The sequence below is a fragment of the Blastomyces dermatitidis genome (genome assembly GCF_000003525.1).
Source record: "Blastomyces dermatitidis ER-3 genomic scaffold supercont1.11, whole genome shotgun sequence".
Lineage (NCBI taxonomy): Eukaryota > Fungi > Ascomycota > Eurotiomycetes > Onygenales > Ajellomycetaceae > Blastomyces > Blastomyces dermatitidis.
In genome coordinates, this window is record NW_025544784.1 from 950551 (window position 1) to 1231599 (window position 281049).

General features: G+C 36.4%; 33 protein-coding genes, 2 non-coding genes and 2 pseudogenes across 43 annotated transcripts in view; 18 read left to right on the forward strand and 19 right to left on the reverse strand.

Moving 5' to 3' along the window:
- Positions 1–684, reverse strand: part of BDCG_08440 (uncharacterized protein) — a gene marked incomplete at both ends in the record, with an annotated part of 2610 nt that extends 1926 nt beyond the window's left edge. The window contains 3 exons of the mRNA XM_045424221.1: positions 19–238; positions 285–339; positions 413–684. Coding sequence (XP_045272984.1) covers positions 19–238; positions 285–339; positions 413–684 — 547 coding nt within the window. The remainder of the gene's footprint in view (positions 1–18; positions 239–284; positions 340–412) is intronic.
- Positions 685–9775: 9091 nt separating this feature from the next.
- BDCG_17792 (uncharacterized protein) lies at positions 9776–9943 on the forward strand (the record flags this gene model as incomplete). The annotated part of the gene is made up of 1 exon (XM_045426855.1): positions 9776–9943. The coding sequence occupies one exon, from the start codon at positions 9776–9778 to the stop codon at positions 9941–9943; it is 168 nt and encodes a 55-aa protein (XP_045282554.1).
- A 43009-nt stretch (positions 9944–52952) lies between these two features.
- On the forward strand, positions 52953–53033 carry BDCG_17793. Its single transcript has one exon. It is a non-coding gene; the product is annotated as a tRNA-Leu (tRNA).
- Positions 53034–60373: 7340 nt separating this feature from the next.
- BDCG_17794 lies at positions 60374–60462 on the forward strand (annotated as a pseudogene). The gene has a single exon. The product of its transcript is annotated as a tRNA-OTHER (tRNA).
- Positions 60463–96763: 36301 nt separating this feature from the next.
- On the reverse strand, positions 96764–98209 carry BDCG_08441 (uncharacterized protein; the record flags this gene model as incomplete). Its single annotated transcript, XM_045424222.1, has 4 exons — positions 96764–97029; positions 97773–97851; positions 97928–98018; positions 98124–98209. 4 exons carry the CDS (start codon positions 98207–98209, stop codon positions 96764–96766), a joined length of 522 nt encoding a protein of 173 aa, XP_045272985.1.
- A 16882-nt stretch (positions 98210–115091) lies between these two features.
- BDCG_08442 (nuclear mRNA splicing factor-associated protein) lies at positions 115092–117911 on the forward strand. Its single transcript, XM_045424223.1, has 6 exons — positions 115092–115538; positions 115905–116036; positions 116126–116535; positions 116655–116763; positions 116863–117018; positions 117128–117911. Exons 1-6 carry the CDS (start codon positions 115353–115355, stop codon positions 117332–117334), a joined length of 1200 nt encoding a protein of 399 aa, XP_045272986.1. The 5' UTR covers positions 115092–115352; the 3' UTR covers positions 117335–117911.
- BDCG_08443 (tubulin beta chain) lies at positions 117863–121006 on the reverse strand. The gene is made up of 9 exons (XM_045424224.1): positions 120771–121006; positions 120501–120524; positions 120361–120386; positions 120202–120243; positions 120081–120135; positions 119560–120015; positions 119138–119472; positions 118709–119068; positions 117863–118606 (listed from the first exon to the last, which is right to left on the reverse strand). Exons 1-9 carry the CDS (start codon positions 120780–120782, stop codon positions 118573–118575), a joined length of 1344 nt encoding a protein of 447 aa, XP_045272987.1. The 5' UTR covers positions 120783–121006; the 3' UTR covers positions 117863–118572.
- Positions 121007–121878: 872 nt separating this feature from the next.
- Positions 121879–124077, reverse strand: BDCG_08444 (delta-1-pyrroline-5-carboxylate dehydrogenase, mitochondrial; the record flags this gene model as incomplete). Its single annotated transcript, XM_045424225.1, has 5 exons — positions 121879–123019; positions 123129–123197; positions 123287–123588; positions 123767–123874; positions 124027–124077. The coding sequence occupies 5 exons, from the start codon at positions 124075–124077 to the stop codon at positions 121879–121881; spliced, it is 1671 nt and encodes a 556-aa protein (XP_045272988.1).
- Positions 124078–124927: 850 nt separating this feature from the next.
- BDCG_08445 (uncharacterized protein) lies at positions 124928–126397 on the reverse strand (the record flags this gene model as incomplete). The annotated part of the gene is made up of 3 exons (XM_045424226.1): positions 124928–125330; positions 125411–125997; positions 126110–126397. 3 exons carry the CDS (start codon positions 126395–126397, stop codon positions 124928–124930), a joined length of 1278 nt encoding a protein of 425 aa, XP_045272989.1.
- A 1298-nt stretch (positions 126398–127695) lies between these two features.
- BDCG_08446 lies at positions 127696–134537 on the reverse strand. Of its 2 annotated transcripts, XM_045424227.1 has the most exons (5): positions 134157–134537; positions 130721–133956; positions 130511–130652; positions 130188–130443; positions 127696–130117 (listed from the first exon to the last, which is right to left on the reverse strand). In XM_045424227.1, exons 2-5 carry the CDS (start codon positions 133739–133741, stop codon positions 129184–129186), a joined length of 4353 nt encoding a protein of 1450 aa, XP_045272990.1. In that variant the 5' UTR covers positions 133742–133956; positions 134157–134537; the 3' UTR covers positions 127696–129183. The 2 variants fall into 2 exon arrangements, with proteins under 2 accessions (XP_045272990.1, XP_045282555.1); XM_045424228.1 differs by having other exon boundaries at positions 127738–130117; positions 130721–134179.
- Positions 134538–137846: 3309 nt separating this feature from the next.
- On the reverse strand, positions 137847–144254 carry BDCG_08448 (nuclear pore complex protein Nup107). Its single transcript, XM_045424230.1, has 6 exons — positions 144072–144254; positions 143765–144011; positions 141619–143685; positions 141209–141533; positions 141015–141130; positions 137847–140919 (listed from the first exon to the last, which is right to left on the reverse strand). Exons 1-6 carry the CDS (start codon positions 144129–144131, stop codon positions 140588–140590), a joined length of 3147 nt encoding a protein of 1048 aa, XP_045272992.1. The 5' UTR covers positions 144132–144254; the 3' UTR covers positions 137847–140587.
- Positions 138347–139627, forward strand: BDCG_08447 (urea hydro-lyase/cyanamide hydratase; the record flags this gene model as incomplete). The annotated part of the gene is made up of 2 exons (XM_045424229.1): positions 138347–138522; positions 139321–139627. The coding sequence occupies 2 exons, from the start codon at positions 138347–138349 to the stop codon at positions 139625–139627; spliced, it is 483 nt and encodes a 160-aa protein (XP_045272991.1).
- Positions 144255–145262: 1008 nt separating the features above from the next.
- Positions 145263–147310, forward strand: BDCG_08449 (SMT3 protein). Its single transcript, XM_045424231.1, has 4 exons — positions 145263–145614; positions 145694–145985; positions 146099–146198; positions 146299–147310. Exons 2-3 carry the CDS (start codon positions 145758–145760, stop codon positions 146153–146155), a joined length of 285 nt encoding a protein of 94 aa, XP_045272993.1. The 5' UTR covers positions 145263–145614; positions 145694–145757; the 3' UTR covers positions 146156–146198; positions 146299–147310.
- Positions 147228–148629, reverse strand: BDCG_08450 (uncharacterized protein). Its single transcript, XM_045424232.1, has 2 exons — positions 148380–148629; positions 147228–148284 (listed from the first exon to the last, which is right to left on the reverse strand). The coding sequence occupies exons 1-2, from the start codon at positions 148399–148401 to the stop codon at positions 147656–147658; spliced, it is 651 nt and encodes a 216-aa protein (XP_045272994.1). The 5' UTR covers positions 148402–148629; the 3' UTR covers positions 147228–147655.
- Positions 148630–149509: 880 nt separating this feature from the next.
- On the forward strand, positions 149510–152987 carry BDCG_08451 (succinyl-CoA synthetase alpha subunit). The gene is made up of 10 exons (XM_045424233.1): positions 149510–149906; positions 150030–150037; positions 150098–150211; positions 150281–150424; positions 150485–150867; positions 150932–151142; positions 151208–151821; positions 151889–151920; positions 152019–152311; positions 152426–152987. Exons 1-10 carry the CDS (start codon positions 149723–149725, stop codon positions 152504–152506), a joined length of 2064 nt encoding a protein of 687 aa, XP_045272995.1. The 5' UTR covers positions 149510–149722; the 3' UTR covers positions 152507–152987.
- Positions 152988–153084: 97 nt separating this feature from the next.
- BDCG_17795 lies at positions 153085–153207 on the forward strand. Its single transcript has one exon. It is a non-coding gene; the product is annotated as a tRNA-Arg (tRNA).
- A 481-nt stretch (positions 153208–153688) lies between these two features.
- Positions 153689–155752, forward strand: BDCG_08452 (thioesterase). The gene is made up of 4 exons (XM_045424234.1): positions 153689–154084; positions 154140–154489; positions 154634–155388; positions 155509–155752. The coding sequence occupies exons 2-4, from the start codon at positions 154294–154296 to the stop codon at positions 155536–155538; spliced, it is 981 nt and encodes a 326-aa protein (XP_045272996.1). The 5' UTR covers positions 153689–154084; positions 154140–154293; the 3' UTR covers positions 155539–155752.
- Positions 155753–156077: 325 nt separating this feature from the next.
- Positions 156078–158138, forward strand: BDCG_08453 (V-type H+-transporting ATPase subunit C). Its single transcript, XM_045424235.1, has 5 exons — positions 156078–156634; positions 156739–156833; positions 156913–157004; positions 157080–157572; positions 157857–158138. Exons 1-5 carry the CDS (start codon positions 156334–156336, stop codon positions 158055–158057), a joined length of 1182 nt encoding a protein of 393 aa, XP_045272997.1. The 5' UTR covers positions 156078–156333; the 3' UTR covers positions 158058–158138.
- Positions 158139–158764: 626 nt separating this feature from the next.
- On the reverse strand, positions 158765–159915 carry BDCG_08454 (adenylyl-sulfate kinase). The gene is made up of 2 exons (XM_045424236.1): positions 159555–159915; positions 158765–159469 (listed from the first exon to the last, which is right to left on the reverse strand). Exons 1-2 carry the CDS (start codon positions 159560–159562, stop codon positions 158821–158823), a joined length of 657 nt encoding a protein of 218 aa, XP_045272998.1. The 5' UTR covers positions 159563–159915; the 3' UTR covers positions 158765–158820.
- Positions 159916–160412: 497 nt separating this feature from the next.
- On the forward strand, positions 160413–163872 carry BDCG_08455 (uncharacterized protein). The gene is made up of 4 exons (XM_045424237.1): positions 160413–161257; positions 161327–161620; positions 161687–161713; positions 161786–163872. The coding sequence occupies exons 1-4, from the start codon at positions 161161–161163 to the stop codon at positions 163600–163602; spliced, it is 2235 nt and encodes a 744-aa protein (XP_045272999.1). The 5' UTR covers positions 160413–161160; the 3' UTR covers positions 163603–163872.
- A 782-nt stretch (positions 163873–164654) lies between these two features.
- BDCG_08456 (myosin class II heavy chain) lies at positions 164655–174175 on the reverse strand. Its single transcript, XM_045424238.1, has 2 exons — positions 173513–174175; positions 164655–173261 (listed from the first exon to the last, which is right to left on the reverse strand). The coding sequence occupies exon 2, from the start codon at positions 172234–172236 to the stop codon at positions 165718–165720; it is 6519 nt and encodes a 2172-aa protein (XP_045273000.1). The 5' UTR covers positions 172237–173261; positions 173513–174175; the 3' UTR covers positions 164655–165717.
- A 1056-nt stretch (positions 174176–175231) lies between these two features.
- On the reverse strand, positions 175232–177801 carry BDCG_08457 (glucan 1,3-beta-glucosidase). Of its 3 annotated transcripts, none has more exons than XM_045424240.1 (5): positions 177224–177801; positions 176440–177164; positions 176079–176336; positions 175806–175966; positions 175232–175697 (listed from the first exon to the last, which is right to left on the reverse strand). In XM_045424240.1, exons 2-5 carry the CDS (start codon positions 176697–176699, stop codon positions 175468–175470), a joined length of 909 nt encoding a protein of 302 aa, XP_045282557.1. In that variant the 5' UTR covers positions 176700–177164; positions 177224–177801; the 3' UTR covers positions 175232–175467. The 3 variants fall into 3 exon arrangements, with proteins under 3 accessions (XP_045282557.1, XP_045282556.1, XP_045273001.1); XM_045424241.1 differs by having other exon boundaries at positions 175256–175697; positions 177284–177766; XM_045424239.1 differs by having other exon boundaries at positions 176440–177801.
- A 2705-nt stretch (positions 177802–180506) lies between these two features.
- On the reverse strand, positions 180507–182561 carry BDCG_08459. 2 transcript variants are annotated; one of them, XM_045424243.1, is made up of 3 exons: positions 181591–182555; positions 180869–181510; positions 180507–180738 (listed from the first exon to the last, which is right to left on the reverse strand). In XM_045424243.1, the coding sequence occupies exons 1-3, from the start codon at positions 181693–181695 to the stop codon at positions 180526–180528; spliced, it is 960 nt and encodes a 319-aa protein (XP_045282558.1). In that variant the 5' UTR covers positions 181696–182555; the 3' UTR covers positions 180507–180525. The 2 variants fall into 2 exon arrangements, with proteins under 2 accessions (XP_045282558.1, XP_045273002.1); XM_045424242.1 differs by having other exon boundaries at positions 180507–181510; positions 181591–182561.
- A 307-nt stretch (positions 182562–182868) lies between these two features.
- BDCG_08460 (endosomal cargo receptor) lies at positions 182869–183898 on the forward strand (the record flags this gene model as incomplete). The annotated part of the gene is made up of 4 exons (XM_045424244.1): positions 182869–183069; positions 183205–183409; positions 183579–183766; positions 183881–183898. 4 exons carry the CDS (start codon positions 182869–182871, stop codon positions 183896–183898), a joined length of 612 nt encoding a protein of 203 aa, XP_045273003.1.
- Positions 183899–184649: 751 nt separating this feature from the next.
- Positions 184650–185637, forward strand: BDCG_08461 (uncharacterized protein; the record flags this gene model as incomplete). Its single annotated transcript, XM_045424245.1, has 2 exons — positions 184650–184886; positions 185173–185637. The coding sequence occupies 2 exons, from the start codon at positions 184650–184652 to the stop codon at positions 185635–185637; spliced, it is 702 nt and encodes a 233-aa protein (XP_045273004.1).
- Positions 185112–187780, reverse strand: BDCG_08462 (uncharacterized protein). The gene is made up of 8 exons (XM_045424246.1): positions 187380–187780; positions 187225–187252; positions 187058–187092; positions 186826–186965; positions 186631–186646; positions 186448–186550; positions 186248–186267; positions 185112–186140 (listed from the first exon to the last, which is right to left on the reverse strand). Exons 1-8 carry the CDS (start codon positions 187419–187421, stop codon positions 186015–186017), a joined length of 510 nt encoding a protein of 169 aa, XP_045273005.1. The 5' UTR covers positions 187422–187780; the 3' UTR covers positions 185112–186014.
- Positions 187781–188530: 750 nt separating this feature from the next.
- On the forward strand, positions 188531–191632 carry BDCG_08463 (vacuolar endopolyphosphatase). The gene is made up of 2 exons (XM_045424247.1): positions 188531–188953; positions 189025–191632. Exons 1-2 carry the CDS (start codon positions 188833–188835, stop codon positions 190965–190967), a joined length of 2064 nt encoding a protein of 687 aa, XP_045273006.1. The 5' UTR covers positions 188531–188832; the 3' UTR covers positions 190968–191632.
- A 1423-nt stretch (positions 191633–193055) lies between these two features.
- Positions 193056–194247, reverse strand: BDCG_08464 (uncharacterized protein). Its single transcript, XM_045424248.1, has 2 exons — positions 193873–194247; positions 193056–193788 (listed from the first exon to the last, which is right to left on the reverse strand). The coding sequence occupies exons 1-2, from the start codon at positions 194104–194106 to the stop codon at positions 193687–193689; spliced, it is 336 nt and encodes a 111-aa protein (XP_045273007.1). The 5' UTR covers positions 194107–194247; the 3' UTR covers positions 193056–193686.
- Positions 194248–195711: 1464 nt separating this feature from the next.
- BDCG_08465 (uncharacterized protein) lies at positions 195712–196465 on the forward strand (the record flags this gene model as incomplete). Its single annotated transcript, XM_045424249.1, has 3 exons — positions 195712–195735; positions 195804–195840; positions 195924–196465. The coding sequence occupies 3 exons, from the start codon at positions 195712–195714 to the stop codon at positions 196463–196465; spliced, it is 603 nt and encodes a 200-aa protein (XP_045273008.1).
- A 1668-nt stretch (positions 196466–198133) lies between these two features.
- On the forward strand, positions 198134–204016 carry BDCG_08467. Of its 3 annotated transcripts, none has more exons than XM_045424251.1 (3): positions 198134–198345; positions 198416–199877; positions 199968–204016. In XM_045424251.1, exon 3 carries the CDS (start codon positions 200789–200791, stop codon positions 202013–202015), a length of 1227 nt encoding a protein of 408 aa, XP_045282559.1. In that variant the 5' UTR covers positions 198134–198345; positions 198416–199877; positions 199968–200788; the 3' UTR covers positions 202016–204016. The 3 variants fall into 3 exon arrangements, with proteins under 3 accessions (XP_045282559.1, XP_045282560.1, XP_045282561.1); XM_045424252.1 differs by lacking the exon at positions 198134–198345 and having other exon boundaries at positions 199592–199615; positions 199848–199877; XM_045424253.1 differs by lacking the exon at positions 198134–198345 and having other exon boundaries at positions 199592–199615; positions 199848–200548; positions 200888–203836.
- On the reverse strand, positions 199419–199685 carry BDCG_08466 (uncharacterized protein; the record flags this gene model as incomplete). The annotated part of the gene is made up of 1 exon (XM_045424250.1): positions 199419–199685. The coding sequence occupies exon 1, from the start codon at positions 199590–199592 to the stop codon at positions 199419–199421; it is 174 nt and encodes a 57-aa protein (XP_045273009.1). The 5' UTR covers positions 199593–199685.
- A 46-nt stretch (positions 204017–204062) lies between the features above and the next one.
- On the forward strand, positions 204063–207505 carry BDCG_08469 (acyl-CoA dehydrogenase). The gene is made up of 4 exons (XM_045424254.1): positions 204063–205035; positions 205113–205363; positions 205455–206062; positions 206144–207505. Exons 1-4 carry the CDS (start codon positions 204703–204705, stop codon positions 206272–206274), a joined length of 1323 nt encoding a protein of 440 aa, XP_045273010.1. The 5' UTR covers positions 204063–204702; the 3' UTR covers positions 206275–207505.
- Positions 207506–209425: 1920 nt separating this feature from the next.
- Positions 209426–209653, reverse strand: BDCG_17796 (uncharacterized protein; the record flags this gene model as incomplete). The annotated part of the gene is made up of 1 exon (XM_045426856.1): positions 209426–209653. One exon carries the CDS (start codon positions 209651–209653, stop codon positions 209426–209428), a length of 228 nt encoding a protein of 75 aa, XP_045282562.1.
- A 582-nt stretch (positions 209654–210235) lies between these two features.
- On the reverse strand, positions 210236–213074 carry BDCG_17797 (uncharacterized protein; the record flags this gene model as incomplete). Its single annotated transcript, XM_045426857.1, has 5 exons — positions 210236–211196; positions 211262–212365; positions 212424–212493; positions 212691–212852; positions 212945–213074. The coding sequence occupies 5 exons, from the start codon at positions 213072–213074 to the stop codon at positions 210236–210238; spliced, it is 2427 nt and encodes an 808-aa protein (XP_045282563.1).
- Positions 213075–235812: 22738 nt separating this feature from the next.
- BDCG_17798 (uncharacterized protein) lies at positions 235813–236358 on the reverse strand (the record flags this gene model as incomplete). Its single annotated transcript, XM_045426858.1, has 2 exons — positions 235813–236100; positions 236350–236358. 2 exons carry the CDS (start codon positions 236356–236358, stop codon positions 235813–235815), a joined length of 297 nt encoding a protein of 98 aa, XP_045282564.1.
- Positions 236359–266168: 29810 nt separating this feature from the next.
- Positions 266169–266256, reverse strand: BDCG_17799 (annotated as a pseudogene). The gene has a single exon. The product of its transcript is annotated as a tRNA-OTHER (tRNA).
- An 11774-nt stretch (positions 266257–278030) lies between these two features.
- BDCG_08472 (uncharacterized protein) lies at positions 278031–278802 on the forward strand (the record flags this gene model as incomplete). Its single annotated transcript, XM_045424255.1, has 2 exons — positions 278031–278075; positions 278515–278802. The coding sequence occupies 2 exons, from the start codon at positions 278031–278033 to the stop codon at positions 278800–278802; spliced, it is 333 nt and encodes a 110-aa protein (XP_045273011.1).
- Between the last annotated feature and the right edge of the window lie 2247 nt (positions 278803–281049).

The window sequence follows — 281049 nt, forward strand, 5'->3', positions numbered from 1 at the left end:
TTTTCAGAAAGTAATGACCCATCCCCGATTCATTCTGTATCTTGAGGGCGAGTTCTCGGATATCACTCTTCCACGGTCCGCGATACGACAGCCCATCTTGCATCATTATATTTGTGAAAATCGGTGCCATATTGATGGTGGTTGTCAAAAGATCATCGGAGTTAGGCAGACATTTAATTGCTGTGGTGGGAAACGTTTTCGAGTACACGGCAACCAATTTGGATAAATTGTTAGCAGGCTGATTATCTGGACAAGAGGGTTATCATAAGGAATGCTCACAATACACAATCTTCCACCGTGAAGTTGTTGTACAATTGTAACTCTGTCTCTGTCGTGGCACTGGATGAGGATTATTAGTATCAGCATTAAATATAGTGACAATTGCACTAACCAAAATGGTATCATAAGTAACCCTAGATCACAGGTCTTAAGCTCATTTGCAAGGAAATCCGGCGCTCGAGGCCGCACAACATTGTTGCCTTCATATTTATATTGCTCGGCACCTGATCCTGTTAAAATGGAATTTCTATGGACAACACGCCATTCAGCAACAACTGACTGAACTGGGCCAACGGGGCAATCGTAATGAATGAGATAGTATGTGTTAAATGCTGTGTTTGGCAGTGCTTCCTTCCCAGGTTTCGGAGCTTCAGCGGGCGGTTTTGCGGGATCCACATCTGCCATAATTCTTTGAGATGAATTGGAATTTATAGCGAATGGACCTGGAAGAGATGTTTGATTTCATGGCAAGATTTGGAGAGAGAAGTTGTTGAATTATATAGATGCTGCGTTTCGCATGACAGGATCATTGGTAAATTAATGATCAGAAGTACAGTCCAAGAACCAAGCAATCATGCATTCTGTGCGCGGCTTTGTTTCTCCTGTCAGGGCCGAGGGCGCAAGTGGTAGAGGTCTTCCTAAACAGGACTTATATGTAACATGTGTTGGAGCTAACCGTGCCATGCTTACTCACTCTCTCTAGTGAGTGCACCACAGTGTATGGAAAACTACACTGTACAGAAAATATTTTCAATATCTTCATTCTTCATCTTCAAATAATCATCATTAATTATAATCATGTCTAAATCTTCTAATTATACTGAGAAGCAGTTGCAAAGAGCTGTTGATGTATATAAAAACAATTCAAAATTAAAAATCATGTCTCTATCACAAGAATTTAAAGTCTTATATATCATCTTGTATGAGAGAATTAACAGAAAGAAATTAAGAACTATAAGAGTTTCACTGAATTAAGCATTGAATGACAGTTAGAAAGAGATAATTAAGATATAAATTTATCAGTTAAATATTATTAATAAGATTATCTGCTACAGATATAAGTAGTATAATAACAGATAATTTCTTACTAATCTGAAGAGTATCTGACTGTAAGTATTTAAACCTGATACTGTGAGAGCTGGCTTTGCTAACTGTGAAATGTATTTAGACTGGCTGCTGAGATTATGAATTTCACATTTAATCTCATTTAATCTGATCTCATACATTTCTTGATGTGAATCCTGCTGAGACTAGCTATTAAAAAAACATGCAAAGTGACTATATATCAGATTTTAAAATGAAACCATGACTTGAAAAAAATGAGAAAGTGATTTCATTTGATCTCATTTAGTCTCATTCTTAGCATAAAGTTACTATTTTTAGACATTTTAAGGTTTTTTTTAGACTATTTTTAATTTTTTAAAAAGTAATGCTTTTTAGTAACACTCAAATAAGATTTAAAGTCATTTAAAGCAATAAAAATAATTTAAATTGAGAAGTGAAAATCATGATCTCATTTGAAAAATGTGATAAGAGTAGACAGTAAGTCTCACTGAGATAGTATGAGACTACTATCTAATGTTAAAACCATGTAATGAGATTAGTCAAATTGATAATAAGACTATCAAAAAATCTGGTTCTAGTCTCAGACACGGTCACACGGTCAGTCTAAATGTATTCAGTTAATCATGATATAATTCTCAATTAATTAAGATCTCTTACTATTGATGATACTCTGAATCTCAATATATACAATAATAATGATAATATATATAATCACTTTACTTCACTGTCTGCAGATTAACTATTAACTGTCTTCTTATAATTAATCTCTTCAGAGATAATTGCAAAACTATGTTATCAAATTAATACAGCAGTCAAGATCTTAGAAGATGTGAAGAATACTCTTATATCTGATTTAATAAGACAGTTAAACAAGATCTTATTATTATTATTATTATTATTCTTCAATTATAGATGTATGCAGTCAGAGACTATGACATCTACCTGAGAACTTTAGTTCTCAGGGTTTTTTCTATGTCTGTAAAGTTAACTATTATACATTCATCAATTTCAGATATGCAAAATCAGAAAATTCCAGCCCAGAATACAAAAACTGTTTACAAATTGCAGTGTTTTAACATCTTTTGATACTTTGAAATCATTTGACAATATCATGACAAAAGAAAAGAGAAAAAGAACACAGTCTCAAAGATAGACACATTAAATAAATAGATAGAAAGAAATTGAAAGAAAAAGATAAAGAAAAAGATAAAGTAAAGAGAGACTATAACAAAACAAATTATTAAAAGAGAGTGTATAGCTGTTTTAACAGACTATATCTGATTTATTTCCTCCTCTTCATACTCAGATAATTCTGAATTTAGCCATTTTCTTGTAGCTGCTTGAGTTTCTGATAGAAAGTCTATTAAGTATTTAATTCCTGTCTCAGTTGAGAATAAGAATCTCATATTTAATTGATTTAGATCATACTTCTCTTTCAATCTGGCTCTGAGACTATTGTATAATGCACAGTGCATTACAATATGCTCAGGATTCTCATTTGTATTGCAGAATGAGCATTCTATTGAGTCAAATCTATCATCAAATCTTTGTATATAAGATTTGAAATAGCCATGTCCTAGTTTCAGCTGTATTATAGATGAGAATATTTTCTTTTTACATTTAATTGAACAAGATTTCCACTTGGGTTTTGTTTCAAATCTTGAATAATGTATACTCTTCTTTTGTTTCTGCCAGCTTTCATTCCACTTGTCTAAACAAGATTCTTTTATTTTTCTCTTTATAAAAGATCAGGACATAATTTTTTGAATAGATCTGCTTAATTCTGCACCCTTTTTTGCAGCTGAATCAGCCAATTCATTATCATGAATATTCATGTGAGCAGGAACCCAGTGTAGATGAATTATCAGCTTTGATGTTCTTCTCTTTTGAATTTTCAAAACAGAGTTTAAGATCAGTTCAAGATTCATTTGATCATTATGAATCTGACTATTTCTAAGTCTTTTTAAAGCAGCTTGACTATCAGAGAATATCCATGCCTCTTTCAAACAATTTCCTCTTTTATGAGATTTTATTTCAATGAGTTTGAAAGCTTTCACTATTGCAAATAGTTCAGCATCAAAGACTTCACATTCAGAGCCTAGATTCCAGAAATCTGAGATAAAATTAATATTATCTTCAGTATAAGCAATGTCTGCGCCTAATCTATTCAAGTTCTCATTTTTTAAGTCATCTGAATAAACCAGAATAGAGTCTTTTATATTGATTGTAGAAATTCTCTTCAAATGCTGTTCATATTCTTTCTCTTTTGATAGTTCACTTATTTGTAAGTCTATAAGAGATTCAAGCTTTTCTCTTCAGAGAGATAACTTCTCATGATCAACTTTTTCAACATTTAAAGAAGAAAATTGATTTTTAATCAGAGAGCATAGTCTGTACAGTTGAGAAGGCATTTTCTTTGAAGAATTATTTTCATTTCAATCAAGAAATCTATTCCAATCCAGTTCATTTCCAGAGTTAATTGATGGAAATGAAGAAGAGACTCTTTCTCTGATTATATGATTTGAGCTCATCTTTACAACTCTCAGAGCATAGTTCATACAGGCCTTTTCAAATCTAATAGCAGGAGGAGGAATTGAAGCTTCAATTTCCATTGCTTTAATAGAAGATGATTTGAATGCTCCCAGAATTCTTCTCAAGGCTCTGTTTTACAGACTTTGAAAGAGTTCAGTGAAATTCCCTTGATTATTCCACCAAACTTGAACTCCATAATCAGCTACTGATGTGATACAGGCTATATATAACTGTCTCATAGCCTGAAAGAATAGACCTCTCTCTGTATTTAATAGTCTGATTATGTTGTTCAATAGTCTTTCTGCCTTGACAGTTCTTTGTTGAATGTGATATTTAAAATTCAACTTGGAGTTTAACCATACTTCTAACCATTTGACATTTACACTGGATTTAATCTCTCTATTTAAAAGAGTTAGAGATAGTTCTTTCTCATTGAGTCTAGGAAAGAAATGAATTAACTCAGTTTTATTCATATCAAATTGAATTTGATTGATATCTGCTCTAACAAAGATTTCCTTTGCAGCTTCTTCAATTACTTTCAAATTCTCTTTGATAGTTTTTGAGCTGTAGACTAGATCAATATCATCCACATAACTCAGAGATCACACTATTCTCATATTTCTATTTTTGAATAGATATGCAGTGTATATTGCAAATAAAATGGGTGAGATTGGAGATCTCTGTGATACTCCTATTTTTATCTCAGTCTTGTCTTGTTTCATTCCATCAAAGAAGAGTTGTATAATTCTTTTAGACATAAAACAGTTAACTCATTTTATTAGAGAAAGTGGCAGTTTTAATATCTTCAATGTCTGAATTAACTTTGACTTTGAAACATGATCAAATGCTCCCTTTATATCAATAAAAACTGCAGTTGAGACCAGACTCTCATGCTTTGCTATTTGAATATCATGAACAACTGAGAGAACAGTGTCAATTGCAGAACACTGTTTTCTACCTCCCATTTGTTCACTGAATAAAAGAGAATCATCTATAGAGCTTATAAAAGATAGTTGAGTAGCTATTATCTTTTCTAAAACCTTTCCTAAACAGTTCAATAGAGATATTACTCTATATGACTTAGGAATTGAAGTTTTTCTATTAGGTTTTGCAAGAATCACTCCAGTGGCTTCTCTCCAGCATTCAGAATGATATCCATTTTTCAAGAGATTGAAAAAGAGCTCAAAATATTCATTCTTTAAGTAGGAATATGTATTTTGAATAATCAAGTGATTAATTGAATCAGGACCTGCAGCAGTTTTAACAGAACTTGAGAAGATAGCTGACTCTAATTCATCTTGTATAAGATCAGGCCATTCCCAGTCATTTTCATCAATGTAGTTAAGAAGTGATATATTCTCTTCCTCTGAATCTGAATCTGAGTCTGATGAGTTCTGAAAGAGAATTCTCATGAAAGCTTGACATTTTTCCTCAAAAGAGTTTGCTGTATATGATTCATTCTGAAACTCATATTCTAAGGCTGGAAGTTTTGCTACACTTCTTGTTTTAGTATAGTTAAAAGCTTTAAAAATTTCCTTCTCTTGTGCTTCTTCAAGAAATTTATTCCAGCAGTCTGTTTTAGCTCTTTTGACATCTGAAAAATATTCATTTCTGACAGCTTTGAACTCTTCATCAGATATTACATCATTTTTCCAATCTCTTCTAGCAGTAGCTAATTCTTTCCTTTTAGATGAGATATTCTCATTCCACCAAGGTTTTGAATACTCAGAAGATTTTCTTTTTGAAATATTATCTCTAACACTTGTTAGAATAATAGATGTAATAAGCTTCACTCTATTCTCAAGCATTTCATTTGAGATATCTTGACCAGAATTCCAATATAGCTCATTCTGTCTTTCAGATTTTAGCAGTTTTATGCTTTCTTCAACTGCTTTCCAATCAGCTTTTTCAAAGTTATACTGATTAGAGAGAAGAGGATTTTCACTCATTTGTTTTTCACTCAGTTCAATATTAAATTGAATAATCTCATGACCTGATCCTGATGTCTCATTTGAATCAATAAACCAGTTTACAAGTCTTCTTTCCATTAGATTTTGTGACATGAAGGTTAGATCTATAATAGACTTCTGTTTCATGCCTTTTCTAAAGAATGTTTGTTGATCAGACTTATTAACCAAATCTATTGAATGCTCAAAGATTCATTCAATCAGATTATCAGCTCTCACTGCTCTCTTACATTCTGAATTTCACCAGAGATGATGTGCATTGAAATCTCCTGCAATTATAGAGTTTCTTGATGGAGTTATGTTCAGAAATCCTCTATCAATTGTCCAGATATTGTTATTTTCCTTCAATGACTTTTCATTATAGATATTTATGAGCTGTATAGTATCAAACTCATTTTCTTTATCTATAATATCACCCACCAGAATATCAGGGTCAGACATGATATCAAATCTTAGATTAAATTGATATCTTGATCTCTTTCTTCCATAGATCACTACTCTTGACTTTATCTCAGACTTTTGAGATAAAAAGCAGTAGTAGCTTGAATGAGAAATAACATATTTTTGCTCAGCATCAAAATTCGGCTCCTGAAGCAGTATAAAATCAACTTTTTGTTCAAATGCAATTTGAAGACAAGAATAAATACAATTTGAGTTTCTATTCACATTATTTTGAATAAATGTGATTTTTGAAGAGTTTTTAAACTTTTTTTGTTGTTTTTGTTGTATATTCATACTAAAAGAGAGTAGAGTAGAATCTAATCACTATCATCAGATAGTAGATTATAACTGTTCTGAAAAGTAGAAATCTCAACTGCTTACATTATATCTAGTTTATCACCAGAGTCATTTCTCAATTCTCTAATCTTAACAGAAGTTTGAGGATTCAAGTTCTATTTACATTTAGCTGGAGAGTTGGAGTTTGAAGACTTAGATAGTTGAGAGTTTCTTCTTTTTGAGCTTGCAGTTGTGAGTTTACTGGCTTGACTCTTCTCTTCAGTTCTAGATTGACTTTGAGCTTCATCTTTTCTCCAGTTCTTTTGAGTTCTAGAAGCAAACATACATTCTTTTGAGCTAGATGCATGTTTTTCTTTGCAATTAGAGCACTTAAGCAGAGTGTGTTGACAAATTTCACCTCTTTTTGAGCATGTTTCACATTTATGCTCACTAGTTTTGTGATCTCTGGCACAGAATGCATATTTTGAGTCTCTAAAACATGAGATTGCAAAGTGTCCATATCTTTGACAGTTTGAACACTGTGTTTGAGCTTTGAGATTCATCCTTGAGTCTTTGTATTCATGAACTCTCATTTTCAAACCTGCTACTCTTACTTCAGAGATCTTTGACTGTTCAAGTGTTTTTGTATATACTAGAACAGAGGCATTTCTCCTGCTTTGTCTGAACTCAATTGAATTTAGTCATACAGGCTCCTTTCTCAGTTGAATAGAGTTGTATTCTTCCAATTCATTTTTGAGAAGTAGCATTCCTTCTTCACAGTCAAAAATTTCAACTGGAATATCATGAAGAATGAATTTGCCTCACTTTTCATCTCTTTCAGATAGAATTGTTGTGTTTAAAACAAGATCTTCAAGAGTAGTATGATTTAGGCAGAATTGAACATATATTATAAGAGTGAACTTACAAATCATTATTAAGTAAATAGATATCAGATTGTTAAATTCTCTCACAGATAGATACAAGTAGATGAAGTTCTCACTATTAAGAATGTCAATTATAAGATTACAATCTGTAGAATAGATAAGATGAAAAAGATATTTAATAATAATCTTTAATTAATTGAAATCAAATCTATAAAATCTACAGTTACTTAATCACAATAAGATAATTCTATAGAATTTTAATTTACAGTGAATTCTACACCTTCTAATGAGTATATAGATAATCTTTATATTATAGATAGATGTGATAATGATTATTAATTAATTTTTAAAGATTACTATATTTAAAATATTTTCTGTACAGTGTGATTTTTCATACACTGTAATGCACTTACTAGAGAGAGTGAGTAAGCATGACATGATTACTACCTAGGTATACAAGGCCTAACTCACGTGACTCACACACATATATTTAACTTTCACTAGCTACTAGTTAAACAATAACAATCAATCACATTCAATTATTATTATTATTATTATTCTTCCATTATACTCATATGCAAGTGAAGCTTATGATGAGTCCTTGCGTGATGTTAAATACAGGCCAAGTGTTGGTTATACAGAAGGAAATACAGGTGTTGAGACCACATCAAGATAACAAGAACATAGGAAATACAAAGAAGTGACAATTAGATACATGTGATAATAACTTCCCAGCTCAGGAACATAGAGTGATTTTATTAAAGCAATTTGTACACCTCTGTATTTATTAGAAATCTGAGGTGCTTGAGTTATGAATTTAATGTATCCCCTGCGGGTTTCAAACTCACACACCTTGGTTTCTCACACCAAGGTGCTATCAGGTGGCTGCATTAATCATTCAGCCACCGGGGCAAAAATCACATTCAATCTCTCTTACAGATTATGAAGCTCTTACACTTCTATAAAGTATTATAATCATGTAATAATCATATAATAAGCTTTTCAAATAGCTGCTTCTTTCATTTAAATACCTCATATCAAATGCCTGTTAATATAAGATCAATTAATTATGAAGAAATCTTAGAGAATTAAACTACTGTATCTGAATTCTTTTCAATCTTAATAATTATGAGAAAATCACTATATAATAATAATAATCAAGATAATAATAATATGACTGATGAAGCTGCTGTCTTAAGATGATGTATTACTCAGATAAATAAAGAACTATATTAGATAAGAGCTTCTAGCAATTCTACTACTACAGCTACTATTAATAATATTAATAATCTAAGCTCTGATCTTACTGCTTATTTTCAGCATTAAGAGAATATTTCTGCACTAAGCAGAGTTCTTCAAGAATTCTGCAAATATGTTAAATATCTTCAAAAATCAGATCTTCTTAAATCAATATCTGATTACTTCATTTGAAAGAAAGAGATTCTGCTTATTATTAAACAATCTCATATAGAAGATATTCTCACTAGTAAGTTCTTAAAGAATATTTATAAGAATATGAAATAATTCTGAGAGAAACATAACTTCTGACTATATAATTTTATATAGTCTTCTATTTCTATTGAAGTTAAATCTCTTTTTACTATATCTTAAGATTCTCTAAGTTCTACTACTCTATGAAATGTCATAGCAGTATTCTTTTCAGAATGAGTGAAAATTCACAGAGTCTGTCTATTCAAGAAATTCAATGATATCAGTGCAACTGTTATCTATGATAACTTCAATCACTTATTTATAAAATATCTACTTACAATTCACATTGAGTATATTTATATTGAATATACTAATATTCTCAACTTCATATTCTTTAACAAGCTTCTTAACAGTCTTATCAAGAAGTAATCAATCTTTATCAGAGATTATATGAACTATGCAGTAAAGAATGATAATATCACATTACTAGAAGATGATTTTCTTGATCTCTGCAGAGATATACTACTCTGTCTATCATTGAATGATAAAAATGTCAGAAATGATACAAAGAATAACAAAGATGCTATTAAGAACATGAAGAATAATAAGAATATTAAGAAGAAATGCACTGTCTGCAAGATGAAAGATCATGATAAATCAAGCTACTGATTTGAATACTTAGAAAAACAATCTGCAGATTAAAAGAATAGAAAGAAGGTTAATAATGATAATATCACTATATCTATATACTACAATACTGAGCAAGTCTTCTAATGATACTCATGATAATCATCAATATTAACGCCAAAACAATAAAAATACCGATAACCATGCCAGGCCCCAGTGTCTATATGATGCCAGGCTACAGTGCTTATATGATGCCAGGCCCAAGTGCCTACGATGGCAGGCCTCAGTGCCTATATGATTCCAGGCCTCAGTGCCTACGATACCAGGCCACAGTCTCTATATGATGCCAGGCCACAGTGTCTACGATGCCAGGCCTCAGTGCCTACGATGCCAGGCCCCAGTGCCTATATGATGCCGGGCCACCGATTGCTCATACAATGACCTATGCCGATGACCTATGTCTATACCTATGACAATGAAAACCACAAAAATAATGAGAATGAGATCCCGCGGCGTTAGAATGACTGAGAGTAATATCAATACTGAAAGAACAGATTTGAGCATTCTTCTTGCATGTTTTTTATGTTTTTTCATGTATGAAGCTAGTTCTTATGAGGAAACTAGACTCTACTTTTTGTAATTAATTTTTATTGCAGATTTGAATGATTTGAGCACTTTTAACTGTGTGAATTAACTGATCTGTGTAGCATGAGGGGGTGTTAAAGCTACTATATAAGGTCTAACTCACGTGACTCACACATATATACACTTATACTCTGCTAGTGAACATTCTTCTGAAGCTTTTGAAAGCTTCATTGATAAGTGCTCTGAAACACTCTCTTAATTTGAAGCTGGTTTGAATACAGCTTCTGACACGGTCAGGCCGGCCTCTCAATCTACTCAATAGCTTAATGCTGATTCTCATGAAGTCAATTATTCAGGCGAGACAATATCAGATCAATAGATGAAACATCTCAAGATGATATTTAAGATAAAGAAGAAGAAGTGAAGAGTTCTAGAACTTAAATTATAACTGAAAAAACTTCATCAACAGAGATTCTCTATAGATTAATCACAGAATGTTAATAATAATTCTACTATCATCTCAACAGCCTGTACAGTCACATGAGATTCTAATCTTAGTGAAAGATTGAAATTCAACCTTTATGAACTGAATAGCTGTGTTGACAAGATAATCTTTCAATTCAAGAAAGATGTCAAGAATACTGTGAGATCAAACAGTCTAACTGATATATTCAATTACATCATATAAAGCATCTTCATGAAATCAAAACTGATTGATACACAGTGTTAATATATGATAGAGAAATGACAGACACAGAACTCTCTATAAAGAGATAATGAATAAGTATTATTCTTAGATATCAGAAACTGATGACTCTACACATTCATCTCAAACTTATTAAGTGCAGCTGTCAGATCACATTTCTTCAAATATAATAAAAATCAGATTACTTATACTCTATGAAATGAGATTGAACAGAAATACTCTGTTCTTAAAACACAGTTATGCTGTGAGATAGTTCTGAAATTCATGTTACTTGATGATATATAGATTATTAATTTACACACATTCTTTGATAAGTTCTAGTTCATTATTATGAAATTGAAGATGATGAATACTTTCTCTTCAGATATGTGAATATTTGATATCTTCTACTCAGTTCTACTCAACAATTAAAGAGATTATGTTTAGAAGAAAATAGAGAAGATACAGAATTTCAAATTCACAGCTGTGATATTAAATATTAATCTTCTCATGAAGAAGATCTGTTCACAGCTTAATTCTTTAAAAGATAAAAAGAATCTACAGAATACAGATTCTGTGACTAACTCTGCTACAACAACTACAGCTATAACAATCACTATATCTATCAATTCTAACAATAATACATTGAATTTGACCCGTGAAGACTGTACTGAATGTGATTATAATAGTACTCAAGAGAGCTTCTAAAATCATTGAGAATCAGGAAATTCATTTATATATTCTGAATGTGAGAGATCTCACTTTGACATCTGTTGATTAATTAATTCAGACAGTGCTCTGAATAATTGAAGAATAAACAATACTGTAAGAATAAAGAAATTCAAGAAAAAGAAGAAAAAGAACAATAGTAAGGGTAGAACTCAATTATTCATTACAGATGAATCAGAGACCTATCAGATGATAAACCTCACAGAGATAATTAATGTATCAGCCTGTTTAAAGAAATCTCACAAGAATTCCCTTATAATATAAGATAGTGATATCAGATGCTACATAGTAAGTGATAGATTATAATTTTCAGAACTTATTACAATCAATAATCTGATAGTTTAAGTAATTAATAAGATTATTTTAAAGGTTCAGAGTGTCAGCACTGCATTCATTCTAGTAAGTGAAAGATTGATAGAATTTAATCATATATACTACATGTCAGAACTATCTACAAATCTAATCTTCACTGAACTTATGAAGTGCTAGAGCTATATTCACTATAATATACAAGTTAATACTGAGAACTACTTTAAGTTTCTATTATCTATCAACAGTGATATCTTCTACATCAATCTGTCTCATAATAATATTAACATTCTATCTCACAGCTCATCAACATTTCATGAAGTAATGAATAACTCAATGTATAAAGCAGTGACATACATGACTGTTCTGAAACTAAAGACAATCTCAACAGATTACAATTTGAATACAGAGTCTTTGAGACCTTTCAGTCATGAGAAGATTGAACAGTTAATTAATCTTAAGAATTCAGATACTGATTTCTTTATTATCTCATCTTTATCTTAATTATCTACAGTTCTTCTGAAACAGCTTCTGATAGATGAGTGACATCAATTATCAACTTAATCATATCAGTGAAAATAGTATATTAAAGATGATCAGAGACCCGCGATTTAATATTACTATTATCAGCCTGAAAAAATTATCATTCTGTGTTACATATATTAAGACTAAACAGAAAAATGCTTTCTACAAGAATTTCACACCATGTCATGTCACCTGCAAGGCCTTGAAGATTTGAGTGAATATATTCAGTGATGATGAGACTCTTGAGACTGAAAATGATATATTATCTTACACTGACAAGAAGCTTGCAATGATGATAACAGATAATATCACTTATATAAGATGAATATTTCTATTGAAATGCAAGGATGAGATGTTGAGATATCTACAGATCTTCAATTAATTTATCAAGAATCTGCTGAGACATGACATTGCAATTATTCACTCAGATTGTGAAGAATTGAATTCAAATGCAGTTACAGCATATATGCTCAGTGAAGATATAAAATAAGAGTTAACTCTCTCTTATACTTCACAGTAAGATAAAGTATCTAAATAATTAATTAGTTTAATCATTAAGAAGTTCTGATCACTATTAATAGACTCTTCAGCTCTGAAAAAGATGTGAGATGAGATAGTTATTACAGTCACAGAGCTGCTTAATCTTATATCAATCTCAAGAATATTATATAAGAACTCTGAAAACACAAAGCTGATTATATTATATGAGGTCTGACTTGAAGCTCTATCTTCTGCACACGGTATTCACTGATGAGATTGTAAAGCATTTCTGAAGATAGTCTTCAAGCTCATTAATAAGATAGCTTCTCATTTCAAAGAGTTGATTTTTATAAGATATGATGATTTTATTAATTACAGATTAATGAATTCTTTCAACAGGTGTTTATACATATCAAAAGACATTATTTTTCAGAAGAACCTTTATCTTATTAATTTATTAATATTAACTACTTCACACAATCTGAAGGTTCTACTCAATGCAGTCTGTAAAGCAGCTGCAGTAATTTCTTCAGTAATATCAGATTTACTCACTACAGCTTATCAAGAGATTATAGTGATTTCTGATTCATCAATTGATAATCTGTTCATTGATAAGAAAATCTGACCTGAGTGTTCATTATTTCTCATACTCACTAATAATTAATGAATTGACTATGATATCTTCATGAGAATATCTATCTTTTTAGTGCAGAATACACTGAATTTCTCAGAACTTACAGTTAAATCTGATAATTCTTTAACATCTATAAGAGATATTATTATAGTGAGGAAATCTATAGTGAGAGAATCTACAGTGAGAAAATCTTCAGTAAGAGATAGTTTTAAAGATCTATTCATTGATTCTGAGATCACTGTACTTCTAATTCTGAAAAACCTTATACATATTAAAGCTTTCATGAAATGAAAATATTATTATAAGATCTGTGTTAAAGAGATTAACTGTTTAAAATAGATAGAAATCTGACAACTGATTGAGAGAATATTACAAATGAGTGTTCTTCATAATTAATAAGTATTTAACAAAAAGTTCAATAATATGAGTGAGATTATTCACTATAAGATGTGCTGAGTTGTCTGCAGTAATCTTCAATAGAAGAAAGTCAATTACTCAAGAATCTTTGCATTCATTGTCTCTGCATTCATCTCATAAGCTCTCATAGTGATCTCAGTATTCTGAGAATGTGTGACGGGCTGCGCCCGATCAATCATATAGACTATTGTGTTACATTCCATAGATTCTTCCGTTTCACTCTCGAACACGTACGCTCCGATTCTCGGCCATTCTCGATCGCCGATCCTCGGCCGCCACGAACGCATATAGATTCTTCCGCCCCAAAGCTCCACCGCGTACACCGATCCTCGGCCGCCACAAACATGTATAGATTCTTCCACTCTGAAGCTTCACCGCGTACACCACTACATACATGTATAAATATTCACTCTAATCACTGATTTCTACACTTTCTCTTTCTTTTCTTCTCTAACATTTTTCTCTTTATTATATAAGACCTATTAATATAATACTGATCTATTCAGTGTAGGCTTCTTATACTAGAAAAATGTTCATTGTCTTCTTATTAAAAATAATTATTCACACATTGTCTTCTCATTAGAAATGATTTTTCACTGAGATATCTGAACATATAAACAATGCATAAGAAATAGAGAAATAGTTAAACAGTTAAGTAGACACTGAGTTCTCAGATAGTTCTCAGATAGAAGCTTGCTTATCAGTTACTCTGACTCTGTAACAAGATCTTATAAAGAGAGTAGCTCTGATAACTGAATGATTAATACAGCCACTCAGTAGCACCTTGGCATGGGAAATCAAGGTGTGTGGGTTTGAAACCCGCAAGGGATACATTAAATCTGAAACTCAAGCATCTCAGGTTTCTAATAAATACAGAAGTGTATAAATCACTTCAATAAAATCACTCTATATTTCTGAGCTGAGAAGTTATTATCACATGTATCTAATTGTCACTTCTTTGTATTTTCTATGTTCTTATTATCTTAGCATGATCTCAACACCTGTATTTCCTTCTGTATAATCAACACTTGACCTGTATTTAACATCACGTAAGAACTCATCATAAGCTCCGCTTGCATATAAGTATAATGAAAGAATAATAATAATAATAATAATTATAAAGAGAGTAAGATCTTATAAGAGAATATCAGTAAAAGATCTGAGAGTTCTGATACTTAGATATATGAGAATATAATTACACTTCTTCAGATATTATATATCTGATAAAATGATATAATCATGTCTAATGATAATATAAGAGAACTCTCAAGTATAAGTATAGAGATGATATCACAGTAACTCTGAGCAATGTTGAAATTATAATAGCAATAGATAGCAGATATACACACAACTCAACAACTTCAATATAAAGAGATTCAATGATTAACTCATACAATTTCAACATCTACAGAATCAAATATAAAAGTGCTGAAAGAATACTTAGATGCTTTTATATATTTTAATACTTTTAATCTCACTCTCTACTCATCATGAAGAATGGAAATGCTCATGAAACTAAGTATAGATGAAGATGTCATCAGTTTATTAATTAATCAAGATTGATATATCAATGAATAATTAAAGAATTATATAAAACAGAAGTTTCATTCATGAATAAAAGCATGTGAATCAGTGTTGTAAATGCCTGATAACATCATCAAATATCTTGATGTTCTGTTTTAAGACACTGTCATATAATAGAAGATGTTAGATTGATTACAGAGTATCTGATAGAGAAATATTTCTCTTACAACATTCATCTCTGACTTTGACATTAAGATCTTAGAAGCAGGTGATCAATCTTGAGAGAATTAAAGAAAGATTAGTATGCTTAAGAAGACATTAACTTTTGAACTCTTACAGACTCTTGTAAATGTAGATGAAGATCAGACTTATGAAGACTTCTGCACACAGCTCTGAACATTGAATGACTGTCTTATCAAGCTCAAGAGTATGCAAAACAGTGATAGAAGATATTACATCTCAGTCACTCATACACTCACACTGAAGAGAAGTAACAGTAATGATGCAGATGTCATGAACTGAATAGATTCAAATGTCTATACATAAGCAAGAGTTTTCATCATTCAAACAGACTTCTGAGTTTCTGGAATCACTTCTGAAGAAGTCACTTATTAATGTTAATATGAAGTATATATCAACTGTAACTGATCAGAACACATTGCTTTCAACTGTCAATTAATCTATATATCTTCTCAATCAAGAGAAAGATCAGTGTCTTCTTATTTAAAGAATGAATCAGTGTCTGTTCATGTCAATCACATTGCAGTGAAGAAAGATTCAGAAGATAACTATGAGAATGCTCTGATGAAACAGAGAAAAGATTAGCTTCTATTCAAATTTGTAAACAGAAGCTTGAAGAGATCAGATGATAATAATTTGAAGAGAAAATGATAATAAATGTGATTCTTATATCTACTGTGATTAATAACATGTGTAATATGAAGATCATGATAGACAGTAGTCTATATCACTATGCAATAATTAAATCTTCAGTTGTAAGACATTATAATCTTCAGTGTATCTTCTTATCAAAACCTTAACTTCTTGCAGAATTCAATGATTTAAAAGATGTTTGCATCTATTACATGATGAAACTAAACATAGATGTCAGAGAATATCAGTGTGAAGATATCTATATATATGAAGTTGATAATCTTGATTATAATCTTATGTTAGAACTTGTCTGACTATCTGAACAAGGCATCTTATTGAATGCTTGAAATAGAAGTTTAATATTCTCTAACAATAATAGAATTCATGAGAATGATATTTACAAGACTATGAATCTGACACAGATCTCTGTCAACATCTATGAAATACTTAGAAAAAGAAGTTGTTAAAAGAATCACTGATAGTAGAATTATGTATCAATCTATTCTATCAGTCTGACTGATATTAAAAAGGCTCTAGAAAAGTTATCCCGCGTTATAATAACAGATTCTTGTATGAAACTCTCTCAATAATATTATGAATATCTAGATGTCTTCTGACAAGATAATAATGCTACAAATCTATCTCTCTTACAAGGTTCAGAAGTGAATCACAGTATTAAGTTGAAAAAGAAGAATGATAAGAATTCTGAATTACTATAAGACTCTCTTTATAACATGTCTCAAGATGAACTTTTTCTTCTTTAAAGAAAACTCAATGATCTGTTGAATAAAGAATTTATATATGTTAGCAACTCTTCTATCACAGTCTTTATTCTCTTTGTAAAGAAATCAGGTGAAGAACTTCAGTTCTGTGTGAATTATTGAGAATTGAACAGATTAATGAAGAAGAACTGTTATTCTTTATCTCTTATTAATAAAACTCTAGCTTGCATTGAACAAGCTCAATGATTTACAAAGTTAGATATTATCATCATGTTTCATAAGATTCACATCACTGAAGAAGATAAGTGACTTACAGTATTTCAAACATAATATAATCTCTTTGAATGAGTAGTCACACTCTTTGAACTAGCTAACACTCTTAGTACATTTCAGAAGTATATCAACCGAGCACTCTGAGATTTTCTTGATGAATTTATATCTGAATATCTTGATAACATTCTCATCTTCACTGATGAATTCAGAAAAGAACATTAAGAACATGTATAAAAGATATTATAACAGCTATAAGAAGCAGGACTACTTAGACTGACCAGCGGAACCATGAATTTCACATTTAATCTCATTTGATCTGGTCTCATACATTTCTTGATGTGAGTTTCATCAGAACCAAGCCTTAAAAAAATCTGAAAATGAATCATTTCTGAGAGAAATGACATGAAAAATGACCAGATTTAATTCAAGAACAGTGAAATGAGAGTTATTATTATTATTATTATTCTTCCATTATACTCATATGCAAGCGGAGCTTATGATGAGTCCTTGCGTGATGTTAAATACAGGCCAAGTGTTGGTTATACAGGAGGAAATACAGGTGTTGAGACCATGCCAAGATAACAAGAACATAGGAAATACAAAGGAGTGACAATTAGATACATGCGATAATAACTTCCCAGCCCAGGAACATAGAGTGATTTATTGAAGCGATTTGTACACCTCTGTATTTATTAGAAACCTGAGGTGCTTGAGTTCCGGATTTAATGTATCCCCTGCGGGTTTCAAACTCACACGCCTTGGTTTTCCATGCCAAGGTGCTACCAGGTGGCCGCATTAATCATTCGGCCACCGGGGCAATGTGAAATGAGAGTAATTTCTCAGAATAAACTATGAAAGATGATCATTCTTTTAAAATCAAAATGAGACTGAGACTGAAGATCAAAATCAGTCTTATTCAGTTTATTCAGTGATTGCTTATATAATCAGAATTTGATAACAATTATTGATAATGCTTATGAAATAACTAAATACATTCTTATACAAGTTTATTCTTTACTTTCTCATGAAAACTACACTTCTCTGATATACTGTGATCAGAGATATTAAACTGTCTGATAATTTCATGTTTTACAATCATAAGTTTCTTGATTGTTTCTTCTTATAATTGTCTCTGATAATAGTGATAAATATCTTGACTTGAGTTGAACTTTCACTTCATTCTCATCTCTGTCAATGAAATTGTCAGAATATCACACATCATTAGACTGGCCGCTGAGACCATGAATTTCACGTTTGGTTTCATTTGATCTGGTCCCATACATTTCTTGGCGTGAATCCCGCTGGGACTGGCTATCAAAAAAACAGGTAAAGTGACTATATATCAGATCTTAAAATGGAACCATGACTTGAAAAAAATGAGAAAGTGATCTCATTTGGTCTCATTTAGTCTCATTCTTGGCATAAAGTTACTATTTTTAGACATTTTAAGGTTTTTTTTAAACTATTTTTAATTTTTTAAAAAGTAACGCTTTTTGATAATGCTTAAATAAGATTTAAAGTCATTTAAAGCAATAAAAATAATTTAAATTGAGAAGTGAAAATCATGATCTCATTTGGAAAATGTGACAAGAGTAGACAGTAAGTCTCACTGAGACAGTATGGAACTACTATCTAATGTTAAAACCATGTAATGGGATCAGTCGAATTGGTAATGAAACTATCAAAAAATCTGATCCTGGTCCCAGACACGGTCACACGGTCAGTCTACACATCATCAGTGTAATAGTTGAATATATACTCTTAACAATTTTTCATAACTCTAGAATTGATTTAATGTGTAAATTTATTAAATTATCTTGAAGATAGCAGTTAAATTCAGTTTTACAAATATATAGTTTTGTCTGATTTTCAGTTGCAATCAATATATATAAGTTCTGTTTCAAAGTTAGTATTATAGTTCTATGTGATATAAAGTGTTATCAAAGATTATTACTTACTAGAGAATTGTATTTCACTATCTTCACATCTTGAATATCTGCTTGTTCAAATCTCTGATAGTTGATATTGTAGTAGTCTCAGACTAATTTAATATATGAGTCTCATTTCTTCTCTGTTCAATCTTGAGAAGTGTAGATATTAACTCAATGAGAGAGATTTAGTAGAGCTGCTACAGTATAGTAGTTTGTAAAAGATTGTTCAGTTTTACTGTAGTAATATACTAGTTTATTTCATACAGTAATAATAGTCTGTACTATAGTATTATCTCAGACTGAATTTCTTTTTGAATAATTCAACTGCTTCTCAAGATAAGTAAATAAACTGTTATACACTCATCAGACTGACTGCAGCATTGATGTATAAGTGATTAAAACTGTTTTTATTATCTTATAAAACTGAAACAGTAAATCAATCATATATTTTAACTGAGTTCACTTTATATTAGAAAGTTTCAATATCTGAATCTTTTTCTAATCAGAGTGTTGTACTCAATAATTAATTATCTGACATAATTGAAGAGTCTGAACAGTTATCTTATATATTGAACTTCACTGTCTTCTAACATTCTGTATTATATTTAGTGATGTGACTGATTTATTTCTTTATTAAATATCATGAAATTGTTATTATTATTTAGAGAAGATATAAATTACATTAGCAATGTTTTGAATCTGTGATATTTAAATTATTAGTCAATCTATTCAAAATTAACAGTAGTGTTATTAAAAAGTATTATTAAAAAGCAATATTAAAAAGTATTATTAAAAAATATTATCTTTTGTAAAGCAAATGTAAAAGTTACTTGAGTAATTACTTTTATCTCATTCTTATTTCAAGAATCAGTCATCTCATTATTCTTTATCTTAATATTAAGATTCTTTATCAGTGTTTGCATTATAAGTTGAATCACATGAGTAATACAGAGAATATAATCTTGTTTATCATTTCAGAAATGCAAAGTCAATTTTTACTTCAAGCTCTTCATTATAGTGTAGTTATTCACAGCATTATCAGTTGTAATTATAAGAAGACTGAGACTAATATCTCAATAGTTATTTTTAATCACAGTCATTAATATCTCTGTTATATAATTCTTAGTATGACTACTGATCAATGATTCAAATTTAATTAATATCTCTTAATAAGTTCAGTTCTTATCAATATAATAACATATAACTTCTATAAATACAAGATTGTTTGTACTAGTTCATGTATTCACTGTGAGAGATACTATTCAATAATTCTTCAACTCTGATTCTAGATGTTGTATATTAACTTTATAGTGTGTCTTAAGATTGAACTGAAGACAGAATTGATGTGAAATATGAAGATTTGAATTAAGTATTTGAAGAAGTGTTCAGAATTCAGAATTTTCAATTGATTAAAGAGAAAGATTCAGAGATATATACATATAAAGTAATTATTTATAAAAGTTATCAGATAAGAGTTATGAAATCAGAGTACTGATATATAATTGTTTTTACATAATTTTCTTCAAATTAGAAAGTTAATGTTATCAAAAATTATTATCTGATAGAGTAACTTATCAGCTCAGTAGTAATTTTCTAATTATTTTTCTTTTATTATCTGCATTCTAATGACTTCAGATATCAGAAAATTTCTTCAGAGCTATAATTAGTTTTTGATGAATATTTCTGAATGAAGTTACAGTGATTATAGCAGAGAGATAACTCTTCAGTAATCTACAATACAATCTGTTAATAATTATTTCATAGTTTATCTCAGTGTTTGTATTGAGTTTTTCATAAATTTCATGACCTGGAATCAGATGTGAAGAATGAAGTGATTATTTATTATAATTGAAAGAGAGTATTCTGTATTGAATTGTAAATAATATAGACTTTGTAATTCACAGTTATTTCTTAAAGAGTTTATGAATCTTCAATAGAAGTGAAAGAAGTGAAAGAAGTAAATTCAAAAGATATGATAATAATTTAAGAAAGATAATAATTTATTTTCAATAACTGATCACTAATGTGTATAAAAAGAATTAATATAAAAGAAAATAATCTTGTTTCTTAACTTAGTTATAATTTTAGTACTAACTCAGATTAAATATCATTAATATATAAAAGTAAATAAATAATCTTGATTAATCTCTGTTATATTTCTTGAAATATATTAATATTGTGAAAGAGAGTATTACTAAATTATATTATCAGATAATATTATTAAAAATATATTAATATTATAAATATTAATGTTGAAAAAATGTTGATACTTATACATTATAGTGATTTGTGAATCATATGTCAGGTCACGTGATCTGGCTTACTAATCCTTCCATCATATAACTTCTCACAAAGCTAGCAACCTTTCAATCACACAAGCTTTACACCTTTCACAGGTTATAAGACCTGTTTTGTGCAAAATCGCTGCCAATTCGGGATTTCTTGTCAATATACTCATTATTTGAACTACTGCTTCATTTGATACGCTCATCAGGAGTTAAAATCATCTTATTCTATCAGTATTAATGTGTTTGAGATCTTAATGATCAATAATACTACTGCTCACTTAAAAAAGAGGCTTGCAGAAAACACATCACATTTGCAAAAAAAAAGCAAGAAAAGAGAACAATATTGACAAGGATTCAATAAATGAATATCAAGATGGTGGATTCAATATGATCTCGCTCACACACACATTCATGATCTCGCATTCTTTTCACTGAATCAGTTGCTGTTGATGATGATGATTCTTCACACTCATGCTCTGCCAGTGAACATTCTTCTGAAGTCTTTGAAAGTTTCACTGATGAATATTCTTCTGAAGCCTTTGAAAGCTTCATTGTCAAAACACTCTCTCAATTCAAAGCTGGTTTGAATACAGCTTCTGACACGGTCAGGCCGGCCTCTCAATCTACTTGACAGCTTGATGAAGCTGGTTCTCTTAATGAGAATATAGAACACTTAGATATCTACTGTTCAGATGAGGCAATATCAGATCAATAGATGAAGTATCTGAAGATAATGCTTGAGATGAACAAGAGGAAGTAAAGAGTCTTAGAACTCAAACTATAACTGAAAAAACTCTGTCAACAGAGATTCTCTACAGATTGATCACAGAATGTCAACAATCATTCTATCATCATATCAACAGTCACATGAAATTCTAATCTTGATAAAAGGTTGAAATTCAACCTTTATGAATCAGATAGCTGTGTTGACAAGGCAATCTCTCAATTCAAGAAAGATGTCAAGAATACTGTGAGACTAAACAGTCTGACTGGCACATTCAATTATATCACATGAAGCATCTTCATGAAATTGAAACTGGTTGATGCACAGTGCTGGTATATGATAGAGAAATGACAGACTCAGAACTCTCTACAAAGAGATGATGAATGAGCATCATTCTGAGACATCAGAAACCGGTGGCTCTACACATTCATCTCGAACTTCTTGAATGCAGGTGTCAGACCATGTTTCTCTAAGTATGATGAAAATTGGATTGCTTATACCCTATGGAATGCGATTGAACAGGAATACTCTGTCCTCAAAACACAGTTATGCTGTGAGACAGTTCTGAAATTCATGTCTCTTGATGGCACACAGGTCACCAATCTACACACATTCTTTGATAAGTTCCGGTCCGTCATCATGAAATTGAAGATGTTGAATGCTTCCCTCTCAGATGCATGAATATTTGATACCTTCTACTCAGTTCTACTCAACAATTGAAGGAATTATGTTCAGAAGAAGATAGAGGAGATACAGGATTTCAAATCCACAGCTGTGGTATTGAATGTTGATCTTCTCATAAAGGAAATCCATTCGCGGCTTGATTCTTCAAAAGATAAAAAGAACCTGCAGAATATAGATTCTGCAGCCAACTCAGCTACAACAGCTACAACAGCTACAACAGCCACACTGACTACCAGCAACAATACATTGAATCCGGCCCGTGGAGGCCGTACTGAATGTGGTCGTGATAGTACTCAAGGAGGCTTCTGAAATCATCGGGGATCAGGAAATCCACCTATCTGTTCTGAATGTGAGAGATCTCACTTTGGCATCTGTTGATTGATCAATTCAGACAGTACTTCAGATAATTGAAGAATAAACAATACTGTGAGAATAAAGGAATTCAAGAAAAAGAAGAAAAAGAACAATAGTGAGAGTAGAACTCAACTATTTATTACAGATGAATCAGACACCTATCAGATAACAAACCTCACAGAGGTTATCAATATATCAGCCTGTTTCATGAAACCTCACAAGATCCCCTCACTATATGAGATAGTGACGCCGGATGCCACATAGTGAGTGATAGATCACAATTTTCAGAACTTATAGCAATCAATGATTCAACAGTTCAAGTGATCAATAAGGTCATTATAAAGGTTCAGAGTGTCAGCACTGTATTCATCTCAGTGAGTGAGAGATTGATAGAATTCAATTATATATACTATGTGTCAGAACTATTCACAAATCTGATCTTCACTGAGCTTATAAAATGTCAGAGCTATATTCACTATAATATGCAAGTTGATGCTGAGAACTACTTTGAGTTTCTGTCATCTATCAACAGTGATATCTTCTACATCAATCTGTCTCACAATAATATTTACATTCTATTTGACAGCTCACCGACATTTCATGAGATAATGAATGACTCAATGTATGAAGCAGTGACATATGTGACTGTTCTGAAACCAAAGACAATCTCAACAGATTACAATTCAAGTGCTGAGTCTTTGAGACCTTTCAGCTGTGAGAAGGTTGAACAGTTAATCAACTCTAAGAATTCAGATACTGATTTCTTTATTATCTCATCTTTATCTTGATTATCTGCAGTTCTTCTGAAACAGCTTCTGATAGATGAGTGACATCATTGACTTAGTCATATCAGTGAAAATAGTATATTAAAAATGACCAGGGACCCGCGATTTGATATTGTCATTATCAGCCTGAAGAAATTATCATTCTGTGTCACATGTGTTAAGGCTAAACAGAAACACACTTTCTACAAGGATTTCACACCATGTCATGCCACCTGCAAGGCCTTGAAGGTTTGAGTGGATATATTCAGTGATGGTGAGACTCTTGGAATCAAGAATGATATATCATCTTACACCAGCAAGAAGCTTGCAATGATGATAACAGATGATGCCACTCATATGAGGTGAATATTTCTATTGAAATGCAAGAATGAGATGTTGAGATATCTACAGATCTTCAATCAATTTATCAAGAATCTGCTGAGACATGACATTGCAATCATTCACTCAGATTATGAAGAATTGAATTCAAATGCAGCTATGACATATATGCTCAGTGAAGATATAAAATGAGAGCTGACTTCTTCTCATACTTCACAGTAAGATAAAGTATCTGAACAATTAATCAATTTGATTATAGAGAAGTTCTGATCACTATTAATAGACTCTTCAGCTCTGGAAAAGATGTGAGATGAGACAGTTATTGCAGTCACAGAGCTGCTTAATCTTATATCAACCTCAACAATATTGTATGAGAACTCTGAAAATACAAAGCTGATTACACTGTATGAGACCTGGCTTGAAGCTCTATCTTCTACACACGGCATTCACTGATGAGGTTGCAAAGCATTCTTGAAGATAGTCTTCAAGCTCATCAATAAGATGGCTTCCTGTTTCAAAGAGTTGATTTTTGTGAGTTATGATGATTTTATCAATTATAGATTGATGAACCCCTTCAACAGGTGTTTATATATTTCAAAAGATGTCATCTTCCAGAAGGACCTTCATCTTGCCAATTCATCAATACTGATAATGCACAACCTAAAGGTTCTACTCAACACAGTCTGTAAAGCGGCTGTGATAATTTCTTCAGTGACATCAGACCTACTGTAAGAATAAGTGCTCGCAGGCGATTATTCGGGTGTTTGCAGCTTGGTGTGATATGTACTGTTAACTACTAGAAGTGTTCACAGTAGGAAGATAAATGTAGGAATCAAATGTATAATAGCATTCAAGCTGAGTTGTGAATAGTATTCGTGAACTCCAGTCTATATAGTTGTGTGTAGCCAAGGGCCGCTAGCTCTATTAATTACATGAGAGATAGAAATAGAGGTAAAGAATCTGCAAGGAGTGGGATTTCTTACATACTCTCTCCTCTCTAAGGCTTTGTTCATGAAGTCTTTCACTGAGTGACTTCATAATCAGCTCAGCACTGCAGTGATACTCACTAAAAATCCTTCATATCTATAAAAAATCTCAGTGAGGAAAAATCCCTTGTTACTGTGAAGAGAAAAGAGTCTGTCACTCAGTTTCTTATTCTGTGAGATTCTTTGTGATCTACAGATTCTTCTCTGACTATCACACAGATTTATCTTGCATCTTTCATACAGAAGAGTTTCAGTTGACTCTCAATTATTTTTATGAGATTCTTGTGTGATCATCACACAGATTCATCTTGCAGGTGAATCACTCTCTGTGAGATTACTCTCATTAAAGAGAAACATTCATGAGTTGATCTTTCATTCATTCTCATAAATCATTGCTCTTTGACACTGTAGAATTATAAGGAATTTTCCATTCTTTCATTAACTCTGTAGAATTGTAGAATCAAGATGTCTGCAGTCTGCAATCACTCTTTATAGTTATATAGAAGATTCAGGCCTGTGATTCACAATCACTCTTGTTTGCTAGAGTGATCTGGCTGTTCTGCAGAATCACTCACAGTGCAAGCAAACCTCTCTAGAGTAGTATAAATATCTCAGATCTGTTCATGAAATCTCATCTTCTTTTTCCTTTTTCTATAACAGCTCTCATTCTTATAAACTGTGAGTATCCTCATTCATTCATGAAGTGTTTTCACTCAGATGACAGAGAGAGAGTGTTCCTGACAATATTCATATGTTAATTCAAGAACTTCTCAAGAATAAAAATTTTTTCAATTTCAACATCTTTGTAAACAATGTCTGACCACTGTTAAGCTTCTTGTGAGTGTTCTCATAACTCCTCTGATCACTTTTTACTGACTGATGAAGTAGAGACACTGTCACTCATGATTATGTCTTCACTTCTCTCAGCCCTGTCATCACATCTGATCTTCAGATCAGCAGTTCATCTCATTTCTTCCTCAGGCCAGTTCCTGGCTTCAAGCAGTGCAGTTCTTCTCTTTACTGTAAGTCTTCTCATAAGTAATTTTTTACAGACTCTAGCTGACAGTTCTTGTGAAGCTCTCAGTGTTGCCAGTGTCTTCTGCAGCTTCACAGGCCTATGATCATTCCTTCTCTGCTCACACAATCTCTGATCAGATATATGTGAATATGCCTAGATTCTCTATCAATGATTCTCACACCACAGCGCATTTCTGCAATCTCATTGTCAATAAGAGATAGATCTTCAGATACCTGCAAAATCCAGATAATCAAGACAATGTGAATGCTATGAATTTGTGACAGAAGTTGATCTGAGTAGATGAGCTCTCTCTTCACATTCTCATTGTTTCCAGGCTGAATACTTCAGCACAACTGAGAGAGTGAACATAGCTTTATAAGAAATATCTGATCACACATGCAGGTGATCAGTCTTCAAGACTCTGTCACAACTGTACATATTCTGATATTCAGCTTCTCTGAAGTCTGTGCATTTCTAGCAGTCTTCATATCAAATGTAATAATTGTCTGTATCACAGATATAATACTCTCTGCTTCTTTGAAGAGAGAAATTAATAGTTGTGAAGAGATTGAGTGTTATAAGTATTGATAATATGAGTGTGAGTTTTCTTTATTTTTTCTTTATTAGTCTCTAAATTGCATTTGTGACCCTGTTTATTTTCTTGTTTTTTAGCTTTAATGAGAACATGTTTTCTTCTTCTCTTATGTATACTGCAGACTGTTCATCTCAGTAGAAACTCATTATCTTGTAGACTAGAGTTTACAAATGACAGTGTTAATATCTTTATCATAATCAGATTCTTAGTGAAGACTGCATTATTCTGACTTATCAGAATTTATAATATGAAAGTCATGTCTCAGCTTCTGCAGATGTCTTATCTGCTCAGATGATTCTTAAGTGAACTCATTCATCTTATCAGAATACTCTTATCACTGAACCTTGAATCAGAGCTTATGATCTCACTTCTCTGAGTTAATAATCTCTTTAATCTGATATTCTCTTTCACTCTCTAGTGCTTTATAAACAGAGTGATGAGTCACAGAGTTCTCTTCTGAGAATTTCTTATATTTATAAAACAAAGAGACATGAAAAACATTGTATATCTACAACTCAGATGACAGTTTTAATCTGTAGAACTGTGAGCTAACTTTCTTCATAATCTTATAAGACTCTGTCTATAAGAGATTCAGCTTCTTACTAGATCTCTGTGTGATGATGTTTTCTAGACTCAGTCAGACTCTATCATCTTTCTTAAAACTCTTTGTAATATGCTTGAAGTCATAGTATCTCTTCTGATACTCTTGAGCCTTTCTCAAGAATTCACAGACTTTCTCCCAGATCTTCTGAATTCTCTCAGCCTGTTCACAGATATCACTACACTCTATAGTGTACTCTCACAGATTCATCAAGATCATCTGTGAATAAGTCTCAGTGAGCATCTCAAAGAAGATTTTATCTATACTGACATGCTTTGAGTTGTTGTACATGAACTCTGTAAGTGATAATCAATGCACTCAGTCATTCTGATTATAATTGACAAAGTATCACAGATACTGTTTTAATATACTTATCAGATGTTCTGTCTGATCATCTGTCTGTTGATAAAAAGCTGTGCTTAGATCTTATAAGATCTTCAGTATAGTTATCAGATCAGATCAGAACTCTTCTACAAAGATTGATTCTCTGTCTGAGACAATGTTCACAGACAATTCATGCAATCAGATCACATCACAGACAAAGATATGAGTCAAATTCTTTGACTTCAAGTTCTTGCAGATGAGTATAAAGTGTGCTATCTTGATAAAGTAATTCACTATCATCAGCACACTGTCAAAGCAGGCATCATATATGTTCTTGCTTTCAGAGAGACTCATAAGAACATTCATTTCTAGCTGTTCTCAAGGTTTCTGTGAGATGAGTAGAGAAGTAAGTTCTTTATATAATCTGAACTGCACTACTCATGAATTCTGATAAATAGTACAAGAATTCACTATCTTCTTCACAAGTTCTTGCATCTTCAGTCAGAAGTATTTTCTTATGAGCAACTTATGAGTTCTAGTGTCTGTAAAATAACCTGCTAGAGAAGAGTCATGATGTCTTTTAATAAGTTCTATATATAGAAACTCATTCACAGGTATATAAATCCAGCTCTCTCTTTACAAGAGATTATTTAAGTCTCTTCAACTCTTTGTTTCTGCAGAGTTGATTTCTGTTATAAGCAGTTTCTGAATATACTGAGTATATTCATTCTTCAGTTGCAGTTCAGACAATCTGAATAGAAGATCTTATAAAGACTTATACTCTATTTCTTCTTGCACCAGGTCTTCTGTGATGCTTCTCAAAGCCTGCAAACTCTTCAGATTATAGATACTCTCTTCAAGGATTCTTGTGAAGATTCTCAGAGTGTTGACTCTCAGTGTTATAGAGAGTAGTTGCACAGGCTTCTTCTCTTTCTCTCTCTTCTTCTCTTGCAGAGGATTGAGAGACTCTTCAGTCAATCTCTTCACAACACTCAGTCTGAGCATTCTGTGAAGCTTTTCTATCTTCTCTAATCTCTCTATATCTGTCACTCTGATCTTCTTAACATAGTCTGATCTGTGAGAGAGTTCATCTGCTGAGTTCTTAGTTCTCTTGATATGTTCTATCTTGAATCAGAACTCACTCAGTCTCTAAGCTCAGTAAATCTGCTACTGTGAGAGTTTCTTGATTGAAGTAAACTGTTATAAGCTATTATGATCAGTTCTAACAGTAATCACTGTTGTAAGGCTCTCAAAGTAGTGATATCAGTGATGAAAGAATTTCACTATTATGAGAAGCTTCTGATTATAAATGTCATAGTTAATCTCTGCAGGTTACATCTTCTATGAGAAAAAGGCCACTGAAACTCAGTTCTTATTTAACTGTAGTTGTGAGACTATTTCTGAAATTGCAAAGAAGAAGACATCTGTCTTTAATCTGATTAAGAGTAAGAAATCAAAGTGAAACAGTATTACTGTATCTATAAATATCTGTTTCAATCTTACAAAGACTCTGTGAGCTTCTGAGATAAGAAAGTTCTCACAGTTCTTTCTTCTCAATAATCTTTTCATTCTCTGTTCACAGAATGACTTCTTCTTATTTTCATTCTTCAGCATGTCTGTAAGAGCTAAGAAGATTCTTATGAATATAAAGATAAATCATCTATAGAAATTCACAAAGCTCAGAAAGATCTGAATCTCATGAATACTAGTTAACTCTGATTATAATAGAATAGTCTCAATCTGTGAAGATTTCATCTGAATATCATCTGTGATAATTATATATTCTAGAAAATTAATCTGACAGACACTGAAGTTGCACTTTGTAAGCTTAATATACAATTCTGTCTTATCTAAGATCTTCAACATGCTTTGCACATACTCAGTGTGTTCTTTCTTCTTCATGAAGTACACTATCACATCATTCAGATATATTACTATGAAGACATTCAGATATACATAAAGTGTTTTATTAATGAAAGACTGAAATGCTGTGAGAATATTAGTCAGATCAAAAGACATCACTAGATATTCAAATAATTTCAGTACAGTTCTAAAGACAGTCTTTCATTCATTCTCAGACTGTATTCACAGCTGTGTATATATATTGATCACATTCAGTTATGTGAATATGACAGCTCTCATGAGATAATTGATCACATTCTCAATCAGAGATAGAGAGTAGTGACTCTTTATTATCTTAGAGTTCAGATTATAATAGTCTACACATAATCTGAGATCTTTATTCTTCTTCTTCATAAATATCACAGAGACTTCTGCAGAGATCTGTGAAGATCAGATGAAGTCATTCTTCAGATTCTTCTTCACATAGATCTGCAAGATCTCTGTCTTGTGATAAAAGAGCTTATAGATTAATCTTCAGAAGGGTTTCTGTCCTTCTATCAAATCTATTATCAGATTCTTCTCACAGTGAGAAGAAAGCTCAGCTGCCTTAGCTGAGCTGAACATCTCTATGAGATCTCAGTATTTCTCTGATATCTGAAGCTCAGTTTTCATGACTGTGAGATTCTCAGACACTTATAAAGTCATTATATAGATAAGCTTGTCTTCTCTAATCAACTCTGCAGCATCAACTGCTTCTATCTCTGTGAGTGAGTCTGTTAACACTGATTGAAAGTATAAACCTGACTCATGAACAGCTATGTGCAGATTGTGTCTTTAAAGTTATACAAGTCTCAAATACATATTATCTGTGATATCTGTGATAATCACAGTTTCTGCAAATCTTCTTCAGATTTCAGAGAGATCTTGTAATTCAAAGATGACTCTTATAAGTCTCTCAGTTCTCAGATCTGAGTTCTCACACTCTGCTTGTTGTAAGAGCAGATTCTCAGTCTTCATCTTTCAGCTCATTTACTCTATGAGCTTTAGAGACATCACAGTGACCTGGAATTCTGAGTCTATTAATACTTCTCATACTTGCAGAGCAGCAGCACTGCAGTATGATCTCTCTCTATAAGCAAGTATTTTCATTGAGAAAGCAACAGATTCAGATATCAGCTTCAAGATTCTTAAGAAGGCTGTTACTGACTCTGTTCATGACTCTTCAAATTTCTATTTTAGTTTGTCTGAACAGTTTGTATGAAGATGTTCTGATTTAGAACAGATGAAGCAGAGTCTCTTTTTCTTAGTCTTTCTGTTATACACTCTGTTCATAAGAGCTTGTAAAGCTCTCTCTCTCTGCTCAGCAGTCAGACATGAATCTCTCTGTATCTTGTCATCTTTTTCTGACAAACCTGTTCTCTGTTGTTCTGGCTCTCACAGAGCCAGTCAATGATTCACTCTTCATAGATCTGTGACTCTCACAGTGATTCATAAGTAATGAATGAGAGTCATCAGTTTCTTCAGAGTCAAGAGCTTAGAGTCTTACTCAATGAGCTTGTTCTGCATGTCTTTATTCAGTCTCTTTGTAAATATCATTATTCAGATCTTATTTCAGAGCCCTGTTTTCACAGATCTCAATTCATGTCATAATTCTATGAAGTGCTGTGAGTAGTCTTTATCAGATTTCTTACCTCTTTTTCTAATATTAATGATCACAGCTCAGGTGTTCTCTGTTCAGCTCATGAAGTCTCTTAACTTATTCTCTAGATAGGTCTTAAGAACAGATCATCAGAATCTCTTATAATCATTCTCTAGATAATTCAGCCAGTTCTTGACTTCAGTGTAATAGAGATCTGTCATCATGTAGGTGACAGCTTCTTCATCTTTCATATCACACAGCTGGGCTTGTAAGTCAATTTCAAATGCAAACTTGTAAAAGCTTTTATAGATTGTGATTTGATAGATGATCTTAAGTGATTATAACTTGAGAAAGTTTCTTTTTGATTCACAGGTGTCTCTGAAGATCATGTCTAAAGACTTGATTCAAGAATATTTGCAGATAGTAAGTATTTCTTGTAGAAAAATAGCTTGATTCTGCAGAAGATGCTCAAGAATGTTCTTCACTGAGATTGATTCATTTGTGAATTTGAAGAGTTTCTCTGTCATAGATGTAGAGAATGATGTTCTGTAAGTGATTGATAAGTTCTCTGAGACTTCTTCTATGAGAGTTATTCATGATTCAGGTGGCTGCTTCTGAGTGCCTGCAGTAGAGTTTGTAGAGGTTGAAGCATGTGAGTTTCTAGTTCTTTCAGTCATAACAGGTGATTGCTGACTGACTGAGCTTGAAATGTAAGAATAAGTGCTCACAGGCAATTATTTGAGTGTTTGCAGCTTGACATGATATGTACTGTTAACTACTAGAAGTGTTTACAGTAGAAAGATAAATGTAGAGATCAAATGTATAATAGCATTCAAGCTGAGTTGTGAATAGTATTCATGAACTCCAGTCTATATAGTTGTGTGTAGCCAAGAGCCACTAGCCCTATTGGTTACGCGAGAGATAGGAATAGGGGTAAAGAATCCGCGAGGAGCGGGATTTCTTACACCTACTTACTGCAGTCTGTCAAGAGACTGCAGTGATTTCTGATCTATACATTGATGAGAAAATCCAACCTGAGTGTTCATTATTTCTCATACTCACTAATAATTGGTGAATTGACTATGAAATCTCCGCGAGAATACCTACCTTTTTAGTACAGAATACACTGAACTTCTCAGAACTCACAGTTGAATCTGATGATTCTTTAACATTTACAAGGAATATCACTATAGTGAGGAAATCAACAGTGAAGAAATCTTCAGTGAGAGACAGTCTTGAAGATCTACTCACTGATTCTGAGATCACTGCACTTTCAATCCTGAAAAACCTCACACACATCAAAGCTTTCATGGAATGAAAGTATTATTACAAGGCCTGTGTTAAAGAGATCAACTGTTTGAAACAGATAGAAGTCTGATGACTGATTAAGAGAATACCACAAATGAGTGTTCTCTGCGGCCAATGAGTATTTGACAAAAAGTTCAATAATATGAGTGATGTTATCTGCTATAAGGCCTACTGTGAAAATCTTCAACAGAAGAGAGTCAATTACTTAAGAATCTTTGCATCTGTCATCTCTGTATTCATCTCACAAGCTCTCATAATGATCTCAGCATCCCAGGGATGGTATGTTCTGCAGATTGATATAATGACTGCATTTTTGAACACTCAACTGTCTGCTGATGAATGAATATATATGAATCAACTCACAGAATTCCGCGAAGACTGTGATGATCTTGTGTGTGAGTTGATGCAGAGACTCTATGATCTTAAGCAAGCAGCACTCTTATAATATGAGAAGCTGTGAAAGATGCTATTGCACTCAGGCTTCTGTGTCAGTCTCTATGATGCTGAACTATTTATTCATGATGAAAGACAGGTCTATATAATCATCTATGTAAATAATGTCTGTCTCTACAGCCTGAAAATTGAAGATCTGAACTGGGCCAAAGCTGAAATCGCTGCTAATTATGAGATCAAGGATGTAGGGGATTCCAATCACTATCTAGAAATGAAGATTGATAGAGATTCAACTTCATTGATATTGTCTCAACCCCTCTTTATAAGGAATCTTCTGAAGAAGTTCTCAATGAATGACTGTTATTCTATATTCACTTCTATGAAGGAGAATGTTGATTTCATGAATGATGATGAGAAACCAATTGCATACACAGCAGAATTTACTCTATAGTTCTATCAATCTGATATCGGATCCCTGCAATATCTGGCATTCAATACATGTCCTGATATGAGCTTCACCGCAGAATTCCTTGAACAATTCAGCTCCCAGTCTACATCAAAGAACTGGGCTGCATACAAGTGTACACTCTGATATCTACAGGGTTCAATCAATGAGGGTATAACCTATCACAGAGGTGCTGAAATTGAACCTGTAGCATACACAGATGCCGATTGAGCCGGTAGGGATTCAGAATCCTGTTCAACCACCGGTTATATCATCTACATGACAGGTGGTCCCGTTGCATGGTAGAGCTGCCAGCAAACAGAGGTCTTCAAGTCATCAACAGAGGCTGAATATATTGCATTCTTTAAGGCTGTATATGAGCTTGTCTGTCTCTGAGAGCTTCTAGAAGACGCTGGCTTCATCCCATCTCATCTCAACAATCTGGATGCTGATGATCACCCCATTCCCACCACAGTCAATGATCTGGCTTATACAATTCATGCTGATAATAAGTCTGTCATAGAGCTATTCTCTTCTGAAGCAATTCCACGCCACTTGAAGCATATAGAGATTCATTTTCACATCCTTCAGAATCTTGTCTGCAAGAACAAGATATCTATCTGATATGTTTCATCTGCTGAGAACATGGCGGATGAGCTTACTAAACCACTTGAAACATTGAAATATACATATTGAAAAGAGAATATAAAGAAGATAGGGAGATAGAGGGATAAAAAATGATGTAAATCATGACTGGTTTTTCATTACTTCACATTTTCCAGTCATTTTTTGTACCTGTACTTGATTTGAAGGCGAATTTTGTATATAGCATCGTGTATAGTTACTCTGGTGAGTGGGGGTGTCAGGTCATGTGATCTGGCTTACTAATCCTTCCACCATATAACTTCTCACAAAGCTAGCAACCTTTCAATCACACAAGCTTTACACCTTTCACATCATAATAGTTAAATATATATATATATATATATTATTTCTGACTTGATTACAACTTGTACAATGCCAGCATGACTCAGTTAATAAGACTGGTAATCAAGATCACATACATTAGAGATGTGTGAGTTCAAATCTCATCACTGACACCTGTTACTTCTTACTCATGAAAGTCTTCATGTAATAGAGACTAAGTCTAATTAGTAAGACTTGATACAGAGTAGAACTCTCTACTGTAAGTTAAGTCACTAGTTAAATGAGATTCTGCAAACACTTATCAGAGCTGATATAAGATGTTAATATCTCATTATTCTACTATGCACCTGTCAAGGTTCTAATAATATAGAGTCAAGTCTAATGTAGTGATTATACACTACTTAAGTAAGTCTCTAACTAGAGCTGTTATCAGAGCCTAGCTCTCTCTTAAATATAGAGAATAATTTTGAAAACTATCTGACTAACAGGTCTAGATATATATCTAGACTCTAGACAGAGCACTCTGATAAACTAGAGTCTGTAAGCTCACTGTTAAGTTCTAATACTGGCAGAGAGAACTACAGTTATTAAGTCTATGATTAGTCTCTAATATAGAACAAGATTATAACAGCTGATTAATAGATCTATAAGTATCTAATGAGACTGAGATCAGCAACTGAAAGCTTGATATGTACATTATCAAGTGAGCAGTGACAGTCACTAACTAACATCTCTGAAAATTAGTGACTGGCCCGAGAGAATGGACGCAGTGATCGGTTAATTATAGAGAGTTAAATGTAATTAGCTTAAGATGCATTCTGTGAGTGACTAGCGCCTGTAGTCATATAATCAGAGAAAGAGTCTCTTCTTCATTTTCATCAATTAACTCTGGAAATTAACTGAATTGAAATAGATTTCTTGATTGAAATGTAAATAATTCTTCAAAGAAAATGTCTTCTCAACTGTACAGACTATACTCTCTGATTAAAGATCAATTTTCTTCTTTAAATATTGAAAAAGTTGATCATGAGAAGTTATCTCTCTGAAGAGAAAAGCTTGAATCTCTTATAGACTTATAAATAAGTGAACTATTTAAAGAGAAAGAATATGAACAGTATTTGAAGAGAATTTCTACAATTAATATAAAAGACTCTATTCTGATTTATTCAGATGACTTAAAAAATGAGAATTTGAATAGATTAGATACAGATATTACTTATTCTGAAGATAATATCAATTTTATCTCAGATTTCTGAAATTTAGACTGTGAATCTGAAGTCTTTGATGCTGAACTATTTATAATAGTGAAAGCTTTCAAACTCATTGAAATAAAATCTTATAAAAGAGAAAATAGTTTGAAAGAGATATAAATATTCTCTGATAGTCAAGCTGCTTTAAAAAGACTTAGAAATAGTCAGATTTATAATGATCAAATAAATCTTGAACTGATCTTAAACTCTGTTTTGAAAATTCAAAAGAGAAGAATATTAAAGCTGATAATTCATCTACACTGAGTTTCTGCTCATATAAATATTCATGGCAATGAATTGACTGATTCAGCTGTAAAAAAGAATGCAGAATTTGTAATGTGACAGAACTGAAGTAGTGACTAGTTAGTGATGTCATATAGAGATAGTTATTTGAGAAGCTGTATAAGTAAGCTTAACTATCTTGCTTGAATAGTGAGCTTGTAGACTACAGAGTTATTGTAAGAATATCACAGATATAATACTTAGTATACTAAGAAGATTGTATGAGACATGTAGTAACTCTTGTATATATTTCAGTAGAAGAAAAACAAATCACTGACTTCTTTAATAAAAAGTCAGCATCTAGCTATTCTATATAGATAATGAGTGAATACTCTTCTTTCATTTCATGAGCAAGAATAGCTGAAGTGATATCTTAGCAGCATCTTATTATCAAGAAAGAGTAATCTGCTGATCTCATATAGCAGTGAGATTCTTATATTCATTAATCAGATCTTTCTATGATATATCTGAATGATATTATAGAGTAGTTAGAAATCAGTTCAGACAGAATAAAATTATTCATATAAAAGTAATAAGTTATGTGAAACTGCAGCAGAGTCTTGATACAGCTGAGAGTATAATAATATTCTTCTCTTTAAAAGTATAGTCTCTATACTCTTAAGATTACTGAATTAGAAGTTATCTTTATTATATAGCAATGATTATCAACTGATTAACAGCACATGTACTGTATATAATATAAAGAAATAGATGAGTTTTTCTACTGACTGTATAGATCTTTCTTTACTCATCTTTATTTAAATCAAACATATGATAAGTGAGTTTCTTATATATCAATTTGAGATATGAAAAATATAGTTAATAAGTGACTTATAGATCTCTTATTATATTCTGTTCTATATATGAAATTCTCTGTAAAAGTGTTGTATTTTAGAGACAAAGCTAACAGTAGTAATAGGATTTTTTAAAAAGATTTCTCTCTCTATAAAACATTTTTCTTTCCTCTCTCTCAATTGTAACAGTGAGTGTATAAGAATATCATTCTTGAAGAATAATAAAGAGCTTATTCTGACATTTTCTAGTGAATAAATATCTTCATGGTGTGGCTGCAGTCTCTGTGACTGTTAAGAAAGCTCAGTTGAAGGCACAGATAGTAATGTCAATGAGCTGTGAAAGTATCACTTTCATTATCATATCTTCTCTCTCTTCTGCATCTCTTGCAGCTATGATGATAGTAGCTGTACCTTGCAGTGAGATGTCATTTCTTCTATCAGCTGATTTGTTTATGTTCAGTCTGTTCTCTGCCTCTCTCACTACTGTTATGATGCCACTCTCTCTCTTAATCAACACAGTGATGTATGACTCTGTGTAGTCATTTGAAGAGAATCTCAAAGAGAGCTTGATTCTGAAAACAGTAACTCTGAGAAGCTTAATCTGTAGTTCTTCTTCTGTGACATGTCTGAGCTCTGCTTGAGATGCTGCTGAGTTGAGTCTGCAGAATTCTGTGATTTCTTTATCTTCTCTCTGTGAGAAGGCTCTGATGCAGTCTCTGACTGACACTGTCACTTATCTGCACTGTGCTAAACAGCTGAAGAAGAGAAGAATCTTATACACTCATTTCTTCTCTCACTCTTATTATTTTTATTATATCTGTAATAATAACTTCTATCTCTCTGTAAGTATTATCTACTCTACAACAAGACATCATATCAGCTCTGACAAGAAGTTCAGATACTTAAGTAGTACAGAGTGAGAATCTCAGAGCTTTAAGTATTAACAGATTCTGTCAAGACTGAAAAGATCTCTCTTACTCATCTATAAAAGAAGATGAAAGTGTGAATCTCTGAGATGAAAAAACATCTCAGAATGACTGATCTTAAGAAGAGATCAGTCAGTATCACTGTTAAAAGTATCATAGAGATTAATTACTGATTAAAGAGAATCTTACTTCAATTAAAGCAGATAACTGAGATACTTTATAAATTAATAAGTTAATACTTTAAGCATCTCTTATACTTTTCTATAGCATTCTTCTCTGCAGTAATGTAGTATTAACTTCTTAACAGATAAAGATACTGATATTAAAGACTTTAATAATGAAGAATGAGTTTGATAAGAATGTGATTGTTAATAAATAGACTCTGAGATTTCTTCTTTTTACTTTTTCAGCAGGCTGCAGTTTCATTAGAATAGCAGCAGTCTGTGAATCAAAAATATTAATCTTTTTATTAATTTCAAATATTTCTTTTCTTTAACTGCTTCAGGAATTTTACACTTGTATAGTCTCATTAAACTTCTAAAAAATTCTTTAAGAGAAAATAGAAGAAGAGTTCTACAGAGCTTATAAGACATCAGCTCATCACTATAAGATTATCTCTAAAAAACTCTTTAAAAAAAATGAGAAGTCTTAAATAACATTTCTTACTTAATATCTCTAATGTGTAATAGAGCAGTCTCTACTAGTTATCTTATAGCTTATAATCTCTTTCTCAGCATTTTCTAAATACTTAAGCAGTTCTTATAAATTCTCTGATAATAAATAATCTTCTTATTTAATAAGATATTAAAGCTTGCTGTAATATATTCACTTATTTAATATTTTCTTTATAAGATATTCAGTATCACTCTTAATCTTAATATTATTCAGCTGAGATAGCTCTGTCTCAGAATATTACTTATAGAGCTTCAAATAGAAAATATGAAAAATAGAATGAATTGATTTTAATTCTGAGAGTAATTTTAACTTATATATCTATTTACTCATTACTCTTATTACTGAGAAAGATTCTAGTCACTACTTACTAAGCTTCTTATACAGTCTTATTATCTTGATATTCTTTGCTGAAAGTAGCACTTAATTCTCTATCAAGAACTTTATTAAAAGATGTTTTTAATTATAGTATTTTATCTATCACTTCTGAGTACAATGAATGCTTTTTACTATCTTCTTATAAATTTTATTTAAAAATTTCAATCTTACTTTTACTTCTGATACTGAGAAATACTCTATTCTCTGTATCTATTTAATATTCTGACTGTCTATTTCTCTCTTTGAAATATTATTCATGATCTTACTGAGTAACAAAGAATTATATTTATAATAAGTATAGAAAGAAGATATCTTTAAGATTACATTCTTTGTATTATTATATATGAATTCAGTGATCAGAAAGTGTTTAAGTTAATTATTCTGATAATATAAATAGAACACTTGAAAATGCTGTTTTAGTATCTGATTCTGACATTCAGTCTGATCATCTGTCTGTGAATAAAATACAGTACTAAGAAGATATCTTATTATAAGATAATAGTAAAAAGCTAATCAGTATTTGCTGATAAAGAGAGATTCTTAATCTGTTATCAATAATTTCAGAGCACTGTGATTATAAATGATAATATCTAAAAATAGATCAGTTAATTCAGAGGCTTTAATCTTTTTATAAGTAGAAATATATCTGATCATCTTTATAAAACAGTTAATAATGATTAAAATTGAGTTATATTCTTTAACTCTTATTAACTTCAGCAGATTAACTATGAAATTTATTGATAGATTCTGTTATAAGCTCTTTAAAACAGGCAGTGATATTAACTTATTATATTACTTATACTGCAGAACCTTTATTCTTTAATAGATATTATAAGTCTTAATATACTCTTTGACATCTGCTCAGAGCTTGTCTTAAATATATTTACATTTTAGAAGCTTCTCAGTCTTCTCTAATCTGAAGTGCTCTGTATGAGAATTATTATAATAAATTCTTAATAACTTCTGATACACTGCTCTACTATAAGAGATGAAGACTGAATTATTCAGCAGTAGAAGTTTATATTCTTCTAGTTATCAGTGACTTAGTTTCTTAGCAGTACTATCTCACTCAGAGTCTGTCTCTTTCAAGTTTAAACTAAATTCTTTCTTCTTTAACTTCTGAATTTAAGCTATAGTAGAGATGTTTCTCTTCTATAACTTATCAATGAATTTTAAAAGTAGTCAGATTGAAAGATTGTAGACTGTTTCATTCTTTATCAATTCAATGATTGTAAGATATGATATGAGAAGTTTATAATCTTCAGTGTCAGTTCTCTGTGAGAATCTGAGTTTTCTTTCATCTTCTATACTAAGTTATACAGCTGTCTTACTAGTACTGTTTCTGAGCTTCAGAGAATCTCAACTCTCTGCAGCCAGCTTCTTCTGCAGTGATGATAGAGATTCTTTTATAGAATTCTTCTTCATATTAATAATATTATAATCAGATTATCTAGATAGTATATTAATAAGATTAAGTCAATCTGAATAATATCAGATATAGAAATCATACTCTGAAAGCAGCTTCACTTATCTGACTTGATATTCTATCAAGCTCTTTATTGTTAAGAAGTAACACAGATTTGTATAATCAGTGAGAATTTGCACTGAGTACTTACTACTCTGAAGATAATATCATCAGATCTTAAAGAATTTGATAATTGCTAATATCTTCTGATTATAAGTATTATACCTTCTCTGTATGAGTGATAACTTCTTGAAGAAGAAGGTCACTGATCTTTATTCACAGTGTCTTATAGACTCTGTAAAAAAGTCTTCTCTCACAGACAATTCATTATCTATTTTCTTAGAAGTAATTATTCTCTAATTCTTCTAATATTGAAAGATCTTCAGTATTAACTATGAAAAGATTTCACAGATCTCATTCTCAGATGCATCAGTCTCACACTGACTGAATAAGTAAGAATTAAAGTGATTCAGTATTGTAATATCTGTAAAAGCTTGTTTCAATTCTACAAATATCTGCATAGTATCTTGAATGAGAGTAAATAGTTCTGTTTTTCTATCTTTCACACTTCTCTTTAACAGATCTGTAAGAGAGACAGTAATTCATGAATATATATAGATAAATCATCTGTAGAAATTTATAAATTCTAGAAGTATCTGCATCTTGCAATACATCTGCAGCACTGATCAGTTCTCAATGACAGAGACTCAGCTTCTATTCATTAAAATATCATTCATCTTAATAATATAATCTAAGAAATCAATCTCCTGCATGTAGAATGAGCATTTTTCAGTGTTTACATAGAGTTAATACTGTCTCAAGCAACTTAACACTTCTTGAACATGAGTATCATATTCTTTCTCTGATTTCAAGAAGATTAGAATATTATTCAGATATACTATATAGAAGACATTAACAAGGTCTCACAGTGTCTCATTTATATAGGTCTGAAAGATAACTGAAGTATTACAAAGATCAAAAGATAAAATAAGATATTTAAAATTACTGTACTTGATATGAAAAGCTGTTTTTCAAATATTATCTTCATTAACTCTGATTCTATGATAGATATTCTGTATATCAATCTTTGAGAACATCTTTGCTTCAGATAATCAATCAATTATCTCATTAATTAATAGTAATGAATAGTAATTCTTAACTGTTATCTTATTGAGGTCTCTGTAGTCTACACATAGATGATAGATGTAGTCTATTATTCTTCTTAGATACAAAGAGTATAGATGTCTCTGTCAGACTCTTTAATAAGTATATTCAGTTCTTTGATTGCACTTCTTCAAGATATTTGCATAGAACATTCAATTCCTTTATAAACAAGTTATAAAGAGGTCTGTACAGTGTCATTACACTGTCTTCAAGATGAATCTTATATCATATATTGATATCAGAAAACTTTGCTGCTTCTCTTTCTGAAAAGACATTCTTATAATCTGTAAAGAGATATTGTATACATCTGTCTTTAATAACAGATACTGCTACTAATCTTATAGTGAGAGTAATGACTTCTTTATCTATTTCTAAGTCTCAGTCACCTGCTATACAGTATATTGACTCTATCTTTTTCTCAAGATTCTTCTGATAAAACTCTTCAGATTTCTCTATCACTGTCTCTTCATCAGTGGAATAGTATTATCATATCTGAGTGACTCAGTTAATGAGACAATTGTTTTCTCTTAATTATAGAAGATCTAGAATAACATTCTTATCTATGATATTAACTATATAAAGAAGCAGACTGCTCTTTTTAAAGATTTCTTCTGAGTCTGTGATCACACACTTCACTTGAATTATGTCAAAACAGTGACATTTCATTTCATCAGTAAATTTCACATGATCTGACAGATCTATCTTCTTTCAATTCTTTATTAAAGAGAAGAAATAGAATATAAAGTTAATATTCACTCTGAAGTCAAGTAGACATCTCACTAATATCTTCTTATTCAGAGTATGTATTATAATTATAACATAAACTCAGAGATATAAGAATTATCAATTCTTCATTTCTTTCTCTTCTTTATCTTTCACAGATACATTTATCAGAAGAGAAGTTAACTTTGAGAAGATATCTTCTCAGTTTCTTTTCTTCTTCAGCTTCTTACAATCACTAATATAGTGATTATCAGCTTCACAGTTGAAATAAAGGTCTTTGTCAAATCTTTTTTAATATTTCTTTACAGTGAGTGAAGAATCAGAATACTTGAAATTCTTCTTTACTTTCTCTACACTGAAGTCATCACAGTATTATTTAGATTCTATCATTAATTGCTTAGAAGAGATTTTATTAGTCTTTTTCTTAAAGAATTAATTATTTAAATAGATCTGAGAAGTCAGATTAACAAGCTTAGTGTAATTAATTAATGAACTCTGATATTATAATATCATTGTCTGCATCTTATGAGTCAGCTTTGTAAGATAAAGCTGTGTTTTTAATTAATTTAAATTACTAATTAATTTCTCTCAATATTCTTTAAATCTTGTATTGAAATTGAAAGAATTCTCATTATCTTATTAATATAATGAGTTGAATCACTGTGCTGCTATGAAGCTGTAGTTACAGTGATCTTTGATTTAATTCAGTAGAAAGTTCTTGAATTCTTTCTAAGTTATTACAGTATCAGTACACTCAAGCTCTCTCTTCTTAATAATTCAAGTAGTCACAGAGATGTCTTCAAGAAGATTGACAGTGTATATTACTTATATCTTATGAGTATTATACTAGCTCAGATTAAGGTGGAATTTCTGTTCAAGAATATAAATAAAGCTGTGAAATTCAGATAATGTATTTCTCTTATATCTCAGAGAATCTTCAATCTTAATCTCTCTATCTTTATAATAGATATAGATGTGTAGAGGCTGCAGCAGTAGCAGAGCAGTTGAAGAGCTTATATTAAAATATACAGTGAGTTCAGAAATCTCAGATTTCTGCTAAGATAGAGATATATACACTCTAGAGAATAATGTAGAGTTTCTCTCAGAGAATGAGATTGAGTCAGTCTCAGCATAGATGTATAAGATTATATTAGTCTGTTAGAGCTCAACTGATTTAAACTTATAATCAGATCAAGCAATTCAAATTGTAATATAACAGAATTAAAGCAGTGACTAATTAGCAGTGTTATATAGAAATAGTTATTTGAGAAGCTGTATGAATAAGCTTGACTATCTTACTTAAATAGTGAGCTTATAGACTACAGAGTTATTGTGAGAATATCACAGATATGATACTTAGTATACTAAGAAGATTGTATAAGTGTAAGAAATCCCGCTTCTTGCGGATTCTTTACCTCTATTTCTATCTCTCACATAATCAATAGGGCTAGCAGCCCTTGACTACACACAACTATATAGACTGAAGTTCACGAATACTATTCATAACTCAGCTTAAATGCTATTATATATTTGACCTCTACAGTTTATCTTTCTATCATGAATACTTTTAGTAGTTAATAGTATATATCACATCAAGCTGCAAACACTCAAATAACTGTCTGTGAGTACTTATTCTTACATTTCAAGCTCAGTCAGTCAGTAATCACTTATTATAACTGAAAGAATTAGAAACTTATATACTTCAATCTCTGTGAACTCTACTGCAGACACTCAGAAGCAGTCACTCAAATCATGAATAATCTCTGTGAAAGAAGTCTTAGAGAATTTATTAATCACTCACAGAATATTATTCTCTGCATCTGTGACAGAGAAACTCTCTAAACTCATGAATAAATCAATCTCAGTGAAGAACATTCTTGAGCATCTCTTACAGAATTAAGCTATTTTTCTATAAGAAATACTTACTGTCTGCAAACACTCTTGAACTGAGTCTCTAGACATAATTTTCAGAGATACTTACAAACTGAAAAGAAACTTTCTTAAATTATGATCACTTAAGATTACTTATCAAATCACAATCTATAAAAGCTTTTGTGAGTTTGTATTTAAAATTGACTCACAAGCTCAGCTGTGTGATATGAAAGATGAAGAAGCTGTCATCTACATAATAACAGATCTCTATTACACTGAAGTTAAGAACTGGCTGAATTATCTAGAGAATGATTACAAGAGATTCTACTGATCTGTTCTTAAAATCTATTTAAAGAGTAAGTTAAGAGACTTTATAAGCTAAACAGAGAATATCTGAGCTGCAATCATCAATATTAGAAAAAGAGATGAGAAATCTGATAAAGACTACTTACAGCACTTTATAAAATTGTGATATAAATTGAGATCTGTGAAAACAGGGCTCTGAAACAAGATCTGAATGATAATATTTGTAAAGAGATTGAATAAAGATATGCAGAACAAGCTTATTAAGCAAGACTCTAAGTTCTTGACTCTGAAGAAACTGATGACTCTCATTTATCACTTATAAATCACTGTGAGAGTCACAGACCTGCAGAGAGCAGATTATCAATCAGTCTCATAAGAATTAGAATAACAGAGAACAGGTTTATCAGAAAAAGATGATAAGATACAGAGAGATTTATGTCTGACTGCTGAGTAGAGAGAAAGAGCTTTATAAGCTTCTGTGAACAGAGTGTATAACAGAGAGATTAAGGAAAAGAGACTCTGCTTTATCTGTTCTAAATCAGAACATCTTCACACAAACTGTTTAGACAAATCAAAATAGAAATTTGAGAAGTCACAGACAGAGTCAGTAACAGTCTTCTTAAGAGTAGACTGGCCGCTGGGATCATGAATTTCACGTTTGATCTCATTTGATCTGGTCTCATACATTTCTTGGCGTGAATCCCACTGGGACTGGCTATTAAAAAAACATGTAAAGCGACTATATATCAGATCTTAAAATGAAACCATGACTTGAAAAAAATGAGAAAGTGATTCCATTTTATCTCATTTAGTTTCATTCTTGGTATAAAGTTACTATTTTTAGACATTGTAAGGTTTTTTTAAACTATTTTTAATTTTTTAAAAAGTAACGCTTTTTGATAATGCTCAAATGAGATTTAAAGTCATTTAAAGCAATAAAAATAATTTAAATTGAGAAGTGGAAATCATGATCTCATTTGGAAAATGTGACAAGAGTAGACAGTAAGTCTCACTGAGACAGTATGAGACCACTATCTAATGTTAAAACTGTGTAATGAGATCAGTCAAATTGGTAATGAGACTATCAAAAAATCTGGTTCTGATCTCAGACACGGTCACACGATCAGTCTACTTAAGAGTCTTAAAGCTGATACCTGAATCTGTTGCTTCTTCAATGAAAATGCTTGCTCACAGAAAGAGATCATGTCACAGTACTGCTATCTCATAAGTATGAAAAGCATTGATGAACTCAGAATCTCAGGTCACTATAGTGTTTCTAAAGCTTATAAAGTAAATGAGCTGAATGATGAAAACTGAGAATCTGCTCTTATAACAAGCAGGGTGTGAGAACTCAGACCTGAGAACTGAGAGACTTATAAGAGTTATCTTTGAATTACAAGATCTCTCTGAAATCTGAAGAAGATTTACAGAAACTGTGATTATTGCAGATATCACAGATAACATGTACTTGAGACTTGTATAACTTCAAAGACACAATTCACACATAGCTGTTCACAAGTCAGGTTTATACTTTCAATCAGTGTTGACAGACTCACTCACAGAGATAGAATCAGTTGATACTGTAGAGTTGATTAGAGAAGACAAGCTCATCTATATAATAACTTTGCAAGTATCTGAGAATCTCATGATCATGAAAACTGAGCTTCAGATATCAGAGAAATACTGAGATCTCACAGAGATATTCAGCTTAGTAAAGACAGCTGAGCTTTCTTCTCACTGTAAGAAGAATCTGATAATAGATTTGATAGAAGAGCAGAAACTCTTCTGAGAATTAATCTATAAGCTCTCTCATCATAAGACAGAGATCTTGCAGGTCTATGTGAAGAAGAATCTGAAGAATGACTTTATTTAATCTTCACAGACCTTCGCAGGAGCCTCTGTAATATTCATGAAGAAGAATAATGAAGATCTCAGATTATATATAAACTATTATAATCTGAACTTTAAGATAATAAAGAGCTGCTACTCTCTGTCTCTGATTGAGAATATGATTAACTATCTTATAGAAGCTGTCATATTCATATAACTGAATGTAATCAATGTATATACACAGCTGTAAATACAGTCTGAGAATGAATAAAAGACTGTCTTTAGAACTGCACTGAGATTGTTTGAATATCTAGTAATGTCTTTTAATCTGATTAATATTCTCACAGTCTTTCAGTCTTTTATTAATAAAACACTTCATACATATCTGAATGTCTTCATGATAATATATCTGAATGATGTGATAATGTACTCTGCAAAGAAGAAAGAACATACTGAGTATATATGAAGTGTGTTAAAGGTCTTAGATAAGACAGAACTGTATATTAAGCTTATAAAGTGCAACTTCAGTGTCTGTCAGATTAATTTCCTAGAATATGTAATTATCACAGATAATATTCAGATGAAATCTTCACAGATTGAGACTATTCTATTATAATCAGAGTTAACTAGTATTTATTTATAAGATTCAGATCTTTCTGAGCTTTGTGAATTTCTATAGACAGTTTATCTTTGTATTCATAAGAATCCTCTTAACTCTTACAGATATACTGAAGAGTGAAAATAAGAAGAAGTCATCTCATGAATAGAGAATGAAAAGATTATTAAGAAGAGAGAACTGTGAGAACTTTCTTATCTCAGAAGCTTACAGAGTCTTTATGAGATTGAAACAGATATTCACAGATACAGTGATACTGTTTCACTTTGATTTCTTACTCTTAATTAGACTGAAGATAGATATCTTCTTCTTTATAATTTCAGAAATAGTCTCACAATTACAGTTAAATGAGAACTGAGTTTCAGTGATCTTTTTCTCACAGAAGATATAATCTGCAGAGATCAACTATAACATTTATAATCAGAAGCTTCTTATAATAGTGAAATTCTTTCATCACTGATGTCACTACTTTGAGAGTCTTGTGACAGTGATTACTGTTAGAACTGATTATAATAGCTTATAATAGTTTACTTTAATCAAGAAACTCTTACAGCAGCAGATTTACTGAGTTTAAAGACTGAGTAAGTTCTGATTCAAGATAGAATATATCAAGAGAACTAAGAACTCAGCAGATAAATTCTCTCACAGATCAGACTATGTTAAGAAGATCAGAGTAACAGATATAGAGAAACTAGAGAAGATAGAAAAGCTTCACAGAATGCTCAGACTGAGTGTTGCAAAGAGATTGACTGAAGAGTCTCTCAATTCTCTGTAAGAGAAGAAGAAAGAGAGAGGAAAGAAGTCTGTATAACTACTTTTTACAACACTGAGAGTCAACACTCTGAGAATCTTTATAAGAATTCTTGAAGAGAGTATCTATAATCTGAAGAATTTGCAGACTTTGAGAAGTATTATGAAAGATCTGCTGTAAGAAGAAATAGAGTATAAGTCTTTATAAAATCTTCTATTCAGATTGTCTAAACTGTAACTGAAGAATGAATATACTCAGTATATTCAGAAACTGCTTACAGCAGAGATTAATTCTGCAGAAATAAAGAATTAAAGAAACTTAAATAATCTCTTATAAAGAGAGAGCTCAATTTATATATCTGTAAATAAGTTTCTATGTATAGAACTTATTAAAAGATATCATAACTCTTCTCTAGCAGGTTATTTTACAGATACTAGAACTCATCAGATACTTATAAGAAAATACTTCTAATCAAAGATACAAGAATCTGTGAAGAAGATAGTAAATTCTTATACTGTTTATCAGAATTTGTGAATAGTACAGTTCAGATTATATAAAGAACTTACTTCTCTATTCATTTCATAAGAATCTTGTGAATAGCTAGAAATGAATACTCTTATAGATCTCTCTGAAAGTAAGAATATATATAATATCTGCTTTAACAGTGTGCTGATGATAGTGAATTACTTTATCAAGATAATACACTTTATACTCATCTGTAAGAACTTAAAGTCAAAGAATTTAACTCATATCTTTATCTGCAATGTGATCTGACTGTATGAATTATCTGTGAACATTATCTCAGATAGAGAATTAATTTTCACAGAAGAGTTCTGATCTGATCTAATAACTATACTGAAGATCTCATGAGATCTAAGTATAGCTTTTCATTAACAGACAGATGATTAGATAGAATATCTGATAAGTATATTGAAACAGTATCTGCAGTACTTTATCAATTATAATCAGAATGACTGAGTGTATTAATTATCACTTACAGAGTTCATATACAATAACTTAAAATATGTCAGTATAGATAAAACTCTTTTTGAGATGCTTACTAAGACTTATCTATGAATAATCTTGATAAATCTGTGAGAGTATACTATAGAGTATGATAATATCTCTGAACAGACTGAGAGAATTCAGAAGATTCAGAAGAAAGTTTGCAAATTCTTGAGAATGACTTAAGAGTATTAGAAGAGATACTATGACTTCAAGTATATTATAAAGAGTTTTAAGAAAGATGATAGAATCTGACTAAGTCTAGAAAATATTATTATACAGAGATCTAGTAAGAAGCTGAATCTCTTATAAACAGAGTCTTCTAAGATTATGAAGAAAGTTAGCTTATAGTTCTACAGATTGAAACTGTTATCTGAGTTATAGATATATAATATTTTTCATATTTCTTTACTCTGTAAATATAAGAAATTCTTAGAAGAGAACTCTGTAACTCATCACTCTGTCTGCAAAGTACTAGAGAGTAAAAGAGAATATCAGATCAAAGAAATTATTGACTTAGAGAAGTAAGATTATAAGCTCTGATTCAAGATTCAGTAATAAGAGTATTCTGACAAGATAAATGAGTTTACTTAAGAATTATTCAGACAGATAAGATATCTATAGAAGCTGAAATATAACTTCTATACTATGAATTCTGATAAGTCAGAATGATGCAGTCTTCACTAAGAATCTGATTATAATAAAGATATTAACACTATTATTTACAAGCTCTAGTCTATAAGATAATGAGTTTCTACTGAGATGAACAGTTCACAGTATATATAAGAAAAGAAGAAATCATACTCTTATTAAAGCTAAAAAATAAGAAATAAAAACAAGGCCATGAACACAATTTAGAGACTAATAAAGAAAAAATAAAGAAAACTCAAATTCACATTCTTAACATCTGCAATACTTAACTTTCTTATAACTATCAATTTCTTTCTTCAAAGAAGTAAAGAGTATTATATTCACAGTACATATAATTATTGCATTTGATATAAAAACTATTAGAAATGTATAGACTTCAGAGAAGCTGAATATCAGAGTATGTACAGTTGTAGCAGAGTCTTAGAGACTGATTATCTGTATATATAATCAGATATCTCTTATGAAGCTGTGTTCACTCTCTCAGTTGTGCTGAAGTATTCAGCTCAGAAATAATTGAGATGTGAAGAGAGAGCTTATCTGCTCAGATCAACTCTTATCATGAATTCATAGTATTCACATTTTCTTGATTACCTGGATTTTACAGGTACTCAGAGACTCATCTCTCATTAACAATGAGATTGTGAAAATGTGTCACAGTGCGAGAATCATTGATAGAAAACCTAGATATATTTGCATATGCCTGATCAGAGATCATGCAGATAGAGAGAAGATGATCATAGACTCATGAAGTCACAGAAGACACTGATAATATCAGAAGCTTTATAAGAACTATTAGCTAGAATCTGTAAGAAATTACTTGTGAGAAGACTTACAGTAAAGAAGAGAACTACACTACTTAAAGTTAGAAACTGATCTAAAGAAGATATGAGATTGACTGCTGATCTGAAGATTGAATACAGTGACAGAGCTGAGAAAAGTGAAAATACTGTTATAAGCAGTGACATCTCTGCTTCATCAGCTGATAAAAAGTGATCAGAGAAGTTATAGAGACACTCATAAGAAGCTCAGCAATAATCAGATATTGTTTATAAAGATATTAAAATTGAAAAATTTTTTACTCTTGAGAAGTTCTTGAATTAATATATAGATATTATTAGAAACACTCTTTCTCTATTATCTGAATGAAAACATTTCACAGATGAATGAGAATACTCACAGTTTATAAGAATAAAAGCTGTTACAGAAAAAGGGAAAAGAAGATGAGATTTCATAGACAGATCTGAAATATTTATACTACTCTAGAGAGATTTACTTACACTGTGAGTAATTTCACAGAATAGCTAGATCACTCTAATAAATAAGAGTGATTGTGAATTATAGATCTAAATCTTTCTATATAACTATAAAGAGTGATTGTAGATTATGAACATCTTGATTCTACAATTCTACAGAGTTAATAAAAGAATGAAAAACTTCTCACAATTCTACAGTGTTAAAGAATAATGATTTACAAGAATAAGTGAAAGATTAACTTGTGAATACTTCTTCTTAATAAGAGTGATCTCATAGAGAGTGATTCATCTGTAAGATGAATCTGTATAATAATCACACAAGAATCTCATGAAAATGATTGAGAGTCAACTAAAACTCTTCTGTATAAAAGATATGAGATGAATCTGTGTAATGATCACTCAAGAATCTCATGAAAATAATTGAGAGTCAACTGAAACTCTTCTGTATAAAAGATGTGAGATAAATCTGTGTAATAGTCAGAGAAGAATCTGTAGATTATAAAGAATCTTATAGAATAAGAAACTGAGTAACAGACTCTTTTCTCTTCACAGTAACAAGGGATTTTTCCTCACTGAGATTTTTTATAGATATGAAGAATTTTTAGTGAGTATCACTGCAGTGCTGAGCTGATTCTATGAAGTCACTCAGTGAAAGACTTCATGAACAAAGTCTTAGAGAGAGAGAGATATGTAAGAAATCTCACTTCTTGCAGATTCTTTATCTCTATTTCTATCTCTTATATAATTAATAGAGCTAGCAGCTCTTGACTACACATAACTAGACTGGCCGGCGGGATCATGAATTTCACATTTGATCTCATTTGATCTGATTTCATACATTTCTTGACGTGAGTCCTACCAGGACCAAGTCTCAAAAAAATCTGAAAATGGATCATTTCTGAGAGAAATGATGTGAAAAATGACTAGATTTAATTCAAGAACAGTGAAATGAGAGTAATTTCTCAGAATAAACTGTGAAAGATGATCATTCTTCTAAAATCAGAATGAGACTGAAACTGAAGATTAAAATCAGTCTCATTCAGTTCATTCAGTGATTACTTATATAATCAGAATTTGATAATGATTATTGATAACACTCATGAAATAACTAAATACATTCTTATACAAGTTTATTCTTCACTTTCTTATAAAAACTACACTTCTCTGATATACTGTGATCAGAGGTATTAAATCATCTGATAATTCCATGTTTTATAATCATGAGTTTCTTGATTATTTCTTCTTGTAATTGTTCTCAGCAATAGTGATAAATATCTCAACTTGAGTTGAACTTTTACTTCATTCTCATCTCTGTCAATGAAATTGTCAGAATATCACACATCATCAGTGTAACAGTTGAATATGTACTCTCAACAATTTTTCATAACTCTAGAATTGATTTAATGTGTAAATTTGTCAGATTATCTTGAAGATAGTAGTTAAATTCAGTTTTATAAGCATGTAGTTTTACCTGATTTTCAGTTATAATTAATATATGCAAGTTCTGTTTCAAAGTTAGTATTATAGTTCTATGAGATATAAAGTGTTATCAAAGATCATTACTTACTAGAGAATTGTATTTCACTGTCTTCAAATCTTAAACATCTACTCATTCAAATCTCTGATAGTTGACATTGTAGTAGTCTCAGACTAATTTAATATATAAGTCTCATTTCTTCTCTGTTCAATCTTGAGAAGTGTAGATATTAACTCAATGAGAGAGATCTAGTAGAGCTGCTATAGTATAGTACTCTGTAAAAGATTGTTCAGTTTTGCTGTAGTAATATGCCAGTTTATCTCTTACAGTAATAATAGCCTGTACTATAGCATCATCTCAGACTAAATTTCTTTTTGAGTGATTTAACTGCTTCTCAAGATAAGTAAATAAACTGTTATACACTTATCAGACTGACTGCAGCATTGATGTATAAGTAATTGAGACTGTCTTTATTATCTTATAAAACTGAAACAGTAAATCAATCACATATTTCAACTAAGTTCACTTTATATCAGAAAGTTTCAATATCTGAATCTTTTTCTGATCAGAGTGTTAGACTCAATGATCAATTATCTGATGCAATTGAAGAGCTTAAACAGTTATCTTATATATTGAACTTTATTATATTCTAATATTCTGTATTATATTCAGTGATGTGACTGATTTGTTTATTTGTTGAATATTATAAAATCATTATTATTATTTAGAGAAGGTATAAATCACATTAGCAATGTTTCAAATCTGTGATATTTAAATTATTAGTTAATCTATTTAAAATTAACAGTAGTATTATCAAAAAGCATTATTAAAAAGCAATATTAAAAAGTGTTATTAAAAAATATTATCTTTTACAAAGTAGATGTAAAAGTTACTTAAGTAATTACTTTCATCTCATTCTCATCTCAAGAATCAGTCATCTCATTATTTTTCATCTTAATGTTAAGATTCTTTATCAGTGTTTGCATCATAAGTTGAATTACATGAGCAATGCAGAAAATATGATCTTATTTATTATTTCAGAAATGCAAAGTCAATTTTTACTTCAAGCTCTTTATCATAGTGTAGTTATTTACAGCATTATCAGTTGTAATTATAAGCCAGCGTGGCCCAGTTGGTAAGACTGGTAACCAAGGCCGCACACATTAGGAGTGCGTGGGTTCGAATCCCACCGCTGGCATCTGCCACTTCTTACCCATGAAAGCCCCCATGTAATAGGGGCTGAGCCTAATTAGTAAGGCTTGGTGCGGGGTAGAACTCCCTACTGCAAGCCAAGCCACTAGTTAAGTGAGATCCTGCGAACACCCACCAGGGCTGGCATGAGGTGCCAATGTCCCACTATTCTACTGTGCACCTGTCAAGGTTCTAACAATATAGAGCCAAGCCTAATGTAGTGGTTATACACTACTTAAGCAAGTCCCTAACTAGGGCTGTCATCGGAGCCTAGCTCCCCCCCCAAATACAGGGAATGATTTTGAAAACCACCTGACTAGCAGGCCTAGACGCGCATCTAGGCCCTAGGCAGGGCACCCTGATAGGCTAGAGCCTGCAAGCTCCCTGCCAAGCTCTAATACTGGCAGGGAGGACTGCAGTCATCGAGCCTATGGTTAGTCCCTAACACGGGGCAAGGCCACGACGGCTGATTGGTAGGCCTATGGGCATCTAATGAGGCCGAGATCAGCAACCGGAAGCTTGGTGTGTACACCATCAAGTGGGCGGTGGCAGCCACTAACTAACGCCCCTGGAAATTAGTGGCTGGCCCGAGAGGACGGACGCGGTGGTCAGTTAATTATAGAGGGTTAAATGTAATTAGCTTAAGGTGCATCCTGCGGGTGGCTAGCGCCTGTAGTCAAATGAAATGCTTGAGAATAGAGCAAAGCTGATTACATCTATTCTTCTAACAAGTATTGAAGAAAATATTTCAAAGAAAAAGTCTTCTGAGTATTTCAAATCTTGATGAAATAAGAATATCACTTCTAAAAGAAAGCAATTAGCCACTGCTAAGAGAGATTGAAAGAATCACTTAATATCTGATGAAGAGTTCAAAGCTATTCAAAATGAATATTTTTCAGATATTAAAAAAGCTAAAACAGATTGCTGGAACAAATTTCTTGAAGAAGTACAAGAAAAAGAAGTTTTTAAAGTCTTTAACTATACTAAAACAAGAAGTGTAGTAAAGCTTTCAACCTTAGAATATGAATTTCAGAATGAATTATATACAGCAAATTCTTTTGAGAAAAAATATCAAGCTTTTATGAGAATTCTCTTTCAAAACTCATCATCACATTTAGAAGAGAAGAATATGTTATTTCATAAATATATTGATGAAAATAACTGGGAATAATCTGAGCTTATATATGATAAACTAGAGTCAGCAATATTCTCAAGTTCAATTAAAACTGCTGCAGAGCCTGATTCAATTAATCACTCAATTATTCAAAACACATATTTCTACTTGAAGAATGAATATTTTGAGCTCTTTTTCAATCTCTTAAAAAATGGTTATCATTCTGAATGCTGGAGAGAAGCTACTGAAGTAATTCTTACAAAACCTAATAGAAAGACTTCAATTTCTAAGTCATATAGAGTAATATCTCTGTTGAACTGTTTGAGAAAAATTCTAGAAAAGATAATAGCTACTAGATTATCTTTTATAAGCTCTATTAGTAATTCTCTTCTATTTAATGAACAAATGAAAGATAGAAAACAATGTTCTACAATTGATACTGTTCTCTCAGTTGTTCATGATATTCAAGTAGCAAAGCATGAAGGCCTGGTCTCAACTGCAGTTTTTATTGATATAAAAGATGCATTTGATCATGTGTCAAAGTCTAAGATGATTCAAACTTTGAAGATGTTAAAACTGCCACTTTCTCTAATAAAATGAGTCAATTGTTTCATATCTAAAAGAATTATACAACTATTCTTTGATGGAAGAAAACAAGATAAAACTGAGATAAAAATAGAAGTATCACAAGAATCTTCAATCTCACCTGTTTTATTTGCAATATACACTGCATTTCTATTCAAGAATAGAGAGATGAAAATAGTCAGATCTCCAAGTTATGTAGATGATATTGATCTACTCTACAGTTCAAAGACAATCAAAGAGAACTTAGAAGTGATTGAGAAAGCAGCAAAGAAAATCTTTGTTAGAGCAGATATCAATCTAATTCAATTTCATATGAATAAAACTGAGTTAATTCACTTTTTTCCCAGATTTAATGAGAAAGAACTAAGTCTAACTCTTTTGAATAAAGAGATTAAACCCAGTTTAAATGTCAAATGGCTAGGAGTATGGTTAAACTCCAAGCTGAATTTTAAATATCATATTCAACAAAGAATCATCAAGGCAGAGAGACTACTGAATAGTATAATCAGACTATTAAATACTGAGAGAGGTCTATTCTTTCAGACTATGAGATAGTTATACATAGCCTGTATTATCTCAGTAGCTGATTATGAAGTTCAAGTTTGATGAAATAATCAAGAAAACTTCACTGAACTCTTTCAAAGTCTACAAAACAGAGCTTTGAGAAGAATTCTGAGTGCATTCAAGTCATCTCCTATTAAAGCAATGGAAATTGAAGCTTCAATTCCATCTCCTGCTATTCAATTTGAAAAGGCCTGTATGAACTATGCTCTGAGAGTCATAAAGATGAGCTCAAATCATATAATCAGAGAAAGAGTCTCTTCTTCATTTTCATCAGTTAACTCAGGAAATGAACTGAATTGGAATAGATTTCTTGATTGAAATGAGAATAATACTTTAAAGAAAATGCCCTCTCAACTGTATAGACTATGTTCACTTATTAAGAATCAATTTTCTTCATTAAATGTTGAGAAAATTGATCATGAGAAGATATCTCTCTGAAGAGAAAAGCTGAAATCTCTCATAGACTTACAAATAAGTGAACTATCTAAAGAGAGAGAATATGAACAGCATTTGAAGAAGATCTCTACAATTAATATAAAAGACTCTATTCTGATCTACTCAGATGACTCAAAAAATGAGAATTTGAATAGATTAGGCGCAGACATTGCTTATACTGAAGATAATATTAATTTTATCTCAGATTTCTGGAATTTAGGCTGTGAATCTGAAGTCTTTGATGCTGAACTATTTGCAATAGTGAAAGCTTTCAAACTCATTGAAATAAAATCTCATAAAAGAGGAAATGATTTGAAAGAGGCATGAATATTCTCTGATAGTCAAGCTGCTTTAAAAAGACTTAGAAATAGTCAGATTCATAATGATCAAATGAATCTTGAACTGATTTTAAACTCTGTTTTGAAAATTCAAAAGAGAAGAATATCAAAACTGATAATTCATCTGCATTGAGTTCCTGCTCATATGAATATTCATGGCAATGAATTGGCTGATTCAGCTGCAAAAAAGGGTTCAGAATTAAGCAGATCTATTCAAAAAACAGTGTCCTGATCTTTCATAAAGAGAAAGATAAAAGAATCTTGTTTAAACAAGTGAAATGAAAGCTGGCAGAAACAAAAGAAGAGTATACATTATTCAAGATTTAAGACAAAATCAAAGTGGAAATCCTGTTCAATTAAATGTAAAAAGAAAATATTCTCATCTATAATTCAGCTGAAACTAGAACATGGTTATTTCAAATCTTATATACAAAGATTTGATGATAGATTTGATTCAACAGAGTGCTCATTCTGCAATGTGAATGAAAATCCTGAGTATATTGTAATACATTGTACATTATACAATAGTCTCAGAGTCAGATTAAAGAAGAAGTATGATTTAAATCAATTAAATATGAGGTTCTTATTCTCAACTGAGACAGGAACTAAATACTTAATAGACTTTCTATCAGAAACTAGAGCAGCTACAAGAAAATGACTGAATTCAGAAGTATCTGAATATGAAGAGGTGAAAATTGACTAGATATAGTCTGTTAAAACAGCTATATATCATCTTTTAATAATTTTGTTTTGTTATAGTCTCTCTTTACTGTACTTGTTTCCTTCTGTTCTTTTCTCTATCTATTTAATGTGTCTCTCTTTAAGACTATGTTCTGTTTTCTTTTGTCATAATATTTCCAAATGGTTTCAAACTATCAGAAGGTGTTGAAATACTGCAATTTGTAAACAGTTTTTGTATTCTGAGCTGGAATTTTCTGATTTTGCATATTTGAAATTGATAAATGTATAATAAGTTGACTCTATAGATATAGGAAAAACCCTGAGAACTAAAGATTCTCAGGTAGATGTCATAGTCTCTGACTGCATATATCTATAATTAAAGAATAATAATAATAATAATAATAATAATAATAATAATAATAATAATAATAAGTTGTAATTATAAGAAGACTGAGACTAATATTTCAATAGTTATTTTTAATCACAGTCATTAATATCTCTGTTATATAATTCTCAGTATGACTACTAATCAATGATTTAAATTCAATTAATATCTCTTGATAAGTTCAGTTCTCATCAATGTAATAACATATAACTCTTATAAATGTAAGATTGTTTGTACTAGATTATGTATTCACTGTGAGAGACACTCTTCAATAATTCTTCAACTCTGATTCTAGATGTTGTATATTGACTTTGTAGTGTATCTCAAGATTGAACTGAAGACAGAATCAATGTGAAATATAAAGATTTGAATTAAGTATTTAAAGAAGTGTTCAGAATTCAGAGTTTTCAATTAATTGAAGAGAAAGATTCAGAGATATATATATATAAAGTAATTATTCACAGAAGTTATCAGATGAGAGTTGTGAAATCAGAGTACTAATATATGATTATTTTCACATGATTTTCTTCAAATTAGAAAGTTAGTATTATCAAAAATTATTATCTGATAGAGTAACTTATCAGCTCAGTAGTAATTTTCTGATTATTTTTCTTTTATTATCTGCATTCTGATAACTTCAGATGTCAGAAAATTTCTTCAGAGTTATAATCACTTTATAATGAATATTTCTAAATGAAGTTGCAGTAATTATAGCAGAAAGATGACTCTTCAGCAATCTATAATGCAATCTGTTGATAATTATTTCATAAATCATCTCAATGTTGATGTTGAGTTTTTCATAAATTTCATGACCTGGAATCAGATGTGAAGAATGAAGTAATCATTTATCATGATTAAAAGAGAGTATTCTGTATTGAATTGTAAACAATGTAGACTTTGTGATTTACAGTGATTTCTTAAAGAGTTTGTGAATCTTCAATAGAAGTAAAAGAAGTGAAAGAAGTGAATTCAGAAGACATGATAATAATTTAAGAAAGATAACAATTTATTTTCAATAACTGATCACTGATGTGTGTAAGAAGAATTAATATAAAAGAAAATAATCTTATTTCTTAGCTTAGTTATAATTTTAGTACTAACTCAGATTGAATATCATTAATATATAAAAGTAAATAAATAATCTTGATTAATCTCTGTCATATTTCTTGAAATATATTAATATTGTGAAAGAGAGTATTACTAAATTACATTATCAGATAATATTATTAAAAATATATTAATATTGTGAATATTAATGTTGAAAAAATGCTGATACTTATACATTATAGTGATTTGTGAATCATGATAGTTAAATATATATATATATATATATCATTTCTGACTTGATTACAACTTGTACAATAATTTTTGAAAACTCAAAATCAATTTTAATTATTAATAATTAAAAACTTAAACTTATAACTAACTAATATAAAAAGAAAAAAATCTACTTCTTCTCTTTCTTATTCTTCTTATTATTCTTCATAATTCACTTCTCATTCTTCTTCTTCTTCTTCTTCTTCTTCTTCTTCTTCTTCTTCTTATCTGAGATAATAATCATCTCAAAATCTCTCTTCACTGCCTTCTCAGAGAAGAGTTTCTGCTACTCTCTCTCAGTCAGATTAATCTGTATCTCAAAATCCCGCATTTTCTGATCTGCTGTCTCAGGTTTCATCTCAGTAGTAAGTAGATTGACATGCTCAGAGAGCAGAGCTGTCTTCTCAATATTCTGAATCATGAAGTGTATTCAAGATCTGAATAAGATCTCAATTCTCTTCTTCTCTATCATCTTCTGCTAATTAATTAGAGAACAGAAGTGTTATCAAAAATTATTATCTCTTAATAAATAAAAAACTTATCAGTTTTAACTTCTTTATCTCTTACTTTAATACTTTCTCAATCTTCTTCTGCTGCTGCTTATTTACAGTAATACTCTTCTTCTCTCTCTCTCTCTTCATCTTGAACTTAAATCATTCTCAGAACTTCTTCTAATCTTATCACTACTGTATGAGACTCTTTACTATCTTCTTCTTCAATCTCTTATGAGCAGCATTATCTGTATTATTTCTATACTTAGTTCAGTCTAAATCTATCAGAAGTGTTACTTAAAATTGTTATTATTCTACTCTCTTACAAAGTCTCTTCAAGGCATTATAACATGTCTTGTAATCAGTCTCTTCTCACTTGAATATCTTTCTCTTCTCTCTCTTTAATCTGTGATAGTACTCACACGCCTTGATGATCTACAGAACTGCAGAATATTTGAAGAGAAATAACATGATTAATTTCAGTGTGTATTGAAGAGAGATAAAGGCAGAAGAGACAGCTAGAAATAATATAATAATAATAATAATAATAATAATAATAATAATGATGATAATGATAATAATGATAATAATAGTAATAATATTAATAATGATAATAATAATAATAATAATAATAATAATAATAATAATAATAATAATAATAATGAAAGAGAGAGTGTATTGAAATATATTACTGACTTACTAAATATAAAGAGACAAAGAAAATATTAACAGCTTTCAGAGATATATAAAAACAGCTACAGTATTGCATAGTAACATCATCTTTATTCAATATATACAGTGTTGATATTCTTTATATACAGTTATTATATAATCTATATCAGAGATACATGCAGAAAACAGATCTTTATTACTAGAAAGAATAATTGCAGTGATTCTCTGTTTTCATATTATAAGATAAGTTATTCTTATTTCTTTCTTCTCTCTTTTCTCTTCTTCAATCAATCACTAATTCCAAGCTGATATGAAAACTATTAAAACACTCTCAGAAACTCTCAAATTGAAGAGTATAGACTAATCAAATTTCAAATGTAGAAGAAATCAAATTATCTTTTACAGATTCAATTACTTATCTTCTCTTAAATAAAACAGCAGTCACATCTCCTCTCTCTCTCTCAATCAAATAAAACATGGCCTGTGAAAAGTGAGTATCACATCAGACTATAATGATCAATACAGCCCCAGCACACAGAGCTGCATATGCGTAGCATGTACTGAACTGAGAGACTGTGTGAGTTGTGTAGTAGTTAACAGTATCACGCCAAGCTGCAAACACTCAAATAACCGCCTGCGAGCACTTATTCTTACAATGAGACATGCAGTAACTCTTGTATATATTGTGGTTCGGAAGAACGTACGACCGTCGGATAATAACGCGGCCGCTTCCGAACTACTAGCGTACGAATGTAAAGGGGGCCCGCCCCGGTGGCCGAATGGTTAATGCGGCCACCTGGTAGCGCCTTGGCGTGGGAAACCAAGGCGCGTGGGTTCGAAACCCGCAGGGGATACATTAAATCCGGAACTCAAGCACCTCAGGTTCCTAATAAATACAGAGGTGTACAAATCGCTCCAATGAATTGCTCTATGTTCCTGGGCTGGGAAGTTATTATCGCATGTATCTAATTGTCACTCCTTTGTATTTTCCTATGTTCTTGTTATCTTGGCGTGGTCTCAACACCTGTATTTCCTCCTGTATAAACCAACACTTGACCTGTATTTAACATCACGCAAGGACTCATCATAAGCTCCGCTTGCATATGAGTATAATGAAAGAATAATAATAATAATAAAGTAAAGGGGGCTCTAGCGGCCACTAATTAATTTAGTATACAAGATTCAATATATAAGAAGCCGGCATACACCTGTAATCATATGCTGACTTAAGCAACCTTTGAATCACATCTGATAGCATGTTTAAAAACTAGTAAGAAGCCCAGGCTTCTTCAGAATGTGATAATTTCATCTATGAAGTGATTTATAGTTATCATGCCAGTGTGGTTCTAGAACATCTTAAAAAGATAGTATATAAAGAGTGATAAGTGAAAGAGCATCTGATTGATACTGCTTCACTTGTTAAGGAAAAACTTCACACTCAGATGAATGTCATATATGCAAATAGATGAGATGTGAGAAAGAGAATGAAAGTAATGAACCAGATTCAAAGAAGTCTGCTCTCTACTCAAAAGAAGAATAAAAAGAGAGAGTGATTATCATCAGAGTCATATAATAATAACAGAAATCATATAATAATATAGTGATATAATAATATAGTAATATAATAATACAGTAATATAATGATAGACATCATATAATCAATGAGAAAATCACTGAAATGAATATCTCTTCTAACTAATATAAACAACACTCTTCTCTGCTATCTGAACTGAAAGATATGCAGAATCTCTTAGAGAGTTTACTCAAAGCAGTAAGAAAAGCAGCTGAGATCACTGAACTGAAATCAATACTTTATATATATACAAGAATTCTAAATGAGATCAAGGTCTTGTATACACAGTGACAGACTGAGATGAAAGTTAAATAATAATTGACATTCACTGTGAATTAAGTATTCACTATGAAGAGCTTCACTGATGCAATTATTATTATTAATAAGAATAGAGAAAATCAGATCTTAGACCTGTAGTGAGAAATCAAACATTTACACAGATAGATAACTATACTAAATCTGAAGATCTCATCACAATCATTTATAATCTCTTCAGAAGTATACATATCATCAGAGATCACTGTACAGAATGAGAATCTGAGTATGAAATATATTAAGTCAGAAGATCTGTCAGAGTTATCAAGCTTTAATAACAACTGAAAAAATAATGCTGTAATTAGCTGACTAAGTCAGATACAATTATATTATCAGATTGAATATGAACTCACAGATAGATAGTCAATAAAATTTCAACAAGTCTTAAGATCTGCTGTGTTTCTACACAGAAAAGTGAAGTTATTATAAATAACTGATAAAAAGATAAATCTTGCAGATTTGAAGTAATATTCATTTTCATAAATATGAAATGAGTTTTTCAAGTGAATCTTACACAACTTTGAGAAAGTGAATATATAAGATAAGTGTTATAAATACTTCACTAAGTGTAGATAAGTGAATAATCTTACATCATACTTCACACACTTCAGCTTATACTATCTCATATTGAATAAAGAGCTTTTAACATCTTTCTATTTACAGATCTTCATTCATAGTCTTATATCTGAGTTAAGAGTGAAATGAAAATGCTTAACCTCACAGTCAGACATAGTGAAGAAAGCATATAACATTCTCATTGTATAAGAATAAGTAAGTCAATTGTGACAGAAAATACTGCAATTAAGTATGTCTCAGTGAAGAATGAGTAATCAGACTTCTATGATACAAGTTATACACTCAGATGCAATGAATCTACATCTGAATATCATTACTAAAGTGCTGAATTCTCTGAAAAAGAGATTCTCTGAGTGAAAATCTTGATATTATGAGCATTGAGCTTGCTTCAACTGTAAATACTAAAATCATGATATAAAAGATTACACTCAGCATGCACAGTCAAGAGAAGCAAGAGAGTCAAAAAACTAGCAGAATCAGTGAGCTTGAAGACACTTACTGATATTCTATAAAAAGTCTTCAAAGTGAAAGAGATGTCTGTGTTAGATGACTCTCTGAATTCTGTGAATATAAAGAAGAAGCAGGCTTCTGAATAAGATGCAGATGAGAATAATGAAGTAAATACTCATCTCAATGTCTTAAGACCTGAAATGTTAATATATAGAGAGCACTTGAGTAAGAATTAAGAGATGACTGTAAAAGTGTTAGCAGACACAGAAGCTTCTATACAATATATTGATAATTATATAATTCAAAAATTGAAAGAAGTCTGCTGAGTAAAGAATTTCTGATGTATAAGATTATCTGATAACTAATATTTGATATCATCTGCAAGAGTAAGAGTTCTCTTACACTTTAGAGAATGATCTTACTATATTTAAGTGTGAGAGCTGCAGAATGTGAAAGATAATCTTATTCTCAGACTCAATTGATTTTAAAGATTCAATTCACAGATTTAATGATGTACATATCATATACAGTTGACTGATAGAAAGAAAATGATTCATATAATTTTATCAACTAATATAAGAAGAACATTTCACATCTCTGATATAGAAGAGTTAAATCTGCTTATACATCAATAAGTAAAAAGAATAATTTACAAGATCTTATCTGAAAGCATTCTGTATGTCATACAGAACTAAGAAGTGGAGAAAATCAAGATAAAGAATATGTGAGAGAATAAGTGTATAAAGAAGCTTCTGAAGAAGTATAAGAAGATCTTCTGAACAGATCTTTCATCAGAATTGCTGTCAGAATGAGGATTTGTACATGAGATTGACACAGGGGATACAAAACCAGTCAATCAGAATGTGTACTCTCTGTCACAAATGCATCTTGAAGAACAGAAGTATCAGATCACTGATCTTCTAGAATATGATCTCATACAACTCTCATCAAGCACGTGGGGCTTTCCAGTTCTATTTATGAAAAAGGTGAGTGAGGAGTGATGAATATGTATTGATTATTAAGTACTCAACAAGCTTACAATCAAGAATGAATATTTACTGTCATGAATTCAATAACAGTTGAATATGATTGAAAATGCCTGATATCTATTGAAGATTGATCTTCTCTCAGAATACTGACAGATCTGTGTAGATGAACTGTCAGTTCTGTGAACTGTGTTTAATATTTAATGATAGAAGTTTGAATTCCTGATAATGTTATTTAATCTGATAAATGTGTCTGTCATCTTTCAAATAATGATGAATATAATTCTTCATAAACAGAATGAAACCTCATATCTTGTATATCTCAATGACATTCTAGTCTTTTCAAACTCATACAATGAATATCTGAAGTATCTTGATAAAGTGCTTATAACTCTGACAGAGTATAAGCTCTATATCAAATCAATCAAGTATGTGTTTGAAATGAAAGAGTTGAAGTTTGTAGAATATGTAGTGAGTGATGACTGTATATATCTCATTTCAGAGAAATTGAATGTCATAGTGAATTAATCACAGCTGAGAAACATACATTATATATAATAGTTTCTTGAGTTGATCTCATACTACTGCAGATTCATTAAGGATTTCACATAAATATCTACATCACTCTCAGATCTCTTAAGAGAAATGAATGCAAATTTGTGAAAGAAGAAGTTTATTATTATTATTATTATTATTATTATTATTATTATTCTTCCATTATACTCATATGCAAGCGGAGCTTATGATGAGTCCTTGCGTGATGTTAAATACAGGCCAAGTGTTGGTTATACAGGAGGAAATACAGGTGTTGAGATCACACCAAGATAACAAGAACATAGGAAATACAAAGGAGTGACAATTAGATACATGCGATAATAACTTCCCAGCCCAGGAACATAGAGCGATTTATTGGAGCGATTTGTACACCTCTGTATTTATTAGGAACCTGAGGTGCTTGAGTTCCGGATTTAATGTATTCTCTGCGGGTTTCGAACCCACATGCCTCGGTTTCTCACACCAAGGCGCTACCGGGTGGCCGCATTAACCATTCGGCCACCGGGGCAAAAAGAAGAAGTTTCATTCAATCATCTGAAATGCCATGTGTGAAGAGGCTTTTCTCACACTGAGAGAATGTGTAATAACATTCTCAGTGCTTATTCAATCAGATTGTGATAAATCTTTTCACATTGAGATGAACACATCTGAATGAGCTATCAGAGATGCTCTTCTACAGATGAGTAAGAACAGCAAGCTGCATCTGATGATGTATAATGGTAGAAAACTATTGAGTGCTGAGCTCAATTACTCAGTGCATGAAAAGAAATTACTAGTGATTAAGCACACACTGATGTTGTGGAATAGATATATTAACAATGAGCATATAATAACAGTGATCACAGATTATGAAAGTCTCATCTATCTACAATCAATGATAAAATCTTTCAAACACTTAGCACATTGAATCTCAGAGTTTCAAGTGTACAATCTTCATATTAAATACTGAAAGAAATTAAATGCTGTGATATCTGATGCAATCAGTTGCAGACTCAATTTCATGAGTGAGAGTTCTGCAAATCAGATACAAGAGATGTTCATGTTAAACACACTGAGAGAATGCAAGAAATCAGAATGAGTGAATGCCATGATCTCTCACTTAAAGAATGACAAGATGTTGAATGATAAGTGTCTTATGAAAGTAGTAGAAGAGATGCTTCTGAACTTCAAGCTGAGAAAATTGAAAAATGATGTTGTGCTTTACTATGATCTAGAATATGCAGAAGCTCTCTATCTAGAATCTTCATTTAAATATGACTTGATAACTCATATGTACAAGAAATTCAGTCACTTAGAAAGCTCTGAACTTATAAGCATACTTGAATCAAGAGCATACTGATCAAGCATAACTGAGAACATTCAGACATACACTCATGAGTGCCTGAATTACCAGGTTGTGAAAGAATCTAAGAAAGGGTTAGAATGTGAGAAAGTATAATATCAGATGAAGTGTACAATATAACTATTCAAATAATGAGAAGTGAATCTCATAGACATATTACTGTGAATGTCAAATGAAAATCAATGAATAATCACTACTATTGATTATACTTAGACTGACTGTGTGACCGTGTCTGAGACCAGAATCAAACTTTACAGTTATCATGTTATCTAAAAGCATTACTTCTGATTATGATTGATGTTTATCACATTGATCTCAAATCCTGTTATTTCAAATATTAAAGGTCTCAGATTCACTTTTCAAATAAAAATCTAGTCTCAGATAAAGAATATATTTGAATTCTTAGTCACATTTTCATTCTGATCTTATTATTGAAAATAATATTAAATGAGACTATGAAATCATTTCTCACTTACATAATATTATAACATAGTGCTCATTTGTTGAAAATTCAACAGAGAGTGTTATCAAATATCATTACTTTTCTGAATATAGATTATAATCAATATCATTTTAATTAAAAAAAATGTAAAATATAAAAAATAATAAAAAAATAAAAAACAAAATAATAAGAAAAAATCCCACCAAAAAAAAAAAAAAAAAAAAAAAAGAGAAAGAAAAAAAGAAGAGAAAGAAAAAAAGAGATAGAAAGAGAAAGAAAAATAAAAAAAAAAAAGAAAAGAAAAAGAAAAAAATAAAAAACAAAAATAAAAAAAAATCAAGATCACAGAGCTATAGTACTCTTAAAATACTCACTTCTCAGAGTCTTTACAATATTTATTATCAATTATGTATTTCTCACAGTGAGAATAACACAGCTGTGATAAGTCATTATCTTAATATCATTTAATAAATAATCAGTATATATCTATATAAATGTGAATAATTAGAAAATATACACTTAAAAAGTGTGACTAGGATGAACTCTGCTGTCACTTGAATGACATCAAGAGCAGAACACTGAAATTGATAATTTTTCTCATTAATTTCATGAATAAGATATACAAAGATAATCTTGAGAAATATAAGATTCTCTGACTTCTAATAGAAATAAATCTCATGAAGAGACTCTATTTTCATCATATCAGAGACTGAGTATTATTAAAAAGTATTACTTCAATACACATGCACTTACTGCAGTAATTCATTCTCTGTATATATAACTGAGAGTTACAGCTTTCTCACACTGCATGACTCTCTCTGAGATGCTGCTGCTGATTTACAATTCATGCAGTCTCTCAGTTCAGCATGCACTATGCATATACAGCTCTGTGTGCTGAGGCTGTGTTGATCATTATAACCTGGCGTGATACTTACTTTTCACAGATCATGTTTCATTTGATTGAGAAAGAGAGGGAACACAACTGCTGTTTTATTTAAGAGGAAATGAATAATTGAATCTATAGAAGATAATTTGATTTCTTCTGTATTTGAAATTTGATTAGTCTATACTCTTCAATTTGAGAATTTCTGAGAGTGTTTTAATAGTTTTCATATCAGCTTGGAATTAGTGATTGATTGAAGAAGAGAAAAGAGAGAAGAAAGAAATGAGAATAACTTATCTTTATAATATGAAAACAGAGAATTGCTGTAATCATTTATTCTAGTAATAAAGATCTGTTTTCTGCATGTATCTCTGATACAGATTATATAATAACTGTATATAAAGAATATCAACAGTGTATGTATTAAATGAAGATGATATTACTATACAACACTGTAGCTGTTTCTGTACATTGCTGAAAGCTGTTAATATTTTCTTTAAGTCTCTTTATATTTGATAAGTCAGTAATATATTTCAATACACTCTCTCTTTTATCATCATTATTATGATCATTATCATCATCATCATCACTATTATCACTATCATTATTATTATTATTATCATCATCATCATCATTATTATTTTTATTATTATTATATCATTTCTGACTGTCTCTTCTGCCTTCATCTCTCTTTAATACTTATTAAAATCAATCATGTTATCTCTCTTCAAATATTCTGCAGTTCTGCAGATCATCAAGGCGCGTGAGCACTATCACAGATTGAAGAGAGAGAAGAAGAAGATGTTTAAGTGAGAGAAGACAGATTGTAAGACATGTTATAATACCTTGAAGAGGCTCTGTAAGAGAGTAGAATAATAACAATTTTAAGTAATACTTCTGATAGATTTAGACTGAATTAAGTATAGAAATAATGTGAATGATATCATCTGTAAGAGATTGAAGAAGAAGATAGTGAAGAGTCTTATACAGTAGTAATAAGATCAGAAGAAGTTCTGAGAATGATTTGAGATTAAGATAAAGAGAGAGAGAGAGAAGAAGAGTGTTACTATAAATAAGCAGTAATAGAAGAAGATTAAGAGAGTGTTGAAGTAGAAGATAAAGAAGTTAAAACTGATAAGTTTTTTATTTATTGAAAGATAACAATTTTTGATAATACTTCTATTCTCTAATTGATTAGCAGGAGCTGACAGAGGAGAAGAGAATTGAGACCTTGTTCAGGTCTTGAATGCACTTCATGATTCAGAACATTGAGAAGGCAGTTCTACTCTCTAGACATGTCAATCTACTTATCACTGAGATGAAACCTGAGACAGTAGATCAGGAAATGCAGGATTTTGAGATGCAGGTTAATCTGGCTGAGAGAGAGCAGTGAAAACCCTCTTCTAAGAAGGCAGTGAAGAGAGATTTTGAGATGATTATCATCTCAGATGAGAAGAAGAAGAAGAAGAAGAAGAATGAGAAGTGAATTATAAAGAATAATAAGAAAAATGAGAAAGAGAAGAAAGATGATAAGTAGAAAAAGTTTTTTTCTTTTTATATTAGTTAGTTATAAGTTCATAATTATTAATAATTGAAATTAATTTTGAGTTTTTAAAAATTATTGTACAAGTTGTAATCAAGTCAGGAACAATATATATATATATATATATATATTTAACTATCATGATTCACAAATCACTATAATGTATAAGTATCAACATTTTTTCAACATTGATATTCATAATATTAATATATTTTTAATGATATTATCTGATAATGCAATTTAGTAACACTCTCTTTCATAATATTAATATATTTCAAGAAATATGACAGAGATTAATCAAGATTGTTTATTTACTTTTATACATTGATAATATTTAATCTGAGTTAGTACTAAAATTATAATTAAGCTAAGAAACAAGATTATTTTCTCTTATATTAATTCTTCTTACACACATCAGTGATCAGTTATTGAAAATAAATTATTATCTTTCTTAAATTATTATTATATCTTCTGAATTCACTTCTTTCACTTCTTTTACTTCTATTGAAGATTCATAAACTCTTCAAGAAATCACTGTGAATCACAAAGTCTATGTTATTTACAATTCAATATAGAATGCTCTCTTTCAATTATAATAAATGATCACTTCATTCTTCACATCTGATTTCAGGTCACAAAATTTATTAAAAACTCAACATAAATATTGAGATGAACTATGAAATAATTATTAATAGATTGTATTACAGATTACTGAAGAGTCATCTCTCTACTGCAATCACTGTAACTTCATTCAGAAACATTTATTATAAACTGATTATAACTCTGAAGAAATTTCCTGACATCTGAAGTCATCAGAATGTAGATAATAAAAGAAAAATAATCAGAAAATTACTACTGAGCTGATAAGTTACTCTATCAGACAATGATTTTTAATAACACTAACTTTCTAATTTGAAGAAAATCATGTGAAAACAACCTTGTATCAGTACTCTGATTTCATAACTCTTATCTGATAACTTCTGTGAATAATTACTTCACATATGTATATCTCTGAATCTTTCTCTTCAATTAATTGAAAACCTTGAATTCTGAATACTTCTTCAAATACTTAATTCAAATCTTCATATTTCACATCAATTCTGTCTTCAGTTCAATCTCAAGATATACTACAAAGTTAATATGCAACATCTAGAATCAGAGTTGAAGAATCATCAAAGAGTTTCTCTCACAGTGAATGCATAAACTAGTATAAACAATCTTGCATTTATGAGAGTTATATGTTATTACATTGATGAGAACTGAACTTATTAAGAGACATTAATTGAATTTGAATCATTGATCAGTAGTCATACTGAGAATTATATAACAGAGGTATTAATGACTGTGATTAAAAATGACTATTGAGATATTAGTCTCAGTCTTCTTACAATTACAACTAATAATGCTGTGAATAACTACACTATGATGAAGAGCTTGGAGTAAAAATTGACTTTGCATTTCTGAAATAATAAATAAGATTATATTCTCTACATTGCTCATGTGGTTTAACTTGTGATGCAAACACTGATAAAGAATCTTAACATCAAGACAATGAATAATGAGATGACTGGTTCTTGAGATGAGAATAAGATGAAAGTGATTACTCAAGTAACTTTTACATTTACTTTGCAAAAGATAATGTTTTTTAATAACACTTTTTAATATTGCTTTTTGATAATGCTTTTTGATAACACTACTGTTAATTTTGAATAGATTGACTAATAATTTAAATATTATAGATTTGAAACATTGCTAATATAATTTGTATCTCTTCTAAATAATAATAATAATTTCATGATATTTAATAAATAAACAAATCAGTCACATCACTGAATATGATATAAAATGTTAGAACACAGTGAAGTTTAACATATGAGATGACTATTCAGACTCTTCAATTGTATCAGATAATTAATCATTGAATACAACACTCTGATTGAAAAAAGATTCAGATATTGAAACTTTCTGATATGAAGTGAACTCAGTTGAAATATGTGATTGATTTACTGTTTCAGTTTTATAAGACAATAAAGACAGTCTTAATCACTTATACATCAATGCTGCAGTCAGTCTGATGAATGTATAACAGTTTATTTACTCATCTTGAGAAGCAGTTGAATCACTCAAAAAGAAATTCAGTCTGAGATAATGCTATAGTGCAGGCTATTGTTGCTGTAAGAGATAAACTGGCATATTACTACAGCAAAATAGAACAATCTTTTACAGAGTACTATGCTGTAGCAGCTCTACTAGATCTCTTCTGTTGAGTTAACATCTACACTTCTCAAGATTGAACAGAGGAGAAATGAGACTCATATATCAAATTAGCCTGAGACTACTACAATGTCAACTATCAGAGATTTGAACAAGCAGATGTTAAAGATGTGAAGACAGTGAAATACAATTCTCTAGTAAGTAATGATCTTTGATAACACTTCATATCACATAGAACTATAATACTAACTTTGAAACAGAACTTGCATACATTGATTGCAACTGAAAATCAGGTAAAACTACATGCTTGTAAAACTGAATTTGATCACTATCTTTAAGATGATTTGATGAATTTACACATCAAATCAATTCTAGAGTTATGAAAAATTGTTGAGAGTATATATTCAACTGTTACACTGATAACATGTGATATTCTGATAATTTCATTGACAGGGGTGAGAATGGAGTGAAAGTTCAACTCAAGTCAAGATATTTATCACTATTATCAGAGACAATTACAAGAAGAAACAATCAAGAAACTCATGATTATAAAACATGAAATTATCAGACAGTTTAATACCTCTGATCACAGTATATCAGAGAAGTGTAGTTTTCATGAGAAAGTGAAGAATAAACTTGTACAACAATGTATTTAGTTGTTTTATAAGTGTTATTAATAATCATTATTAAATTCTGATTATATAAGTAATCACTGAATGAACTGAATGAGACTGATTTTGATCTTCAGTCTTAGTCTCATTCTGATTTTAAAAGAATGATCATCTTTCACAGTTTATTCTGGAAAATCACTCTCATTTCACTGTTCTTGAATTAAATCTGGTCATTTTTCACGTCATTTCTCTCAGAAATGGTTCATTTTCAGATTTTTTTGAGGCTTGGTCCTGATGGGACTCACGCCAAGAAATGTATGAGATCAGATCAAATGGGATCAAATGTGAAATTCATGGTCCCAGCGGCCAGTCTAGTCACATACATGTAAAAGCTAACAAGTTACTTCTGAACTGAGCAATTCAGTTGAAAAGAATATGAGACTTACTTGTTAAGAAATTGAGTCTCAAGATAAAAATGTGAGTTCTTGTACATAATAAGAGTTCTGAGAAGTTTCAATCTAGATGATTTGAGTTATATAAGATACTCAAATCACATTCTCTGAGAACATACACATTGAAAGAACTAGAGGGATGAGTCTTACACAACTTAATCAATAATTTACAACTTATGAAAGCAAAGATGCAAGACCTGAGTAGATTATAATTATTCACAGCACTATTGTCAGTGTTGAAAAAGAAGAAGCTTACAATTGAAAAGTCTTATAAGATAAGAGAAATCATAGACACTTATGAATCAGATGATCTCACTTATTTCAATCTTTTCACAATTATAAGAAAAGAATGAAAAGCAATGAAGAAATCAGATGAATATCACACTTCAATAAGTAATGAGACTGTAGCTGATTGTATGATAATATGCTGCAGACAGCAGATGCAACATAGCAAAGAGCAGTCTCAGAGTGACAGACTTACACATGAGTCAGATTACAGAAGAAAAAGAAATTCAGAGTTGAATTTAACTGTATACACTAGTTCAATTGCAGAGATCACAGAGAATGAACTATCTGAAACATCTGCAGATGTGTGAAACTAAGTCATCTTGATTTCTGAGAATACTCAGAGATCAGATGAGATTAGTTTCAATGAGCTATTCACTGTAGTGATCTGAGTGAGTGAAGAGAGACAGTATAATATATGAGACAGAATTACAAAACATGAAAGCTGTCAAACCTAGTCACTGAATACTGTATCATATAGAGATTGTGTAAGAGTAGTAGCTAGCAGATAAAGAAAAAGTGTAAGAAAAGAAAAGAGATAATGAATTGATCATCAACTGTAAGAGTTGACTATAAAAGACAAATATTATCATACACATCTCATTCATTTTCATATGCTATATATTTAATCTATTTTCAACACCACACCATCTGAAAAATATCAAAAACAAAGGAAATCTCAAAACTCAAGATCTGTAAGAGATTCAAGAGCTGCAAGTCACTCTCACAATAATGCTGTGTATATCTCTGATTTCTCTATCACTCTGTATACAACATTAATGTCATTTATTGCAAGATTGACTGAAATGTTAATATAGAAATGCATATGTGTACATGTAGAGAAATTGAAGAAGAGTGTAAGACCCGCAGGACTAGAAGCTAAGAAAGAGAGAATGAAGATAGAAGAAATGAAAGAGAGAGACATAGAACTGAATGAATAATGAGAGTCACTCAGAGCTGAACACTTACAACTCAGTGTGTGCACAGCCTTTCTCACAGAGAAGAAAGAGAAAGTGATGAGAGAAGCTTAAGAGTAGAAGAGAGTAGTCTTAACAGCATTGTCATCTTTGATCAGAATGAGCTCTGATATCAGAGCAACTAAGAATCATTGTTAGTGTATAAAAATTGTAAAAGCAGAGATAACAATTACTGAACAAACACTCACTGACCTTAGAATTGTACATGTAATTACAACATGTACAAGGCTTCTCAGAAAGAGAGAGAGAGACACAGAGAAATACAGAAAGCTGTAAGAAATCCCGCTCCTCGCGGATTCTTTACCTCTATTTCTATCTCTCGCGTAATCAATAGAGCTAGCGGCCCTTGGCTACACACAACTATATAGACTGAAGTTCATGAATACTATTCATAACTCAGCTTGAATGCTATTATATATTTGATTTCTACATTTTATCTTTCTATCATGAATACTTCTAGTAGTTAACAGTACATATCATGCCAAGCTGCAAATACCTGAATAATCGCCTGTGAGCACTTATTCTTATATTTCAAGCTCAGTCAGTCAGCAATCACCTGTTATGACTGAAAGAACTAGAAACTCACAAACTTCAATCTCTGTGAACTCTACTGCAGGCACTCAGAAGCAGCCATCTGAATCATGAATAACCTCTGTGAAAGAAGTCTCAGAGAACTTATCAATTACTCATGAGATATCATTCTCTGCATCTGTGACAGAAGAACTCTCTGAACTCATGAATGAATCAATCTCAGTGAAGAACATTCTTGAGCATCTCTCACAGAATCAAGTTATTTTTCTACAAGAAATGCTTACTATCTGTAAACACTCTTGAACTGAGTCTCTAGACATAATCTTCAGAGACATCTGTGAACTGAAAAGAAACTTCTTTAAGCTGTGATCACTTAAGATCATCTATTAAATCACAATCTATAAAAGCTTTTATAAGTTTGTATTTGAAATTGACTTACAAGCCTGACTGTATGATATGAAAGATGAAGAAGCTGTCATCTATGTAATGACAGATCTCTATTACACTGAAGCTAAGAACTGACTGAATTATCTAGAGAATGATCATGAGAGATTCTGATAATCTGTTCTCAAGACCTATCTGAAGAATAAGTTGAGAGACTCTATAAGCTGAACAGAGAATATCTGAATCATGATCATTAACATTAGAAAAAGAGGTGAGAAATCTGATGAAGACTACTCACAGTACTTCATGAAATTGTAATGTGAATTAAGATCTGTGAAAACAGGGCTCTGAAACAAGACCTGAATAATAATGTTTATAAAGAGACTGAATAAAGACATGCAGAATAAGCTTATTGAGCAAGGCTCTAAGTTCTTGACTCTGAAGAAACTGATAACTCTTATTCATCACTTACAGATCACTGTGAGAGTCACAGATCTGTAAAGAGCAGATCATTGATCAGCTCTGTAAGAGCCAGAATAACAGAGAACAGATTTGTTAGAAAAAGATGATAAGACACAGAGAGATTCACATCTGACTGCTGAGCAGAGAGAGAGAGCTTCATAAGCTTCTATAAATAGAGTGTATAATAGAGAGATCAAGGAAAAGAGACTCTACTTCATCTATTCTAAATCAGAACATCTTCACACAAACTGTTCAGATAAATCAAAATAGAAATTTGAGAAGTCATGAACAGAGTCAGTAATAGCCTTCTTAAGAGTCTTAAAGCTGATATCTGAATCTGTTACTCTCTCAATGAAAATGCTTACTCACAGAGAGAGACTGCACTGCAGTACTGCTGTCTCATAAGCATGAAAAGCATTGATAAACTCAGAATCTCAGGTCACTGTGATATCTCTAAAGCTTGCAGAGCAGATGAGCTGAAAGATAAAGACTGAGAATCTGCTCTTGTAATAAACAGAGCATGAGAACTCAGATCTGAGAGCTGAGAGACTCACAAGAGTTATCTTTGAATTACAAGATCTCTCTGAAATCTGAAGAAGATTTACAGAAACTGTGATTATCATGAACATCACAGATAACATGTACTTAGAACTTATATGACTTCAAAGACACAATCTGCACATAGCTGTCTGTGAGTCAGGTTTATACTTCTGATCAGTGTTGACAGACTCACTCACAGAGATAGAATCAGTTGATGCTGCAGAGTTAGTCAGAGAAGACAAGCTCATCTATGTGATGACTTTATAAGTGTCTGAGAACCTTGCAGTTATGAAAACTGAGCTTCAGATATCAGAGAAATACTGAGATCTCATAGAGATGTTCAGCTCAGTAAAGACAGCTGAGCTTTCTTCTCACTGTGAGAAGAATCTGATAATAGATTTGATAGAAGAGTAGAAACCCTTCTGAGAATCAATCTATAAGCTCTTTCATCATGAGACAGAGGTCTTGTGAATCTATGTAAAGAAGAATCTGAAGAATGACTTCATCTGATCTTCACAGGTCTTCACAGAAGCCTCTGTGATATTTGTGAAGAAGAAGAATAGAGATCTCAGATTATATATAGACTATCATAATCTGAACTTCAAGATAATAAAGAGCTGCTATTCTCTGTCTCTGATTAAGAATGTGATTAACTGTCTTACAGAAGCTGTCATATTCACACAACTGAATATAATCAATGTATATACACAGCTGTGAATACAGTCTGAGAATGAATGAAAGACTGTCTTTAAAACTGCACTGAGATTATTTAAATATCTAGTGATGTCTTTTGATCTGACTAATATTCTCACAGCATTTCAGTCTTTTATTAATAAAACACTTCACACATATCTGAATATCTTTGTGATAATATATCTGAATAATGTGGTGATGTACTTTATGAAGAAGAAAGAATACACTGAGTATGTATAAAGTATGTTGAAGACCTTAAATGAGACAGAACTATATATTAAGCTTATAAAGTACAACTTCAGTATCTGCTGAATTAATTTTCTAGAATATGTAATCATCACAGATGATATTCAGATGAAATCTTTGTGAGTTAAGACTATTCTATTATAACTGAAGTTAACTAGTATTCATGAGATTCAGATCTTTCTAAGCTTTGTGAATTTCTATAGATGATTTATCTTTATATTCATGAGAATCTTCTTAACTCTTACAGACATGCTGAAGAGTGAAAATAAGAAGAAGTCATTCTATGAATGAAGAATGAAAAGATTATTGAGAAGAGAGAACTGTGAGAACTTTCTTATCTCAGAAGCTCACAGAGTCTTTATAAGATTGAAATAGATATTCATGAATACAGTAATACTGTTTCACTTTAATCTCTTACTCTTAATCAGATTGAAGACAGATGTCTTCTTCTTTATAATTTCAGAAATAGTCTTATAACTACAGTTAAATGAGAACTGGGTTTCAGTGGCCTTTTTCTTGTGAAAAATGCAACTCACAGAGATCAACTATGACATTCATGATCAGAAGCTTCTTATAATAGTGAAATTCTTTCATCACTGACATCACTACTTTGAGAACCTTATGACAGTGATTACTGTTAGAACTGATCATGACAGCTTATAATAGTTTGCTTCAATTAAGAAACTCTTATAATGACAGATTTACTGAGCTCAGAGACTGAGTGAGTTCTGATTCAAGATAGAACATATCAAGAGAACTAAGAACTCAGTGAATGAACTCTCTCACAGATCAGACTATGTTAAGAAGGTCAGGGTGATAGATATAGAGAGACTAGAAAAGGCAGAAAAGCTTTGCAGAATACTTGAACTGAGTATTATAAAGAGATTGACTGAAGAGTCTCTCAATTCTCTATAAGAGAAGAGAGAAGAGAGAGAGAAGAAGTCTGTGTAACTACTCTCTATGACACTGAGAGTCAACACTCTGAAAATCTTTATAAGAATTCTTGAAGAGAGTATCTATAATCTGAAGAGTTTACAGGCTTTGAAAAGTACTGTGAAAGACCTAATGCAAGAGAAAACAGAGTATAAGTCTTTACAAGATCTTCTATTCAGATTGTCTGAACTGCAACTGAAGAATGAATATACTCAGTATATTCAGAAACTACTTACAGCAGGGATCAACTCTGCAGAAATAAAGAATTGAAGAGACTTAAATAATCTCTTGTAAAGAGAGAGCTGAATTTATGTGCCTGTGAATGAGTTTCTATGTGTAGAACTCATTAAAAGATATCATGACTCTTCTCTAGTAGATTATTTTACAGACACTAGAACTCATGAGTTGCTTATAAGAAAATACTTCTAACTGAAGATATGAGAACTTGTGAAGAAGATAGTGAATTCTTATACTATTTATCAGAGTTCGTGGGTAGTGTGATCCAGGCTATATAAAGAACTTACTCCTCTACTCATTCTGTGAGAACTCTGAGAACAGCTAGAAATGAATGCTCTTATGAGCCTTTCTGAAAGCAAGAACATATATGATGCCTGCTTTGACAGTGTGCTGATGATAGTAAATTACTTTACTAAGATAACACACTTTATACTTACTCACAAGAACTTGAAGTCAAAGAATTTAACTCATATCTTTGTTCACAATGTGATCTGATTGTATGAGTTGTCTGTGAATATTATCTTAGATAGAGAATTAATCTTCACAGAAGAGTTCTGATCTGATCTGATAACTATATTGAAGATCTCATGAGATCTAAGTATGACTTTTCATCAACAGACAGATGATCAGATAGAATACCTGATAAGTATATTAAAACAGTATCTGCAGTGCTTTATTAATTACAATCAGAATGACTGAGTGCATTGATTATTACTTACAGAGTTTATATATAACAACTCAAAGCATGTCAGTATAGATAAAACCCTCTTTGAGATGCTCACTGAGACTCATCTGCAGATAATCTTGATAAACCTGTGAGAGTACACTATAGAGTGTGATGATGCCTGTGAATGAGCTGAGAGAATTCAGAATATTTGAGAGAAAGTCTGTAAATTCTTGAGAAAGACCTAAGAGTATTAGAAGAGATACTATGACTTTAAGCATATTATAAAGAGTTTTAAGAAAGATGATAGAGTCTGACTGAGTCTAGAAAATATCATTATATGAAGATCTAGTAAGAAGCTGAATCTCTTGTAAACAGAGTCTTATAAAATTATGAAGAAAGTTAGCTTACAGTTCTACAGATTGAAACTGTTATCTGAGTTATAGATGTATAATGTTTTTCATATCTCTTTACTCTGTGAATATAAGGAATTTTCAGAAGAGAATTCTGTGACTCATCACTCTGTTCACAAAGCACTAGAGAGTGAAAGAGAATATCAGGTCAAAGAAATTATTAACTCAGAGAAGTGAGATCATGAGCTCTGATTCAAGATTCAGTGATAAGAATATTCTGATAAGATAAATGAGTTTACTTAAGAATTATCTGAGCAGATAAGATATCTGCAGAAGCTGAGACATGACTTTTATACTGTGAATTCTGATAAGTTAGAATAATATGATCTTTGCTAAGAATCTGATTATGATAAAGATATTAACACTGTTATTTATGAACTCTAGTCTACAAGATAATGAGTTTCTACTGAGATGAACAGTCTGCAGTATACATAAGAGAAGAAGAAATCATATTCTCATTAAAGCTAAAAAAATAAGAAAATAAACAGAGCTGTGAACACAATTTGAAGATTAATAAAGAAAAAATAAAGAAAACTTAAACTCATACTCTCAATACTTGTAACACTCAATTTCTTCACAACTATCAATTTCTCTCTTCAAAGAAGCAGAGAGTATTATGCTCATAGTACAGATAATTGTTATATTTAATGTGAAGACTGTCAGAAATGCACAGACTTCAGAGAAGTCAGACATCAGAGTACATGCAGTTATAACAGAGTCTTGAGAGCTGATTATCTGCACATGTGATCAGATACTTCTTATGAAGCTGTGTCTGCTCTCTCAGTTATACTGAAGTATTCAGCTCAGAAATAATTGAGATGTAGAGAGAGAGCTCATCTGCTCAGATTAACTTCTGTCATGAATTCATGACATTTGCATTGTCTTGATTATCTGAATTTTGCAGGTATCTGAGAACTCATCTCTCATTGATAATAAGATTGTGGAAATGTGCTGCAGTGTGAGAATCATTGATAGAGAATCTAGACATATTTGCATATATCTGATCAGAGATTGTGTGAGCAGAGAAAGAGTGATTATAGACCTGTGAGACTGCAGAAGACACTGACAATACTAAGAGCTTTATAAGAACTGTTAATTAGAGTCTGTAAGAAATTACTTATGAGAAGACTTACAGCAAAGAAAGAGACTGCACTGCTTAAAGCCAGAGACTGATCTGAAAGAGACAGGGGGTTAACTGCTGACCTGAAGATCGAGTGCAGTGACAGGGCTGAAAAGAGTGAAGATGTAATTGTGAGTGACAGTACTCCTACTTCATCAGCTGATAAAAAGTGATCAGAGAAGTTATAAGAACACTCACAAGAAGCTCAGCAGCAATCAGACATTGTTTATGAAGAGATTGAAATTGAAAAAATTTTTATTCTTGAGAAGTTCTTGAATCAACATGCAGACATTGTCAGAAACACTCTCTCTCTGTCATCTGAGTGAAAACACTTTGCAAATGAATGAGAATACTCACAGTTTATAAGAATGAGAGCTGTTACAGAAAAAGAGAAAAGAAGATGAGATTTCACAGACAGATCTGAGATATTTATACTACTCTAGAGAGATTTGTTTACACTGTGAGTGATTTCACAGAACAGTCAGATCACTCTAGTAAACAAGAGTGATTATGAATTGCAGGCCTGAATCTTTCTATATGACTATAAAGAGTGATTGCAGACTGTGAATATCTTGATTTCATAATTCTATAGAGTTGATGAAAGAATGAAAAATTCCTCACAATTCTACAGTGTCAAAGAACAACAATTCATAAGAATGAGTGAAAGATTAACTTACAAATATTTCTCTTTGATAAAGATGATCTCTCAGAGAGTGATTCATCTGTGAGATGAATCTGTGTGATGATTACACAAGAATCTTGTGAAAATGATTGAGAGTCAATCAGAACTCTTCTGTATAAAAGGTGCAAGATGAATCTGTGTGATAGTCAGAGAAGAATCTGTAGATCACAAAGAACCTTGCAGAATAAGAAACTGAGTGACAGACTCTTTTCTCTTCACAGTAACAAGGGATTTTTCCTCACTGAGGTTTTTTATAGATATGAAGAGTTTTTAGTGAGTATCACTGCAGTGCTGAGCTGACTATAAAGTCACTCAGTGAAAGGCTTCACAGACAAAGTCTTAGAGAGAGGAGAATATGTAAGAAATCTCACTTCTCACAGATTCTTTATCTCTATTTCTATCTCTCACATAATCAATAGAGCTAGCGGCCCTTGACTACACACAACTATATAGACTGAAGTTCACGAATACTATTCATAACTCAGCTTGAATGCTATTATACATTTGATCTCTACATTTTATCTTCCTACTGCGAATACTTCTAGTAGTTAACAGTACATATCACGCCAAGCTGCAAACACTCGAATAATCGCCTGCGAGCACTTATTCTTACAAAAGCAGAACACAGTGTGTGAACAGCTCATTCTTATGACAATATCTCAGATAAGACATACAAGTCTCACATCTGTAAGTCTAAAAGAGTACAACATCTGTGTTTCTGTTCTCAAAAACACAGATATCTTTCATCTACATCATGAAGTTAGATAACAGATGTTAGAGAATAGACTGATACAGATCTATTATTCTGAAGAAATTCATCAGAGTGAATATCTCTGTAATATTGAACTTTACAGTTGTAAAAAGCTTCTTAATGTCTGTGAATATCATGACTTCATGCATAGTGAAACTCATAATAATTTCCTCTAAGAATAGAAAAATCAGTGTTAGAAAGAAAAGATGAAAAAGAAAAAGACTTATGATTTTAATACTGTTGAGAGAGAGAGTGATTCTCTGATATAAATAAATAATTATCTTATCATGAATATTTAAAATGAATATAATAATCAGTGTCTGTGACTGAGCTTCAGATAGTTGTATTGTACACAGTCTTCATACAATAAATAATTCTAAGAGTCAGTAAGAAGAGCAGAAGTGTACATACTGAAAGATATGATTTATTAAGTCTACATAACATCTTCTTGAAACAGGGAGAGCTGGTAATGAAAGCAGAGACAGTAAAATCAGAGATTATGAGAACAGGGGTAGCAGAAGTGAGAGAATCAGACATAGAGACAAGTATAGAAGATTGAGAAGCAGCAGAGAAAGAAACAGAGAGAAGAGCAGCAGAGAAAGAAGCAGCAGAAGAGGTAAGAAAGAATACAGAAGACTTAGTCACACATAACACAGATAATTTCTTCATTATCATGTTCTTTAAGTTCTCAATCAAGAATGCAATATCAGGTTTACTATCATTGATAAATACAGATCTGTCAATATATGAAGATTCTACACAAATAAAAACAAACATATCAGCATCTGCATTTATATAAAATCATGTCAGAAAATATGATTAGAAACTCACTGAAGGAAACAGTCAGAGATATATGAGAAGATGAAGAAGATATACTATTCATAATAGTATGTTCTGACAGTTGTTAGAAGATAAACAAGTTCTAATCATATTTCACAACACATTACACTTACTACTAATGAACTGCCTGATATGAGCACTACAAGAACACTTGTTATGAAAATGAGAAATCATTGCCAGAAATGTGTATAATATAATAGATGAACAGATGAAAAGAGTTGAACAGAAGAAAGAGTAGAAATCTTAAATGAGATAATGATATTTGATAATGATGATGATGAAGATAATGATTGAAGAATGAGAAAAGTTAGTGAATAAGTAATATAATATAGTGAAAGTTTCTTTGTGAGAGTGTACACAGAACACTAGCTGAATCAGAGATAGATTACATAATTGTGAAACACTAGTGACAAGCTAATCTGCATGAAGCTAGAGTGTATAACATGATCATATGAGTGTGACTGAATCTGGTGAAGAAGGATGTGGTTTGAAAGAATGTATGATCATCAGATAATAACGCGGCCGCTTCCGAACTACTAGTGTAGAAATGTAAAGAGGGCTCTAGCGGCCACTAATTAATTTAGTGTACGAGATTCAATATATAAGAAGCCGGCGTACGCCTGTAATTGTACGCTGGCTTAAGCAACCTTTGAATCACAATATTTCAGTAGAAGAAAAATAAATCACTGACTTCTTTAATGAGAAGTCAGTATCTAGTTATTCTATATAGATAATGAGTAGATACTCTTCTCTCATTTCATGAGTAAGAATAGTCAGAGTAATACCTCAGCAGCATCTTATTATCAAGAAAGAGTAATCTGCTGATCTTATATAGAAGTAAGATTCTTATATTCATCAATCAGATCTTTCTATAATATATTTGAATAATGTCATAGAGTGGTTGAAAACCAGTTCAGACAGAATAGAATTATTCATATAAAAGTGATGAGCTGTGTGAAACCGCAGCAGAGTCTTGACACGGCCGGAAGCGTGACAGAATTAAGCAGATCTATTCAAAAAATTATATTCTGATCTTTTATAAAGAGAAAAATAAAAGAATCTTGTTTAGATAAGTGAAATGAAAGCTGGCAGAAACAAAAGAAGAGTATACATTATTCAAGATTTAAAATAAAACCCAAGTGAAAATCTTGTTTAATTAAATGTAAAAAGAAAATATTCTCATCTATAATACAGCTGAAACTAGAACATGACTATTTCAAATCTTATATATACAAAGATTTAATAATAGATTTGACTCAATAGAATACTCATTCTGCAATATAAATAAGAATTCTGAGTATATTATAATATACTGTGTATTATACAATAGTCTCAGAGTCAGATTGAAAGAGAAGTATGATTTAAATCAATTAAATATAAGATTCTTATTCTCAACTGAGATAGGAATTAAATACTTAATAGACTTTCTATCAGAAACTCAAGCAGCTATAATAAAATGACTAAATTCAGAATTATCTGAATATGAAGAGAAGAAAATTAATCAGATATAGTCTGTTAAAACAGCTATATACTATCTTTTAATAATTTATTTTATTACAGTCTCTCTTTACTTTATCTTTTTCTTTCAATTTCTTTCTATCTATCTATTTAATGTGTCTATCTTTAAGACTGTGTTCTCTTTTCCTTTGTTATAATATTGTTAAATGATTTCAAAGTATCAGAAGATGTTAAAACACTGCAATTTATAAATAGTTTTTATATTCTGAGCTGAAATTTTCTGATTTTACATATCTGAAATTGATGAATGTATAATAGTTAACTTTACAGATATAGAAAAAACTCTGAGAACTAAAAGTTCTCAGGTAAATGTCATAGTCTCTGACTGTATACATCTATAATTGAAGAATAATAATAATAATAATAAGAAGGAGAAGAAGAAGAAGACAATAAATATTTTTATAATGTAAGAGGCCTACGCTGAATAGATTAGTATAATATTATAGATCTTATATAACAAAGATAAAAATGTTAAAGAAGGAAAAGAAAGAGAAAGTATAGAAATCAGTAATTAAAATGAATATTTATACATAGACTAGTCACTGAAATCATGAATTTCACATTTGATCTCATTTAATCTGATTTCATACATTTCTTGATGTGAATCCCGCTGGGACTGGCTATCAAAAAAACATGCAAAGTGACTATATATCAGATTTTAAAATGAGACCATGACTTGAAAAAAATGAGAAAGTGATCTCATTTGATCTCATTTAGTTTCATTCTTGATATAAAGTTACTATTTTTAGACATTTTAAGGTTTCTTTTAGACTATTTTTAATTTTTTAAAAAGTAATGCTTTTTGATAACACTTAAATGAGATTTAAAGTCATTTAAAGCAATAAAAATAATTTAAATTGAGAAGTGAAAATCATAGTCTCATTTGAAAAATGTGATAAGAGTAGACAGTAATATCTCTATTGAACTGCCTAGGAAAGGTTTTAGAAAAGATAATAGCTACTCGACTATCTTTTATAAGCTCTATAGATGATTCTCTTTTATTCAGTGAATAAATGAGAGGTAGAAAACAGTGTTCTGCAATTGACACTGTTCTCTCAGTTGTTCATGATATTCAAATAGCAAAGCATGAGGGTCTGGTCTCAACTGCAGTTTTTATTGATATAAAAGAAGCATTTGATCATGTTTCAAAGTCAAAGTTAATTCAGACATTGAAGATATTAAAACTGCCACTTTCTCTAATAAAATGAGTTAACTGTTTTATGTCTAAAAGAATTATACAACTCTTCTTTGATGGAATGAAACAAGACAAGACTGAGATAAAAATAGGAGTACCACAGGGGTCTTCAATCTCACTCATTTTATTTGCAATATACACTGCATATCTATTCAAAAATAGAAATATGAGAATAGTGTGATCTCCGAGTTATGTGAATGATATTGGTCTAGTCTACAGCTCAAAAACTATCAAAGAGAATTTGAAAGTAATTGAAGAAGCTGCAAAGGAAATCTTTGTTAGAGCAGATATCAATCAAATTCAATTTGATATGAATAAAACTGAGTTAATTCATTTCTTTCCTAGATTCAATGAGAAAGCACTATCTCTAACTCTTTTAAATAGAGAGATTAAACCCAGTGTAAATGTCAAATGATTAAGAGTATGATTAAACTCCAAGTTGAATTTTAAATATCACATTCAACAAAGAACTGTCAAGGCAGAAAGACTATTGAATAACATAATCAGACTATCAAATACAGAGAGGGGTCTATCCTTCCAGGCTATGAGACAGTTATATATAGCCTGTATTACATCAGTAGCTGATTATGAAGTTCAAGTTTGATGGAATAATCAAGGGAATTTCACTGAACTCTTTCAAAGTCTGCAAAACAGAGCCTTGAGAAGAATTCTGAGAGCATTCAAATCATCTCCTATTAAAGCAATGGAAATTGAAGCTTCAATTCCTCCTCCTGCTATTAGATTTGAAAAGGCCTGTATAAACTATGCTCTGAGAGTTGTAAAGATGAGCTCAAATCATATAATCAGAGAAAGAGTCTCTTCTTCATTTCCATCAATTAACTCTGGAAATGAACTGGATTGAAATAGATTTCTTGATTGAAATGAAAATAATTCTTCAAAGAAAATGCCTTCTCAACTGTACAGACTATGCTCTCTGATCAAAAATCAATTTTCTTCTTTAAATGTTGAAAAAGTTGATCATGAGAAGTTATCTCTCTGGAGAAAAAAGCTTGAATCTCTTATAGACTTACAAATAAGTGAACTATCAAAAGAGAAAGAATATGAACAGCATTTGAAGAGAATTTCTACAATCAATGTAAAAGACTCTATTCTGATCTATTCAGATGACTCAAAAAATGAGAACTTGAATAAATTAGACGCAGGCATTGCTTTTACTGAAGATAATATTAATTTTATCTCAGATTTCTGAAATCTAGACTCTGAATGTGAAGTCTTTGATGCTGAACTATTTACAATAGTGAAAACTTTCAAACTCATTGATATAAAATCTCATAAAAGAGGAAATTGTTTGAAAGAGGTATGAATATTCTCTGATAGTCAAGCTGCTTTAAAAAGACTTAGAAATAGTCAGATTCATAATGATCAAATGAATCTTGAACTGATCTTAAACTCTGTTTTAAAAATTCAAAAGAGAAGAATATCAAAGCTGAGAATTCATCTGCACTGGGTTCCTGCTCATATGAATATTCATGGCAATGAATTGACTGATTCAGCTGCAAAAAAGGGTGCAGAATTAAGCAGATCTATTCAAAAAATTATGTCCTAGTCTTTTATAAAGAGAAAAATAAAAGAATCTTGTTTAGACAAGTGGAATGAAAGCTGGCGGAAACAAAAGAAGAGTATACATTATTCAAGATTTGAAACAAAACTCAAGTGAAAATCTTGTTCAATTAAATGTAAAAAGAAAATATTCTCATCTATAATACAGCTGAAACTAGAACATGGCTATTTCAAATCTTATATACAAAGATTTGATGATAGATTTGACTCAATAGAATGCTTATTCTGCAATACAAATGAGAATCCTGAGCATATTATAATGCACTGTGCATTATACAATAGTCTCAGAGCCAGATTGAAAGAGAAGTATGATCTAAATCAATTAAATATGAGATTCTTATTCTCAACTGAGACAGGAATTAAATACTTAATAGACTTTCTATCAGAAACTCAAGCAGCTATAAGAAAATGGCTAAATTCAGAATTATCTGAATATGAAGAGGAGGAAATCAATCAGATATAGTCTGTTAAAACAGCTATACACTCTCTTTTAATAATTTGTTTTGTTATAGTCTCTCTTTACTTTATCTTTTTCTGTATCTTTTTCTTTCAGTTTCTTTCTATCTATCTATTTAATGTGTCTATCTTTGAGACTGTGTTCTTTCTCTCTTTTCTTTTGTCATGATATTGTCAAATGGTTTCAAAGTATCAAAAGATGTTAAAACACTGCAATTTGTAAACAGTTTTTGGATTCTGAGCTGGAATTTTCTGATTTTGCATATCTGAAATTGATGAATGTACAATAGGTAACTTTACAGACATAGAAAAAACCCTGAGAACTAAAGTTCTCAGGTAGATGTCATAGTCTCTGACTGCATACATCTATAATTGAAGAATAATAATAATAATAATAATAACTATTAAAACCTTGAAAGCTGACAATGCTGTGACTCTGTGAGATAAGATCAATGTGAAATATGTAATATCACTGACTGAAGAATGAGTTAATATCTTCAAGAAATTGATAAAATTATAAGTTAAGAAGAATGATTATCTTACTTTTCAGAGACATTTCTGTTATCTTATTATCTATCACAAGAAGCTCTGTCAGAGTATTGAGAATGTATATCATGATCTTTTTCTCAACAATCTACAAGATTATCAAAGATCATTTGTCAAGATACATTTGAATAAGTTTTTCTTCACTGATCAGAGACTCATTGTTAACATTGATATCAATAATTTGATGAAGTAACTGATTAATTGTACATTCAAGAAGATTATCACTGAGTGAAAAAAGCAGTCTCAGACTGATTCTGTGACTGTGAAAAAGAATAAAGATAAGAACAAAGATGAGAATAAAAGCACATCTATATGAAAGTGCACTCACTGCAGAAGATATGAATATACTGTTAACAGGTGTTTCATCTTACACTCTGATAAAAAGAAAAAGAAGAATGACAAGAAGAATGATAAGAAGAAAGAGAAGAAGAATAACTTGATGAGTTCTCAATCAGCAGTAAATATAGCAATTACAAAGATTAAGTTCTACTTCTCTTTCACAGTTATCAGAAAACCATCCTCTAGATCTTAATATTTGAACACATGTGTAAGCCTGAATATAACAGATGAGCTTCATTCTTTTTCAAATATCAAATCTTTTAATAATAATATCTCTGTCAATTCTGCAACTGAGGGAACTGAGTTTATTAAGAAGATTGAAACTGTCATCTTGAAGATTGAGAATAATGATGTTAACTTGCAGAATGTTCACTATATTTCTAATATTACAGTTAACCTGCTCTTGTTTATGAAGCTTGAAGATCAGAGATTCTGATTTACATTATCTTTCACAATTCTCTCATTTTTCATTTGCAGAGCTCTGAACAGTATTATTTTTCATGCAGTTCAGACTGCTCAGAACAACATATATAAGATTAACAAACAGAAGTTCAATGAGAATCTCAATCATCTGAACAAGACAGTTAAGTATATTGCAATGTCATATAAGTACAATTTTGACTGAAAAGTTGATCTTTCTGTGACTGCTGTTACTACTATTGATAACATTGATTCTACAGTTCTGAATACAGGTCTCAAGAATACAAGAATATCAAAGACTCTTTTGAACTGGCACTGTGATCTCAGTCACATTCACACTAATGCTATAATTACTATGATCAAGGATTCTTATACTGAAGTCACAATTAAAGATTCTAAGACTAAGTTCTTTTGCAAGAAATGTGTTAAGACAGATATAATATGAGATTATTTAAAAACACTGATATCTAGATCTATTCAACTCATTGAGAAGATTCATATTAATCTTGCAGATGATGAATGTACATTGAAAGACCTCTCTGATCACTTCTTAGAGTCTCATCAGAGAATTAAATACTGAATGCTTATCATCTGTGATGTGACCTGCTACTGTTGAGTATATTTTTTAAAGTTCAAGAATGAGACTGTTCAATACTTTGAGTTATGACTCAGATTCATAAATAATCTCAGATATACAGTCTCTGCTTTTCTACAGACTGATATTGATGATGTTTTTCAATTCACACATATGCACACAATTATGAATTCATATAATATCAAATGAGAATCAACAGTATCACATTCATCACACTATCATGAGATGAGTTAAAGCTGCTCTTTTGAAAGATAATCTCTCTAAGAAGTTCTGAACAGATGTTCTAGAGACAGTGATTACAATAATTAATAATACTCTCACATCTACAGTTCTTTATAACTTGAAATTTTAACTCTCTATTGCAGAGATCTCTATAACTTCAAGTTCATATAAGATCTCTTGATATGCACTTATAAATACCTCACTGAATGTGAGGCATTTTCACTGATTGAGTGCAGAGGTTTTTATTCACTTGTATGAATCTCAGAGGCCTGCAGATAAGCTCTCTTTATATACTAATTTCTATTATATTATTGAATTCAGTGACTGTAAGAATAAGTGCTCGCAGGCGATTATTCGGGTGTTTGCAGCTTGGTGTGATATGTACTGTTAACTACTAGAAGTATTTGCAATAGGAAGATAAAATGTAGAGGTCAAATGTATAATAGCATTCAAGCTGAGTTGTAAATAGTATTCATGAACTTCAGTCTATATAGTTGTATGTAGTCAAGGGCCGCTAGCTCTATTAATTATATAAGAGATAGAAATAGAGATAAAGAATTTACAAGAAGTGAAATTTCTTATATATTCTTCTCTCTCTAAGACTTTGTCTGTGAAGCCTTTCACTGAGTAACTTCATAGAATCAGCTCAGCACTGCAGTGATACTCACTAAAAACTCTTCACATCTATAAAAATCTCAGTGAGAAAAAATCCCTTGTTATCATGAAGAGAAAAGAGTCTGTCACTCAGTTTCTTATTTTACAAGATTCTTTATGATCTACAGATTCTTCTCTGACTATTATACAGATTCATCTCACATCTTTCATACAGAAGAATTTTAGTTGACTCTTAATCATTTTCATGAGATTCTTGTGTGATTATCACATAGATTCATCTCACAGATGAATCACTCTCTATGAGATTATTCTCATTAAAGAGAAATATTTATAAGTTAATCTTTCACTCATTCTCACAAATCATTGTTCTTTAACACTGTAGAATTATGAGGAATTTTTCATTCTTTCATTAACTCTGTAGAATTGTAGAATTAAGATATCTGCAGTCTGTAATCACTCTTTATAGTTATATAGAAAGATTCAGATCTATAATTTATAATCACTCTTATTTACTAGAGTGATCTGACTGTTCTGCAGAATTATTCACAGTGTAAACAAACCTCTCTAGAGTAGTATAAATATCTCAGATCTGTCTGTGAAATCTCATCTTCTTTTTTCTTTTTCTGTAACAGCTTTTATTCTTATAAACTGTGAGTATTCTTATTCATCTGTGAAGTGTTTTCACTCAGATAACAGAGAGAGAGTGTTTCTAACAATGTCTGTATATTAATTCAAGAACTTCTCAAGAATAAAAATTTTTTCAATTTCAATCTGTGATTCAAAGGTTGCTTAAGCCAGCATATGATTACAGGCGTACGCCGGCTTCTTATATTGTAATCTCATACGCTAAATTAATTAGTGTATGCTATGACCTCTTTACACTCGTACGCGTACACTAGTAGTTCGGAAGCGGCTGTGTACACTAGTAGTTTGAAAGCAGCTGTGTTATTATTCAACAGTTGTATGTTCTTTCAAACCACATCCTCTCTCACCAGATTTGGTCACGCTCATGTAATCATGTTGTACATTCTAGCTTCATACAGATTAGCTCATTACTAGTATTTCACAATTATGTGATCTATCTCTGATTCAGCTAGCATTTCATGTACACTCTTATAAAGAAACTTTCACTATATTACATCACTTATTCACTAACTTTTCTCATTCTTCAATCATCATCTTCATCATCATCATCATTAAACATCATCATCTCATTCAAGATTTCTACCTCTTCTTCTGTTTAACTCTTTTCATCTGTTCATCTATCACATTGTACGCGTTTCTGGCAATGACTCTCTGTTCTCATAACAAGCATTATTGTAGTGCTCATACCAGGCAGTTCATTAGCAGTAAGTGTAATGTGTTGTGAAACATGGTCAGAACTTGTTTATCTTCTAATAATCACTAAAATGATGTATTATCATGAATGATGACACATCTTCTTCATCTTCTCATACATTCTCAACTGTTTCTCTTCTCAGCGGGTTTCTGATTGTGTTTTCTGACATGATTTTGCATAGACACAGATGCTGATATGTTGTTTTTATTCATATAGAATCTTCACATATTGACAGATCTGTGTTCACTGATGATAGTGAACTCAGTGTTGAATCATTGATTGAGAACTTGAAGAATGTGATAATAAAGGAATTGCTCATGTCATGTGTGACTGAGTCTTCTGTATTCTCTTCTGCTCTCTCTGTTTCTTTTTCTGCTACTTCTCTTCAATCTTCTATATCTGTCTCTGTGTCTGGTTCCTCTTCTGCTACTTCTGTTCCCGCGACTCTCACTTCTACTACTTCTGATTTTGTCATCTCTGCTTTCATTACCAGCTCTTCTCATTTCAAGAAGATGTTGTGTAGGCTTAATGAATCATCTCTTTCAGTGTGTATGCTCTCACTCTTCTTACTGACTCTCAGAACAATTTATTGTATGAAGATAATGTATAACATGACTATCTGAAGCTCAGTCACAGACATCAATTATTACATTCATTTTAAATATTTATGATGAGAGAATCATTTATTTATATCAGAGAATCACTCTTCTTCTCAACAGTATTGAGATTGTAAGTCTTTTTCTTTTCATCTTTTCTTTCTGACACTGATTTTCCTGTTCTTAGAGAAAATTATTATGAGTTTTGCTGTGCATAAAGTCATGACATTCACAGACACTAAGAAACTTTTCATGACTGTTAAATTCAATATTGTGAGTATATCTGCTCTGACAAATATCTTCAGAATGATCAATCTGTATCAGTCTATTCTCTGGCATTTATCATCTGACTTTGTGATGCAGATGAAGGATATCCGTGTTTTCAGAAACAGAAATGCGAATATCATACTCTTTTACATCTGTGAGTGTGAGGCTTGTACACCTTGTCTGAGATGTTGTCATGGGAATGAGCTGTTCACATGCTGTGTTCTGCTTCCTGCATTCTCTCATGTTCTTCTCTCTCTTTCTGAGGAGCCTTGTGTGTGTTGTAATTACACATACAATTCTAAGGCCAGCAGGTGTTCATTCAGTAATTGTTATCCCTGCTTTTATGATTTTTATACACTAACAATGATTCTTAGTTGCTCCAGCATCAGAGATTATTCTGATTGAAGATGACAACACTGCTGAGACTACTCTCTCTCACTCTCAAGCTTCTTCTGTTGCTTTCTCTTCCTCTTCCTTCTCTGCAGAGAAGATTGTGTACATATCAGATTATAAGTGTTCAGCTCTGAGTGACTCTCACTGTCATTCATTCAGTTCTGTGTCTTCTTCTTCTTCTGTTTCTTTCACCTTCATTCTCTCTGCTCTGACTTCTGATTCTGTGAGTTTCATACTCTTCTTCAATTTCTCTACACATATATATACACATTTCTATATTGGCATTTCAGTCAATCTTGTGATAAATGACATTAATGTTGTATACAGAGTGATAGAGAAATCAGAGATATGCACAGTGTTGTTACAAGAGCAGCTTGCAGCTCTTGAATTTCTTGCAGATCTCAAGTTTTGAGATTTCCTTTGTTTTTAGTGTTTTTCAGATGATGTGGTGTTGGAAATAGATTAAACATGTGACATATGAAAATAAATGAGATGTGTATGATAACATTTGTCTTTTGCAGCTGACTCTTACAGTTGATGACTAATTCATTATCTCTTTTCTTATACTTTTTCTTTATCTGCTAGTCACTACTCTTATACAATCTCTATATGATACTGCATTCAGTGACTAGATTCAGCAGCTTTCATCTTTTATAATTCTGTCTCACACATTATACTGTCTCTCTTTACTCACTTAGATCACTACAGTGAACAGCTCATTGAAACTAATCTCACTCAATCTCTGAGTGTCTTCAGAGGTTGAGATGACTTGATCTCACACATTTATAAATGTTTCAGATAGTTCATCCTCTGTGATCTCTGTGATTGAACTGGTGTAAACAGTTGAATTCAACTCTGAATTTCTTTTTCTTCTGCAATCTGACTCACATGCAAGTCTGCTGCTTTGAGACTGCTTTTTATCATATTACACTCACTGTCTGCAGCATGTTATCATACAACTGGCTACAGTCTTATCACTTATTGAAGTGTGATGTTCATCTGATTTCTTCATTTCTTCTCATTCTTTTCTTATAATTATGAAAAGATCAGAATAAGTGAGATCATCTGATTTGTAAGTGTCTATGATTTCTCTTACTTCATGAGACTTTTCAATTGTAAGTCTCTTCTTTTTCAACACTGATAATAGTGCTGTAAATAATCATAATTCACTCAGGTCTTACATCTTTACTTTCATAAGTCATGAATCATTGATTAAGTTGTATAAGACTTATTCCTCTGATTCTTTCAATGCATACATTCTCAGAGAATGTGATTTAAGTATTTTATATAGCTCAAACCATCTAGATTGAAACTTCTCAGAACTCTCATTACATACAAGAACTCACATTCTCATCTTGAGACTTGATTTCTTAATAAGTGAGTCTTGTATTCTTTTCAATTGAATTGCTCAGTTTAGAAGTAACTTATTAGCTTTTGCATGTGTGTGGCTGATCTCTTTCAATCTTGATTCCGTGTCTGCAACTGTTGTGTCCGCGACTGCTGCATCTGTAACTGCTGTTTCCTCCCTCACCTTTTCTGAAGCATTCTCTGGGATGCGCGGATGCAATTCATACAACAGGTAGAATGATGAACACTTAGTGACTGCATGCTGCTGAATTCGCGTGGCTAATAGTGCCTGTCTGAGATATTCATTCCATAATCTCATAGACTTACTCACTAGATATTTTGTCAGCATGTTGCCTAAGATTCCATTCAAGTGTTCCACCTTCCCATTCATCCGCGGGTGATATGGCATTGTTCTATGATGTCTTGTCTGTAACTGGCTCATGAAATGCCTCACTGCTTCTTCTATGAGGTTTGCACTGTTATCAGTTAGAATCTCGCGCAGCATTCCATAGTTGACATAGATCTTATTATGTAGGAACTTTATCATCACCTTCTTCATCACCTCTGAAACTGCTTTCATGACTGACCAGTCAGTAGCATAATCAATAGCAGTGATTATTCATTGATTTTCATTTGACATTTATGACAATATGTCTATGAGGTTCATCTCTCATTATTTAAATAATTGTATTATACACTTCATCTGATGTTGTACTTTCTCATATTCTAACTCTTTCTTAGATTCTTTCATGACCTGACAATTCAGACACTTGTGAGTGTACATCTGAATATCCTTGGTCATGCTTAGTCAGTATACTCTTGATTCAAGTATGTTCATAAGTTCAGAACTTTCTAAGTGACTGAATTCCTTATGTATATGAGTCATCAAGTTGTGTCTAAATGAAGATTCTAGATAGAGAGCTTCTGTGTATTCTAGATTGCAGTAAAGCACAATATCATTTTCCAATTTCTTCAGCTTGAAGTTCAGAAGCATCTCTTCTACTACTTTTATAAGATGCTTGTTATCTGATATCTTATCATTCTTCAAGCAAGAGATCATGATATTCACTCATTCTGATTTCTTGCATTCTCTCAGCATATTTAACACAAATATCTCTTATACCTGATTCACAGAATCTTCACTCATGAAATCAGATCTGTGACTGATTACATCAGGTATCACTGCATCTGATCTCTTTCAGTATTTAATATGAAGATTGTACACTTAAAACTCTGAGATTCAACATACTAAGCATTTGAAAGATTTTATTATTGATTGTAGATAGACAAGGCTTTTGTGATTCATAATCATCATTGTTATATGTCTGTTGTCAATATATCTATTCTACAACATCAGCATGTGCTTGATTACTAGCAATTTCTTTTCATACACTGAATAATTGAGCTCAGTGTCTGATAGTTTTCTATCATTATATATTATCAGATGCAGCTTGCTGTTCTTACTCATCTGTAGAAGAGTATCTCTGATAGCTCATTCAGATATGTCTGTCTCAATGTAGAAAGATTTATCATGATCTGATTGAATAAGCACTGAGAATATTGTTACACATTTTCTCAGTGTGAGAAAAGCCTCTTCACACACAGCATTTCAGATGATTGAACAAAACTTCTTCTTTCACAGATTTGCATTCATTTCTCTTAAGAGATCTGAGAGTGATGCAGATATTCATGCAAAATCCTTGATGAATCTGCAGTAGTATGAGACTAACTCAAGAAACTGTTGTACATAATGTACATTTCTCAGCTGCAGTCAATTCACTATGACATTCAATTTCTCTGAGATGAGATGTATACAGTCATTACTCACTACATGTTTCATAAACTTCAACTCTTTCATTTCAAACACACACTTGATTGATTTAATATAGAGCTTATACTCTGCCAGAGTTGTAAGCACTTCATCAAGATGCTTCAGATATTCATTGTATGAGTTTGAAAAGACTAGAATGTTATCAAGATATATAAGACATGAGGTTTCATTCTGTTTATGAAGAATCATATTCATCATCATTTAAAAGATGACAGATGCATTTGTCAGACTGAATAGCATTGCTAGGAATTCAAACTTCTCTCATTGTGTATTAAACACAGTTCACAGAACTGACAGTTTGTCTACACAGATCTGTCAGTATTCTGAGAGAAGATCAATCTTCAATAGATATCAGGCATTTCTGACTGTATTCAACTGTTGTTGAATTCATGATAGTGAATATTCATTCTTGATTATAAGCTTGTTAAGTGCTTAATAATTGATACACATTCATCACTTCTCATTCATCTTTTTCATAAATAGAACTGAAAAGCCTCATGTGCTTGATAAGAATTATATGAGATCATGTTCTAGAAGGTCTGTGATCTGATGCTTCTGTTCTTCAAGATACATTTGTGATAGAGAGTACACATTCTGATTGACTGATTTTGCATCTCTCATGTCAATCTCATGTACAAATTCTCATTTCAGCAGCAATTTCAGTGAAAGATCTGTTCAGAAGATCTTTCTATACTTCTTCAGAAGCTTCTTTATATACTTGTTCTCTCACATATTCTTTATCTTGATTTTCTCTGCTTTCAGGTCTCATATGACATACAGAATGCTTTCAGATAAGGTCTTATGAATTGTTCTCTTTACTTATTGATGTATAAGCAGATTTAACTCTTCTATATCAGAGATGTGAAATGTCCTTCTCATATCAGTTAATAGAATTGTATGAATCATTTTCTTTCTATCAATCAACTGCATATGACATGTACATCATTGAATCTGCAGATTGAACCTTTGAAATCAATTAAGTCTGAGAATAAGATTGTATTTCATGTTCTGCAGCTCTTATACTCAAATATAGTAAGATTATTCTCTGAAGTGCAAGGAAACTCTTACTTTTGCAGATGATATCAAATATCAGTTATCAGATAATCTTATGTATGAGAGATTCTTTACTCAGCAGATCTCTTTCAATCTTCAGATTATATAATTATTAATATATTGTATTAAAGCTTCTGTGTCTGCTAATACTTTTACAGCCATCTCTCAATTCTTACTCAAGTGTCTCTTATACATTAACATTTCAGGCCTCAAGGCATTGAGATGAGTGTTTACTTCATTATTCTCATCTGCATCTCATTCAGAAGCCTGCTTCTTCTTTGCATTCACAGAATTCAGAGAGTCATCTAACATGAGCATCTCTTTCACTTTGAAGACTTTTCATAGAATATCAGTGAGTGCCTCTGAGCTCACTGATTCTGCTAGTTTTTTAACTCTCTTACTTCTCTTAACTGCACATACTGAGTGCAATCTTTTGTACTATGATTTTGATGTCTGCAGTTGAAGCAAGCTCAATACTCATAACATCAAGATTTTCACTCAGAGAATCTCTTTTTCAGAGAATTCAGTGCTTTAGTGATAGCATTCAGATCTAGATTCATTGCATCTGAGTGTGTAACTTGTGTCATAGAAGTCTGATTACTTATTCTCTGCTGAGACATACTCAATTGCAGTATTTTCTGTCATAATTGACTTGCTTATTCTCATACAATGAGAATGTTATATACTTCTTTCATCATGCCTGACTGTGAGGTTAAGCATTTTCATTCCACTCTCAACTCAGATGTAAGATTATGAATGAAGATCTGTAAACAGAAAGATATTAAAAGCTCTTCATTCAACATAAGATAGTGTAAGCTGAAGTGTGTGAAGTATAATATAAGATCACTCACTTGTCTACACTCAGTGAAGTGTTTATAACACTTATCTCATATGTTCACTTTCTCAAAGTTGTGCAAGATTCACTTAGAAAACTCATTTCATGTTTATGAAAATGAATATCACTTCAGATCTGTGAGATTCATCTTTTCATCAGTCATTTATAATAACTTCACTTTTTCATATAGAAATACAGCAGATCTTAAGACTTGTTGAAATTCTATTGACTGTCTGTCTGTGAGTTCATGTTTAATCTGATAATATGATTGCATCTGACTTAGTCAGCTGATTGCAGCATCATTTTTTCAGTCATCATTGAAGCTTGATGACTTCAGCAGATCTCTCAGCTTAATATATTTCATGCTTGAATTCTCATTCTGTGCAGCAGTCTTCAATGATGTGTACACTTCTGAAGAGATTGTGAATGATTGTGATGAGATCTTCAGGTTCAGCATAGTTGCCTGTCTGTGTAAACATTCGATCTTCTGCTGCAGGCCTAAGATCTGGTTTTCTCTATTCTTATTGATGGTGATGATTGCGTCAGCGAAGCTCTTCATAGTGAATGCTTGATCTGCAGTGAATGTCAATTGTTATTTGATCTCTGTCTCAGCCTGCTACTGTGTACACAAGGCCTCAATCTTGTTTAGAATCCTTGTACATGTACAGAGCTTCAATTTCAGTTCAGCAGTCTCAGCTGCTTTTCTTACTGCTTCAAGTAAACCCTCTGAGAGATTCTGCATATCTTTCAGTTCAGGTAGCAGAGAAGAGTGTTGTTTATATCAGCTAGAGAAGGTATTCATTTCAGTGATTTTGATTGTACAATATCTATCATTATATCACTATATCACTGTATCACTATATTATTATATGGTTTCTGTTATCATCATATGACTTCAGTGATGACCACTCTCTTCTTTTATCTCTTTGAGTGAAGAGTAGTCTTCTTTGAATCTGATTCACTGCTCTCATTTCTTTTTCTCACATCTCATCTGTTCACATATGTGGTATTCACCTGGGTGTGGAGTTTTTCCCCAACAAGTAAAGCAGTATCAATTGAATGCTCTTTCACTCACTGCTCTTCATACACTATCTTTTGAGATGTTCTAGAATCACACTGGCATAATAACTATAAATCACTTCATAGGCAGAATTATCACACTCTGAAGAAGTCTGTGCTCCTCACCAGTTTTTAGACATGCTATCAGATGTGATTCAAAGGTTGCTTAAGTCAGTGTACAATTACAGGTGTACATCAGCTTCTTATATTGTAATCTCATACACTAAATTAATTAGCATACACTATGGCCCCTTTACACTCATACGCGTACGCTAGTAGTTCGGAAGCGGCCGCGTTATTATCCGACGGTCGTATGTTCTTCCGAATCACAAATCTCTTTATAAATAATATCTGATCACTGCTGAGCTTCTTATGAGTGTCTCTGCAACTTCTCTAATCACTTTTTACTGACTGATGAAGCAGAGACATCATCACTCATGACTATGTCTTCATTCTTCTCAGCTCTGTCATTATACCTGATCTTCAGGCCAGCAGTTAACTCTCTGTCTCTCTCAGATCAGTCTCTGACTCTAAGTAGTGCAGTCTCTTTCTTTACTGTAAGTCTTCTCATAAGTAATTCCTTACAGACTCTAGCTGACAGTTCTTACAAAGCTCTCAGTGTTGTCAGTGTCTTCTGTGATCTCACAGGTCTATGATCATCTCTTCTCTGCTCACACAATCTCTGACCAGGCATATGTAAATATGTCTAGGTTTTCTATCAATGGTTCTCACACCGCGGCGCAGTTTCACAATCTCATTGTCAATGAGAGATGAGTCTCTGAGTACCTGCAAAATCCAGGTAATTAAGGCAATGCAAATGCTATGAATTTGTGATAAGAGTTAGTCTGAGTAGATAAGCTCTCTCTTCACATCTCAATTATTTTCAGACTGAATACTTCAGTATAACTGAAAGAGTGAACACAGCTTTGTAAGAGATATCTGATTACATATACAGATAATCAGTCTTCAAGACTCTACTGCAACTATATACACTCTGATATTCAGCTTCTCTGAAGTCTGTGCATTTCTAACAGTCTTTACATCAAATATAACAATTGTCTGTATTATAGATATAATACTCTCTACTTCTTTAAAGAAAGAAATTGATAGTTATGAGAGAGTTGAGTATTACAGATATTAAGAGTGTGAATATGAGTTTTCTTTATTTTTTCTTTATTAGTCTCTAAATTGTGTTCACAGCTCTGTTTATTTTTCTTATTTTTTAGCTTTAATAAGAATATAATTTCTTCTTTTCTTGCATACACTGCAGACTGTTCATCTCAGTAGAAACTCATTATCTTATAAATTAGAATTCACAAATGACAGTGTTAATATCTTTATCATAATCAGGTTCTTAGTGAAGATTACATTATTCTGACTTATCAGAATTTATAATATAAAAGTTATATCTCAGCTTCTATAGATGTCTTATCTACTCAGATAATTCTCAAGTGAACTCATTCATCTTGTCAGAATACTCTTATCACTGAACCTTGAATTAGAGCTCATGATCTTGCTTCTCTGAGTTAATAATCTCTTTGACCTGATATTCTCTTTCACTCTCTAGTACTTTATAAATAGAGTGATAAGTCACAGAGTTCTCTTCTAAGAATTTCTTATATTCACAGAGTAAGAAGATATGAAAAACATTGTATATCTGCAACTCAGATAACAGTTTCAATCTATAGAACTGTGAGTTAATTTTCTTCATAATCTTACAAGACTCTGTCTGCAAGAGATTCAGCTTCTTACTAGATCTTTATATAATAATGTTTTCTAGACTTAGTCAGACTCTATCATCTTTCTTAAAACTCTTTATAATATACTTGAAGTCATAGTATCTCTTCTAATACTCTTAAGTCTTTCTCAAGAATTCATGAGCTTTCTCTCAGATCTTCTGAATTCTCTCAGTCTGTTCACAGACATCATCACACTCTATAGTGTACTCTCACAGATTTATCAAGATTATTCATGAATAAATCTCAGTGAGTATCTCAAAGAGGATTTTATCTGTACTGACATGCTTTAAGTTGTTATATATAAACTCTGTAAGTGATAATCAATGTATTCAGTTATTCTGATTATAATTAACAAAGCACTGTAGATACTGTTTCAATATACTTATCAGATATTCTGTCTGATCATCTGTCTGTTAATGAAAAGTCATACTTAGATCTTATGAGATCTTCAGTATAGTCATCAGATCAGATCAGAACTCTTCTATGAAGATTGATTCTCTATTTGAGATAATGTTTACAGGCAATTCATGCAACTGAATCACATTATGAATGAAGATATAAGTTAAATCCTTTGACTTCAAGTTCTTATAAGTGAGTATAAAGTGTGTTATCTTGATAAAGTAATTCACTATCATCAGCACACTGTCAAAGCAGGTATTATATATGTTCTTACTTTCAGAAAGACTTATAAGAGCATTTATTTCTAGCTGTTCTCAAGGTTTCTGCAGAATGAATAGAGAAGTAAGTTCTTTATATGACCTGAATCACACTATCTGCAAATCCTGATAAATAGCACAAGAATTCACTATCTTCTTCACAAGTTCTCATATCTTCAGTCAGAAGTATTTTCTTACAAGCAACTCATGAGTTCTAGTATCTGTAAAATGACCTGCTAGAGAAGAGTTATAATACCTTTTAATGAGTTCTACACATAGAAACTTATTCACAGACATATAAATCTGACTCTCTCTTTGCAAGAGATTATTTAAGTCTTCTTAATTCTTTATTTCTGCAGGGTTGATCTCTACTGTGAGCAGTTTCTGAATATACTGAGCATATTCATTCTTCAGTTACAGTTCAGACAATCTGAATAGAAGATCTTGTGAAGACTTGTACTCTGTTTTCTCTTACATCAGGTCTTCTACAGTACTTCTTAAAGCCTGCAAATTCTTCAGATTATAGATACTCTCTTCAAGAATTCTCACAGAGATTTTCAGAGTGTTGACTCTCAGTATTATAAGAAGTAGTTGTACAGACTTCTTCTCTCTCTCTTCTCTCTTCTCTTATAAGGAATTAAGAGACTCTTCAGTCAATCTCTTTGTAACACTCAGTTTAAGTATTCTGTGAAGCTTTTCTATCTTCTCTAGTCTCTCTGTGTCTGTCATTCTGATCTTCTTAACATAGTCTGATCTGTGAGAGAATTCATCTGCTGAGTTCTTAGTTCTCTTAATATGTTCTATCTTGAATCAGAACTCACTCAGTCTCTGAGCTCAGTGAATCTGTCACTGTAAGAGTTTCTTAATTAAAGTAAACTGTTGTAAGCTGTTATAATCAGTTCTAACAGTAATCACTGTTACAAGGCTCTCAAAGTAGTGATATCAGTGACAGAAGAATTTCACTATTATAAGAAGCTTCTGATCATAAATGTCATAGTTGATCTCTGTGAGTTGCATCTTTCATAAGAAAAAGATCACTGAAACTCAGTTCTCATTTGACTGTAGTTACAAGACTATTTCTGAAATTGTAAAGAAGAAGATATCTGTCTTCAATCTGATTAAGAGCAAGAGATTAAAATGAAACAGTATCACTATGTTCATGAATATCTGTTTCAATCTTGTAAAGACTCTGTAAGCTTCTGAGATAAGAAAGTTCTCACACTTAACAATCTTTTCATTCTTCATTCACAGAATGACTTCTTCTTATTTTCATTCTTCAGTATGTCTGTAAGAATCAAGAAGATTCTCATAAATATAAAGATAAACTGTCTATAGAAATTCACAAAGCTCAGAAAGATCTGAATCTCATGAATACTAGTTAACTCTGATATCACAGATATAATACTCTCTGCTTCTTTAAAGAAAGAAATTGATAGTTATGAGAGAGTTGAGTGTTACAGATATTAAGAGTGTGAATATGAGTTTTCTTTATTTTTTCTTTATTAGTCTCTAAATTGTGTTCACAGCTCTGTTTATTTTTCTTATTTTTTAGCTTTAATAAGAATATGATTTCTTCTTTTCTTGTATACACTGCAGACTGTTCATCTCAGTAGAAACTCATTATCTTATAAACTAGAATTCACAAATGACAGTGTTAATATCTTTATCACAATCAGATTCTTAGTGAAGATCACATTATTCTGACTTATCAGAATTTATAATATAAAAGTTATATTTCAGCTTCTATAGATGTCTTATCTGCTCAGATGATTCTCAAGTGAACTCATTCATCTTGTCAGAATACTCTTATCACTGAACCTTGAATCAGAGCTCATGATCTTGCTTCTCTGAGTCAATAATCTCTTTGACCTGATATTCTCTTTCACTCTTTAGTACTTCATAAACAGAGTGATGAGTCACAGAGTTCTCTTCTAAGAATTTCTTATATTCACAGAGTAAGAAGATATGAAAAACATTGTATATCTGCAACTCAGATGACAGTTTCAATCTGTAGAACTGTGAGCTAATTTTCTTCATAATCTTACAAGACTCTGTCTGCAAGAGATTCAGCTTCTTACTAGATCTTTATATAATGATGTTTTCTAGACTTAGTCAGACTCTATCATCTTTCTTAAAACTCTTTATAATATGCTTAAAGTCATAGTATCTCTTCTAATACTCTTAAGTCTTTCTCAAGAATTCATGAGCTTTCTCTCAGATCTTCTGAATTCTCTCAGTCTGTTCACAGACATCATCACACTCTATAGTGTACTCTCACAGATTTATCAAGATTATTCATGAATAAGTCTCAGTGAGCATCTCAAAGAGGATTTTATCTGTGCTGACATGCTTTGAGTTGTTGTATATAAACTCTGTAAGTGATAATCAATGCATTCAGTTATTCTGATTATAATTGACAAAGCACTGCAGATACTGTTTCAATATGCTTATCAGATGTTCTGTCTGATCATCTGTCTGTTAATGAAAAGTCATACTTAGATCTTATGAGATCTTCAGTATAGTCATCAGATCAGATCAGAACTCTTCTATGAAGATTGATTCTCTATCTGAGATAATGTTTACAGGCAATTCATGCAACTGAATCACATTATGAATGAAGATGTAAGTCTAATTCTTTGACTTTAAGTTCTTACAAGTGAGTATAAAGTGTGTTATCTTGATAAAGTAATTCACTATCATCAGCACACTGTCAAAGCAGGTATTATATATGTTCTTACTTTCAGAAAGGCTTATAAGAGCATTTATTTCTAGCTGTTCTCAAGGTTTCTGCAGAATAAATAGAGAAGTAAGTTCTTTATATGACCTGAATCACACTATCTGCAAATTCTGACAAATAGTACAAGAATTCACTATCTTCTTCACAAGTTCTTATATCTTCAGTCAGAAGTATTTTCTTATAAGCAACTTATGAGTTCTAGTATCTGTAAAATGACCTGCTAGAGAAGAGTTATAATACCTTTTAATGAGTTCTACACATAGAAACTTATTCACAGATATATAAATCTGACCCTCTCTTTATAAGAGATTATTTAAGTCTCTTCAATTCTTTATTTCTGCAGGATTGATCTCTGCTGTAAGCAGTTTCTGAATATACTAAGCATATTCATTCTTCAGTTGCAGTTCAGACAATCTGAATAGAAGATCTTATGAAGACTTGTACTCTGTTTTCTCTTATATCAGGTCTTCTACAGTACTTCTTAAAGCCTGCAAATTCTTCAGATTATAGATACTCTCTTCAAGAATTCTCACAGAGATTTTCAGAGTGTTGACTCTCAGTATTATGAGAAGTAGTTGTACAGACTTCTTCTCTCTCTCTTCTCTCTTCTCTTATAAGAAATTGAGAGACTCTTCAGTCAATCTCTTTATAACACTCAGTTTAAGTATTCTGTGAAGCTTTTCTATCTTCTCTAGTCTCTCTGTGTCTGTCATTCTGATCTTCTTAACATAGTCTGATCTGTGAGAGAATTCATCTACTGAGTTCTTAGTTCTCTTAATATGTTCTATCTTAAACCAGAACTCACTCAGTCTCTGAGCTCAGTGAATCTGTCACTGTGAGAGTTTCTTAATTAAAGTAAACTGTTGTAAGCTGTTATAATCAGTTCTAACAGTAATCACTGTTACAAGACTCTCAAAGTAGTGATATCAGTGACAGAAGAATTTCACTATTATAAGAAGCTTCTGATTATAAATGTTATAGTTGATCTCTGTCAGTTACATCTTTTATAAGAAAAAGATCACTGAAACTCAGTTCTCATTTAACTGTAGTTACAAGACTATTTCTGAAATTGTAAAGAAGAAGATATCTGTCTTTAATCTGATTAAGAGCAAGAGATTAAAATGAAACAGTATTACTATGTTTATAAATATCTGTTTTAATCTTGTAAAGACTCTGTAAGCTTCTGAGATAAGAAAGTTCTCACAGTTCTCTCTTCTTAACAATCTTTTCATTCTTATTATTATTATTATTATTATTATTATTCTTCCATTATACTCATATACAAGCGGAGCTTATGATGAGTCCTTGCATGATGTTAAATACAGGCCAAGTGTTGGTTATACAGGAGGAAATACAGGTGTTGAGATCACGCCAAGATAACAAGAACATAGGAAATACAAAGGAGTGACAATTAGATACATGCGATAATAACTTCCCAGCCCAGGAACATAGAGCGATTTATTGAAGCGATTTGTACACCTCTGTATTTATTAGAAACCTGAGGTGCTTGAGTTCCGGATTTAATGTATCCCCTGCGGGTTTCGAACCCACACGCCTTGGTTTCCCACGCCAAGGCGCTACCGGGTGGCCGCATTAACTATTCGGCCACCGGGGCTCTTTTCATTCTTCATTCACAGAATGACTTCTTCTTATTTTCATTCTTCAGTATGTCTGTAAGAATTAAGAAGATTCTCATAAATATAAAGATAAACTGTCTATAGAAATTCACAAAGCTCAGAAAGATCTGAATCTCATAAATACTAGTTAACTCTGATCATAATAGAATAGTCTTAACTTATGAAGATTTCATCTGAATATCATCTGCAGTGATTATATATTCTAGGAAATTAATTCAGTGAGTACTGAAGTTGTACTTTACAAGCTTAATATACAGTTCTGTCTCATCTAAGATCTTTAACACACTTTGTATATACTCAGTGTGTTCTTTCTTTTTTATAAAGTACATCATTACATCATTCAGATATATTATCATAAAGATATTCAGATATACATGAAGTGTTTTATTAATGAAAGACTGAAATACTGTAGAAGTATTAGCTAGATCAAAAGATATTACTAGATATTCAAATAATTTCAGTACAGTTCTAATGACAGTCTTTTATTCATTCTCAGACTGTATTCACAGCTGTGTATATATATTAATTACATTCAGTTGTGTGAATATAACAGCTTTCATAAGACAGTTAATCACATTCTCAATCAGAGACAGAGAATAGCAGCTCTTTATTATCTTAAAGTTCAGATCATAATAGTCTACACATAATCTGAGATCTTTATTTTTCTTCTTTATGAACATCACAGAGGCTTCTGCAGAGATCTGTGAAGATCAGATAAAGTCATTCTTCAGATTCTTCTTCACATAGATCTGCAAGATCTCTGTCTCATAATGAGAGAGCTTATAGATTAATTCTCAGAAGAGTTTCTACTCTTCTATCAAATTTATTATCAGATTCTTCTCACAGTGAGAAAGAAGCTCAGCTGCCTTTACTGAGCTGAATATCTCTATAAGATCTCAGTATTTCTCTGATATCTGAAGCTCAGTTTTCATGACTGTGAGATTCTCAGATACTTGTAAAGTCATTATATAGATAAGCTTGTCTTCTCTAATCAACTCTACAGTATTAACTGATTTTATCTTTATAAGTGAGTCTGTTAACACTGATCAGAAGTATAAACCTGACTCACAGACAGCTATATGCAGATTATGTCTTTAAAGTTATATAAGTCTCAAGTACATGTCATCTGCAATGTTTATAATAATCACAGTTTCTGTAAATCTTCTTCAGATTTCAGAGAGATCTTGTAATTCAAAGATAACTCTTATAAGTCTCTCAGCTCTCAGATCTGAGTTCTCACACTCTGCTTATTACAAGAGTAGGTTCTCAGTCTTCATCTTTCAGCTCATTCACTCTGCAAGCTTTAGAGACATTACAGTAACCTGAGATTCTGAGTTCATCAATACTTTTCATACTTATGAAGTAGCAGTATTATAGTGCAGTCTCTCTCTGTAAGTAAGCATTTTCATTGAGAAAGTAACAGATTCAGATATCAGCTTCAAGACTCTTAAGAAGGCTGTTACTGACTCTGTCTATGACTTCTCAAATTTCTATTTTAATTTGTCTGAATAGTTTATATGAAGATATTCTAATTTAGAATAGATAAAGCAGAGTCTCTTTTTCTTAGTCTCTTCATTATATACTCTGTTCACAGAAGCTTGTAAAGCTCTTTCTCTCTGCTTAGTAGTCAGATATAAATCTCTCTGTGTCTTATTATCTTTTTCTAATAAATCTGTTCTCTGTTATTCTAGCTCTTGCAGAGCTGATCAGTGATTCACTCTTTATAAGTCTGTGACTCTCACAGTGATCTGTAAGCAGTGAATGAGAGTCATCAGTTTCTTCAGAGTTAAGAACTTAGAGTCTTACTCAATGAGCTTGTTCTGCATATCTTTATTCAGTCTCTTCATAAATATCATTATTCAGGTCTTGTTTCAGAGCCCTGTTTTCACAGATCTTAATTTACATTATAATTTTATGAAGTACTATGAGTAATCTTCATCAGATTCTTTATCTCTTTTTCTAATATTAGTAATTATAGCTCAGATGTTCTCTGTTTAACTTACAGAGTCTCTCAACTTATTCTTTAGATAGATCTTGAGAACAGATCAGCAGAATCTTTTATAATCATTCTCTAGATAATTTAGTCAGTTCTTGACTTCAGTGTAATAGAGATCTGTTATTATATAGATAACAGCTTCTTCATCTTTCATATCACACAGTCAGACTTATGAGTCAATTTTAAATACAAACTTGTAAAAGCTTTTACAGATTGTGATTTGATAAGTGACCTTAAGTGATTATAACTTAAGAAAGTTTCTTTTCAGTTTATAAGTATCTCTGAAGATTATGTCTAGAGACTTGATTTAAGAGTGTTTACAGACAGTAAGTATTTCTTATAGAAAAATAGCTTGATTCTGTAGAAGATACTCAAGAATATTCTTCACTGAGATTGATTTATTTGTGAGTTCAGAGAGTTTCTCTATCACAGATGCAGAGAATGATATTTCATAAGTGATTGATAAGTTCTCTGAGACTTCTTTTATAAGAGTTATTCATAATTCAGATAACTGCTTCTGAGTGTCTGCAGTAGAGTTTGCAGGGATTGAAGTATACAAGTTTCTAGTTCTTTCAGTTATAATAAGTGATTGCTGACTGACTGAGCTTGAAATGTAAGAATAAGTACTCACAGATGATTATTTGAGTGTTTACAGCTTGATGTGATATGTACTGTTAACTACTAGAAGTATTTATAATAGAAAGATAAAATGTAGAGATTAAATATATAATAGCATTCAAGCTGAGTTATGAATAGTATTCATGAACTTCAGTCTATATAGTTGTGTGTAGCCAAGGGCCGCTAGCTCTATTGATTATGTGAGAGATAGGAATAGAGGTAAAGAATCCGCGAGAAGCGGGATTTCTTACAGTGACATATCAATATATCATCTGTGATATCCCGAATCTGACAAGATTATTATCAGTAGTGATGTGAGGTTTCTGATCATCAAAGAACTGACTGTTATATCTGTGAAACTCATTAATTATATTATTGAACTGAAACCTGATATTCATCTAATTGATGATGAAGATACTCTCAATATTAATGATCTGAATTTCACATAATTGCAGCTTATAAAATTACTGACTACTTACACTTCAAGCTCTGTTACAGATAATCTCTCAAAGTTCTACAAGAATGCTACATCACAGTCAGAAAGAGTAGAAGATTATTAAAAGAAGTTCATACAATGTAAGATTACTGATCTGAAGAAATATAATACATGAAGTTTGATTTCTAAATCTGATATTCTGAGAGATGAACTGATTGCTTCAGACTATTGAGTGTTTCTTGAGAAAGATAGACCTGCAGATCTGAATATCAATTCTGATGATATTCTTAGAAAATCACATTAAGTGATTTATAATAACTAACTTAAGAAGAATTCTAGAGAAGAGATCTATGCTTCTGTTATCACTGATACTGCTAATCATATTCTTTTTATAATAGCAGTACTATACAGTTGAACACTCTGTCAGATGAATATAGTGATAACATATCTTTATAAACATCTCACTAAGAAGGTCTATATAAGATAATTCACTGAATTTAAGACAGATTCACTGAAAACACTTATCTGCATGATTAGACTGGCCGGCGGGACCATGAATTTCACATTTGATCCCATTTGATCTGGTCTCATACATTTCTTGGCGTGAGTCCCACCAGGACCAAGCCTCAAAAAAATCTGAAAATGAACCATTTCTGAGAGAAATGGCGTGAAAAATGACCAGATTTAATTCAAGAACAGTGAAATGAGAGTAATTTCTCAGAATAAACTGTGAAAGATAATCATTCTTCTAAAATCAGAATGAGACTGAGACTGAAGATTAAAATCAGTCTCATTCAGTTCATTCAGTGATTGCTTATATAATCAGAATTTGGTAACAATTATTGATAATACTCATGAAACAACTAAATACATTCTTATACAAGTTTATTCTTCACTTTCTCATGAAAACTACACTTCTCTGATATACTGTGATCAGAGGTATTAAACTGTCTGATAATTTCATGTTTTACAATCATGAGTTTCTTGATTGTTTCTTCTTATAATTGTTCTCAGTGATAGTGATAAATATCTCAACTTGAGTTGAACTTTCACTTCATTCTCATTCCTGCTAATGAAATTGTTAGAATATCACATATTATCAGTGCAACAGTTGAATATATACTCTCAACAATTTTTCATAACTCTAGAATTGATTTAATGCATAAATTTATCAGATCATCTTGAAGATAGCAGTTAAATTCAGTTTTACAAGTATGTAGTTTTACCTGATTTTCAGTTGTAATCAATGTATACAAGTTCTGTTTCAAAGTTAGTATTATAGTTCTATGAGATATGAAGCATTATCAAAGATCATTACTTACTAGGAAATTGTATTTCACTGTCTTCACATCTTAAATATCTGCTCATTCAAATCTCTGATAGTTGATATTATAGTAGTCTCAGACTAATTTGACATATGAGTCTCATTTCTCCTCTGTTCAATCTTGAGAAGTGTAGATATTAACTCAATGAGAGGAATCTAGTAGAGCTGCTACAGCATAGTACTCTGCAAAAGATTGTTCAGTTTTACTGTAGTAATATGCCAGTTTATCCCTTGTAGTAATAATAGCCTGCGCTATAGCATCATCTCAGACTGAATTTCTTTTTAAGTGATTTAACTGCTTCTTAAGATGAGTAAATAAACTGTTATACACTCATCAGGCTGACTGCAGCATTGGTGTACAAGTGATTGAGACTGTCTTTATTATCTTATAAAACTGAAACAGTAAATCAATCACATATTTCAACTGAGTTCACTTCATATCAGAAAGTTTCAATATCTGAATCTTTTCTCAATCAGAGTGTTGCACTCAATGATTAATCATCTGACATAATTGAAGAGTCTGAACAGCTATCTTATATGTTGAACTTCACTGTATTCTAACATTCTGTATCATATTCAGTGATGTGACTGATTTGTTTGTTTATTGAATATTATGAAATTGTTATTATTGTTTAGAGGAGATACAAATTGCATTAACAATGTTTCAAATCTGTGATATTTAAATTATTAGTCAATCTATTCAAAATTAACAGTAGCATTATCAAAAAGTGTTATCAAAAAGTAATATCAAAAAGTATTGTCAAAAAACATTATCTTTTGCAAAGTAGATGTAAAAGTTACTTGAGTAATCACTTTCATCTCATTCTCATCTCAAGAATCAGTCATCTCATTATTCTTCATCTCAATGTTAAGATTCTTTATCAGTGTTTGTATCACAAGTTGAACCACATGAGCAATGCAGGAAATATGACCTTGTTTATCATTTCAGAAATGTAAAGCCAATTTTTGCTCCAAGCTCTTCATCATAGTGTAGTTATTCACAGCATTGTCAGTTGTAATTGTAAGAAGACTGAGACTAATATCTCAATAGTTATTTTTAATCACAGTCATTAATATCTCTGTTATATAATTCTCAGTATGACTACTGATCAATGATTCAAATTCAATTAATGTCTCTTGATAAGTTCAGTTCTTATCAATGTAATAACATGTAACTCTTATAAATGCAAGATTGTTTGTACTAGTTCATGTATTCACTGTGAGAGACACTCTTTGATGATTCTTCAACTCTGATTCTAGATATTGCATATTGACTTTGTAGTGTGTCTCAAGATTAGACTGAAGACAGAATTGATGTGAAATATGAAGATTTGAATTAAGTATTTGAAGAAGTGTTTGAAATTCGGGGTTTTCAATTGATTGAAGAGAAAGATTCAGAGATATATATATACAAAGTAATTATTCACAGAAGTTATCAGATGAGAGTTGTGAAATCAGAGTACTGATATATGATCATTTTCACATGATTTTCTTCAAATTAGAAAGTTAGTGTTATCAAAAATTGTTATCTGGTAGAGTAACTTATCAGCTCAGTAGTAATTTTCTGATTATTTTTCTTTTATTATCTGCATTCTGATGACTTCAGATGTTAGAAAATTTCTTCAGAGTCATGATCAGTTCATGATGAATATTTCTGAATGAAGTTACAGTGATTGCAGCAGAGAGATGACTCTTCAGTAATCTGCAATATAATCTGTTGATAATTATTTCATAAATCATCTCAGTGTTTGTGTTGAGTTTTTCATAAATTTCATAGCCTGGAATCAGATATGAAGAATGAAGTAGTTATTCATTATAATTGAAAGAGAGCATTCTGTGTTGAATTGTAAACAATGTAGACTTTGTGATTCACAGTGATTTCTTAAAGAGTTTATGAATCTTCAATAGAAGTAAAAGAAGTGAAAGAAGTGAATTCAGAAGATATGATAATAATTTACAAAAGATAATAATTTATTTTCAATAACTGATCACTGATGTGTGCAAGAAGAATTAATATAAGAGAAAATAATCTTGTTTCTTAGCTTAGTTATAATTTTAGTACTAACTCAGATTGAATATCATTGATGTATAAAAGTAAATAAATAATCTTAATTAATCTCTATCATATTTCTTGAAATATATTAATATTGTGAAAGAGAGTGTTATCAAATTGTATTATCAGATAATATCATTAAAAATATATTAATATTATGAATATCAATGTTGAAAAAATGTTGATACTTATACATTATAGTGATTTGTGAATCATGATAGTTAAATATATATATATATATATATCATTCCTGACTTGATTACAACTTGTACAATAATTTTTGAAAACTCAAAATCAATTTTAATTATTAATAATTAAAAACTTAAACTTATAACTAACTAATATAAAAAGAAAAAAATCTACTTCTTCTCTTTCTTATTCTTCTTATCATTCTTTATAATTCACTTCTCATTTTTCTTCTTCTTCTTCTTCTTCTTCTTCTTCTCCTTCTCATCTGAGGTGATAACTATTTCAAAATCTCTCTTCACTGTCTTCTCAGAGAAGAGTTCTCACTGCTCTCTCTTAATCAGATTAATCTGCATCTCAAAATCCTGCATTTTCTGATCTGCTGTCTCAGGTTTCACCTCAGCAGTAAGCAGATTGACATACTCAGAGAGCAGAGCTGTCTTCTCAATGTTCTGAATCATGAAGTGTATTCAAGATCTGAACAAGACCTCAATTCTCTTCTTCTCTATCAGCTCCTGCTAATTAATTAGAGAATAGAAGTGTTATTAAAAATCATTATCTCTCAATAAATAAAAAACTTATCAGTTTTGACTTCTTTGTCTCTCACTTTAATACTCTCTCAATCTTCTTCTGTCATCACTTATTTATAGTAATACTCTTCTTCTCTCTCTCTCTCTTTATCTTGAACTTAAATCATTTTCAGAACTTCTTCTGATCTCACTGCTACTGTATAAGACTCTTCACTGTCTTCTTCTTCAATCTCTCACAGATGGTGTTATTCACATTATTTCTATACTTAGTTCAGTCTAAATCTATCAGAAGTGTTACTTAAAATCATTATTATTCTGCTTTCTTACAGAGCCTCTTCAAGGCATTATAATATATCTTACAATCAGTCTTCTCTTACTTGAACATCTTCTTCTTCTCTCTCTTCAATCTATAACAGTGCTCACACGCCTTGATAGTCCGCAGAACCGCAGAATATTTGAAGAGAAATGACATGATTGATTTCAGTGAGTGTTGAAAAGAGGTGAAGACAGAAGAGACGGCTAGAAATGATATGATAATAATGATAATGATAATAATGATAATGATGATGATAATAGTGATAATAGTGATAATGATAATGATAATGATAGTAATAATTATGATGATGATAATAATAATAATGATGATGAAAGAGAGAGTGCATTGAAATATATTACTGACTTATCAAATATAAAGAGACAAAGAAAATATTAACAGCTTTCAGAGATATATGAAAACAGCTACAGTATTGCATAGCAACATTATCTTTATTCAATGCATGCAGTGTTGATATTCTTTGTATACAGTTATTATATAATCTATATCAGAGATACATGCAGAAAACAGATCTTTATTGCTAGAGAGAATAATTGCAGTGATTCTCTGTTTTTATATTATAAAGATAAGTTATTCTTATTTCTTTCTTCTCTCTTTTCTCTTCTTCTTCAATTCATCACTAAATTCAAGCTGATATGAAAACTATTAAAACACTTCTAGAAATTCTCAAATTGAAGAGTATAGACTAATTAAATTTTAAATATAGAAGAATTAAATTATATTTAATATTACTAATTATTTATTCTCTCTTAATAAAATCATAGTCATGTCTTTCTTCTCTCTCTTCAAATGAAACATGGCCTGTAAAAAGTGAGTATTACATCAGATTATAATGACTAACACAGCCTCAGCATACAGAGCTGCATACACATAGTGTATGCTGAACTGAGAGACTGTGTGAGTTGCAAACTGATGCCAGCATCTCAGAGAGAGCTGTACAGCGTGAGAAAGTCACAACTCTCAGTCATATATACAGAGAGTGAATCATCACAGTAAGTGTATATGCATTGTATGAAAGTAATACTTTTTGATAACACTTAGTCTCTGATATCATGAAAATAGAGTCTCTCTGTGAGATTCATTTTTATCAGAAGTCAGAAGATCTTATATTTCTTAAGATTATCTTCACCTGCCTTGTCTATGAAATCAATGAGAAAAATTATCAATTTCAGTATTCTGCTCTTGATATTATTTAAGTGACAGCAGAGTTCACTCTGATCACACTTTTTAAGTGTATATTTTCTAAATATTCACATTTATACAGATATATACTGATTATTTATTAGATAATGTTAAGACAATAATTCATCACAGCTGTATTACTCTCACTGTGAGAGATATATAATTGATAATAAACATTACAAAGACTCTGAGAAGTGAGTATTTTGAAAGTGCTACAGCTCTATGATCTTGATTTTTTTTATTTTTATTTTTTATTTTTTTCTTTTTCTTTTCTTTTTTTTTTTTTTGTTCATTCTGATTTTTTCTTATTTTTATTTTATTTTTTGTTTTTTGTTTTTTTTTTATATTTTATATTTTTTTCATAATTAAAATTATATGAATTATGATCTGTGTTCAGAAAAGTAATAATATTTAATAACACTCTCTGTTGAATTTTCAACAAATGAGTACTATGTTATGATATTATGTAAGTGAGAAGTGATTTCATAGTCTTATTTAATACCATTCTCAATAATGAGATCAGAATGAAAATGTGACTAAGAATTCAAACATATTCTTTATTCAGAACTAGATTTTTATTTGAAAAGTGAATCTGAAACCTTTAATATTTGAAATAACATGATTTGAAATCAATGTGATGAACACAAATCATGATCAGAAGTAATGCTTTTAGATAATATAATAACTGTAAAGTTTGGTCCTGATTTCAGACACGGTCACACGGTCAGTCTATGCATAATTGAGAGTAGTCTATACAGTCTGAACTCTGCAGTGAAGATCTGATATAATTACTTAACAGCTCTGTTAAGTAATCTTGAATTTACAGTTAATACTTATAATTCAGCACTCTGATATTATATATTCAGATATCATCTCTATATAACAATCTATGTTAATAATCTTAACATCATATTCAAAGCTTCTGAGAATGCTGATTGACTAGTAAGTATACTCAGTAAGAAATTGAAAGTCAAGAATCTACATTAGTCAATTAAGTATTTAAGTATAAAGATTAATTATTCAGATAAGAGAATTAATTTAATATATTATCAATATATTAAATATCTTGTTAAAGATTTCTATCTTGATAATACAGCTGTTATCAGAATATCAATAAAGAATGAATTCTGTATTGATAATTTCTCTATATCTGAGAAAGAGACTGATTTCATAATTCAGTGATATCAATATAATATGAGTTACTTGTAATATCTTGCAGTTAAAACATGTTCTGATATTACTCATACTGCCTTGCTACTCACTCAACAGAACATTGATTCAACATCTCAATATTAAAAGACTCTATTACATGTTATATATTATTTGAAAGAAATCATGAATCTGAGCATTTTCTACAGATATAGCTTATATAAGAGGTTCATTTCTTTCATTTCTTTCATTTCTATCATTTCTACTGTTTCTATTAATTCCTCTGTTATCTCTGATTTCTCTGATGATTTCTATCTACTCTTCAGCTACTTGAATTCTGATTGAGCTGATCTCTTGAATAATGATAGAAAATTAACATTCAGCTATATTTTTAAGCTCACAGACAGCTTAATTTCATAGTATTCAGTAAAACAATCTTGTATATCTCTGAGTTTTAATAAGACTGAATATATGACTCTTAATGAGACAGTCTGTGAGATAATATGAATTCAGAATCTTATAATTGAGCTTGACTTTATCACTATATCTCTGATACAGATTCTCACTGATAATAAGAATGCTATAGATCTTACAAAGATAACAGTCATTATAATCTGAAGTAAGCACATTGACACATGTTTTCATTTTTCATATTGATAGTTAAATCAGAGAATCATTGATTTAGAGTATATTTTCACTGCTCAGATGATAATGAATGAACTCACTAAATCTCTAGATAATGTGATATTTGCACAATTCATGATTTTACTAGGTCTTACAGATATAAAAGTTGAGAATGTTTAATTTTACATTTGTATTTAATTTTGACAGACTATCTTGATGATTTGGGTGTTTTTTTTGTATGTGATTCTTGTTATCTTGAGAGGGGGTGTTGGCCCTTACGGCCGTTGCGGTTAGCGATCCCACTAGATCACGTGACCCACCACTATATTATGTTCCTGTAGATAGATCTATCAATACAACCTTCAACTATCCTACAGTTTTGGCTGATTGTTGTCAGCTCTTATGTAACGCAGTATGTAAACGGAACTAAGCTTATTTCGGTAAAGCGGCATTCGCCTCGGAGCTTCCTCATAGTTTGCTTTTGCTATCCAACCATTCTTCTGCTAAACTATCTCTCCATACAGCGGCTCGCAATCAGACCACTTGCATATATATATATATCTAATTCTCCGTCGGTTCTTCTGACCAACTCTCCATTTCAGTTCTATATTTCCACCCAGCAAACCACCAAAAACCATGGAGGCGCCTCCAATTCCTCCAGAACAAGGCACCACCACTCGAGCGAGCTTCCCGCAAACCCCCGACGAATTCGATGACGATTACCGGATTTCCTATTCTAAGCTCGATAAAAAATACCACTTGGAAGCGGAGGATGGGTCAGAATGGGAGTATGATGATGCGCTGAAGAGATGGGTTCCCTTGGTAGGCAGTTCATGAAACTCTTGTTCTTCCCCTCTCTCTGTACTGGTTGGCGCAACAAGGGCCGTTGCTTTGGTTATTTCCACCATCCCCCATGATGGCTGCATCTCGGCATCGGGAAGGCCAAAAATAAGTTGCCGGCGGACACAGAAGGCAAACAGATAGTGTACCTGGGAAAGTCTCCTCTTGGGCGCAAAAATATACAATACCCAAGCTTTCTTCCATCGGACACTACTCTACTTGTTTTCGCCTCCGGTATCAGGGGTCAAGGAAAATCAAATATCATCCTACATTCCCGTTGGATGCAGGACACTATTCTAATTGCTTGACCGTTTTTGTTTATTTTGGTCTGTTGGGCGAAGTAAATAGGTGGACGATGCCCTCTTAGAACAACAGAGAGAGGCGTATAAAGTTGAAGGCGTAGATGAACACGAGCCCGCCGATCTCAAACAACAGCAGCAACGACGACTGAAACGGAAGAATTATACCAATGGCGAAGAGGTCAGTTAATAACGCTCAATTTCCTTTCCTCTCGCACAATAGATCGTATGTACTCGGAAGCTAATACAATGACGACCACCCTTGTCCAGGCCAACAAACAGACTCAGGCGCCCAAAGCCAAAAGACCTCGCGTAAACACCGCCGTCTACGTTACGTCAATCCCACTCGATGCCTCACTGGAAGAAGTGAACGATGTATTCAGCAAATGCGGCGTCATCGCCGAGGAAATCGACCGCCGGCGGCCACGCATAAAATTATATACTGACGACGAAGGGAAGTTCAAGGGAGATGCACTGATTGTATACTTCCGCCCCGAATCTGTAAACCTTGCCATCCAGATGCTTGATGATACGGATTTTAGATTTGGAGAAACAGGCCCCCAGGGCAAGATGAAGGTGCAGGCGGCAGATTTCTCATTCAAGGCGCAAAAGGAGGCACCCGCCAAGCCAAATATGAGTGAGAAGAGGAAAATCATGAGGAAAACTCAACGGTTGAATAGGTTCGTAGTATCCTTTATGCTTTCTTTAACACTGTTTAAACAAAACTCTTTTTGTAATGTATTCAAGCACAAGTTTACGTTCACGTTTCGCTTACATTTCGGTATCTACCTCTCTATAGTAAACTTGCCGACTGGGACGATGATGAACCATCGACGGTCCCACCAAGTTCATCTCGATGGGATAGGGTGGTTATTCTGAAGCATATGTTTACTCTGCAAGAACTCGAGGTACGAGCATCAGTTCCGTTTTTATCTTCTCACAACGAAAATAAAAGCCCTTTTAACGTCCGTCCTATATTGACTCAAAGCGCGTCTAATGCCTTACAGGAGGACCCAGCTGCAATCCTAGATATCAAGGAAGACATTCGACAAGAATGCTCAAAGCTAGGCGAGGTCACGAATGTCGTATTGTATGATAAAGAGGAAGAGGGTGTGGCGAGCGTCCGGTTCTCTGATGTCGAATCAGCAAACATCTGCGTTCAGGTGCGTTGGGTTGGATAATTCCCACCCAAACCCAAGGAAAAAAAAAAAAAAAAAAAAAACCGTCAGAACAAATTTAATCTAACAACAACGCTTACACCTTTATATACAGAAAATGAATGGCCGCTTCTTCTCCGGCACACGGGTGGTAGCATACATCGCCGACGGTAGCGAGCGGTTCAAGAAATCGAGCTCGAAGCAAGCAGCCGCCGGTACTACTCTTGCTAATGTTGAGGCGGAAGAAGATAGTGAACAGGTTGATGAAGAGGAGGCTGAGCGGCTGGATAAATTTGGGTCGTGGCTAGAGGGTGGGGGTTGAGGGGAGCCGAGGGGGCCGCTTCGGTTGGAGATGGTAAGAACGGAATGAATAGAAATGGGTACCTTGCTCCTCGTTGAAATATGTCGAGGACGGGTTATGGGATGTGTTCTTTTTCTCTCTTTCTTTGCGAATCCTTCGGGATGTTGACATGGTTTGGTGTTTGGATGTCTATGTGGAAAGAAGGGGGAAGGGGAATGTTGAAGATGAATGAATGAAGAATGAATCCCTTTTTTTTTTCGCCTTCTCCTTTATCCAGGTGAGGGAGAGCACTTTGTTTCTTTGTATTTTGTTTTTCCCCCATTTTTTCGCCCTCATCATCTTATGTGTAATTATCACTGCTCGCTCGTCATTCCTATTCTAACATTTGATTTCGTTCCCGTTGAAAGGGGTCAGGGGAGATTAACTAGGTTTAGAATTAGGACTGGGACTAAGGATTAGGATGTATAACAAATGATTAGTTACCCATCAAGAACAGTATTTTCCATCACTGTGTGATATGGATTGTAGATCAGAGGATTTATTCTCTGGCTGGAATATAATTTGACATAACCAATGTTGAGTGAGGATAGATATAAGCTAAGCATTCAATTTCTTTTTTTAATTCACTCTTTATATATATATCTTTTGAAGACTTTCATGCTCCTCTCTCATATAGATAGATGTACGATAGATAACACAACCAAAAAAAAAAAAAAAAGAACAGCAGTCGCGCTCAAACAAGCATACTACTGTAGGCTCTCTCTTATATTTTCTTTTTCTGGTGCCGTACCGCTAGCCATCCTTAGAAAAAAAAAAAAAAGAAGACTGAATGTAAACATTAAAAGAAAAAGCAAAGTGTACGGAGCTTGAAAAACCGAAAGGTTTGCTGCATAGACATTCAATTCAAACCTCAAAACCTCACTCTCCTACGTCTCACCTCCTCTGCTCCCATTCAGCAACATAGAACAAAGTTTACTCTTCACATAAAACAATGCATCATCACCAAGTGTCAGGTTTCTCTCGTTTTCATGAATACCTAACACAAAGAACGTAGTATTTATCTTGGTCCATGGTCTTGGAAAAAAATTCGATTCATCGCTACCGAAAAAAGAAGAGCAGAATATAAATTAATAGAATGAACGAAAAGGAAAAAAAACACAACAAAACCTTAAAAGATAGAAGTAATTGATTAAGTAGGCTCAAAAATCACGCCTCTTTAGGCTCTTCGCTTCACTATACGCTTATTTGCCTCGAAAACTCTACTCCTCGCCCTCAAGGATCTCTTCCTCAACGCTGTTTGAAAGAAGATTGGTTAGTCAAATTGGTGAATAGAGATATGATATAGTGATCAAGTCCCAGAGAAAGAAAAATGGAGCGTTGGGGAAAAGAACTTACTACTCATCCTCTCCCTCAGAAATGCTAGCATCCTGGTACTGCTGATACTCAGAAACGAGATCGTTCATGTTGCTCTCCGCTTCGGTGAACTCCATCTCATCCATTCCCTCGCCAGTGTACCAATGCAAGAAAGCCTTGCGCCTAAACATAGCAGTGAACTGGTCACCGACACGCTTGAAGAGCTCCTGGATGGAGGTGGAGTTTCCAACGAAGGTAGAGGACATCTTGAGGCCACGGGGAGGGATGGAGCAGAGAGCAGTCTGCACGTTGTTGGGGATCCACTCGACGAAGTAGGTGTGGTTCTTGTTCTGGACGTTGCGCATCTGATCCTCGACTTCCTTCATGGAAACCTTACCACGGCTAAAAGGGGAAGAAAAAGAGGTTAGAGGGGAAAATAATAAGTGGGGGAGGTGACTCGAGAAGACTTACAAGATAGCAGAGCAGGTGAGGTAACGGCCGTTACGGAAGTCAGAAGCAGCCATCATGTTCTTAGGGTCGTACATCTGCTGGGTCAATTCAGGGACGGTGACAGCACGGAAGGAGTATGCTCCACGGCTAGTAAGAGGGGCGAATCCGACCATGAAGAAATGGAGACGAGGGAATGGAACCATGTTGACAGCGAGTTTCCGAAGGTCAGAGTTAAGTTGGCCAGGGAATCGCAGGCAGGTGGTCACACCAGACATGACGGCGGACACGAGATGGTTGAGGTCACCGTAAGATGGCTCAGAGAGTTTGAGAGTCCGCATGCAGATATCATACAGAGCCTGTGATAATATCCAAATTAGAAAAATTCGTAACTCAATATAAAATTGGCCGCAAAAGATATACGAAAATGAATATCGAAACTATACCTCGTTATCGATACAGAAGGTCTCGTCGGAGTGCTCAACGAGCTGATGGATGGAGAGGGTGGCATTGTAAGGCTCGACAACGGTGTCGGAAACCTTTGGCGAAGGAACGACCGAGAAAGTGGCCATCATACGGTCTGGGAATTCCTCCCGGATCTTGGAAATCAGCAAGGTACCCATGCCGGCGCCGGTACCACCACCAAGGGAGTGAGTGATCTGGAAGCCCTGGAGGCAGTCACAGCCTTCAGCCTCACGGCGGACGACGTCGATGACTTGGTCGACCAGCTCAGCACCCTCGGTGTAATGACCCTTGGCCCAGTTGTTTCCAGCACCGGACTGGCCGAAAACGAAGTTGTCTGGGCGGAAAAGCTGGCCAAAGGGACTGGCACGGACGGCATCCATGGTGCCGGGCTCGAGGTCGACGAGGACGGCGCGGGGGACATATTTCTTTTCGGTAGCCTACGGGGGATATTCCTATTAGTAGACTGATAGCTGCTCTCGAAGGGTGGGAAGCGTTCTCCCACCTCATTGAAGTAGACGTTCATGCGTTCAAGCTGGATATCGGAGGACCCGTTGTAGCTATTTATCGAGTTAGGAATCGAGATTTTTCATAATTATATATGTATTCTTGACTGTAAAACTTACTAGCCGGCGCCGTCGAGGCCATGCTCGCCAGAGATATTTTGCCTATTTATAAGGAGAAGAGAGTTGTCAGTATAAAAATATGTAAACAGAGCAACAACACGCAATGTGTTTTTTCATATCTGAGATGGCAGCGGGGAGGGCAAGGAACTTTTGACATACCAGAAAGCAGCACCAATTTGGTTACCCTATTTCAGCAGCAGGCTCCAACAGTTAGACAACAGATGCTCTCCCAAGTAACAATATCACGCAAACCAAGAGGAGGGTGGATGTTATTTGGGGATGGGTTTGAGTCGACATACGCATTGGCCGGTTTGGAGGTGAACCTAGATAAAAACAAAACAAAACAAAAAATCAAACAACAAACACGTTAGCAGTCAAGTTCGCACATTCTACCGTTATGTGATTCTAAGAAGGCCTGTTGGGGGCAGGTGGATGTGGTTTGATGCAGAATTGGACATCAAGAAAAGGGGGATGCAGTTGGGGGGGGGAGGGGGGCGATGGGCATGGACAAGGGTAAGATGACAACGGTTCATTCGAACGACGCGTCAAAATGGGGGTCAAAAACGTACGATTTCACGCATGGTGGGCTGTGGGAGTAGTGATGGAGGAGTGAGGAGTGATGAAGTCGAGCAGAAAGCAAGCAAGGAGACGGGTATCACAAAAAGGTGATGATGGTGGTGGTGGTGGTGGTGGAGGAGGAGGAGGTTGAACTGGGGGCGGTGAGAAGAAGAAGAAGAGGAGGAGGAAGAAGAAGAGAAGAAACAAGGGACGAGGAGAAACAAACAGCAGAGGCTGAGAAGCGCCGGGGGGACCGTGCTGCTGTTGTGTTGTCGCGCTAGTCCGCGCTCGGCTAGATGTTTACAAGTCCCGTCCCAACTCGGCCTAGCGTTGTTGTGCCAGCTTGCTACTAGTCCTATAGCAGCGCTAGTGTGGTCTGTTTGGGACTAGCGGTGTCCTGGAACCTCGCCCCAAAACGTTGGCTCGCCAGGAACGAACCAGTCAAGGCAGACAAACATCGACAGATCGGGGAAAGAATTACCCTAAGGGGATAACTTCCAATCATTATAATCAATCGGCCATGTGTATATTGGTATACGCAGTATACGCAGTAGGCTCTGTCCTTTCAACACTGTTGTCTTACATGGCTCTCAGCTTGGGAAGTTCGATTCTTGATTTGTGGGCAATCGCTAAAGCTAAGGGGCTTTAGTACCCCCTGCCCTCCTTACGTGAAGTAAAGAGGACTACATCCTCAGAGCTGAAGGGTAAAAAAGTATGTGTGAAGGCTGTGTGTGAATTGCTTTTAAGGGGGTAGCTTTGATTTTCTCTGTGATAGTATGAAAGAGGGTGGGTGGTTATATACATTTATATACTTGATATTTCGTCGAGGTGATGATTGGTGATATTTATTGGGATTGTTTTAGCGAGATGAAAGAATCATTGCTCTACTATCGCTGCTCATTTTCTTCTCATAACCACCTAGAATATTTACCTATTCGAATACGTTATTTAGTGATAACGTACATGTTGCCAACTAACTTCAATCATAACCTCCCTCCACCATAACCCCCCCCCCCCCCACACCCAACAATGCGCCAGATCAGATTCGAAAATGGAAACGGGCGAAACAGGCAGTTGCCCCTCAGGTCTTACCCGTCGACCCATCGCCAACCCCCCTTCTTACTCGTTACTAACATACTTCACCTTCTGCAGCCCCTCAAACTCCTCCTTCAACGCCCTAACACTCACAAACCGATTCAACAACCCAATACTCCCCGCCTTGTCATTCGTACCGGACGCCCTCGCGCCCCCGAACGGCTGCTGGCCCACCACAGCCCCCGTACACTTAACATTGATATAAAAGTTCCCCGCAGCGCTCCGCAGCGCGTCTTCCGCATACGACACCGCCGCGCGGTCTTGCGCAAATATCGCCCCCGTCAGCGCGTACGGGCTAGTCGCATCGATGGTTTTACAAATGGATTCAAACGCGCTTGATCCTCCTGCCCCGTCAGCACCATCATCGTACACAAGGACGGCCAAGATGGGGCCGAAGTACTCCGTACTGAGAATCGGATGCGTCGCATCGGTCGTCGCGTAGACGGTCGGGTGGATGAAGTAGCCCGTCTCATCGCTATAGCTGCCGCCAGCCAGCAACTCGAGGCGGGAATCCTTATTCGCCTCATCGATGGCGGACGAGAGCTTCTTAAATGCCGCCGCATGGATCACAGGGCCCATGAAGTTGGAGAAATCCTCCGGATCCCCGATTTTCAGCGCCTTGGTCTCCGCGACGAGCTGGCCGCGGAATTCAGGCCAGATGCTTGAGGGCACGTAGGCGCGCGAGCAGGCGCTGCATTTCTGGCCCTGGAACTCAAAGGCGGCGCGCACGGTGTTCTTCACTGCATTGGGGATATCGGCGCTGCGGTGGATGAGGTGGAAGTTCTTCCCGCCTGTCTCACCGACGATGCGCGGGTAGCTGATGTATTTGCCGTCTGCGACGCCCTGAGCGATTTTGCCGTAGAGAGAGCGGAAGACTGCTGTGCTGCCTGTGTAATGCAAGGCGGCGAAGTGGGGGTGGTCGAGGACCGTTTTTGTGATTTGTTCTGCGTCGCCGGTGACGAATTGGATGACCCCGCGCGGGAGTCCGGCTTCGACGAGGATACTGTAGGTTAGGTAATTTGCTGCGACGGCGAATGGGGATGGTTTCCAGACCACTACGTTTCCCATGAGCGCAGGGGCAGCGGGGAGGTTGCCTCCGATAGCGGTGAAGTTGAATGGCGAGACGGCGTAGACGAAGCCTTCAAGGGGGCGATATTCCAATCGGCTTGGTGGTGGAAGAGGGGATGTTAGTTGTTTGTTTAGGGAAAAGAAACTCAACTTTGCTCGAGTAATTCGGTCTGAAAGGGGAACAGATGTTAAGGAGGAGGACTGACTTCCAAACCCCGGGAGCATTATGGACCGGCTGCTGTGTGTATATCTCAGCAGCATACTGGACATTGAACCTATTCATAATTACCCACATGTCAGCATCCCATCCCGTAACCCAAACGAGATAAAATCTATAAACGACCGACCAAGGATACAAACTGACCTCAAGAAGTCACACAACTCAGCCGCAGCATCAATCTCGGCCTGCCACGCATTCTTCCCCTGGCCCACCATCGTTGCCGCCATCAGCTCATACCGATACTTGGTACTCACGAGATGAGCAGCTTTCAAGAAGACCGCCGCTCGGTCGGCAAAGGGCAATGCCTCCCAAGCCTTCTTCGCAGCTAACGCTGTGTCTATGGCCAAGTTGACTTCCTGTGGGCCAGCCGCTTGGAACCTGGCGACAGGAGTGGTCTTGTAGGCGGACGGGTTGAGTTGAGTTTGCACTTCGGAGGCCGTTGTTACCTGTGAAGAGGAATGAGAGGGAATGATTAGTTGTTCGATTGCTTTTATCGATTGTTATTTCTAGTTTGCGCTGCTGACGGCAGATTGTGGTTTAAGGGCAAAATATGGGCAAAAAAAAAAAGAAAAAGAAAAAGAAAAAGAAAAAAAAGAAAGAAAGAAAGAAATGTAGGTTACGTACGTCCTCCCCATTAATAACAAGGGGAATCTGTAAAGGAGCCTGTTTCTTGAACGCAGCAATTGCACTCGCAAGCTTCTCCCGCTCCGGTGAGCCTCTGGCGTAGTTTAGCTGTTCGTTGGAGGTTTCCCCACCTCGGTGGAGGGCAAGCAGTTAGATAGTTATTTCCATGATCCGCATCCGAAGATTGGCCGTTCACCTCCCCCCCCTCAGCATCCTTCCATCCGAACAAACAAAGATCCTAAAGAGCATGAAGGACTCACAGTTGGCTCATTTTGCACCGCGGGCGGCTTGAAGGTCGCTAAAGTGGCCATGTTTCCTCTAGTAATATATGGTAAGAATATAGGCGGTTTTCGTCCCTTTGTATAGCGGTGGTTGAGGAATGTGATCCTTCCGCCGCTTCGAGCGAGATTTGCGAAGGTATATGTCCTATGCGCAATTGACAGGAGCATGCTTCAACGAAGAACAGGGGGAGTGGGAAGATGAGGGGAAGATGCAGCTTTTGCGGCTATTATATAAGGCCATACAAGGATCCCTTGAGGCGGTCCAATTTTCCATCACAAATGACATATGTAACTGTGTATATAAGAGCTACGCGGCATATTTTGCACCAGCGCTGACATCACGCACCCGCGAACTTGCGGCGGGGACAGGCTAAACATGGATGTGTGCGGCTAGCCCCGGGTAGTTGCTGGTGCGGTCAACTTAAGCTTATCCGATCGCCCTAGGCCTAATCGGGAGCTGAATTGAGAAACCTTAAAGCTAGCACAAACCCACCTGCACAAACATCAAGATGGAAGAAAACAATCAGGACATTATTCCACAGCGGGCATTTGTTATAGAGATAGCTATATTATCTTTGTCTAGCTGCGTATAATGTTGAAGTTCCCGCCGAACCCCTTGAGGAAGCGTCTTGCATGTACTGCGTAGTTCGTGTAGAAGTTCAGTTGACCCACCAGAGAGAGAAAGAAAAAAAAGACATATGTAATTCAGGAGGAAATGGTTCTGGTAACCGCATAAGTCGATCTACGAGAAATCTTTCCAGCCTAGCGGCCTCTCATCTTTGTTCCCCTGCATCCTTCATTTGTAAAATCCCACGGCAAGTAGAAAGGGTCAGGGTATCTCATACTTCCACGTCAAACCGCAATTTCAAGGTAAGTCTATTTATTTGAAAAGGAATGGACACTGGCCGGTTCGTTCTGTATGTAACCGCTCCATTGTCTTCTTGACCTGGTCATGCCCCTTGCCCTCGAATTTCTTTGGCCCGACGTCAGGGAGATAATATCCGTTCGGGCAATGTTCGGGGTTGTCACCCGGAAGTGGCATCCCCCGAAGCCATGTGTACCATGCACGAAGCCCCCACCGATTCATGAAGGTTGGTTCGATGTAGAATGGTGCTCCTTCCCAGTTGCGTAAACAATAACGAGCTTCTGAACTGGTGCCTGGAGCGATGCGGTGGAACCGCATGAACTCCGGACGGGGAAGGGAGAGGTAACGGAGAAACCATTTTCGAAGCTTGAAAGCTGCAGCAAAGGCAATTTTGTATAGGGCATGCGGCTTCTCGTACCTGCATATCGCGTGGGAGTTAGTTGTTCGTTCGTAGGGATTATTGCGGGTTAGAAAATAAGATAAAAGGAAGACGCTTACAGCATCGCCTCCCGCAGGCGGTCATCCATCATATAAACCACCATATTCCGAGCCAGAGGTCTCATTAAAGCAGGATAATCCCACAGGAGAACTGCGACAGTCTGGTCGGCATTCTTCTTGTTCCAGTCACTGGGAATCATAGCTCTCTCCTCGTAACCCTCGCTCCACACTCTGAGTTCTTCCCAAAATTGGATACCATCCTTGAACCCTGTTTTGGACGATGGTAGATTCTCGAAACTAATTTCCATAGCATCTCCTACGCTCTTCCAGAAGGTGCCAATAGCACACACTTCGAGATCAGAAGCCTGGCGCCACTCGTACCTGTTGATCCAGCGAATTGGCTCTAGTGCGAACAGACTTAGAGTATAGAGCATGTCGTCATCGAGGATTTTCCCGGACATTCTATACCCGTGGTGGAGGTAGTTCATGCGGGCGATTGCCGCTTTACCACGTTCTGAAGAAGGGGGGTTGCCCACGAACTCTGCAATCAGCACAGATGTATCCGCATACCGTTTCATCGAGAATTCAGGTTTGGCAAATTGGCCGGTTTGCACCAGGGTTTTGGAGATGGTGGGGATTCCATAGGTCTATGCCACAGACGTGGTAGATATCAAGTTTACCAGTTAGTTAAGCGGTTTTTATAGGACGTGTAGAAGAGGGCATTCGAGCGTGATAAAAGGTTGAGGAAATCGAACGTACCCTAAATAAAGCGAATTGCAGCGCCTTAAGATAAGTGAAGGGGAACTCCATCTGGCCAGCGTCTAGGAGAATGTTCCATGCGTCATCATCACTCATCCGGGCCATCGACTGTCGAGTCGTGTAGTTGAATTTCTTTACGTTCTTCTTTATCCTTCTGTTGCGGAGTAGCGCCACTGTAATCAGATAGACCGCAGGGCCCAAGAAGGGGATGGTGGCCCATGGCTTCGCAGTCGCGAGCAGTTTTTGGGCCACAGAGAATATGGCGGAGGAATCTATTATGGAGGACATGGCGACTCGATTGACGTAGAGATTAAGGCTAGACAGCAACTAGGAGAGGAGGATTGAAAGGGCCCGGTTCCGCTCCTATGTTTGTCCAGCAGAAGCTAAGACAGAGAGAGACAGTCGGGAATTTAGAAGAAGAAGAGGCGAGGAGTCGCTTGGTAGTTAGTTATGTACTCCGTACTCGGTGTAGTTTAATAAGAAGCAATCCACAAAGCCAGCTCATCCTTGCTCTCTGTGTGGGAACATTGGGTGATAGATAGTACGAATGAGGTTGCGGCAAAAAAGTGAGTCTTGCAGCCACCACACGAGCTTTTGTTTCACGGGCTTGGAGATCTCCCACTTGATTTGATCCTTGAAGGCATCATCACCCCCTCGTCTGTCGCTCGATGTTCATTTGACATTCGCGCCATCCCCGGACCCCCGCGTCGCCGGCCCGAGGGAACTAGGAACAACCAAGGCAGCTTTGTCTGGTGAATTATGCAAGAATTGGTCCACACGGCAAATGTGAATTTCTCCGCTTGTGCAGGCCATTTGCTCTAGTTAACTAGTTACTGCACCTTTGAGTCTTGACCCACCGGCGACAACAGCAGCAGCAACAAAAACAACAGCTCGGAATGAGAATTGATAATTGTCCACTCTATTTCAGCTGGGGAAATTAAACTCATCAGGAATTCGATAGAGAGAGCTCAGCTCCTACGGCCTGTTCACGTTTTTTTTTTTTTTTTTTTTTGCTCGCTCCTCCTGTGTGAACACTAGAGTTGTATCCTCAAATAACAGATCGAGTGTGAAAATTCTATTCCATGCATGGAATGACAGATGACAGACAGCATGGTTAGTTAGGCAGGCCGTGGGGGGAGGCACCAATTCGATCAACCCTGGCTACTAACTACTGCTTACTTTCGATCGGTTTGCTGGGGTAGGTAAACTTAGTCTCTGACGTCGTGGACTGATATAAAAATGGATAAATGTGACCGGGAGAATTGTTCAGGCTCATGTTGGAGAGCTTTGCCACATTTCGTACTGCATAAGTGTAGCCTAAACCTTTTAATTACACTCCCCCAGTTACAGAATATGAAATCAAAATGTTCACATCTCGATCTAGACAATCAAAAAAAAAAAAAAAAAAAAAAAAAAAAAAAAAAAAAAAAAAAAAAAAAAGAAGAAGAAAAAAAAAAACAATTTCCTCGTCATATCTTTAACATTTTCAAAGAATTAGGCCTATGAATTAGGCCTATGAGAGCAAGGCTGCTAAGGGTTTTTGGGTCGGGGAACCCAGACTGTGGCTGCTTACTTTCGCAGTGCTCCAGGGCGAGATGCAAGCCAGGGGGAAAGGAAGGGATGTCATTCTGGGATTTGACGGTAGGTAGGGCTTTAACTTTACTCAGTAAGCATGGATAAGAGAAATCTATAATTGGTGTCTTCAGGTCTGCTTGTTGTCTACATTAGCGCACGGCAAAAAAAAAAAGACCAAGTCAAATGCTCCAATGCTCAACTACACAAAGTTATTCCGAAGGCAAGCATAGCCAATCATTATCATATCAGGTTTTTCAAACATAGTGAGTGATTCACGGACATATATGAGTCCTTCCTCTCAGAATGTATAGCAAATAGCCCCAAGCCAAAAATTGTAAGTGTGGAAATTTCTCAAGTAACCTGATATTATGATGTTCCCTATTTGGCAACACACGCCCAAACGTCTATAGTTAGAAGATAAGAGTACAAATTAAAAAAATTTAAAAAAAAAAAAAAAAAAAAAAAAAAAAAAAAAAAAAAAAAAAAAAAAAAAAAAAGAGAGAGAACGGGAGACGGGAGAAAAAAAATCCGCAACCAGGGTAGTATTTCAAAGACGCCGAAAGGAAAAAGGGAAACAAGCTGGATGAGAGAATCCACAGGTTTCCGAATTAAAAAGGTGTCCCTATCCTCTCTGCGAAATTGGCCAAGGGGCAAGCAAATAGAAGTCAAGAGAAGAGAGAAGAAAATATCAGTAATCGAAAATAGAAAACGAGGAGAATAGATCTTTACTATTATAAAGAAATAATTGGCAGGAAAAGGGGAAGAAAATAGGGAAGTGGGCGGATGCAATCGAGGGGAGGCCATGAAAAACAAAATGAAAGCATTCAGAAACAAAAGTGAAGTGTGTAGATGAAATGCCCACGACGAGATGGCGAGGCAAAAAAAGTAAACTGGAGAAATGAGAATGGGAAGTGAGCAAAGTAAAAGATAATCTAACGAAGGCCTGGGCCGGGACAGCGGCATGATAAATGTACCATATAAAATAAGTAAAACGATAGCCGGGGTAGCTGAGATAGAGAAAGAAAAATGGAAAAAAAGTGGCCTCCGTCGGAAGAAAGGTAGGAGGAAAGGAAAGGGGAACAAGTCAGTCAAGAGGAAAGGAAAAAATAGAAGAAAATAAAACAGGCCCCAACCACACGCCAAGCTTATGCAAATGGTGTACTGCGCTTTTTTCCCTTTTTTTTCCTTTTTTTTTTTTCTTTTCTTTTTTTTTTCATTTTAGTACAAAAGTATTTTTGATAGACCCAAACGCGCATTCTACTCAGTATTGAACATATCTGACTCAAACAAAAAGTCGCATTTCAGGTGGGAGTGCGGAATGGAATAAGACTCTAGGTTCGACCCAGAATTAATTAAAAGAAACGTTTGCCCGCAGCAACGGACCGCGGCAAAACGTAAAGGACAAAGGAGCAGGACAAGTTCTGCAGCAAAGATTAGCGAAAATCACCCTTATTACCACCCAAATTTGTTCGCATGTAGAAACTTAGTTAAGGAAATATTTAGGACGGCGGAGCCGCTGGGCTTGGGGGCCTGTTATTGGTGTTATTGTTAGACGACTGCCTCGATTGCCTAGAAGTGGATCGTCGACCGTGACTTGGAGGGCCCGAGTGGGAAGGGCCATGCGGGAAATCTGGTGCCAAGTCTGGATTCTGGCTTGGAGGAACGTGAGTGGAGTACGGGTAGTCGCTGACGACGGGGTCGTCGTCTCGTGTATCGGGATGGACTTCAATTCCCTTCTGGTCTCCGAGACCCGAGTGTCGACTGGACCGTGAAAATTTGAGCGAATCTGCTTCTCCTACGCCTCGTCCCACAGGCGACCAACCTCCAATACTACCAGCAACTACGCCTGCCATCACCGCTGCCGGTCTCAAATTTGAGTTGGATCGTGACCGGCTGTTGCGAGAGCGTGATTCCGGAGTTCCTGGGGGCGGCGATGTAACGTCTTGCGCGCCGTCGACAGGTGTCTGTGGGATAGAGCTATCTCGGGATCTCGAGCCACTCCTGGATCTTGGGATCAAAATCTCCGGATGTTTCAGTTTGTGCTTCAAGTGATTGAGGCGTCCACCACGGACAGTCTTGAGGAATGCCAGCTGATCTTTGATTTCCTGTAGAGCAGGGTTCCACTCGAAGCGATCCTCGTCGGAGACGAAAACTTGTGGACCCGTCTTCTTGCGAGTCCAGACTTCAGGGATTAATTTTTGAATGAACTCGTCTGGTATCAACCGAATAATCACAGCCATCGGCATGGACAAGAGGCCTAGGATGATAGATACGCCCCACTCGACACCATTTAGAGGTTTCGTATGAAACGCTTCACCACCAACGAAGATGATAAGGACCTGACCGGCGACGATAATAAACTGGATGCCGATGAACCATCGATTGCGGAGTAATCCTTCGAATATATTGAAGCCATTGTCAATACGTCGGGAACTATAAAACGGATCAGAATAGTATTAGCATCCCATATTAGCTCGAAGCGTTGCTGTGGCGGCATCCTTACTTGTATTGATTGAAAATCTGCATAAAAACGAAGGTGTTGAAAATAAGGGCTTTAAAGCGGGCCCTTTCATTTTCCCGATTACCCCCATTGAAGTCGTAGTTAAGAATATTTTCTCCTGCGAAATTGAGAATGAATATGACGACAAGCTGGTAGATCGATTGTCCTATTATCATTTTCCACATGGTCAACGTGATTAATGGGGCAGATTTGGGTTCAGGCTTCCGGTCTAGTATGGTTTCGGTTGGGGGATCGGTTGCTGAAGTAAGAGTTAGCGATGAAAAGTTTCATCATCTTTGAAATTGTAAATCATGCAGGTGGGTTACCTAGAGCCAAGGCAGCGAATGAGTCCATGATGAGATTGACCCATAGCAGCTGAACAGCTGTAAGTACCGATTCCTCATCCTCATCGGCTACGGCCGACACGAAGGTGACGATAACAGCAGTGATGTTGACCGTGATTTGAAACTAAGGGAAACCAAACATTAGAAAGACCAACTAGGTAGGTTTTGAAAGAACAGGAAAGAAATGTTTACCTGTAAAAATTTCTTCACAGCATCATTAACGGTTCTTCCCCAAGATATGGCCTTCACAATAGATGTGAAATTGTCGTCCATGAGAATAATAGCCGAAGCCTCCTTGGCAACTTCGGTGCCAGCAATACCCATGGAGAAACCAACATCGGCTGCTTTCAGGGCTGGAGCATCGTTAGTACCATCGCCAGTGACAGCAACGGTCTCCCCTAGCTTTTTCAGTTGAGAAACCAATATCTTTTTATCTTCTGGGCTAGATCGTGCGAGGACTTGCAATCTTGGGATGAGCTGGCTCATTTGCTGGGAACTAAGTTTCCGGAATCTCGGGCCCTCCATTGCAACTCCGCCGGCCGTAAAGATGCCACACTCTTGAGCTATAGCTTTAGCTGTTGTTAAATTATCGCCGGTAACCATCCTAACAAACACTCCAGCCTTTTGACACTGAATGACAGACTCCGTAACACCCGGGCGTAGAGGATCTTGAATACCCACTACACCTAGGAAGACCATATCTTTGAAAATTGGTTCGAAAACAGCCATGCTGCGATCGTCCTCTTGTGTAGGGGAGCCGCGAGGGGGCCACTGATCATAATCTCGGTAGACCATACCAATTGTGCGTAGCGACCTTGATGCGTAACTCTCTACAATATCCTCAAGAGTAGTTCTGTTGATGTTCGTAAGGGGCGTTTCTGCTAAATCACCAGCAGGATCGAGAACGATTTTTGCGCATTTAGCAATGAGAATCTCGGAAGCGCCCTTAACAAACATCCTGAATTTCCCATTTGGCAGCTTCATGACGACACCCATGCATTTTCGACCAGAATCGAACGGTATAAGTTGAACGATTGTTGCATTAGATCTTTCTTCGCTAAGCGAACCCAAGGCAAGATAATCTCGAGCAAAGCTGAGGAGTGCTGTTTCGGTTTTCGACCCGATAAATGTTGTGACGCCATCTTCATCACCCTCGAAAGCCGTTGAGTTTAGCACAATGGATTGTTTTAAAAGATCCTTCACCGAAGATGATAATGTGGCGATGCATTCCGTCGGGGTGACGTCGTTTACCTCTGCAGCAGGAGAATTTTGATTACTGCCATTTTGGCCAGAGATTCCCTGGCTAGCTTTGTCGCCAAATCGAGAAGCGGTTCCAATTGTGCCGGCGATAACAGTCATTTTATTCTGGGTCAGTGTACCCGTCTTATCCGAGCAAATTGTGGTCGCATTACCCATGGTCTCGCAAGCTCTTAATAGACGCACCAAGTTGTTGTCCTTTAACATCCTGCTTGTGGCGAACGACAGTGCTAGTGTTACAGCGAGCGGTAATCCTTCTGGGACTGCAACAACAATGATGGTAACGGCGACGATGAAGATCTGAAGGAAATTTTGCCCTCTGGCAGTAGGGCCCGCAATACTTTGCAAACTCGCTAAAAATTTGATGAACAAGACCACGAAGAGCAATAGACCCGCTGCAAGACCAAGTTTCGCAATGTATGTAGCGAGAATGTTAAGCTTCGTCTGTAAAGGCGTTGTCTCTCCCTCATCTTGGAGCGACATCATAGTTTTCCCGTAGCTGGAATTAACACCGGTGGAAGTGACAAGGAACGTGCCAACACCCTCAGAAACTTTAGCTCCTGACAAGATAAACGGGTCTATTTTTGCAAGGCTTTCATGGTTTTCAATGGCTCGATATGCATCCGCCCCGGAGACTTTCCGCAACAGATCAGATTCGCCGGTAGCGGAGGATTCATCACATTTCACGTTGTGCCCTTGAATAAACACGCCATCAACGGGAACCATGTCACCTGGTTCTAGGTGCATCACATCCCCAGCCAGAATATCATAAACAGATATTTCCACGGATTTTCCAGACCGTATAACCTTGACTGACCGGTCCTCCTTTTTCTTGTTGAGCTTCACAAACTGCCGTTCCTTCTGCCAGTCATTGGCAGCACCGACAGCAACCACAACAACAATAGCAACGATGATAGCCACTCCTTCCACCCACTGTATCCTGGGTTCGCCCTCTGCGGCTGTGATGGACTGGTATATTCCGAGGGCAAGAGATATAGCGGCCGCGACCGAGAGTAGTATCAGTACTTTGTCGTTGTAGGCGATCCAGGCGAGTTCCCATATAGATTTAGCCTTCTTTGCTGGCAGTCGATTATCGCTGAAGACACGTTTCCGGTCGATAAATTGGCGCTCCTTGGCATGGTGGTGATGGGTGTCCGCTTTCATGCTCATCACGCGGGGGGGCATCTTCATATCCAGCACGGTAACCCGACTCCTCTGCTTTGTCGCCTCCTCAAAGCTAACCGTCCCTTCCCAAGTTGTTTCATCGAGACTGAGACCTGTCTGGCAATTTGATCGTAGTCCCTTTTCAAGCCCTGCGAGTCCACCGAGAGCGTAGAAGGCGGATAGACTTTTGGGATTCAGCATTTTGTTCAAATGACCCGGGGTAAATGCGAATTTATTATCTTTGACCACAAAATCATCCTCCGTGCCAGGATCCGGCTTCAGCGCATCTGGGTCACTTATAATGTCATGTACATCACGGTCAACATCTCGTGACCGGCGATCTTGACCTGAAGGCGCGGACGCAACATAGGTGTCACTCTCAACAGAACCAGGAGAATTGCCTGCCTCCTCGGAATCCACAGAGTTTACCCGCGATCGAGTTCCAGGAACGGCTAAGAAGTTCTGGGATTGGCTTTCGGGCCATTTTGTAGTCGGTGATGAAACGTTATGGGGCGAGGTTGGGCGGCTTCCCTTATCCCTTCCCTCAAAGGACTGAACAGAGCGCAGTTCAGTAGGGGATGGGGGTTCGCCGGAGCGTCTGGAGCCTGCATCTGAATCTTCAGGTGGAATCCGCGGGGTGGGTTGTGTTCCATCTAGGGGATCTTGGGGTTGGGATAGCTCGCCGCCTGCGCTCACAGCGGACGTATCTATTGTAATGGTAGGTGCACGCTCGCGCCGTAGAGGAGGGCCCGCAGGAGGAAGGGAGTCATCATCCCGTGGCGGTTGTGACATGATTGCGATGTGAAACTTTGTGACAGAGTGAAGAGTTTGGCGTAAAAAGGTCTCGTAGAAGAGGTCACGGACATCCAGCCATGAAAATGTTGATTAGATCACCACGAGTGTAGCATGGTCAAGTTGAATGGAGCTCGAGCAAAGTTCAACGCGTGAAAAAAAAAAAACCTCCCAACAGATACACAGGCGGCAAAGAACTTCGAAAATAGTTTCCGCTAGCAAAAAGGAATTATGGTTAGTATTTGCAATTGATAAGGGCTGGGGAGATGGGATGGGGTAAAGGAGCGCGCAGCGGAGCTCTCTCATTTATTGCGGGGAGCGACTTTTGCAACGGGAATTGGCTCAATATCAAGAAGAACAGGAGAACCAAAAATGGATAAACGTCAGGATATAATGTCATAATTCAATGACCTACAGGAAATTGCCTATCGATAGGCCCAAGTCCGCCTTTGGGGGGGGGGGGAGGAGAGTACTCAAGGCGGTCGTCCACAAGCTATCAATGCGGTGGAAGCCAATAGGTTGGAAGAAAGCAGTGTTGAATATCTGGCCATCAAGCGGTGCTAATCGAATCGAAGATAGATAGATAGGTCAGGGAACCGGCCGGAAAGCAAGAGAGCAGCGCGTGCACAGTGAGGGAAGAAGAAATGGAGCTTCAAATTGAAGCCGGAGGAAGAATGGGCCGGACGTTGAAGTGAGGTGTGAGGTGAGGAAGTTTGGGGGAAGAAGACCAGGCCAGGAGGAGGAGGCTTCAGTTCAACGAGAGGACTGGCTGGGGCAAAAAAAAAAAAAAAAAAAAAAAAAAAAAACCCGCTTTTACACCACAGAACAGCGCATTCATTATTATTATTATTCATTCTCTGGCCCCTTGGGACGATCTACGGCGAATTGCCAAGTTCGATGGCTCCGTCAACTTCTACGCGTGCGGCTTCTTCCACCACACCACAGACATATCCTGAGACGAGAGACCTTGGTCCTTGGGAAGCTGATCGTTGGCGACCGTCAGACGTGTCAGTCAGTCTTTAGCTCTACAAGTACGGAGGTACTACTAGTTACTCTGTACAATGACCAGCAGGTTGGTCGCATGCATTTAAATACGCCCTAATTGCACTTCGCGCATCCGGAATTTCTCATTTGCGTTATGTTATTCTATCATTCTACAGTACGGAGCAAAAACCTGCATGGTTTTATATTCTCGGTCTGACGATCCCTATTATTACGCTGTAGGGAGTAGTAATAATAAGTAATTCTTCCATATCAAAGGATCTTTGCCATCCGCGAGGAAATCATATCATAGGTTGTTTTGTGCTTTTGGTGGGTGTTGCAAGGTTTGAGAAGAAGAAGAAGAAGAATAATAATAATAATATAAATAATGGAAGAAGGCGCAGCATGGGTTGAACCTTGGTTTGGGCGGTTGTTGGCCAGGGTCAAAGTTAAGCAAGCAACCCAACCACCACCACCGATCCGATCCGGCTAGCAAATCAGCGGAACAAGCCTAGCCAGGTTTGACTCTGCACTGCCTCACTGTTAGTCCGTACTCCGTAGTTAGTTAAGTCATTTAATAATTGGCCGGAGAAAATGGTGCTGCCCAAGAAACGAGGCCAGTCCTAGGCGGGACAGCCCTTTCCTTGTCCGGGAGAAATATCCAGGCCTGGGGGTTTCAGCAATCGTTGACTTTTTGAACCTACCACTCTACTAACTAAATGCAGTTGCACGTACGTCATGGCAAAATAGAATAAAAATGAAAAAATGAAAAAGTGAAAGAAAGTCGCAAAAGCCTGTTTGGGTGCTAGCTAACTAACTAGGGTAGAGAAGCCGCAAGGCAGGGCAGGTATCGATGACTTCACAATGCGAGGTTGGTTTCAGAAGCCAGACTTCGTTGGAGCGGTGCGGTGGGGGGCGCCTGCGCAGGAACGGACAATACGCTGTAACATCTGATTTAATATTATTACGTTTGAAACGTCAACTGTCTTGTCTGTCTGTCTGTGGCCTCCTCTTCCAAGAAGATGGATGAAGTTTCGTCCAATCAAACAGCCGGATTTGTCGGGTGGCTTCAATTTCGTCTAAAACGGCAAAGACTAACTAACTTACTTTGTTACTGCTTGGTTGGGTTGGTCGCCGCCCCAGCCGCCACCCACGAATAGAAGCCCAGAACCCTGGCAGCTTTCAACCAGCGCCTTGATTGAAAACTTTTTTTTTTTTTATCATGAAACAACCCTGATTTTCTCAATTTCTCTCATCATGGTTGTGTCATTTTCATTCCATAGATTTGAAAGAAAGGGGAACAATTTGCGGCTATGGTTTTGGCTCGCATGTTTTCCTTTGATAGCTTGTTGGGCTTCCAGGCCGGTGAGCTGCGCTGGTTAATGTACAAGTACATGTTCTCCGTACTCCGTACATGTACATGTATGTACATCCATTGATTTCTTATATCCCCAAGGCCCGTATCCAACAAGGCATTCTTATCAAAATCCACATACCCCGAGCCAGCTACTCCGATCTAAACAGCAGCTACGGATGTACGGAGTAGTTACAAGGTCTTTGGCGGCACCAACTATTGGAAAACAATCCTCCCCCACCTGGTCATACACAGCCAAGATATCCAACATTCGAAGTCCTCGCGTTCACTTGCTTGCTGCTTGCTTCAAACTTAACCCAATTAAATGGAATGGATTTTGCAAAGATTTGCAGGCAGCTAGCTCTATTTTTCTTTGGCCGCTGATGCTGGTTATATCCATAGATTTGGATATTGTCATCTTCGCCCTATACATAACTATTAGTAAGCTGAGAGAATAGCAAGATCCGGAGATAACAATTCACGCTCATACATGACAGCGTTTCTTTTTTCTTGCCAGAGAAAGTTCCAATGTCAGATCACATCCAAATGCTTGATAATGAACAAAGCCTATTCGACCAACGAAAACGCAGCATTTACAAACTTTCCGCTAGTTTTTTGTTTTTAAAATGCCTGATTTGGCTCCATGATTCTCAACTGATGACACTACGGAGCATGTATGTACGTATCGCATGCTCTATTTACGCGGTTATACAAATATACTTCTCGCCGTGTGTAAATAGCCACCCATCATTCAAGAATAAGGATGCACATGCATAGGAACAAATGCAGGGACAAATAACTTTACCGGATCTGGAGCAAAGCATGCTCCTCCCCCCCCCCCTCACGTCAATCCATAGTCCTTCCTCCCCCTTCCAACCTCATACCCTTTGTTGACCCACAACACACGCGGACACACAGATACTGCGGCGGATAAGGTGGGAATTAATGGATTGCACAGCTCTATTTCATTATTGGCTTTCCCGTTTCACCGCATCCAATAATGTGCAAATTTAATGCAATAACCTCCGGGTGAACTGCGTATGGAAAGCTGAATCTCTAACTAACTAACTAACTACGGAGTAACTAAGCTAGGCTGACGGATAGATCCTTCTGTTTTTCTCTTCCTTTAATTCCTTTTTTTTTTCACGCGGCTTTGTTGCCTTCCCTTCTGTTTGAGGAAGAAGGGTGTGCTTTTGGTTACGACATCTTCAGATGGGCACGGCAGAGTGGGGAATTCGGGAAGGGGGAGAGGGGGGGGGGGGGGGGGGTGTTCGTCGAGAAATTTTCAACTAGAGAAATCTACCGGATTGCTTCGAGGCTAGAGGTCAAGTGCCAGTCATGGTGACTGTGTATATATCAAGAAGCACAGCCCATTTAGTAATGGGGTCCGAAATTCAATACTTTGTCGTTAAGCTGTGCTACTAGCTCCGAAGGGATTCATATGTCTGTCTGTCTGTTGGTGCGTTGCATATATAATATATAGTTATCAGAGAAAAAACCCTTTCGGGTAATTCCGCACACGCATATTTTTTACCTGAGACTTTTTTCAGCCGGAGAAGTTTTGTCAGGGAAACAAACGTAATCCTATTTATGAGAAAATGGAGGGGGTCTGAGGAGAGTTCACCGCGCAGAATCCCTTACGACAGACAACCCCAGCTGACACCGTTTCGCTACGTCTCATACGCACTTGCTTCTTCTTCAGTTTATCACCGGAGAATGGAAGCTCTTTGCATGCATGCCCCCCAGCAAAATATCAGGTGCTGACGCGCAGCTATATTATCCACGGAAAATTACCGTTTCACGAGCGGAGATAATAAAGGAGTTTGCGTGTCGTTGCACCACTCCCATGCGTGGATTCAGACGCGCGCCCATACAATGGTGGAGATCGAGTCTTTCCGCCATGCCTTCACATGGGATACTGAGGGTACCATCTTGTCCCAGAAATACTTGGTAGGCAGTGGGTGGATGGTGAGCGAAGAAGCACGATATCTCTGCAGTAAATGGAGCTTGTGAAGGGGTATTCTTGATGGCAAGGAGAGGAGGGACGAGTGCAAGCCTAGACTTGAATGCCACATGGGAAACCAGCAGTTACTTTGATGAAATTTGCTCTTACTGGACAACAATTACAAAATGGGTATATTTGCCCATCTTTCAAACTTCTCCCAATTGGTATATTCATCGTTGTCTTTTCTTTATTGGCTTCAGGGAGACCTTTCTGCCTTGATCCGGAGATGTTCCATCTCATCGAATCTCCGAGTTGAGCCCAACCCATGCCATACTACCTGCCGTTTGCCGCCGGGATAGGCACTCGATACACCATCGGATGGCTCATGGTTACACAAGGTAACAGAGCAGAGCACCCCCTGCCATCACCAGATATGTGTTGGCTGGATCTTAAGGGAGGGAGGGGGTGGTGGGAAGATAACAACCATTGCATTGCCCATTGGTATGTATACTGACAAGTATTCCGGAGTCCGACATTCACCTGTTCGACATGAGAAAGGATAGCCCGCGGGCCAGACTACCTATCCTAGGAAGACGAGCGGCCGCCATCGCATCTTGTCTTAAACGGTCTCCTATGTTCATATTATTACATATTGCTATAACTGGGAGCGCTTCGAATATTGCCAGGGTAGTAAATCGTATCCTATTCATTTCCGGAAGACGCTCGTCGGCTTTCATACGTTGGAGTCTGATATAGATATAAAAATCCCTGGTCTTATCACTAGTAACGTAGCTAGTTAATCAGCACCCTTACAGAGTTCTGTATCAGTCTAGGAAGGCCTTGGAGAAAGGCCTTGGAGAGATTATTCAGACCCCAAGATATGTCTTGTCATTGATCGATCGTATTTTCCTAGCGCCAGTTCTCTTATGAGCAAATGACTTCCTCTCGAAATGCGATGACGTCGGCGCGCACAAGTGTAAAATTTTGATAATGATCTCATCACGCAGACAATAATAAGATAATGAAAAGCTTCATTTGTCTAAATGAATTTCCATTTCCCCCCACTCAAGGTTATGTAATTTAATTCTCCCCTCAAACCACGAAAAGCCCCCCAAAAGGTAAACAAAACAGAGATGTCCAACCCGTCCGACGATCCAGTGACAACCCACGGCTTCACAGCCGTCCCCGCCTCCGTCCCCGCCCTCCTCACTAGCACTCCCGAATACCCCGCGCCCACCACTCCCGCCCCGCCCCTCTCCATCTCCGATACCCCGACCCCCCGAAGACTCCTCTAGCCAGCCGTATCCAAGCATACGCCTCCGAGCACCTCCCCACCCCAACCTACAACCACAGCAGGCGCGTCTACCACTTCGGCCTAGCCATAAAGCGCCATCGGTTTCCCAGCTGGTCATTTAGTGACGAGACGTATTTCTTGGCCTGCAGGCTGCATGATATTGGGACGACGGACGAGGACTTGCGGAGGACGAGGTTGAGCTTTGAGTTTTATGGGGGGATGCTGGCGACGGAGGTGTTGAGGGATATGAAGCGGGGAGGAGGGGAGGAGGAGAGATGGCTGTGGCGCCGGCTGAGCAGGCGGAGAGTGTAGTGTGGCGGAGGCGATTAATTCGACATTAGGATCTATGTGAGGTTGGGAAGATTACGGCGGTGGGACAGTTGCTGCAGTTAGCGACGATTTTCGGTATCGTGGATCTACCATTTCTTATTTTCCCCCCTTTTATATATATCTCGGTGCTTGGTTTGGGTTGGTTGGTTTCTCTCTCTGCGGGATGACTTTGCTTAAACCGCCGCACTTTTCTAAACTCAACCACCTCCCCCCCCCAACACTCCCCACCCCTGACTGACATTCTCCGAAAAATAGACAACACTGGCACTTACGAGGACCTCGTCCATCCATCTACGATCGAAAATGCAAATGCAGCTTTTCCCCGGTTGAAATGGGCAGATTGCTTCGCGGCTACCATTCGGCAAGAGAATGGTTTGAAGCCATGGGCGCATACAACGGCGCTGGGGGAAGAGGAGTTTCCGGCTAAGGTGCTGGGGAATAAGCTTATGGAGAAATATGAATGAAGTGAGTGGGTTTGGCTGAGGATTTTTTTTTTTTTTTTTTTTTTTTTGATTGTCTAGATCGAGATGTGAACATTTTGATTTCATATTCCGTAACTGGGGGAGTGTAATTAAGGGGTATAGGCTAAACTTATGACGCAGTACGAAATGCACATAATTTCTTTTCTTTTCAAAGGGATGAATGGACGCGTCCATGTAGATATCGACTATATGAAACGGTTGCATTGGAACTGTCGAGTGAGAATGTTTGTACGTACATGTACAACGACCCCCATCTCACGCGTAGAATATGCACAGCTGTTCGTTATAAGAGCTTGTTTCCGGACCCGACGAAATTGAAAACCATATCAAAACCAACCCAACCGACGCTAGCACTAGATGAAGAACACATATGCGGGAAAACCCAGCTTGCTGCGGAGAGTCTCGACCGTCCCTAAGCTTCCCAGCTCAGCCTTCTTGGGTACTTACCCATTGCACTAGGCTAAACTAACTCCCCATCCTGCTGCGGTTTAATCTTCCAGATATCAAGCGACGCCCCATCCTCCAGCTTCTTCTTCAACTTCGACTCCTTCGCACTCATCATCGCAATGCTCGACAGTGCCAGTGCGTCTACCAATTCGCACATACGCCCAGATGCAATAAAACTGTTCGTGAGCGATGGCGATGAGGCTACGACGGAGGAAAGCATCATGCACTGAGTGAGGACCTCGCGCCCAATCGTGTGGCCTGCGAAGAAAAGTGCGCTGTGGTATGCCAGGATGACTTCTGGCAGATATGTTGATTTTATGAATTCGAGTTCGGTTGCTTCCAGGTCTAAATATTACCAAGGTCAAAAATGGTTAGTATCGAGTTAAGTTTAAAATGATGAGGTTAATTGGAAGTAAAAGTGGGCATTCATTTTTACTTACCATCTGTTGGGTAAGATAGCCAATCACCGCAGAGGGGTTCGATACGTTCTGTGATCGTGTCTATCGTTGCCTGTAACGTTTTCCGGAACTCTTTTGTTTGCTGCTTATCAGAGAGACTATAGTGGAAAAGTTAGAATGGAGGAAAGATATAAAACAGATAAATGGGGGTTTTGTGGTGTGCATTAGATCCTTACTGTTCATATTGATCCATCTGTCCGGCCCACGTCTCCAAAGCATCGAATGCCGCGATGAGGCATTCCAAATCACGCATTGTATGCGATTGCAGATATAGCTCTGCTCTGAGATTGCTCGATAATGGGCGTCGTCTCGGGATGCCTGATTTCAGAGGGCTCTTCGTCGGGCTTGATTTCATTGGGCTAGTAGGTTCATCGAATCCATTTTCGGAGCCATTTGCCAAAATTTGAAAAGGTGAGTGGCCTAATCCCGTAATGTCGCCCGGGACCATGTCGACGCGAACACGATTAAAAAGCTCGCGAGCTGCAGCAAGACGCCCAGCACCTTTTTTTTTAAAAAAAATTCGTTCTACATTAGCTTTGAATTCCTTTTTTAAAGAACCCGGAGACTTCTAACGAGGATGTCTTACCCATAAATCTTTTGTATAAATGTGTACCTCTCGGGCAGATGTTTGGCAATTGATCATCCGCATAGCGATGCCATTCCAAACAGCGAATCAGATATTCGTCTTCGTGCGAAATGCGGCGGCCAATGAGATTCTTCTTTATAGGCCCGATTCTGCCTGGCCCCTTTGCTTGATGAATAACACTCCTCTTCAATCGAATAGTAGTCGTTTTATCTTCCTTTGCATCGGCTTGGGAAGTTACTAATTGCCACTGGCACTCGATGATGGCTGAAAGGTTGATATTTAGCCTCCTCATTATCGTTACCTGCCTCTCCCGGTCCTCAGGCTCAACAATATCAATCAACACGTTTCCAAGTACCATGTGTGCGGTATTCTCCGGAAGTAGCGACGCATAGAGCGGGATGAGCTCGAGTTTGCCCGCTTTGCGGAGGAGGTTGATGTAGCCAATAACATTGACTGTTGCAGTTTGAACAAAATGTGAGTCAGAACGGACATATCCAAGGGATTGTAAAACGAGAAACAAGTGGCTGATGATACGAATAGCATCCTCATCTCGAGCTGCAATCAGGGAAGCATCATCAACATTGGCAATGACAGTTTTCGGAACGAGAGTTGCTTTGTTGGATAGACTAGCAGCCTTTGAGACAGCGTTCGCTTGGTGGAAAAAGAATGAGTTGTAATTTTTGCTCAGGATGGCTGCTTGGATAGTACGGTATGGGTTCCTAGCCTCAACGGCAGTTCTGTCGTTCCGCCTAACATTATCCAGAAAGGTGAGAATGTTGTCGTATGCTGGAGGATCAAGGGACAAAGCCATATCTGTTGTGGGAGAGAAGCTCAATTTCCGATGAAATTGCTTGCAAAATTCTCTGTACCGCGCGAGGATTGAGCGATTAAAAAACACATAGATGTAGTCACCCCAACCCTGGCAAATAGCGTAAGCTGGCTCAGCTTCACCACAGATAAGCGCGTATACAGCCTTCTCAAAGTTGCTAGTTACAGGATTGTTAGCAAGGGCTAGGCACGCGCTTCTCCATGCCTCCTGGGATCGGCAGCTCATCAGTCGAGTGAGACCAGAATCTGCAGCATTATTTTCATCCTCAGCAGGGGTGCCGCAAACACTGATCGCCCTCCAGTTCTCTAATCGTTCATGAGACCACTCTTGAATCTTTTTCCAGCTTTGGCCCTGCCTCAGCATCTTCCAACATGTTAACCAAGCCGCTTGCTCATAGAACTGATCTTGTTTCTGAAGTCCATGCTGTTGCCGGGTGACAGCATCAGGATCCAACTGAGTGACAAGGGGTTCTTGTTTCTCTACACTCAGCAGTGACATCGTCAGCCCTGGATCATCAGGCTCTAGCGGCTGTGGCCACGATCGTAGTCGTTTTGCGCCTTTGATTGCTTCTTTCGTGTAGAGCCAGCCATGGGCCCACAGCCCCTGACCTCTTTCAGCTTGGGTTTCCAATTCCGAAATCAACCCATCGATATCTTGGGGCGATGATCTTGCTGTTTTCTCTAGCCATTTTAATACAACGACGTTCTCTAATGCAAAGCGGTCCGCTTCGAGGAACTTATCCCAAACATCCTTGTCGGAAGAGTATCGATGGAGCGATTGTAAGACAGTTTGTTGAGCTCTTTGTGCTCGGGTGCGTGACTCAGGGTCGTCAATGGAGAGCATATGAAAAAATAACTCCCAAGTTTCAGCTTCCAACTCCCAACGCCTGAGTTGCTCATCCAGTTTCCCACGATTGGGGCCTTGACTAGCTCCCGTGCCTCGATTAATTGCTGATTGTTTTACTTTTCGAAGGCTATTGTTCCTTGAAATCTCCTTTGCGGCTGTCTCCGCAATCTTTTGATATTTCTGGACCAATCTGCAAGCTTCACGAAATGTCTCTGGGTCGCCTGGACGCGCGCCGCGAGCATGCTGTTTGAACTGATTTAAGCTCTGGGCAAAGGCTTCGATTTGGCTTGTCACGCGGTCTGCTGTGTTTCGAAGTGGGTTGAGAACTTGTTGTATATCGGAAGTTGTTAGTAGGCCCGGGGAAGCTGGGCCGGAGGAAATCGTTATGGCATCTAGTTGTCATAGATTAGCACAGAATACATGTATCCAACTGTTTTTTGTCAGACCTTTAAATTAAAGGAGTACACGAACCTTGATCACTCTCTTCAAAATCAGAACTTCTCTCTTCCATAGAATCCGTCCCAGTCATTTCTTCGTCCTCTTCTCCGTCCTCGTCATCTTCTTCATCCTCTTCTTCATCCTCTTCTTCATCCTCCTCTTCCTCGTCCTCATCCTCCAATTCATCTTCTAGGCTGTCTTCCTCCTCTTCCTCTTCATCGTCATCATCGATTTCTATTATTTCCACATCATGGAGGCGGCTAGTTGGAGCTTGGGTAGTCTGGGTGTGTTAGCCAACATCAATATGGGATCGCAAGTGCATAGGCAGTACTGTACTCACAGCAGCAGATCCATTGTGCTGGCTCAGAGGGAATCCGGACGAATACGTCAACGGCGCCATGGCCTCGTTGACAAACCGCTGGGTTCAATAGAGCGTAGGCAGCAGAACAAGCGTGGAGCTCAATTGTCCTGGTAAACAAATAACAGGATCTTGAAGGTTAGCTTCAAGTCGCTCATAAACCTTTTTCCTTTCTGCGACCGCAACGCGAAAATAACTAGTCCTAAATGGGACTAGCCGCCCTCCGACCTCACATAAAAACTCTGTCGCATGGTTGCCCTTTTTTTTCCTTTCTCTTTTCTTCAATAAATGTCAATAGGCGTTCATTAGAGTCTCGGATCAGACGAACTTCTTCATGGAAGCTCATTCGGTGTTTGTTCAGGTCCCTTGGGTCCTCTTGCGTGCTCACGAGCGTCTTAGATTGAATTCGACAATCCTATACATATTCTGGTTGGATCCAATTATTGGCAAGCATGAAGACTTAGAAGAGTGATTGTTACAGATTTTTAATAGTTACTTATTATCAACTGACTATGAAAGCTTAGTTCCCTGCCCTTTTCGCATGCTTCAAAATACAGACTACTTCTATTCTAATTTCCACCAGAATCATCCTGAAAAAATCTTCACTTCGCGTTCCTCGCCTGCTCCCGTTGCTTCATCTTCAATCTCAGAAGCTCGGGTTTTGGACAACTTGGGGTTCGTGCGTTTTTGCCCCGTGCCTCATAAAATGCGCTGCAACATTGATATAGCGCGTCTATCTGTTTCTGACATCTTTCTTCCTTATATGAGTTCCTGGTGAGACATGCTATCAACAGTTTAGTCAACGCCGCGAGCTAGTATGAATTATGTGGTGTGAGAAGGAAAAGTTTCTACCTTGGATCGCACACTTATTAGGGACAGAATAGTTAGCATAACCAACACATAAGGAATGAAAGGCATTTTTTCACAAGTGAACAATTCTACATACTGCTCTTGGGTGGCAAGGTGGATCGTATGCAACGTCTTCTTTCAGTCCCTAACCGTGATATCAGCCGCATTCTTTCAAAAACCATAAAATCAACACGTTGAAATAGAGGTCTTCTCTAACCATCTTAGTACCCTCGCTGATGAATCCGAACAACCCCTTCGTTCACTTGAAGTTGGCGTCTTGGGTTGCGCAGATTGATGGATATCTTAAACTATCACATGTTCCAACTGTTGCGCTTGTTTTGCGCTGGAGGTTGACTGATCCAGCGGCAACAGCGCAGGCTCCGGGCGGCAAAATAGATTTTCCTGTTCGCCGAAGGGCAGCCGCGCATTTATCACCACCCACTCATCCCATACTTCACCCTTTCGCCCACCCGAAGCTACAACACACCCGCCAACCCAGGCCTCCCAGGATCCTTTATAGGTTCTTTTGATTTCCGCTAACTTGTGCACCTCTGGAATGTTCCATATATTTTGCCATATCTATTGTATTAAACCTTCAACTTCCCCTTCACAGCTACTACAGACTCATCAAGTCTAGCCCGCACCATAACAACAACAACGCCTCACAGGATCTTCTGTAAGTTCTTTCTTTTGATTGTCACCACTATCTTGTACGCCTCTGGTTTGCGATAGCTAATGTATTGGTCTTCTCACAGGCACAGCAGACATATAAGGTCCCGCCTACCACTCTCTTGACGCAAATCTCTTGAATACCAAGCCATGGATCAGCCACCACAAGATAATCAGGCCACAACGGCGCCCCCTCCAACAGAACACCTGAATATCAAAGTGACCGACAACAACAATGAGGTTTTCTTTAAGATCAAGCGCACGACACAACTCAAAAAGCTAATGGAAGCGTTCTGCACGCGACAAGGCAAAGATATCTCGGCAGTGCGCTTTCTGTTTGATGGAACTCGGGTCAGACAGGATGACACACCAGATACTGTGAGTTTCTGACATACAAAAAATCCTCCGCATGGGTTGGCGCATTCACCCAGCGAGGTTTTGGAACTTTCTTTTTTTCCCGGTTACCTGTTGCTAATTGATTTTATCTGCAGCTCGATATGGCCGATGGCGATACCCTAGAGGTACACCAAGAACAAGTTGGTGGCTAACTAGACTTATCTGCTTACCTGCCCATCTACCCGATGCAACGAAGTGAGTAAAGAGATAAATGCACAGTCCCTTGCGCCCTAAACAAAACCAGAGCAAAACACAAGCACCTCGTAACTAACCACTTTTCTTCCCTCTCTCACAGTTCTCTTTCTCGTTTTTTATGACATATCCTAATCTAAGCCCAAAATTTTCTGGAATGGCACACTTAGAAGGCCATATCCCTGCTGTGAACCGACCCCCCTCCCCCCGCCCCTTTTTTTTTTCCCCCTCTATCAGGTTTTTTATAACCAAAAGCTGTTGATGAGCCATTGTAGCTCTTCCGCATCTCGTCCTTTTTATGAAACTCTCTACATACTCGTGATTTTTTATGTTTCCTGTATCTGAATCAGCCGCAGCACATTCGACTGAAAAATGTCTTAGCTTAGTGGGCAAAAAATATCGTCAATGCAAGACATACTTCTCTGCAGGTGCCAAAAGTTAACAGGGCCCATGCTTTGTGTAACGACTGTGATATTCCTCACCGACGTTATTCACCACTTGTTGGCCCCGTTTCTCACGTTTTCTCTAAGACACTTTGCTTTGTTCTTGGTTAGACAGTTTTATTCCGTGCAGCGAACCTCCGCCTTCCCTCTCTACTCTCGGTTTTTTTTTAGCGTTTGTGTTGCGACCCAAAACAAGAAAACGAAAAAAAGGGGCCCAGCCATGGGGAGAAGATAGATACTATGAGAGACATGCTCTGTGCCTGAGCTTTCACATCTGTCCCGTTTCTGTGATCTGAGCTGTGTCTGAACGTGCTGCTTGTGCCCATCCTTCCCCGCTCTGCTTTTCTGCGCATGTTCCTGTGATTTAGCGCTTTCTAATTAAATTCTTTTCCGCTGGTCCCGGCTGGTGACGTCGTATTCGAACTGCAGTGGAGGGAGGATAATTCGATCTTAGGGAGGAGACATTTGGAAATTTCTCGCGGAATGAAAAGGAAATGTAATTAGTGGCGAGAGATAATAAACCGCCGGTACACATATTTGCTTATCTAATTTACTTTCTGTGCCTTTAGCATCCTATTTCAATCCATTCTTGCGGTCAAGTTAAGATCATACAACCTTGGTGCCCATATCCATACACTAGGAGAACTATGCTAAGTGAAGTCTTTTTTTTTTCAAGGAAAAAATATACCGGTTACCAACAGAACTTTCCCGTAAACACAAGATAAAATTTATACGTAACTACAGTTACAAAAACTAGGGAATGGTTGGTAATGTTAGAATAAATCGTGAGTTAATTAGATTAACAGTTATTATTACCGCCACAAACCATGACAAAGGCAATAAGATGGATATATCTATCCAATCATATATCAAAAGAACCATAACTATCCAAGACTAAACTCCCCCGCAAAATGTAAAAAAGAAAAAGATGAGACATAAATGCCAGGATCCCCGAAAAAAAATAAAAATACAAGCATACACGGATAGTTTATATATATGTATATAAATCCTTCCAGGTTACTCCTCCCAAACCGCCGCCTTCGCCCTCTCCTCTTCCATCCGCCTCATATTCGCCAATTCCCTCTCCCTCTCCCTCCGCTTCGCCTCCTTCTCCCTCATGGCCCGATCATACGCCCTCTGCTCCTCCGTGCGTTTGGGAGCCCGTATCCCCAGTGCGCCGGCGATCATACGGCTCGCGACGGCAGTCTGTTTTTCCGGTCTCCTTTCCATACCGGAGGGTGGAGAGGGAGTGGAAGCGGCATGGCGTGGGGGCGGGATACTGTTACAGGCGGACGGAAGGTCGGGGACCCAGCGTGGTAGGGAGCTGTTTTGTGGGGAGATAGGGGTTGGAGGGGGAGCATGCGTGCCGGCCTGTACCTGGGAGGAAGGGGTGCTGCTGCCAGTTGAGGAGGAGGTGGTGGTTGTGGTGATTGGGGATCTCAGGGTTGCGGAGGCCGGAGGGGTTATGCCGTCTTCATGTTCATCTGAGGAGGACGATGGGGAGGAGAGGGGCTCGTCTTCCCATGATTCTGTGACGGGAGAGGATTTTTTCCTGGGTGGGGTTTTCTTAGTGGTGGGGTCAGTGTTTATGGAGAGGTTTTTGAAGGAGGCGTGGAGGAGGGCTTTGGCATCTGCTTCATTTCTTTCTGTTTTGCATTTGTTGGTTAGAATCTTTCCAAAATTTGGTTTCAAGAAAGACTCCGCTGCCTTGCTGGTTTTGACTTGCGAGTGTTATACATGCCTTTAGAATGGGATTCAGCCATTGTAAGCAGCACTGACCAGCCTCACCCGCATCAACCGGTGTACGCTGTATACAGATGTATGAATGTACACACTATATAGTAGGTCGCCGGTGAACATTCGCCACTCCTCGCTCCCCGCTAGTTTGCTCCCCCCCTTTGTTCGTCACATTACATAATCTCATGCCAAGACTTTCTTTTAATCACGTGTAGTCTAGCCGTTTTTGTCAATCACGCTTAGGTAAACAGCGAGCCAGGACTCTGTTGTTGTGAAGGAGAAAGACACAGCCCTTATACATAAGAGACGGAGACTTTGCCTGTCCCTTGTGGAAGATCTACAAACTCCTTGGTTTCTTCATGGTCGCGCATAAATCGGCTGTCCACGTATTCTGAGCTCATGTCGTTCGAGTGGAACGTTTCGTTGCTTGTCTCAAACCTCCAACCACAGCTGGGCTACATGTATGTAGCCCATCATCCATTTCCCCTCTTTGCCTGGGAATTGCTACGGCGGGAGTCCGATCTGACCCAGAACTTAGGGCTCAGGGTAGGGTCCGTATGAATGGCTTTCGGCTCAATCCCGAGGCTATTAAAATAGCGTGGAAAGTTCATGTTCCAAACAGCCTCTGCCACCAAGCACATGGGCAAAATAGCTCGGTAGTCTCTCAGCATCAACCTTTTATACCAGAGCATAGCTACAGGCGCGAAACTTGGGGCGAGCTGCATAGTAATGTACATAGACCCCCATTTAGCACGAGTGAACGCTCAAAGATTTTTGGTTTGCGCTACCGGGTTCAACGCAAGCCTGGCCGGAACTTTATGAATGCACTTCTAAAATCATCCGGCACCACTTATTATTATTTGCTCTTTTCTACGGACTCTTCTCGACCATTCCCGAGCATCGGCTAACATAGTACCCACTCTCGGAGCTTGACCTCCACCTCGCACAAATCACGGCGAGGTGCGGTCCTAGCATGCGTTTCGCTTGACAACTTGTGTGGAGAAGCCGCCTCCACTTGTATATATGCATCTGGTAATTTATCATACCTTGCATTATCATACCTTGATTCCCCCCCAGTTTGTTCAGTTCACTCGCTTTCTTTTCTTTCTTTTTTTTTCTTTCTTTCTTTTTTCTTTTTTTTTTCTTTTTTTTTTGATAAATTCCCCTGTCCCAAATAAATAGAGGCTCCTCTCATTTCATTTTTGCCTCTTGGGTTGCAACTACCGGAAATCCAGCTGTTTTCCCTGTTCGTTCCTCCTCTTGTCGCAAAAATCCCCGGATTTCGAACTTTGAGAGCGCATCCAGTGACAAACGTGGACCATTGGCGAATCTCGGCTGTTATGAGCCATGCTTCTCAACTCCATAACCGCTTCACTGGCATCGTGCCGCCTCCATCTACCATCTATTGCTCGAATTGGCCAATGTCTAAATTCCCAATTCTCAACGTCATTACGGACTGGGAGCTATGCTGATACTCTTCCTAACCTGAAAATTGGAGCACATACCAGGGTCCTTTTCCAGGGATTTACAGGTATGTTTGATGTTGTATATACATCTTTTGCCTTGGTTATAGAATTTTGGGCTCTATTCTATATTATATTGGGCTCTAGCCTATGTGTTGTACATAAACAGCAGCTGAGATTTTGAATAATAGGCAGACAGGTAATTACTATTTGCAATAACGACTCTTCTTGAGATTACGCCGACTAAAGTGTGCTGCAGGCGACCGCGAATGTGAAAGAGTCTTTGACATGGGGCACCAAGATCGTTGGCGGCGTAAAGCCAGGAGTGGAAGGTGAACACCTCGGGCTACCTATTTTCCCATCAGTACAAGTGGTATGTGGTTATTCTATGTTGGAAATTTGGTGCGTGGGAAATGCCACTGACTCGCGTAACCAATATTAGGCACAAGAAAAAACAAAACCAGATGCGACTGCCATCTACGTACCAGGTCCACAAACGGCACAGGCTATCGAAGAGGCTATCGCGGCAGAGATTCCTCTCATCGTGGCGGTAGCAGAGCATGTTCCCGTTCATGATATGCTTCGAGTGGGGATTACCCGGCCACTGACCCATTTATTTTCGGATTTTCTGACCGGGCACCACTAGGTACATGCAATGCTTCAAACGCAATCGAAATCCCGCCTGGTTGGCGCCAACTGTCCTGGTATAATTTCCGCTATTGGTAAATGTCGAATCGGATTCCAGCCTCTTCCCTGTTTCTCGCCCGGTAATATCGGGATTGTCGCCAAGTCCGGAACCCTTGGCTATGAAACCGTTGCATCAACGACACGTGCTGGATTGGGTCAGAGCCTTTGCATAAGCGTTGGAGGAGATGTTCTAGCTGGTACGGACTTCGTTGATGCGCTGAAGATTTTAGAGCATGACGAGGACACGCACGGTATCATCATTGTTGGAGAAATTGGAGGAGCAGCTGAAATTGATGCTGCAGAGTGGATTCTAGACTACCGCAGACGCACTGTAGACCCAAAGTATGGAAACCCACGCGCTCCCCCGTCAAAATGTTACCTTTACTAATAAATAATGAGTATTTAGACCTATTATGGCTGTGGTTGGCGGAATTCATGCGCCTCCAGGCCGAGTCATGGGTCATGCAGGCGCTTGGGCCGCTCCGGGAGACCCTGATCCACAAACCAAGATCAGAGCGCTACGAGATGCCGGCGCCGTCATGGTAAACCATCCAGAGAATTTTGGCGAGGGAATGAAAATGTTGTTAGGCAACATGAGCGCACGGCCTGCACTTCAGGTACCTGACCAACGTCTGAAAATATCAGTCATGCATAATTGCTCCCACTAACAGTTAAGGCATAGGCCGCTTCCGCCGCTGTTTCAAGACAGCAAAGGGGGTTCCACACTTTACGTCGGCCGACCATTCAAAGGCAGCATATGATGTCACAACGGAGAAACCTTTATCTTAAGCAATCCCAGTCATTCGATCTATTAAAAGAAAAGGGTGTTGCGATTGGCGAGTCGAATGAAGCTTCTGATTTCTTATTTGGAATTGTGATAGATCGGAAGTCACGCTCACCGTGTATTTTGGCTTCTCCGACCACTAACCCGGCAACTCAGGTCTCTCTTTCTAGAAAATTCTCTTTTACATATGGTCGCACGCAATTCACTCCCGACCAGGCTAATATCCGAGCGGTAGCAAGCCATCTCAACCTTGGAGAGTCATCTCTAGAGCCTCTTGCGAAGCTCGCACAAAATCTGCTTGATATTTTTATGAACAAGGAGGCTTTTGTGCTGGAAACAATGGTCTCTGTGGGTAGTGATGGTAGTTTTCAAATTAATGGAGCCCGATTCGGCTTCGATGATGCCGCATTCAAAAGTTCTAAGAGGCAGGAAGATATTCATAAGCTGCGAAACAAAGCGGAGGAGGTCCCGGAGGAAGTCGAAGCTGAGAATGAGGGTATTGTATATGTCAAGTACGACCCCTCTAAACCCACAAATATCTTTGTCCGAGCAGACCTCTAACAACAGCCATCACCACAGGCTTGCTGGGGAAGGAAGCATCGGTACACTTGGTAAGGCTAACCCACTTTCTCCGTATAACCCATTGACCTAGAGCGCAAGTAAAGTAAAGGAAAAAAAGAAAAATCCTAATCCCTTACCTCTTTTACAGTCAACGGTGCCGGCCTCGCCATGAACACAGTCGATGCTTTGACCCATCACGGTGGCCACTGTGCCAACTTCCTCGACACGGGCGGGAAAGCAACGTCGGAGACCATAAAGTCGTCATTCCGCATCATCCTCTCCGACCCGCGCGTGAAAACCATCTTCGTCAACATTTTCGGCGGCCTGACGCTCGGCGATATGATCGCCAACGGAATCATCATGGCCTTCCGCGACCTGGATATGAAAGTGCCTGTCGTCGTCCGCCTACGTGGCACTAATGAGGAACTTGGGCAGAAAATGGTGTGTCACGGCGCCCTTTTTATTTACCATTTCCTTCCTTCTCGTGTCGGTATTTATTATGGTGGATGTAAACCAGGACTAACCGGCGGAATTTTTTTTCGTGGATAAATTTAGATTGCCGACAGCGGACTGCCTTTGCATGCATTCGACTCGTTTGAGGAAGCGGCAAAGAAGGTTATTAGCCTCAGTCGCTAACTAACGGAACCGCCGGGTTTCCAAGTCCTAGGCTAGAAAAAGGTGAGGCTAAGTACAGTGGTAGGTAGTCGCGCCCGAATTTATATTTCTATACTGCGTATCTTTCCCTCATTTCTCGCTTGTTTGTTTCTTTCTTATACATACCCCGACTAATATATACTTGATATGTTCACCCATTGTTTCTTTTTCTATGATTTGGTCTAGATACACGCTTTTTGGATTTTATCCAAACGATTTACGTATGTTCTTTATTCTATTTATATATTTCTATTTATTTTATTTGTTCGTCTGATTTCTGCCCTTGCATCTGGCATTTGCTTTTGGAGGGCTCTGGTTGGGAACCGGGCGAGCGAGATGCATATATAATATAGAGCGCGTAGACCAACGTATATACATAATATATATATATAGAATAAAAAAAAGGGTAGATGACTATACATATGATAATTTTATTATTTAGAAGTTTACTTTGGATTGTAGAGGTTGTCGTCGAGAGGGATGACCCTTTGTAGGTCGCGAGGTGTCAGTTCCGGCAACTCTTACCTAGCCCTAGTGGCGTAGCGGTAAAGCCAAGCCTTGAGGGACTGGCAGAAGGGTAATGCGTAGCTCTCCTATGATTGGACAATGGTTTTCCCCTTGTCAAAGAGGAAGTCCGGGACCAAGCTAAGCTAAGATTGTGGGTTCGAGTCCCACGTTCCTCGTTTTCTTTTTCTTTTTCTTTTTTTTTTTTTCTTGTCCTTTTTGTATCCCCCTTTCCCTTTCTTTGCAAGTGTTATTTCTAATGAATAACCTCTATCTATCCCGCTTTGAGTACTGCGTACCTGTCTGCAGAGCTTTTAGTTCTTCTATGCAAGATCTCCAGCGTTCCCTGTATGCAAGTTCCAGGAACTACAAAGAAGGGAGGAAGCCATAACTGGTGTTTACTACTCAGTTCACCGTCTGTACAGTAGTGCTTAAGGTAGATGAGGAAGAAGAAGAAGAAAAGGAGGAGAGACCTGGTTGTCTGTCTGTTCTCCTAGTTCAAGCTGTTCCAATAGGGTGCGTAGGTATGTACTCCGTAGAGTCTTTGCCGTGAAGATACGGACGTTAACACAAAAAGTATACTTTGGGCGGAATAATAAATCGGCTACTTTGGGCGGAATAATAAATCGGCTACTTCGGACAGTATTGCGTTTCATCTATCGTATATCGTACATTCGCCCAGTGAAAACAGTTTAATAAAGCCAGGAATCTAATCTCCCTGTGGTTTGAAATGACTTCTTGATTATTGATAACTCCGTATAGTTTCTGCCAAAGCGCGGCGTGTTTTAGCTCCGAGCTTCCTCCGCCAAAAATTGGACCTCGGCACAACAAACAACCTTGACCTGACCTTGCGCCCAACAAAAAAACCCGGCGGTTCCTGGGATCGTGAACCCTGCCCGCCCTTGTTCGCCCGCCGCTGCGAAAGACACCGGAGCTGGCGCTTGATTGCTGTCTGCAAAGCTGAATTCACACCGGCCGGCGCTGCATGCTGGATAGATTAGTACTGGGTAACTAGTACTGGAACCTGGAACTACTCCGTACTGTTGACAATAATCAGTCAGTGGAACTCATAGCCCCCCTTCCTTCCTACTACCTATTTACTTGTCTTTAGGCTCGCCGCCCGCGCTGCTGCATCCGGTCCGCCTGGGTTGTTGTTTTTCTTTCAGCTTGTTGAGCCCATCTAGTTATATCTAGGGGTTGGGTGCTGAAAGGGAAAACGGTCTGGTCTTTGCCCCGCCGGCCTCTGGGGAGTTCTTTGCCCGTTTATGCTGCCAAATATGGTTCCGTCCCGCTCTCGTCCTGTTTTTTCTTCAGGCAACCTCATTTTCCTTATCTCTCCGTCAAAGCAGCGCGTGTCCTTCCCTGTCTCTCTTTATTCTTCTTCTTCTTCCGGGGCTTCCTTGTTCCGCTCGCTTTTTGTAGCCCGGCTGTCCCATCCGTCATCATATAGACCGTATTCAGGTATGTCGAGATTAAAAATAATGTAAACTTTCTATTTAGTCCATTGCCCTCTTCCCATTTGTTTTCACCGAGGAGAGACAATGAACTCAATCAATTCAGTAAATAAACCATAGACTGACGCTGTCTGCGGATGCATATATATAGTCCAGACAACCGGCCCACTTTCTCCCCAGCCGCCGCATCCTCCTTTTCCTTCCCCTCCTTCATTCAAAAAGCCCTCGATACTCCGCCGTCTCCTAGGCTTTACCGCAATCGCCGTATTCTCCTTCACCGTTGGAATTTCACTTAGCCCCGGCGTATCCAACATGGTCCAGATCGCTACCCAAATCCGCACCGACGACGAATCTATCTACATAGCCCCCGACGATATCCTGCGAGATATCGATGCCTTCATCCACAACCACCCTCTAGCCCACTCCCTGCGAACGGATGAGCGCTTCACCGAGTCGCGACCCCACCTCAAGATTCCAGCGGAATTGCGCGCCCATAACCTCACCGCGGGAACTCTGGCAGGGGCCAAGAAAATCGCTGTACCCCCTTACGCCTGGACAGAGGCGGGCGGCAAAAGCCTTGTCTCCATCTTATATCTGGGTTCGGACGTCTCTGGTCACCCGGGTATTGTGCACGGCGGACTACTTGCTACTATTCTCGACGAATCTCTTGCCAGGTGCTGTTTCCCCGCTCTGCCCAATGGCATTGGCGTCACCGCGAATTTGAACATAGACTACCGCAGCCCGGCGCCGGCGGGGTCGTTTTTCGTTGTCCGCGCTGAGACGGTGAAGGTTGAAGGGCGCAAGGCGTGGGTTGAGGGGCGGATTGAGACGCTGCCTGATGAAGGGCGGGAACCTGTTGTCGTAGCCGAGGCGAAGGCGTTGTTTATTGAGCCGAAGAATGCTGCTGTATGTGATCCTGTTCTATTTCTCGTTTCTGTCCCTCTCCTTTTTTCCTTCTTTTTTTTTGGGGGGGGGGGGTTGTCACAACTGCTTGTCTTGGATCGTTTTACTAACTTAATGTTACAGTCTCTTCCACGACTTTATAAAGCAACATAAACACTGATGGTTGCTTTTTTTGTGCATTTCCTTTCCACCATGATAGATTTTGTTGATCTGTCTGTCTTGATACACGGAAGGCTTTTCAAAAGATTGCAGTTAGATATAGCCGCCACATTTTTTGCTGCCTTGTTTTCTCCCCGCTGAAAGAGGGCGTTGATATGCATTAGACTACTGTTTTGTCATCGTTGCTTTCTACTTCCTACCTTTTTTTTTTTTTTTTTTCTTTTTTTTTTCTTTTTTTTTTTTTTTTGTATTGCATGATTCTTTTTCCCATTTTTTTGCTCCCTTCTTTTGGAAAAGGAATTTAATCCCCAAAAAGGACCACTTCTGGTGGTCCTGTTGCGGTTTATTACACATAATGCTACATTTAATGGAAAAACTATGAGTAACTTAGAGGCTCTACAATAGCTTGAAATATGCTTCATCGAAGATAGAATCCCCTAGAATTTTATCAAAGCGCATTTAAGTGGCATAAATAAATTGTTCTTGTTGTAGGCTTATGATATAGATCTCTCCCTGAGAATGTACTCCGTACTCCGTACTCCATCTGCACCTGACCGCCTTGCAACGTGATTGGCCCACACACGCTGGCCATTGACCGCACCTCCACCAAACAGCTTCCGCCAGCACCAGGAACGTCTATTTATGCCGATAACATCGGATAACAACAACCTTGGAACTCCGCTCACCAAGGACGAAAAGGAAGATAGCCTACCACCCCTACATCCCATGCCCGCCTCCTAGAAAAAAACCCAAAGAAGCGCGGCTACGGATTTCTCATAACTATAGATAATGTCCAAGGAACCCAAATACATCCTCCTTTCCCTCCCCAGCTCCATCACCCCGTCCCACCATCGCGACGATGCCCTCGAAGCTATCAGCAAGACCGTCACCTCAGATAACGGCGCGGTGATTCCCTTTGCGATCCCGGAGTTCAAAATCGGGACGCTAGATGCGTTGGTGCAGCAGGCGGATGAACTGGCGAGGCTGGAAGCACTGTGCCAGGGTGTGGTGGGCAAGGTGGGAGAGGCACTGAAGAATGTGCTGGAGGGCGATGAGGAGCGGATTTCGAATATGAAGATGGTTAATGATAGTATGGTGGTGGATATTTCTTTCTCTCCCCGTTCTTTTTTGTTTTGCGCTGTATTATTATTACCCCGTGGCTTACCCGACTTCTTGTCTATTTTAATTCGCTAGTACCCGTTGAGCAGTATCTAAGGACGTTTGAATGGAACAAGGTCAAATATCGGGCGGAGAAGTCATTGGCGGAATTGATAGATTTGCTACAGAAGGTATGGAAATAGTCGGCCTTTTGCTTGATTGTTCTTCAGACCCGTTTTCTTTCTGATGAACGTTCTCCCTCATGCTTAGGAAGCTGCAAGCATCGACCATGACGTTCGGGCCAAGTTCTCACAATACAACCAAGGCAAAACAACACTGGCTGCGCTACAACGGAAACAAACGTATGAAAACAAAATCTACCTTAGGTAACAACCTGCACACTTTGTTTTAACTGTATCCTGATACTCTGCTGCTAGGGGCACATTATCCACCAAATCACTTGCATCTATTGTCAACCCCCGCGTCCTCGTCCAAGACTCCGAATACCTCGAAACCCATCTAATCGCCGTCCCCTCACGGAGCACAAAGGAATTCCTACGAACATACGAAACCATCTCGCCCATGGTCGTCCCGCGCTCTTCAACCTTGGTTGCCTCAGATGACGAATCGACCCTCTACGCTGTTACGACGTTCAAAAAGCATAGCGCTGAATTCATCCATAAGTGCCGGGAGCACAGGTGGACACCTCGAGATTACAAGTATGTGGAGGGCGACGAGGAGAAGGAGCGGAGAGATCTAGACCAGGCCAATGCAGATGCGCGGAGGCTGTGGGGGGAGACACTGCGGCTTGCGACGACAGGGTGGAGCGAGGCCGTGATGGTCTGGGTGCATGTCCTTGTTCTGAGGGTGTTTGTGGAGACGGTGTTGAGATATGGGCTGCCGCTGGACTTTGTCTGTGCGTTGATAAAGGTTGGTTGCTTTATCTCTTTTTTTTCTTGCTGCACCCTCCCTCAACCTACTCAATGCGGGCAGCGGGCCGCTCTGCCCCTCCCATTTTGTCCTTTTGTGATCAATTCCTGGAACCCCCTCTCCCGGAACCTCTTTCATGCACCATTCTTGTCTCCTTGTAACCTTCCGATCGCAAGCAACATGCTCTTTACCCGCGCTCTTCCCCCTCCCGCTCCCCGCGGAGATTATTACGCATGAAACGCTAACAAAGACCAAAACAAATAAATTAAAAAACAATCCATCAGACCACAAATAAACAAGCACGAAAAGTGAAGAGACTCCTTGACAACTCATATTCATACCTAGCGGGCAACGCCTTTGGACGTGATAAGAAAGGTCGTGTCCGAAAGGATGATCCGTTGGACATGCAGCATGTCAGTGGTGCGGGCGAGAGCGGAGCAGGCGAGTATACTGCCTATGTATATTACGAGATGGAGTTTGAATGAAACCCCCCCCCCCCCCCCCCCCCACTTCCCTCTGCGGGTGGCATATCTCTTTCTACTTTTTTTTTTTTTTTAACTCTGTCCATTTTTTGAAATCTTCAGCGTATGATTGATTCAGTTGATTCAGAAGAGAAGAGGACGAATGATATGTTGCTGGCCTGCCCTATATATCGCATGCGATTTGTTTGTTTCCTGTTTTTTAACATCTGCTGTAATTTTCACCATAGTGCCTTGCACACTCCTGTTTTGTTTTCCCTTTCTTCAAATTTTTTTTGTCATAGTATACTCCGTATGGGAGATGCGATACTCATATGAATTTATCAGAGTGTTCAACTAATACATTTACAACCTGAGCTTCTATTTTGTTTCTTCTCACATACAAGTGATCTAATATTTTGGAAGCCCTCTCTCTAAGTCAGAATCCCCTTTTCATTGATTTTCACTCGAGTTGCTCTTTGGATATTTTTGCTCTTGTTAGTTTTGCTCGTGAGCAGGTGTATCTCTTCATGAAAAGATTCTACTCTACTATATGATTTTATGGAGTCGTTTTCTCCTATTTTTTTTTCTCCCTGTCTCTTATACAATATCCTTGCATATCATTCACCACATGATAAATTCATGATTCTCTATAGTTGGTATATAATTTTTCATGCCAGCTCCATGCATTGCATGTCACCCGTGCCGTAAACCCGAAAATAGAACCATCTAGCAAAAAACAAAAGGGAGAGAGAGAGAGAGAGAGAGAGAGATTAGAACAATAACAACTCTAATTCTGCACGGCTCGTTCGGGCAAATACCCTTTCGCCTCCAAATACTCAATAATCACCGCAACCGCCTCCTTGATCCCAACCTCATGACTCTTGATATGAATCTCAGGCTTCTCCGGCGCCTCATACGGCGCACTAATCCCCGTAAACTCCTTGATTATCCCCTCGCGCGCCTTCTTATACAACCCCTTCGGATCCCTCTGCTCCGCCACCTCAACGGGTACATCGATATAGACCTCTACAAACGGCAAACCAGAGGACCCCTGGCCGCCTTCCTCGCCATGTATCGCCGCCGCATGCAACTGGCGCGCGGTCTCCCGATCCTTGCGGTACGGCGAGATGAACGAGGTGATGGCGATGGTGTTGCTGTCGGCGAACAGCTTCGCGACCTCTGCGATGCGGCGGATGTTCTCGTTGCGGTCTGCCTCGCTGAAGCCGAGGTCCTTGTTGAGGCCGAAGCGGATGTTGTCGCCGTCGAGGCGGTAGGCGGCGACGTTGTAGTGGGTTAGCAGCTGGTGTTCGAGCTCGACGGCGATGGTGGATTTGCCGGAGGCAGAGAGGCCGGTTAGCCAGATTGTGAGGCCTTGTTGTTTGCGGAGGGCGGTGCGCTCGGCGCGGGTTAGGTGCGGGGGGTGGTAGGTTATGTTGCTGTTTTTTTTTTTTTTTTTGGGTGTGGGTTAGGGGGATGGGTATGTATGGGGTGGTTAAAGCATTGGGAGTAAGGGATGCATACGTGGCCATGCTTATGATTTGGGGTTTGATATCAATTGAGGGTTTGAGGTTGTTGGTATGAGTTCCCTTCTTCTATAAGCGTCATCGAGATGAATTATTGGTGGGGTTGGCTACCCGCCGCGGGGTAGAAGATGGTGATCCGTTCCGACAAACTTGAACCGGAAGAAGGAGAATAGAAGGGATATGGATATGTCCTTGGCTAGGATATAGAATACGGGTATCTTATAGAGAGAGAGAAATGAGGTGTTTTACAATGGAGGGGAAAAAGGGGAAATGTAATAGATATTTATTTAATATAGATCGAGAAAACAGTGCTGAAATGACGTGATTGTTGGTGGAAAGAAGGCGATGGCTTGGCGCTGACGAACTTTATCCCAACGTCATCAGATAGAACATCAACATCAACATCAACATCAACATCAGCATCAGCATCAGCATCAACATCAGCATCAACAGGATGCTAGAGCGGACAATTGGTGAGAGGAGATAGAGAAAGATTAATGGTGCATGTGTAGGTGACACGTAACATCTCTATTTCCTTTGTGTTCGCTGTTAACATGCCAATTGGCCGTTGAATCAGGGACACTTTTATTCTTGTAGCAAGCACAAGGGGGGAAAATGAAGACAGCTATAAGTCGAAAGAAGGCCTCAATCCGCAAGAGATATTCTCTGAAGGTTTATCTATTATAGCCTTTATTTCTACATGTTTAATATTGTGCCTCCTTGGCCGAATGGGCGGGCGCTTTGGAATATCTATCTACCCCTTTGTGGCAGCATCGTCCGTCCGCTGCTTTGGGGGTCATGGCCAGGTATCGATACTCTTCTGTATCGAAGGGACTCTACTAAATCTAGCAGTCAACTGGTATGCAATGGATGACATTGTTTTTTTCTAGTATTATTTAAACATTGTCTCCATTTGCATATGGTCACTAAATTGTGATCCTGTGATTGTTGATATCAAACATCTCTCTCCCTTTATCAGAAACTCGGTGAATAGACTGAGGGGAAACTATAGCCCTCTTAAAAAGAGATGGCGTGTGAATACTACAGCAACACATATACTCTTTCTGAGAGACTATCTCAAGGACAGTCCATTATTCTAAGGCCTCCTCCTGATCTCGATGCTGGCCAACCGCATCAAGCCCTTTTTTCTATATAACCTTAGTTGTGCTGATTCTATTTCTTATACTTCTACATCTTCTACAGGTATTCAGATATATAGTAGACCTTTAGTCATTTCTACTATATATACAAACCTGTTGTTTTCTCTCTCCTTTAAACGCATATCCCTTTCATGCACATGTTTTTTTGCATGGCCTAGCTGTTTCCCAGCCCCGAGCCTCCTGAACACAGACAGAGTCCGGACTTTATCACTGGGCGACATAAACCCTTTACCTACATCTAGCTAGCTCCTGTGCAGTTTTTGACCTCTATTGTGCTCACCCTTTGGATGTCTTCCTTTCCTTCATTTCAAATTCTTCCTCCTTTCAGTTGATTAGACAGTTCCGTTCCTGGCTTTGTTTCTGAAAAGAACGGCATTATTCTCTATATAACAATCTCTTTTCAGTTTGTTATCATACACATGTAGTGCTGCTAATGCTACTGAGATGTCATCTCTAACCCTGGAAGGCGCATTTGAGCGCTACACGTCGGTGATCAGAAGCAGTGTGTGGGATAAACTGCTGGACAAGTGTGTTGGGAGAGGTACGTGCCCCCGTCTCCCTGACTTCTTCATTTACATATACCGCGACGACTAGCTTACCGTGCGTGGAGGCCTTGCCGAGAGGTTGCATATGTCGCGACTTGAGAAAGCACATGCGCTTTCCGCGCGGGCATGGGAGGAGGCGATGGCAGAGATTTCGAGTAGTCCAACAACTGGCATTGACGATGATATCCAGTCATCCAATGTACCGACGCGACGCAACAGCAGTACAGTTTGCACGTCCGTTGAAGAAGAGTGGGATATGTTCTTCAGGGAGCTAGAGGAGAATGGGTCGCTTAATGATAGGCCGTCGGACGATGAAGAGGAAGAGGGAGCTGGGAATGGAGCTGGGAAACTGCGTAACGGTGAGTAAAATACCTTGATAGCTCTATTGGGCGCGCAAATTTGGATACTGACACCAATTTAATCAGGCGATGCAAGACGAAGTAGACAAAAATGTTTGCCTATACCCCCAACCCCACCAATACTGCGATGAGCGAGTTCCTAACCTAACCATTCGTATTACACAGCTCGCTCTGGTCCCTCCTATGCGATGGCTGGAATTGGCCGATATCATCATGCAAAAGACGCCCCAAAAGAGTGGACTGAGGAACTCATTCTTCAGAGTTTATCATTCCTAGCTCCCTTTGCCAAGTCCAATGTTGACAAGTTAGCTGGTTATCCGGGCTGGCATAGCCTATATTCAAGACCTGACAATGATCGATTGTTGGATAAGAAACCAGAACGTTGCCGTGGATTTATCGTGGGTAAGGCAGAGGGGATTCCTGCGAGAGGATTCTCCAATTCGAGCACTGTGAAGTCTTCTCTAAGTTTCGCGGTTGATATGTATAGGGCCACTGGTGTTGTGGCGCGACTGTCTCCTGTCTTCAATGAAGACGAAGAACTATGCGTTCCTGGGCCAGTTGGTTCTCCCATACGGAAGCTGCCAGTGATTTTTGTGGATGATAGTGATGAATGTGCCCTTGAGTCTTGCGATCCCTCTTCTGTAGTGCAAAGGACGAATTGTCAGGACGTGGTCTGTGATAACGATTTGGAACAGTCAACAGAACTTGATACTAAGGGCAAAGAAAAACAAGATGGCATCTCGCACCACGGTGATGATGTGCCACCATCATTCCTTTTGACGCATGAGGCGGATAGCGGACAACCAACCCCGACAGCACATAGGTCAGTCTGCGCAATCAACGGGCAACGCAAGCCAATCAAATTCGATGGGGACAAGGCGATAAGACTTAGGCCCTGGAAGATGCACTGGAAAATACGCTGCTATTTTGAAGAGAAGGAAGAAAAGAGGAAAGACACTCTCGGAGACCAGATCGTGGCCGCAAAGTATGCAGCGGTCCGCCGCCGCGAGCAATATGAGGCATGGATGAGACGGGTAAATTGCCGTAGCCGACCGCGCCTTGGGTGTAGAGCCGAACGTGAATTTCCAAAGCAGCCAACGACGACTGACCAACTCGAATGCGGAGGTGCACATGATACATCCATTGACGCAGAGCCACTCCTACTTCCATGCTCCCAAGCCAACCCATTTGACCAACTAACGAGGAGAGCAGGCATGCGACCCGCTTCCAAAGCTTTCTTCCCCATCTTGAAGCCACTCCTCCCCCACACGACATTGCCAGAAACAATGAAGAAAACCCGGGAGAAGATAGCCCGCGGGCTAACGACTCTGAGATCCTTCTTGGATGGCAAGAGCTCCACGCCCCCAATATCTACCATCCGAGTACAAGCCCAGAAGCTCGAAGTTAAGCATATAAAAATGTACCGGAGGGAAGTTCTCGGCCTTTCTGCTCTAACAGGGTGCTGCGCTCTCCTTACAGCGGGCGACTGGGCGGGATACTACAAGAAACGAGACGAGGAGCACATGCTGCGCAGCCAGGGCCGTCTAACTGAAGAAGAGGAAGCTGCAACAGAAGCGATCATCGAAGACTCAGACGACGAAGATGATGACCAAAACCACGATTTCCAGCACCTCCTGCAGAAGAAACTTGCCCGACAGAAGAAAAACACATGGCCACAACCACCCATGTACGCAGGCCATACGGGGCCCACAAAGATGGACCAGTCACTGGACCCCTTCGTGCCCGAGCCAATCGAATTGCTAGACGATATCGACCCCGTCATTCTCACCAATATGGACGCGGAGTGCGGCAAGACTATGCACCCCATCAGGATGAAGGATGTCGAGGAGGTTTTGGATATGGAGCACTATGCTGCTGTTGCTGCGGGTGTGCTTTTGGCGGAGGTGCATAAGCATCCCGTCGAGGGGTTGAAGTACTGGGCGCTTCGGGAGATTTTTACGTTTGCTGGGGATAATGGGTGAAGTGGGAAGAAAGGGTGGTGGGATGGGAGGGTGGAAAGGGTTGGGTTTTTGTGGAAAGATCGTTTCTTGGCTTCTTTCCTCCTTTTAACTTTCTTTCTTCTTCACTTTTGCTTTCCTATTTCCCTTTTTCTTTTCTTTTCTTTTCTTTTCTTTCTTTCTTTCTTCTTTCTTCTTTTTTTTTTTTCTCAGAAGCGATTCACCCACCTCCTTAATCCTGAAACTGGAGATTGACTTGGCCCACCAGTCTCCATATACCACAACAGCCAGCAAAAACAGGCACACGACATTTAACTTTGGTAATATACCTACCTATTTAGATTGGCACCGGCGAAATTTCTGCATTGATTTCGATGGGATTGGTTTCTTCAACTTTCTGGATTTTTTTTTTTTTTTTTTTTTTTTTTTTTTTTTTTTTTTTTTTTTTTTTTTTTTTTTTTTAAAGAAACCCCCCTTTCCCATAGAAGAAATAGAGCAAGCGTGCGTTGGTTGGTTGGTTGATTGGTTAATTGATTGATTGATTGATTGATTGAAGAATTCCTAGCTCCAAAGGAGACGCCAAGTTATTGCATAGTCTACTCCATGCCATGGTTGGGGAAACGAGCTGATTTTCGAAAAATTCCGTCAGTTCTTCAACCTGAGCTCGGGTTTTGGTGCGGCCAACTAAATAAACCGTTGTTGATAATAGCCAGATAGCCAGCCATAATAATCCATTTTTTCTAAGCATGGCTCCCTCCATGCCAAATGTTTTTTTTACTAATCAATTCTCACCTCGCCGGGCCATCATTTCCGCAAAGAAAAAAATGGCTTGGCTGAGTTGTGGCAAATATGGCGAGCACCCGCTTTCCTCTCCCTTTCAGCAACGGTTCAACCCCCCATCCCATACCATACCCCTATCACTCGACTGATTCCTTTCTGCCTCGCGATCCTTTTTCATGTCAAAAGTCATATGAAGTCGAGGGGTTGGGTTGTGTGTATATAGCTTCGTTCTACGAACACAGACACACATCCAGAGACGCGCAGAAATAGAGATCAAGCGACAAAAGTTCAATGGGGTTTTTATCAAGTGTTAGATTATTGTTAGCTCTGCGGTTCTCGTTTCTGTTGAAAGGTTATAAGAAATATATATGTACGTGTATATGGATGGATAAATCTAATAGGAAACGAAGGTAAAACCTCTCATTCATTTATACTATGAGTTAACTCATCCAAGGGAGGAAAGAAAAAAAAAATTAAAATCATCGAGAAAAAAATCACGGAGCAAAAAGGGGGAGAATATGGCAATTTGATTTTCGAAGCGCAGATACTGAGAAAGAGAAGGAGAAGTTCCAAAAATTCAAGATAGTGTTGTGGTATCTAGAAAAAGAAAAAAAAAGGTTTAGAAAAAAGCCAAAGAGCCAAAAAAGTAAAATATTCAAATGAAAGATGGGGGGTATAAAGAAGTAGGGAAGAGCTTCAGGTGTGCGTTGTCCTGAGCCAACCAATCACAAGCGCAAAAGTGGCATGGACCATATATAGAATATTATATGCAAAGACTTTTCAACATGGTCTGTCTGGCAAGGTAACAAAAGGAGAACGAGGAAGATAAATTAAGGAAAGACAAAGGAGACGGCAGATCTGCTTGCTAAAAGTGAGTGACTGGGTTGAGTAGGTGTGTTGCCGCATGGGCGCGGAAAAAAGAAAATCCACGGGATTAAAATAAGGAGGTGGGTTAGAAGAGAAAAACGATTAGAAATGAGAGGAAGAACGGAAATCGGGGGATATTAATGTACAATATAAATAGAGGCAGAGTAGCCAGTGCTCCGTAGGAGCAAAAAGCGAATGGAATCGTAAAGAGAAGAAGAGGTATCGATCGCTATGCAAGAAAAAAAAAAAAAAATGTAAATGTAAAAAACGAAATAAGATAAATGTCAAAAAATATAAAACCAAAAAAAAAAAAAAAAGAAATTATACAATCTGGTCTGTAGAGATGCAGGAACATGTTGGAGGATAGAGATGAAAGATCTAGAAGAAACGAAAGAAAAAAAAAAAAAAAAAAAAAGAAGGGGGCATACTCTCACGCCAAACCCTCTTACCATCTTCGTTTTTAAAATTTCCACCCAATCAACAACAAATCGATCATATAGACGGCCCAAACGGCCCATCCTCATCCCCATCATCCCCAACATCCCCGCTACCACCTCTTCCCCCATCCCTCGCCGCCGAAATAATCCCTCCAATCACACTATCGCCATCATCGCAATAGGCACCACCATACGAACCGTACCCGTCGCCATTATAGCTCCTCGCCTCGGCGTCCTGGTCGTAGCTCGACTGGCGCAGGAGCGGCGGCGTCGTCGGCGGCTCCCGCTCCAACTCTAGCTGCTGGGGCAGTTTCTCCCGTTGGCGCGTGGAGGGCCTGCGTGGGCCACCGGTGCTGCTACTGCTGCCGCCGACGCTGTTATGGTTGTAGTGTCTTAGTGGTCGGCTTTCTGAGTAGGTGCGGCGGCTGCCGGAACCCATTGGCAGGGGGGCAGGGGCGCTGTATGCTGCTGGTGATTGGCGGACATTTGAGCTGGGTGGGGTCAGGAGACCGGAGAGGAAGCTGGGTGGGCTATTGCTCGAGACCTTGGAAGGGGTGCGGTGGTCATTGGCGGGGACATTGGCGTTGGTTTTCGCGGATGGTGGGTCGGAGACGACGGAGTTCTCGCGCGCTTTGCGCCAGTTGCCCCAGGCCGCTGCGGCGGCTAAGGGTAAGGAGCGCGGGGAGGCAGCGAGGTTGGAGAGAGTGGATAGCGATGAGAATTGCTGGCTGCCATTGCCATTCCCGCCAGACATGGCGCGTTCCTTCTCTTGTTGTTCCATCTGCAGGTTAGCTTTCAGGCGGATGGCAGCATCGCGGACGGCTTGTTGGTTGAAACTTGGCTGGGAGAGGGTGTTGATGATATCCTGCAGATCATCCAGGCGGACGCCAAGGAGTTCGCGGAGCCAGTTGATTTCCGTCTCGCGCTCTTTTACCTTCGCAGGTGCATCTTTGTCAATGGCTGCGAGGTCCTGTTCCAACTCCTCAATACGTCCTTCGCGCTGCTGCAATTGATCCTGCAGAACCATGATAGACTCTCGTAGCGCCTGCGGGGAGATCTTCTCGGGAATCTCAGATCCTCTGCGGAACGTCATGGACGGCGACGTTGGTTGGCTGGGTGTCTGGCGTTGCCGGGACGGAGCACCCTTGGCACTTTGTGCCGCCTGTGCCGCCGCGCGCGCTGCTGATTTCGCAATCTCAAGCTTCTCTTCGACGAGGACAAGTTTGTCTTCCAGATGCTCAATCTTCTCATCGCGCAGCGCCAGCAGTTCCATCAAGTGAGACTCGCCGCGCTGCCGATCCTCAGAAGCATTGTGTAATGCCCGGGCATGGCGTTCGCGGAGGTCATTGAGGCCGCGCTCGTGCAGGAGCCGCTGCTCCTGAAGCGCATTCTCTTTCGACTCAGCAGCTTCTGCGAGAGCCAGCCGCTTCGCATCCGTGGCTTCTTCAAGTTGTAGCTCGTGTCTCGCCTTGGCTGTATCGGCATCCAGCCTGACACTATCCAGCTGGTTCTGGAGATTGTTGATTTGCGACTCCAGCTCGGCACGAACGTAGTTAACTTGGTTATTAGCCGCGTCGAGATCGCTCTCCATAGACTTCCTCGCCCTCTTAATTTCCGCATGGCTACTCTCGCGCGCCTCATTAAACTCACGCTCGAACCGCGCAGCCTTGTTTTGCAGATCGTGGTTTTCTTGTCGCAGAGTCATCAGCAGCTCCTCAAGTCGTGCATTTTCCTGCTGCGATTGTCCGAAGATGAAACGCAGCTTGGTTGCCTCCTTCTCCTGCTGCTGGAGGTCGCCAACCTCCATCTCCAATTTTTCTCTCAACTTAACTTCACGCTCGTAATTTGCGCGAAGAGCATTGTTCTTGCCCAGTAGGTCCGCTTCCTTTTTCCGCCAGGTAGCCTCGTAGAAACTAAGGTTCCCAGACGCACTGGCCATGTCCTCCTGGAGCCGTTCAAACTTCTTGCGAAGTCCCTGTCTCGCAGCCATGCTATCCTCGATCTGCCTCTTCATATGGTTTATTGTAAGTTTAAGGTCCTTATTCTCGCTTTTAACCTGCTCAACCTGCGACCGCCAGTGTTCTCCAGAGACCCTGTACTCATCCAGAGTTTCTTCGAGGGTAATATTTTTCACAGACAGCTCCGAGAGAGTGAGTTGCAAACTCTCCTGTTGTTCCTGAAGCAGCTTAGCCTGTTTCTCAATCCGCTCTGTTTCAGGAAGTTTCCGCTCCTTTAGGTCCTTGAGGGCTTCTTCAGCCTTCATAGCCGATTCGCGGTGAAGGGCTGCGTCTTCCTCGGCAATTCTAAGAAGCCGTTGACATTGTGCAAGTGAATCCTGTGCATCTTTGCGTGTTTGATACTCCTTCTCGGCCCGCTCTTCAGCAACCCGTAGCATGGTCTGCATTCCCTCAACTTGGAACTTAAGCGCCTCCATGTTATCGATGTGCGAAACAGATTGAACAGGTGCATTAAGTTTGGGGTGTTCTGAAATGGCATCGACAATGACCTGTCTGACATCAATTGGTGGCTCTGGAGCTGGCTCAACCGGTTTGGACGCAGCAAGCGTCTTCAGCTCAGCCAGCGCATTTTGAATTTCCGTAAGATCAACGACGGGAGCTGGGACTGGAGGCGGGAGTGGTGGAGCAATAGTTTCAATACGAGGAACCTGGCTAGCCAGCGCTTCAGTGACAGCTTGCTTGATTTTATCAACACGTCTGTCCCTCCTGTTTAAGGGAGATCTGGACCTGTATTTCATGAATGTCTGGTCTTCGTCATCATCTTCATCTTCGTCATCTGCATCACTATGCTCCACAACTTCAGCCGAAGCGCTCCTGCGCTGACTGCCGGATCGCGAAGCAAGAACGTCGAGAGATTGTTGGATGATGCATAACGTCCGCTCAAGCGGATCCAGACGGTTCTCTAGGATACCACCAACAATCTCATTCACGTGTCTGTCGAAGAAACGGCTTCTCTCTCGGAGCTTCGCATCCTCGGCCACGGAAACAACATCATCCCAATCACTCACATGCTCGATCTCAGGGTTATTGAGATGTCGTATTGGGGATTGGCTACTGCCGCTAAGAGCACTTCGCTGAGACGAGAGCAGGTGCTGAGACTGCCCATCAAACTCTGAGTGTATCTTGGACAGGTTGCCGAGGCCGCGCTGGCCGCCTCGTAGACTTGGACTGGGAGCATTGCTACGGACTGCATGGCTAGGAACAAGTCGTGGCCTAGTAAACTGGTGTCCAAACGTTTCTTGGTTGGGAGGCTGTGGGGTGTTGAATCGCTCAATGCCGAGATCCGAGTTATTGTCGTTCAGCTGCCTCATGACGGCATCAATCTCTGCCTCGTCGATGGAATCGTGATCAGCATCTTCTTCGGAACCAGACATCACTCCGCTCAGTGGCAACGTCTCTTCTTCCTCCTCTTCCAGATCTCCGGAAGTTTCAACTTGAGGAGGTGGTTGAGCAATGGTATTTGTGAGGTACTTGGCGGGCGGTGGTGAGGAAGGAGTTGTAGACACAGCGTATCGGGAGCCCTCGAGACCGACGTTATTCTTTTGGCTGGATGGTGGTTGGGCCTGTTTAACAGTGGCGGGCGCCGGAGCCGGAGCGTTGGTAAGAGCGGGAGCTGGCGCTAGGGTAACGAACGGAGCGGCAGGTTTGAATTCAAAGGCCGCCGCGGTGGGTTTTAGCACCGATGACGATAGCTTGGATGGACCAGCAACAACCTCATTATTCACGGTATTCGAGTCTTGTTCGTTAAAGGATATTTCAGCACGTTCCACAGTGACAGCAGCAGTATCATCCGTCACTCGCTCACTCTGATCCTGTCCCTTGGAGTCTGTCTTCCTCTCGAGACCATGACGCCCAGGACCTGAAGGGAACGCATCATTAAATGCAGCAGCCTCGAATCCGTTCTTGAATTCAAACGGCCGCCACTCCGCAGTTTGGCTAATAGGCGTGTCTTTCGAGATGGGAGTAAGGTCCTCAGCAGTCGGCGTGGTGGTATCGACAGTAGTAGGAGGAGCGGCAGGAGCAATGTCCTTGGGACCAGAGCTGATCTCCTCGTGCCCCTTTGCCTCCTCCACAACCAACTCGGGCTCCGGAGTCGCGGTCTCCTTCCAATCCGCAGGCGCGACTATATCATTAAGCGGTGCCACATCATCCCCCTTTCCACCACCACGTGGACTCTGACTCGGGAGCGTAAACTCAACCTCCCTATCCCCATCACTCCCCGCTCGCCTAGCACGCTTCTCCCGACCAAGCGGCCCAGATCTCCCCGCTGCGTCCGCAGGTTTCTTATTATTATTATTTACATTAGTCTGATTGGTATTAGTGTCATCAGGTCGAATTATCGGAATGGCCTTTGATCGCTTGGCCGGCTTGATGATTAGGGAGGACGCGTCGAAGTCGCCGAATATCTTGCCACCTGTGAATGATGGTGCCGTTGTGGAGGCCCCACCGCCAGCCTCGGAGCCGGACACGGGCGTTGTACCAGCGACATCCGCTGTGGTGTCTGAGGCGAAACTGCGGCCCGGGTTAAAGACAGGTGCATCTATGTTAAAGGACGCGGTGGAGAAGTTGAAGTTGGTATTTGAGGAGAGTGAAGGGGTTGTGGTAGTATTACTGCCCCCGATCGGCGCGAATGATGGGGCAGTCACATTGAAGGCGTTGGAGGATGTAGCGCTATGCTGCGACACCCGCGGGCTGAATATGGATGGTGATGGGTGGAAGATATTATTCGTATTTGAATAATGTGGTTGTTGCGGTGGCTGGAAGGTAGACCCCGTGAAAGAAAAGGTATTGGACGCGAAGGAGCCAGATGGGTCGAATTCCTTCGCTTCGACATTGAGTGTTGAGACAGACGTGCGCGACCTGTGTCGTTGTTTGAAAGAGGTTACGCTGGCTTGCGCTTGGTGATGGGAGCTGGAGTCAAAGCTGTTCTGCTGGTTGCCAAACTGGCCGTGGAAGGAGCCTGAGAGGCTAGGGTTTGTATCGATGTCGGACGCATCGAGCGGGAGATCTTCCTCATCCTCCTCACCATCGTTCCGTTCACCGAAGAGGCGCTGCTGCGGTAGCACCTTCGCCTGTTGGACGTTGGACAGGTTCGACACCGGCTCCTCAGCAACAGCCCATCGAGACTTCATCAAGTCATCAGCGGGGTCGCGCTCATGCTCACCCTCATTCTTATCATCTTCCTCCAACTGACGCCGAATCGCATCTTCCAGGTGATACTCAGCCTGCTCTACGCCCTTCTGTAGCGTCTCACTCACGTTATGACGATGTCCGCGCGGGGTTGGATGTGCAATTTCCGGACCCGATGATGGGGATTGTACCGTATCCGAATCCGCCAAAGGCGGGGAAATGAGTTCAGTGGAATCTACCTCCTGCTGTTGCTGTTGCTCTTGCTGTCGTTGCTGCTGAGATAAAATGGGCAGCGGCCCCTGCAACTGCGATAGCAAACCAGATGTCCCGGTAAACTGCAACTGCATTTGTTTCGCATCATCAGACGCCATCGGCGAAACAGGCGGCAGCATGGAATTCATATTATTCATGGTCGCCAGGTTATTCGCGCCAGAGCCAACAGGAGAAACACCACTCTGGTGCCCAACGAAGAAATTCGGAGACGCAAAAGCACTCTGAGCAGGGGGGGTTGGTTGGAAGGGCATGAAAGGGAACCCTTGACTGTTAAACGAATGATCTACCCCGATGAGGCCAGGCTGGGTCGGGAAGGAGGAGCTGGTCGGTAAGCCAAATGGTGATGCGGCAGGGGGCGCGAATGCACCAGGTGTTGAGGCTGCCAGGGTAGCTTGGCTGAATGGTGCAGAGAAGGCGCTCGAGGGTAGCCCAAATGGATTACTCGCCGCGGAGGATGTTGGGATTGGCGGAGAAAACGGATGGTTGTTAGTAGGGAACTGCGACGAGGCCTGGCTCATCGGCAATGATCCTCCTGGGGAAATACCGGCGGCTGAAGCGGGTGGATCGGGGTCAAGGAAGACACCCAGTGCACGCAGCTTTTCCTCCTTGAGGAGATTGACATACGCTTCCCACTCGGATTGATCGGGGAAGCTGATGGTATATTTGTTCTCCCGCCATTCCCTCAGAGATTCGTATGGGTCCGGGAATGCTGGTCGACTTTGTGAGCTGGCATCTGAACCTCCAAACCGAGACCCGTCGTCAAAGCCACGAATATCATACCCCTGTTGCTTCCACTCCTTCAACCGGTTGTCGACATCATCTGGAGTAAGCAGGGAGAAGCCCCCATGGCTGGAACCGCGACGGTCGTCAAGGGGTAATGCAATAAAACATTGCCTCTTTCCCCACAAAACTTTCTTCCTCGGCCGTTGAAAAGCAGGCGTTGACGTCCTCGATTGTTTGGGGGCAACGCGTGGACTGTCGGGGAGAGGTGGTGGGTGATTGACACCGCCATTCTCTTCATTTGGTGGTGGTGGTGGTGGTGGAGGGAGTGGTTTATCAATGGGCGATATCGGAAGACTCGAATCACCCGCTGATGACGAGCCGTTTGGGTGCGGGCTCAGGGCCGCCTTGGATTGAGCCTCTTTGTCGGACATGGTAGCTGCTGTAGCAGGAACACCGTCCAGTTCGTGTCCGATATCCCAAAAGTCAGACTGTTTCAAAGTATCCGTGCTTTTCTTCGGGATGTGTCTTGGTCGGATTCTAGATAGAGGCTGACGGCGGGTGTCCCGAGGAACAAGCAAGTCCTTCGATATGCTTCGACCAAAGGTACGCGATGTCGGAGTCTTGAGGAGATCCTCGTCCTGGGAATCGTCCTCTAGACCAAGCCAACCCTCCGATTGATCCTCGCTCAGGTGATTTCTGGCCGTCAGGAATGAACCCGTGCCGCTATCCGCCGAGTCGTCACTCAACCAGTTTGTACGCTCCGTTCTCTGCTGTCCTGACAGATACTGGTTGATCCACTCTGCGGTGAAATCCTTGATAGGATTCCCGTGTCGGCCCCTTGCCGCACCTCGACTGATAGAGCCGTAGAAACGCCTCGAGACGCGCGAGGAGGATGGCTTTCGGGAACCGTTGTTTTTATTCTTACTCTTATCACCACTAGCCTTTCTTGCTTCGGGATGGGTACTCTTCGTGGACGAAGGAGAATCTTCCCCGCTGTTATTAGTATTGCTGTAGTCTCCTTCTCCTACTTCGTCTTCGTCTTCTTCCCGCCGACGATATCTCAACGAAGACGAGGGATATCGCTTAGGACTCGGAGTCGCATACGGGGAGCCCCAGACCGTAGTGTAATAGACGCTACTATCAGTCTTCCGGTGTTCGGGAGACGAGGAGAGCGAATCTGACTCAGTGTGGTACTTGGGTAACGAGGGCAGAGAGACCACGCCGCCGGCACCGTTTTTGTTGTTATTGTTGTTGTTGCTGGAAGCCGGGGAAGGGATTCGGGGCAGCAATCCGAGCGAGGGAGCAGCCTGGAGGCCTGAAGCCCCTGGAGTCACCGAACGCCTCAGAGATGGTATTGTCGCGATGGGGAGGTCTTCCGCTGGAGCTGTCTCGCTCTGTCCGCTAACAGATGTTAGACGGAACACCGGGTTGGCCGAATCCGCGGACAAAGGTGAGCCTGGAAATTGATGGAGACGATGGATTAGAGGTTTAGTCCATTGGGGTGAGGAATGGCAGGGATAGGTTTAGTTTCATCCCATTGTAAAACTGAATTAGAGGAGGAAGGGGAGTATTTGGAATTTTGCCTGAATAAGGAGTGGATTGGACACATGTTTTTCTTTTTTCTTTTTTTTTTCCTCTCTGTTTCAAGGAAACCAAGGGGGAAAAAAAAGAAAGAAAAAAAAAGAAAATAGAAATAAGATCACGTACTTTCCGTGTCGTCTGTAGCAGCAGCAAGCACCCGCTTGCCGCTCTGAATATGTTCCGGAATCTTGAAGCATGGAAATCAATGCGGATGGGAGGAAAGGGATAAGATGCAGGCCGGTTGTTCCTCTTACGGCGCGGATGGTCCTGTTCAACCTGAGAAGAAAGAGAAAAGAGAAGAAAAAAAAAAAAAAAAAAAAAAGAGGACTGGCCGCTGAGGGGTTGACTGGGCAGGTTATTTATTTATTAACTATTGGTTTGCCCTCTCACTCCCACACAGTTTCTCTCTGTTTGGACCCCCCCCCCCGGGTTTTCTTTTTTTTTTTTCTATTATTTTTTTTCTTTGGTTGCTGTTGCTTGCTCGTGGCGTGGACACGTTGAACACGTTGACAGGATTGACGCGACAAGCGGTGGACGGAACGAGTTGGGCAGCGAGTCCAAGTCCAAGTCCAGTCCAGTCCAGTCCGGTCGTGGGTCTGGTCTAGTAGGCGGAGGATGGGGATGGAGGGTCGGTCGGTCGGTCGGGCTCGGGACGGGACGGGGGACACGCAAGGCAAGGGGAGAAGGGGGAGCCAGAGCAGAAGTAAAAAGAAAAACAGAAACGGAAAAGAATATATAAGAATCGGAGATGAGGATAACAGTAACTTAGTAGTAGTAGTAGTAGTAGTAGTAAATAGTATGACGGGAAGGTAAACAAGTGGTCAAGGGCAAGATGTGGATAGACAGGCGATGGAACCATGGCGCTGCTGAGCCGCCGAGGATAATCTCTAACTAAGCGTTGGCTGTGCCTGTCCTGTGCCTGTCCTTGTGCCTTGTCCATATTATTATTAATTATTAATGGAGTTAATAAATAACAGATAGAGAGATATAAAACAGTAACAGTTCTCAACAGATATCACCAGTCATCTTTCTCTCTCCTCTCTCTCTCTCTCTCTCTCTCTCTTACTCTCTTACTCTCTTAACCTCGTCCCCTTTATTTTTATTTTATTTTATTTTATTTTCCTTTTCCCCCTTAAGCCAAAAAGGGAATGGGCGCAAACTCAAGCGAGATTAAGCGGTATTGGTATTTACCGCTCCATACCCGCCTGCCATTTGCATGATTGGTCGGTCGTGTGGCTCGATACGCCCTCCTTACAATACAGGATACGTTAGCCTCCCGGGGGGACTGCGAATTTTTTTTGGGAACGGAATATGATAACAAACGGGTTGAAGGTACACACGTACTGTACAGTACATGTACTTGTGATTACTAGCGATTTTGCTGGGAGGAGATGTACCTGTACCTGTGAGCGTCATAGTTATGCCTTGTTCGGTGTTGATCCTTGAATTATTATCATATACCGTGTATGTACGGAGTACTCCGTATATTATTATTAATTTAATTTTTCTCGACGCGTCTCTCCGCAGAAATGTGCGACTGTACTGTTATTACCCCAGTCATTGGTCTGATATCTAACCCAAACATGGTAAAGGGGGAAGATTATGTGCGAAATGAATGGGATAATTTACAGTTTACAAGCAGAAAAGCTAGATTCGTTTTTTATAGAAAATGCCATGGTGTAGAGGTTTACAAAAAAAACCACGTCTATTGTATCACAACACCAGATTGACCAGATGTTCTTCTTCAGGTTGAGTTTGAGAGAGTACAGGAGAATCACTACCACCACCACCACAACCAACCACACACCCACAAAAGCAAATGCGAGGGAGAAAAAAAAAAAGAAAAAGAAAAAGAAAAAGAAAAAAAACTAAAACAGCAGTAAAAGGAAAGAAAAGATATTGCCCGGTGCACCGATGCCCCCTATCTAATCTACCCATCTACATACATACCCCGTATGGAATTAATTACCCACTTACAACACAAATTCTAACGAACAAAAATTACCAACAAAAAAAAGAAAAATCAAAAAATCAAAAATCAATCCACAAGTTCCCGATCTACATTTCTACATCCCACCCCCTTAGCACTGCACCTCATACTTCGGCCGGCGATCCGCCGTGTACATGCCCCAATGCTTCTCGCTGGCAGCATTGCCGTTATCACCGACGCTGTCGGGCTTCCAGGGCTCGTCGAAGGCCTCGAAGAAGAACACATCCACGTCCCACGCCAGCAGCGCGCAGACGCCCTTGTCGTGGAAGATCTTGGCGTTGGCAGTGCCTGCTTTGGCCTTGCCGTAGTTGGAGCCGCCATCTGTTTTTTGTAAATTTTTTTTGTATCGTCAGTTATGGTTATAAGGGAGAGAAGGGGGGGGGGGGGGGTGAGGGCAGGGGGGGAAAGAGAAAGGGAGGGGAAGTGTACCGCTTGGCCAGCCGGTTTCACCAGTAGCGATGTAGATGTCCTTTGCACGGGCACCGGCGAGCTTCTGGATGCGCATCATGGCGCGGGCCATGTCATCGAAGAGGGTGGCGGTGGCATTCTGGACGTCCTGGCCTTGCCAGAAGGCAAAAGCATTTACGAGGCTAGAATGGAAAAAAGAGAGGAGAAGAAGCCCACACCACACACGGTTAGCACAGCGCCCCCATCTGTCCATTTTGAAAACAGGGGGGAAAAGAAAAGAGAAAAGCATAGTACAAGTAATCCACATTGCCAAGGACTAGAGCATCAGCGGTACCATCGTCATATTTGTTCCAGCTGTCCGCAGTGCCTACCCGCACCCCGGGGATCTTCTTCTTGACTTCATTGATCTTCTCTAAGAGTTCTGGGCCGGTGAAGTTGCCGCGGTAGAGCGTCTCCGAGCCGACGGTGATTGCAGAGATGACGTCCTTATGTCCCTTGACTGCCTTCTGCAGCACCCGTACATCGGCGTTGAAGGATTCCGGTACATCGGGCCTATATAGATATATATATATACATATATACATATGAATTAGTCTTCTGTTAATCATATAACGTAGATAATTATATATATATATATATATGATGTATTACGCACCAAATCCCAAGAACAACTTTAAACCCTTTTTTCGCGGCGGCGGGGAGGATAAACAAGGCATTATCACAATCACTCGCCGAATAGGTACGAACGAGCTTCGTATGGGCCTGGAGGACATCAAAGTCGTCCTCGAAATCCTTTTGCGACTTGCAGGTTCCATCGGGGTTCTTGACGCCCAGGGCGAAACCGAAGGTGCCGGCGGCGGAAACCACGGCGGGACCCGCTGCCAGGGCGAGCGGGAGGAGATGGGAGAGACGCATCGTTTTTTTTTTTTTAATTTTGTATTTTGTAATTCCGAAAAGTGAGGGACGAGTGAGGTTTTGGTATTAATCGAGTTCGACCGAGGGAATGATTTTTTTGTTCAAATGAACTGATTGATGGGTGTTTCAGGAGTGAAAAAGGGAAGGAAAGAAAGAAAGAAAGAAAGAAAGAAAGAAATATAAAGAAATAAGGGAATGAACCTGAATGAATGGATACGATATTCGGGAGAGGCAAAAAGCAGAGAACGAAAGGTAAGAAAGAAGTTTATAAAATGAATGACAGACAGACAGACAGACAGACAGACAGACCGATAATAACGATGACAAGGAGCAAGAAGAAGAAACCCAGCAGAAGCGACAGATATTGAGCAGTGGCGCCGAGGCCACCAACCACCACCACCACCACCCACCCTCACCTGGGCGCGTGTCCGTCCCGTCCCGTCCGTCTGTCTTGTCTTGTCTTGTCTGTCATCTGTCAGTCAGTCTGGCTTTCCACGGGTCGGTCGGGGTCGGATTCTTCGGACCCTTTCGTTGTCTGCCATTTATTTCTCCCCCCAATTCATCAAAATTGGCTGGATACTTACGGAGTAACACCTCCTATTATTATTGTTTTAAAAATAATGGAGCTGTGGAACATCTTATCTTACTCCATACAGCACAAACAGAATAATAATAAGTAGTAGTAATGATTCATTCTCCAATAATTAACTGCCCATCGTCTGTCTGCTGCCCAAGCAAGAAAATTAAAATAAAATAAAAAATAAAAAATAAAATTCTCCCTCTCCTCTCGCCATCCCATCCCGTCCCTTGAAGTCCCAAGATTCCCTAGGGTGCAATCCATCCATAGATCCCCGACCCAGGTAATGGAAGGACCGGACCCTAACCCTTGGTTTCATCCGGTCTGGGAGTCTGGGAGTCTGGGACACAACACGACAGTCAGTCCAGTCCGTCCGGCGGGCCCTTGGACTAGTTACTACTAGTAGGACTCCATCAGTTTTCGCAGGGTAGCAGCCCGACTCTGTAACCACTAGCCACAGTCGCCGGACGACACAAGGTTCGAGGAGAATAATACAATACTATACGGTGGGAGATTTTATATCGGTTTGGTTTCGGTTCGGTGGGGCGGCTTCATTTTCTTAGCCTCTGCTTAACTTATCATAACTACTAGCGGAAGCTTCATCATGGTGGTGATTAATAAGATATTACTAATCCGAATCCAAGATCTACTGCGTACTAGTTTACTACAAAGTGGGCTTTTATAACCACTCACTACGTAATTAGTAATAAATTGCAACTTATCTGAAGGCCTTGTGAAATCAAGATCTCTTATTCTTGAGACTCGTATAGAAGCTATGTATGTTGTACTGTAGTTACATAGTAACCGTGCCATGCTTACTCACTCTCTGTAGTGAGTGCGCCACAGCGTACGGAAAACCACACCGTAAAGAAAATATTTTCAATATCTTCATTCTTCATCTTCAAATAATCATCATTAATTATAATCATGTCTAAATCTTCTAATTACACTGAGGAGCAGTTGCAAAGAGCTGTTGACGCGTACAAAAGCAATTCAAAATTAAAAATCACATCTCTGTCGCGAGAATTCAAAGTCCCATATGCCACCTTGTATGGGAGGATCAACAGGAAGAAATCAAGGACTATGAGGGTTCCACTGAATTGAGCATTGAATGACAGCCAGGAAGAGGCAATTAAGATATGAATTCATCAATTGAACATTAATTTTTGCCCACCCACCATCAAGCATATCGAAGCTGCCGCGAACCATATGTTGAGACAGTATCATACAGATCCAGAGACTGCACCTCCCACAGTAAGCAAGATGTGGATATATCAATTCATCAAACGCCTGCCAGATTACAAACAAGTCAAGCAAAAACCCATGAATTCAAAATGATGCCCCGGATCTCAATATATATGATGGTGATGGTGATGTATGCGATCACTTTATCCCATCATCTGCAGATCAACTGTCAACTGTCTCCTCGCAATTAACCTCCCCAGAGACAGTTGCAAAACTACGTCACCAAATCGATGCAGCAGTCAAGGCCTTAGAAGATGTGAAGGATACTCTTACACCTGGTTTGACAAGGCAGTTGAACAAGATCTTCAAGGATAGCATGGTCCAGGCGGAATTGAACGCGCACCGTGAGGGTGAACTTGCAGATCATTATCAAGCAAATAGACATTGGGTCGTCAAATCCTCCCGCAGGCAGGTGCAAGTAGGTGAAGTCCTCACTATTAAGAATGTCAATTGCAAGATCGCGACCCGTAGAGCAGATGAGATGAAAAAGACATTCAATAAGACTCTTTGATTGATTGGAATCAAATCTACAAAATCTACAGCCACTCAACCACAACAAGATAATTCTATAGAATCTCAACTTACAGTGGATTCTACACCTTCTAATGAGTATATAGATAATCTTTATATTATAGATAGATGTGGTGGTGATTATTAATTAATTTTTGAAGATTACTATATTCAAAATATTTTCTTTACGGTGTGGTTTTCCGTACGCTGTGGCGCACTCACTACAGAGAGTGAGTAAGCATGGCACGGTTACGGAGTAGCATGAAAGTGAGAGGAAATGAAGGGAAGGGAATGGCCCAAGCGTCAGGTAACTTGCTAACCAAGATAGATAGGTAAGGTAGGTAGGTAGGTAATTTTGCGTGCGGCGAAGGCGAGGCCTTGCAAAATCTAATAAGAAGCTCCCGGACTGAAGTTTTTCCAGCATCTACGCAAGTAACTTAGTTGCAGAATTCAACCTTCCAATAATAATCTTCCATATGGGGGCGGGCGAACCAAACTGATAAAGTTGGTTCCCCTGAACCTGAACTGGAACCTCCGTACGGAGTACTTAAAACTCTGTACGGTACGTACTACCGTGGTTACTAACCAGGGCTATCCGTCCCCTTTGAAGTTGCCGGGTGGTAACCACTAAACTTATAACTACTAGTTAACTCCCAAGCGCTATATGTGGAATTAGCATAGTGTGGTTCTTCTAGCGGGCTCAACGATTGGTAGGGGCCCGTTGCTGGAGCTGGCTGGGGGAATTTCAGGGGGGGACATTCGGAACGATTGGATTTTGCCGCCTGGATGCTAGGTGGGGGATGCTTTGAGATAGATTATTGGAGTGTTGGAGTTCTTGAGTAACTTAATAAATCTGAGAAATAAAAATAAAAGTAAAAAACATGAAAGAATCAACCAACGAATCACTGCTTAACAAAGGCAGAATCTGAGAATCTGAATAGTTACAGATGCAATTGACACACTGACACTGTGCAACTATGCTGTCAATTGACACACTGACACTGTGCAACTATGCTGTACACAGTAGTACGGAGTAAGTAGTTCGCTAACAATTGATAACCTACTCAATTTATTATTAGGAAGGAAAAGTCAGAGAAGAAAATAAAAAAGAGAATGCCAAAGTACGGAATACCCACATTCTACCCTCGAACATGCCAGGGAAAAAAAAAAAAAAAAAAAAAAAAGCCTGGAATATGGAACCCCAAGTAGTTAAAACTAATCGTAACCTCTACCTACCCACGCTACCTCGCCACACCTGGCCTTTCCGTGTCATTGCATCGACGTCTTTACTTATGTATGCGTCGGCTAACGATGCTGTACCCCCTCCCCTTGCTTCCCACGTGGTGTTGATCATGTACAAGTTACTGCGTATGTATGGATATATTTAGCATGTACTGACTCCGTAAGTACCATCAAAACAAAGAAACAAGGGAGCAGAAAAACGGGAAAAAAAAAAAAAAAAAAAAAAAAAAAAAGGACAAATGCCCCAAACCTCTACCCCCTCTGCACATGCTCCCTCGCCTCCTGTGGCGTAAGTCGCTTGCCCGTCTTATCATAGAACCGCGAACTGATCCGCAGCCACTTCTCCTCCTCGTACTGCACCGCCAGCTTATTCAGGAGCAGGATCTCCTCGAGGCTGAAATTCTCGTCGACGTAGAGGATTTTCTTCTTCGGGGCGCGCGGGTAGGTGATCGAGGTGGTGTCGTTCTACAATAATAGTTTGATTGTTTCCAGTTGCATTGTTAGACGGGATATTTGGATGTGTGGTTGGAGTGGAGACGGTGGTCGGGGAAGAGGGGCGATGCAGGATATAAGGAAAGGGATTTATACTAGTTACCTTCCCGTTCATGATAAGCGGCTCGGCGAATGAGACTCGCCGCTCATGTCTTCTTTGCGTCTCTGCCTGCTGCTGTTGTGATCTTGAGCTAGTCTCACACTGGGCGCTGGTGTGTGGTCGTTGGATCTGATATTCCACCGCGGGCCGCACTATGCCCCATCGAGTCTTCAGTGCCTGTACAGGTCTGTCCATGGAGGTTGATATTGCCTTCCAGGTCATGCCCTCCGCCTTCAATCGCCGTAGTGTATCGTCATCGTCCGTTGTCCACTCCTGTTGTGGTAGTTGCGGTGGTGGTTGTGGTGGTTGCTGATGTTGCTGCTGTTGTTGTTGCTGTTGTTGCTGTTGCTGCTGCACTTGTTGTTGTTGAAGGGTAGGACTGGCACTGGCACCCGTGTTGGTTTGGCTTGTCTGCACCTGATCGGCTGACATTTGGGGAATGGCATGGTACTGTGTAGGGGACTGGCTCCAATTCATTTGGGCGGCATCTCTGCGCGGAACGGAGACGTAGACTAGCGGAGGATAGCCGGGGGATATGACCGGGGCGGATGCGTTGTGGAAGCCCCCTGGGTATCCTCCAGCCTTTGTGGTGCGAGCAGCCAATTCCGCTGTTGCTTTCTTAGCCTTGGCTGCTACTGCGGCTTTCTAGAATAGGCTCTGACTGTTAGAAAAACGGTGGATATATTCGCCCCCCGGGGCCTTGCTGCCAAAGTTATTGTTCTCACCTTATAAGCTGCCGCAGCCATCTCCTCCCGGATCGTCTTCGAGCTCTTGAAGACATCAGAAAAAGAGATTTTGAGTCCGCCCCTGCCATCAGTGTAGGAAGGCATATTGTTTCTGTTTATTTCCTATGTGTACACCTCAGGGCCTCAATTGCTTCCAAAATCGATGGACGGGTGGCAGAGGAGCAGGGGATGGGCTGAAAGAATTGATATATATTATGTATGTGGGTGTGTTTGTGTTTGTGTGTGTATGAGACGGAGAGAGAGAGTATGGGAAGAGGCACAGTGAGTCTTTTCAATGAGGAGGAAAACAAACAGGAAGTCACATAGCAACAGAGAGTCCACAAGCAAGACACACGGAGTGAGTTCCTTAATGGTTGGTATCAATTAACCTTGAAAATTCAATTATTTGCTAGTTTAGAGCTTCACTGAGCAAAAGAAAAGATGGATAGTCATGGAAAGGGAAGAAAGAAATATAGAGGAATCTCTTCTCAGTCAATATCAATCACCAGATTATTCGGTGATACAATATAATAATATATTCCTCTCGGTAAATTGTAAAACAGAAGAGCAAACACAACACAGAAATATCCCAGACGAACGATGGCTTGTCATTCCTTTGGCAGACATATATCCAGGATATCCACACATGACTGCTGTCGTCAGTTAGGAATCTCTGCATGACTGCCCTGCCCGGGTCTGGCATCTGGCATATTTGCGGCCCTCTGAGCAATCAGAGCCATATATCGACAACCAGCTCATCCCATCCCACGTCCCACAAACACCCCCCCCTCCCGTCTTCCCCTCAGCACGAACCCATCATGGAATCTCCTCTGGCTGACAGGTTAGCAAGATGAAGGAAGTAGCAGGTAGTGATGAGTTGTCCACAGATAGTTGGACTTGGGCTGCTAGGTCATGCATGATGATGGACTGGTGTGAGTGGTGCGGCTTGTCCATGAGGTTTACACACTACCATACCATACGGTGTTGTCGTCTGTAGGTTCCATTTTGCCGCTAAATCAGTGCTACGGCGGGCCAGAGAGACCGCTAGTGCATCTCCGATCCTGCACCCAATCATCGACGACGACGAGCAAAGCAGCCAGATTTCAGCTATTCGGGAAACGCGAATAATTAATTATACCCAGCACTTCTATTAGCAACACTCCTCAACGTCTTCAGTTAGCTTGGGGGCTTCCCGACGGATTCCTACCCTCCTCTTGAAAATCAAATTGAACCTCAGCTGGCTGCTGCACGCCTGGTCTCCAGAACAAGGAAACAACAATGCAATTCTTCTCTTTGGCCGCAGTGCTAGTCTCGTTGCTGGGATGGATAGGGGTTGCTTCTTCACATAACATTCTCCTCCGCGCACACTCGAGAGAATGCTTCCATGAGGTCCTACGCAAGGATGACCGTATGACCGTCACCTTCCAAGCGGGTGACAGAGAGTTTGGCGGCAGCGGGAACCTCGACGTCAGCTTCTGGGTGCGTTAAGAAACTCCATATACTCCCCATAGTTCATCGCCGATGCCGATTTTCTCTCACACAGAATGCTGATGCAAGAAATACGTAAATCATGAGACCTCTTTCACGTTGCTAATTTAACCCACCAAACAATAGGTTGAGGATCCCTCCGGCGCGCGGCTGTACAACAAATACTCCTCCTCAGACGAATACTCTTTCACAGCAAGCCGTGACGGCAAATACGTCTACTGCTTCGGCAACGAGGCCTGGTCATCGAATAGTAAAGAAGTCTCCTTCAATGTCCATGGAGTGGTCTATGTCCCTGAATCAGAAGTGCCCATCGACCCCTTAGAAGCTGAAGGTTAGATAGAGACTATTTATACAAACCTCCCATCCCGATTTCCCTTCTCTACGGCCCACCTTAATTATACCTCCACGGAAGCCCCCTTGGCAATGCTATACGTGAAAATACTATAACAGTTGGACAGACTTGCTAATAATCCCCCCCCTGTTTTCTTTATTTTTTCCAGTTCGCCTCCTATCTGAGGAACTGTCGCAGGTTAAAGACGAGCAGTCGTACATTGTCGTTCGGGAACGCACACACCGCAACACCGCCGAGAGCACCAACGGCCGAGTAAAATGGTGGAGTATTTTCCAGCTGGCTATTATCATTGGCGAGGGCATTTTCCAGGTCTGGTGGTTGAAGCGGTTCTTTGAGGTGAGTTAATTTTGAGCTTAGTTCGCATGTTTGTTTGCTGTTGCTTCACAAACATATATGTGCTTCTGTAGAAAGCTCTCTATGTGCTAATCTGGGTGGCTTTTTTGATAATAGGTTAAACGCGTGGTTTGATTCGGACTTTTGCTCTCTGGGGCCTCAATATTTCTGTTTTCATTATAGTTATCATCTGACATGAGCCTTTTTTTTTGGTCATTATGAAGAAGCGGAATGGAAAAACCAAAAGATCATTATACTACCTTTTTATTTGCATCCTAATGAAAACAGGGGGTATTTCCTTCCACGCCTATATGTCCATGCTATGGGTAATGGTATTTAGTTATTACGTGGATTTGTCAAGGCTGTATAATATAGCTATTATTCTTGACAACTTGTTTTTATTTCATTTCAGAGGGGGCGGGGGCGGGTGCTTTGCTCTCTGGTGCGATGCCATATATATATATTCTGTCCATGCCATCGACTGCGAACACTCAGCTTGGAAGCGGTGATCCTAACCATTACCCGGTTTTTGGGATGAAACTAATAATGAAAAAAAAGAAACAACATGCTATGTATGGAAATGTTCGCTCGTTCGCGATCTGGCCCACGGATGTCACGTTCTCATTTGCGGTGCAACCTTGGCGCTGGTTTGGAACAAATTAAATAACCTCTCAGCCTTACGGGTGATTTGAAGCGAATACCATTCCCAACATCTAGCATTCAACCTGCTCAACACTCTGATCAAGAAATAACTCTCATCTTATCCCAAGGGGATAACTATATTAACCTATCTATCTCCTATATATCTCAAATATATAACCTACATAGAATAGATTATAAATCCATTCTCCCGCCGCAACTTGACTGACGCCCATATATGTCCATTATGGTGGAAGTGACGGAGGCAACAGCGCCAGCAGCGGCGCTTGAGCTGCATCTCCCCAGCGAAAAAAACTCAACCTTAGAGATCTCCCCGGAGTTCCTGAGAAGACATCGTCCAAAGCATCGAGATGGTCGCGGCGGTGACGGCAAGGATGAGGACCCATTGTTATATATCTGTTGGCAGCAGCAGTCGTGCGGGTCATGTCTGAAGGCGTCGGTGGAGTGTAGTTGGTGTCCTGGCGTAAGTGTTACTTTTTATTTTTATTTTTATTTCTGGTTTACTTTTTCTGAATGACTTTATTTCTTGTGGGTGCTGTAGAATCTCTTTACATATTTATTTGCAACTTATTACACAGTTTGTTATTTATCGCCTTGATGTTTTCTTTTCTACTCGACCTACCTAACCTCCTATGATCTAACCCACCCCGCTCCCCCCATCCCCATCCGTCCCGCCCCATCCCATCCCACTGACTCTTCCCACCTTCCAAACCTCCAAAAAAAATCAACTAATTAACTCCTCTCCCCAGTCCTCAACCTGCGTCCCCAACCGCTCCCTCTTCCCCCTCCTCGCCCCACTAACCTCCTCCGCCATCTGCCCTCTCGCCGCCCGCGAGCGCTGGGAGCTTCGCGCAGCCCCGCTCGGCTGCAACGTCAGCACCTTCACGCTCCTGACCGGTGTGGTTTCGGTGCTGGGTACGCTTGTGCTTGTGCTTGTGGGGTGGTGTGGTGTTGTGCTGGGGAGGAAGGGGTGGAGGGCTGCGGAGGTTTGGAGGAGGGATCGGGGGAGGACGTGGGGGTATGACTATGGGTATGGTGTTCGTCGTGGGCGTGGGCGTGATCATGGCTATGGTTATGGTAATGGTAATGGTAATGGTCGTGGGCGTGATCATGGTCGTGAGCGTGATCGTGGAACGAGACGGTGGGTAGAGAGGGGAGGGGAGAGGAGGCTTGTTTTTGTTGTTGAGGAGGAGAGAAGGCCGTTGTTGGTTTAAGGATGGGGTTGTTTATATGCCGATTATGATTACGACTGCTATTATTATTATTATTGGGAGTTCTTTGTGGAGGAAGTGGGCTGTTCTTGTCATATTTAGTTTTTCTATTTTAGGACAATTGACTGATATATTATATCCCTTGCACTTCGTCTTGCTTCAGCGGCACTTTTGGCATTCCATATATCTCGGAGTACTTGCAACATACATGATTTAAACATTGAGAATATCAATTTCTACGCCAAGGCGTGAACATCCTAGGCACAATATTGGAGACTAGCTATGGTCGCACCCGTATCATACATTTATACGTTATAAACGCAAAATATACGGAAAAAGAAAAGACTATTTCCATCGCGGCTTAGTCCATTCTCAGGTCTTTAGGACATGTGGGTAACCTTGCTAACTTTGTACTCCACGATGGGGGGATTACCCTTCTCGTAGATGAAGTGCCCGGCGGCAACCCATACGCCCGTTTCGAGGCTGGCGTACTTTGCATCGCCGGTCTAGTTGGATTTGTTAAGTTAGGCAGTTTCTTGAACAGCGGATGTAAGGGTTTTGCGCATGTTGTTCTTCTGTATTTGCGAGATGACACATAGCATGCAATCCTTACCTCGAAAGTCAGATGGATAACTTCGATTCGCACGTTGGTTAGCTGGATTTTCGCATTTGAAATTCCTGAAGATATATGAACGGCTCAAAAGAAGATGCTAAAAAAAAAATTAAAAAAAAAAAAAAAAAAAAAAAAAAAAAAAAAAATGATTGCACAGATAACAAACGGCCGAATGCAAGGAACCCTTTTGGAGAACGTACATGAATTTCCAAATGGAGTCACCGTTGACTCAGATTTACCACTTAAGATCGCTTGCAGGTCTGGGGTCATATCGACGATACCAGTATAGTTGAGGTAGATGATCTAGTTGTCACGTTTTTACCTATTAGCTTTGAGATTATAACCGATCTGAATCTTGCCCGGAGACGAATGTGAAATCTTACCGCATCATCTGTTGTCCTTGAACGTAGTGAGAAGGTATGTTAGCTCGTTGCGTCTGTAGTTTGTTCATGCCAACTTTAACACCCCCTCCTTCTCTCTTCCTTTTCTCAATTCTTCGAGCAGACCGCCGGACGGTGAAAGGCGGGATATGCATGGACAAGTCTCCGCAGCCACGGCGAATCAGGAGACAAACATACTTGATAACTCCATGGGCGTCAAGTCTCAAATGCTTCCCATCAGGATCGACGTGAATATAATCGTTACCCTGACCGACAAACTCGCCATTGAGAGCTGGGGAGAATGTGGCTTCACTTTTGATGGTTCCAGCGATCATGGGCTAGAAGATATGGGAGGAGAAATAAGCCTCTCTACTCTTCTCTAAATGCTAGGTCCCTTCCTGGGGGACGTAGGGGGGGAATATATGTTTACCGTAATCATAAGCTTGGTGCCGCGTGCAACACTTCCTGTTTATCCGAGTCTTGATAAGTTAAGGTCTAAGGTATGAGAAAGGTTCGTCTGCTTTTTGCTTTGGGATGTTGGTTGATTCAAATCCACCAGGCGGGACGGGACATAAAAGGAGCTTCAAGGTAGCTTACCAACTTCAGTTGGAGGTTGAATTTTGACCTACTTATATTTTTATTTGTTTAAACGGGGACTTTGTTAGCATACTTCTCTCTATCTGGATTGTATCTCACATAGTAGTCGTGAAGGTTCTAAACATAGGGGCATGATGATGCGGGGTACAACTTACCTGCATCGTAAATGCTGGCTCGAGGGTTGGGAAGTCTGCCATGGTTGTGTCGTTTATGAGATCAATTCTTCTTGACTATTGCGATGGAAGAGAGTATAGTATGTGTGGAGAAGTATAAATCGCGATGGACAATAACGAGGGGAAACATTGAGATCTTGGAATGGTGGCAGATAGGCGAACATATTTACTAGCCCCACAACTATATATCCCCCGCCCCTATGGATTTCATGTGTTCGGCTTGGTGCAACACCAACAATGTAATAATTGTTTAATACATAAAAAATGGGGTTTGGCATGCTGTGCACAGTTAGATCTGATTTGATCTTACAAGTGTGACGGTAGGCTCTGTGGGCAGGGGCATCTCTACATGGTCTTTTCGACCTAACTAGTGGCAAAGAGCTGAGGAGACGCAAGTTGGCGAAAAAAGGGACCTTGATTGCTTGAGGTCATCCTATAGACGGGGAGCAATGTTCAAGTCTTGATTCCATTAATTGCAATTCATACTATCCTAGAGGCCATCCATCTGAGTAAGTTGACACACTCTGCTTCTGCTTCCTCTGTCATTCTGATATATTTGCTATATCACAAATATTTCGCCAATGAGTCTATTTACTGCATTTCCTCCCCATCATGAGCCTTTTATCTACATTTGCAAATTCTCATTTTTCGAAGACTTGTACAAAATTCCCCATTCTCAATGTAAGAGATGGACTCTGAATGATTGTATGAGATCAGCTTGGACCTATCTCAGCAGACTCAGATCTGTTGATAGTTTGTCGGTAGGATGCCCTAGTACTGTACATACAAGCAATCTTTTCACCTTCATCAGGTTAGGCTAGGCTTCTGCACTATTAGCTACATGCTGTAAAAATCTAGAGGTTGCAGAATAAAAAGATCAACAAAAGTTCTTATAAGAAGATCTCAGAAGATTTTCACAGAAGGTATAGTATACTCAATTCATCTCAATCTTCTTCATATGTATCAAATCAGCTCTATTCTCAACTTCAATTACAGTTAAAGCAATCATTCACACTATCAAACATCTGAGGAGGCCGACTCTTCCTCTGTACGGGACCTCGGCAGTGGAAATAAGTCACATGACACAAAACCCAGTTAATTAGTTAAGTTACCCGTTTCGGACTGGTGCCAGCTGACAGCTCCGACGCGGCGATATTTGAAAGCGACATCGAGGCATGATGATGATATCTTAACAGTGCAAAAAAATGATGTCTGGCATGAGACCAATTCGACTGGGATATATCCTATCCTATTCTCCTTCTGATGAAGCTGGATGATGTTGAGTGTACCAAAAAGTATTATTGGCTGTTTTGCTTATTTGAAATCTCTTTTTGTTTGACGCCTTAGATTTCTTTTCAAGTTGCAGATCCTATTAAATGCTCTCGAGCTGCTGGCAGAGTTGGCAGCGTTGCCAGCCAAGAAGAGTGAAGGGACCATGGTCAAGTTCGCCCTAGCTATATCGCTTCTAGCATCTTGGCCGTTGCGAGCTTTTGCTGGCAATGACCTAGGCGAAGCCAAAACACGGAAGCTTCATGGCCGTTTTTTACATATCACTGGTGGGTTATCGCCAGTGTTCCGCGCACGTAACACGTGGATATAAAGATAGATACTGACGCTGGTCATGAAGATATACACGCCGATACGAACTACAAACCGAATTCCAATACCGATGGGGATCATGAATGTCATCGAGGATCTGGAAATGCAGGCTTTTACGGAACCGTCGGCTCCAACTGCGACTCCCCTCTTACACTGGTAAACGCGACATTTGCATGGATTCAAGAAAACCTCGCACACTCGATCGACTTCGTTGTTTGGACGGGCGATTCGGCACGTCATGACAATGATGAAAAAATTCCTCGCACGGAGCAAGAGATTCTTCATATGAACCAGTTGCTGGCCGACAAGTTTCATGATATCTTTTCTAAATCGGACGAACACAAAAAGGGAATGCGAATTCCGGTCGTCCCTACAATCGGAAATAATGATATAATGCCCCATAATATCTTGAAGAAGGGTCCTAACCACTGGACTAAGAGGTTTGCTCGCATCTGGGACAACTTTATTCCTGAGGAACAGCGCCATTCATTCGTTCAAGGTGGTTGGTTTTATGTGGAGGTTATTCCTCACAAATTGGCTGTTATTAGCCTTAATACGATGTATTTCTATGGCTCAAACAGCGCTGTTGACGGATGCGCGCATAGAGACGACCCCGGGTATGAGCACATGGAGTGGCTGAGAGTCCAGCTCCAGTTTATGAGGAAACGGAATATGAAGGCAATTCTAATTGGACACGTGCCCCCAGCTAGAACAAGCTCCAAGGAGAATTGGGACGCAACATGCTGGCAGAAGTATACGCTCTGGCTACAGCAATACCGCGATGTAATCGTTGCCAGCATGTTTGGACACATGAATATTGATCATTTTATGTTCCAGGATAGCAACGATCTTAAGATCGGTGATAAAGGAACGGAATCTCAACCCACGCGGGTAAGGCGGCGCAACCGGGATGATCAGGTGGTTTCCGTACAAGCGCGGATGAATTATTTAACGAATCTAAGGCATGCTTGGTCACAATTACCGTCTCCGCCTAGTGCATCATCTTCCGTGCATTTCGATGATAAAAGTCAGCTTAACGACGAATTTGGTTTTGGCTCAGCTTTGGATGTGAACACCAGGGGCAAAAAGAAGGAAATGAGAAAATATTTAGAGGAGATTGGTGGACCTTGGGCGGAAAGATACAGCGTATCCCTGGTATCACCCAGCATCATTCCGAACTACTATCCGACTTTGCGCGTCATCGAGTACAATATATCCGGGTTAGAAAACGCCGTGCTCTGGTCGGAAATAACTGCACATAAAGGAAAACCGCCACAGCAAACATTACCGCTCTTTAATGACCCTGATGTTGGTGCTCAGGATCCGTCCCGGGGAGATGAAAAGAAGGGTAAGAAAAAGAAGAAGAAGCCGAAGAAGCCAAAGTTTGAAGTTCCCGAACCCCCATCTCCCACAGCACCACCAGGGCCAGCGTATTCGAACCAGCCGTTCACACTTCTTTCATATACGCAGTACTTTTTCAATTTAACGGAGCTCGAGAATGTCGAAACTATAATGTCGATAACTGATCGACTCCACGATCAGAAACACCTCAGCTGGCGAGAGTACCGTTCGAGAAAATCTGGCGACGCCCACAAGCCAAACAACATCTCCTTCGAAGTGTTTTATGATACCAAAACGGATAGGGCATATAACCTGAAGGATTTGACGGTTAATAGCTACCTGGATCTGGCGAGAGGGATTGCGGAGAAGGAGAGATCGAGCGGGAAGGGAACGAAAGCAGATGTGCTTCTTAATGATAATATTGTTGGTTGTCCGGATGGGGAGGCTGAGATACCACCAACAGGCGAAGGAAAAGGAGATGAATGGCTCGTAAACGAAAATGAAGACCCGTCGTTGGATTCCCGATGCACCCGGTTGGAACCATCGCTGCTAGTGACGAAGTCTCGTGAGAGTCTTTGGTCTGTGTTCGTGCGGCGAGCATTCGTTGGGTTTGTCAATGGTAACACGTGAACAAGCTTTACGCAACAGTATCGTTCTGGCATAATTCCCGAGATTCTTCATTTTCCCTTCTGTCTTCCGGCTATATCTTTGTGGCGTAGGCATGTCTTTTTCTTTTTGTATAATCAATCCTTGGATGTCCGTTACATATACATTTTGAAAATTCCTTTGAAGGCTGCAGTTTATTTTGGTTTTATGTCCCGTTTCTTCATAATTTGAGCGACTTTTTCTTTTCTCGCAATTTCTTTATGTATATATCTCGACGTTCGATCTATGTTTACGATGATATTTCTACTTCTCATTTGCATTCCTTGGAAACTTAATCCGGATATATTTTCTTGCATTAATTATAATCTAGAGACATTCACTAAATACAATACACACATGTAGCAGCTAGACTTTTAATCAACTCACTACTCATTATATATTGTCAACAAGTACTGTTGACAGAGACATGCAATATAGATTGACTGAGGGAAAATTACAGATAACTGGCGAAAGGTTAGAAGTGTCTCTTCTTTTCTTTTCATCTCCCTCATTTTCTTTTGTTTGTCTCCTTTCCCTTTCCTTTTCCTGGTACAAAGAATGCTATACATTTCGCAGATGCCTAAGCTTGACTTTCCTCACCCATGCGAGCTTTGAAGTACGTACCCCTTCGGCTAGATGCTTATCCACAAATCAGCTATCTATCATGCAAAAATCCTTGAAGGATCTAGATGACGATGTTTGACTTTCAGAGCTTGCCTTTTTTCGCGCAGCTCTCCTTGCCGGAAGTTTGAACTTTTCAATGTATGACGCCGAGCTGTTTCGGGCCCTGAGAGCAGCTTTCCGAGAAAAATTAGTTCAGGATAGTGAAGTGGATAGTGAAGTGGAGTGTGTCACACACTCCGATCTCATCATTTCACCGAATATGCCCTGGGAAAAGACCAAGGGCAAGCAGGTAAATGATATATCATTGATGCAATGGGCCATTCCTAGTAGTGTTCACATCATGACACATTACCTGCAGGTTTCCAGTTGAATTGCAAAGGACAACTGCTTTGGCCTCTGTAACTACCACCTAGGCGTCCATTGATTGGTTCTGACAATGAGATGGATTGCTAAGGCTACATACATATTTACTGCTCTGGGTTCCTAAGATGGACCTTGAGGTGAAGCCTGACCATAATGCACCCCAGACACCCGTGAATGCATATTCTTCAAAGTAGATAGGGCTCTTATAATGCACCTTTTATGATCCCTATGGAAAGTCACTAGGGATAAATCAGTCTCAACTTCAATAGTGAAAGGCAACTCTGCTGGCCTGGAATTGGATATAAGTACTCCCATCTCCCATCTCCCAACGCTCCTCTCCTCCTTTTTTTCCCCCGCGGCATTCCTCCTATCTGGAGTCGCGAGATGCCCACTTGCCAAGTTTGTGTATACATTGATATATACATATATATATATATATAGCAGATGCCCATGCATATGCGGAAGCAGATGCGGCATACGCTTCTACTCTTTTGCCACGTTCATAACCATATGCAAGTCTACTATCCAATATATCCATCCAACTCGATACATGATCTCGATCTTCCAAATACTGTCCGTTTCGAGGATCGGGATAGCTTCAATCATAAATCTAAGAAAAAGACTGTTTCGCGGCGCTGTTAACCCACTCAACATCAGGGTCAAACCAGAGATCAAGATCGAAGAAGTCAGTGACAATGACAGTGCTTGCCCTTGTCAAGACTGAACTGGTGGAATACTTCTTCCCCTGAACCATATGATGGCACTTGTCTAACGGACAGTCTGGCTGGTATGTTCTATGGTGCTTCCATTCCCCCTTTCACTATTTTTCCCTACATATCAATTAATGCAGAACCTTATACCTAACACGCTGCTTTCAGGGACAGTCTCTGTGCACCATCGTTACCTATATCTATATGTTCCCATTTATTCTCTCTTCATCTTATATATATTTATGATCGGTATCCCGGTCGCGAACTTTCGCCTTTATCCCTCATCTCCCTGCAAAACTTCCCGCCTCGAGCCCTCCCCCCCCCCTGCTGCAGTGGCTGCCTTGGTGGCAGGGTGGGGGCGAATGCCCTCTGGTCCCGCCATCAGTCTTCCACTGCCCCGACGGGCTGCAGAAAATTATGGGTATGGCTTTGCGTGTGGGTATGGCCGCGGGCCGGCCTAAGGAGGGAGGGAAGCGGCGCGATTGTGCTCGGGGGCTGGGGATCTCGAAGGCTAAGTAGGAGCGGGAGGAGAGATTATGGCCTGAGCAAGATTCACCTTCCTCGACAACGTGATGACTTATGGACACGGGTTTTACCGGATGGAACAAAAAATGGCCACCTCATCGCATCCGGTCTGCTCTATTTATACCTGTTCGCTCCTCGTTGGTGGTGACCAACCTATATCGCATCAAATTGATATATCAGGTTCCATTGCTACCTTCATCACACGACAGTTATAAACTATTTCCAGCCCAGCCAAAGGGAGCTGAACGCGTCAAATTCCGAGAGGATTTTGGCTCCCTGGAATGCTCTAGGATTGTTTTATGGTTCATATATTTGCCTTGCCTTTTTTCCTGGTATATATATATATACCGAATGGGAGCTTTCTTCTTCATGACATGGAATTGCAGGTGAGATTTTCCCTCTGCCCCCTTTTCTTCATGATATAGGTTGATAGCTAATGGGGGAAAAGTAAATGAAAGAAAAATGTCCGTCTATAAAGAACTTCAACCGTACGGTTCCAATCCGACGTGGAGCTGTGATGGGGGTGCTTCCAAGTAGCGGGCTACTTGAAGAATTAGGACCCTCGCCAACGACGTTGCAATCTTCTAATATATCAAAAATTTATAGCGTTTTGACAGTCTTAGACGGTGGCGGGAGAAGAGGCCAGCTCAAAAGGTAATCACAGACACCGCATCAGGTCCTGCCTGGGACGAGTAGTTGTCGATTTCTGTCTCCGCCGACTTCCCGGCTTTCTGTGCTGCGAGTAAAAGCAGAATCGACCCATACGCTGATAAGGTTCCGAGATCTGCAGCTCCTGTGTTGAGAGTAGAAATGTTCGGTCTAGTCCAGCAGGCCAGGACAATTTTGTGTGTCGGATGTGGACGGCTCAAGTCTCTTCGGTGTCTGAAGCTTGCATTACGCATGGGTTCCTTTGGGAGTGATCTCTCCTGAAATGGAACGACTGCCTGCTCTCCCCTGCTATGTTGCTTATTTCCCTCTATAGAACTTGATATTGGGACCGTTAGATATATATATCCAATGGATATGCTTCTAAATGATACCTATAAAACTTTCATGCTCCACCGCTATTCCCGTCTTTAATTCCGCTGCGTTGCTCTAAGCATATTATAATCATGTCAGGTGTCTAGTAACCGGACGAACCAAACTTACCACACCTGAATGACGAGGATGGGCAGAGAGCACCATGTGTTACAATATGGGAACATAGTAACGCAGCTGTCATGGGTTGGGGGGAGATTTTCGTGTTTTTTTTTTGGCATTATTTACCATCTCATTGCGCAGAATACAATGCCAAACCTGGGCAGAATATCCAGTTCACCGACATGTTCAGTTAGGATTGCTTGCGGCCAGAGAGGTTCCTATTACCTAGTTAGAATAGATAGATTCATCCATCATGTACGTATGGAGTAGTATATTTCTGTAGTACGAATGGTCATTGAGAAGATTTTAGAGTTTTATCATGTCGTAGATACCTCTCTATCCTTTCATTGAATAGAACCTGCACAATTGGTTGGAGAAGGTAATGCGCCATTGTGCTAAGGCAAAGAGAGAACTGAAAAGGTTGGAGTGGAGGAGAATGCCCCGCCCTCATACCTTTAGGTTGTAATGAGCGTGGGCCATCGCTTTGATCGGGGTGGCTAAGGGCCGTCTCTGTTATTGATACTTAAATGGGATGTCTCCACACTTGAAAGGAAATATTGCTGAATGAGGGTAACATGTTTCTCTCCGCGCCCTACTAACCCTAGCCGCCAAATCCGTAAAGGGAATTCAGTGTCCGCGGTCACCTTTCAGGTTTTCTGGAAGAAAAAGTCATTTTGCTCGCGTAAACTGCCCCGCTGCATCCATTTTTATTTTCTAAATGTGAGCCAGAGAAAGAAGGTACGGGCATGGTAGCCCGCTGCTTTGTTGTTGAAAGGCCCATCCTGGTAAAGGCGGAAAGAAAGAAAGGACAATGGCCAATGTCATCTACCTAGACGAACAAAGCGGGCTTCTCATCTCTTACGGCGACGAATCTGGGAAGCGTGCCCATTGAAAATGACGGCACTTCATTGTAGAAACAAGTAAAATGGAGTCGCTTGGGTTTTGATCAGATATCCCTTTATGCTGCTCTCTTGTCAAAGCGAGCACGCTGGTATATTCATATCTCGTCGCGATATGAAGGGGCATTGTTCGAGAACTAAAGAGAATGGACGGACCTCCTGGTGCAGTTGTCATAGTCCACGAGAGGGTTTGTGAATATATATAGGCTTGATGCCACTCGAGTAACTCGCTATTGCTCTTAGAGTCAAAGTATCGACCAGATTGATCAATCGTTATCGAAAATCAGTGCTGAAACCAACGTCAAAAGCCAACATTCAATTTTTCTAGCTTAGCTGAACACGCAGCTTCCGGTACATTCGAATACCCCTTAAATAACACCGTAACTCGAAATAGGCCGGTTTTTCTAAGTAGCTAGGCTTCTCTGTATAGGGATTTAGTTCCATATTAGCTCGATAACATCTGCTGACATGGCAAGCAGTAATGACCAACTTGTGAGTATCGATGGATTACTTGACTTTGCTTATTATGATAACTATTTGCTGAGATTGGCTGTGTACAGGAGACTGGTGAGGCGTCGGGCGGTACCAATCGTTCAGGTACGTAAAAATTGTTTCACACAAATCTGACCTTAGGTTACTACTGGAGGACGTCAAGGCTAATAATCCCCCCGGGTGAATAGGTCCTAGAGGTGCGAGGTGGACCGAGGAAGAAGAGATGTGGCTGATTGTCAATACCATTGAGCAAAATAGCAACGAATGGCTGGCCCAAAACATACCGGGGAGCAATGGGCGTACTGCGAACTCCATCGCAAGCCATCTGGCCGAGCTTCGCATAAGGAACAAGCTTCCTCGAGCGTGGAGATCGGGGATTATAGATGGGACACCAGACTGGACACTCGCAGAGGACCTGGAAATCATAGAGTGGATCCTCCATGACGAACGAAGAATTGACGCGCAGGTGTTCGTTGCGACTAATCGTTCTGGAGAGGCAATTCAACGCCGGGGAAGATTCCTCATGGCGGACGATGAGTTCGCGGCTATTGTCTATGACACAGAAGATCGTCTTCGGTTGGTGCAGCTCCGGTATGACATGACTCCCGAAGGGCCGGAAAAGGAGGCAGCCTACGCAGCTCTCGTACAAGCTGAAAATGACGCTGAACGGATTATCCGTGACGCATTGCGGGAGACGCGTGGTTGCGTATATCAGTCATCCATTTGGTAGGAAACCTAACAACCATGACGAGGGGAAGAGAACGAGATAGACGATGGGAATGGATTAGGAGCAAGCTGGCTTGCACAATGTCTTGGATTGGGCGTATGATTCGGGTGCCAGCACCTTTTCTTTCTGGGATTAAATTGTTCTGAGTTTTTGGGGCTTCGCATTTAAAGCTACTATTCAGGGACGTATGATGGAGGTGTTTAGTTTGACTGCTAGGCTGAAGTGAAAAGAAAAGAATAGAAAAGGTGAACAATCAAGTTGGTCATATTACTTGCCTCAGCTGTGATATCATCCTTAAGTGTAGGACTTGTGGGTTGCGTGTTTGTAAATTTGTCGTTGTTGTGGAGATTATATATCAATGAGGCACCTAGTGCTTAGGGAGAACAGAATGTTGGACAGGTCAGATCTCCCCTCAACATAAGTTCCTTGAATGGCCGGATAAATGGCTATCCATATTGTGGTCATGAAACGGAGATAATGAAGCCAGAGAAGATTGGCCAAATTGTACATGTTTGGACACCCGCCCTCTCTAAATTGGCAAAGAGCGCTGTGTCACAAGATCCTCAGTAAATAACATCTGAATTGGATGCTCATGGCAGTATTTTGTAGGAAGGCTCTGTGCAGAGTAGCGAAATATTGAATGAAAAGACCTCGACTCGGCGATGATATTTCATCATTATGTTTTTGAGCCATGTGTGAATCTCAGTATAACATCCGCAGAGGGTACAAAGCCGAGATCGTCAAAAATCTGGAGGAAAGAATCACTTCGACCAAGATAGTTGCTCTGCGGAATACTCAAAAATCACCCCTAAAACATTTAGGGAAGTGACCATGGCCATGTTTGAGGCTCCGTGCGAGACTGGCGAAGGAAAGTTCTCAACATTGATAATGTTACTTAGCCCAAACTATCTTTGACTGAACTGTACTCCGTATGGTGCTATCGATGAATGGCATGGACGTCTCCTTTGGGTGTTTTCAAAAGATAAAAGAATTGAGCGTCTGGGCTTCTAGGCGTTTTTGAATGCTCAGCCATTCTGATTTTTCATACCAATCAGTGTTTCGAACCGTAGCCTCCAAGAAGGCTGCTAATAGGTGATTGGCGAGAGGATGTACGGAGTAATGTACGGAGTAATCCTATCAGTTTGGGATTGGTCGGTTTTTGTGTGAACAAGAAAGGGAAAAATAAAGCCAATGCCCATGCCATTGGGCTTCAGGATTGATTATATTGTTGAGGGCAGCTAACTGGGCATACAGAATCTTTGGTGGTGGTTTCACCGCCTTTTCAGAGGTGCGCCACCCTCAAAAGTTCTAACTTTTTCGATCAAAGGCCTGCGAACACCATTCTTCATGCCATTCCAGTTGCTCAAACAGTTGAGTAAGCTGGCTATAGGGAGTTTGGATAGAATTAGCACGAATTCCGCCTATAACGTGGTCTAGATTTGAGAGGGAATAAAGAGCTGAAGGAGGAACGAGGTATTAAGAAATGCTAGCTGGATTCTGCCGTTGAAAGAATATGTGGCTGTAGCAAGTCGCGAGCTAGCCTGTTGGTGCGTTGGCATCAGTCACGGGTTGTGGCTGGACTCTTGTTCCGGACTGCATATGTTCGGCCTCATTCTTCCCAAACCAAGATGATTTGCTGTGACTAGTGCCGGTTAACCTGGGTATGCAGATTCCCAGAAAAAGCGAGGTTGGTTCTTAACTCTATGGATAAATATCCTTATTCGGATATGCGAATATTGAGGCAGGTCCTAGAGTGCCACATGCCGAAGATATAGATAACTTTCAAATCTGCGTCCGGTTGGTGTGTCGCAGGAACTTCAATATGCGCGCTTCGTCCCTCATAGGTTTCTTGCAAGTGCCACGCTGGCAATGCGCACGACAGGGTATCCACGCTCTCGAGCCGCTTTTGAATGAGAAAGGAGTGATTGATTATTTTAATCATCTCGCACTTAGAAATAAGCGTCCGATTTGGACGGAATTATCGTATCCTGATGTTGACTTTACGCAGCGTATGTTCCGGGTGGTTATGTAGAGGCGTTTTCTTCCTGGGCAAACCGAATCTGTTGGTACGAGCTAGAAGGTAGTTAACTATTTGACAGCGCACTAACCTTCATCTCATGCCCCAAAGTCTGGGCAGGTTATTCATTCCCCAGTCCGCTGATTTTTCTTCCTGGATTGGATGGGACGTCCTCATATTTTCCAACGTCATTTTCGAGAAGAATCCTGACGCCTTGACAAGGCTCCCCATCCACTAGGATTTTCGTGGAGATTGCCATGATTTCCCCCGTTTTCTCGGCCAGCGCTTGACCTTGTTTAGGGCAAGGTCTTACCAAGCCAAAGCCGGCCAGGATTAAGAGGGTCCTTGGATCAAAATGAAATGCTCTGGCATTGACACGTAACTTGCGACGGCTCTAGTTCGCTTTGGCGTGCATGCTACCTGCAGGACCAGCTCAACAGTCGTGCCAGAGTTGTTCCTTCGCCGGCATATCAGATGCGGCGAGGCTGTACGCTGTACGCAGTACGGCTTGTCTGTTGTGTCGCAGTTTGCATACTGCGTAAATTGCCACTGCTGTCAACTGTTCGTTGCCATCGTTCTTCGGGGAGATCCTTCGCCCAGCGGGCGCACGATTCAAAAAAAAAAAAAAAAAAAAAAAAAAAAAAAAAAAAAAAAAAAAAAAAAATTGTGCCCATAACTCCGCACCGCATCGTTAATTTTTAACGAGGAAAGCTTGGATGGAGGCACGAGAGCGGAGAGGAATGCAATTAGAGAAACAAAATAAAAACAAAAAAAAAAAAAAAAAAAAAAAAAAATACCAGACAGTGCGAGCAGACTGCTTCGGCGGTGGTTGATAACTAAAAGCTCCTCTCTTCCCTTTAACTAAATATCCTTTACCGTTGTAGCTCGCCGCTAGATCGGGGCTAGTGCCGTCGTCGCCTTGCTGCTGCTTCGACCTCATCATCCGCCTTTCTGCGGCGTCGACACTGACGACGACGACGACGACGACGACGACCAACGACACCAGACTGACCGATTGACGGACACTCTCTCAGCGGCCATTGGGGGCTGTCTTCGTGCCCATTTTTCTCCTCCTGTTTTGTCTTTTTCAATCGCCATGTTTTCTTGTTTCATCTTGTTCTGATCCGCTAGTTTTTGTAAGTCCTTTCAACCCCTCATTTATATCACTGGCATTCTGCGTTGGCAACAACATCCTGTCTATCTACGCCCTCTTGCGCCCAATTGCAAAACAATGAATCACGAATTTTTTCTGCTGTACAAGTCACGACCCCCTGTTTTGCATTGCCGCCCCCTACGGGCAACTTTTTGGCCATCAATCGTACTAGTGGTTGAGCTTCTGAACCCTTCTGACGAATCGGCGGTTTGTAGCCAGTTTGCAGAACGAACTACGTCGAAGAGGTATGTCATTGGGTTGTCATATCTCGCTGTTCAGAGTAACAGCCATACATATATAATAGCTATAGCTATGGAAGCTGACAGGTTGTCCAGAGCTCCAGCCGTCCCTTTTCTTTTTTCTTTCTTTTTTTTTTTTTTTTTTTTGTTCCGGCTTCTGCACTCGGATTTCTCCTTCCCTTGTACTGTAAACAAGCCAACCAACCTCACACGATCCTTTCATATACCTCACGGCCGACACAGATATTTTAACACGTCTTGATATCAGCTGTACCATAAATACGTTTTTATATAAAAAACACACATTCCTTCTGGCCACCAGTCCCAACGGCAGTTTCAAAAGTCAACGAAATTTACGGTTTCCTACGATCAACTTTTAACGACATTCACTCATTCTGTCAAGACCTTCAGATTACGCATTGTACGACTAATATTTTTAGCCATCTACCTGTTCCTGCGGCCCTTTCCGATCAAAATAAAGGGAAAAACACTTATTAGAGCCGAACTCTCGTCCTCAATTTGGGTTGTTAGATGATCACAACGGACCTTTCAATCCTAAGCGCTCTCTCCTTTCAACATTTCTTGGAACCAACAAAACAATATTTTGGGGTATTGAGACATTACCTAGGTATATTCAAACTTAAGCACTGGTGTTGAACCAATAACCGCAGAGTCAGGTAAGCGCGCCCGCTTTATTTTGTGCACGTCGTGTTTCAAACATCTCCCCGTTTGCCGCCGAGCTATTTTAAGGTCAAGGTCTCCAACTTACCTTTACCATAATGGTTTATTAAAATTTTCTCTAATTGGGTCTGCAATGTTTCATTGTGCTACTTAATACTGCTGATTGCCTTTTTGTTTGACCTGTTTTTGAATTCTTTTTCCAGCATCGTCGTTTCCCTTTCCCCGTCGTTCCTAGCATGAATCAAGGAATCATGAACCATATCCCAATTGAAAATGGGTTAGATTTACCTGAAGACTCCGAAATTACAGAAGAACTGATCGCCCTTTCACATCAGTGGGATCACTCAGACAATACTCCTCGTTTCGCTATATGGATGGCCTCCTCTGAAGTTGACCAAAAGTTTTTGGGCTTCTTCGCGGCCAGCACCGCCCGTGAAAATGCCTACCTTTCTGGAATGCTATACAAGCTCCTTGGCCTTTCCGTAGTCCTTTCCAAAAAGCTCCTTCGCGCTCGCAAGCTCCGACGACTTGACCCTACAAGAGAAACCAAATCGTTACAACTCTACCACCACATACTGTGGTTATCACGCGAGGGATTAGTGATCACAGAGCAATATGTTCTCCCCATGGCCGAGGCATATGTCGAGCTAAAAGTACTAGCCCACAAACTCAGAGCATCTTTTTACCACATTTTCGTCCTTTTCCATAATCAGCCAAGCATCCATCTATCGGGTATTCGAAGTCTCCCTCCTTCTGGCTCGCAACTGCATCTCCCAAATGGAGCCTCTGGTATGGAGAATGGTAATGGGGTTAAAAGAGGTTCAAAACTATCCCCAAACGCGAATCGAGATTCCATCGCCGCCTCCCCACCCCCCATCATACCGGAAGGAGGCCCCGTTGGGGGTACACACCTGCATCCACCAGGCCTGCCAGCCGTTAGACCGACGAAGATTGCAGCTTCCTTCATCCTCCCGGCTCTGGATTATACCCCAATGGCCACGGCGTGCTTCAGTGACGTAGCACAACTTGCAGACAACCTCCTCCCAGGCTCTCACCCAGTTAGACTTTCAGTCAAGCTTGAATATGCAGCATATCTATATGACTGCCTTCACGACTCTGACGGATGTAGACGCCTAGCTAAACAAGCAATTGCGGACGTTTACAATGCGCAGGAAGGCATGGATGATGAGAGCTTTGAAGACGCCGCCGAGCTGGTGGGAATCTTAGGCAAAATGGTCAAACGAGGAGGTAAAACTAGTAGTGCAGGAGGCAGTAGCACACCGGGCGGCGGAAGCACTCCAGGTACCCAGCAAGACAGCAGTGGGGCTGCTCGACAACGGCACCACTACCAACAACAATACCAACCGCGGACTCCGACCACACGCGGAACCCCCACTAAAGTGCTTACCTCGAATGCACATGCTCCCGCAATTCCCACTCCTACTATGACGAATCCGATCTAATAGTCAATATGCCAATATTTTCTTGGTCTTTCCTTTTCTTTTGTTCCTGAGCTATAGAAGGTTATAATAACTTAATTCACCTTATACATATTTTTGGAACTATACCTACACTGTCGCCAGAACCCCATCCCAGACCGATGATGCTGTACATATTTTCACCTACCCTCTTGGAATACACAAAAACTTATTTCCATACCCCAGCGGAAAAGCATTTTGGTTTTTTGGCAGCCATCATCTGATATCCTCCCTTAAAGCGGCCCCTTTCCCTTTCCCTAGGTTCTATCTCCGGTAATATTCCCCGCAGGAACCGTGTTTTACGACAAAAATTTTGTGGGATATACGGTACATGCAAAAATGGATTCACTTTGTTCCTCAAGTCCGCATTTGGAAAAAAAATCCCCAGCTGGGAAGGCCGGTGTACAGGCCGGCGATGAAAATCTTGGAAAGCGCTGCAGCAACTCCATTACCATATGTGTCTTTTGTCTTACGTTTTTGTGGTCTTTCGTATACAAACTCATAACTTCCTCCCAAACTTGCATTGCTCTTGATTCCCACGCCAGGATGTGAGAGTTCTGTTATGTGCAAAAGGGCCATTTATATTCCGTATTTGGATTTTTTTTTTTTTTTTTTTTTATTCACTCTCAAGGAATAATTCTCATCAAAAATTTCATCAGGTCATCCGATTTTTTTTTTTTTTATTCCCCCTCCTTTTAAGCTATCTGAGATCTCTTATGCAGGTTTTATCCTCAATTGATAAAACCCTAAAAAAATGAAGTTCTGCTGGGCAGTTCTGAGACTGTCTAGGTCATCGCTCCTGCGGAAACTAATGGAATCAATGTAAGCCAACTAGAACTGGATGGGTGGACCCGGAGATATTATGATGGGGAGCCGAACTAGTAGTGTGTAGTGCGGCTTCCTAATGATATAAATAATCTTCGGCCGCCTTGGAAACTAGAGATGGGAGTTGTCCATCCCGCTACATGTTCCAATGAGGGACGGAGGTCATCTGTCAGGCTTCGCCAATACCGGTGTTCAGACTGAATGAAGTTTATCCCATCACAATTTCCCAAAATCAAAGGGGTATCAGGCGAATACAGCGCTCTTAGCAATTTGAATTTTTATTGCATTCTCATCTCACTGTAAATTAGGGTGCTTGTGCCCCATGTCGAACGCATCTTTGAGCCAGTCTCTTCAATCCCCTCCTTGATTTTACTGACATAGGCCCAGTCCGGCTGCAAGCCAATATACCATCCATACCACCGAAGGGCAGGTTGGTAAACCGCCACCAAAAGCCACGTTCGACAGGTGAATTCCCCTTCAACATCGACATGCCAAACGCAGGTCTCTCTATTCCTGAATCCGTTGGCCATTGACACAACCGATGCCACAATCTCGAGCACGAGTAGCTGATGAAGAGATTCTGCCACTTTCTGCGGTTCCAGTGATTAATTTCCATTCCAGTCCTACTAGCGCTCGATGGCATAGGACGCCCGTGTTGTTGTTTTGGTCGACAAACAAGCCCCAGCGGTACTTGTCCCGCAGCCCCGTGTTCGCCAGTAGGGGGGTAAAAGTCCATTACGCTCAGCCTTTGGTTGGAGGTTTCAGAGCTCTGTCTGCAAAATGAGGTGCTTTTTAGATTGATGAGCATAATGGATAGGTTGCAAGGATCGAACAAGCTTTCCGCTGGTACTATTGGCATTGGAACAAGGTGCATTGCTTGCGCAGAAGGCCGTCCTCATGTAGACTGGTGTAAACACTCGAATGCTCGATAATAGAAGCATTTTATTATATTTCTTAGAACAATTCTGCGAGAATGGTTACTGTGCAAAAATTATGTCTGCTGCGGTTTGGATATCAAAATCAGAGGTACTCCAATTGGTTAAGGAAAAATAGACGAGTAGTTTAAGCAGCATGCGGAGCACGCCCAAGCTGAGCTAGTGGTCTACATATAAGTACCCCTAACCTAGAGGCTCTTTTATCTCGAGACCTTTTTCAATATCTGCATCGATCCTCTCAGGACGGCCAGCTAGGTTCAACCATCGGACTGGCTTGGACAGCTAAGGTTCAGGAAGAGTATCTGCAGGGATGATTCCGCAAATTGTGCTTGGCCTTGGCAAAACTTCATTTGCGTATGGCCAGTTAAAGCTATCAAGAAATTACCAAGGCATAATAATGAGCATCTCATTGATTGTATGTGAAGATAACTAATGATTTGATGTTGTCCAGAGATATGGAAAGCTCTCGGCTTTCGGCATGTGGGATGGGCCGAACGACGCTAACCCGGACAGGCAAGAGCGACTGCACTCCTGGACTCCGCGTTCTTCTGGGCTTCAACGGCCTGCAAAAGTGTATCCCGAGGTCAATCCCGAGGTAGTTGCGGAGCGGAGCCACCAGCGGCTAAATATCAGCACAATTATAATGAATATGACTGCACCAGCTGTCTTCCCCATCCCCGGATTGAGCTCTGAGAGCGCTAACGGTTCCTCGGGACCAGGGATCTAGCGCCGTCTCTCGTCTTCTTGCCCCCGCCGCCCGCCAGGACCAGCAGCCGGCAATGATCTTTTAAAAGCGCAGCTCTCCCCACACGGGCCTACGATTTAACCAACCTGGGGACTTAAACTTACTTTCAAACAGTGAACCTGAGAATATATAGCATAATATCTGTTCACTAAGCCTTGTCCGTAGTCATGGCTACCAACTCACCCAACCCAATCCCGTTCTCAGAGCCCCCATACCTCTGCGGGTTTCCCTCCCCATATTATACCGAAGGCCATCGCAGATTCCAGAAAGCATGTCGCGCATTCCTGTGGGAGAATTTGATCTCCCATGCCTTCGAGTGGGAGCGGGAGGGCACAGTTCCAGAGCATGTTTGGCATACGTTCGCTCAACACAATATGCTGCTTCCCAACCTTGCATCCCCTCTGCCGGTGGCCTGGTTAAAGAAGCTCGGTATCCATGATATTCTGGGGGTTAAAGTGGAGGATTGGGATTTATTATATACTGGGATCTACTTGGATGAGGTGGGGGTTTAATATTCTAGAAACTGTGGTTACATCTCTCCTAGAAGAACGCTGTTTACTGATTTTGAACTCTGTAGATGAACCGATCGGGATTAAGCGGGCCCCCGACTTCCCTGTGTGCCGGCATGGCATATGGCGTCCCACCGGTGATCAAATTTGGTAGCCCTGAGCTCCATGAACGGTTTCTTCCCGAACTCTTGACTTGCAAGAAGCGATCATGTATTGCAATCACAGAACCGGATGCCGGAAGCGATGTTGCCAATATTACCACCACGGCTAACAAAACGGCCGATGGAAAACACTACATCATTAACGGGACTAAGAAATGGTATGCGAGACCATGACATACCAAAAGAAATATACCGACTGCCTTGGGATAGATATTGGCTTATGAGAAGACTAACATGCACCTTATTCAGGATCACAAACGCAATCTGGGCAGACTACACCACCATGGCCGTGAGGACGGGCGGACCAGGCGCAAGCGGCCTGTCCCTCGTGATTGTCCCACTGAAAAACCAACCCGGTGTAACCATGCGCCGATTATCTGTCACCGGCCAAGCTGCCGGTGGAACTACCTTCATCGAGCTCGACGATGTCAAGGTTCCAGTCGAGAACCTCGTCGGCGAAGAAGGCTTGGGCATGAAATATATCATGACCAACTTCAACCACGAGCGTCTCACCATCGTCGTGGGTGTAGTGCGCCAGGCACGCGTGGCTCTCAGCGCTGCGTTCGAATATTGTCTCAAGCGCCAGGCATTCGGAAAGACTTTGATGGATCAGCCTGTGGTTCGACACCGGCTTGCAAAGGCTGGCGCGGAGCTGGAGAGTTTGTGGGCGTGGACTGAGCAATTCCTGTACCAGGTGAATAATATGTCTAAGGATGAAGGTGATTTCAGGCTTGGAGGCCTGACGGCACTGGCTAAGGCGAAGGCTGGTATGGTGCTTAACGAGTGCGCGCAGGTCGCAGTGCTCCTGTTCGGTGGCAATGGGTTGACGAGAACTGGACAGGGGGAGGTTGCTGAACGTAAGTTTCTTTCTCCCTTTGTTCTTATATTTTCGTTTTAGTCACGGCTTGCCGGTCTGACATTTTGCTTGCCCTTTTTAGGGATATATCGTGAGGTTCCTGGTGTCCGTATTCCTGGCGGTTCAGAGGATGTGTTGCTCGACTTGTCCGTGCGGCAGCTTGTCAAAGTTTTCAAGGCTCAGGAGCAAAAGCTCGAACGGGCGAAAATATGAGGTGTGTGAGGTAGTGTGAGAGTGCAGTGCAAGTGTATATGTTTCTGTATGCTATGCTTTAACATCATGGCCTTCCACGATGGTACAAGCTAGCTTTTGAATATGTCGGGGGAGGGGAGCATTTATTGGTGTTTGCCTGCAATTTTATTCTAGAAACGAATCGGATGTGGTATAACGTCGTACCTGTCTCTTAACCGATTCCTAATTTCCTTTTGACTTTATACCGGTATTTCCAGAAAACAAAGTCCCGTAATGGACCGTGGGATGAGCTGGAGCAGCATGGCACCTCTCACTCGTTGAGAGGCTAACATCTGAAACCCTCTTCATGCCATCCTGATGGCGGCTGGACCCAAATTCAGCGCGAGCGCGGATTATATGGATGACGGATCGCATAAGAGCATTTTGCCAAAACTTTAGCTGAACTGCGCCACAATCGTGGGCGTTTCCAAGGCCGTATCCAACCACACTTGGTCAGAAGCCATAGCTCCCTGTCCACGAAGTCCATTAGAGGAGTCCCAGCTTCAAGGCTGCAAGGGTCGCACAATGCTTTTGTAGCTATGATTCAGGATATCAAATGTGCCAGCGTTATTGGTTTTGCCAGCCATTGCTCTGGGATATCTCATCCTCCCGGACCGCAAAATCAAAGCCCAACTTCAACATTCGCTGCCCTACCAAGTGACATCCTAATCGACGCGGTTCACAACTGTATGGCGGCCAGGAGCGATTGTTTCTTCGCAATCAAGCGAAAGCTTCTCTAGATAGTACCCCTCTTCCCTTATCCATTCACCACTCTGGATGACAATATTCAGAATGAGTTAGTTCTCGCAGGCTTCCTCTTTACCCCTTGCTTCATTTTCATCAGAGACATTTCCTTTGGAGGCTGACTTGGGGGTATTGGATCGGCAGTACGAAGTTAGACGGGACCATCCCGACATCCATACACTTCACACAGCAGAAAAAATGCCAAGTCATAGTTACAATCTGAGAGATCAATTGTACAAGTTCACTGATTTTCTGATATCTCTACTTTTCATAACAAGAATTGCTATACAAAATCTATCTAAAAGTAAAGTCTGCTATATTCACTCAGATTAACAAGATCAAGATATGTATAATAGCGATAATGAAAATGATAAAAATAGCAATAAATCAAGTAATAATATTAATAATATCAAATCTGTTTGTTATATAAATAGAAAAATGATATTTCTTTCAGTTATTTCAAGTCTCAATCAAATATATATAATATTGTCTATTCTTCTCATTCTCAAGTTAATCTTCATTCTATTTGAGATATACTGCTGTCAGAAAGAAGTTACTACTAGAACAGATATAATACTATCAGTCTGATATCTGCTGAGACAGTGCTGCAGTTCTGCTGATGATAAGAGAAGAGGAGTAGACAGATGAGAGAAGATGCAGAGTGAAAGAAGCTGAGCTCCAGAGTTAGGATTTTCAAGTATAATAATTGCCACCCCATGGCTGAGATTCATCAGATTAGGAGTCAAATATAACCCCTACAGAGTACATTCAGCCACGCTTCCTCCGTGGCAAATAGCCTCACTACTCTATCATAGAACTCATTTTGCTCATTATCGTGGGGGAGACACCCACTTGTAGCAGCAGGGTCTGTGATTCATGAATGTATGGATGTAAGTCCGGGCTAAAGCCGCAACTAATAAGGCTGCATCGACATCACACTGAGTGCTGCTATCTATAGACAACAGTTACTTTGTAACCGAGTTGATGATCAATATCTCTTGTTGAATGCATAGATTAATTGGTTGATATAACTAGTTACCCCTCTGTTGGCTCTTTTTTGTGCGGGACACTGTTATCACCCACTCCCTCTTAACACTCTCATCCTAGTTGCAATCTGCCTCTTCTTAGCACGGAGACATGGCAAAGAGATAACTTCAAATATGCAACAGAAGCTCGTTGGAGCAAGTGTGTCCTTGTTGATCGTTTCAGTTCTTCTACACCACTTTCATCTCTTCCCAGCCTTAATCTAGGATGTGCAGGAGAGATGTGTTCTACATGAAGAATGTCGCTGCGTTCAGTAGCCTGGCAAATGGGTTTGAAGGTATATATATATATTCTAGATAGTCTGTGTTTTTTGTCGTTGTTAATGTCGATGCTGCCATGGGTTTAGTACTGTAACATTCAGAAACATGCCCAAGCGGGTCAATACATCTTGAACACCACCCTACTGGGTATGAGCTGTGGGAAACAAAAGAATCAACACCTCAAAGACCTCGGATACTCAACCCTTCCAGCAAGAGGATATTCAGTTCAATCACCGTCTCTGGCGTGCGGAGGGTATACGGCAACCAACACACAAAGAACAAAAGCGAAACCAATATCCTCTCCCATCCTCACAAATACTTCGGCCACAAATATTGTCCAAAGGCAGCAGTAGCCATACAATACCACCACAGCACAGCCACGATGTGAACAATAATTAGTAATGAGAAACGCAATAAACATCTACCTCAATTATACCGAGAGACGCCCCTCCACCTTGCATTAGAAATCAAGCATACCCCTCAGCCACAGCAACAACAGCAACAACAGCTTCAAAAGCTATCCCTTAGCAAACCCAATAATAGTAATAATAATAATAATCATGATAAACCATCTTCGCCAATTCACCCACTGGGTCCCAGCGCCGGGTCATCTCGCCCGTCTACACCGAAAGACATTGTCATCATCTCTGTTCCGCACGGCGGGAAGTGGATTCTTGTCGCTCGATAAGGAGATACGCGGTAGTTTTCTGGGAATGGTTGTTTGCGTCGTGGTGAGCGTGATGTCGATTTAGTTTAGTGTTGAGAGGGGAAGAAGCAAGGTAGTTGCGGCTGTGGAGTGAACGGTATGTATGTGATATGGGAAGTGTAATGTAAAAATATCTAACTTTTTTTTTCTATTGTTTCTCCTTCATTGTGTATATTTCTTTCCGCATTCTAGACATGGATTTTTGCTCTTTTACAAGCGGTTCCTTTTGCATATTTGCATATATAGGTGGATTCCCCGGCGTTGCATTTCACATTGAGGTACTGCATGGTCTTTCTTTTGTGTATTACTCTTTTTTTCCTTTCTTTTCTTTTTTTTCTTTTCATTTAATCTTGCGAATGATCACCCCTGCAAATGAGAGCTACAATGCTTTCATCTTTGCACCGGATAAATGTCCTTGGTACTGTACTGTTAGATACCTGAAATTTTGCTTCCCTCCAATACTTGGGGATCGAGTACAGACGAGTCCGAGTTTTTCCCGAGTTGACTCGGACTTGGTCCGCCAAGACCCCGACTCGTCTTGATTCGGCTCGACTTGTGATGCACTCGGCTCGTAGAACTCGATTCGGGTTTCATCTCGTGTTGTCATGGCCCGACTTGGACTCGACTTGGTGGGTGGGTGACTCGGTCCGACTCGGACTCGTCTGCATTCTACTTGGGAAATGGATCGGTTGACATTTGCGGCCACCGCCGGAATGAATTGTGTGCCATTGTCGTCTTTTAAGGGAGGCAACTGTGCCGAAGGAGATTCTAGGGTCGGGGCGAAAGGGGAATGATAAAAAAAAAGTCCGAAAGTATTATTAAACCTGCATAAGGGTAAGGAGAGAAAAGATAATTCGGGAAGGGGGTGGGAGTAGGAAAGGCGCAAAATGTGAAGAAGTATGGGCCAAGAGACACAAAACACACGAAGCAAAAATTTTCTGATTATTAACATTTCCAAGTCAAATAAATTCAGGAATCGACCAATTAGGTGTTGGTGTCCAAAGGAGAAAGCACGAAATGGAAGTGGTGTCGAGGTTGTGTTAATAGGGGCATGCAATTCTTTCCAAACACCCACACCGCCACGAGAGTTTTGGCGCCATCTTTGCCAAACAGGGTCATGAACATCCAGTTAACCATCCAATTACCGAAGCCAATCAGATAATGTCACCCCAACCTAGTATAGTCATTATTAGACTTGTAGGTCAATCGGCAGGCATTCCAACCACGACAAGTCACTTAACCCGCCATCACGCGGTCCACCTCTACACTCATCCCTTCCAGGTGTGAAAAGAATATCCAACTTCTCCAATGCTTTCAAGCACGCGTTGGCCCTGGGCCAAATGAGTGAGTACTTCCTCATCAACTCAATACTTGTCCATGCCCCTTCCCTAATCATTTGCATCCCTCCAAGGTCATCAATTACACCCCTGGGGCACCTACGGGCTGCAATAAAAACTTGTGCACACGCAAACACATATCCCGTAGTCTCCCAAATTGCCGGGATGGAGAGGGCGTCGTATTCATTTGTGATATCTGTACCGCGGCTCCTCTCGGCTTCGTCGATGATATTGATTATCTCCGCTGCGGCGAGGACACATTTTACAGCACTTTCATGCGCGATTATGTGAGTCAAGGGTCGCTGTGAGGTTGCTTCTTGCATTCTTGAGCGCGCGTCAATGTCCGGGGAGGCAGCTGCAACTATGGCCAATAGCGGGCGCCACAGGAGGAGACGCATGTGGAGGTAGCGGATGCGGAGAATTTTATGCTGACGCATTGCTAGGAGGTTCTTTATTGAGTTAACGTCTGTATTTGGGTGTAGAAAAGGTGGCAACCCTGATTGCCAGTTGGCGAGGGACTGATCGACAGCTATGAGTGGTGAGGGATCAAAAACCTCAAGTTTCTTGCGTGCGCTACAATGTTCGGTTAGTCGGAGTTCCTCTTGGATGGTGATGAGGTCACTGTATCGGTCGTAGAGGCGCGCTGAGTTGTTAAAGAATTCGATGATTGAGGGGCGGTCAATTGTCGGATTCCGGTCCGCGGGTTCATTGGTTGAGAGGTGGTCGATATAGTCATTGTCTCCTGGGACGGGGAGAGGGGTTTCAAAAGAATGTTTCGTTAGAGTTGAAATGCCCATCTTCATGGCGATAATGCTATATGAAAGAGCTTTAGCAAATTTATGTTTGAAAATGCGTAGAGAAAGTTATTTGTGTCATACCGTTCTAGCATCAGTGAGCAATGCCAAACTCGTCTTGATAATTCTTGGTTGTCCCTCAGAGCCAAGTGGTGGCTTCCAGTAACAAGATGCAGATGCAGGGACTGCGCTGCACGAATGGCTAGTCCCACAAACTTCCAGGCAACTGGTAGGTTATTGTCTGCAATAAGGTACTGGGCTAGAACTAGATAGGCCTGAATGTTTAGAATACCTCCTTTTTCTATTCCATTCAGAAATACAAGGTTTTGTGCGCGCGCGAAGTACTGTTCAGCATCCTCAAGGTGGCCTGGATTGCATAACAGGGCTGCAATGGCGAACACTCCGAAAAGAAGACCAATAAACAAACAATCCTCATGAGAAACTTCTGTTTCTGAGTCCCACAGTTCAATATTCCTCCACAGCTTCTCATACCGGTGGGTGAAAGTGTTTCGATGAAATAATGGCAAATTCACAAACTCCCGTGAAAGATAGGCAGAGACTAACTTATTGGCAACAATACGGTGAGGAAATCTAAGATTCGTCGAATTTGTTGACAATGTTGATAATTTTGTCTTCCGATTTGTAACTTTGGTTAATCGCTTTAGCTCTCGATCAGACTCAAGTGTACTTCCTGGTTTTGCGACACCAGTTCTCTGGAAAACAGCTTGCCGGACTCCCGGAAGAAAGAGGTCGGGATCATCCACTTCCGTTTCGTTGTCAGAGGAATCCGAGTATGGTTCTCTGCCATCAACTTCTTCAGATCCATCGGAATCACCAGATTCTTGACCTACAGAGGAGATATCTGGGGCTTGTGTGGCAGATGGTCCTGCAAGGGGAGATATAGGCGGTTGAAAGCCCCGTGGGCTTTCCAGGCTTTCATCACCTTGAATGAACGATCCCTCATCATCGCCCTCGTGGGACTTGTCTGTTTCAGGTGGTGTCTCAGAAATTGCTCCCAGGAGCTGGAAGCTGGGGCTTTCGCGTCGGCGTAGCCGTGGCTGTACCTGTTGCTTTTGGATTCCATTAGTCTCCTTAAGAACTGTCGGGAGAGACATCCGGGGCTGTTTGGATGGGCGTTCATCTGAAGGAGATTCTGGATAAGATGCACGATGTGGTTCTGGACGCTTTCTAATTCATGTCTTAGTGCTTAAATATGCAATGACTTCACGAGAATGAATATTATTACCGTTGCAAGGATGTAGTAGAATCATATTCACAATTTGCCTCGAGACCTCGTTTTCGGCACGGTCCACATACTGTTTGAATCAGTAATCATATCGAGCAAGCTTCCCCGAATAAGGAAATTTTCTTTTCTTTTCTTTTCTTTTTTTTTTTTTATTCTTTTTTTCCCCCCCCGAAATACATGATGATTCGAAATACATGATGATTTATATCCGGATAGGCTAGGTGGCCAGGCCTGTAATTTACCAGAAAACAAAGGCAAAAAGCTTACCAGGTGTTTCTCCGGAGCATTTCCTTTTCGCAGCTCTACATACGAGACAGGCGCTGAAAGCTCTTTTTTTAGAGGCCAGCTGGCGAACATTGGGTTTCGCAGCGGGTGCAGAAAATTGGGGGTATTGGCATGTTCGATCCTTCTGCAAACATGTACTGCAAACTTCACCAGCAATAATATAGAACAGAATGTCAGCATTCGACGACTTGGTCCCAATTAAAGTTCTATTCAATGGTCGGAGAGGTATTTCTCACCTGGCAGGGCCCCATCACAGCGGATATGTTTTAATTGGCAGTTTAAGCATCTCCAGACACGGGGCTTGACCTGGGAAGAATCGTCCGGCGTCCCACTTTCCATCGTCAAAATGGTTGAGCCTTCCTCCATTTAGGCGGCCCACGCGTCGCGTTAGAAATGGAAGCTCCCTGGATGCTTGGCATAGGCTCGATGAGCACGACGAAGATTGTTCACACTGTACGAAAATTAAGGCATCAACGTTATACTCGGTGTTCAAGCAAGTATCGGATGGGAAGTGTTCAAGCGATGTTGTGTTGGTTGAGGTGACAACGATTTTGATGCGAAGTCGTTTGCACGCAATAGCACGGGCAACAGAAGGGGCCGAACACCGGGTGTATGGTTTTGTACCATATGTATCTTTACACGTACTAAACACAACCACCAGTGCTTTTTATGTGTATATTATTCACGCTATTACCGAACATATTTACAGATATACGGTACGAACCATACAGTCCAACCCCGGCCCGTAGAAATGATTCCGAATGGACCAATCTTCCATTAATGGGAAAGTGGCAAAGATTGTATATATTTACTACATATTCCAGTATGTAAGCTATGAGCATATGAATCTTGAAAAAATACCAACTCTCTAAAGAGATGGTCAAAATTACATGCGGTTAATTTAAGCTTATTTTTTACTGTATTTTAGCTAATTAAATCTCTGTGCACAGATATTCAGCTTTTACTAAAATCTAATAATAAATTCACTATAACTTATTAATCTATTATTAAAGAAAATAATATTATTGAACTACTCAGCTCTCTCTGAATAATTATCTGTAAATAGATATATTTTCAAAGTCAGATTTTCACAAGAGTTTATCTTGATTGATTTATAAAAGAGAGATATAGTCTATAGATAAGTTAATAAACTATTATTATTATTATTATTATTCTTCAATTATAGATGTATACAGTCAGAGACTATGATATCTATCTGAGAACTTTTAGTTCTCAGGGTTTTTCCTATATCTGTAAAGTTAACTATTATACATTCATTAATTTCAGATATATAAAATCAGAAAATTTCAGCTCAGAATACAAAAACTGTTTATAAATTGCAGTATTTTAACATCTTTTAATATTTTGAAATCATTTAACAATATCATGACAAAGGAAAAGAGAACACAGTCTTAAAGATAGACACATTAAATAGATAGATAGAAAGAAATTGAAAGAAAAAGATAAAGTAAAGAAAGACTGTAATAAAACAAATTATTAAAAGATAGTATATAGCTGTTTTAACAGACTATATCTGATTGATTTTTCTCTCTTTATATTCAGATAATTCTAAATTTAGTCATTTTCTTATAGCTGCTTGAGTTTCTGATAGAAAGTCTATTAAGTATTTAATTTCTGTCTCAGTTGAGAATAAGAATCTTATATTTAATTAATTTAGATTATACTTCTCTTTCAATCTGACTCTGAGACTATTGTATAATATACAGTGTATTAAAATATACTCAGAATTCTTATTTATATTGCAGAATAAGCATTTTATTGAGTTAAATCTATCATCAAATCTTTGTATATAAGATTTAAAATAGTTATATTCTAGTTTCAGCTGTATTATAGATAAGAATACTTTCTTTTTATATTTAATTAAACAAGATTTTCACTTGAGTTTTATTTCAAATCTTGAATAATGTATACTCTTCTTTTGTTTCTATCAGCTTTCATTTCACTTATCTAAATAAGATTCTTTTATTTTTCTCTTTATAAAAGATCAGAACATAATTTTTTAAATAGATCTGCTTAATTCTGCACTCTTTTTTACAGCTGAATCAGTCAATTCATTACTATGAATATTCATATGAGTAGAAACTTAGTGTAGATAAATTATCAGCTTTAATATTCTTCTCTTTTGAATTATTAAAACAGAGTTTAAGATCAGTTCAAGATTCATTTAATTATTATAAATCTGATTATTTCTAAGTCTTTTTAAAGCAGCTTGACTATCAGAGAATATTCATATCTCTTTCAAATAATTTCCTCTTTTATAAGATTTTATTTCAATGAGTTTGAAAGCTTTCACTATTATAAATAGTTCAGCATCAAAGACTTCAGATTCACAGTCTAGATTTCAGAAATCTGAGATAAAATTGATATTATCTTCAGTATAAGCAATGTCTGTGTCTAATCTATTTAAATTCTCATTTTTTGAGTCATCTGAATAAATCAGAATAGAGTCTTTTATATTGATTATAGAAATTCTCTTTAAATACTGTTCATATTCTTTCTCTTTTAATAGTTCACTTATTTATAAGTCTATAAGAGATTCAAGCTTTTCTCTTCAGAGAGATAACTTCTCATAATCAACTTTTTCAATATTTAAAGAAGAAAATTAATTTTTAATCAGAGAGTATAGTCTGTACAGTTGAGAAGACATTTTCTTTGAAGAATTATTTTCATTTCAATCAAGAAATCTATTTCAATCCAGTTCATTTTCAGAGTTAATTGATGAAAATGAAGAAGAGACTCTTTCTCTGATTATATAATTTAAGCTCATCTTTACAACTCTCAGAGCATAGTTCATACAGGCCTTTTCAAATCTAATAGCAGAAGAAGAAATTGAAGCTTCAATTTTCATTACTTTAATAGAAGATGATTTGAATGCTCTCAGAATTCTTCTCAAGACTCTGTTTTACAGACTTTGAAAGAGTTCAGTGAAATTCTCTTAATTATTTTATTAAACTTGAACTTCATAATCAGCTACTGATGTAATACAGACTATATATAACTATCTCATAGTCTGGAAGAATAGATCTCTCTCTGTATTTGATAGTCTGATTATGTTATTCAATAGTCTTTCTGCCTTGACAGTTCTTTGTTGAATGTAATATTTAAAATTCAACTTAGAGTTTAATCATACTTCTAATTATTTGATATTTACACTGGATTTAATCTCTCTATTTAAAAGAGTTAGAGATAGTTCTTTCTTATTAAATCTAGAAAAGAAATGAATTAACTCAGTTTTATTCATAATTAAATTGAATTTGATTAATATCTACTCTAATAAAGATTTTCTTTGCAGCTTCTTCAATTACTTTCAAATTCTCTTTGATAGTTTTTAAGCTGTAGACTAGATCAATATTATTCATATAACTCAGAGATTACACTATTCTTATATTTCTATTTTTGAATAGATATACAGTGTATATTGCAAATAAAATAAGTGAGATTGAAGATCTCTGTGATACTTCTATTTTTATCTCAGTCTTGTCTTATTTCATTTCATCAAAGAAGAGTTGTATAATTCTTTTAAATATAAAACAGTTAACTCATTTTATTAGAGAAAGTGACAGTTTTAATATCTTCAATATCTGAATTAACTTTGACTTTGAAACATGATTAAATACTTCTTTTATATCAATAAAAACTGCAGTTGAGATCAGACTCTCATACTTTGCTATTTGAATATTATGAACAACTGAGAGAACAGTGTCAATTACAGAACACTGTTTTCTATCTCTCATTTATTCACTGAATAAAAGAGAATCACTTATAGAGCTTATAAAAGATAGTTAAGTAGCTATTATCTTTTCTAAAACCTTTTCTAGGCAGTTTAATAGAGATATTACTCTATATGACTTAGAAATTGAAGTTTTTCTATTAGATTTTGTAAGAATTACTTCAGTGACTTCTCTTCAGCATTCAGAATGATATTCATTTTTTAAGAGATTGAAAAAGAGCTCAAAATATTCATTCTTTAAGTAGAAATATGTATTTTGAATAATCAAGTGATTAATTGAATCAGGACCTGCAGCAGTTTTAACAGAACTTGAGAAGATAGCTGACTCTAATTTATCTTGTGTAAGATCAGGTCATTTCCAGTCATTTTTATCAATATAGTTAAGAAGTGATATATTCTCTTTCTCTGAATCTGAATCTGAATCTGATGAGTTCTGAAAGAGAATTCTCATGAAAGCTTAATATTTTTCCTCAAAAGAGTTTGCTGTATATGATTCATTCTGAAACTCATATTCTAAGACTGGAAGTTTTGCTACACTTCTTGTTTTAGTATAGTTAAAAGCTTTAAAAACTTTCTTCTCTTATGCTTCTTTAAGAAATTTATTCCAGCAGTCTGTTTTAGCTCTTTTAATATCTGAAAAATATTCATTTCTGACAGCTTTGAACTCTTTATTAGATATTACATCATTCTTTCAATCTCTTCTAGCAGTAGCTAATTCTTTTCTTTTAGATGAGATATTCTCATTCTATCAAGATTTTGAATACTCAGAAGATTTTCTCTTTGAAATATTATCTCTAACACTTGTTAGAATAATAGATGTAATAAGCTTCACTCTATTCTTAAGCATTTCATTTGAGATATCTTGATCAGAATTTCAATATAGCTCATTCTGTCTTTCAGATTTTAACAGTTTTATACTTTCTTCAACTGCTTTTCAATCAGCTTTTTCAAAGTTATACTGATTAGAGAGAAGAGAATTTTCACTCATTTATTTTTCACTCAGTTCAATATCAAATTAAATAATCTCATGATCTGATTCTGATGTCTTATTTGAATTAATAAATCAGTTTACAAGTCTTCTTTTCATTAGAATTTATGATATGAAGATTAGATCTATAATAGATTTCTGTTTCATGCCTTTTCTAAAGAATGTTTGTTGATCAGACTTATTAATCAAATCTATTGAATGCTCAAAAATTTATTCAATCAGATTATCAGCTCTCACTGCTCTCTTGCATTCTGAATTTCATCAGAGATGATGTGCATTGAAATCTCCTGCAATTATAGAGTTTCTTAATGAAGTTATGTTCAGAAATTCTCTATCAATTATTCAGATATTATTATTTTTCTTCAATGACTTTTCATTATAGATATTTATAAGCTGTATTGTATCAAACTCATTTTCTTTATCTATAATATCACTCATCAGAATATCAGGGTCAGATATGATATCAAATCTTAGATTAAATTAATATCTTAATCTCTTTCTTTCATAGATCACTACTCTTGACTTTATCTCAGACTTTTAAGATAGAAAGCAGTAGTAGCTTGAATGAGAAATAATATAATTTTACTCAGCATCAAAGTTCAGTTCCTGAAGTAGTATAAAATCAACTTTTTATTCAAATGCAATTTGAAGACAAGAATAAATACAATTTAAGTTTCTATTCACATTATTTTGAATAAATGTGATTTTTGAAGAGTTTTTAAACTTTTTTGTTATTTTTATTATATATTCATACTAAAAGAGAGTAGAGATAGAGTAGAATATAGTCACTATCATCAGATAGTAGATTATAACTATTTTGAAAAGTAGGAATCTCAACTGCTTGCATTATATCTAGTTTATCATCAGAGTCATTTCTCAATTCTCTAATCTTAACAGAAGTTTGAGAATAATAAACTATTAAAATTAAAGTCTGTTAAAAGTGAGACAGAGTTACAGAACTAAGTTAACAAATTATGTAAGTAAATTAACAGACTGAATAAATGAATTGATAGACTGTATAAATGAGTTAATAAGCTGTATAGACTATTGAAGTAGTTAAACTGATATAAGCTACTGAATTTTCAGAGTCTGTAAAGCTTACTGAGCTTATTGAGCTTACTTTTGTAAGAAATCCCGCTTCTCGCGGATTCTTTACCTCTATTTCTATCTCTCATGTAATCAATAGAGCTAGCGGCTCTTGACTACACACAACTATATAGACTGAAGTTCATGAATACTATTTATAACTCAGCTTGAATACTATTATATATTTAATCTCTACATTTTATCTTTCTATTATAAATACTTCTAGTAGTTAACAGTACATATCACATCAAGCTGTAAATACTTAAATAATTGTCTGTGAGTACTTATTCTTACATTTCAAGCTCAGTCAGTCAGCAACTGTCTATTATAACTGAAAGAACTAGAAACTTGTATACTTTAATCTCTGTGAACTCTACTGCAGATACTCAGAAGCAGTCACTTAAATCATGAATAATTCTTATAAAAGAAGTCTCAGAGAACTTATTAATTACTTACAGAATATTATTCTCTATATCTATAACAGAGAAACTCTCTGAACTTATAAATAAATCAATCTTAGTAAAGAACATTCTTGAGCATCTCTTACAGAATTAAGCTATTTTTCTATAAGAAATACTTACTGTCTGTAAACACTCTTGAACTGAGTTTTTAGATATAATCTTTAGAGATACTTATAAATTAAAAAGAAACTTTCTTAAGTTATAATTACTTAAGATTACTTATTGAATCACAATCTATAAAAGCTTTTATAAGTTTGTATTTAAAATTAACTTATAAGTCTGACAGTGTAATATAAAAGATGAAGAAGCTATTATCTATATAATAACAGATCTCTATTACACTGAAGCTAAGAACTGACTAAATTATCTAGAGAATGATTATAAGAGATCTCACTAATCTGTTCTTAAAATCTATTTAGAGAATAAGTTAAAAGACTTTATAAGCTGAACAGAGAACATCTGAGCTGTAATTATTAATATTAGAAAAAGAGATAAGAAATCTGATAAAGACTACTCACAGTACTTCATAGAATTATAATATGAATTAAGATCTGTGAAAATAGAGCTCTGAAATAAGATCTGAATAATAATATTTATAAAGAGACTGAATAAAGATATGTAGAACAAGTTCATTAAGTAAGACTCTAAGTTCTTAACTCTGAAGAAACTGATAACTCTCATTTATCACTTATAAATCACTGTAAGAGTCACAGATCTGTGAAGAGTAGATCACTGATCAGCTCTGTGAGAGTCAGAATAACAGAGAACAGATTTATTAGAAAAAGATAATAAAATACAGAGAGATTTATATCTAACTACTGAGTAGAGAGAGAGAGCTTTATAAGCTTCTATAAACAGAGTATATAACAGAGAGATTAAGAAAAAGAGACTCTGCTTTATCTATTCTAAACTAGAACATCTTTATATAAACTGTCTGAATAAATTAAAATAGAAATTTGAGAAGTTATAGATAGAGTCAGTAACAGTCTTCTTAAGAGTCTTAAAGCTGATATCTGAATCTGTTACTCTCTCAATGAAAATACTTACTTATAGAGAGAGACTGTACTGTGATACTACTACTCTGTAAGTATGAAAAGTATTAATAAACTCAGAATCTCAGATCACTGTAATATCTCTAAAGCTTATGAAATAAATGAGTTGAAAGATGAAAACTGAGAATCTGCTCTTATAATAAATAGAATATAAGAACTCAGATCTGAGAACTGAGAGACTTATAAGAGCTATCTTTGAATTACAAGATCTCTCTGAAATTTGAAGAAGATTTATAGAAACTGTGATTATTACAGATATCACAGATAATATATATTTAAAACTTGTATAACTTCAAAGACATAATCTGTATATAGCTGTTTATAAGTCAGGTTTATACTTCTGATCAGTGTTGACAGACTCACTTATAAAGATAGAATCAGTTAATGTTGTAGAGTTAATTAGAGAAGATAAGCTTATCTATATAATAACTTTACAAGTGTCTGAGAATCTCACAGTCATGAAAACTGAGCTTCAGATATCAGAGAAATACTAAGATCTCACAGAGATATTTAACTTAGCAAAGATAGCTGAGCTTTCTTCTCACTATAAGAAGAATCTGATAATAGATTTGATAGAAGAGTAGAAATTCTTCTGAAAATCAATCTATAAGCTCTCTTATTATGAGACAGAGATCTTACAGATCTATGTGAAGAAGAATCTGAAGAATGACTTTATCTGATCTTTACAGTTCTTCATAGAAGTCTCTGTGATATTTATGAAGAAGAAGAATAAAGATCTCAGATTATGTATAGATTACTGTAATCTGAACTTTAAGATAATAAAGAGTCATTACTCTCTATCTCTGATTGAGAATATAATTAACTGTCTCATAGAAGCTATTATATTCACACAACTGAATGTGATTAATATATATACACAGCTGTGAATATAGTCTGAGAATGAATGAAAGACTGTCTTTAGAACTGCACTGAAATTATTTAAATATCTAGTGATATCTCTTAATCTAACTAATACTCTCACAGCATTTCAGTCTTTTATCAATAAAACACTTTGTGTATATCTGAATATCTTTATGATAATATATCTGAATAATGTAGTGATGTACTCTATAAAGAAGAAAGAACACACTGAGTATGTACAAAGTGTGTTGAAGATCTTAGATGAGACAGAACTGTATATTAAGCTTGTAAAGTGCAACTTCAGTATCTATTAAATTAATTTTCTAGAATATGTAATCACTGCAGATGATATTCAGATGAAATCTTCATAGATTAAGACTATTCTATTATAATCAGAGTTAACTAGTATTTATGAGATTCAGATCTTTCTGAGCTTTGTAAATTTCTATAGATAGTTTATCTTTGTATTTATAAGAATCTTCTTAACTCTTACAGACATGCTGAAGAGTGAAAATAAGAAGAAGTTATTCTATGAATAGAGAATGAAAAGATTATTAAGAAGAAAGAACTGTAAGAACTTTCTTATTTCAGAAGCTCATGAGATCTTTATAAGATTGAAATAGATATTCACAGACACAGTGATACTGTTTAACTTTGATTTCTTACTCTTAATCAGATTGAAGACAGATGTCTTCTTCTTTATAATTTCAGAAATAGTCTTATAACTATAGTCAAATGAGAACTGAGTTTCAGTGATCTTTTTCTCACAGAAGATGCAATCTACAGAGATCAACTATAACATTTATAATCAAAAGCTTCTTATAATAGTGAAATTCTTTTATCACTGATATCACTACTTTGAGAGTCTTGTAATAGTGATTATTATTAGAACTAATTATAACAGCTTATAACAGTTTACTTTAATTAAGAAACTCTCACAGTGATAGATTTACTAAGCTCAGAGACTGAGTGAGTTCTGATTCAAGATAGAACATATCAAGAGAACTAAGAACTCAGTGAATGAACTCTGTCACAGATCAGACTATGTTAAGAAGATCAGAATGACAGATACAGAAAGACTAGAGAAGATAGAAAAGCTTTACAGAATACTCAGACTGAGTATTATAAAGAGATTAACTGAAGAGTCTCTCAATTCTCTATGAGAGAAGAGAAAAAAGAGAGAAAAGAAGTCTGTATAATTACTCTCTATAACACTGAGAGTTAACACTCTGAGAATCTCTGTAAGAATTCTTGAAGAGAGTATCTATAATCTGAAGAATTTACAGACTTTGAGAAGTACTGTGAAAGATCTGATATAAGAGAAAACAGAGTATAAGTCTTTATAAGATCTTCTATTCAGATTGTCTGAACTACAACTGAAGAATGAATATACTCAGTATATTCAGAAACTGCTTATAACAGAGATCAATTCTGCAGAAATAAAGAATTGAAGAGACTTAAATAATCTCTTATAAAGAGAGAACTGAATTTATATACCTGTGAATAAGTTTCTATATATAGAACTTATCAAAAGATATCATAACTCTTCTCTAGTAAGTCATTTTACAGATACTAGAACTTATGAGTTACTTATAAGAAAATACTTCTGACTGAAGATACAAGAACTTGTGAAGAAGATAGTGAATTCTTATATTATTTATCAGAATTCATGAATAGTACAGTTCAGATCATATGAAGAACTTACTTCTCTACTCATTTCACAGAAATCTTGAGAACAGCTAGAAATGAATACTCTTGTAAGTCTCTCTGAAAGCAAGAACATATATAATGCCTGCTTTAACAGTGTACTAGTGATAATAAATTACTTTATCAAGATGACACACTTTATACTCATCTACAAGAACTTGAAGTTAAAGAATTTAACTCATATCTTTATCTGTAATATGATTCAGTTGTATGAATTGTCTATAAATATTATCTCAGATAGAGAATTAATCTTTACAGAAGAGTTCTGATCTGATCTGATAACTATACTGAAGATCTTATGAGATCTAAGTATGACTTTTCATTAACAGACAGATAATCAGATAGAATATCTGATAAGTATATTAAAACAGTATCTGTGATGCTTTATCAATTATAATCAGAATAACTGAGTGCATTGATTACTACTTACAGAGTTCATATATAATAACTCAAAGTATGTCAGTACAGATAAAACTCTCTTTGAGATGCTCACTGAGACTTATTCACAGATAATCTTGATAAATCTGTAAGAGTACACTATAGAGTGTGATGATATCTGTGAACAGACTGAGAGAATTCAGAAGATTCAGAAGAAAGTCTGTAAATTCTTAAGAAAGACTTAAGAGTATCAGAAGAGATACTATAACTTCAAGTATATTATAAAGAGTTTTAAGAAAGATGATAGAGTCTGACTGAGTCTAGAAAACATTATTATACAGAAATCTAGTAAGAAGCTGAATCTCTTATAAATAGAGTCTTATAAGATTATGAAGAAAGTTAGCTTACAGTTCTACAGATTAAAACTGTTATCTAAGTTATAGATATACAATATTTTTCATGTCTCTTTACTCTGTAAATATAAGAAATTCTTAGAAGAGAACTCTGTGACTCATCACTCTGTTCATAAAATACTAGAGAGTGAAAGAGAATATCAGATTAAAGAGATTGTTAACTCAGAGAAGTAAGATTATAAACTCTGATTCAAGATTCAGTGACAAGAGTATTCTGACAAGATGAATAAGTTTACTTGAGAATTATTCAGATAGATAAGATATCTATAAAAGCTGAGACATGACTTTCATACTGTGAATTCTGATAAGTTAGAATAATATAATCTTTGCTAAGAACCTAGTTATAATAAAGATATTAACACTATCATTTATGAATTCTAATCTATAAGATAATGAGTTTCTACTGAGATGAACAGTCTGTAGTGTATATAAGAGAAGAAGAAATTATATTCTTATTAAAGTTAAAAAACAGAAAATAAACAGAGCTGTGAACATAATTTAGAGATTAATAAAGAAAAAATAAAGAAAATTCACACTCATATTCTTAATATCTGTAATATCTAATCTTCTCACAACTATCAATTTTCTTCTTCAAAGAAGCAGAGAGTATCATGTCTGTGATACAGATAATTGTTATATTTGATACAAAGACTGTCAGAAATGCACAGACTTCAGAGAAGCTGAATATCAGAATGTATACAGTTATAGCAGAGTCTTGAGAACTAATTATCTGTGTATATAATTAAATATCTCTTACAAAGCTGTGTTCACTCTCTCAGTTATACTGAAGTATTCAGCTCAGAAATAATTGAGATACAGAGAGAAGACTCATCTGTTCAGATTAACTCTTATCATGAATTCATGACATTCACATTGTCTTAATTACTCAGATTTTGTAAGTACTCAGAAACTCATCTTCTATTGATAATGAGATTGTAGAAATGCGCTGTGATGCGAGAATTATTGATGAGAAACCTAGATATATTTGCATATACCTGATCAGAGATTGTATAAGTAGAAAGAGAGTGATCATAGGCCTGCAGAGCTGCAGAAAACACTGATAACACTGAGAGCTTTATAAGAACTATTAGCTAGAGTCTGTAAGAAATTACTTATGAGAAGACTTACAGTAAAGAAGAGAACTACACTGCTTAAAGTCAGAAACTGATCTGAGAAAGATATGAGATGAACTGCTGATCTGAAGATTGAGTGTGATGACAGAGCTGAGAGAAGTGAAGATACAGTTATGAACAGCAGTATCTCTGCTTTATCAGATAGTAAAAAGTGATCAGAGAAGTTACAGAGACACTCATAAGAAGCTCAGCAGCAGTCAGACATTATTTACAAAGATATTGAAATTGAAAAAATTTTTATTCTTGAGAAGTTTATGAATTAATATATAAATATTATTAGAAACACTCTCTCTCTGTTATCTAAGTGAAAACACTTCACAGATGAATGAGAATACTCACAGTTTATAAGAATAAAAGCTGTTACAGAAAAAGAGAAAAGAAGATGAGATTTTATAGACAGATCTGAGATATTTATACTACTCTAGAGAGATTTACTTACACTGTGAGTGATTCTGTAGAACAGTCAGATTACTCTAGTAAATAGAAGTAATTATGAATTACAGACCTGAATCTTTCTATATGATTATAAAGAGTGATTACAGACTATGAATATCTTGATTCTATAATTCTACAGAGTTGATGAAAGAATGAAAAATTCCTCACAATTCTACAGTGTTAAAGAACAATGATTTATGAGAATGAGTGAAAGATTAACTTGCAAATACTTCTCTTTGATAAGAATGATCTCACAGAGAGTGATTTATCTATGAGATGAATCTGTATAATAGTCACATAAGAATCTTGTGAAAATAATTGAGAGTCAACTGAAACTCTTCTATATGAAAAATATAAGATAAATCTATGTGATAGTCAGAGAAGAATCTGTAGATTACAAAGAATCTTACAGAATAAGAAACTGAGTGACAGACTCTTTTCTCTTTATAATAATAAGAGATTTTTCCTCACTGAGGTTTTTTATAGATATGAAGAGTTTTTAGTGAGTATCACTGCAGTGCTGAGCTGATTCTATAAAGTCACTCAGTGAAAGACTTCATAGATGAAGTCTTAGAGAGGAAGAAATATATAAGAAATCTTACTTCTTACAGATTCTTTATCTCTATTTCTATCTCTTGTATAATTAATAGAGCTAGCAGTTCTTGACTACATACAACTATATAGACTGAAGTTCACAAATACTATTTATAACTCAGCTTGAATGCTATTATATATTTAATCTCTACATTTTATCTTTCTACTGTGAATACTTCTAGTAGTTAATAGTACATATCACATCAAGCTGCAAACACCTGAATAATCGCCTGCGAGCACTTATTCTTACAACTTTGTAAAAGTTATTATTAGCTGTAATTTCATTATTTCTGAGCTATTTTTCTTCATTTTTTAACAGTTTTCTACTTATATTCAGTTATTGACTCATTTTAACTGATTTGATTGTATTACAGATGATTTGAGTGAAATCAATTGTAATATATTTCAATTACTAATTATTTATATTATAGTTACTACAGCGTACATCAACCGTGTATAGTGCGTGTAAAATAATAAATCTTATTTCATTCTCTAAGATGGAGATGAGCGGGCGCCTCTATATATATATATAAGTACATACTTGTCTGTTTATCATGATTAACTTTATAGAAGAAAGAAGCAGAAGCTCTGAGAAGTAGTATGAGTGAATATACTAGATAAAGAAATAAAAATAAAGTGAAAGAAGAAAGAAGTGAAAGAAAGAAGAAGTGAAAGAAGAGAGAAGTAGAAGCTTTGAGAAGTATTAAGAGTGAATAGTACAGTGTTAAAATCTTTATATAAGCTGTTTAATATTTAATTACATTTTATTTAAAACTTCTATATTAACTCTATAATGCTACTACAGTATTATTCATCTTTTTCACCTATATAATTCAGATGCAGTTATTCATGTATCTCATTATATTCATCTCAGAGATTAAATGACATGTTTTACAAGCTGAATAAGTGAGTATAAGTAAGTGATTAAGACTTGTATAAATAAAAATTTAATTTGTTTTTATTTTTATTAAGTTTTACAACTTATTGTAAGAATAAGTGCTTGCAGATGATTATTTAAGTGTTTACAGCTTGGTATAATATGTACTGTTAACTACTAGAAGTATTCACAGTAGAAAGATAAAATGTAGAGATTAAAAGTATAATAGTATTCAAGCTGAGTTATGAATAGTATTTATGAACTTCAGTCTATATAGTTATGTGTAGTCAAGGGCTGCTAGCTCTATTAATTATATAAGAGATAGAAATAGAGATAAAGAATTCATAAGAAGTGAGATTTCTTACATACTCTCTTCTCTCTAAGACTTCATCTGTGAAGTCTTTCACTGAGTGACTTTATAAAATCAGCTCAGCACTGCAGTGATACTTACTAAAAACTCTTCACATCTATAAAAAATCTCAGTGAGAAAAAATCTCTTATTACTGTGAAGAGAAAAGAGTCTGTTACTCAGTTTCTTATTCTATAAAATTCTTTATAATTTACAGATTCTTCTCTAACTATTACACAGATTCATCTTATATCTTTTATATAGAAGAGTTTCAGTTAACTCTCTATTGTTTTTATAAAATTCTTATATAATTATTACACAGATTTATTTTACAGATAAATCAATCTCTATAAGATTATTCTTATTAAAGAGAAGTATTTATAAGTTAATCTTTTACTCATTCTTATAAATCATTGTTCTTTAATACTGTAGAATTGTGAGTAATTTTTCATTCTTTTATTAACTTTATAGAATTATAGAATTAAGATATCTATAGTCTGTAATCACTCTTTATAGTTATATAGAAAGATTCAAATCTATAATTTATAATCACTCTTATTTACTAGAGTAATCTGACTGTTCTGTGAAATTACTTACAGTGTAAACAAATCTCTCTAAAGTAGTATAAATATCTCAGATCTATCTATAAAATCTTATCTTCTTTTTTATTTTTCTATAACAGCTCTTATTCTTATAAACTGTGAGTATTCTTATTTATCTGTGAAGTGTTTTCACTTAGATAACAGAGAGAGAGTGTTTCTAATAATATTTATATATTAATTTAAGAACTTCTTAAGAATAAAAATTTTTTCAATTTTAATATCTTTATTAATAATATCTGACTACTACTAAGCTTTTTATAAGTGTCTCTGTAACTTCTCTAATCACTTTTTATCAGCTGATGAAGCAGAGATATTACTACTTATAATAGTGTCTTTACTTCTCTCAACTCTGTCACTGCATCTGATCTTCAGATTAGTGATTAATTTCATATCTCTCTCAAATTAGTTTCTGACTTTAAGTAGTACAATCTTCTTCTTTACTGTAAGTCTTCTTATAAGTAATTTCTTACAGACTCTAGTTAACAGTTCTTATAAAGCTCTCAGTGTTATCAGTATCTTCTACAGCTCTGTGAGTCTATAATCACTCTCTCTCTATCTGAACAATTTCTGATCAGATATATATAAATATATCTAGATTTTCTATCAATGATTCTCACACTGCAGCACATTTTCATAATTTCATTATTAATAAGAGATGAGTCTCTGAGTACCTGTAAAATCTGAGTAATCAAGATAATATAAATATTATGAATTTGTGATAAGAGTTAATCTGAGTAGATAAGCTCTCTCTTCATATCTTAATTATTTTCAGACTGAATACTTCAGTACAACTAGAAAAGCAGACATAGCTTTATAAAAGATATCTAGTTATATACACAGATAATCAGTCTTCAAGATTCTATTATAACTGTATATACTCTGATATTCAGCTTCTCTGAAGTCTGTGCATTTCTGATAATCTTTATATTAAATATAATAATTATCTGTACTATGAATATAATACTCTCTGCTTCTTTGAAGAGAAAAATTAGTAGTTGTGAGAGAATTGAGTGTTATAGATATTAAGAATATGAGTTTGAGTTTTCTTTATTTTTTCTTTACTAGTCTCTAAATTATGTTTACAGTTCTGTTTTTATTTTCTTATTTTTTAACTTTAATGAGAGCATGATTTCTTCTTTTCTTATATACACTGTAAACTGTTCATCTTAGTAGAAACTTATCATCTTATAGACTAGAGCTTATAAATGACAGTGTTAATATCTTTATTATAATCAGATTCTTAGCAAAGACTGTATTATTCTGACTTATCAGAATTCATAGTATAAAAGTCATATCTCAGCTTCTACAGATATTCTATCTGTCTGAATAATTCTTAAGTAAACTTATTTATCTTATCAGAATACTCTTATCACTAAATCTTAAATCAGAGCTTATAATCTCACTTCTCTGAGTTAATAATTTCTTTAATCTGATATTCTCTTTCACTCTCTAGTACTTTATAGATAGAGTAATAAGTCACAGAGTTCTCTTCTAAGAATTTCTTATATTCACAGAGTAAAGAGATATGAAAAATATTATATATCTACAACTTAGATAACAGTTTTAATTCATAGAACTGTAAACTAACTTTCTTCATAATTTTATAAGACTCTGTTTATAGAAGATTTAGCTTCTTACTAGATCTCTGTATAATAATATTTTCTAGACTCAGTCAGACTCTATTATCTTTTTTAAAACTCTTTATAATATACTTGAAGTTATAGTATCTCTTCTGATACTCTTGAGTCTTTCTTAAGAATTTATAGACTTTCTTCTGAATCTTCTGAATTCTCTCAGTCTGTTCACAGATATTATTACACTCTATAGTGTACTCTCATGAGTTTATTAAGATTATTCATGAATAAGTCTTAGTGAGTATTTCAAAGAGAGTTTTATCTGTACTGACATGTTTTAAGTTATTATATATAAACTCTGTAAGTAATAATTAATACACTTAGTTATTCTGATTATAATTGACAAAGCACTGCAGATACTATTTTAATATACTTATCAGATATTCTGTCTGATCATCTATCTGTTAATGAAAAGTCATACTTAGTTCTCATGAGATCTTCAGTATAGTTATCAGATCAGATCAGAACTCTTCTATAAATATTAATTCTCTATCTAAGATAATATTCACAGATAATTCATATAACTGAATCACATTATAAATGAAGATATGAGCTAAATTCTTTGACTTCAAGTTCTTGCAGATAAGTATAAAGTGTATTATCTTAATAAAGTAATTCACTATCATCAGCACACTGTCAAAGCAGGTATTATATATATTCTTACTTTCAGAGAGACTTATAAGAGTATTTATTTCTAGCTGTTTTCAAGATTTTTATAGAATAAGTAAAGAAGTAAGTTCTTTATATAATCTGAACTACACTATCTGTGAATTCTGATAAATAGTATAAGAATTCACTATCTTCTTCACAAGTTCTTATATATTCAGTTAGAAGTATTTTCTTACAAGCAACTTATGAGTTCTAGTATTTATAAAATAATCTGCTAGAGAAGAGTTATAATATCTTTTAATAAGTTCTATATATAGAAACTTATTTATAGATATATAAATTCAGCTCTCTCTTTATAAGAGATTATTTAAGTCTCTTTAATTCTTTATTTCTGCAGAATTGATTTCTGCTGTGAGTAGTTTCTAAATATACTGAGTATATTCATTCTTCAATTACAGTTCAGATAATCTGAATAGAAGATCTTATAAAGACTTATACTCTGTTTTCTCTTATATTAAGTCTTTCACAGTGCTTCTCAAAGTCTGCAAACTCTTCAGATTATAGATACTCTCTTCAAGAATTCTTATAGAGATTCTCAGAGTGTTAACTCTTAATATTATAGAGAGTAGATATACAGACTTCTTTTCTTTCTCTTTCTTCTTCTCTTACAGAGAATTGAGAGACTCTTCAGTTAATCTCTTTATAATACTCAGTCTAAGTATTCTATAAAGCTTTTCTATCTTCTCTAGTCTCTCTGTGTCTGTCATTCTGATCTTCTTAATATAGTCTGATCTGTGAGAGAGTTTATCTGCTGAGTTCTTAGTTCTCTTGATATATTCTATCTTGAATCAGAACTTACTTAGTCTCTGAGCTCAGTGAATCTGTCACTGTGAGAGTTTCTTGATTAAAGTAAACTGTTATAAGCTATTATAATCAGTTCTAACAGTAATCACTGTTATAAGACTCTTAAAGTAGTGATATCAGTGACAGAAGAATTTCACTATTATAAGAAGCTTCTAATTATAAATACTATAGTTAATCTTTATAAGTTACATTTTTCATAAGAAAAAGGTCACTGAAACTCAGTTCTTATTTAATTATAGTTATAAGACTATTTCTGAAATTGTAAAGAAGAAGATATCTATCTTTAATCTGATTAAGAGTAAGAGATCAAAGTGAAATAGTATCACTATGTCTATGAATATCTGTTTCAATCTTACAAAGACTCTGTGAGCTTCTGAGATAAGAAAGTTCTCACAGTTCTCTCTTCTTAATAATCTTTTCATTCTCTATTTATAGAATAACTTCTTCTTATTTTCACTCTTCAGCATGTCTGTAAGAGCTAAGAAGATTCTTATAAATATAAAGATAAATCATCTATAGAAATTCACAAAGCTTAGAAAGATCTGAATCTTATTATAAGAATAAGTGCTCGCAGGCGATTATTCAGGTGTTTGCAGCTTGACGTGATATGTACTATTAACTACTAGAAGTATTTGTGATAGAAAGATAAAATGTAGAGGTCAAATGTATAATAGCATTCAAGCTGAGTTATGAATAGTATTCATGAACTTCAGTCTATATAGTTATATATAGTCAAGAGCCGCTAACTCTATTAATTACATAAGAGATAGAAATAGACATAAAGAATCTATAAGAAGCAGAATTTCTTACATATCTTTTCCTCTCTAAGGCTTTGTCTGTGAAGTCTTTCACTGAGTAACTTCATAGAATCAGCTCAGCACTGCAGTGATACTCACTAAAAATTCTTCATATCTATAAAAAATCTCAGTGAGGAAAAATTTCTTGTTATTATGAAGAAAAAAGAGTCTATCACTCAGTTTCTTATTTCATAAGATTTTTTATAATCTACAGATTCTTCTCTGACTATTACATAGATTTATCTCATATCTTTCATAGAGAAGAGTTTCAGTTAACTCTCAATTATTTTCATGAAATTTATATGTGATTATTACATAGATTCATCTCATAGATAAATCACTCTCTATAAGATTACTTTCATTAAAAAGAAGCATTTATAAGTTAATCTTTCACTTATTCTTATAAATCATTGTTCTTTAACACTGTAGAATTATGAGGAATTTTTCATTCTTTCATCAACTTTATAGAATTATAGAATTAAAATATTCACAGTCTGTAATCACTCTTTATAGTTATATAGAAAGATTCAGATCTGTGATTCATAATCACTCTTATTTACTAGAGTGATCTGACTATTTCATAGAATTATTCATAGTGTAAGTAAATCTCTCTAGAGTAGTATAAATATCTCAGATCTGTCTATGAAATCTTATCTTCTTTTTTCTTTTTCTACAATAGCTTTTATTCTTATAAACTGTGAGTATCTTCATTCATCTGTGAAGTATTTTCACTCAGATAATAGAGAGAGAGTGTTCCTGACAATGTCTATATATTAATTCAAGAACTTCTCAAGAATAAAAAACTTTTCAGTTTTAATATCTTTGTAAATAATGTCTGACTACTGCTGAGCTTCTTATGAGTGTCTCTGTGACTTCTCTGATCACTTTTTATCAGCTGATGAAGCAGAAACATCACTGCTTATAACAGTGTCTTCACTCTTCTCAGTCTCATCACTGCATCTGATCTTCAGACTAGCAGTTAATCTCATATCTCTTTCAGATCAGTTTCTGACTTCAAGCAGCACAGTCTCTCTCTTTACTGTAAGTCTTCTCATAAGTAATTTCTTACAGATTCTAGCTGATAATTATTGTAAAGCTCTCAGTGTTATCAGTGTCTTCTGCAGTCTCACAGATCTACAATCACTTCTCTTCTATCTGCACAATCTCTGATCAGATATATGTGAATATGCCTAGGTTTTCTATTAATGATTCTCACGCTGCAGCACATTTTCACAATCTCATTGTTAATGAGAGATATGTCTCTGAGTATAGACTGGCCGGCGGGACTATGAATTTCACATTTAATTTCATTTGATCTGATTCTATACATTTCTTGACGTGAGTCCCATCAGAATCAAGTCTTAAAAAAATCTGAAAATGAATCATTTCTGAGAGAAATGGTGTGAAAAATTACCAGATTTAATTCAAGAACAGTGAAATGAGAGTAATTTCTCAGAATAAACTGTGAAAGATAATCATTCTTTCAAAATCAGAATGAGACTGAGACTGAAGATTAAAATCAATCTCATTCACTTCATTCAGTGATTGCTTATATAATCAGAATTTGATAATAATTATTGATAACACTCATGAAACAACTAAATACATTCTTATGCAAGTTTATTCTTCACTTTCTCATGAAAACTACACTTCTCTGATATACTGTGATCAGAGATATTAAACTGTCTGATAATTCTATGTTTTACAATTATAAGTTTCTTGATTATTTCTTCTTGTAATTATTCTCAGTGATAGTGATAAATATCTTAACTTGAGTTGAACTTTCACTTCATTCTCATTTCTATCAATGAAATTGTCAGAATATCACACATCATCAGTGTAACAGTTGAATATATACTCTCAACAATTTTTTATAACTCTAGAATTGATTTGACGCGTAAATTCATCAGATCATCTTGAAGATAGCAGTCAAATTCAGTTTTACAAGTATGTAGTTTTGCCTGATTTTCAGTTGCAATCAATGTATGCAAGTTCTGTTTCAAAGTTAGTATTATAGTTCTATAAGATATGAAGTGTTATCAAAGATTATTACTTACTAGAGAATTATATTCTACTATCTTCACATCTCAAACATCTGCTCATTCAAATCTCTGATAGTTGATATTGTAGTAGTCTCAGGCTAATTTGACATATGAGTCTTATTTCTTCTCTGTTCAATCTTGAGAAGTGTAGATATTAACTTAATAGAAGAAATCTAGTAGAGCTGCTACAGTATAGTACTCTGTAAAAGATTGTTCAGTTTTACTGTAGTAATATACCAGTTTATTCCTTACAGTAATAATAGCCTGTGCTATAGCATTATTTCAGACTGAATTTCTTTTTGAGTGATTCAACTGCTTCTCAAGATAAGTAAATAAACTGTTATACACTCATCAGACTGACTGCAGCATTGATGTACAAGTAATTGAGACTGTCTTTATTATCTTATAAAACTGAAACAGTAAATCAATCATATATTTCAACTGAGTTCACTTCATATCAGAAAGTTTCAATATCTGAATCTTTTTCTGATCAGAGTGTTGCACTCAATGATTAATTATCTGATACAATTGAAGAGTCTGAACAGTTATCTTATATATTGAACTTCATCATATTCTAACATTCTGTATCATATTCAGTGATATGACTGATTTATTTATTTATTGAATATTATAGAATTGTTGTTATTGTTTAGAGAAGGTACAAATTGTATTAACAATGTTTCAAATCTGTAATATTTAAATTATTAGTCAATCTATTCAAAATTAATAGTAGTGTTATCAAAAAGTATTATTAAAAAGCAATATTAAAAAGTGTTGTCAAAAAACATTATCTTTTATAAAGTGAATGTAAAAGTTACTTGAGTAATCACTTTCATCTCATTCTCATTTCAAGAATCAGTCATCTCATTATTCTTCATCTTGATATTAAGATTCTTTATCAGTGTTTATATCACAAGTTGAATCATATGAGCAATGCAGAGAATATGACCTTGTTTACTATTTCAGAAATGCAAAGTCAATTTTTGCTTCAAGCTCTTTATCATAGTATAGTTATTCACAGCATTGTCAGTTGTAATTATAAGAAGACTGAGACTAATATCTCAATAGTCATTTTTAATCACAGTCATTAATATCTCTGTTATATAATCCTCAGTATGACTACTGATCAATGATTCAAATTCAATTAATATCTCTTGATAAGTTCAGTTCTCATCAATATAATAACATATAACTCTTATAAATGCAAGATTGTTTATACTAGTTCATGTATTCACTGTGAGAGACACTCTTTGATAATTCTTCAACTCTGATTCTAGATATTATATATTAACTTTGTAGTGTGTCTTGAGATTGAACTGAAGACAGAATTGATGTGAAATATGAAGATTTAAATTAAGTATTTGAAGAAGTGTTTGAAATTCAGAGTTTTCAATTAATCAAAGAGAAAGATTCAGAGATATACACATGTGAAGTAATTATTCATGAAAGTTATCAGATAAGAGTTATGAAATCAGAGTACTGATACATAATTATTTTTGCATAATTTTCTTCAAATTAGAAAGTTAGTGTTATTAAAAATTGTTATCTGATAGAGTAACTTATCAGCTCAGTAGTAATTTTCTGATTATTTTTCTTTTATTATCTGTATTCTGATGACTTCAGATGTTAGAAAATTTCTTCAGAGTCATGATCAGTTCATGATGAATGTTTCTGAATGAAGTTACAGTGATTGTAGCAGAGAGATGACTCTTCAGTAATCTGTAATGTAACCTGTTGATAATTATTTCATAGTTCATCTCAATATTTGTGTTGAGTTTTCTATAAATTTCATGACCTGAAATCAGATGTGAAGAATGAAGTGATTATTTATTATGATTGAAAGAGAGTATTCTGTATTGAATTGTAAACAATATAGACTTTGTAATTCACAGTGATTTCTTGAAGAGTTTATGAATCTTCAATAGAAGTAAAAGAAGTAAAAGAAGTGAATTCAGAAGACATAATAATAATTTGAGAAAGATGATAATTTATTTTCAATAACTGATCACTGATGTGTGTAAGAAGAATTAATATAAGAGAAAATAATCTTGTTTCTTAGCTTAGTTATAATTTTAGTACTAACTCAGATTAAATATCATTGATGTATAAAAGTAAATAAATAATCTTGATTAATCTCTGTCATATTTCTTGAAATATATTAATATTGTAAAAGAGAGTGTTATCAAATTATATTATCAGATAATATCATTAAAAATATATTAATATTGTGAATATCAATGTTGAAAAAATGTTGATACTTATACATTATAGTGATTTGTGAATCATGATAGTTAAATATATATATATATATATATCATTCCTGACTTGATTACAACTTGTACAATAATTTTTGAAAACTTAAAATCAATTTTAATTATTAATAATTAAAAACTTAAACTTATAACTAACTAATATAAAAAGAAAAAAATCTACTTCTTCTCTTTCTCATTCTTCTTATCATTCTTTATAATTCACTTCTTATTCTTCTTCTTCTTCTTCTTCTTCTTATCTGAGATAATAATCATCTTAAAATCTCTCTTCACTGCCTTCTCAGAGAAGGGTTTCTGCTGCTTCTTCTCAGTCAGATCAATCTGCATCTCAAAATCCTGCATTTTCTGATCTGCTGCCTCGGGTTCCATCTCAGTGATAAGTAGATTGACATGCTCAGAGAGCAGAGCTGCCTTCTCAATGTTCTGAATTATGAAGTGTATTTGAGACCTGAATAAGACCTCAATTCTCTTCTTCTCTGCCAGCTTCTGCTAATCAATTAGAGAATAGAAGTATTATTAAAAATCATTATCTCTTAATAAATAAAAAACTTATCAGTTTTAACTTCTTTATCTTCTACTTTAACATTCTCTCAATCTTCTTCTACTGCTACTTATTTACAGTAACACTCTTCTTCTCTCTCTCTCTTTTTATCTTGAACTCAAATCATTCTTGAGACTTCTTCTGATTTCACTGCTGCTGTATGAGACTCTTCACTATCTTCTTCTTCAATCTCTCACAGATGGCATTATTCACATTATTTCTATACTTAGTTCAGTCTAAATCTATCAGAAGTGTTACTTAAAATTGTTATCATTCTGCTCTCTTATAAAGCCTCTTCAAGACATTATAACATGTCTTGCAATCTGTCTCTTCTTACTTGAATATCTTCTTCTTCTCTTTCTTCAATCTGTGACAGCGCTCACGCGCCTTGATGGTTCACAGAACTGCAGAATATTTGAAGAGAGATGACATGATATTTCAGTGAGTGTTAAAGAGAAGTGAAGGCAGAAGAGATGATCAGAAATAATATAATAATAATAATAATAATAATGATAATAATAGTAATAATGATGATAATAGTAATAATATTGATGATGATAATAATAATAATGATAATAATGATAATAATGATGATAATAATAATGATGATGAAAGAAGAAGTGCATTGAAATATATTACTGACTTATCAAATATAAAGAGATAAAGAAAATATTAACAGCTTTCAGAGATATACAGAAACAGCTACAGTGTTACATAGTAATATTATCTTCATTCAATACATGCAGTGTTGATATTTGTAAGAAATCCCGCTTCTCACAGATTCTTTACCTCTATTCCTATCTCTCACATAATCAATAGAGCTAGCAGCTCTTGGCTACACACAACTATATAGACTAAAGTTCACAAATACTATTCATAACTCAGCTTGAATGCTATTATACATTTAACCTCTATATTTTATCTTTCTACTGTGAATACTTCTAGTAGTTAACAGTATATATCATGCCAAGCTGTAAACATCTGAATAATTGTCTGTAAGCACTTATTCTTATATTTCAAGCTCAGTCAGTCAGCAACTGCCTATTATAACTGAAAGAACTAGAAACTTGTATGCTTCAACTTCTGTGAACTCTACTATAGACACTCAGAAGCAGTCACTTGAATCATGAATAATCTCTGTAAAAGAAGTCTCAGAGAACTTATCAATTACTTATAAGATATCATTCTCTGCATCTCAGACAGAGGAATTCTCTGAACTCATGAATAAATCAATCTCAGTGAAGAACATTCTTGAGCATCTTCTGTGAAATTAAGCTATTTTTCTACAAGAAATACTTACTGTCTGCAAACATTCTTGAACTGAGTCTCTAGATATGATCTTCAGAGATACTTATAAATTGAAAAGAAACTTTCTTAAGCTGTGATCACTTAAAATCACTTATCAAATCACAATCTATAAAAGCTTTTATAAGTTTGTATTTGAAATTGACTCACAAGCCTGACTATGTGATATAAAAGATGAAGAAGCTGTTATCTATATAATAACAGATCTCTATTATACTGAAGTCAAGAACTGGCTGAATTATCTAGAGAATGATCATAAGAGATCTCACTGATCTATTCTTAAAACCTATCTAGAGAATAAGTTGAAGAACTCTATGAGTTGAATAGAGAATATCTGAGCTGTGATCATCAATATTAGAAAAAGAGGTGAGAAATCTGATGAAAACTACTCACAGTACTTTATAAAATTGTAATATGAATTGAGATCTGTGAAAACAGGGCTCTGAAACAAGACCTGAATAATGATGTTCACAAAGAGACTGAATAAAGATATGTAGAACAAGCTCATTGAGTAAGACTCTAAGTTCTTGACTCTGAAGAAACTGATGACTCTCATTTATTGCTTATAAATCACTGTAAGAGTCACAGATCTGTAGAGAGTGAATCATTGATCAGCTCTGTAAGAGCTGAGACAACAGAGAACAGATTTGTCAGAAAAAGATGATAAGATACAGAGAGATTTATATCTGACTACTGAGTAGAGAGAGAGAGCTTTATAAGCTTCTGTGAATAGAGTATATAATAGAGAGATTAAGAAAAAGAGACTCTGCTTTATCTATTCTAAACTAGAATATCTTCACACAAACTGTCTGAATAAATTAAAATAGAAATTTGAGAAGTTATGAACAGAGTCAGCAACAGCCTTCTTAAGAGTCTTGAAGCTGACACCTGAATCTGTTGCTCTTCTGATGAAAATGCTTACTTATGAGAAGAGACTGTACTGTGATACTGCTGTCTCACAAGTATGAAAAGTATTGATGAACTCAGAATCTCAGATCACTGTAATATCTCTAAAGCTTGTGAAGTAAATGAGCTGAAAGATAAAGACTGAGAACCTGCTCTTATAATAAGTAGAGTGTGAGAACTCAGATCTGAGAGCTGAGAGACTTATAAGAGCTATCTTTGAATTACAAGATCTCTCTGAAATCTGAAGAAGATTTGCAGAAACTATAATTATCACAGACATTACAGATAACATGTATTTAAAACTTACATAACTTCAAAGACATAATCTGTATATAGCTGTCTGTAAGTCAGGTTTATACTTCTGATCAGTGTTAATAGACTTACTTATAAAGATAGAATCAGTTGATGCTGCAGAGTTGATTAGAGAAGATAAGCTCATCTATATAATAACTTTACAAGTGTCTGAGAATCTCATGATTATGAAAACTAAGCTTCAGATATCAGAGAAATACTGAGATCTTACAGAGATATTCAGCTCAGTAAAGATAGCTGAGCTTTCTTCTCACTGTGAGAAGAATCTGATAATAGATCTGATAGAAGAATAGAAACTCTTCTGAGAATCAATCTATAAGCTCTCTCATTATGAGACAGAGGTCTTACAGACCTACATGAAGAAGAATCTGAAGAATGACTTCATTTGATCTTCACAGATCTCTGCAGAAGTCTCTGTGATATTTATGAAGAAGAAGAATGAAGATCTCAGATCATATGTAGACTACTGTGATCTGAACTTCAAGATAATAAAGAGTTACTATTCTCTGTCTCTGATTAAGAATGTGATCAATCATCTCATGAGAGCTGTTATATTCACACAACTGAATGTGATTAATACATATACATAACTGTGAATATGATCTGAGAATAAATGAAAGACTGTCTTTAGAACTGCACTGAGATTATTTGAATATCTAGTAATGTCTTTTGATCTGACTAATATCTCTGCAGCATTTCAGTCTTTCATCAATAAAATACTTCATATATATCTGAATATCTTTATAATAATATATCTGAATGATGTGATGATATACTCTGTGAAGAAGAAAGAACACACTGAGCATGTGTGAAGTGTATTAAAGGCCTTAGATGAGACAGAACTGTATATTAAGCTTATAAAGTGTAACTTCAGTGTCTGTCAGATTAATTTTCTAGAATATATAATCACTGCAGATGATATTCAGATGAAATCTTCACAGATTGAGACTATTCTATTATAACTGAAGTTAACTAGTATTCATAAGATTCAGATCTTTCTGAGCTTTATGAATTTCTATAGACAGTTTATCTTTACATTCACAAGAATCTTCTTGACTCTTATAGATATACTGAAGAATGAAAATAAGAAGAAGTCATTCTATGAACAGAGAATGAAAAGATTGTTGAGAAGAAAGAACTATGAGAACTTTCTTATCTCAGAAGCTCACAGAGTCTTTATAAGACTGAAATAGATATTCACAGATACAGTGATACTGTTTCACTTTGATTTCTTACTCTTAATCAGATTGAAGACAGATGTCTTCTTCTTTATAATTTCAGAAATAGTCTCATAACTGCAGTTAAATGAGAACTGAGTTTCAGTGATCTTTTTCTTACAGAAGATGCAATCTGCAGAGATCAACTATGACATTCATAATCAGAAGCTTCTTATAATAGTGAAATTCTTTCATTACTGACATCACTACTTTAAGAGCCTTGTAACAGTGATTACTATTAGAACTGATTATAACAGCTTATAACAGTTTACTTCAATCAAGAAACTCTTATAATGACAGATTCACTGAGCTCAGAGACTGAGTGAGTTCTGATTCAAGATAGAACATATTAAGAGAACTAAGAACTCAGCAGACAGACTCTCTCACAGATCAGACTATATTAAGAAGATCAGAGTGACAGACACAGAGAGACTAGAGAAGGCAGAAAAGCTTTATAAGATGCTTAAACTGAGTATTATGAAGAGATTGACTGAAGAGTCTCTCAATTCTCTGTGAGAGAAGAGAAAAGAGAAAGAGAAGAAGTCTGTACAACTACTTTCTATAATACTGAGAGTAAACACTCTGAAAATCTCTGCAAGAATTCTTGAAGAGAGTATCTATAATCTGAAGAGTTTGTGAGCTTTGAGAAGCACTGTGAAAGATCTGATGTAAGAGAAAACAGAGCATAAGTCTTTACAAGATCTTCTATTCAGATTGTCTGAACTACAACTGAAGAATGAATATACTCAGTATATTCAGAAACTGCTTATAGCAGAGATTAACTCTGCAGAAATAAAGAATTAAAGAGACTTAAATAATCTCTTATAAAGAGAGAGTCAGATTTATATATCTATGAATGAGTTTCTATATATAGAACTTATCAAAAGGTATCATGACTCTTCTCTAGCAGGTCATTTTACAGACACTAGAACTCATGAGTTGCTCATAAGAAAATACTTCTGACTGAAGATGCAAGAACTTGTGAAGAAGATAGTGAATTCTTGTACTATTTGTCAGAATTCACAGATAGTGTGATTCAGATTATATGAAGAACTTACTTCTCTATTCATTCTGCAGAAACCTTGGAAACAGCTAGAAATGAATGCTCTTATGAGTCTCTCTGAAAGCAAGAACATATATGATGTCTGCTTTGACAGTGTGCTGGTGATAGTGAATCACTTTATCAAGATAACATACTTTATACTCATCTGCAAGAACTTGAAGTCAAAGAATTTGACTTACATCTTCATCTGTGATGTAATCTGATTACATAAATTATCTGTGAACATTATCTCAGATAGAGAATCAATCTTTGTAGAAGAGTTCTGATCTAATCTGATAACTATACTAAAGATCTTGTGAGATCTAAGCACAGCTTTTCATTAATAGACAGATAATCAGATAGAACATCTGATAAGTATATTAAAACAGTATCTGCAGTGCTTTGTTAATTACAATCAGAATGACTGAGTGCATTGATTATCACTCACAGAGTTTATATATAACAACTCAAAGCATGTCAGCACAGATAAAACTCTCTTTGAGATGCTCACTGAGACTCATCTGTGAATAATCTTGATGAATCTGTAAGAGTACACTATAGAGTGTGATAATGCCTGTGAATGAGCTGAGAGAATTCAGAAGATCTGAGAGAAAGTCTGTGAATTCTTGAGAAAGACTCAAGAGTATCAGAAGAGATACTATGACTTTAAGCATATTATGAAGAGTTTTAAGAAAGATGATAGAGTCTGACTAAGTTTAGAAAACATTATTACACAGAGATTTAGTAAGAAGCTGAATCTCTTATAAACAGAGTCTTATAAGATTATAAAGAAAGTTAACTCACAGTTCTATAGATTGAAACTATCATCTGAATTGTAAATATATAATATTTTTCATGTCTCTTTACTCTGTGAATATAAGAAATTCTCAGAAGAGAATTCTATGACTCATCACTCTGTTTATAAAGTACTAGAGAGTGAAAGAGAATATCAGGTTAAAGAAATTATTGACTCAGAGAAGTGAGATTATAAGCTCTGATTCAAGATTCAGTGATAAGAGTATTCTGATAAGATGAATGAGTTCACTTGAGAATCATCTGAACAGATAAGACATCTGCAGAAGCTGAGACATGACTTTCATACTATGAATTCTGATAAGTCAGAATAATGCAGTCTTCACTAAGAATCTGATTGTAATAAAGATATTAATACTATCATTTATAAACTCTAGTCTATAAGATAATAAGTTTCTACTGAAATGAACAGTCTGCAGTGTATATAAGAGAAGAAGAAATCATATTCTTATTAAAGCTAAAAAAGAGAAAATAAACAGAGTTATGAACACAATTTAGAGATTAATAAAAAAAAATAAAGAAAACTCATACTTATATTCTTAACATCTGTGACACTCAACTCTCTCACAACTATCAATTTTTCTCTTCAAAGAAGCAGAGAGTATTATATCTGTGATACAGATAATTATTGCATTTAACATGAAAATTATCAAAAATGCACAGACTTCAGAGAAGCTGAATATCAGAGTGTATACAGTTGTAGCAGAGTATTGAGAGTTGATTATCTGTGCATGTGATCAGATATTTCTTATGAAGCTGTGTTCACTCTCTCAGTTATACTGAAGTATTCAGCCTGAAAATAATTAAGATATGAAGAGAGAGCTCATCTGCTCAGATCAACTCTCATCACAAATTCATGATATTCATATTATCTTGATTACTCAGATTTTATGAGTATCTGAGAACTTATCTCTTATTGACAATGAAATTGCAGAAATGTGCTGCAGAGTGAGAATCATTGATAGAGAATCTAGATATATTTACATATATCTGGTCAGAGATTGTGTGAGCAGAAGAGAAGTGATTATAGGCCTGTGAAACTGCAGAAGACACTGATAACACTGAAAGCTTTATAAGAACTGTCAGCTAGAATCTGTAAGAAATTACTTGTAAGAAGACTTATAGCAAAGAAGAGAACTACACTACTTAGAGTCAGAAGCTGATCTGAGAAAGAAATGAAATGAGTCACTGGCCTGAAGATCAAGTGTGATGATGAGACTGAGAAAGATGAAGATGCAGTCATGAGTGATGACATCTCTGCTTCACCAGCTGATAAAAAGCAATCAGAGAAGTCACAGAGATGCTCATAAAAAGCTTGATAACAGTCAGACATTATTTACAAAGATGTTGAAATTGAAAAATTTTTTATTCTTGAGAAGTTCTTGAATCAATATGTAGACATTGTCAGAAACACTCTCTCTCTGTTATCTGAGTGAAAACACTTCACAGATGAATGAAGATACTCACAGTTTATGAAAATGAGAGCTGTTACAGAAAAAGAGAAAAGAAGATGAGATTTCATGAACAGATCTGAGATATTTATACTACTCTAGAGAGGTTTACTTACACTGTGAGTGATTCTGTGAAACAGTCAGATCACTCTAGTAAATAAAAGTGATTGTAAATCACAGATCTGAATCTTTCTATATGACTACAAAGAGTAATTGCAGACTGTGAATATCTTGATTCTACAATTCTACAGAGTTGATAAAAGAATGGAAAATTTCTCACAATTCTACAGTATTAAAGAATAATGATTTATAAGAATGAGTGAAAGATTAACTTACAAATGTTTCTCTTTGATAAGAATAATCTCACAGAGAGTGATTCATCTGTAAGATGAATCTGTGTAATGATTACATAAGAATCTCATAGAAATGATTAAGAGTTAACTGAAACTCTTCTGTATGAAAGATATGAGATGAATCTATATAATAGTCAGAGAAGAATCTGTAGATTATAAAGAATCTCACAGAATAAGAAACTGAGTAACAGACTCTTTTTTCTTTGTAATAACAAGGGAATTTTTCCTCACTGAGACTTTTTATAAATATGAAGAGTTTTTAGTGAGTATCACTGCAGTGCTGAGCTGATTCTATAAAGTTACTCAGTGAAAGGCTTTGTAGATGAAGCCTTAGAGAGAGAGAAGTATGTAAGAAATCTCACTTCTCACAGATTCTTTATCTCTATTTCTATCTCTCATATAATTAATAGAGCTAGCAGCCCTTGACTACATACAACTATATAGACTGAAGTTCATGAATACTATTCACAACTCAGCTTGAATACTATTATACATTTGATCTCTACATTTTATCTTTCTACTGTGAATACTTCTAGTAGTTAACAGTACATATCACGCCAAGCTGCAAACACCCGAATAATCGCCTGCGAGTACTTATTCTTACAATATTCTTTGTATACAGTTATTATATAATCTATATCAGAGATACATGCAGAAAACAGATCTTTATTACTAGAGAGAATAATTGCAGTAATTCTCTGTTTTCATATTATAAAGATAAGTTATTCTCATTTCTTTCTTCTCTCTTTTCTCTTCTTCTTCAACTCATCACTAAGTTCAAGCTGATATGAAAACTATTAAAACACTCTTAGAAACTCTCAAATTGAAGAGTATAGACTAATCAAATTTTAAATACAGAAGAATTAAATTATATTCAATATTATTAATTATTCATTCTCTCTTAATAAAATCACAGTTGTGTCTTTCTCTCTTTCTTTCTCTCAAATAAAACATGGCCTGTGAAAAGTGAGTATTATGTCAGATTATAATGATCAATACAGTCTCAGCATGCAGAGCTGTATACACACAGTACATACTAAACTGAGAGACTGTGTAAGTTGCAAATCAGTATCAGTATTTCAGAGAGAGCTGTGTGATATAAGAAAGCTACAATTCTCAGTTATATGCATAGAGAATGAATCATCATAGTAAGTGCATGTATATTATATGAAAGTAATGCTTTTTAATAACACTCAGTCTCTGATATTATGAAAATAGAGTCTCTTCATGAGATCTGTTTTTATCAGAAGTCAGAGAATCTTATATTTCTTCAGATCATCTTTATCTGTCTTATTCATGAAATTAATGAGAGAAATCATTGATTTCAGTATTCTATTCTTGATATTATTCAAGTGATAGCAGAGTTCACTCTGACCACACTTTTTAAATGTATGTTTTCTAAATATTCATATTTATACAGATATATACTGATTATTTATTAGATAATATTAAGATAATAACTTATTACAGCTGTATTATTCTCACTGTGAGAGATACACAGTTAATGATAAATATTATAAAGACTTTGAGAAGTAAGTATTTTAAGAGTACTGCAGCTCTGTAATCTTGATTTTTTTTATTTTTATTTTTTATTTTTTTCTCTTTCTTTTCTTTTTTTTTTCTTTCTCTTTTTTTTTTTTTTTTTTATTTATTCTGATTTTTTCTTATTTTTGTTGTATTTTTTGTTTTTTGTTTTTTTTTTATATTTTATATTTTTTTTATAATTAAAATTATATAAATTATAATCTGTGTTCAGAAAAGTAATAATATTTAATAATACTCTCTATTGAATTTTCAACAAATGAGCACTATATTATAATATTATGTAAATGAGAAGTGATTTTATAATCTTATTTAGTACTGTTCTCAATAATGAGATCAGAATGAAAATGTGACTAAGAATTCAAATATATTCTTTATTCAGAACTAGATTTTTATTTGAAAAGTGAATCTGAAATCTTTAATATTTGAAATAACATGATTTGAGATTAATGTAATGAACACAAATTATGATCAGAAGTAATGCTTTTAGATAATGTGATAACTGTAAAGTTTGATTCTGATCTCGAACACGGTCATATAATCAGTCTATCTGAGTACCTGCAAAAGTCAGATAATCAAGACAATGCAAATATTATGAATTCATAATAGAAGTTAGTCTGAGTAGATGAGTTCTCTCTCTATATCTTAATTATTTTCAGACTGAATACTTCAGTATAACTGAGAGAGTAGATATAGCTTTGTAAGAGATATCTGATTATATGTATAGATAATCAGCTCTCAAGACTCTGCTACAACTATATACACTCTGATATTCAGCTTCTCTGAAGTCTGTGCATTTCTAGCAGTCTTCACATCAAATGTAATAATTATCTGTATCACAGATATGATACTCTCTACTTCTTTGAAAAGAGAAATTAATAGTTGTGAAGAGATTAAGTATCACAGATATTAAAAGTGTGAATTTAAGTTTTCTTTGTTTTTTCTTTATTAATCTCTAAATTGTATTCACAGTTCTGTTTTTATTTTCTTATTTTTTAACTTTAATAAGAGCATGATTTCTTCTTCTCTTATATATATCACAGACTGTTCATCTCAGTAGAAACTCATCATCTTATAGAGTAGAGCTTATAAATAACAGTGTTAATATCTTTATTATAATCAGGTTCTTAGTGAAGACTGTGTCATTCTGACTTATCAGAATTCATAGTATGAAAGTTATGTCTCAGCTTCTACAGATATCTTATCTGTCTGAATAATTCTTAAGTAAACTCATTCATCTTGTCAGAATACTCTTATCACTGAATCTTGAATCAGAGCTTGTGATCTCATTTCTCTGAGTTAATAATTTCTTTAATCTGATATTCTCTTTCACTCTCTAGTACTTCATGAATAGAGTGATGAGTCACAGAGTTCTCTTCTGAGAATTTCTTATATTCATAGAGTAGAGAGATATAAAAAACATTATATATTTATAACTTAAGTGATAGTTTCAATCTATAGAACTACAAGCTAACTTTCTTCATAATCTTATAAAACTCTGTTTATAAGAGATTCAGCTTCTTACTAGATCTCTGTATAATAATATTTTCTAGACTTAGTCAGACTCTATTATCTTTCTTAAAACTCTTTATAATATACTTGAAGTCATAGTATCTCTTCTGATACTCTTGAGTCTTTCTTAAGAATTCACAGACTTTCTTTTAAATCTTCTGAATTCTCTCAGTCTGTTCACAGACATTATTACATTCTATAGTATACTCTCATGAGTTTATCAAGATCATCTGTTAATAAGTCTTAGTAAGTATCTCAAAGATAGTTTTATCTGTACTGATATATTTTAAGTTATTGTATATAAACTCTATAAGTGATAATCAATGTATTCAGTTATTCTAATTGTAATTGATAAAGTACTGCAGATACTGTTCTAATATACTTATCAGATATTCTGTCTGATCATCTGTCTGTTGATAAAAAGCTATACTTAGATCTTATAAGATCTTCAGTATAATTATCAGATCAGACTAGAACTCTTCTACAAAGATTGATTCTCTGTCTGAGACAATGTTTATAGATAACTCATGTAACTGAATTATATTATAAATAAAGATATGAGTTAAATTCTTTAACTTCAAGTTCTTACAGATGAGTATAAAGTGTGTTATCTTAATAAAGTAATTCACTATCATCAACACACTGTTAAAGCAGGTATTATATATGTTCTTGCTTTCAGAGAGACTTATAAGAGCATTTATTTCTAGCTGTTCTCAAGATTTTTATAAGATGAGTAGAGAAGTAAGTTCTTTATATAGTCTGAACTGTACTATCTACAAATTCCAATAAATAGTATAAGAATTCACTATCATCTTCACAAGTTCTCACATCTTCAGTCAGAAGTATTTTCTTATAAGCAACTCATGAGTTCTAGTATTTATAAAATGACTCACTAGAGAAGAGTTATAATGTCTTTTAATAAGTTCTATACATAGAAACTTATTTACAGATATATAAATCTGATTCTCTCTTTATAAGAGATTATTTAAGTCTCTTCAATTCTTTATTTCTGCAGAATTGATCTCTGCTGTAAGCAGTTTCTGAATATACTGAGTATATTCATTCTTCAGTTATAGTTCAGATAATCTGAATAGAAGATCTTATAAAGACTTATACTCTGTTTTCTCTTATATCAGGTCTTTCACAGCACTTCTCAAAGCCTGTAAACTCTTCAGATTATAGATACTCTCTTCAAGAATTCTTACAGAGATTCTCAGAGTGTTGATTCTCAGTGTTATAGAGAGTAGTTATACAGACTTCTCTTCTCTTTCTTCTCTCTTCTCTTATGAGAAATTAAGAGACTCTTCAGTTAATCTCTTTGTAATACTCAGTCTGAGTATTTTACAAAGCTTTTCTGTCTTCTCTAGTCTCTCTATATCTGTTATTCTGATCTTCATAATGTAGTCTGATCTGTGAGAGAATTCATTCACTGAGTTCTTAGTTTTCTTGATATATTCTATCTTGAATCAGAACTCACTCAGTTTTTGAGCTTAGTAAATCTACTACTGTGAGAGTTTCTTGATTGAAGTAAACTATTATAAGCTGTTATAATCAGTTCTAACAGTAATCACTGTTATAAGACTCTCAAAATAGTGATATCAGTGACAGAAGAATTTTACTATTATAAGAAGCTTCTAATCATGAATACTATAGTTAATCTTCATAAGTTATATCTTTCATAAGAAAAAGATCACTGAAACTCAGTTCTTATTTAACTATAGTTATAAGACTATTTCTGAAATTATAAAGAAGAAGATATCTGTCTTTAATCTAATTAAGAGTAAGAAATTAAAGTGAAACAGTATTACTGTGTCTGTGAATATCTATTTTATAAAGACTCTATAAGCTTCTGAGATAAGAAAGTTCTTACAATTCTTTCTTTTCAATAATCTTTTCATTCTTTATTCATAGAATAACTTCTTTTTATTTTCATTCTTTAGCATGTCTGTAAGAGTTAAGAAGATTCTTGTGAATACAAAGATAAATTATCTATAGAAATTTATAAAGCTCAGAAAGATATGAATCTCATGAATACTAGTTAACTTCAGTCATGATAGAATAGTCTCAATCTATGAAGATTTCATCTGAATATCATCTGCAGTGATTACATATTCTAGAAAATTAATTCAGTAAGCACTGAAGTTGTACTTTATAAGCTTAATATACAGTTCTATCTCATCTAAGATCTTCAATATACTTTATATATACTCAGTGTGTTCTTTCTTCTTCACAGAGTACATTATCACATTATTCAGATATATTATTATAAAGATATTCAGATATATGTGAAGTGTTTTATTAATGAAAGACTGAAATACTACAGAAGTATTAGTCAGATTAAAAGATATCACTAGATATTTAAATAATTTCAGTGCAGTTCTAAAGACAGTCTTTTATTCATTCTCAGACTGTATTCACAGCTGTGTATATATATTAATCACATTCAGTTATATGAATATGACAGCTTCTGTGAGACAGTTAATCACATTCTCAATCAGAGATAGAGAATAGTAGCTCTTTATTATCTTGAAGTTCAGATTATAATAGTTTACACACAATCTGAGATTTTCATTCTTCTTCTTTATGAATATCACAGAGACTCTCACAGAGATCTGTGAAGATCAGATAAAGTTATTCTTCAGATTCTTCTTTATATAGACTCACAAGATCTCTGTCTTATAATAAGAGAGTTTATAGATTAATTCTCAGAAGAGTTTCTACTCTTCTATTAAATCTATTATCAGATTCTTCTTATAATGAGAAGAAAGCTCAGCTGTCTTTACTGAGCTGAACATCTCTGTGAGATCTCAGTATTTCTCTGATATCTGAAGCTCAGTTTTCATAACTGTGAGATTCTCAGACACTTACAAAGTTATTATATAGATGAGCTTGTCTTCTCTAATCAACTCTACAGTATTAACTGATTCTATCTTTATAAGTGAGTCTGTCAACACTGATCAGAAGTATAAACCTGACTTATAAACAGCTATATATGAATTGTGTCTTTAAAGTTATACAAGTCTTAAGTATATATTATCTGTGATATCTATGATAATCACAGTTTCTATAAATCTTCTTCAGATTTCAGAGAGATCTTGTAATTTAAAGATAACTCTTATAAGTCTCTCAGCTCTTAGATCTGAGTTCTCATACTCTGCTTATTATAAGAGTAGATTCTCAGTTTTTATCATTCAGCTCATTCACTTCATGAGCTTTAGAAACACTACAGTGACCTGAGATTCTGAGTTTATCAATACTTTTCATACTTATAAAACAGTAGTACTGTGATATGATCTCTCTCTGTAAGCAAGTATTTTCATCAGAGAAGTAACAGATTCAGATATCAGTTTTAAGACTCTTAAGAAGACTGTTACTGACTCTGTCTATGACTTCTCAAATTTCTATTTTAATTTATTTAGACAGTTTGTATAAAGATGTTCTGATTTAGAATAGATAAAATAGAGTCTCTTTTTCTTAATCTCTCTGTTATATACTCTGTTTATAAGAGCTTATAAAGCTCTCTCTCTCTGCTCAGTAGTCAGATATGAATCTCTCTATATCTTATTATCTTTTTCTAATAAATCTGTTCTCTGTTATTCTGACTCTTACAGAACTGATCAGTGATCTGCTCTTTATAAGTCTGTGACTCTCACAGTGATTTATAAGTAATGAATAAGAGTCATCAGTTTCTTCAGAGTCAAGAGCTTAGAGTCTTACTTAATGAGCTTATTCTGCATGTCTTTATTCAGTCTCTTTATAAATATGATTATTCAGATCTTGTTTCAGAGCTCTGTTTTCATAGATCTCAATTCATATTATAATTCTATGAAGCACTGTAAGTAGTCTTTATCAGATTTCTCACCTCTTTTTCTAATATTGATAATTACAGCTCAGATATTCTCTATTCAGCTCATAGAGTCTTTTAACTTATTCTCTAGATAGATCTTGAGAACAGATTAACAGAATCTCTTATAATTATTTTCTAGATAATTCAGTCAGTTCTTAACTTCAGTGTAATAGAGATCTGTCATTATATAGATAACAGCTTCTTCATCTTTCATGTCACATAGTCAGACTTGTGAGTTAATTTCAAATACAAACTTGTAAAAGCTTTTATAGATTATAATTTGATAAGTGATCTTAAGTAATCACAGCTTAAGAAAGTTTTTTTTCAGTTTATAAGTATCTTTAAAGATTATATCTAGAGACTCAGTTTGAGAATGTTTACAGATAGTAAGTATTTCTTATAAAAAAATAACTTAATTCTGTGAAAGATGCTCAAGAATGTTCTTCACTGAGATTAATTTATTCATAAGTTTGAAGAGTTTCTCTGTTATAGATATAGAGAATGATATTCTGTGAGTAATTAGTAAGTTCTCTGAAACTTCTTTTATAAAAATTATTCATAGTTCAAGTGACTGCTTCTGAGTGTCTGTAGTAGAGTTTGCAGAGATTAAAGTATACAAGTTTCTAGTTCTTTCAGTTATAATAGATGATTGCTGACTGACTGAGCTTGAAATGTAAGAATAAGTACTCACAGATGATTATTCAGGTGTTTACAGCTTGATGTGATATATACTATTAACTACTAGAAGTATTCATGATAGAAAGATAAAATGTAGAGATTAAATATATAATAGTATTCAAGCTGAGTTATGAATAGTATTCACAAACTTCAGTCTATATAGTTGTATGTAGTCAAGAGCCGCTAACTCTATTGATTACACAAGAGATAGAAATAGAGGTAAAGAATTCGCGAGAAGCGGGATTTCTTACACTTATAAATACTAGTTAACTTCAGTTATAATTGAATAGTCTTAATTTATAAAGATTTTATTTGAATATTATCTGTAGTAATTATATATTCTAGAAAATTAATCTGACAGATACTGAAGTTATACTTTATAAGCTTAATATACAGTTCTGTCTTATCTAAAATCTTTAATACACTTTATATATACTCAGTGTGTTCTTTCTTCTTTGTAAAGTACATCATCACATTATTCAGATATATTACTATAAAGACATTCAGATATATATGAAGTATTTTATTAATAAAAGACTGAAATATCATGAAAATATTAATCAGATTAAAAGATATTACTAGATATTTAAACAATCTCAGTACAGTTCTAAAGACAGTCTTTTATTCATTCTCAGACTGTATTCACAGCTGTGTATATATATTAATTACATTCAGTTATGTGAATATAACAGCTTCTGTGAGATAATTAATTACATTCTTAATCAGAGATAGAGAATAGCAGCTCTTTATTATCTTGAAGTTTAAATTGTAATAGTTTATACATAATCTGAGATCTTTATTCTTCTTCTTTATAAATATCACAGAGGCTTTTACAGAGATCTGTGAAGATTGAATAAAGTCATTCTTCAGATTCTTCTTCACATAGATCTGTAAGATCTCTATCTCATAATAAGAGAGCTTATAGATTAATTCTCAGAAGAGTTTCTGCTCTTCTATTAAATCTATTATCAGATTCTTCTCATAGTGAGAAGAAAGCTCAGCTGTCTTTACTGAGTTAAATATCTCTATAAAATCTCAGTATTTCTCTAATATCTGAAGCTCAGTTTTCATAACTGTGAGATTCTCAGATACTTACAAAGTTATTATATAGATGAGCTTATCTTCTCTAATTAACTCTACAGTATCAACTGATTCTATCTCTGTAAGTAAGTCTGTCAATACTGATTGAAAGTATAAACCTGACTTATAGACAGCTATGTGTGAATTGTATCTTTAAAGTTATATAAGTCTTAAGTATATATTATCTGTGATATCTGTGATGATTACAGTTTCTACAAATCTTCTTCAGATTTCAGAGAGATCTTGCAATTCAAAGATAATTCTTATAAGTCTCTCAGTTCTCAGATCTGAGTTCTCACACTCTGCTTATTATAAGAGCAGATTTTCAGTTTTTATTATTCAGTTTATTTATTTCATAAGCTTTAGAGACACTACAGTAATCTGAGATTCTGAGTTTATTAATACTTTTCATACTTACAGAGCATCAGTACTGTGATACAGTCTCTCTCTGTAAATAAGCATTTTCATTAAGAGAGTAACAGATTCAGATATTAGCTTTAAGACTTTTAAGAAGACTGTTACTAACTCTGTCTGTAACTTCTTAAATTTCTATTTTAATTTATTTGAATAGTTTACACAGAGATATTCTGATTTAGAATAGATAAAGCAGAGTCTCTTTTTCTTAATCTCTCTATTATATACTCTGTTTACAGAAGCTTGTGAAGCTCTCTCTCTCTACTCAGTAGTCAGATATAAATCTCTCTATATCTTATTATCTTTTTCTGATAAATCTGTTCTCTGTTATTCTGATTCTTACAGAGTCAGTCAGTGATTCACTCTCTGCAGATCTGTAACTCTTACAGTGATCTCTAAGTAGTGAATAAAAGTTATCAGTTTCTTCAGAGTTAAGAACTTAGAGTCTTACTCAATGAGTTTATTCTATATATTTTTATTCAGCTTCTTTATAAATATTATTATTCAGATCTTATTTCAGAGCTCTGTTTTCACAGATCTTAATTTATATCATAATTTTATAAAGTGCTGTAAGTAGTCTTTATCAGATTTCTTATCTCTTTTTCTAATATTAATAATTGAAGTTCAGATATTCTCTATTTAACTTATAAAGTCTCTTAACTGTAAGAAATCCCGCTTCTCGCGGATTCTTTACCTCTATTTCTATCTCTTGTGTAATCAATAGGGCTAGCGGCCCTTGGCTATATACAACTATATAGACTGAAGTTCACAAATACTATTCATAACTCAGCTTGAATACTATTATACATTTAATCTCTACATTTTATCTTTCTACTGTAAATACTTCTAGTAGTTAACAGTACATATCATATCAAGCTGTAAATATCTAAATAATCATATATAAGCACTTATTCTTATATTTCAAGCTCAGTCAGTCAGTAACTGTCTGTTATGACTGAAAGAATTAAAAACTTATATACTTCAATCTCTGTGAACTCTACTGCAGATACTTAGAAGCAGTTATCTGAATTATAAATAATCTCTATAAAAGAAGTCTTAGAGAACTTATTAATCACTCACAGAATATTATTCTCTATATCTGTGATAGAGAAACTCTCTGAACTTATAAATAAATTAATCTTAGTAAAGAATATTCTTAAGCATCTTCTATAAGATTAAGCTATTTTTCTATAAGAAATACTTACTATCTGTAAACACTCTTAAACTGAGTCTCTAGACATAATCTTTAGAAACACTTATAAACTGAAAAGAAACTTTCTTAAGTTACAATCACTTAAGATCACTTATCAAATTACAATCTATAAAAGCTTTTACAAGTTTATATTTGAAATTGACTTACAAGCTCAGCTGTGTAATATAAAAGATAAAGAAGCTGTTATTTATATAATAACAGATCTCTATTACACTGAAGTTAAGAACTGACTGAATTATCTAGAGAATAATTATAAGAGATTCTACTGATCTATTCTCAAGATCTATCTAAAGAATAAGTTAAGAAACTTTATAAGCTGAATAGAGAATATCTGAATTATAATCATTAATATTAGAAAAAGAGGTAGGAAATTTAATGAAGACTACTCACAGTACTTTATAAAATTATAATATAAATTAAGATCTGTGAAAACAGAGCTCTGAAACAAGATCTGAATAATGATATTTATAAAGAGACTGAATAAAGATATATAGAATAAGCTTATTAAGTAAGACTCTAAGTTCTTAGTTCTGAAGAAACTGATAACTCTTATTCACTGCTTACAGATCACTGTAAGAGTCACAGACTTATAAAGAGCAGATTACTGATCAGTTCTGTAAGAGTCAGAATAACAGAGAACAGAATTATCAGAAAAAGATAATAAGACACAGAGAGATTCATATCTGACTACTGAGTAGAGAGAGAGAGCTTCATAAGCTTCTATAAATAGAGTGTATAACAGAGAGACTAAGAAAAAGAGACTCTGCTTCATCTATTCTAAATCAGAATATCTTTATACAAACTATCTGAATAAATTAAAATAGAAATTTAAGAAGTCACAGACAGAGTCAGTAACAGTCTTCTTAAGAGTCTTAAAACTGATACCTGAATCTGTTACTTCTCTGATGAAAATACTTACTCATAGAGAGAGACTGTATCACAGTACTGCTACTCTACAAGTATAAGAAGTATTAATGAACTCAGAATTTCAGGTCACTGTAGTGTATCTAAAGCTTATGAAGTAAATGAGTTAAATAATAAAAACTGAGAATCTGCTCTTATAATAAGCAGAGTATGAGAACTCAGATCTGAGAACTGAGAGACTTATAAGAATCATCTTTGAATTATAAAATCTCTCTGAAATCTGAAGAAGATTTACAGAAACTGTAATCATTGTAAATATTACAGATAATATATACTTAAGACTTGTATAACTTTAAAGACACAATTCATACATAGCTGTTCATAAGTCAGGTTTATACTTCTCATCAGTGTTGACAGACTCACTTACAGAGATAGAATCAGTTAATACTATAGAGTTAATTAGAGAAGATAAGCTTATCTATATAATAACTTTACAAGTGTCTGAGAATCTCACAGTCATGAAAACTAAGCTTCAGATATCAGAGAAATACTGAGATCTTATAGAGATATTCAGCTCAGTAAAGACAGCTGAGCTTTCTTCTCACTATAAGAAGAATCTGATAATAGATTTAATAGAAGAATAGAAACTCTTCTGAGAATTAATCTATAAGCTCTCTTATCATGAAACAGAGATCTTGTGAGTCTATATAAAGAAGAATCTGAAGAATGACTTTATCTAATCTTCACAGATCTTTATAAGAGTCTCTGTAATATTCATGAAAAAGAAGAATAAAGATCTCAGATTATGTGTAGACTATTATAATCTGAACTTTAAGATAATAAAGAGTCACTACTCTCTATCTCTGATTAAAAATGTGATTAATTATCTTGCAGAAGCTGTTATACTCATACAACTGAATATAATTAATATATATACACAGCTGTGAATACAGTCTGAGAATGAATGAAAAACTGTCTTTAGAACTGTACTGAGATTGTTTGAATATCTAGTGATGTCTTTTAATCTGACTAATGTCTCTACAGTATTTCAGTCTTTTATTAATAAAACACTTCATATATATCTGAATATCTTGATAATAATATATCTGAATGATGTGATGATATACTCTGTGAAGAAGAAAGAACACACTGAGTATATATAAAGTATGTTAAAGATCTTAGATGAGACAGAACTGTATATTAAGCTTACAAAATACAACTTCAGTACTCATTAGATTAATTTTCTAGAATATGTAATCACTGCAGATAATATTCAGATGAAATCTTTATAAATTAAGACTATTCTATCATGACTGAAGTTAACTAGTATTTATGAGATTCAGATCTTTCTGAGCTTTGTGAATTTCTATAGATAATTTATCTTTATATTCATAAGAATCTTCTTGACTCTTACAGACATACTGAAGAATGAAAATAAGAAAAAGTCATTTTATAAATAGAGAATAAAAAGATTGTTGAGAAGAAAGAACTGTGAGAACTTTCTTATCTTAGAAGCTTATAAGATCTTTACAAGATTGAAATAGATATTTATGAATATAGTAATACTATTTCACTTTAATCTCTTACTTTTAATCAGATTAAAGACAGATATCTTCTTCTTTACAATTTCAGAAATAGTCTTATAACTACAGTTAAATGAGAACTGAGTTTCAGTGATCTTTTTCTTATGAAAGATACAATCTATGAAGATTAATTATAACATTTATAATCAGAAGCTTCTTATAATAGTGAAATTCTTCTATCACTGATATCACTACTTTAAGAATCTCATAACAGTGATTACTGTTAGAACTGATTATAACAGCTTATAACAGTTTACTTCAATTAAGAAACTCTTGTAATGACAGATTCACTGAGCTTAGAGACTAAGTGAGTTCTGATTCAAGATAGAATATATCAAGAGAACTAAGAACTCAGCAGATAAACTCTCTCACAGATCAGACTATATTAAGAAGATCAGAGTGATAGACATAGAGAAGCTAGAGAAAATAGAAAAGCTTTACAGAATGCTTAAGCTGAGTGTTGTAAAGAGATTGACTGAAGAGTCTCTTAATTCTCTATAAGAGAAGAAAGAAGAGAGAGAAAAGAAGTCTGTATAATTACTTTCTATAACACTGAGAGTCAATACTCTGAGAATCTTTATAAGAATTCTTGAAGAGAGTATCTATAATCTGAAGAGTTTACAGACTTTAAGAAGTACTGTAGAAGACCTGATGTAAGAGAAAACAGAGTATAAGTCTTTATAAGATCTTCTATTCAGATTGTCTGAACTGTAACTGAAGAATGAATATACTTAGTATATTCAGAAACTGCTTACAGCAGAGATCAATTCTGCAGAAATAAAGAATTGAAGAGACTTAAATAGTCTCTTATAAAGAGAGAGCTGAATTTATATATCTGTGAATAAGTTTCTATATATAGAACTTATTAAAAGATATTATAACTCTTCTCTAGCAGATCATTTTACAGATACTAGAACTCATGAGTTACTTATAAGAAAATACTTCTGATTGAAGATATGAGAACTTGTGAAGAAGATAGTGAATTCTTGTACTATTTATCAGAATTTATAAGTAGTGCAGTTCAGATTATATAAAGAACTTACTTCTCTACTCATCTCACAGAAACCTTAAGAACAGCTAGAAATGAATACTCTTACAGGTCTTTCTGAAAGCAAGAATATATATAATGCCTGTTTTAACAGTGTGCTGATGATAGTGAATTACTTTATTAAGATAACACACTTTATACTCATCTGTAAGAACTTGAAGTCAAAGAATTTAACTCACATCTTCATCTGTGATGTAATTAGACTGACCGTGTGACCGTGTCTGAGACCAGGATCAAACTTTACAGTTGTCACGTTGCCTAAAAGCATTACTTCTGGTCATGATTTGTGTTCATCACATTGATTTCAAATCATGTTATTTCAAATATTAAAGGTCTCAGATTCACTTTTCAAATAAAAATCTAGTCTCAGATAAAGAATATATTTGAATTCTTAGTTACATTTTCATTCTGATCTCATTATTGAGAATGGCATCAAATGAGATTATAAAATCACTTCTCACTTACATAATATCATAACATAGTGCTCATTTGTTGAAAATTCAACAGAGAGTATTATCAAATATCATTACTTTTCTGAACACAGATCATAATTCATATAATTTTAATTATGAAAAAAACATAAAATACAAAAAAAAATAAAAAACAAAAAACAAAACAAACACAAGAAAAAATCACATTAAAAAAAAAAAAGAAAAGGAAAAGAAAAAAACAAAAAATAAAAACAAAAAAACAAAAAATAAAAACAAAAAAAATCAAGATCACAGAGTCACAGCATCTCTAAAATACTCACTTCTCAGAGTCTTTGTAATATTCATCATCAACTGTGTATCTCTCACAGTGAGAATAACACAGCTGCAATGAGCTATTGTCTTAATATCATCTAATAAATAATCAGTATATATCTGTATAAATGTGAATAATTAGAAAACATACACTTAAAAAGTGTGATCAGGATGAACTCTGCTGTCACTTGAATAACATCAAGAGTAGAACACTGAAATCAATGATTTCTCTCATCAATTTCACAGACAAGGTGTGTAAAGATAGTCTTGAGAAATATAAGATTCTCTGACTTCTGATAAAAACAGATCTCACAGAGAGACTCTATTTTCATGATATCAGAGACTGAGTGTTATTAAAAAGCATTACTTTCATGCAATGCACATGCACTTACTGCAGCAATTCACTCTCTGCATACATGACTGAGAGTTGTGACTTTCTCACACTGCACAGCTCTCTCTGAAATGCTGCTGTTGATTTGCAATCCATGCAGTCTCTCAGTTCAGCACACACTGTGTGTATACAGCTCTGCATGCTGAGGCCGTGTTGATCATTATGACCTGGCATGGTACTCGCTTTTTGCGAGCCATGTTTCATTTGAGAAGAAGAGAGAGAAGATGCAACTGTTGTTTTATTAAGAAGAAGATGAATAATTAGTATTATTGAATTAATTTAATTCATCTGCATTTAAAATTTAATTAGTTTATACTCTTCAATTTGAGAATTTCTATGAGTGTTTTAATAGTTTTCATACTAGCTTGAACTTAGTGATGAGTTGAAGAAGAAGAGAAAAGAGAGAAGAAAGAAATGAGAATAACTTATCTTTATAATATAAAAACAGAGAATCACTGCAATCATTCTTTCTAGTAACAAAGATCTGTTTTCTGCATGTATCTCTGATATAGATTATATGATAAATGTATACAAAGAATATCAATAGTGCATGTATTGAATGAAGATAATATTGCTATGTAACACTGTAGCTGTTTCTGTACATCTCTGAAAGCTGTTAATAGTTTCTTTATCTCTTTATATTTAATAAGTTAATAATATATTCTGATGCACTTTCTCTTTTATCATCATTATCATCATCATCATCATTATTATCATCATCATCATCATTATCATCATCATCATCATTATCACCATCATTATCACTATCATATCATTGCCTGCCTTCACTTCTCTTCTCAATACTTATCAAAACCAATCATGTTATTCCTCTTCAAATATTCTACAGTTCTGTGAATCACCAAGGCGCGTGAGCGCCATCACAGATTGAAGAGAGAGAAGAAGAAGATGTTCAAGTGTGAGAAGACAGATCACAAGACATATTATGATGCCTTGAAGAGACTCTGCAAGAGAGTAGAATAATAATAATTTTAAGTAACACTTCTGATAGATTTAGACTGAACTAAGTATAGAAATAATGTAGATGATACTGTCTATGAGAGATTAAAAAAGAAGACAGTGAAGAGCCTCATACAGCAGTGATGAGATCAGAAGAAGTTCTGAGAATAATTTAAGATCAAGATAAAGAGAGAGAGAGAGAAGAAGAGTATTACTGTAAATAAGCAGTGATAGAAGAAGATTGAGAAGATATTAAAGTGAGAGACAAAGAAGTCAAAACTGGTAAGTTTTTTATTAAGAGATAATGATTTTTGATAATACTTCTGTTCTCTAATTAATTAGTAGAAGCTGACAGAGAAGGAGGGGATTGAGGCCTTGTTTAGATCTCAAATGTACTCTATGATTCAGAACATTGAGAAGACAGCCCTGCTCTCTGAGCATGTCAATCTGCTTGCTACTGAGATGGAACCCGAGGCAGCAGACCAGAAAATGCGGGATTTTGAGGCACAGATTGATCTGACTGAGAGAAAGCAGTAGAAACTCTTCTCTGAGAAGGCAGTGAAGAGAGATTTTGAGATGATTATCATCTCAGATAAGAAGGAGAAGAAGAAGAAGAAGAAGAAGAAGAAGAATAAGAAGTGAATTGTAAAGAATGATAAGAAGAATGAGAAAGAGAAGAAGTAGATTTTTTTCTTTTTATATTAGTTAGTTATAAGTTTAAGTTTTTAATTATTAATAATTAAAATTGATTTTAAGTTTTCAAAAATTATTGTATAAGTTGTAATCAAGTCAGGAATGATATATATATATATATATATTTAACTATCATGATTCACAAATCACTATAATGTATAAGTATCAACATTTTTTCAACATTGATATTCTCAATATTAATATATTTTTAATGATATCATCTGATAATGCAATTTAGTAACACTCTCTTTCACAATATTAATATATTTCAAGAAATATGACAGAGATTAATCAAGATTGTTTATTTACTTTTATATATCAATGATATTCAATCTGAGTTAGTACTAAAATTATAACTAAGCTAAGAAACAAGATTATTTTCTCTTATATTAATTCTTCTTACACACATCAGTGATCAGTTATTGAAAATAAATTATTATCTTTCTCAAATTATTATCATATCTTCTGAATTCACTTCTTTCACTTCTTTTACTTCTATTGAAGATTCACAAACTCTTCAAGAAATCACTGTGAATTACAAAGTCTACATTGTTTACAATTCAACACAGAATGCTCTCTTTCAATCATGATGAATAATCACTTCATTCTTCACATCTGATTTCAAGTCATGAAATTTATGAAAAACTCAACACAAACATTGAGATGAACTATGAAATAATTATTAACAGATTGTATTACTGATTACTGAAGAGTCATCTCTTTGCTGCAATCACTGCAACTTCATTCAGAAACATTCATCATAAACTGATTATAACTCTGAAGAAATTTTCTGACATCTGAAGTCATCAGAATGCAGATAATAAAAGAAAAATAATCAGAAAATTACTACTGAGCTGATAAGTTACTCTATCAGATAATAATTTTTGATAACACTAACTTTCTAATTTGAAGAAAATCATGTGAAAACAATCTCATATCAGTACTCTGATTTCACAACTCTCATCTGATAACTTTCATGAATAATTACTTCACATGTGTATATCTCTGAATCTTTCTCTTTGATCAATTGAAAACCCCGAATTCTGAACACTTCTTCAAATGCTTAATTCAAATCTTTATATTTTATATCAATTCTGTCTTCAGTCCAATCTCAAGACACACTATAAAGTCAATATACAACATCTAGAATCAGAGTTGAAGAATCATTGAAGAGTGTCTCTCACAGTGAATGCATGAACTAGTACAAACAATCTTACATTTATAAGAGTTACATGTTATTACATTGATGAGAACTGAACTTATTGAGAGACATTAATTGAATTTGAATCATTGATCAGTAGTCATACTGAGAATTATATAGCAGAGATATTAATAACTGTGATTAAAAATGACTATTGAGATATTAGTCTCAGTCTTCTTATAATTACAACTGACAATGCTGTGAATAACTACACTATGATAGAGAGTTTGAAGCAAAAATTGACTTTGCATTTCTGAAATGATAAACAAGGTCATATTCTCTGCATTGCTCATGTGATTCAACTTGTGATACAAACACTAGTAAAGAATCTTAACATTGAGATAAAGAATAATGAGATGACTGATTCTTGAGATGAGAATGAGATAAAAGTGATTACTCAAGTAACTTTTACATTCACTTTACAAAAGATAATATTTTTTGATAACACTTTTTAATATTGCTTTTTAATAACACTTTTTGATAACACTACTGTTAATTTTGAATAGATTGACTAATAATTTAAATATCATAGATTTAAAACATTGCTAATGTGATTTGTATCTCTTCTAAATAACAACAACAATTTCATAATATTCAATAAATAAACAAATCAGTCACATCACTGAATATGATACAGAATGTTAGAACACAGTGAAGTTCAATATATAAGATAACTATTCAGACTCTTTGATTGTGTCAGATAATTAATCATGAAGTGCAACACTCTGATCAGAAAAAGATTCAGATATTGAAACTTTCTGATATGAAGTGAACTCAGTTGAAATATGTGATTGATTTACTGTTTCAGTTTTATAAGATAATAAAGACAGTTTTAATCACTTGTACATCAATGCTGCAGTCAGTCTGATGAGTGTATAACAGTTTATTTACTTATCTTGAGAAGCAGTTGAATCACTCAAAAAGAAATTCAGTCTGAGATGATACTATAGTGCAAACTATTATTACTGTAAGAAATAAACTGGCATATTACTACAGCAAAATGAAACAATCTTTTACAGAGTACTATACTGTAGCAGCTCTACTAGATTCCTTCTATTGAGTTAACATCTACACTTCTCAAGATTGAACAGAGGAGAAACAAGACTTATATGTTAAATTAGTCTGAGACTACTACAATGTCAACTATCAGAAATTTGAATGAGCAGATGTTTGAGATGTGAAGACAGTGAAATACAATTCTCTAGTAAGTAATAATCTTTGATAACACTTCATATCACATAGAACTATAATACTAACTTTGAAACAGAACTTGTATACATTGATTACAACTGAAAATCAGGCAAAACTACATACTTGTAAAACTGAATTTAACTGCTATCTTCAAGATGATCTGATAAATTTACACATCAAATCAATTCTAGAGTTATGAAAAATTGTTAAGAGTATATATTCAACTGTTGCACTGATAACACATGATATTCTAACAATTTCATTAGCAGGGATGAAAATGAAGTGAAAGTTCAACTCAAGTCAAGATATTTATCACTATCACTGAGAACAATTATAAGAAGAAACAATTAAGAAACTCATGATTGTAAAACATGAAATTATCAGACAGTTTAATACCTCTGATCACAGTATATCAGAGAAGTGTAGTTTTCATGAGAAAGTGAAGAATAAACTTGCACAAGAATGTATTTAGTTGTTTCATGAGTATTATCAATAATTGTTACCAAATTCTGATTATATAAGCAATCACTGAATGAACTGAATGAGACTGATTTTAATCTTCAGTCTCAGTCTCATTCTGATTTTGAAAGAATGATTATCTTTCACAGTTTATTCTGGAAAATTACTCTCATTTCACTGTTCTTGAATTAAATCTGGTCATTTTTCACACCATTTCTCTCAGAAATGGTCTATTTTCAGATTTTTTTGAGACTTGGTCCTGGTGAGACTCAAGCCAAGAAATGTATGAAACCAGACCAAATGGGATCAAATGTGAAATTCATGGTTCCACCGGCCAGTCTAGATGTGATTCAGTTGTATGAATTATCTATAAATATTATCTTAGATAGAGAATCAATCTTCACAGAAGAGTTCTGATCTGATCTGATAACTATACTGAAGATTTCATGAGATCTAAGCACAGCTTTTCATTAACAGACAGATGATCAGATAGAATATCTAATAAGTATACTAGAATAGTATCTATGATACTTTATTAATTACAATCAGAATGACTGAGTATATTAGTTATCACTTACAGAGTTCATATATAACAACTCAAAGCATATCAGTACAGATAAAACTCTCTTTAAGATACTCACTGAAACTTATTCATGAATAATCTTGATAAACTTGTAAGAGTACACTATAGAGTGTGATGATACCTGTGAACAGGCTGAGAGAATTCAGAAGATTCAGAAGAAAGCCTGCAAATTCTTGAGAAAGACTCAAGAGTATCAGAAAAGATACTATGACTTTAAGCATATTATAAAGAGTTTTAAGAAAGATGATAGAGTCTGACTAAGTCTAGAAAACATCATTATATAGAGATCTAGTAAGAAGCTGAATCTTCTGTGAACAGAATCTTATAAAATTATGAAGAAAGTTAGCTCACAGTTCTATAGATTAAAACTATTATCTGAGTTGCAGATATACAATGTTTTTTACAAGAGACTCTTCAGAGTTGTGCACAGGCTATTTACAACCGCTCCACCACGAACTCGCTCGATTTTTCGAATAAGAACCCGCTGATAGATCCATCGAAAAGCCCTCGATCATACGAGCATTTTGACCCCATCGCCGACCGCATACCCCGTGTGGTGGTGGAGTTATCCAGCCAAATGTGAACCAGACGTCGTTCGGAACTCCTGCGTGGGATTATCCCCCATTCTCCCCTACCACACCACAACCCCGGGCCAAATTGCCATACAAATTGTAAGGTGAAGAGACCTAGCCATATGCATCAATCTTCTTGATTTTGGAAGATCCCCGATCTGTAGTTGTGGAGATATCTGAGGAGCGACCTCCGCGAAAACCCTGCCCACCTTTGATGTTCCAAAACACCAATGCCAAGTCCCACCCTCGTACCGCCCTTCCTAATCTGGCCCATCCCCGGCAGAAAAATACAAAAAGATACCTCGGCGATAATATCAAGCACATAATCAACAGCCACTTCTGAAGTGCAACCTCTGTGGTCTGTCTTCAGTGTATCATATCTAGACATCAACACCAAGTCTCACCCTTGTACCACCCCTCTCAACCTGGCCCATCCCCGATAGAAAAGTACAAAAAGATACCTCAGCAACTGTACTTGATACATAATCAGCAGACATAATAACTATAAAATCAGTATATTTCAAGATCTGACTGAGCCTTTGATCTCTGCACAGTGAGATATATTAAATCTAGTTTTAATATCTCAATATTCAATAGATTCTGTAAGAGATTGAGAACAGCAATACTAGATTTCTATTGAATTTAAGAATTAACTCTATATTGATATAATCATTGATAAAGTCTTCTATTTTGAGATATAAATAATCAGTTTCTCTACATCCTGCTGACAATATTTACATTATTATATAGAAACAGACTTATATTCTCTATAATATCAAGACTCTGAAGAGGGAAAGTCTTGATAGAGAGTATACAGTAGTATATATCTTAGCAGTTTCTATCTCATTCTTCTGCAGCAGTTAATGTAATAAAAAAAAAAAGATCTTAGAAATAGTTTTTTACTTCTCTTGAAAAAGTAAGATGTTTTTCTCTGGGTTTTATACAATATTCTTACAAAGAATTAAAAACAGAGTTGTTTTCTGTCATAATTTCATATTCTTTTAAGTAAGAATTACTTTTTCAGTGACTGAAGAGCTTTCATTAATTGTGGCGGGCTGCGCCCGATCAATCATATAGACTATTCCATTACACTCCATAGATTCTTCCATTCCCGATCGCCGATCCGCGGCCGCTACGAACGCGTACGCTCCGATCCTCGGCCACTACAAACGCGTACGCTCCGATCCTCAGCCGCTACGAACGCGCGTATATTCTTCCGCCCCAAAGCTCCACCACATACACCATCACATACGCGTATAAATATCCACCTCAATCACTGATTCTCGCACTTTCTCTTCTTTCCTTCTCTAATGTTTTTATCTTTGTTATATAAGACCTATCAATATTATATCAATCTATTCAGTGTAGACCTCTTACACTATAAAAACATTCATTGTCTTCTTATTAGAAAACAATTATTCACATATCATCTTCTCATCAGAAATGATTATTCATTGAGAGATATCTGAACATGTAACAATGTGTAAGAAACAGTTACACAGTTAAGCAGACACTGAGTTCTCAGATAGAAGCTTACTCATCAGTCACTCTGACTCTGTAACAAGATCTTACAAAGAGAATAAAATCTTATAAGAGAATATCAGTGAAAGACCTGAGAGTTCTGACACTCAGATGTATAAGAATATAATTACACTTCTTCAGATTTCACAGATATCATACATTCAACAATTGATATAATCATGTCTAATGATAATATGAAACTCTCAAACATGAGTATAGACATAGTTATTATTATTATTATTATTATTATTATTATTATTCTTCCATTATACTCATATGCAAGCGGAGCTTATGATGAGTCCTTGCGTGATGTTAAATACAGGTCAAGTGTTGGTTATACAGGAGGAAATACAGGTGTTGAGACCACGCCAAGATAACAAGAACATAGGAAAATACAAAGGAGTGACAATTAGATACATGCGATAATAACTTCCCAGCCCAGGAACATAGAGCGATTCATTGGAGCGATTTGTACACCTCTGTATTTATTAGGAACCTGAGGTGCTTGGGTTCCGGATTTAATGTATCCCCTGCGGGTTTCGAACCCACGCGCCTTGGTTTCCCACGCCAAGGCGCTACCAGGTGGCCGCATTAACCATTCGGCCACCGGGGAAGTATAGACATAGTGCCACAGTGACTCTGAGCAATGTTGAAACTACAATAATAATAAATAGCTGATATGCATGCAACTCAACAACATCAATATGAAGAGATTTAACAATTATCATAACAAGGAACTCATGCAATTTTAACATCTACAGAATTGAATATAAAAGCACTGAAAGAATGCTTAAATACTTCTGCATATTTCAATGCTTCTGATCTCACTCTCTACTCATCATGAAGAATGGAAATGCTCATGAAACTGAGTGTAGATGAAGATTTCATCAGTTTATTAATCAATCAAGATTAGTATATCAATGAATGATTGAAGAATTGCATGAAACAGAAGTTTCATTCATAAATGAAAGCATGTGAACCAGCATTACAAACTTCTGACAACATTATGAAACATCTTGATATTCTGTTCTGAGACACTGCTATGCAACAGAAAGCATTAGATTGATTACAGAGTACTTAACAGAGAAACACTTCTCTTACAACATTCATCTCTAACTTCAACACCAAGATTCTAGAAGCAGATGATCAGTCTTGAGAGAATTGAATAAAGATTAGCATGCTCAAGAAGACATTGACTTTCAAACTCTTACAGACTCTTATAAGTGTAGACAAAGACTCAACTTATGAAGGCTTCTGCACACAGCTTCAGACAATGAATGACTGTCTTACCAAGCTCAAGAACATACAGAACAGTGATAGAAGACATTACACCTCAGTGACTCATACACTCATGCTGAGGAATAACAATAATGCAGATGTCATGAATTGAGTAGACTTAAATGTCTACACACAAGCAAGGGTCTCTGCTATCTGAACAGGCTTCTGAGTCTCTGGGATCACTTCTGAAGAAGTCACTGATTAACATCAACATAGAGTGTGCATCAACTGTAATCAATCAGAACACATTGCTTTCAACTGCTGATTGACCTATGTGCCTTCTTGTTCAAAGAATGAATCAGCTTCTGTCCACGCCAATCATGTTGCATTAGAGAAAGATTCAGAGGATAACTATGAGAATGTCTCAGTGAAACAGAGAAAAGATTAGCTTCTGTTCAAATTCATAAACAGAAGCTTGAAGAGGTCAGACAACAACAATTTGAAGAGAAGATAGCAATGAATGCAATTCTTGTATTCACTGTGATTAATAACATGTATAATATGAAGGCCATGGTAGACAGTGGTCTATGCCACTATGCAATGATAAAATCTTCAGTCATAAGATGTCATAATCTTCAGTGTATCCCTCTATCAAAACCCTGACTTCTCACAGGATTTAATGGTTTAAAAGACATTTGTACCTGTTACATGATGAAGCTGACCATAGATGTAGAAGGACATCAACATGAAGATGCCTATGCATATAAAGTTGATAATCTTGATTATAATCTTATGTTAGAACTTGTCTGACTATCTGAACAAGGCATCTTATTGAATGCTCAAAACAGAAGCTTGATATTCTCTAACAATGATAGAGTCCATGAAGATGACATTCACAAGATCATGAACCTGACACAGATCTCTGTCAACACATACAAAATACTCTGAAAAAGAAGTCATCATCAAAACCACTGACAGAGTCGCTGACAGCAAGATCATGTGTCAATCTATTCCACCAGTCTGGCTGATATTAAAAAGGCTCTAGAAAAGTTATCTCATGTTACAATAACAGATTCTTGTATGAAACTCTCTCAACAATATCATGAATATCTAGATATCTTCTGATAAGACAATATTACAAACATACTTCTCTTATGAGGTTCTGGAGTGAATCACAGTATCAAGTTAGAGAAAAAGAATGATAAGAACTCTGAATCATCATGAGACCCTCTTTATAACATGTTCTGAGATGAACTCCTTCTCCTTCAAAAGACACTCAATGATCTATTGAATAAAGAATTCATACATGTTAGCAACTCCTTCACTGCAGCCTCTATCCTCTTTGCAAAGAAACCAGGTGAAGAACTCTGATTCTGTGTAGACTACTGAGATCTGAACAGATTGACAAAGAAAGATCAATATCTCTTACCCCTCATCAATGAAACTCTAGCACAGATTGAATGAGCTCAATAGTTTACAAAACTAGATGTTGTCACCACATTTCATAAGATTTGTATCACTGAAGGAGATGAATGGCTTACAGCATTTCAAACATGTTATGGCCTCTTTGAATGAATAGTCACACCCTTTGAACTGACTAATGCTCTCAGTACATTTCAGAAGTATATCAACTGAGCACTCTGAGACTTTCTTGATAAGTTTGCATCTGCTTATCTAGATGACATTCTCATCTTCACTGATGAATTCAGAAAAGAACACCAGAAACATGTGTAAAAAGTATTACAATGACTATAAGAAGCAGAACTACTGATAGATATTAACAAGTGTGATTTTGAAGTCAAGAGTACCAAGTATCTGGGTTTTATTATAGAAGCTGGCAAGGGGATTCGAATGAATCCTGAGAAAGTCTCTGCCATCCTTGAATGGGAAGCTCCGCGTACTGTGAAAGGTGTACAAAGCTTCATCAGATTTGCCAACTTCTATCAGCAATTTATATGAAACTTCTCAGATATCACAAGACCACTTACAGATCTCACTAAGAAAGACTCAGTATTTCAATAATCAGTAAATACTGAAGCTGCATTTACACAGATGAAGAAGATGTTCATCAATGCTTCTCTGCTGATAACATTTGATTCTGATTATAAGACAGTTGTTGAAGCTGATTTCTCTGACTATGTGACAGAAGAAGTGATATTACAATATGATGATGAAGATGTTCTACAATTATGTGCCTTCATGTCTAAGAAACTGAGTCTCACTGAATGCAATTATGAGATCTATGACAAGAAACTCCTTGCAATTGTACACTGTTTAGAAGAATGAGACTCTGAACTTTGAAGTGTCTCTGAATTTGAGATAGTCACAGATCATAAGAACCTCAAATACTTCACAACTATCTATAAACTTACTGAATGACAGATGTGATGATCTGAGTTTCTAAGCTGCTTTCATTTTACAATACACTACCATCCTGGCAGCCAGAACTCAATGACAGATGCTCTTTTATGATGAGAGTAAGATATGTCATCTGATATAACAGATACTCACTGGATGAACTGAGAGCACCAGCTCTTGAACCTGAAGATATTAATTGATTAAGATAGAATGGCTCACAGCATCATACATGCTTCTCTGATTAGAACTGACATTGATATCTTCACTTTTTCTACACTGAATAAACTATGACATACAGCAGCTCAGGCTGATGAACTTCTTCAGACCCTCACTGAAGCAGTACATCAAGAAGCACTCTGATTTCTCTCAGAACTACATATCAGAACTGATATCTCAGAATGCTCAATTGATGATAATAACACTCTACAATTCTGTGAATGACACTGAGTCCCTCACTCTGAACTCTTATGCACTCAGATAATGCAAGAGATGCATGATTCATATATAACTGGTTATTCAGACTGTGAATAACTGTATAAAATAATCTCTCAAGAATTCTACTGACCTGAGATATCAAACAGTATCAGATGCTTTGTCTGAAACTGTAATTACTGTTCTTCTATTATCTCATGAAAGAACTGTAGAAAAGGTCTACTGAAATCACTCAATGTCTCTGATAGAATCTGATGAGATGTAGTGATTGACTTCACTATTAATCTATCTAAGAGCAAGAGCTGCAGGAACATTCTGATCATTGTTGATTAACTAAGTAAGAGTGTAATATTGAAATCTTGTAATAAGATGAACACTGAACAAGTTACTGAAGCCTTCTTACAGAGTTCATTCTATTGAATGCATGAATTACTGAGATCAATAGTATCAGATCAGAGTCATCAATTTATAAGTACTCTCTGAACAAGAATCTGTCAAGTTCTCAAGATTACACATCATCTGTCAACTGCCTATCACTCTGAGACTGATGATGCATCAGAATGAATAATTCAGACTGTAAAGAATTATCTTTATAAGTTCTGTAATCACTTATAAGATAATTAGTATGATCTTCTTCTACACACAGAAGTTACTATCAACAGTCAAGATACTATTTCAACAGATATAAGCTCATTCTTTCTTACATATGAGTATCACATGAAAGTGTTGAATCTTCTAGAGATCACACAGTTCACACTGAATTTCTGCAGTTCAATTCAGATCACTGATAATATAGTAATAAAGCTTCAAGATACCTGTGACTGAGCAGAGACCTTCATGACAATCATGAAACAAGATCAAGAAGATCAAATCAACATCTGACAAGATCCTGCAGAGCAGTATAAGATAGAAGATCTTGTATGATTAAATCTCAAGAATATACAAATCACACATTCATCTCATACACTAGACTACTGCCACATCAGATATAAAGTGATAGAAGTTCTAGATAGCCACAACTACTGCCTTGACACACTATCAGGGATTTATGATGTATTTCACATGAGCTTGCTCTGCTGCATCATCACTGACCTGTTCCCTTCTCAGCTGACTTCTGACTGGCAGTCGCCAGGCATTATAGGAGAAGATAATGAGCTTGAGTGAGAGATTGAAGACATTCTTGATGAGAGATCCTGTGGCTGCGGCTGACAATATCTGATGAAATGAGTCAGCTATGATCAACTGACCTGAACTCTGAGTTCCATGTTATCTGAAACAGCGGCCCTTGACTGATGAGAACTGCTTCTGGAAAGGAAGGGCTAATGTGGCGGGCTGCGCCCGATCAATCATATAGACTATTCCATTACACTTCATAGATTCTTCCATTCCCGATCGCCGATCCGCGGCCGCTACGAACACGTACACTCCAATCCTCAGCCACTACGAACGCGTATGCTTCAATCCTCAGCTGCTATGAACGCGCATATATTCTTCCGCCCCGAAGCTCCACCATGTACACCATCACATACGCGTATAAATATCCACCTCAATCGCTGATTCTCGCACTTTCTCTTCTTTCCTTCTCTAACATTTTTATCTTTGTTATATAAGACCTATCAATATTATACCGATCTATTCGGCGTAGGCCTCTTACATCAATACTTAATTCTCTTTTACACTCTTTATTGACTGATTTGAGTTGCACACTTGTTGTGTGAGAAGAATTGAATGATTTAGAATAAAATTGAATAGTTTTAATCAATTTCTCAGTAAAAAATTGACTTATTTTTTATCAGTTTTTCTCTCAAAAACTGTCATATCATCTGATTTATTATTAATTGATATCATACTTTTCCTCATTATATCTCAAGAAAGAGTTTATAAAGATTTTATTGATTTATCTTAAAAATCACTTTTAGTTTATTAGATTCTCTTCAAAAATCTAACCTAGTTACTGAACTAGTGTGAAAAAAAAATCAGATATTTTATACATAAAAGTCTTTCATTCTTCTTTTGAAACAGTCTGACTAACTTTTCAATTGAAAATAGACTAATAAATCTCTCAACTGAAACAGTCTGATTAACTTTTCATTTGAAAATAGATTAATAAATCTCTCAATTGAAACAGTCTGATCAACTTTTCATTTGAAAATATACTGATAAATCTCTCAATTGAAACAGTCTGATCGACTTTTCATTCAGTGAGTAAAATGAGTTCAAGAGTACACTCAGTTGATGTGGAAAAAGATGTTTTCCCAGATATCATTTCTGAGATTGAAATTCTAAAGAGAAGAAAGAAGGAAGAAATAGAGAAATAACAAGTTCTTGAAATACAGGAACTGAAAAAAGCAAGCAAAATTCTTGAAAAACAGTATCTGAGTGAGAAGAATGAAGAAGTTCTGTTAATTCTTCATACTCAGACTAGACAACTACAAGAAGTGATCAAGTTCAAACTTGGAATTTTAAACATAATTCAAAAAACATTGAAATCTTTCAGTACAGTCACTGACTCTTTTTCATCTTCTACTTCTTCATCTTCTTCTTCAAATCAGAAGAAAACATATACTCAAGTAGCAGAATCTGCTGTCTTCAAACCTGCTAGTTCAAAATCTGCTCAAAATTCTGAGAAAACTGAGAAGAATATTTCTCAGATCTCTGTTCATAGAAAGGAAAAAAAAGAAATGTAAAAAGAGAAGAACTTTCAAATCTTCAGAAACAGAAGACTTATTCTCAAAGTCTCAAATCAGAAAAGCTTGTAAAAAAACAAGCTAAACTCAAATCTCATTTTCAGAATTAGAAATAAAATTAATCAGCAGTTCTTTTCTCAGTTAATGACTGATATTGAAGTTCAAAAATCAGTCATAGCTTCAATTGAGTCATCTTTCTTTGAAAACTCTATTATTTTGACTACAATGCCTGAATTCAGTGCAGAATTCCTCATTCAGAATGAGAATCTCTGAAAATTAGCAATAGAATCTCTACTGAATATAACAATTCTATCTGAAAGAGATGAAAAGTGAGACAAATTCATTCTTTATAATATTCCAGTTGAAATTTTTGACTGTGAGAAAGAAATACTGCTTCTCAAAAATAAATTAGAAGAATACAATTCTATTCAACTGAGAAAAGAGCCTGTATGACTTAATTCAATTAAGTTCAGACAGAGCAGAAGAAATGCCTCTGTTCTAGTGTATATAAAGACACTTGAACAATCAAGAATCTCTGAAGTAAGAGTAGCAGGTTTGAAAATGAGAGTTCATGAATACAAAGATTCAAGAATGAATCTCAAAGCTTAAACACAGTGTTCAAACTGTCAAAGATATGAACACTTTGTAATCTCTTATTTCAGAGACTCAAAATGCGCATTCTGTGCTAGAGATCACAAAACTAGTGAGCATAAATGTGAAACATGCTCAAAAAGAGGTGAAATATGTCAACATACTCTGCTTAAGTGCTTCAATTGTAAAGAAAAACATGCATCTAGCTTAAAAGAATGTGTATTTGCTTCAAGAACTCAGAAGAACTGGAGAAAAGATGAAGCTCAAAGTGAATCTAAAACTGAAGAGAAAAGTCAAGCTAGTAAATTCACAACTGCAAGCTTAAAAAGAAGAAACTCTCAACTATCTAGATCTTCAAACTTCAATTCTTCAGCTAAATGTAAACAGAATTTGAATTCTCAAACATCTGTTATGATTAGAGAATTGAGAAATGACTCTGATAATAAACTAGATAGAATGCAAGCAGTTGAGATTCCTGCTTTTCAAAATAGTTATAATCTACTATCTGGTGATAGTGATTAGATTCTAGTATATCTTCACTCTCTTTTAGTATGAATGTACAACAAAAACAACAAAAAAAGTTTAAAAACTCTTCAAAAATCACATTTATTCAAAACAATATGAATAGAAACTCAAATTGCATTTATTCTTGTCTTCAGATTGCATTTGAATAAAAAGTTGACTTTGTACTTCTTCAAGAATCAAATTTTGATACTGAGTAAAAGTACATCATTTCTCATTCAAGCTATTACTGCTTTCTTTCTGAAAAATCTGAGATAAAATCAAGAGTAGCAATCTATGAGAGAAAAAGATCAAGATATCAATTTAATCTGAGATTTGATATCATATCTGACTCTGACATTCTAGTGAGTGACATTATAGATAAAGATAATGAGTTTGATACTATTCAACTTATAAATATCTATAATGAAAAATCATTGAAAGAAAACAACAATACCTGAATAATTGATAGAGAATTTTTGAATATAACTCTCTTAAAAAACTCTATAATTGCAGAAGACTTCAATGCATATCATCTCTGATGAAACTCAGAGTGCATAAGAGCAGTAAGAGCAGATAAACTGATTGAATGAACTTTTGAGCATTCAATAGATTTAGTTAACAAGTCTGATCAATAAACATTCTTTAGAAAAGGCATGAAACAGAAATCTATTATAGATCTAACTTTCATATCACAAAATCTAATTGAAAAAAGACTTATAAACTGATTTATTGATTCAAATGAAATCTCAGAATCAGGTCATGAGATCATTCAATTTGATATTAAACTGAGTGAAAAATAAAGAAGTGAAAATCCTCTTCTCTCTAATCAGTATAACTTTGCAAAAGCTGATTGAAAAGCAGTTGAAGAAAGAGTAAAACAGCTGAAATCTGAAAGACAGAGTGAGCTCTATTGAAATCAAAGTCAAGATATATCAAATGAAATGCTTAAGAATAGAGCAAAGCTGATTACATCTATTCTTCTAACAAGTATTGAAGAAAATATTTCAAAGAAAAAGTCTTCTGAGTATTTCAAATCTTGATGAAATGAGAATATCACTTCTAAAAGAAAGCAATTAGTCACTGCTAAGAGAGATTAAAAGAATCACTTAATATCTGATGAAGAGTTCAAAGCTATTCAAAATGAATATTTTTCAGATATTAAAAAAGCCAAAACAGATTGCTGGAACAAATTTCTTGAAGAAGTATAAGAAAAAGAAGTTTTCAAAGCCTTCAACTATACTAAAACAAGAAGTGTAGCAAAGCTTCCAACCTTAGAATATGAATTTCAGAATGAATTATATACAGCAAATTCTTTTGAGGAAAAATGTCAAGCTTTTATGAGAATTCTCTTTCAAAACTCATCACATTTAGAAGAGGAGAATATGTCATTTCATGAATATATTGATGAAAATAACTGGGAATGGCCTGAGCTTACATATGATGAACTAGAGTCAGCAATATTCTCAAGTTCAATTAAAACTGCTGCAGGGCCTGATTCAATTAATCACTCAATTATTCAAAACACATATTCCTACTTGAAGAATGAATATTTTGAGCTCTTTTTCAATCTCTTAAAAAATGATTATCATTCTGAATGCTGGAGAGAAGCTACTGGAGTAATTCTTGTAAAACCTAATAGAAAGACTTCAATTTCTAAGTCATATAGAGTAATATCTCTGTTGAACTGTTTGAGAAAAATTCTAGAAAAGATAATAGCTACTAGATTATCTTTTATAAGCTCTATTTGTGATTCTCTTCTATTTAATGAACAAATGAAAGATAGAAAATAATGTTCTGTAATTGATACTGTTCTCTCAGTTATTCATGATGTTCAAGTAGCAAAGTATGAAGACCTGGTCTCAACTGCAGTTTTTATTAATATAAAAGATACATTTGATCATGTATCAAAGTCTAAGATGATTCAAACTTTGAAGATGTTAAAACTGTCACTTTCTCTAATAAAATGAGTCAATTGTTTCATGTCTAAAAGAATTATACAACTATTCTTTGATGGAAGAAAACAAGATAAAACTGAGATAAAAATAGAAGTATTACAAGAATCTTCAATCTCACCTGTTTTATTTGCAATATACACTGCATATCTATTCAAGAATAGAGAGATGAAAATAGTGAGATCTTCAAGTTATGTAGATGATATTGATCTACTCTACAGTTCAAAGACAATCAAAGAGAATTTAGAAGTAATTGAGAAAGTAGCAAAGAAAATCTTTGTTAGAGCAGATATCAATCTAATTTAATTTGATATGAATAAAACTGAGCTAATTCACTTTTTTTCCAGCTTTAATGAGAAAGAACTAAGTCTAACTCTTTTGAATAAAGAGATTAAACCCGGTTTAAATGTCAAATGACTAGAAGTATGGTTAAACTTCAAGCTGAATTTTAAATATCATATTCAACAAAGAATCATCAAGGCAGAGAGACTACTGAATAGTATAATCAGACTATCAAATACTGAGAGAGGTCTATTCTTTCAGACTATGAGACAGTTATACATAGCCTGTATTATCTCAGTAGCTGATTATGAAGTTCAAGTTTGATGAAATAATCAAGAAAACTTCACTGAACTCTTTCAAAGTCTACAAAACAGAGCTTTGAGAAGAATTCTGAGAGCATTCAAGTCATCTCCTATTAAAGCAATGAAAATTGAAGCTTCAATTCCACCTCCTGCTATTCAATTTGAAAAGGCCTGTATAAACTATACTCTGAGAGTTATGAAGATGAGCTCAAATCATATAATCAGAGAAAGAGTCTCTTCTTCATTTTCATCAGTTAACTCAGGAAATGAACTGGATTGAAATAGATTTCTTGATTGAAATGAGAATAATACTTTAAAGAAAATGCTCTCTCAACTGTATAGACTATGTTCACTTATTAAGAATTAATTTTCTTCATTAAATGTTGAGAAAATTGATCATGAGAAGATATCTCTCTGGAGAGAAAAGCTGAAATCTCTCATAGACTTACAAATAAGTGAACTATCTAAAGAGAGAGAATATGAACAGCATTTGAAGAAGATCTCTATAATTAATATAAAAGACTCTATTCTGATCTACTCAGATGACTCAAAAAATGAGAATTTGAATAGATTAGATGCAGGCATTGCTTATACTGAAGATAATATTAATTTTATCTCAGATTTCTGGAATTTAGGCTGTGAATCTGAAGTCTTTGATACTGAACTATTTGCAATAGTGAAAGCTTTAAAACTCATTGAAATAAAATCTCATAAAAGAGGAAATAATTTGAAAGAGGCATGGATATTCTCTGATAGTCAAGCTGCTTTAAAAAGACTTAGAAATAGTCAGATTCATAATGATCAAATGAATCTTGAACTGATTTTAAACTCTGTTTTGAAAATTCAAAAGAGAAGAATATCAAAACTGATAATTCATCTGCATTGAGTTCCTGCTCATATGAATATTCATGACAATGAATTGACTGATTCAGCTGCAAAAAAGAGTTCAGAATTAAGCAGATCTATTCAAAAAACAGTGTCCTGGTCTTTCATAAAGAGAAAGATAAAAGAATCTTGTTTAAATAAGTGAAATGAAAGCTGACAGAAACAAAAGAAGAGTATACATTATTCAAGATTTGAGACAAAACCAAAGTGAAAATCTTGTTCAATTAAATGTAAAAAGAAAATATTCTCATCTATAATTCAGCTGAAACTAGAACATGGTTATTTCAAATCTTATATACAAAGATTTGATGATAGATTTGATTCAACAGAGTGCTCATTCTGCAATGTGAATGAAAATCCTGAGTATATTGTAATGCATTGTGCATTATACAATAGTCTCAGAGTCAGATTAAAGAAGAAGTATGATTTAAATCAATTAAATATGAGGTTCTTATTCTCAACTGAGACAGGAACTAAATACTTAATAGACTTTCTATCAGAAACTAGAGTAGCTACAAGAAAATGACTGAATTCAGAAGTATCTGAATATGAAGAGATGGAAATTGACTAGATATAGTCTATTAAAACAGCTATACATCATCTTTTAATAATTTTGTTTTATTATAGTCTCTCTTTACTGTACTTGTTTCCTTCTGTTCTTTTCTCTATCTATTTAATGTGTCTATCTTTAAGACTATGTTCTCTTTTCTTTTGTCATAATATTTTCAAATGGTTTCAAACTATCAGAAGGTGTTGAAATACTGCAATTTGTAAACAGTTTTTGTATTCTGAGCTGGAATTTTCTGATTTTGCATATTTAAAATTGATAAATGTATAATAGTTGACTCTATAGATATAGGAAAAACCCTGAGAACTAAAGATTCTCAGGTAGATGTCATAGTCTCTGACTGTATACATCTATAATTGAAGAATAATAATAATAATCTGTATATTTCTGAAAGCTGTTAATATTTTCTTTGTCTCTTTATATTTGATAAGTCAGTAATATATTTCAATGCACTTCTTCTTTCATCATTATTCTTATTATCATCATCATCATTATCATCATCATCATCATTATTATCATTATTATTATCATTATCATTATCATCATTATTATATCATTTCTGACTGTCTCTTCTGCCTTCATCTCTCTTCAACACTCACTGAAACATCATGTCATTTCTCTTCAAATATTCTGCAGTTCTGCAGACCATCAAGGTGCGTGAGCACTATCACAGATTGAAGAAAGAGAAGAATAAGATGTTCAAGTGAGAGAAGACAGATTGCAAGACATGTTATAATACCTTGAAGAGGCTTTATAAGAAAGCAGAATAATAACAATTTTAAGTAATACTTCTGATAGATTTAGACTGAACTAAGTATAGAAATAATACAGATGACACTGTCTGTGAGAGATTGAAGAAGAAGATAGTGAAGAGTCTTATGCAGTAGCAGTGAGACTAGAAGAAGTTCTGAGAATAATTTAAGTTCAAGATGAAGAGAGAGAGAGAGAAGAAGAGTGTTACTGTAAATAAGCAGTGATTGAAGAAGATTAAGAGAGTATTGAAGTCAGAGATAAAGAAGTTAAAACTGATAAGTTTTTTATTTATTGAGAGATAATAATTTTTAATAACACTTCTGTTCTCTAATTGATTAGCAGGAGCTGGCAGAGAAGAAGAGAATTGAGGCCTTATTCAGGTCTCAAATATGCTTCATGATTCAGAATATTGAGAAGACAGCTCTACTCTCTGAGCATGTCAATCTACTTATCACTGAGATGGAACCCGAGGCAGCAGATCAGAAAATGCGGGATTTTGAGATGCAGGTTAATCTGGCTGAGAGAGAGCAGCAGAAACCCTTCTCTGAGAAGACAGTAAAGAGAGATTTTGAGATGATTATTATCTCAGATGAGAAGAAGAAGAAGAAGAAGAAAGATAAGAAGTAAATTATAAAGAATGATAAGAAGAATGAGAAAGAGAAAAAGTAGATTTTTTTCTTTTTATATTAGTTAGTTATAAGTTTAAGTTTTTAATTATTAATAATTAAAATTGATTTTGAGTTTTCAAAAATTATTGTACAAGTTGTAATCAAGTCAGGAATAATATATATATATATATATATTTAACTATCATGATTTACAAATCACTATAATGTATAAGTATCAACATTTTTTCAACATTGATATTCACAATATTAATATATTTTTAATGATATTATCTGATAATGTAATTTAATAATACTCTCTTTTACAATATTAATATATTTCAAGAAATATGACAGAGATTAATCAATATTGTTTATTTACTTTTATACATCAATAATATTCAATCTGAGTTAGTACTAAAATTATAACTAAGTTAAGAAACAAGATTATTTTCTCTTATATTAATTCTTCTTACACACATCAGTAATCAGTTATTAAAAATAAATTAGTATCATTCTTAAATTATTATTATATCTTCTGAATTCACTTCTTTCACTTCTTTTACTTCTATTGAAGATTTATAAACTCTTCAAGAAATCACTATGAATCACAAAGTCTATATTATTTATAATTCAATACAGAATACTCTCTTTCAATCATAATAAATAATTACTTCATTCTTCACATCTGATTCCAGGTCATGAAATTTATGAAAAACTCAACACAAATATCAAGATAAACTATGAAATAATTATCAACAGATTGTATTACAGATTACTGAAGAGTCATCTCTCTGCTACAATCACTGCAACTTCATTCAGAAACATTCATCATAAACTGATCATAGCTCTGAAGAAATTTCCTAATATCTGAAGTCATCAGAATGCAGATAATAAAAGAAAAATAATCAGAAAATTACTACTGAGCTAGTAAGTTACTCTATCAGATAATGATTTTTGATAATACTAACTTTCTAATTTGAAGAAAATCATGTGAAAATAATTATATATTAGTACTCTGATTTCACAACTCTTATCTAATAACTTCTGTGAATAATTACTTCATATATGTATATCTCTGAATCTTTCTCTTCAATTAATTGAAAACTCTGAATTTCAAACACTTCTTCAAATACTTAATTCAAATCTTCATATTTCACATCAATTCTGTCTTCAGTTCAATCTTGAGATACACTACAAAGTTAATATACAACATCTAGAATCAGAGTTGAAGAATCATTGAAGAGTGTCTCTCACAGTGAATGCATGAACTAGTACAAACAATCTTACATTTATAAGAGTTATATGTTATTACATTGATGAGAACTGAACTTATTGAGAGACATTAATTGAATTTGAATCATTGATCAGTAGTCATACTGAGAATTATATAACAGAGATATTAATGACTGTGATTAAAAATGACTATTGAGATATTAGTCTCAGTCTTCTTATAATTACAACTGATAATGCTGTGAATAACTACACTATGATAGAGAGCTTGAAGCAAAAATTGACTTTGTATTTCTGAAATAATAAATAAGGTCATATTCTCTGCATTGCTCATGTGGTTTAACTTGTGATATAAACACTGATAAAGAATCTTAATATCAAGATGAAGAATAATGAGATGACTGATTCTTGAGATGAGAATGAGATGAAAGTGATTACTCAAGTAACTTTTACATTCACTTTGTAAAAGATAATGTTTTTTGACAACACTTTTTAATATTGCTTTTTGATAATACTTTTTGATAACACTACTGTTAATTTTGAATAGATTGACTAATAATTTAAATATCACAGATTTGAAACATTGCTAATGCAATTTGTATCTTCTCTAAATAATAACAATGATTTCATGATATTCAATAAATAAACAAATCAGTCATATCACTGAATATGATACAGAATGTTAGAACACAGTGAAGTTCAATATATGAGATAACTGTTCAGACTCTTTGATTGCATCAGATAATTAATCATTGAGTGTAACACTCTGATCAGAAAAAGATTCAGATATTGAAACTTTCTGATATGAAGTGAACTCAGTTAAAATATGTAATTGATTTACTGTTTCAGTTTTATAAAATAATAAAGACAGTCTCAATCACTTGTACATCAATGCTGCAGTCAGCCTGATGAGTGTATAACAGTTTATTTACTCATCTTGAGAAGCAGTTGAATCACTCAAAAAGAAATTCAGTCTGAGATGATGCTATAGCACAGGCTATTAATACTGTAAGAGATAAACTGATATATTACTAGT

Excerpts from the sequence above, each read along its gene's own strand:
- BDCG_08464 (XM_045424248.1), bottom strand. The coding sequence starts at position 194,106 with ATGCGTAATGCAAGCTTCAGACACCGAAGAGACTTGAGCCGTCCACAT. Across the intron at positions 193,789-193,872 it reads CCCAGGCAGGACCTGATGCG|AAGATTGCAACGTCGTTGGC; the intron begins GTGTCTGTGATT and ends TTGATATATTAG.
- BDCG_08467 (XM_045424251.1), top strand. The coding sequence starts at position 200,789 with ATGAATCAAGGAATCATGAACCATATCCCAATTGAAAATGGGTTAGAT.
- BDCG_08446 (XM_045424227.1), bottom strand. The coding sequence starts at position 133,741 with ATGTCACAACCGCCACGGGATGATGACTCCCTTCCTCCTGCGGGCCCT. Across the intron at positions 130,444-130,510 it reads ATTCGCTGCCTTGGCTCTAG|CAACCGATCCCCCAACCGAA; the intron begins GTAACCCACCTG and ends CTCTTACTTCAG. Across the intron at positions 130,118-130,187 it reads CAGATTTTCAATCAATACAA|TTCCCGACGTATTGACAATG; the intron begins GTAAGGATGCCG and ends TCCGTTTTATAG.
- BDCG_08457 (XM_045424240.1), bottom strand. The coding sequence starts at position 176,699 with ATGCGTCTCTCCCATCTCCTCCCGCTCGCCCTGGCAGCGGGTCCCGCC. Across the intron at positions 175,967-176,078 it reads CTTGGCAATGTGGATTACTT|CCTCGTAAATGCTTTTGCCT; the intron begins GTACTATGCTTT and ends TTTCCATTCTAG. Across the intron at positions 175,698-175,805 it reads TGAAACCGGCTGGCCAAGCG|ATGGCGGCTCCAACTACGGC; the intron begins GTACACTTCCCC and ends TACAAAAAACAG.
- BDCG_08449 (XM_045424231.1), top strand. The coding sequence starts at position 145,758 with ATGGATCAGCCACCACAAGATAATCAGGCCACAACGGCGCCCCCTCCA. Across the intron at positions 145,986-146,098 it reads AGGATGACACACCAGATACT|CTCGATATGGCCGATGGCGA; the intron begins GTGAGTTTCTGA and ends TTTTATCTGCAG.
- BDCG_08456 (XM_045424238.1), bottom strand. The coding sequence starts at position 172,236 with ATGTCCGACAAAGAGGCTCAATCCAAGGCGGCCCTGAGCCCGCACCCA.
- BDCG_08453 (XM_045424235.1), top strand. The coding sequence starts at position 156,334 with ATGTCCAAGGAACCCAAATACATCCTCCTTTCCCTCCCCAGCTCCATC. Across the intron at positions 157,005-157,079 it reads GCGCTACAACGGAAACAAAC|GGGCACATTATCCACCAAAT; the intron begins GTATGAAAACAA and ends CTCTGCTGCTAG. Across the intron at positions 157,573-157,856 it reads TTGTCTGTGCGTTGATAAAG|ACCACAAATAAACAAGCACG; the intron begins GTTGGTTGCTTT and ends ACAATCCATCAG.
- BDCG_08450 (XM_045424232.1), bottom strand. The coding sequence starts at position 148,401 with ATGGCTGAATCCCATTCTAAAG. Across the intron at positions 148,285-148,379 it reads GGCTGAATCCCATTCTAAAG|AAAGAAATGAAGCAGATGCC; the intron begins GCATGTATAACA and ends AATGCAAAACAG.
- BDCG_08463 (XM_045424247.1), top strand. The coding sequence starts at position 188,833 with ATGGTCAAGTTCGCCCTAGCTATATCGCTTCTAGCATCTTGGCCGTTG. Across the intron at positions 188,954-189,024 it reads CCGTTTTTTACATATCACTG|ATATACACGCCGATACGAAC; the intron begins GTGGGTTATCGC and ends CTGGTCATGAAG.
- BDCG_08448 (XM_045424230.1), bottom strand. The coding sequence starts at position 144,131 with ATGGCGCCGTTGACGTATTCGTCCGGATTCCCTCTGAGCCAGCACAAT. Across the intron at positions 143,686-143,764 it reads TTTTGAAGAGAGTGATCAAG|ATGCCATAACGATTTCCTCC; the intron begins GTTCGTGTACTC and ends TATGACAACTAG. Across the intron at positions 141,534-141,618 it reads TTTATACAAAAGATTTATGG|GTGCTGGGCGTCTTGCTGCA; the intron begins GTAAGACATCCT and ends TTAAAAAAAAAG.
- BDCG_08469 (XM_045424254.1), top strand. The coding sequence starts at position 204,703 with ATGGCTACCAACTCACCCAACCCAATCCCGTTCTCAGAGCCCCCATAC. Across the intron at positions 205,364-205,454 it reads ATTAACGGGACTAAGAAATG|GATCACAAACGCAATCTGGG; the intron begins GTATGCGAGACC and ends CACCTTATTCAG. Across the intron at positions 206,063-206,143 it reads ACAGGGGGAGGTTGCTGAAC|GGATATATCGTGAGGTTCCT; the intron begins GTAAGTTTCTTT and ends TGCCCTTTTTAG.
- BDCG_08442 (XM_045424223.1), top strand. The coding sequence starts at position 115,353 with ATGGAGGCGCCTCCAATTCCTCCAGAACAAGGCACCACCACTCGAGCG. Across the intron at positions 115,539-115,904 it reads TGAAGAGATGGGTTCCCTTG|GTGGACGATGCCCTCTTAGA; the intron begins GTAGGCAGTTCA and ends CGAAGTAAATAG. Across the intron at positions 116,037-116,125 it reads ATTATACCAATGGCGAAGAG|GCCAACAAACAGACTCAGGC; the intron begins GTCAGTTAATAA and ends ACCCTTGTCCAG.
- BDCG_08443 (XM_045424224.1), bottom strand. Across the intron at positions 120,136-120,201 it reads GGCCTCGACGGCGCCGGCTA|CTACAACGGGTCCTCCGATA; the intron begins GTAAGTTTTACA and ends CTCGATAAATAG. Across the intron at positions 118,607-118,708 it reads TCTGAGGGAGAGGATGAGTA|CGTTGAGGAAGAGATCCTTG; the intron begins GTAAGTTCTTTT and ends TCTTTCAAACAG.
- BDCG_08462 (XM_045424246.1), bottom strand. The coding sequence starts at position 187,421 with ATGGCAGACTTCCCAACCCTCGAGCCAGCATTTACGATGCAG. Across the intron at positions 187,093-187,224 it reads TCAACCTCCAACTGAAGTTG|GAAGTGTTGCACGCGGCACC; the intron begins GTAAGCTACCTT and ends TCGGATAAACAG. Across the intron at positions 186,966-187,057 it reads GCACCAAGCTTATGATTACG|CCCATGATCGCTGGAACCAT; the intron begins GTAAACATATAT and ends CATATCTTCTAG.
- BDCG_08459 (XM_045424242.1), bottom strand. The coding sequence starts at position 181,695 with ATGCCTTCCTACACTGATGGCAGGGGCGGACTCAAAATCTCTTTTTCT. Across the intron at positions 181,511-181,590 it reads TGGCTGCGGCAGCTTATAAG|AAAGCCGCAGTAGCAGCCAA; the intron begins GTGAGAACAATA and ends AGCCTATTCTAG.
- BDCG_08452 (XM_045424234.1), top strand. The coding sequence starts at position 154,294 with ATGCTGCCAAATATGGTTCCGTCCCGCTCTCGTCCTGTTTTTTCTTCA. Across the intron at positions 154,490-154,633 it reads ATCATATAGACCGTATTCAG|TCCAGACAACCGGCCCACTT; the intron begins GTATGTCGAGAT and ends GCATATATATAG. Across the intron at positions 155,389-155,508 it reads TTGAGCCGAAGAATGCTGCT|TCTCTTCCACGACTTTATAA; the intron begins GTATGTGATCCT and ends TTAATGTTACAG.
- BDCG_08451 (XM_045424233.1), top strand. The coding sequence starts at position 149,723 with ATGCTTCTCAACTCCATAACCGCTTCACTGGCATCGTGCCGCCTCCAT. Across the intron at positions 150,212-150,280 it reads TTTTCCCATCAGTACAAGTG|GCACAAGAAAAAACAAAACC; the intron begins GTATGTGGTTAT and ends AACCAATATTAG. Across the intron at positions 150,868-150,931 it reads AGACGCACTGTAGACCCAAA|ACCTATTATGGCTGTGGTTG; the intron begins GTATGGAAACCC and ends ATGAGTATTTAG.
- BDCG_08455 (XM_045424237.1), top strand. The coding sequence starts at position 161,161 with ATGTCATCTCTAACCCTGGAAGGCGCATTTGAGCGCTACACGTCGGTG. Across the intron at positions 161,258-161,326 it reads GGACAAGTGTGTTGGGAGAG|GCCTTGCCGAGAGGTTGCAT; the intron begins GTACGTGCCCCC and ends CCGTGCGTGGAG. Across the intron at positions 161,621-161,686 it reads AGCTGGGAAACTGCGTAACG|GCGATGCAAGACGAAGTAGA; the intron begins GTGAGTAAAATA and ends CAATTTAATCAG.